Source organism: Dipodomys merriami, unplaced genomic scaffold (genome assembly GCF_024711535.1).
Source record: "Dipodomys merriami isolate MVZ:Mamm:240054 unplaced genomic scaffold, mDipMer1.0.p SCAF_21, whole genome shotgun sequence".
Classification (NCBI taxonomy): Eukaryota; Metazoa; Chordata; class Mammalia; order Rodentia; family Heteromyidae; genus Dipodomys; species Dipodomys merriami.
This window is the reverse complement of record NW_027203493.1, coordinates 32404757-32636980: the sequence shown is the minus strand read 5'-3', so window position 1 is coordinate 32636980 and position 232224 is coordinate 32404757. Positions and strand designations below refer to the sequence as shown.

Sequence of the window (232224 nt, the reverse complement as noted above, 5' to 3'; positions counted from 1 at the left end):
GCATTTGAATAGATTAGAACACAAAAAGGAAGTCACTGTATCTCCAGAATCTAGCACATAACTGACCTGTGGGGGTTTGACATACTCACTGATTATGTATAGCTTTCAATGAACCATGTGATTTAGGTCACAATGCTTAGCATCTGTGTGCCGGGCACTGCTCTTGGCATCACAGGTCCAGAGGTGACATAGGACAAGTGTCTGCTGTCATGAGACAGGTTTTCTAGATAGGAGACATCTGACATGTTATCAGGCATGAGCATGCTGTGAAGTCAAATGAGAAAGTGATAGAGGCTGATGAATCAGGCAGGGTGGACAGGAATGGCCTCTCCAACAATCAGTGCACTGTGAGCCTGTGGGGGAACATCATAACCATGTCCATTGAGGTGACTGCAGCACTATCAGCGGAGCCCTCGACACATGCTGTGAATTCTGTTGTTGGTTTGCATTACCTTCTTCTCCAGCAAGAGATCCCTACTGAGTCTTCTTTCTGACTATTGCCATCCTGGGCCATCTGGCCTGGCCACCCCTAGTTCTCCTCCAGCCTTAGACCCTAGCCTCCAGGACCTGTGTTGCCTGTTGTCTTTTCTTTGTCCTCAGCTTCAGGTTTTGCTCAGTCCCTTCTACATCATCCCTGGTGTTCTCCCTGATGAGCTCATTCATACATCCTCTGTCCTTTGGGCCCAGCCCACCCACCCACTGCCAGACTCTTCCCGCCCTTGGTCCAGGCCTCTCAGTTGGCGCCACTTCCTAATTTATCCTTGGACCATCCTTTCCCCAGCTGTCCTATTGCACCATCTCCCAGATCGCAAAGAGCCTTTCTTCTCAGTTATGTTGTTGCCCTTCTCTCTCCTCATTCCTTTATTTAGGACTCATCATTTGGAATTTTTTTTTAAAACAAAAGCCTCTTAATTGGTCATCCTGTCCATCTTTATCCTCCCTCATCCCACCTCCACAGTCTTGTGAACATGTTGTTTCTAATTCACACCTCCATCGAGACTTTCTTTTGCTTAAAACTTCCCACGGGCTCCTCAGTACTAGCAGATAAAAGCCACAGGCCCTTCAGTGAGACTGCCGTCTTCCCATAACCTGGCTTCTAGTCGCCTTTCTCCTGGTGCTTTTTCTCTAATTTACAGTGCTAACCCCAGTACAGCCACCAGCGACCATTACTTCTGGTGCCTCTGCCAGTGCTGGGGTCTTCTCCTGGGAACGACCTGACCTCTGCTCCTTGTCCAGGTGACTCAGCTTGTCACCCTCTACCTTTCTCCCCTGACCTGGAACTGACCTTCCTCCTGCCTTCCAGAACACCCTGTTTTCTGTTGCAAAGCACTTATCTGAGTTGCTGTTGACTTACTTATCTGAGCTCCTTAAGGGAGGGGGTGAATACATTCACCCACAATCTCTGTGTTCCCAATGCCAAGCACAGGAAGTGTACCTGGCTCAGGAAGTGTTTGTTGTAAAAGTGAGCATAGCAAAGTCTGTTTGTACAGCTATACAGCAGCTTTGTAACATGATCAAATGTATTTAACATGGAGGTTCATTGGCCGTTGGGTTTGGTGGGGCCCATTCTTTTCTTCAAGTACAGAGCAGGTTGCTCTAGACCTTGGTGTGTAGCTGCCTGCCTATTGGTTCTCCCAGCATATTGAAACCTCAGAAATGTTACTTCCCTGTGTTCTTTGCCTCTGACTTTTTCTCTTTCTTTCCTTCCTTCCTTCCTTCCTTCCTTCCTTCCTTCCTTCCTTCCTTCCTTCCTTCCTTCCTTTCTTCCTATGTCTTTTCTCTCTTTTCCCTCCCTCTCTCCCTCCCTCCCTCCCTCTCTTCCTTCTTCCTTCCTTCCTTCCTTCCTTCCTTCCTTCCTTCCTTCCTTCCTTCCTTCCTTCCTTCCTTCCTTCCTTTTTTCCTTTCCTTTTCTTTTTGCTCCTGTTGTCTATGGAATAAGTGCAGTTCAAAATGAAAAATAATCCATCAAGGAATTCTCAGGGATGAGTTCCACTTAGCTTGGTCTTAAATGAATCCAAGATTCCCTAATGTAGCCAAAACATTGATTCTTGCCAATCACAGTGTGATAACTCTCCCCACCTCCCCACCAGTCCAGCTGAGAATATGTTTTAGACTAAGGATGAGAATCTTGAGGGTCCTGTGGACACCAAGGGCATCTTTACCCCCACTTGTGAAGTCCTCAGAGATTGTGTACTAAGGAGTAACATAGATAGGAAGAAACTTCGACCCAGTTCGGGGTTGGGGGCCAGTGCCCATGCTCCCCACAGGAGCTGGGACAGTAGTGTCTATAGCAAATGCATTCACATTTTCACGAGGATTTCATCTGGCTGCTCATCTTCTTCACTTTCTACTTCTGCCACAGAACTGGAAGATAGGCTAGTATGCAGCTTTTATTTGGGACTTGCAGTAAGTGCAGAAGGCTTCTCAGAGGAGAGCCAGTCTTGGTACAGGTATCCTGCTGACCAGGGTGCTCCAGGAGGTCAGTGAAGCTGCTTTCCTTGTCCAGAAGTGCTAAGCCTCTGCCACCCCTGTGGGGACTAGCCTCCACGGCTTCTTCTATGTGGAATGCATTTTCTTTCCTGTTTGCCTAGTTCTCATCTGCTCCCCCTCACATTGCAAGTCTTCCATGACTCCTGATAAAAGGCTGGGTCTTGTCATCATCTCTCCCATGTCTATACCACTGCGGATTGTCTGCTCACCTTGTGTCAAGCACGATCAAAGTGTTGTAGTGGACCCCAAAGACAACATATGAGGAAAGTGAGGGCCCAGTGGACTGAGTCTGTGACAGAATAGCACCAGGCTCTAGAGAAGGCCTGTGGGTATGTGTTCTTTTCCATTCATCTACGCCCCACAGGCTCTCTGCCACATGCCCCAGCAGCCCCACTCATCCCTCAGCACTCATTACAGAGGTCAGCTTGCATTTACTTGTGTGGTTGTTAGATTAGTGAATGTTTATTCCTGCTCTGAGTGGTCCCTGTAGGCCCTAGGGCAGGAGGAGTACCTAGACGTAGGTAGGTGTTCCACACTGGGATGGCCAACAATCTGAAAGGCTGTCATACTCACACTTGTGGGCATCTTCTTGTCTCTTGCATCACAAAAGACTGGGTTCTGGCTGTGGACTGGACTCGACTCTTTGGAGCTACCTGGCAGGGTGCCTGGGGTTCAGGCTTCAGCTTCACCCCCACTTTCTTTGTCAGAGCCAACTGTGCTAAGGAGGCATCCATGCCTCCAGGGAGTCTGATTCTTCTGCCACTGCCTTTGTGCTTTTCTCTACCCTGCACCCACCTCTTGTCCATCTGTAAGGAAGGGAACCCCCTGGCCTCTGGGGCAGAGTCAGCTGCCCTTCCTGCTACACTCTGAGGATGACTGACTTGAGCAGGTCCGAATGACCTGCATGCCTGCTTACCTTAGCAGGTGAGCTCTCCAGGTGCTCTTCAGAAGGAGAACAGTTCTGGCTGTGGTCTCTGTGGTGGGAAAGCACCTTAGATAATCAGGGTTCAGAGCACTGCAGAAGGGATTAGGGATAACTAGACATTATTACTCTGAAAGTAGCTACTTTGTGATGCAGGCTGTGCATGTGCACGTGCACGTGTGTGCACACACACACACATACACACACACACACACACACACACGAGCGCATGCGTGGTTCTCACACACGGTGTTTTTACTTGCATAATTTATCACCCTGCTGAATCTCCTTCTCTCGAGTCTGATGTACCACTTTGAATAATAGATATATCACAGCTCTTAGCTAAATAAACATTTTCTCCTCTCCCAATCTGAAGATTTCTCTCCATACACACCCACTTTGGTACCTCTAGTGACCACACCACCGGCTTGTGATTATCAGGACACTCTTCCCAGACCTTGTTCAGATGATAGTGATGTTCCAACCCAGTCTAGGCTTCAATTTTGACTGGGCAGGGGCTGGGCAGCAGGGGAAGCCCAGCCCCCAGGGAACGTGGCTGCCAGGGCCCTCTAAGGCCAGTCTGGCAGAACTCCAAGTGACTCACACTGTTATTTAGTAAGAAAAACAAAAACTTTTAAATGGCTTCTGGCCAAGTGGGGGAAGTAGATGTTGAGGGGGAGGGGAGTGGTGAAACTAGCCAGGCCCTAGGCACATTTATCAATCACAAACTGAGGTGGGTTAGGTACAGAAGGCCTCCAACATGCCTACAGAGGATACTTGGCATGCTGGCTGCAGGTGCTGGAAGAGGCCCTGCGCTGAGGGTCAGCTGGGCATGTCCTAGTGGCAGGACTTAGGACCAAGCATCCTGGCTCTTCTCTGTGAGTGTGACTGTGATAAGAATATTCCTTATCAGGTCCAGTGAGAGTGGAGTGAAATGTGCTTAGCCCTGTGCCTGGCATGTAGAAAATATCAAATATACAGAATCTGCCACCATTCTGATGGTTTCTAAAAGTCTGGCTGTTCATCAGAATTGTAAAAGACTTTGGACAAGATAGAAAGTCTAAGATGCAGTTGAATGGCCATGATGAGTGCATGAGGTAGTCTGGAAAGAAAGCACTTTGGATGGCAGATTATGTCCCAGTATGATGATTGGCCTAAGTGTATCTGTTGTTGTTTTGGCTTTAGAAAAACTGTCCATGCCCACTTTTAGGATGTTGAGTCTAAGTCCATTATTGTTTTCCTTTTTCGTTTCTGAGAAAGCTTTGTCAGGCAGGCCTGGACTGGCATGGTGCCAGTGGCTGTGTGACCTACATTGGCAAGCTGGTCTGCCAAGTGCCTGGACAGCACCTGGCATAGAGGAGCATTTCTGTGGTGGCTGCTGTTATTTGAAATTTTTATGATGGACATTAATGCAGGATAGTAAGTTGCTCTGAGTTCCTTGCCAGTACATCTTGGGCAGAGCTCTGATTTGCTCTTTGCTGTGAGTCTGAGAAATGCTACCCCTTGCTTCTAACCTTCACCTGCTGCAGGACCACTAAAGCGATTTTAGTCTTGAGGAAGTACAGAGAAAGAAACCAGCTGTCTGTCTCATATAACTAGAGAAACACAAGTGATTTCTTCAGAATCTGGTATAGATAGCTATCATTATCTTTACAAATGTGTTAGAATAGTTTCTTAATAACAATTGCTTTACTTTCTTGCTTTTCTCTCTGTTCGGTGCCATTTTCTCACTTTCTTCCGTTTTGCTGGGAATAAAATTAAACAAAATTAGCCCTTTAAAAAGAGGTACATGCCTGTAGACACAGAGTGAAACTCCCTGTTCATCTGCTGAATTTGGCTTGCCAAGGCATTTTATTTAGTGTTCATAGTGTTTTACAACCACTAAATTTGTGATGAATATTTAACAATAGGTAGAGTTGTTGTTGTTGTTGTTGTTGTTGTCAGTCCTGGAGCTTGAACTCGGCCTGGGCACTGTCCCTGAGCCTCTACCTGAGCATTCCACCACTTGAGTTACAGCGCCGCTTCCAGCTTTTTCTGTTTATATGGCACTGAGGTATTGAACCCAGGGCTTCATGCATGTACACTACCACTAAGCCACCTTCCCAGCCCAACAGGTAGATTTTATATTAAAAAAAAAAAATCTGAATTTCCTGCCAGATCTAGAAACCCTCAGGTCACTTTAACCAGTAGCTCTCTCTCTAGTCTTTCCTGTCCTTTGTACCTTCTGGAGCTTGCTGAGCAGGTAGATTATTGAGGCTGTAGTTATCTTCGTTAGCAAGTTTGGCCACAGGTAAAAAGAAAAGGTCATGTCACTTGTCATATATGACAATCCCAGTGGTCACAGTATTTCTGGCTTCTTTTCTCCCTGTGGGAGGTCCTCACTAAGAATGTTTGAAACTGTATCAAAGCTTATATGTCAACATAAAATGTTGGGTAATACAGCATGTATAGTTTCATAGCTACCACTTAAGGGTAGTTTCAAACAAGTGAACTGGCTTTAATGGAACAATTTAGGATATAAGTTTGAAAAATTAAAGACACTTAGTCCTTTTTATTTACCCTTTCACTTCAAGAGTTGTAATTTGGCAGACTCAGTATCACCATGGGTGACGTTCTTGATGATTAGCTTCTGTGATGGTCCCTATAAGACGCACCTGTACCCCTCCCAGCCAATGAGCCTGCAGCCAGCTGTGACCAGATGATGAAGAAGGAAAGCAGCTTCCCAGACATTTTCTAAGTTCCTAAAACTTATCACTGTTCAATGAGATTTTGAAAGCTGACTTTTGTTTTTGTCAGGAAAGTATCAGATACTTGTCAAAAATTCAAACACTAAAGCACAGTAACAACAATAAAATGTCTGGCTTCCCCTCTGCTGGCCCCTGAAAATTTCCTCCCCACAGGGTAGAGGGGGGATACTTGCAGTCATTCCTCTAAATATAACCAGTCTTGGGAGTTTGTTGCTTATACTCTTAAACATTTTTTTTTTCTGATAGTACTGGGATTTGAACTCAGTGCCTAATGCTTACTAGGCAGGAGCTCTACCACTGAGCCACACCTCCAGCCAGATACCTGGACTTTTGTACCTGCTTGCATGCCCACCCCTTGCTCTCACTCCCAACATACACAAGTTTTGTTTTGTTTAATGAAAACAAGATCTCTCTATGTAATATTATACAACTGTCTTTTTAACTAACTTTTTGTCAGTTATTATAGTTACATTCTCAAATGTGTAGCTTCATATGTCACACTATTTTAAATGTATTTAATCTTTTTGGTCTTTATCATCACAGCCATTGCTGTAGGGGGAATGTTTGCACACACTAGTGAGCTTTTATGCATGATCTTTTTGTGGTATAGATATCTAGAAGTGGGACTTTTGGCTTAAGTCATTTTCCATTTAAAATTTGAATCAATATTACCAAATTGTCATCTAACAAGGCCTTACCAATCCATGTTTCTCCCAGGAACACCTTTTGTGGGGCGTTCTCTCCCTCTCTCTCTTTCTCTCTCTCTCCTTCTCTCTCTCTCTCTCCTTCTCTTTCTCTCCTTCTCTCTCTCCTTTTTTCTGACCTCTATACAAAAAAATAAAATAAAATAAGAGCTCACAAGTAGGCCATTAAAGTGACATATTTGTCTTAGAGAAACATTCAAAATATGTAAGTCTGTGGGATTTAATGAAATGATTTTACATCTTGACATTGGTATGATTACCAAACCACAAGGTGACAAAATGCTCCCTAAATATTGTACCCAATTACGACCATCTCAGCTGGATCAGGTAGTCTTAGGAAGAATAATAGCAAGTCACATCTTCCTTTTTCACAGCTCTATCAGGGCTGACCTGTCTTTCCCAGCAAGGACCGAGTCTCAGTACCTAGGTGGGAATATGAAATTTTGACTTCCACCTTCACCAGAGGCCTCCTGTTTGGTTCTCTAAACTGATATTTTCCCTCTGTCTGGCCACAGCTCCTTAGCCCTGACCTCACTTAGTCTTTTCCTTCTTCTTGTGCCCTCAGCCTCTTCAGATCCAAGCTGGACCAGCTGGTCTAGCGGGAAGAGGTTTGGAGTTAGACCCTGTTTCAAATCCTGGCCTCATTTTTACTAGTATTGTAGCTCTTGGGCGATTGACCTTACCTCTCTGAGCACCAGTATCTCCTACAAATTGGGATTGGTATTTCTCTCCCAGGGACATTGGGGGAAGACATGAATTAATATTTGAAAGATGTGCTTTAGATGTTCATCACAGAATAAACACATGATAAATTAAACACGAGTCCTCTCTTGTTTTTCTACTCAAGAAGCGAATCTTCTTGGAGAAGTTGGGGATCCTGGAGTAAGAGGAAGGTGAACATATGTGTGAGCCCAGAGGTAACTCCCACTCAACATGGACTCTCAGGGGCTTAATGCCTAGTAAGGGAGCTCAACAAGTAAAGAGTGAAATGAGTGCAATAGTAGGAATTGATTTGTAGAAGAAAGATGAATGAAACTCCAGGTGGGGTGGGAAGAAAACCGTCATCAAGCAAGTGGAGTATTGCAGGTGGAAACAGAAGTTTGACAGAGAAGTTAAGGCCATAAATAATTAGTAGGCAGCTCTATCCATTAGAGATAAAGAAATATTTTTATGTCCACATGTTAACTTTTTTCAACTCCTGCAATATATTGATGTATTCAAACTCAGCTCATCTCTTTTCTATTCCTTTTCCTCTCACTCTGCCTTTCTCTTCCCCCACTCTGCCTTAAAAGACTCAGCCACTAAAAATTTCAAGTAGTTTCTTTATATTTTCATAGTCCTCAGAGAGTGCTATTTTACCCTACTCAGATTTTGCAAGAGCTTTGGTATAACTGGGATTTTTTTTTTTTTTACATTTCTTTTTCTATGGTATGTGTAAATCCTTTTGCTTGCTCAGCAATCAACAACCCACCAACCATTTGATGTATGCTTTATGCCAGGCACATATGCCATCCTGCTCAGTTCTCAGAATGTCAGAGCAGCTCCAGGAAATGGGTTGTGCATTCTTTATGCACACAAGGAAACTGAGGCCTACACTACCTAATAAACTAGTCCCCGAGTGGATGTGAGGGATCTCAGTCCACTGCCAGGCTTTCCCCAGCCTTTGCTGCCTTGCTTAGAGTCCTGTTTGAAGGAGAGGGGCAGTGTGCATCTACACATATGAAAGCTGCCATGAATAGGTCATTTTGCTCTGTGGTGCCAGTGTTGCAAATGCTTTGATGCAGAATCAACTGCTCAGTTACCTTCTTGTCTATGGAGGGGCCCTGGGCACACAGCAGTCACAGCTGATAAAGAGCACACTTTCCCTCCCCTCTTACATTTACTTGTAGGGAACTTGTAGGCAAATAGAATAGACTGGAAATCATGGTTTTGGCTTTGTTTCTGCCCACTAAGGCATATGCTTGAGTTACAGACAGCACACCAAGAGCTGGCCTTGAGGTAGAGATTAGATTCTATTCAATTCCAGCTTCCATTCTGCTAGTAACTCCTCAGTAAATGTAAACCTCATCCCCAATCTTACAGCCATACCTGCTCTGTACAGTCTGGGACTCAGTGGTCCTAAAGATCCTGCGTGCTGTAGAATGTTGCATCATGGAATAAGAGACTGACTTGGATGAGAAGGAATCGGGTTTGGTGTCTGGCAGTCTTGGGTGTGAATCCTGTACTTCTCAGCACTGTGACCCTGGGCAAATCATGTCACCTAGACTTTTTCCAGCTACAAAGGAGGCCTAATAGATCCTGCCTCTTTGGATCACTTTCAGGATTAAATGCAAAGGACTGTGTCTTGGTTCTGGACTCTGTGGGGGTGTTTCTGCTTTTGAAATGTGTTCATTAGATGCAGTGCTCATTACACCTCTGAACTGCCTGAGATGTTCAGCTCTTATCTTTCTTGAAGCTCTTTGTTGTGAAGAAACTCCTCAAGGGAAGATACCATTCTGCCCCATTGAGTTTTATTAGTGCTTCAGCAGCAGTGCGTTATTTTTTTTTTTCACCTCTCTTTGCTTTCAGACAGCAGCTGTGGTGTGAGTCAGTGTGCAGGGATGTCACTTCTTTGCGCCTCCATTCATTTAGTGAGTATTTGCCATGCGCAGGCTTTGTGTTGGGTGCTAGGGATGCAGAGAGGAGTAAGCTTTCCATCACTGGCACACAGAGGAGCTCGTGAGCACGAAAGAGGTGAAAGAATACTGTGGCATGTGGCTAGATCCTCGTCAAGGTGTGGCCTTAAGGTGGCTGTGGCAGAAGAGAGAAGATTGTGGCCTTGTCTGGGGGGCCTCACAGAGAACAGGTGGATTTTGAGCAAGTTATCGAAGACTCTGCTAGCTGTAGAAGTGCAGGGAGAGCATCCGGTAAGGAACCCTGGTAAAAGGTGACGTATTGGGACATGTCTGGAGCTGAGCCAAGTGGTAAAGCACCCATGTTGCCACTTCATGGTAATCTCCACATGCTGAACAACCCTCTGCCTGAGCCTCATAACCAGTGTCCAGCCAAAAGCTACTACCCTGGGAAGTAGTGGGCATTCCAGATAGAAAAGTAAAACATACCAAATAAACAGTCTTGCTCCTCCTTAGTCTCACGGGGAACCCCATGTGTTCTTCACACTGATTACAGAGCTTCTTCACAGTTCTTTCTTGAGTATCTCCCCAAAGCCACCATTCCTCTCCACCCGCGTCTACATCTCCCTGTTCCTCAGCAGTTCTCCTTCCTTCCATGCTGATCTCATCAGGCAACATGATCTTTTAAAAAGTAGGAAAGTTCATGTCACCTTCCTGCTGGAAACTCTGATGGCTTTGTGCATGCTTGGAGTAGGCACTATGTAAACTGGCTGTGGGCACGGGGAGGGAAGGGGTGTCTTGCTTCCTTCGATCTCAGCTTCTCAGCACTCTCTTTTTTGCTTACTCTGTTCTAGGCACTACCCCTTTCTTGCTATTTCTCTTTCTTCCCACAGGGTCATTGCACTCTCTGTCTCCAGCCTGGATCACTTGTTTGTCCCCTTCATCTTTGCCTCCCTTACCTCATATTCTGGTCTCTGTTCAAGTCAGTGTTCTTTCACTATCTGGCAACACCATTTTGTCCTTGTTCCCCCTGCTGCCCTCCCATTCTGTCCTTCTGTCCTTTGTTTCCTTGTGCTCTCTGTGTCTTAGTCTATTCAGATGTATATCTTCCAGAAGAGTTCTTGTCTTGTTTACTGCTCTCAGGACCAAACTCTGAGCCTAGGACATAGGGTGTGACATAGTTAAGTGAATGAACAAATGACCGAGTTAGCACATGCCTGCTTGCAAATGGAGACTTTGGCCTTTATTCCATCAGTAGTGCAATTCTAGCAGACATCTTTCAGGAGGTGAGTGACGTGGTCAGCACTTTTATTTTAGAAAGCCAGCTGGTGGCAGTGTGGGGGCTGAGCTGTGGGCGGGAGGCAGCAGAACTACTTCAGAGCCTGTTAAAATGGTCCAGAAAATTGGTGCTGAGCCTGGGCTGAAGGGAGATGAGGGGGTAGATGGTAGGACCCAAAGACCTCTGAGGCTCTTTGATTGCATTGGGATAATGTGTTTGCATTGGGATTCCTTTCTAAGAGCAGCAGGAGGGGACAAGCTGCCTGGGGAGAGGCTGCCCATCCTGATGGCTTTCTCACCACGTACACATAAGCCTGGGGAGGGAGGCAAGCTGTGTGCAATACCGTGGGCCCTCTGAGGAGCCCTCTGGGGGCAGCCGTACAGCCTCCTGCAGCTTCCAGAGGAGGGGGGTCAAGATGGTGGTACCCATGGCTATGTCTTCCTCCAGGGATGGACCCATTGAGCTTTACACCACAAACCACACGACATCATTCCTTCTTTTTTTGTAATGGCTACATTTCTCCATATTTGACTCCAGAGCAGAACTACTTCAGAAAAAAAATCTTCCTGCCTGCCTGCCTGCTTTCCTTCCTTGCATTCTACTTTCCTTCTTTGCTTCCTGCCTTCCTTCCTGCCTGCCTGACTGCCTGCCTGTCTCCCTGCCTGCCTGCCTTCTTGCCTTCCTGACTTCTTTCCTTCCCCTTCCTCCCCACCTGTCCCTCTCTGTGTCTCTCTGTCTCAGTGTCTGTGTCTCTCCTTTTCTCTATCTCCTTATTTCTTTAGAATGTATAGGTTGAGTCCCTGTTTGAGTTTGCCGATGGGCAGGGGTTCAGCATCTCCCTCACTTTAATACATATGTGCAGGAGCCCTTGCCCTTCCTCAGTATCCAGGGGCCAGTCTGCCTACAGGCTTGCATTCCTGGCGTAGGCTTCGCCATGATACTTCATGCTGCAAAACACATTCCTCCAAAAAATGCATTCCTCTTCAAGTTTTGATCTTTTCATCTCAATCTTTTCATCTCGGGATGAACACATTCTTGCTCATCTAGCTGGCTGTCCCTCTGTGTCCTTAACTGAGGGTGTGTCACCCCAACTCCTGAGCATGGGTTCAGAGTCCCCAGTCAGCTTGTTGAGTCCTGGAAAGTGCAATGCTACCATCTGCAGAGCCACATGCTCACCTCCCACCTCTCCTCTCCCTTCCAAAGGTTTCCCTTTCACAGGAGTGACATGAGCAGTGGCACTGGAGAGCTTCTGTGTGCCGGGCATAGCATTAGACATTTCATATGCATTCAGTTGTCCTTTCCAGTCTTAGAGTTGAACAGATCTGGGTGGAATCACAACCATCTATGGCCCTTGGAAATACCACTTATTCTCTTCCACTTTCTTTTTACAAATCTGGAAAATGGAGCTCATACAGAGATGGTTTATAGAGTTGTAAAAAATAAATTAAAGACATATGTTATTTCATAAGCACAAAAGTACTGGCTCACTATGTGTCAGACATTGTGCTGTGAGTAAATAATAGCACATTGCAGATGTAATCATCATTGTCACTGTCACCATCCCCAGCCCCAGCCCAGGGCCACACAGCTAGGGTGGAGGTAGAACTCTACCCTGTGCCAAAGCTCTTTTGGACAAGCAAGTTTTCCTCCAAAACACACTCTGTCTCTGTCTGTCTGTCTGTCTGTCTGTCTGTCTGTCTGTCTGTCTGTCTGTCTGTCTGTCTGTTTTCTCTAATTGGAAAGGCAATGGATGCTCATTACAAAACCAGAGCTCGAACTCTCCATGCTTGGCTTTGAATTTTAGTTCAATCACTTTTTAAAATACATAACCCAGGGCAAGGCATGAATCTTCTTTAAGCCTTGATGTTTCTCATTGTGCAGGAGATCCAGTGGCTCTACCTAGTAGCATTGTGGTGGGGACTGTGGGAACATGGTCTACATGATGCTCTGGCAGGGAATCTGGCATGCTTGTGTGTCTTCAGTGAGCACTTATTGAGCACATCCTAAAAGCCAGTGACTGGTCCAGTAGCTCTGGAAACAAGTGAAAAACAAGGCAGAGTCTCTCTCTCTCTCTCTCTCTCTCTCTCTCTCTCTCTCTCTCTCTCTCTCTCTCTCTCTCTCTCTCTCTCTCTCTCTTTCCTTTTTTTGGGCAGGACTGGGGTTCAAACTCATGATTTTATGCTCAGTAAGTAGGCACCTTACTATCTGAGCCATTTTGTCAGTCCCTTTTTGCACTGGTTATTTTCAGTATAAGATCTGCTTTATTCCTGGGCTGGTCAAGGCTATGATCTTCCTATCTGTGTTTCCCTTTTTACTGGGATGAAAGGTGTGGGCTATTGCACACAACAATATATATATATATATATATATATATATATATTTTTTTTTTTTTTTTTTTTTTTTTTGTCGGTCATGGGGCTTGAACTCTGGGCTTGGGCGCTGTCCCTCAGCTCTTCAGCTCAAGGAGAGCGCTCTACCACTTGAGCTACAGCGCCACTTCCAACAATATTTTTTAAATATATTTTTTGGAGGATACTCTTAGGAGATGAACACAAAGGTGTATTGCCTATGTGCATATGATTATATAAATTTTTATTTATCAAAATGAACAGGAAATGGAAATGAGAGTTTTTTCTTTGTCACTGTTTTTGTTTTCTTTTCTTTTTGTCTTGTTTGCTCATTTATTTGTTTTTGAGAGTATAAGTAAAGGCATAGAAGTGGAAGGGCAAAGGATAAACAAATGTAGCAGTGGTACTCACTAGATATTATGTTGAAAATGAACTATAGGACTTGTGGGTGGGGGTAGAAAGGAGAAACTGGGAGAGAGTGAGAGAAGGGGGTAACATTGCCCAAAAAGAAACGAACTCTTTATCTGACATGTAATTATAACCCCTTTATACATCACCTTTCTAATAACAATAAAATTAAATAAAAATTTAAATATATACATATAGGATTTGAGCTCAGGGTTTCACACTTGCTTGGCTGGCACTCTACCACTTGAGCCATGCCCCCGGGCCCACTCTCTCTTGATAATCATATATAATCAAAGCAAGCACAAGCATGATAATAATTGAGACTATGGAACCCTGGGGGTAGTGGAAGAGTCATAGAAAACACCTATGGACTGACTGGATGTGTAAGGTAAACCTCACTGAGAAGACTCAATGATTTGTGACCCTTCTATCCCAAGTATTTCAGGGCTCCTGCTTTTCAAACTTCTGCCTCACTACGAATACAGGTCCTAATTTTGAGTTTAAAAAGTGTGACTACATAATACCCCTCAGTTCTCTCAGGAGATGCTTGCTCCATTAAGAGTGGAAATTCCTGTCCTGGGACCCATGTTCCAGGGCCTTTTGAAGGCCTCGAGTGCTGCTCTCAGAGTCTGAACTAGTTGAGCCTATGGTGAATGAAGATCCTCATGTGGGAAAGGAGGCTGCTTCATTTCCAGCCAGAGCCCAATTTGCTCAGAGCTGCACTGAGCATTCTGGTTTCTAAGGAGCTGGAAGTAATTTCTCTTTCTCAGTGAGAATGCGGCACATGGCAATCTCCTGATTCTTTTAGGGCTTGTGGAAGCTGCAGGAACACCTGGTGGCAGAGCCTAACACCCAATACCAGCCACACTGCCCCTCTTAGGGTACAATAAATGACCATTCCAGCCTCTGCACTGAACAATGGGTGACCCCAGCTGTGGAGAGAGGAAATCACTCTGCAGAAGGATAGGCTGCTTCTGACTCACCTGTCCTGTGGATAGCTGACCTACTTTTGTTTGACCTTGATTTGCTCAGCACAATGAACTGCTGCTGTGCATTCACTTTTGCTACCTGATTTTAGATCTCCAACACACACACACACACACACACACACACACACACACACACACACACACACACACACACACACACACACACACACACACACACACACACACACACACACACACACACACACACACACACACACACACACACACACACACACACACACACACACACACACACACACACACACACACACACCCTCTCCAGGCAGGTGAACAGATGAGCAGGTGCTTAGTTTTGCACTAACCTCTGAATTGTAATTCTATCACAAGGAAAAGGCTTAATTTCCAGAACATAGAATGATTATTGAGGGCAGATATGATGGCGAAGCAGCAGGCCTCGACTTCTTGCTACAGGGCAGCTTAATCAGGAAATGGCCTAGATGGCTGCCTTTCAAGTAGGTCCTTGCAGTAGCTTGGCAACAGGCACAGGGTCATAATTGGAAGAATTTGGCTCTGAGTGTCTGTGGGTGTTTACAGTGCACTATAGGGCAGGGCTTCTCTTATTTAGAGAATATTTTGAGCAACAAGCAGCAGAAGGCTGAAAAGCCACTAAATCTCAATTTATTTTTAACAAATTCCATTTTTCCCCTCATCCCAGAAGGAGGACTGAGTTATTAAAAAAACAGTAAAAAATACATCATCGCAGAGCATGCCATATCTAATTATGGGGTTGCCAGCATCGGCCTGCAGCCATATTCTTAAGGGCTTTGTAAATCAGCCATCCATTCAATCTGTGAACTTATATGACTCCTATTCTTCATTTCCATGTAGAACAGAATTATTGGCAAGTGAGGGCTGATCAGAAAAAGTTCTTCCCATCTAAATTAGGAGATGGAAGGTATAAATATAGAATGGCGTACTTACGTTCTCACAGGGAGATAAATTCACTCTTCATTGTCCATCATACTTCACTGCACAAACATCATCCCAGAGCACTGAGTGCCCCTTAAGGATCTGGACTCATTGCCATGTGGATCCGTGCCACTTGCAGGAACAGTGGTATGCCATATCACTGAGCACAGTGCTGAGTTATTATTACCCACACAGCCATGAAAAGTCCTGTGCATTTTGGCCCATGTTCTTCTGTATGTTAGAACTGGAAAGAACCTGGGAAACCTTCTAGTTCAGCTACTTCTGGCTGTTAGTGGGCAATCTGGCTGAAGTCGAGATCTAGAAGGAAATGTTGCCTGGGGACCCAGAATGAGCCATGATGGAGGCGGACAGGAGTCTCTGCTTTTCTGCAACCGAGTCCCACTGTGTTATGCTACTATGTTCAGGAGCCCATAAGTTAAACAGATGTGACTTCCACCCCTCTCCCGCAGGGGTTCACAGCCTCAGAAGATACGGAGGCTGAGATGGCCAAAACATCGCCATACAAGTAGAGCAAGTACGTGTACCACAGATTCATTGAGAGATCGGACTGGTGTGCCTGGGGAATTCTCGAATCCATGTATTTGGATGCTAAGGCAAAGGTGAACTCAGTTGCTCTCTGACCCACTGGGAGAGCTTTATTAATGCTACAGTTTTCTAATGAAAAAGGTACCACACACTGGCTAGGTGTTGGGAGGAGGACAAGCATGGGGCAGTGAGCCATGGGTGGCAGTGAATATGACTTGAGGAGCTTTGGGACGAGGTCACGGGGAAGATTTCCTAGGAATACAGAAGGAAGTGAAGGTGCGGGGTACAGGCTGAAGCCAGGCACCTCTGGGTTCTGTGGCATTCCCTGCGCTTTATTCAGGTAGGATGTGGGTGGCATGAGTGCCAACCTCCCATCCCTCTGACGCTACCCCAGACAGAATAATAACCAATCCTGGTAGCCAGTGTCAGTGGACTATAGCGAGCTGGCATGTGAGATGGCACCTGCATCCTGTTCTTGTCGCTGTGTATAGCCTGGGCACAGTGTCCGGACCAAAGTAGACTGTGAAGATGGGAGCAGCAGACGGACCTTAAGAAACCTCTCCAAGAGAGGGTGACCTGTGCAGTCACTTCTGAGCAGTGCCAGAGGCCAGAGGATTAGGGGATGTGAGTAGGCCAGGAGGGAGGTGGTCTGAGCCTACCTTAAGGCCGCAGTAGTCAGCAGGGAAAAGAACAAGTCAGGGAGGAGCACTTGTGAAAGATAGAAAAAAAAAAAAGCAGTAGGATTTGGCTACAGATGACAGCCAACAGAGATTGAAGGACAGTGACATACTACCACTGTTGAGGAGGTGGGAAGTGGGGACAGATCTTGCAGCTTAGATCCAACACGGTAGCCTTGACATCATTGAGCACTTTTCCTCTGAGAAGAAATGCCCTGTCTCGTGCCTTGGTGAGATCCTAGCCAGCCTGGATAACAGATCTCAAACATGTTGTTAGGTGAAGCCAGATGGCACGTAATTGAATGAGTACACAGCATAATCCCCACGGCCATTTCCATGCATGCTTTTACCCCCTAGGTTCTCAGAGTTGAGACAAATGAATTGGTAGTAACAAGTACACAAGAAAATATTTTGAAAATAGCTGATGAGCTATAGTTTGGGAATTACAACTTTTTTTTCCTTGGATTTCTTTTTCAGCCATACAAATGTTTGTAATTTATAGTTTCTAGTTTTAAGTCTATTTTTAGTTTTTATAGTTTGGAAAGATAACAATCTCCCATGATGGAGAGTACCTCCTACATGCCTTATCTCTGAACCATATTTCAGGGAGCAGACACCCCACTCCCACCCCACCTCGCCTCTGCCTCCTTCTTGTCCCAGCATCTTTCTTGGTGTGTGTCTGCAACTCTGGTAAGCCCCAGGTCAAGTCTTGTTTGTCTCTTGTTTGAGTGGATAAATAAATGACCTCCAGATTTACAGGGCCAGCGGGACTGATCACTTCCTCATTGAGCACCTCCAGATCAGAATGGCATATATAATTGATATTGTCTTTAAAGTAAGATGTTACTAGCTCCCCTCCTGGACATTTCATATTGTCTGATTCCTAGCCCAGCACCAAGTATTCCAGAAATGCTTTTTGGGGGGGCCAACCATAGTGACACACCTCTGTAATCACAGCTACAAAGGAAGTAGAAATAGGAGGACTGCTATTTAAGAATACTCCAGGAGCCAGATGCTGGTGGCTTACTTCTGTAATCCCAGCTACTCAGGAGGCTGAGACCTGAAGACTGTGGTTTGAAGCCAGCCAGGACAGAAAAGGCTGTGAGACTTAAAAAAAAAAAAAAAAGCCTCCAATAAAGTACAGTACTCAGAAAAAGCCAGAAGTGGTTCTGTGGCTTAAGTGACAGAGTACTAGCCTTGAGTACAAAGCACTCCAGAGTTCAAGCCCCAGGATGGGCAAAAATCTATCTAAAAAATAGTCTGGCCTGGTCTGGTAGGTACATTCCTCTAATCCAAGTTATTTGAGAAGCAGAAGTAAGAGGATCACAGTCTAAGGTTTGCCCAGAGAGAAAGTACAAGTCCTTGTCTGAAATGTAAACTAAAGCAAAAAGGGCTAGGAATGTGGCTGGAGTAGTAAGGCCAAAAAAAAAAAAAAAAAAAAGCTTTTGGTTCCTTGAGCTGCTGCTGATCACCAATAACAAATGGTACTCAGAGCAATAAGTAAAAGTCCTGAAGGCTGGTCCAAAGTCCATTCTTCTGGCTGAGCAGCCACACCCTGGCAGTCAGCACTTTTTTGCTCATTATCAAAGTGGTAGAGAGATCCAGTGGGAAGTGGCATCAGAGTCCACCTCTTCTGGCCAGTGACACAGGAAAGCCCAAGGGTATGTCCCACTGAGGCACCGTTTCCTTTATGGATACCTTGTGTGCAAAAAAAAGCCTTCTTTATTCTGACTTCCAGTGTGCCTCTTGGCACTTTCCTCATTGACCTAGTTCTGCCTTGGTAGCCACACAGAACAAAGATCTGCAGGCCTGGTATGATTCTACTTCCGAAGTTTGAAAATAGTGCTTCTGGGCTCATGCTTCATTCCCTCTTCCCCTTCCTTCATGTCTTTCCAGTATTCCCCAGTGCCTCCAGCCATTCTTCCTATGACAGGGCAATCAGTAGGATAGTAATACTTAGTAGGGGAGACATTTGCTGAGTGAGCCTCTTCCCATGTGCCAGGTGTCATAAGCTCCTTCCATGAATTGTCTTAGGTGCGATTCTCAACCTCCCTGTGAGGTGCTTGCTCTCATGATCCTCGTCTCACCAGTGAAGAAACAAGGAGCTGGAGGCCCACGCTCATCTGGAGCCATACCAGCGAAGGCAGAGAAGATCTGAGCTCAGGCAGTATGTGCTCTGAGCTCGGGTGCTTGAATATCTCACAACCTTCCCTGCATAGTGCTAAAAATAGGCCCATGGTGCACCAGGCTTGAGCTGGCCCTGATTTAACTTACTTTGCAAGAAATCATTTGACAGGAGTCTGAGTTGAACCATTTTCCATGAAACCTCTTCAGAGTTTGTTTTGACAGGACGGACTGCAGGGCAGAGGCCTCTGCACTGTCACCAAATGGGTTCATCCGAGCCCTGCCAGGCTGCACAGGACTCCTAAAGTGATAGGATTAGATGAAGGTCACAAGCAAGAGCTATTCATGTTTTGTTTTCTGAACACCATGTTTACCACAATAGACTTATTCAAAATACCTAGTCATGGCTGTAGGGCCTGAAAGTAGAAGTCAGATGCCTATGGATGTAACACCAGACCTTCCAATCTCAATGCAATGTTGAGTCTCAATACAACGCTAGCTGTGATAGGCTGGACAGGGTGATGACCACCAGCCTTCCAAAGCTGGGGGTACAGGAGCCAAATATGTATTTCCCTGAATAGCACGTGATGGTTCAGGTTGGGCTTTTACTAGAATGCTTGGGCCAGAGGTCTGAGAAGCCAATATTGAACCATCAATTTTGGTGAGCTGCTTTTCAAATAGTATGTCTTTCAATCAGATTTTCTACAGACATAAACAGCAAAGTGAGGGACCTGTCCCAAAGGTGGTGTGTGTGTGTGTGTGTGTGTGTGTGTGTGTGTGTGTGTGTGTGTGTGTGTGTGTGTGTGTGTGTGTGTGTGTGTGTGTGTGTGTGTGTGTGTGTGTGTGTGTGTGTGTGTGTGTGTGTGTGTGTAAGGGGCATCAGAGACCTGGAGAAGCAGCTTGAATCAATAGAAAAAGCACTGGGTAACATCTCCCTGTATCATTTCCAAAAATGGAGCTCTGAATAGTGCCCTAACCTCCATAAAATACTGTGTCTTTATCTGAGAAAAAAAAAAATGGGAGTGATGATAGTAATACCCTGCAAGGCTGGCAGGGTATTAGATGAGAGCCTGTATGGGTATAACAGAAAGTGCCCGGAACAATGTTTAGCGGGATAAATATAAATATTAGCAGAGGAATTTCCTTCTTCTTTCACTGCCTCTTCCTCCTCCTTTTCTAGTCCTATGGACCATTGATTTTCTGTATGGCTTTAGATAAATATCATTTTGTCTATGCAAGAGTGGGTTGAATCCTGCTACTGGCTCTGCGTGGGTTCATGGCACCCCCTATAGGACATCTTGGAAATGTGTGGTGATTTGGCTGTGACCTGGACAGGGCTTTTCATATATGGGGGAAGGAGTTAAAGATGCTATGTGTAATGCTTGGGGAACAAAGGAATGTCTGTGTACACAAGTGTATATATATATATATATATATATATATATATATATATATATATATATATATATATATTGTTTTCAGTGGATATCCATGTAAGCAAACCTCCGATTATCATGCTCTGAGCCTGGAGTCTGATTTTATTTTGCCCATAAATAATGTTAATATACAACATGTCTTCTAGAAATATAAATACCAAGTCTAAGAGTACTCATTTACTATGAAAAGGTCCAGCATTTCAGTAGGTCATTTCTCTTATTGTCTACTGTTGTCATGCCTCAGTACCTACATACTAATCTTATTATCTTATTTTAACCAATCTTAATTCATTTCTTTTTTATATTAGAGTCAGTATCTTTTTATTTATTTATTTTTGTTGGTCATGGGGCTTGAACTCTGGGCCTGGGCGCTGTCCCTCAGTTCTTCAGCTCAAGGCGAGCACTCTACCACTTGAGCCACAGCACCACTTCCAGTTTTCTGGCGGTGTTTTGGAGATAAGAGTCTCACAGATTTTCCTGCCCCGGCTGACTTTGAAACATGATCTTCAGATCTCAGCCTCCTGAGTAGCGAGGATTATAGACGTGAGCCACCAGTGCCCAGCTTTAGAGTCAGAGTCTTATATTGAATGTTTTTGAAATTATAAGCATTGATAGGTTATATTATTAACAAATTTTATTTCAAGAGAAACTTGTTTAGGTGTGGGCATGGTGTCATATGCTTGTAAACCCAGCACTTGGGTGATAAAGTAGGAACATCACAAGTTTGAGGTTCTCCTAGGCAACATAGAAAGATGCTTACTTGCATTTTGTGTTGTATTTTTTAAAGTGAGACAGAGTGCATGTGTATGTGTGTGTTAGCTTAGAAATTTTCTAGAGAAACCTTAGGTCACACTTGAAACAGAGGAGATGGTTTCATTTATCTTAGAAATAACCTTTTATCTAAGGATTTATAGCAGAAGTAAGAATTTTTAGCAGTATCCACTGTCTGAGAAACAAGATGTCTTCATCTTAAATATACCTTTATTTCACCAGTCCTCTGAGGAGGAACATTTAGTTGTTTTTGATTAGTCTTTATTTTAACATTGTAAGAAAATCTGCAGGTATTCATTGATTTACATATATTACATCTCTATTCATATAGATACATGTTATGAAATGAATACTATGTAACAGGTGATATCCTTAGACATACATTTAATTTAATTACACATGTAATTGCCTTTTCCAAAGGAACAGATCTTTTTAAAGCTTTGTTACCTAGTGCTAGATTTCTTTTAGAGAGTTGGTACCAGATGTAAATGTCCATTCATGACACCTTCACTAATATTTGATTTTGTCTTTAGGAGCATGATCTCTGCTAATACAGGCAGTGGACATGACATATTGTTGTTTATTATATCTTTTTTTTTTTTTTGTCAGTTGTGGGGCTTGAACTCTGGGCCTGGGCGCTGTCCCTCAGCTCTTCAGCTCAAGGCATGTGCTCTACCACTTGAGCCACAGTACCACTTCCAGTTTTCTGGTGGTTTCTATTGGAGATAAGAGTCTCACGGACTTTCCTGCCTGTCAGGAACCACAATCCTCAGATCTCAGCCTCTTCAGTAGCTAGGATTACAGGTGTGAGCTACTGGTGCCTGGCTTGCTTATAATATCTTGATCATATGTCTTCATATATTTATTGATCCTTGTAGCTCATCTTTTTGTGACTTCTTGTTTCTATTCTTTGCTTATTTTTATCTGAAGTGTTTTCTTTTTTACGGCTTCCTGGGAAGTTTGGGTTGCGATTTGTTTTAACTCAGAACAGGGAGTCCTCCTTTTCCTGTCACAGAACTCTGGAGCTCATCATCCCTGACTCAATCCTGGCTGTCCCCTTTGGGAGATGTGGGGCAAGCAGTTACCTGACCTTTCTCAGAGTTATCTAGCTCTTTGAGTGCTTGCCTAGCATGCATGAAGCCCTGGATTCGATTCCTCAGGACCACATAAACAGAAAAAGCTGAAAGTGGCACTGTGGCTCAAGTGGTAGGGTGCTAGCCTTGAGCAAAAGAAGCTCAGGGCCAGGACTAACCAAAAAAAAAAAAAAAAAAGCCCAGTATGTGGTTTCTGCTGCTTCACCTCTTGTAGTATTATTTTTGTTCTGATTCTGTGCTGAATATTTTCTCAGGAAGTTTTCTCAAGATGCACAACTCAGACTTGTTCAGATCCTTAGACTGAGAACCAACCTCGGGTAACCAAAGCTCAGAAAAAATAAAACTGATTCTCTTTTAACTCCGCACACAGGAAAGAGAAATGAAAGAAACCAGGCTAAGTCTGTTTCCGTTAAGAGGAACTTGTAGGTCATTCCTGAGGTCAGAGTGCATGCAGACCAACATCTTCTACCCAGCACATTGAAGCCCAGAGATTCATCACAAGACGAAGGCTTCTTGCTTACATTGTGCTTGCAGGCAGGCAAAAGGCCAAGTACGACTTAGGAAAGTTGTCGGTCATGCAGAGTTGAAGCAGAAGCATCATCTGGTTAACCTTTAGCCAACCCCTTACACAGATCTACTCTTCCCCCACTGCCTGCACATGCGCTCTGGGTAACCGCACTTGTTACTGGTTTGGGCAGCCTGGCACTGGGGGCAAGGGCCGTGGGTGTCCGCCTGCCCTGCCCTGCCCTGCTTCTCCCAGTTGGGACAGAGCTTTCGCTTTTTATGTGCTGAGTCACTGAAGCAACAAAAGCATGTGCCAAGAGTCCGGGCTCTGGAGTTGAGCATCTCTGGATTCCAGTCCTTGCTCTTCCCCTCCAAGCTGGGCAAATCTCGTACATGTTGCTTCATGTCTGTGACTCATGTAATCTCTACCATGTTGATAACAGTGCCTTCCCCAGAGGCCATTTAAGGACAGAATGGGCTGTCAGGGCAGGCACTGCCCTGGGCATCTGTATGCGGCTCTTGTGGGATGGACACTGGTCCAGAAGGGGAGGGAGGCAGGGGTCTTCCTCGTGTCTGAGGAAGCTCAGCCAGCTCTCCCTGTCCCCACTTCACACATCCCAAACCAGCCACTCCTGCCCTGGTTGATGGGGGAGACAAAAAGGCATCTCTCTCTCCAACCATTGCTCGCACAGGTGCCTAACAAGTGGAATGCAGACCCTCAAAGTCTGGGTGTGTGTGGGGGGTAAGCTTTGTGAAGGCCACAGACTGAAGATCTACAGTCAGGAAATCCTGTTGCTCCTTCCTGAAAAGTATTCAAGGACTAGTTCTCGCCAGCCGGCCATGGCCACTCAACATTGGCCCATCTCTCCCCCTACATCCTCCCTCAGCACAGCACCCCCCTCCCCAAAGACATCTGGTATTCAGTCACTTATCATCCCTCTACCCACCATCCCCAATTCACCTCTCTGCTCTCCCCTCCCCTCCTGCACCTCCTTTCTCACCAGGACAGCCAACTGAAAAACCTAAAAGAAGACCCCATCTCTCTCCTCATTCAAAGCCCAGACCCTGACTGCTCCGCTCCTCCTCCGGCTGTTCTGGCTCTTGGGTCCCTGGTTTCTCTGCCCTGCTGCCACCTGCAGAACCCCAGCTCCCTCTCTTCACAGCAGTCTTGTCTTTCTGGGCCAGCCATCTTGCCTGCCCCCCTCTCCAGCCCCCCTCCCTACCTCTCCCGAACATTCATCCTTGCCCAGCATCTGACATGATTTACGTCTCCATTTCCTTTGCTTCCTGTCCTCACCCGTCTGTGTACCAACCAAGGACAAGGGTTGGTCTCCCTGCCCCACCTCAACCTCACTGTGGAGGACGATGCCTGGCACTCGGATGCCCTCAGCAAATATTTACTGCAAGATGAATGAGTGATTGCCGCCAGCACACTCACAGTATCTTCTTTATTAACATGTGTCCCAAATGGAAATCTGGTGGCCACATGTAGTGTGGGATGGAAATTTACTCTCTTGGACTGGTCCTTCACCCAGGAGTCACCTGGCACCTCTGGGTGCCACACATGTGTTCGATGCACTCATTGCTTGAAGGCTCGGGGGTGTGTTGATGGAACTTGAGGAGCCCTGTGTCCCTTAGTTAGATGTTACTGTGTCACTGGTCCATCGGCAGCCATCAGCCCACAGGCTTTTCCTTTGCTCCTGAGCTGTGGAGAAACCATTGTACTCTGCTCTCTCCCTCTCATCTCCCTGAGCAACTCCAAAATTCTGTCACCTACCACCCACTGACTTAGCTTCCTCATTATCCTCGTCCCAGCTTTCATGGAGGGTTCTCGGTCTGTGTTTTGGTGAAGTGAAGGGCTGGGCTCTGCAGATTCCACCCACCCTTCACATTCTGAGGAGTCCTCATGCTTCCTGCCGCAAAGCTAACCCGCGGATGTCTCCTGAGCCCACTCACCAACAGCCTCCTGGCACCCGGAGATCACTCCGCGTCAAGTTCGCCTCTCACCTGCACCGCGTCTCACTGTCCCCGAGCATCTTCCTAAAGTCTCAGATCTGAGCTTGCACCTCTGCCTTCCTGCTCACCCAGCATGAGCTCCTCTCTTTCAGTGACATGGTTACAGTTAGCACACTCCATCTTCCCGCAATCCAGGCAGGGAAGTCCTTTCTCCTTTTACATAGGAAGAAACGGTGTTTTCTAGAGGCCATCTGATTGGCCCAGGACACACAGAGCTGAGCTTTGGTTCTAGGAAGCACTGCACGCCTTGCCAGCCTGTCTTACTTCTTCTCCCGTGTCTAGCATCTCCTCATTCTGCCTATGCTAGCTGATCCCGTTTTTTTAGGGGGGAGGGTGGGGCTGTAACCACGTCCTGTACTCACTTGCTGAGTGGCCAGTCCTGGATTCATGCCTGTGCCTGGCCTCCCAGGGCACACCTGTCTCCAGAACACTTTCCTGGCCTGTTCTCTGCACCATCCCCACTTTGTAGGCAGACTTGCACTTCACTGTGAAGAAAAGTGAAGGCCGCATCAGGCAAGATCCCTCAGCATCCCTTTTGTCTTCTGTGGAATATTCTTTCCATTTCTCTTCTCAGCCCAACCTGGACCCACCCAGCCTGTCTGCTAGCAGCTCCAACCAGAGAAGCAGAGTCGCTTCAGGGTCCATCTGACTCGCTCTCCCTCATGCCAGCCACTCCCATCTGCCACCATATAACAGCAGTACATTCTTTTGTTTCCTTAGAACAAGATGCAGATGTTTTCCAGAATTTCCTTCAACTTCAGGCAGTAAGTTTTTTGGGACAGAGTCTTCTTCTTGGTGTCTTTAGGACCAGGCTCTCTTACTCTGTGGCAAATTCAGACAGACAGACAACAAGAAAAAGAAAGGTCAGTCTGACATGTCTTCAGTTGCTAGGCCCTGTGTATCACTTATTCATGCATTAGCCTTCCTATCACTGTCTCTCCCCCTGCACCTCTGGGGTTGCCAGGGAATAGTGAGGCTGAAGTAATAGAGAAAACAGCCTTAATAGGACTGCTTCGCATAGCTGAGCAACAGTGCAGAAGGGATGGGCGGATGATAGAGATGTGGAGTGTCTCCTGTGCTTGGAATTGAGGTGAAGAAGAGAACAAGGCCTAAGCCCTGCCACAGGAGGGGTGATACCTGGGAGTTTCTTTTTTTTTTTGGGGGGGGGAGTCAGACATGGGTCTTGAACTCAGGGCCTGAGCCCTGTCCCTGAGCTCTTTTGCTCAAGGCTAGTACTCTACCACTTTGAGCCACAGCAACACTTATGGTTTTCTTAGTTCATTGGAGAGAAGAGTCTCATGTGGACTTTTCAGCCCTGGCTGGCTTGGAACTGGGGTTCTCAGATCTCAGGCTTCTGCGCTACATGCCTGTAGCTAGGACTACAGGCATGAGCCACTGGTGCAAGGCACCTTGGAGCTTTCTACATAGCTTTAGATTCCTTTGGTTTCCCCTAGGTAATGGAGACAAACCCCAGGCCCAGGCTGAGGCGTGGGCTAAATACACAAGATGCCAGGAGGCTGAGGGCAGTGCCAGGCCAGAGAGCAGGCATTAGGCAGGGCAAGGCAAAGGTCCTTGGCTACTTTTCATGGGACAAGGCCTGTGATAGGAGACTCAGAGCTGGGGCTGTTTTCAAAGGTAGCACTTTTAGGTGGGAAATTATTGGGGAGGAGAAAATAAGGCAGGGTCTCATAGGAGGGGCCCTTTGGTCTTGAGAGCAGGGTTCCATGGAACCCTTGGCCAGTAGGTGCCAGATAAAAATGACGTGTGAGTGCATACTGGGAGGGCTAGAGTCTCCACCATTCCTGGACCTTGCACTCCAGAAGGGCATCTTGAAACCCAGGAGAAAAGAAATCTGCCTAATTAACCCTTATCCCATAGCGTTACCTGGCCCTGCCTTCATCTGCCCCCCTCCCCCTCCCCCCCCACCCCCACATAGCGTCATAAATTCTCATGGAACACCAGTTCCATGGGGCTGGTTTGCAGCATCTTTCAATCCCTGCATGCTCTGGGATGTGCCCCTTTCTTACTTTGTATGGAGTCTATGCCATGGTCCAGGCTGGAAACCATGCAAAATGCTGGGAAGATTATGAGTTTTAATTAGAACTGACCTGATTTTAAAATCTATAAAATCATTGGCCTTGGTCAAGTTAATTATCCTGGCAGACTTAAATTTCCTCACCTGTAAAATGGGCAAAATAACATTAGCCACTATTATAAGGCTTTTTTTGGTGGCTACTGAGGAAAGAAGTAATGATAGTGACCATAGTTCACATGTGCCGGGCCTCATTCTTAGCACGTTATATGTCTCCTTTAAGTCCATGACCACTCAGAGCTGGAAATGTTACCATCCTTATCGTATGCACCAAGACACACAGAGACTAGGTACTGTGGCCAATGTCACAACACTCATATTTGTTGGACCTAAGGCTTGAATGCCTGATGGAGTCAGGATTTGAAACCCTACCACCATCTCCCATCAGAGAGCATGCTCTTATCCACAAGTTTAGAGTCACTAAGTAGTTCCGGTGTTCTTTTTAGATGGTTGATGAGATTTTAAGAGGGAGTAGAGTTCCTGAGACTTCAAGCCACTCTGCAATCCTTTTTCCTTGAACCTGATAAAAGAATCGTGTCCCTAGCTTGCTTATCCAATCAGCTCCTTCCATCATGACTGTGCTGTTCGCTCTGCCTTGTTCCCTCCACTTCAGTTTGGGTAGCTGCTTCATTGTCAATTGCATTCAGTCTACATCCCTATACCATACCATCAGTAGTCTGTATATCCACCCCCTACCCCCCGCCAGTACTAGTGGGATTGTAAATTGTCCTTATGCTATATTTCAGAGAGAATGTGGCAAAGACAAGCAGACATCCCTTTATGACTCTCTTCGCAAATATTTCCTGAGTACCGTTGCTGCATGGCTTTGGGGAACTGTTCTGTGGCTCTTCATTAGACCTCTGATTCACCCTACCAACCAAGCCTCAGTGCTGTCTGAGACTGGAATTCTGGAGACTGTCTTCCATCTACCACATTGGAGGGCTTGTCTACAGGACTAGCCTTGGTCTGATTTACAGAATGCCCCACTCCACAAGTCCTGCTTCTTTGTAAGTTCTCAGCCAGCCAGCCAGCCCCTTAGCTCCAAATGCAGTTTCTCATCTACACTCATTTTAGCTCACGTAGGGCGGAATACCATAGGACTGTGAATAGAAGTGCCACAAACGTGGCTATCCCTCAGCCCTGACAACCTGGTGGACCGTGTGTCCAGTAAACCATAATTCCTGATTAGGGACTTACCTCTTCCTGGTCCCTTCACTTCCATTACTTGCTCCTCCCCATCACCCAGGCACTATGCTCATTATTTTTTCCTCCTTGTGTCTTATCCATGCTGCACAGCTAGGGGAAAAAAAACAAAAAACAAAAAAACAAAAAACCCACATTCCTTTCTCAAGGCACTTGACTGCCACCTGCTGGAAAATTTTCACAATGACACCCAAAGGCACCAGCACCTCCAGGAGTTTGGCTCACACAGCTGCCAGTCTGGCCTTGCCTGTTGCCTTGGCAATGCATCATATATTTATTCAAATACTCACTTCTCCAACTATGTCAATGATGTATTGTATGCAAAGACTTCAGCTTTCTCCCTGTGTTTCCATTGCCCTGGCTTCTGCTAGAGAGTACAGAAAGGCTCATTGACCTATCTTGCTGTGAATACCCGTTACCTTCAATAATCTGGCTCCACTTGGTGAAGTTTCTCTAAATCCATTTGTTGTACAACAGACTGTTGGAGTATCCAACAGGAATACAGGGAGGATAAAGGGCCCCATTAGCATCTTGCTTTTGCTTATAGGCCACCACCATTGGAACGGATCAGAGCAACTCAACATTGGAGAATGGGGCAAGGGGTCCTGGGCTGCCTCCCTGGGCAGAGGAAGGAAAGCAGTTCTTCCTGGACCCAGAGTCCGCTACTCCTTGGTTGTGGACACAAGTGTCCCTCGGGTGGGGGGGGGTGAGTTTGGGTTTTATGGAACTGTAGTTCAATGAACATGTAGCCACTAGACCTGGCCATCAAGATGGTTGATTGTTGTCCCTGTTTTCCTAAGCATACCCTGTTATTAAGCTACTTCATGAAAAGCTGCTGCCAGAATTTCATCCTGCATCTTCACAAAATGTCTTAGCAGAACCCTATTGAGCTGTCACACGTGGGTGACACTCGAGGGTAAGAGGAAAGTTGAGCTATCACTGGGGTCCCAGTTTTTTTAAATCTGCATACATTAGCTATATAAGGGAGAATTTTTCTTTTTTAAAATTACCTCTGAGTAATTCTACAAAGGGGTTATCATTCAACAAAGCAGCTTATGAATGCAATGCACAAGGGAGAATTTCATTGTGACATATCCCAGTCAGTCTCTACCCCCCCCCCCGCATTATTCTCACTTCTTCTCTTCCTAATACTGAGATCTTATAAGAGAATCTTTTATTCTTTTTTTTCCCAGAACCATTCAGCACAGCTGTACTCAAGCCCTATGGAGAGGACCTCTCCACAAATGCCTCTCCTTGCTCTGTCAGCCCCATGAGCCTCCTCAAACTTCCTGGTCTCACACAATGAGAGTTGCTCTTTCCCTCTTTGCCCTGGCTGCCAGCAAGTTCAGAGAGAACGTTTACGCAGTTTCCACAGCTTCCTTGAGTGAGGATTTCTTACACTTTTCTCCTCATTCCTTTCCTAGCAATGCTTGCTTTGGTCTTCGTATTGTATTCTTGGGCATGTTTTCTTGAGGTAGGATAGGCAGTAGTGCACTAGTTGCAAGCATCAGCCGGGAAGGCACACTCCTGGGTTTCAATCTTCACTTCCTGGCTGGGCTATTTAAAGCAAGGTAATGTTGCCTCTCAAGACTTAAATTCCTCACCTGGAGAGTTGAGGCAATGACCACAGTGAAGGTATTGGTCTTTCTTATGAGAACTGAACTTTTCCTGGCCTCTCTGATCTAGCTCAATCTGTGGCTCCAGGATTTATTTCCTTCTGTCTACCATGTCAACTACCTCATGATGAGTCATACAGCAGGAATATCTGGGTGGCTGACTCATCCAGGTTTTCTGAGACAGAAGGGTTTCCTGGGTGCAGGACTTTCATTTCTGAAATGGGAAGGTCTGGGACAAATAGACCAGTTGGTTACCACCACCTTTTTCCATTTGTGCATGACAGAACACTACAGATTGGCTACTTTACTTGTTGTTGGTTTCTTTTTTAAAAGAAATTTATTTCTTACAATTGAGAGGTTGGGAATTTAATATCAAGGTTCTGGCATTTGATGGTGAGGAACTTTGTACTGTGTTGTTCATCTCATCTTGGAAATCAAAGGGCAGGAAAGTATGAGAGGAGACAAACTCACTTGTGTTTTCATGTGCTGGGACTGGGACTTGAACTCAGAGCCTGAACACTATCTCTTAGTGATTTTTGCTCAAGGCTGGCATTCTGGAACCACACTCCATTTCCAGCTTTTTGGTGATTAATTGGAGATAAGAGTCACACAGACTTTCCTGCGTGGGCTGGCTTTGAACCATGATCCTTAGATCTCAGCCTCCCTAGTAGCCAGGATTATAGGTGTGATTCATTAGCTTCTGGCTGCGTAGCCCTGTTGTGATAACTAACACATTCCAGCAATAATGACATTAATTCACTCATGAGGAAAAAGCCCTTATGTCTTCATCATTGTCCATTAGGCCTCTCCTCCCCACACTGTTTCAAGAGAGAGTAAGTTTGTAACCCATGAGCTTTGGGGACATGTTCAAGCCATAGCCATCACCATTGTAAGCAACCTCCACATCTTGGTGGCCAACAGTATCAAAGGTATGTTTTTTCCTGATGTTACTGTTTGTCCAGGATCTTGGCTAGAGGAGGAGCTTCTGCCCCAGGAAATGGTTGGCCTCAGATTCAAACAGAGAACCAGTACAAAGGGTTCAGTGTGAAGGTTGTGGCTGCTCACATTGGTTGGGCAGGGTGAGTCTCAAGGCCAGGTCTGACATGAAGGTGCAGTACAGTCTTCCCACCAGGAGGGGTAGCTAGTATTTGGAACATGAAGACAGCCTGCCCTGCTCCTCCTCCTTTTCTCTACTCATGGCCTTCCACTCTGCAGGAGCAGAGCCAGGGAAGAGAGCTGCCTGGTCTGGGTGTGACTGTCTTCCTGTAGTGGTGGGTTTCTTAAGGGCTGGTGTTCAGCTTCTCCCTGCCCTGCTCAGAGGAGCACCCGAGTTTCCTCATTGTGGTGTTATTTTAGTGGCGGTGCCAGCCAGGGCTCCTCTCCTAGGCACCTGCAATTTCTTGGGGGCACAAATCCCTTTTGGAATAGTAGAGAAAGAGCTATTGTGTTTGTTTGTTTTAGTTATTGTTTTTATATCTAAGAACATCTTAGAAAAGCGTTGTCCAACGATAATGTCAAATGTCACTGAGGCACAGCTTCCTTACCTTGCCTACTAAGCAAGTAAGACATGCCTCGTGGTTTTCTTATCCACAGACGGTGCCACAACCTCCAATAGCATGTAATGGTATAACATTTGTAAAGTAAATTTGATTCTGGGAGAAAAAAATGGATCCAAGTTAAGACATCTCATGGGGAGTCTGATTCTAGAAATATAGTAGAACCTTCCTTTTAAGTTTCAGGGACATAGAGGAAGGAGAAGGGACCTGGGTCATGTGTTCCCTGAGTAACATCACTGGAGTGAGTAAGGCATGGGCTGGTGCTGGAGACCTCTGGAACCGGGGTCCTGGCTGTATTGGGCTCGAGGTTGAGCAGGGAGACACAAGAACCCATGCATTTTCATACCTAGAAAACATTATTCTTCTAAGAAATGCCTCCTGCAAGATTGATTCATGTATTTTCATGTTACGGGGGGGGGGGCGGGCGCAGGGGTTGAAGGATGGCCAACAGTAGCTCGAGCCAGTGGGTGTGACGGCTTCCCAGTAGGACTAACTGAAGCTGGGTGTTAGGACATAGCTCCCCATTCCCTTTTAGCTCACAAGAGCTTTTCAGATTCATTTGCTCCCAAAGTGACTTGTGTGTTTTTTTTCTCCCCCTGTTGGTTCCCACTGTAGGTTTTTAGAAGAAGTTGACTGCCTGGAAGGAAATTATAAAACATGAAAATTGCCTTGAGGTGACCAACAAATCCGTCAGTCCATTGCTCCTCTCACGCAAGGATCTGAGGTTTAAGAACTACAACTTCAGGTAATAAATAAGTCCCTCTACCCCTAGCTCTTGATGAATATTAGTAGGTTACTGTTGTTTGGTGGCTCAAAAATGGATGGTTTTGCCAGGTGCTGGTGGCTCACGCCTGTAATCCTAGCTACTCAGGAAGCTGAGATCTGAGGATCATGGTTCAAAGCCAGCCCCAGCAGGAAAGTCATTGAGACTCTTATCTCCAATAAACTACCAGAAAACCGGAAGTGGCACTGTGGCTTAACTGGCAGAGTTCTAGTCTTGAGCTGAAGAGCTGAGGGACAGTGCCCAGGCCCAGAGTTCAAACCCCACAACCACAACCACCACCACAAAAAGCTCAAGGATAGCACCCATGCCAAGATTTCAAGCCCCAGGACCAGCAAAAAAAAAAAAAAAAAAAAAGTAAAAATAAAAATAAGTAAAATACAATATACTCAGTGCCAGTGGCATATACCTATACTCCTACCTATTCAGGAGATTGAAATCTGAGGATCGCAGTAGTTGAGGAGAAAAGTCCACAAGACTCCATCTCCAACAACAACAACGACAACAAAGGATGGTTTTGATGGTCCCCCACATATGACCCGTGGCCTCAGGGGATCAAGGCTGTGTAAGCTTCTATGGCCTGGAAGGTAGTAGTCTCTGCTCAAACCTGGTCTTGCTTCTCCAAAGCAAACTACTATTGTTAAATAGTAGTCACCCATGGAGTTATTATGAAATGTTTCCAGAAGGACAAATCAGAGAAAATAACCAGGAATTTTCTGAGAAAATGAAGACCAATAAGAGGAAAATAATTTGTTTTGCTAAAATGAATTCTAAAATAGAATTAACCAGTTAAGAGGAACAGAAGGGCCAATTGCTGGTGGCTTATGCCTGTAATGCTAACTACTCAGGAGACGAAGATCTGAGGATTCGATTCAAACCCAGCTGGGGCAGAAAAGTCCCTGTGAGACTCTTATCTCTAATTAACCACTCAAAAATGGTGGCTGCAAATGGTAGAGCACTAGCCTTGAGCAAAAAGACCTCAGGGATAACACCCAGGCCTACGTTCAAGCCCTAAAACCATAAAAAAATTAAGAAAAGAGTAACAAAATAGAAAGACTACACAAAGACAAGAAATCAATTGAAATTTTATTTGAAATTATTGATAGCAAGATATATGGCTAATAGATGGTGTTGAGACAATAGTGTATCTATTGAAAGGAATAACAGATTGCTAATCTTTGGTAGTATACCAATTTCCAAATGCAATAAATTAGTAGATAAGAAACAAAATTATAGCCAGGTGCTAGTAGTCCACTTCTGCAGTCCTTAGCTACTCAGGAGACTGAGATTGAGGATCATGGTTCAAAGTCACCCCAGCCATGAAAAGTCCATGAAACCCTTATCTTCAATAAACTACCAAAAAGCCAGAAGTGAAACTGTGTCTCAAGTGGTAGAGCACTAACATTGAGTACAAAAAGCTCAAGGATAGCACCCATGCCCAGATTTCAAGCCCCAGGACCAGCAAAAAAAAAAAAAAAAAAGTAAAAATAAAAATAAGTAAAATACAATATACTCAGTGCCAGTGGCATATACCTATACTCCTACCTATTCAGGAGATTGAAATCTGAGGATCGCAGTAGTTGAGGAGAAAAGTCCACAAGACTCCATCTCCAATTAACCAGCAAAAATGGTGGATGGGAAGCTTGTAGGGCCAGCTATAAGCAGAAAAAGTGGTAACAGAGTGTAGGCTCTGAGCTTAAAGCCATAGTACTGGCTGAATAAATATTGGTATAAAGGGGGAGCGTTTGTACTGTGTTTGGGAAGAAAATATTTTTTAAAACCTGTCACTTTTAACACTTCCTAAAAATACTGTAAAGTTAAAGGAAAGAGTCTTTACAACATCTATCATGAACAAAGAATATTTCCAGCATGCAAATTTACTTATATGTCTACTGATTAAACACATGCTCTGTACCTGGAATACTCTGGGCAGTAAGTCCAAGCAACAAATGAATCAGAATCCCTACTGTCCCCACTGCCCCACTGCCTCATTGTTCTGTTGTTTACTCCATCATGGAGAGAAGAGCCCGTAAACAAAGAAAGATATTGTAGATAAGATTTGGATAAGGTCTATAGGGAAAAAATAAGAGGAGGCCTAGCGCAGGGCCTGAGTGATATACTAATGATGGGAACAAAACCCTGAGTTAGGTTTTCTTAAAAGAAAAAGGACGGAAGGCATCAAAAAATGGGACCAGAGGAGGGCTGGGAAGGTGGCTCAGTGGTAGAGCGCTTGCCTTGCATGCATGAGGCCCTGGGTTCGATTCCTCAGCACCACATAAGCAAAAAGAAAAAAAAAAAAAGCTAGAAGTGGCGCTGTGGCTCAAGTGGTAGAGTGCTAGCCTTGAGCTGAAGAGCTGAGGGACAGCGCCCAGGCCCAGAGTTCAGGCCTCATGACTGGACCCAAAAAAAAAAAAAAAAAAAAAAGGGAGCAGAGGGGATACTATTCCAAAAAGTTCATTTTTCCTAAGGTGGGAATTTATGACTTACGTTTTTTTCTCCCCTGGGCTTAATCCAGTAGTGTGAGGAGAGGAGTTGAGGCAGAATTGGGCAGGGGCAGGGGCTCTGGAATGACAACTTGAGTTGACAAGAGAAATCGATTCTAAGCAGGAGTTAGGGAGTGGCATGTCTCAGACGGGAGCATCCAGATGGGCTGGTGGTTATGGTTGGTGGCCTCTATTTCTAGTTAAATCAGAAGCAAAGGTACTAAGGGTTGAGGGGTATAGCCTAGAGGTTGATAGACCATTTCTATAGCATGTATATGCCTAGATTCAATCACCCACCCACCCCAAATAAACAGCAGCAAAGTATTGGTTAAGAGTGAAAACCAGGGAGATGCTGGAAGTGGCCAGGGGAGTGAACGGCAGCTGGCAGTACTGCATTTTCTTCTGCCATGTCTGGGGGCAAAAATGACACACGGTAGGAGGACATGTGATAGACAAGGCACATCAGTAATGCAAGAGAATTCAGAGAAGTGCCTATATTTTCTAATTCCATGTGTGTATGTGTGTGTGGGGGTGCACATGCATGTATATGTAGTGTTAGAGATTGAGCCCAGGGCCTTGCACATGTTAGACTATCATCCTCAGCTTTTGAGAAATAAATGTGGAAGTGCTATCAGTAATAATTTATAAGTTCAGTTAAACACAATATAATGGCAGAAGCTCTTTGGAGATAGGCGTTGTTAGTGCTATTCAGACATATGTATTTCAAGGTGCTTTAAAATGTACAACATGGGTCCCTTTTTGGTCCATCAGCCCTACTTTTAGACATGTATTCTAAGAGATCATAGTTCATGCCCAGATAGCTATGTACAAAGATGTGCATTCCCACAGTGCTTGTAAAGGTAAGGCATTGGTACCCACCTGAATGAGGTACAGGGCAGAATTGTGGAAAACAGTTCTTATGCTCACTCTCTTGTTTTGCAGATGAGGGAATTTGGGCCCAGAGGGGGGGAGTGACAGCTCCAGGCATATCCCCTGGAGCTCACAGCCCTTGGCTGCCCACAGGGCACATCCTCTTCAACTGAGTTTGGAGTTGGAGTCCCTTGCAAGGTATTTGTTGTCCTCTTTTTGGGGCCAGCTTACTTTGTGCTTGTAAAATATGAATTCTTAAAATGTCTACAAATTTGTTTATCATTATGCTAGGAGATGGTGGCTATAAAAGTTTAAAGACAACACATAAATCATGTTTATTCATTTCAATAATCAAATGTTTATTGGTTAGAAAGAAAGAAAATGAGGAGTGTCTGAGAACCTATGAAATGCTGGGTTGCCTCGAAGCCTGGTTCTGGTTTAGTTTGCCAGTCCTGGAGCTTGAACTCAGGGCCTTACACCCTTGTTCAGTTTGATTGTTCATACAGGTGCTCTACCACTTGAGCCATGCCTCTATATAACCTGCTCTACCACTTGAACCATGCTTCTATATAACCTTCATTTTATAGGTTAATTGGAGATAAACTCTCAGACTTTTCTGCTCAGGGCTGGCTTCAAGCCATGATCCTCTAGGTCTAAGCATCCTGAGCTCCTAGGGTAACAGGTGTGAACTACTGGGGCCTGGCATTAATTTAATTCTTCATCATACCACAGTGGAACCTAGAAACCACTCAACTTCTCTGGGCTTTTGTGACATTACCTATAAAGTTACCTTATAATCTTTTTTTTTTTAATTTTAGCATATATTAATCACTATACAAAAGTGTTTTATTTCCATACATATATATATATGTGATTAGATTCACCCCATTTTTCACTCTTTAGTAGGCTCTTTTCATGTTTTTTAAACATTTTAGTTTGTTAGTGATACTAGGGTTTGAACTCAACATCTTGCATTTGCTAGACAAGAGCTCCAGCACTTGAGTCATACCTCCAGCCCATTTTGAACTATTTTGAATGGGGGTTTCATTATCTGTGTTTATCATGCATATGACATACATTGATAATACTCACCTCAGCACTCACTCTCCTTCCACTCTCTTTGTTCAAACTAATTTCTTTCTACTGCACCAGAGTCTCCCAGTTTTATACTGTATCATTCTTTTGTATTTTTAAGTCTAGATTCCACATATGAGATAGAGAACATGAAATAGTTATCTTTATCATTCTGGCTTATTTAACATGATTTACAATTCCATATATTTTTTCCTCAAACAACATAATTTCATTCTTCTTTTTGGTTGAATCGTACTCCTTGTGTGTATATACACATGTAACTATATAAATATACATATAATCAAATATATATAAATATAGACAAATATATATACATTTCTTATATATTCATCAGATGAAGGACACATAGCCTGATTCCATAGTTTGGCTATTGTAAATTGTTCTGTTATAAAACATGGTGTACAGGTGTCTCTTACATTCTTTTGGATATATACCTCAGAGTGTATAGCAGGATCATATGGTAGATTTGGTTCTACTTTTTGGGGGAACCTCCATACTGCTTTCCGTAGTGGTTGCGCTAATTTACATTCCTACCAGCAGTAGATAAGGATTTCTTATAAACTGAAGAAAGGTGATACACATGTACCTATAAGGATTTTTTTCCTGTTTTCCTCTAATACTTTCAAAGTTTCATGTCTTATATTTAGATCTTTGATCCATTTTAATTAATTTTCATACAGAGTGAGAGATAAAGGTCTAGTTTCAGTCTTTTACATGTGGATACCCAGTTTTCCAAACACCATTTGTTGAACAGACTCTATTTTTCCCAGCATATGTTTTTGGCTCCTTTGTTGAAAATTAATTGGCTATATCTGTAGCTGTGACTGTGTGGGCTTAAGACTGGATCTTCTGTACCATTCCATTGGTTTAAGTATCTGTTTTTATGCCAGCTTCTTGCTTTTTTTGTTACCATGGCTCTGTAGTATAATTTGAAGCCATATAAATGTGATATATACCCAGCATTCTCTTTTTGCTCAGGATTGATTGATTGATCAGGTTTTGCCATATGACTTTTAGGAAATATATCTTAATGATCCTCTGGATTTCATTTGTGTGTGTGTGTGTGTGTGTGTGTGAGAGAGAGAGAGAGAGAGAGAAAGAGAGAGAGAGAGAGAGAGAGAGAGATTCCCCTTTCGCATTCCTAACTTTATTTACTTGATTCTTTCTCCCTCTTTCTTTAGATTAATTTGCCTAAGGGTTTGCCTATTTATTTAGCTTTTTGAAGAATCAAATTTTTGTTTCATTCTTTGCATATTTGTGATGTATCGTATATTTCACATTGATCCCCTTTATATTGATTTGTGTTGCTTGTAGGATTTGTTCAAGGATCTTTTGTAGCACTGATATAATGACTGTAAATTGCTTTAGTTTTTGTTTTTCATGGAAGGTTTTTATTTCTTCATCAGTTATGAAGAATAGCTTTGTCCAGTATAACCATCTAGGTTGGCAGGTATTCTTTTCACAACTTGAAATCCTTATTTCATGCTCTGCTCACTTTTAAAGTTTTGTTGAGAAGTCTGGTGCTATTTTGATGGTCATGCCAGTGGATTTCCCCATTGCTTGAATTTCTCTGCGTGACCACATCAGACTTGCTTCTTTTCTACTAACATCTCTTTTGGCCTTCTCCCACTCAGACCCTGTTGCAACGTGTCCCAACACCTCCTGAGCCTTGCTGTCCCTTACTTTTGCTCCTCCAGAGTATCTCAGTCTCAACAGCTTCCCCTCTCAACATGGCATCTTGCTATAGCTCTCAGAGACAAGGAGAGTGTGACAAAATATTTTCTTCACTGGGGCTAACCTTCCATATGAGCTCAAGGACTCACCAAATTCCTGTACTGAGATTAAGGTTTATGGAAGATATATAAGCAGCTAGACTTGCCAGTCTATCACAATGGTCCATCTAGTTTCTCTGTTGACTTTGTTTCTTTGTGCTTTTCTTCTGTCCTGAACCTCTCCTGTGATTCCTGATACTCCTCTCTCTCTTCAGAATATAGTCTCTCCTGGGTTAATATGACTTTTCTTATTCCCTGTGTCAAAATGATGAATGCCTCTAATTTGCCATGTTGCATCCTTTCCCTCTAAAAATGTAAACGCTTAGAATGATGCTCTCCCCATTCAGCCATGTGCCTTTTCCAGGATGGCCATGTGAAAAATGTTAGTGCTGGAAACAAGCCCCTGTGTTCCTCAGTATCACTCAGACTCATTATCACTGTGGAAGGGCACACTGAAACAAATTCCCCCTTGTAACCTTTCAGAACTTCCAATGGCGGACCAGAGAATGGACATTTCTTCAACGATCAGTGACTTTATGTCCCCAGGCTCTGCCGACCTGCTCTCCAGTTCTCTGGGCACCAGCAGTGTGGATTGCAATCGCAAGCGGAAAGGCAGTGCCACCGACTACCAGTAAGATTTTCCAGCTTGTCTGCCTGGCATTGAACTCAGTGGATGGGCATGGAGCACCCAGAGCCAGTCACTGTCTTCTGGAAGAAGGGCTGGGAGGCACAGGTCCCATTGTAGGTGCTGCCCATTTGGGGTTGATTTTATCTGCCCCTGGATTGCAAGCAAGAAAAGGAGCCTGCAGCATTGCTCAGGCCTTTAAGTCCCCTTCTGAACCCAGATGATTCCATGTCAGGGAAGAAAGAATAGTCTGACAGCCAAGTTCTTCCTATTGCCCCCTTCCTCCTCTGAGCAGGAGGACTGAGTCTGTGGATGTAATCTTAGGGATTGCTTCAAGAGCTCACTTGAGGCCTCTCTGAGGAGTTCACAAGGGTCAGTACTTATTAATATGTGTGGAATGGGTAAATGGAGGGGCTCTCAGCAAACAGCATAGGAATCCTGACATTGTCCTTAAACAATATGTAAAGCAGTATGTACCTGTTATGTTAAATAGTATTTCTGTTTCTTTTTAGACTTGATGACTTTTCTTTTGAGTAAGTAAATTTTCCCACTCACCCTCCGCTCTTCAGCCTCTGCGTATCTCCTAGGGAGGAAGGCAGTGTAGAACATTCCAAGGCACACTTGTTTTGCTGAGGCAACTGTGTGGGATCGTACCCAAATGTCCATTTAAGAGGTTTTCTTTTGTTTAATGAGGGAAAATCTCCAAGGAGGTATCCCCCCTACAGCAGATGTCCTTTCTGCTGAAGTTCACAGGTCGAATTTGGGGAGCACAATGGCTGGAGGTCAGATGCCCAGTAGGAGATGCTATGATTAATATGTAAGTTATCCCAGATAATTGAGAGAGCCAATACCCAGGGGATGGAGAATGGGTGTGAGGACCAAGGGGTTTCTTCTGTAGCACAAACTCCTCAACAGAGACCAGAACATTTTTTTTCTCATGAGCCCTTTTTCTTAGGCAAATGCTGCCAGAGCCACTGACGTGTTCTAAGACTTCTGTCATCTATTCCTGTGGTTTCCAACCTTGTCATCACATAATGCCCTTCACATTTCCCCTGTTTGCGAACCTTTTATAATTTGTAGAGATTTGATTAGCCATGAGTTTCTCCTCACCTGAGGGAATCAACTTGACCTCAGTAGCAGACACAGTTCCAGCTGAAGTGGGGGAGGCATTTGCCCAGGTGACTGTATGATCTCCCCTCAGCCCTGGGATTAGCTGGAGAAAAGGCCTATAAGGACCCCAGGATGTCTTGGTGAGGGCCACTGTTCTTAGAGGGCCCTTGATGTGATCCTCCACCCCTAGGAACTGTGTATATCATCTGAGGGCCAAGTCTTCCTTTCTTGTAGGATAAAGGGGAACAAAGGGAAGCCCAGCTGCAGTTAGTGCCCTGCTGATTAATATGGGCTGGAGAAGAGTGTGAGCTGACCCCAAGGAGAGTTTGGAACCTTTTACTCTGGGAATTTCAGTCGCTTTGTATTGACTTCATGAAACTTGAATTTCTAGAGTTTGTGAAAGGGAAGTAGATCTCTGCTGTGGCCTCAGGACTCTCTGTGGCCCTCAGCCTCATACTCCCCTCTATCCCAATTCCTTGAGCACAGCATCTCCCACCTCTCTGAGAAGCAGAGCATTTGGTGGCAGTGCCTTGGAAACGCTGCCTGGGGCTCTTCTCTGTCCTTTGTTGGTGCTTTAATTAGCCCTCCTCAACCCTCACCCACTAGATACATGCACTCATAGCTTCCATGCTTGTAACGTCTTGCAAATGGAATAAGCTCCATTTATCCAGAATAAGGAACGATGCTTGGATACTGTGGTTAACTAAGAGGTTCTATAAACAGTATTACCAATTTTCAAGCACTCAGAATATGGCATAATGTACTTGAGATGCAAACTGTAATTGAAACTGCTTATAAATTTCACTAAATGTGCAAAACCAGTCCAGGTTTTTATAGTAGGCTTGACCTAATTGTTTTTGTTTGTTTTACTATTCTCCATCATTAATCTCTACTATGGTTACTTGAGCTCTCTAGTTGTTTGGTTTCTGGATAAATGGGAGCCTTCTGTGTTACAATAAGAAGCTCTGCTGTATGTCTTTATTAACATGCAGTCACGTTCTCTTGTTTTTGCAGAGAAAGCATGGACACAGACAAAGATGACCCTCATGGCAGGTACCATGAACCTAGTCATTTGAACTTCAGTGTCCTTATAACTATTTTCTTTGCACGATTATACATTCTGTCACTTGGAGTATGACCTCCCCGTGTCTCGATTTGAGATAAGCAAGGAGGCCATGAGCCTATGAGCTCAAGAGTGTCCTTCCTTCCTCAGTCCCTATTATTCTAACTACCAAGGACCCTTATGTCTGTGGAGAGGTGACAGGGATTAGATAGGACAAAAACCAAAAGTGTGTAACTGCCAATTATCTCCAGGGGATTGCATTTTTATCTTTTGCTATTTTCCTCCCTAGGTTAGAATACACAGAACACCAAGGAAGGATAAAAAATGCAAGGTAAGCTTGGCCCCTCTAAAACCCTAGATGATTCTTTTGAGGGCAGTGGAGAAATGTCCATGTGTTTGGTCCCTATATGTCAGATCTTTTCCTCAGGAAACAGGGAAGGAGATAGTAGGTCTGGGCCTGATGCAGCCTTCTGTCTGTTGCTCCCACCAATGGCCTTCACTTATTGCTATTTGAGCATGTTTAACCCAAAAGGGACTTTGGAGGTAGCAGAAAATCAGTGAGGGCTGTAGGCTTTCTTGACTCTTTAGCAGAGGTCCTTCCACAGATGACATAGCTCAGCGATTCATTCCATTCATGCTCTGTGCCTTGCCTAACAGGTGCTCTTACCATATAGCAAATGGCCTCTGAAGGCCAGACCTGGGCATACCTGCTTCTTTGAGGAGATCCTCTTACCTGGTCCTTCCTGCCTTAGCCATACTTGCTGACTCTGCCCATTGGGTCCTCAGCTTCCCTGCCATTAGTACCAGGGACATCTGAGGCTCTGTCATGGCAGAGAGTACCGGTGAGCTTCAGTACTGCTGACCTGAGACTTTGCATGTGAGCTTTGGAAAAGGTTCCAGAGCTCCATAGCTACGTCTCCATTGTTAATATTCCTTCTTAGTAGGATGATCACAAGTAAGATTAATACCCAACACTTCTGATATTGCATTTCCAGCTAGAAAGAAGTGTTGCCTTCCTCAAGACACATGGTGAGCTTCTCAGAGACCTCAAAGGGAGTGGGGTATTCACTGTGGCTGTGCTGGATGCTTGGCTACATGAAACCTCTACCTCTCTTCTCTCTTCTTTCACCCTCATCTCAAGATCCAGTTTTGTAGAGGCTGGGAAGAAAAGCAATGAAGAAAAATGAACAATTCAGTTTATTGTGGAAAGGCGATATACATTTATTTATTTGTTTATTTATTTATTTGTGTGAGTCCCAGGCTTAAACTCAGGGCCTGGGCACTATTTCTGAGCTCCTTTGGCTCACTTGAGCCACAACTCCATTTCTCGCTTTTTATTTTTTATTTTTGGTAGTGTAGAGGAGATAAGGGTCTTACAGACTTTCCTGCCCAGACTGGCTTCGAACCATGATCCTCAGATCCCATCTTTCTGAGTAGCTAGCAGGACAGGTATGAGCCACCAGTGCCCAGCTGGAAAGTCAGTTTTCATAAAATTCTTTCTTAACACAAAGGATGCTGTAAGTACAAACAACTAATTCCTATGTGGTATTGTGACCATTTTAGGGGAGTGGCTTTAGTAGAAAAATCTACAGATTCTATCTTTGTCCTGTCAGATGAATATTGGACACAGTTACAACTCACTGTTTATTTTTGTCATTTTTTTACTTGATATTTGCTCATACTTCATAAAAGTCATTTTTCATATCGTTCAGAGAAGCTCACAGTCAGATTGAGAAGCGGCGTCGGGATAAGATGAACAGTTTTATTGATGAGTTGGCTTCTCTGGTACCAACGTGCAATGCAATGTCCAGGAAACTAGATAAACTGACTGTGTTGAGGATGGCTGTTCAACACATGAAAACATTAAGAGGTGAGACCCTGGGCTTTAAGGTCCTTTATGTTAATTAATTAATTAACTAATTAATTAATTTTTGTAATGGTCCTGGGCTTGAAAATCAGGGCCTGGGCATTGTTTCTGAGCTTTTTTGCTCACTCACAACTAGCACTCTACTGCTTGAACCACAGCTCCACCTCCAGCTTTTTAGTAATTAATTGGAGATAAGAGTTTCACAGACTTTTTTGCCCAGGCTGGCATTGAACCGTGCTTCTCAGATCTCAGCCTCCTGAGTAGCTAGGATTACAGGCGTGAGCCACTGGTGCCTGGTGGTCCTCTCTGATCATTCCCCCAAATGTTACCAGCTTTGCCTAGGCTAGCTGTGAGTCCTGAGGGAAATGATGATTACCTGCAAGTATGTAGCCCTGTGTAACATGCTAGTACTTTTCAGCAACTGATTTGCCGTGGGGACTGAGATACAGATTTGCACTCCTGCATCCCAGAGCACAAGAGCTGAGAGTTTTGCATACTTTGCATACACTGAAGTGTGAAGGTATCAAACTCCCTACAGATGAGGGAGGACACTACCTAAGTCCCATCTTGCATATGTGTGTGTGTGTGTGTGTGTGTGTGTGTGTGTGTGTGTGTGTGTGTGTGTTGGGGGGAGAATCCCACTTTACAGTGAGAAAAACCAGAAATGGAGGCTCAAACCGTGACGCAGACAAGCAGCTTCAGTTCTTAAAGAGAAAAATTCCTTTGACAAGTGAGTCACTGGTTGATAGATAGTTCTTACAGTGTTTTATTGTCAGGAATGAACACTTGATGATATTTTCATCTTGCTGGAATTTTCCCGAACTGGATTGACTCTGTGAGGGAGGCAGTATTTTTCTTCTTTGCTGAGTGTGGGGAGAGTGAGAAAAAGAAGCAGAAAACTGGAAGTGACTTCATCAAACCTCAGGAGAAATCTGAAATATATCTGGCATTTTGGTGAATCCTGTTGCTGTAATTTTCCAGAGTTAGTCTTGGATTATTGGATATAGGCGATAGTGAGCACTCAATTTCATCTGTCCTGAGTGGTCAAGGTCATATCTTGGTATCTGTGTAAGGCCACTAGAAATAAGAAGTAGTTGGTTTTGTTCTGATTTTGTTCATTATTCAAAAATGTAAATGTTGTAGCCAATAGTTGAAGAATGACACCTAAAAATTCATTTTAGTGACGATAATATGGGTTATGATAAAGGATTTTCTTTTTTATTAGCATGCATTAATTTTGCAAAGGGAAATTACATGTAAGAAACAAAACACTGGAAAATTACAAAGTAGAATAAAAAGCAGGGCTATGGAGAAAGAAAAAAAAATCACAAACATTCTGTTGTTTCCCTCCTTCCCCGGGTGCTTTGAATTGTTACAGACCTGAGTCATTTTATTCCTTCACCACTCTGTTTACTGTTCTGTAGCTCCCAAGGCATCCACTGCTGCTGACATTTTTCTCAGATATTGTTCTGAAAAATGTCAGGTTGCAGTGCAGTCCTTGTGTGCGTGCGTGCGTGTGTGTGTGCGTGCGTGTGTGTGTGTGTGTGTGTGTGTGTGTGCGCGTGCACGCGTGTGTGCCAGAACTGGGTCTTGAACTCAGGGCCTTTAAGCTCTCAGTTGGCTTTTATATTTTCTCACAGCTGTGCTCTACCACTTGACCATACAACCAAGTTATAGCTTTTTACTGGTTAATTTGATATAAGAGCCTGACCTGGCTTTGAACCTCAGTCCTCACGTCTTAGCCTCTTGAGGAGCTAGGATGACAGGAATGAACCACCCGCACTCGGCTGCAATACTTTTAAACACAAGTCTTGTCCCCTTCAGTCCTGGGAACGAGAGCTTTGTGGCCTGGGTAATGCGTTTCTCCAGGCTTCCAAGCTCATTAGCTCACCTTGCTGAAGGGGAGCACATGTACAGATCCTCTGCACTCTATCAGTCAGGACCTGGGACCTAGATAGTTTTCCAAGAACTTTTAGAATAATGCTGTGGTGGACTGCTTGACAGTCTACTTCATGCAGACCTTGGGAGGGAGAAACCTGTTCAGGAACTTCCACCAGTTTGCCTCTAGATCTGCCTTTTCTCTTAGAAGCAGATTTTTTAACTTCTATTATCTCTTGGTTTTCTCTATTATAAGAAAGGCAAACTTGTTAAGTCTCCTGTGGGGAACAGTGTTCTCTTTTCAGTGGCATTCTCTTTGGAGTGACAGGATTCTGAACCCAGAGCTAGTTCTATCCTAGTGAATGAAAAGAGGATAAAAGGGAAACCCTGGGTGGTAGGCTCTAGGCCTTATCTAGAAGATGAGAGACAGCTAAGTAGAATGAGGTGATATCTGAATATAAAGTCTTCCAACTCTCTCTTTGCTTCCACCCCCCCCACCCCCCAAGGTGCCACCAATCCATATACAGAAGCAAACTACAAACCAACTTTTCTGTCAGATGATGAACTGAAACACCTCATTCTCAGGGTATGTTGCAATTATGGCATTATTTTACCAGTACAGATGTTCCCCACATACACAGTGCTAGTGTTTGATAGAAGGGTTTTGCACTTGTTAAGCAGGACTTCTACTTGAGCCACACCCTCTGCCCACAACACTGATTTTTAAATACATTTCAGAGTAAGAATTATCAGGTACTTAACATTCCTTCCACCGAAACCTGTCACCTTTTTTCTAAGGTTTTTTTGGGCTGGTCCTGTTGCTCAAACTCAGTCCTGTTGCACTATCCTTGAGCTTCTTTGTACTCAAGGCTAGTGCTCTACCATTTGAGCCATGACACTATTCCCAGCTTTTTCTGAGTAGTTTTTGGAGATAAGAGTCTCATGGACTTTCCTGCCTGGACTGACTTTGAACCATGATCCTCAGATCTCAGCCTCCTGAGTAGCTAAGATTACAGTCACAAGCCACTGGCACCTGTCTCTCTCTTCTAATTCTATTTAGGCAAAAATGGAAGGTCTAAGCTACTTGATCTTAGGCTACCAAAGGCAAGACTTCGTTAGGAATTATATTCCTACATGAAGAATTTAGAAACTTCTGAATATGACAATGTTTGAGACTTTCGCTTTTCTTGACTTTAACCACTGGCACAAAAAAATGTACCTAAATCTTTACACCCAGACCCAGCCAAACCACAGAATTGCCAAAGAGGAAAATGCATAGCAGATGTGCATGTTTTTGCTTACTTGACGTTAGTGCTGTTTGCCTTGTTAAGTTTCTACAGAGATGATTGAGAATTACCTCTCAACCAGGTTCCTAAGAGCTTGTGAAGGACTCTCAGGCAGAATTAGCTCTGCACAAGGTTCTGAGGTGTGCTGCTGGACAGAAGGAGATTAATAGAAACTGAAGGGCAACAAACTAGATTGAACAGTTCTGAGGTTTTATAGACCTATAATATCATGAACATATTGTATTTTATAAACAGAAAAAAACCTAACATGAAGGAAGAGTACTTGCCTCCTCCTCCCACACAGCTAGGCCTGACCTTCCCTGCCTAGCTTCTACAGCGTGGAAGTCCTGGCCTTTCTGTAGAAGTTTGCAATGCTTCCAGATAGAGGTAGTCCTGCTGGGCCCCAGCATCATCACTGTCCATCTTTTGCTCAGCCTAGCTTTAGGCACTCTGTAAGCCTGGCCTGTCTGCTTGCCCTAGTATTCTCTCCATCTGCTCACCATATGTTGTAGAAAGGCTTTAGCTTCAGGGAACAGAAAACCTGATGACTCCATAGGCTTTCCCTTCTCAAGGACAACTGGTTCAGGGAGGATTGGATCAGATTGCTAGGATGGCTATGGACATTAGAGGGCCGGGTTCTTTCTGCCTTTTCATACAGCCTTGCCAAGCTTGAATGATTGCTGATTTCCTTCACATAACAAGATGACTAGGCCAGGTGTGAGTAGTTAGACAGACTAGGGGCTTTACCCAGAGGATTTTTCCTTTTTATCAGGAAAAGAGACTCCTTCCCGGAAGCCCAATCCCTTTTAGTTTATTGGGACATATGCTACCTGGTCTCACTTTAGCTACAGGGCAGGATATAGAAGCAAGTGTACAGATTTTCCAGCCTCCACTGTAGAGGCGACAAGAGAGAAAGGAGGTGGGAAATGAGGATAAGAACTGGCCCCTCAGAAGTATTTACCACACACAGTTTCCAAAACCACATCCATTTGCTAGGTTGTCCTCCATGAGTGAGTTGCACAACCCAATTCAGCACTTGACCAGTGGTCAAGTGTTCTGAGGTTGAATGGAACCTTAGAAACTACTTTATTAGTGCCATATTTGGGACAGCTGTAGTATTGCTCCTCCCCAGCTTTCTGGTACACAAAACATTGGTAGGTCAGGGTTTTTACATAATTTACAGATGCAAGTGTGTTTCTGAACTTAAGGTAGGACTTCTTTTTGAACTCTGTGAAAAATCATCTTGTTGGATGGTTCCATTGTCAGCTTGCTACACACAGTCCTCTGAATCTCTAGGTGATTTACATGTCTAGTGGGCATCTTGTGTGCTTTCAGTTCTTATTTAGTCACCAGATCCACAAGCATTATTACATACTTAGTGGATGCATGGCACTGTTACTGCTCGCAGACATGGTTATCCAGACTTCCTACTCTGCCCCGCCACTTCAGGCCTTCTGTACATCCATCCTCGTTGTCAGGGGACCCATAAAGTTAATGTAAGCATCTGCCTCCAGGGCTGGCTTTATGAACATGCCAAGGTACAGTCATCCAGGGCTCCCGCTTGGTTTAAAGTTTTGCTGTCCTATCCAGAAAAACATTATTATTATTATTATTATTATTATTATTATTATTATTATTATTATTATAACAGTACCAGGGTTTGCACTTGCTAGGCAGGTATTATTATTTTTAGATGGGGTCTTGCAGGTTTGTTTTTTCAATGGGGGGGTGGGGCATGGGCAACCTAGACCTCGGTCCACTTATTTACACTTCTTTCGTAGCTGGTATTACTGATGTGAACCACCATGCCCATCTTTTTCTTTCCTTTTTTTTTTTTAAGTGATGGGGTTTTGGTAACTTTTTGTTTCGGCTGGCCTCAAAGGGTATTTCTCCCAATTGCTTCCTCTTGAGTAACTGACATTACAAGCATGTGTCACAAACCTGTCCCTTGAAAACCTTAGTTTTTTAACAAGGGGCCTGCATTTTCATTTTATGCCATTTATGCCTTACCCACAAATTATGCTGCTAATCTTGATTGTTTTTTGGTGCTGGTCCTAGGGCTTGAACTCAGGGCCTGAGTACTGTTCCTATGTTGCTTTTTGCTCAAGGCCAGCAATCTACCACTTGAGCCATAGCACCATTTCCAGCTTTGCAGGGATAGTTTATTGGAGATAAGATTCTCAAGGGCTTTCCTATGACTTCAAACCATGATCCTCAGATCTTAGCCTCCTGAGAAGCTAGGAATACAGCCATGAGCTATATGTATATATGTATGTATGTATGTGCATATGTTATATATGTATATGTGTATGTCTATATATGTATATATACATATGTACCCACATACATACTCCTTTTGCAATATCCCATTTAATAATTGTCTTGTGGGTTCTTTTAAAATGATTTCCTATCATATACCTACATATATTTGGGTCTGGAACAAGGATTTTAATACTTCTGTTAAACACTTCATGGATGGGCTTTTCTGCTCCTCTGTTTCAGATAGAGCTCCCGCTGATTTGTCTTCCTTGGCAAAGCTTGTCTCACTTCTCTGACACATGTCAGGGCCTGGAAAATACTATCCAACTTCCAGATGTTCAGTTGCCAGCAATTTGCATGAACAGAAGGCAGGCTGCACTCACAGCTTTTAGACAGTTAGGTGCAGGCCCTGGCTTCCACTTCTCACCCATGCCTTAAGTGTATTCCAGATATCTAGTGGGTGTCAGGGACCAGTGAATACTATTTCAATCCTACCAGAGCATCTTCCAAGGCTGTCCTGTGGGCCTTATGCTAGTAGTGTTCTTGCTCCTCAGCTGTCCCCTTAGCCCCAGCTCCTCACCTGGTGGCTTGTTTGCCAGAGTGCAGCAGAATGGCAATGCAGACTGAATCCATCCATGACCTTTGCGGTGAGATGAAATCACCCTGCCTTTGCCCTGGTCTTAGATCTACTTCTGCCCGGCATTTTCTGTAAGATGTCACAGTCACCTTCCCAGGCATCATTGGTACTGCATAGCCACATTAGTGAACAGCCTGAAAACATTTCTCTTAGATAAGATTGTCTCCAAGGCAAATGAGGAAGTTATTAATATCCTACTTTTTCTTTTGACGGAATGAGAATTTCAGCAGATGGTGCTTGGAAAATTGTCCACCCCACCCCCGTTGTCGTCATTTCTTGCCCTGGGACAGCTTAGGGACTTGACTTAGGACTAGATCCCTTAGCCTTTCTCTAGCTGGCTGGCTAGCTAGGTTCTTATGGTTCTAGTTAGTGATTCTGTCTGCCCTCACTCACTTCTATTCCAGCCCGGGTGCACATACAATTTTTTCTTAATCTTCTGGTGCATGAATACATTTATCAATTATTTGAATTAAACTCCATCCCAAGGCCCTTGTGTGGAAAAGGAAACAAAATTTGTCTAAGTTTTTTTTTTTCTAAATAACAGCTTGAAAACTCATGAACAAGATACTAATGGACCTGCTGTGCATTAGAATCAGGGGAGTGGGGTCATTAGAGCAAGTGCATGCTAGAATGTGACGTGCTGTCCCCATCAGAAGAAGATTTCACCCACGCTCTCACCAGGAGCTGAGTAGTCAAAACAGCCTGAGCTCTCAGGCACTGTAACTTGGGCATCTGCCTCCTTCATTCTTTCTAACAAATGTCTTATTCCTATGCCTGTCTTTGTTGGCACTTTAGATTTTTCACTTGTGAAAGGATAAGAAGAATTTCATGGGAAAATTTGGCTTTTCTTTTCCTGACTGTCTTGAATGCAAATGGGCTAGCCCTGGCTGGAGTAACACTGTTGATAGCAGTAGGTCCTGATCTGTCACTGAATCATGTTGGAATAAGGGTTAAAGTCACCCTACTGATCATTTTCATGCCTTCCAGCAAAACAGTGAACACAAAACATCACTCACCACTCCAGAAAACATTCTGCCAAGCTCTCTTTAAACCTGACCAAGGGCTGGTGGCATAGTTCAAGTAGTAGAGTACCTGCCTAGCAAGTGCAAAGCCCTGAGCTTGAACCTGGGACCACAAAATCCAAAACAAGTAAAGCTGTTCAAATTATAGGCAGATGGTGGCTGAGATATGGATTTTACAGGATGTTGCCAGTCTAGGATTCTATTATTCTTCACAGAGTTCTTAGAACTAGAGCAGTGAATTGATTTCTAGGCATCATCACACAATCAAAAGAAAGTTCTTAAGCCAAATTTAAACTAAAACTTAGTTTAATTGGACTTTGATATATAGATCTATATGGGGAGAATCTTATTCTCTGGAAACATTTGTTTTAAGCATCCTGTTCTTAGGATACCAATGAAATTCAGGAATGTGCCTGTGCTTTGGAGACTTATAAATCTTTGATTTGCTGCTGTACAAATCATCTGTCCTGAAGTATGATAAATTGATTGTCCATTTCTCTGATTAGGCAGCAGATGGATTTTTGTTTGTCGTAGGATGCGATCGAGGGAAGATTCTCTTTGTCTCAGAGTCCGTCTTCAAGATCCTCAACTATAGCCAGGTATTGTTCAAGTTCCTGTTGGTTGGGGGACAGCTAATGGCAGTCATAACTCCATGTTTCAGGACAATTACATAATGCACACATGAAATCCTTTTACAAAGTCTTTAATTTCTTAACAGAGAACTTTTAAATGTAGGAAAAGAAACCTTTTAATGTTTTATTTCCTCAGTGAAATATCTGACTGAAATATCTGACTTTAATCTTTTGTGCGATGTGATGTGTGTGTGTGTGCACGCATGAGCACACTCATGTGCTAGTACCAGTGTTTGAACTCAGGGCCTGGGTGCTGTTCCTTAGCTTTATTACTCAAGGATGTCACTCTACCTCTTGAGACATACTTTCACATCTGGATTTTTGTTGGCTAATTGGAGATAAGAGTCTCCTGAACTTTCCTGACCAGGCTGGCTTCAAACTTCAATCCTCAGGCCTCAGCTTCTTGAGTAGCTAGGATTACAGGCGTGATCTATTGGTGCCCATCCCTAACTCTAATCTTATCAAAAGTTTTATAGTTTTTTTAATGTAAAATAAGTATCCCGTAACTATGGACTATGTTTGGAGAATGAGGCAACCTGATGAAGGAGAATGGTAACTCAGTACTAGAGGGTAAACTGATATGAAGCTCTGCTGAGCCTCAGCTTCCTGTAAATGTTGATTATCAGCTGTACTTTTTATGATAAAATAAGAGTAACAAAGTTTCTAGAACTAGGCTTTTCCCCAATTATGCCCTCAGAATTTTTCATTTTCTCTTTTACATACTAATATTTGCATGGAAGCCTGGTAGGCAGAAGGACTGAATTAAAATTATATCAATTAGAATGCAAATTTAGTTTTACCAAAGTGTTTGGCTATGGAGCAAGTTTTACCTTTATGTATAGATAAGGGAACTAAGGCATCATATAACTCAAGAGAGGCTTAGATGGGCAGGCTGATGTATGCCTATAATTCTAGAACTCTAGAGGTTGAAGATGACAAGTTCTGAGGCCATGACACATCAAGTTTAAGATAAGACTAGATTATCAAATGACACTCTGTCTTGAAACAATAGATAAACACATAAATACACCTATGAAGAAGAGAAAGGCTTAATGGCAGAGCTGGAAACATCCCACATCCTACGTTCCTCCTTCTTAGGCCTTACCAGGGATCTTGTAGTGGCAGAAGTAAGTTAAAAAGAATACATCCAGCCAAAATATTCTTGCCCTAGAGGTACATGAACTGTTTCTCTTTCATTGGTTATCAAAATCTTCCTGAAGCCTCCTTTACCATATCCGTCTAGGCAAAGAGCCGGGACACGTGTGCAGGTTCACATAGGAAGGATTTGAAATACTCATGCTTAAAAATACAAAATAATGGCAAAAGATGCATAGCCTGTGAGCACTTGTTGCCTGATTTTTTATTCCACCTATAGATAACTTGTCATTTTTAACATTTCATCCCCACAGAATGATCTGATTGGCCAGAGTCTGTTTGACTACCTGCATCCTAAAGATATCGCCAAAGTGAAGGAGCAGCTCTCTTCCTCTGACACGGCACCAAGGGAGAGGCTCATAGATGCAAAAAGTGAGTGGAGGGGAAGGCTGGTGTTTCCTCAGCAGTCCATCCCCATTGCCCCGTGGGGCACCAGCAAGTACAGAGAGGGTGTGCGTCCTGGCCTCAGCTTCCCTCTTCCCACAGCTGCTGTCTGTGGCTAAATGGAATTATCTATGTCCCTTTGGGCTTGTTTTCATTGTAGTCTACATAAAGAAGAAGAATACTCAAATGTCCAAGTTTAATGGAAGAAAGAACCACTTGGATTTGATTCTTTTTGATTTCTAGTCTTTTAATATTTTCCAGAAGCAAGAACTTCCCAAGTTGTACCTTCCTCCAGACTGTACAGGCATCATATCTCTTTGAGTTGCAACCATGTAGCTCAGAAGAAAAAGGAAAGAACATTTCAAACATAAATAGGATTGACCCAAGTGTCTCTTTCTCCTAAGCTTGGCCAAAATGGCTGTTTAGCTCCTCCTAGTTTAGCTTGGTCCTGTCTTGGCTTCCTTTCCACAGCAGTGGAATCACCACACACATTCTCATCCCCTCACCCCTACTCCCACACCTGGTCCTGTGCCTCCTGTGCCAGGCCATCAGGGATCTGTCTTCTCTCATGCCCCCAACTGGTAGGCACATACATCCTGAGTCCATTACTCACTTTTGAGGGGTGTCAAGCAATCTATTTAACCTTTCTGTGCCTCAGAGTTTTCACAGGCAGAATGGCACCCATTGCTTTGACTTGTTGCTAGGATTAAATATCTTAGTACACTACATGAAGTTCTCTGTACCTAGCAGTATTTCAGTGTTATATTAATCTTGGGCTAGGCCAGTCATGGCCTAACCAGTTTCTTGCTTCTAAGTTCTCAGTCCCTGAAGGAATACCATCCAAGAACAGTGCTCGAAAGCATCCTTTTCACTAATGAGCTCTGTGTCTTCCTAAAATCAGATGTAGGTGCCTATTGCATCTTTCTAGGGTCCCAAGGAGAAGAGGATGAATGGTGTTTGGTCCTTGCCTTTGAAGAGGTTAGGAGACAGGGACCCAGATAGCACCCAGATAGCTGCATCTGAGGTGCAGCCATGAAAATAGCACCGGGCATGGAGAGGGATGAGTAATTCTCACGTGGGCGCGGGGACAGGCTTCACAGTCAGTGACAGCAGAGGTGGGTTTGAAAAGATGAATTAACGTTTGTCAGGTAGTGAAGGGAGGAAAAAAAGCAGAGGAAATGATTTGTGGAGCCTCGTGGCCTACTTGGTGCATTTGGAGCAAAGTATGCAGGGTAGGGGCATCCAGTGAAGGTTCTGATTGGCATTCTTGGGAAGTCATTAACAGAGGTGGCGAAATGAGAAGCAGGTGTGTGGGAGGTGCCATGAGGGACCATAGGATGCAGCCATTGGCAGCATGACTACACCTGTTATGACCTGTCTGGTCCTGGCCCCAGGTGGTTGCAGCCACACCAGCCTTGAGTACAGAGAGGCTCAGGGACAGTGCCCAGGCCCTGAGTTCAAGCCCCAGGACTGGCAGAAAAAAAAAAGAAAGATAAAAGAAATAAAATGCAAATGAGACTGGTGGTGAAACTCAACGATAGAGCTCTAGCTAGCCCAGCATACATGAGGCCTTTGTGTAGTTTGAGTCCCAGAATGACACACAAAAATGTAAACTGCAAACATGAGCCACATGTATAAATTTACATTCCTGGTAGCCATGTTTTTAAAAAGTAACAATGAATGCAACATTAATAATATATTTTTATTTGACTTAAAGCTAAACTATTAGTTGATATTTAATAAAAATTTAACGGTCTTTATTTTAGTGCTATCTTTGAAATTCTGTGCAACTTCATTCATTCCTGTTTTTCTTTTGTCCTCCCTCAGTACCAAGGTTTGAACTTAGACTTCACATTTTTGCACAGCTTTCTTGCTCATGGCTGGCACTCTACCACTTGAGCCATATTTCCAGCCCAGCTTTTTACTAGTTAGTTGGAGATGGAGTCTCATGACTTTTCTGCCTGGGCTGGATTCAAACCTTTAAGATTTCAGCGTCCTGAGATCTATAGGCATGAGCCAGCAGTGCCTGTGTGATATCACACTTACAACCATCTTATTTCAGAAAACCCATATCCCATGTGCTTAGGAGCTGCATGTAGCTAGTGGCTGCCGTATTAGACAGCACAAACCTCAAATGGGGTCCAAGAATCTGTGTTGACAAAGTACCTTAGGGATTCTGGCCTCCAGCAAGGTTGTGAATTCAAGGCAATCCCAATCTCTGCCTTCTACTCCAACATCCAAATTTTGCCCATCCTTCAGGTACTAAGTGAAGTTCTTCCCTAGAAAGCACAGGCTGTCTTTGCCATCTGCTTGGCCCTAATCATACATCACTCTGGTCTTATTTCAGTGCCCTTCCATCTCCCTTTCTCACTGGTAAGTTCTTGTTGCTGTGGTGTATTTACTTTGATCCCCAGAACACCTAAATTATTTGTTCAATAGCATTTTCTACATAATCCACAAATATCTCCATATTAATAAAGCACCAATCAAGGGTATCGCCTGAGGTCTAAACTAGGGACAGGCATCGGTGGGTATAGAACAGGAAGACCATAAAGAAGAGGCTTTGCTCATGGTCAGAGCCCTGTCTGACAGACAACACTGCTCTCAGTTCACCACATTTTGTGTGTTGATTTGCAGCTGGACTTCCAGTTAAAACAGATATAACCCCTGGGCCATCTCGATTATGCTCTGGAGCTCGCCGTTCTTTCTTCTGTAGGATGAAGTGTAACAGGCCTTCAGTAAAGGTTGAAGACAAGGACTTCCCCTCCACCTGCTCAAAGAAAAAAGGTACAGTTGAACATTTTTTTCACATCCCATGAAGGGGAGGCTTGCCTTCTGCAGTGGGGCTTTCAACCAATGCTTAGTTTTAGTGCTTCTGGCTGGCACGAATGGCAGCTTGAAGACCTGCAAGCCAGGGATCTGCCATCCCCCTACAGACGAGGGCTGTGAAGAACAGGGGACAAGGATTTGTGACTAGTTTTCCTCTGTGTAAAGTATGTTTGTGTCCTAATGTGGCTGGGAAAGGACACCCTGAGCCATGATTCTGACTGCCACCGGAGCCCCCAGTACTCTGCCCACTTCACCAGTGACCTCACTTTGCTAAGTGCAATGGATGGATTCACTGTTCTCCCCTGTCACTGTGTTCCCTTCCCTGACTTTCCACAAAGCCACATGGTTCCCACTTCATGTCTGTGTCCTCTGCCACTCAGCCTATTCCCAGTTTCCCAGTTCCTTTGACTGTCTCCTTTTCTCTGTTCTGGCCTCCTCTGTTCTGTCTGCACTGTTCCATAGTACATCATGTTAAATCTCATGCACATGCCAGTAACTTCCAAGTTTACATTTCCAGCCCTGGTTTCTCTTTGGAACTTCGGATTTATAAATTAACTGCCTAGAAAATCTACCTGCTTAGATATCTCAAGAGCTTCTCTGTCTAACCTATCTGCCCAAGTGGCTACCTGAGCTGAGCCTTTCCTTTGCTTCTGCTGAGGACCTGGGAGGTATGAGACTCATAGCACCCACTCTCATTCATGAGAGAGTCATGTCATGAGCCCATCAGTGGACCTTGCTGCAAGTGTGTGTAGCCGTGACTCTGCTCCTACTAACACTGAGAGCCCGGCCATCTGCAGCTTTTACATGCTTGCTGCCTTCTACACAGATTCCCCAGTGATCTTTGAGAGAGAGAGAGAGAGAGAGAGAGAGAGAGAGAGAGAGAGAGAGAGAGAGAGAGAGAGAGAGAGAGAGAGAGAGAGAGAGAGAGAGAGAGAGAGAGAGAGAGAGAGAGAGAGAGAGAGAGAGAGAGAAAGAGAGAGAGAGAGAGAGAGAGAAAGAGTGTGTGTGTGTGTGTATGCCAATCCTGGGGCTTGAACTCAAGGTCTGGACACTGTCTCTGAGCTTTTCTACTCAAAGCACCTCAGCTTCACTTATGGCTTTTTGATGTTTAATTGAAGATAAAAGTCTCATGGACTTTCCTACCTGAGCTGGCTTTGACTATAATCTTCTGAGTAGCTAGGATTACAGGGATGAGTCACTGGTGCTTGGCCCAATCATCTTTTTAAAGGGGTCTTTTCATTGATTCCCTGCTTAAAATTCTTTATTGCTCTTGAAGAAAAGTTCAAAATACTTAATATGGTCACATCCTTGCCATACTCAGTGCATTTGCATGATGTTTCTTTCCTGTGCTGCCTGCCTCCTTTTAGGCAAGGCTTCTGCACATGCTGTCACCTGTGAGTGAAACAACTTCTCCTTGCTGCTTCCTTCCTCTCCTTATTTGTTTCTTCTCATGGCACCCAGCAGGTTTTCTTTCTAGTGCTTTCTTCTGGTTGCAGTTCCAGAATTATTCATGTATTTGTCCATGTCTGATTTGTGTTACACTGCATTCCAATAACCAGCTCAGTACTTAGTAAATGCTCCATGATGGGAGCCCACAGGTACTCATCCAAATCAGTCTCTTTCTCTTGATTGGTTGTTTCCCTCTTCAGCATGAATGACACCAGCACCCTCCCAGTCCAGGAAATGAGAGCTACACTTATTTTCTTTCCAATAGTTCTATCTCAGAAATTTCCCTTGCTTTCCCCACAGGCCCTGTGATTATCCAGTCCTCATCTCCTCTTGCTGTGTTCTTGCCACTGGCCTCTGAACCAATTCTGCCTTCTTCCACTCCCCCAATACTGATTCTAGAGCATTCAACCCCTGACATGATTGTGCTGTTTCCCTGCTTGAAACACCATCTGAAACTCATTTCATGTCTAACAAGAACCTAACAAATTTGCTAGGAAATAAACCAAGGGCTGTATGACCTTCTCATCCTGCTTTTACAGCTTTACTCACTAGATTTCTAGTGATCAGAACCTTCCATTTCACTTCAGTCCCAAGGAGCTTAACTGTTTCTTGAATAGGCGGTATCTCTACCTTTGAACATTCTTACCCTTTACCCACCCTAGAGCCTTAACCACTGCCTGTCCTTCTTGGCTATCCTCCTGCAGAGGTTTTCAGGGGTGGGGCCTTCTTCTCTCCAGGTAGATTTATTCCTTCATTGGTATATTGTATGTAATGTCAATGGCTCTAACAAGCTTACTTGTCACTAGTTAACATGGTTTTGATGGTCCCCTTGTGGACACTGAGGCTTTGTTTTTAAAATCTTTTGACTCACTACCTACACCTCACTACCTACACACCATCATCTGCCTTTGCCTCCAGGATCCAAACCCAGCACTGACCCTTATCATAAACTTTGCTTTCTAGCGGATCGAAAAAGCTTCTGCACCATTCATAGCACAGGCTATTTGAAAAGCTGGCCACCCACAAAGATGGGACTTGATGAAGACAATGAGCCAGACAATGAGGGATGTAACCTCAGCTGTCTTGTAGCAATTGGAAGACTGCATTCTCATGTGGTTCCACAGCCGGTGAATGGGGAAATCAGGGTGAAGTCTATGGAATATGTATCTCGGCACGCAATAGATGGGAAGTTTGTTTTTGTAGACCAAAGGTAAGAGTGTGGTCCTTGAGCAATAATTGGAGAGAATTTGCAACTCTGGGTTGAATAGCTATCAGCTGGCTTTTCTAAGAAAAAAAAAAAAAAGAATTTTTTAAAATAAAAGACTTGATGGCCCCTGACCTCATTTATCCCCTTACAGATACTCCACTCCTACTGCAGAGCAGCAGCTTCTGCATAAAGAGGGGAAGAGGGTGAGGATTGATGCTAAAATGACACTCCATAGCATGTCATCGTAAATAGTTTTCCTCGGTGTCATTCCTTGGTACAGAGAGACAGTTATATGGGGGTGGTTTGAAGTCCAATGGCTGAGAGGGTAAACATATTATTTAAATCTGTGAAATGTTTTAGAACCATTACTTTGAATGAGAAACAACTTTTTAATCATGAGTTGTCTAACAAAGTGGTTGCTGGCCATGGAAGTCTCAACATGATTGATTAAATTTGAATTTAATAAAATGAAATATTCGGTTCCTTGGGCTCCCTGGTAGGTACACAGGCTATGTCTGTCGTTGCAGAAAGTTCTCGAGGACAATGGACAGTGATCTGATGCAGCCTCATTTTATGGATGCCAAACAGAGGCCTGTTGGAATCACAGCTAGCTGAAAATCCAGATGTCTCCAATTTGTTGCTGCTTCTGCTTCCTTAAGAATATTCACAGGCTTCTGGAGATAGCCAGTGAATAACATTTCTGGCAATAGAAACAGCCACAAAATGCTAGGAGATGGCTACTTTTCAAGGCCCTGTGGCCCCAGATGCTAGAGCTCCTGGAATTTATGATAAAGAGATAGTAAAGAGCAGCTTTGCTCTGGAATTTAGCTCTCTACTACATTTTTATCTGTTTCTTTAAAAAACTCTTAAAATTTGATTTCTAATGAAAATAGGCATTGAAAGGCTTCTTTGCTTTGTTTCCTTGGTTTTATAGCCTCTGCTCAATTAATTAAAAAAAACCTATAGCAACAGGAAAGCCCTCTGAAAACCCACCTTGCTCTTACAGGCTGGAGCAGCATTTAGCCACTGCCACATTGCTGTTAATTGTTTGAATGGCTTTTCTTTTTATTTTTTTTAATACCCTATTCTCTTTTAGGGCGACAGCTATTTTGGCGTATCTACCACAAGAACTTCTAGGCACATCCTGTTATGAATATTTTCATCAAGATGACATAGGACATCTTGCAGAATGTCATAGGCAAGGTGAGCCAGACTATGGGAAAAGTTTCAGTTCCAAGTGTTCCCCCACTTCTAGATTCATCTACATGACCTTCCAGAGAAACCTGCCCCCTGCAGTATGCAGGGAATATGTGTGAGGAAAGACCAGTGGCCAGGCACCACCGACCTCCCTAGAAGCATGCACAGCAGTTCACTCCACTCAGGCCACAGCTCTTTCCAGGAGGCCTCTCTTGCTTAGGGTTTACCCAGATTTTTGTATGGCCTGCACTTTTCCTGCACTGCCTCCTGTATTTTCCTACTTAACTAGTTTGTAGCCCCCAAATCCCGTCTTTCACTGTCTTTGCCAGATCCTATTCACTCATCTCAGAGTGTATTTCTAAAGTCCACCTTTTATCACACCTACTCCCTTCAACTATAGTTTAAGCTTTGTGCCCGCCCAGAGACCTACAACCCTAATGAGTCTCCCTGATCACTCACCCCTAACTATCTTCCATGGTTATTCCATTTCTCCTCAGACCAAATCTGCGGTCACATTTCCCACTTAAAACTCTCATGCTTTTAGACTTAAGCCCAACTACCTATGATCAGCATCAAATTAAGACTTCCCATCTGGCTCTCCAGTATACTCCAGCTATCCTGACCCTCTTGTCCAGGTCTGACCCACTAGGCTCTGCCATTCCTCAGGCAATGCTGGCTTCTTTCCTTTCTCCTCCTCTTGGCCAATGTGTGTCCCTTTCTTGACTCCAGGTAGCCTTAGCTTATTCCTTTCCTGAGGGCAGGAGTCATGGCCTGGCATATGAAATGTACTCATGATATGTTTATTACAAAAGAGAATGTGCTTTGAATAGGTCAGTGGTTCAAATTTCCCAAGATGAAGTACGAGACTACCTTCAGACTTTTGGTTGGGAAAGAGCATAGTCCTTTGACAATGCCCTTTTATTTGTCAGGGTTCATGTCAGAGCTGATCCTAGCATTCTCCAAAGCCTTAATTTTCATAGACACTGAAAAAGAGTGACATGACACACAAACTAAAAGGGTTAGACCCTAGCTAGGCCCTGATGGCTCATGCCTGTAATCCTCACTCAGGAGGCTGAGATCTGAGGATCACGGTTGAGAGCCATCCTGGGCCAAAGTCTGTGAGATTCATATCTCCAATTAACCACCAGAAAACTGGAAGTTTTCTGTAGCTTTCAAGTGGTAGAGTGCTTACCTTGAGCTGAAGAGCTGAGGGACAGTGCCTAGGCCTAGAGTTCAAGCCCCACGACTGACAAAAAACAACAACAAACAGCAAAAAACAAAAAACCCCAACCTGTTCTCTGAGTTTTGACTGCTGGCTTCCTTGGCTTATTAAAGAATGATGGTATTGGAGCCTGAGCACCACTAGCATTTGGTGTTGGATATCTTTTAATATTCTGATTTCAGGAAATGACAGTGTTCATGGTTTCTTTGCATTTTCAGTTTTACAGACAAGAGAAAAAATTACCACTAATTGCTACAAGTTTAAAATCAAAGATGGTTCTTTTATCACACTACGGAGTCGATGGTTCAGTTTCATGAACCCTTGGACCAAGGAAGTAGAATATATTGTCTCAACCAACACTGTTGTTTTGTAAGTATATCATGTCAGAAATTCCCTTATTTTAGTGGGAAATGCTTTGGGATCCTTACTGGGTAAAGGAGTCTAGGCAATAGCTAGTATCTTATCTTTTAATGCCACCTGGCTAATGTCTTGCGAATCTTTAGGATGGGCAGGAGGCAGGGAGCTGTTAACAAAGGCAAGTTTCAAAACTCATACCATGTAAACCTGGCTTGAGGAAAATTATGCTTGGAAACAGTGGGGGGTGGGGAATTTGCCCCCACATAAAGCAGCCAACCTTGGGATGCCAGAGGCCCTGCACACTGGTTATCCATTTGTGCTGTTATGGAAATGGGGCTGACTAATCCATGAAAAGCTCACATAGGTTCTAGCTCATACTATCCTTGGCAGGGGATGGACAGGTCTCCATGTCTACTAGGCTGATGGCCCAAGCACTAGCAGCTAGGATGCTCCCTCAAACACTGCTAGGTGAATAGAGAAAAAGCCTCCTCTTTGTGCTCCCCACAACTCCTTCTCCATGATCCATTCCACCAGTGGTTAAAGCTGAGGGAGGAACTGGGGCTGGGTTGCTGCAGGCTGGCAGGAACAGGGTGCTGGCTATAGCAGTGGCAGTGGGCTGTTGTAGCCACCACTTCCACTGGACTGTGTCCCACACCAATCAGGAAGCTCCTGACAGGCAGTGAGGTCAAAGGTCAGGATACTGTCCATCCTCAAACAGCAAGAAGACCTGTTCAACCACTCAAGCAGAAACTTCATTTTCTGGCCTGTCCAGATCCAGAGTGGACACCGGACACCTTGGCCAAGGTGCAAGGTTCACAGTTCTGAGCAGGCCTGACTCACATTTCCTTATTGCTGGGATGTTCACAGAGCCAACGTCCTGGAAGGCAGGGACCCAACCTTCCCGCAGCTCACAGCGTCCCCCCACAGCATGGACAGCATGCTGCCCTCTGGAGAAGGTAACTATGTCCTGCTGCGGCATCGGGGCTTGCCCATGCAAAGCTGCTTGTGGCCAGACACTCTACCTCCAAGTTCTCAGGACCCCCTGTTGTCACACTCTATGGAGCAGGGAGGCCCCGAGGGAATGATATGCTGACTTCTCTGAGTATGAAGAATGCTGTGGTCACTCTCTCAGTGGAGTCTAGAATACTGGGGACTCATCGTTGTACTTTCTGGAGCTGTGAAATAGTAAACTCTGCACTCCTCTTGTGTTTTCCTCCTCTGTTGCCCTGTGGCTGTGATGGGAGGTGCTCTTCAAAGATCGACCCTGGCTTCTGTGGTTGTATGCTGGGGAGTATGCTATGCCCAATGGAATCCTCCCCCAGGGCTCAACTTTGGCCCCTGCTTTCCACTCGACACTTGTCCTGCCTAGGACCACTTCTACTTGCATGGCTTCAGTCCCTGCTCTCTACTAGTGCCTCCCACACCCAAAGCACTAGCACCAACCTCTGCTGAGCTCCAGTTGTCTCTCCAAAGGCCTCCTGGACAGAACTACCTAGAGTAGAACATGGGGATCTGAAATTCAGAATATCCCCAACTGATTCTCTGTACCTTTCCATCTAGTTATCCAAGCAAGAAGTGTTTGCTCCTGTCCCTCCTCCATGATGCCTAAATACAAAGTTCTAACCCTTCTGTTTCTTAAACTCACCCAGCTCCACGTCACCACTTGGCCTTCCTCATCTGCCTGCATTATTGCCAGTCACTTCATAATACTACTCGTTCTCATCCTATCTCATCCTCCTCTATACAACCATACCAATGTTGCAGCATTTTGGTTAATGTAAGACCACATGTTTGTGAGTGAATCCATAAGATTATAATGTGTCAGAAAAGGTTCTATCACCCTAGTGGTGTGGTAGCCTAGGGTAACACATTACTCACACCCTGTTTGTATGTGTTTAGCTATACCACTACTGTGTTACTTTTGGCTGCAGTATTCAGCACAATAACATGCTCACTTGCATAGGAACAATAGGCTATATAACCCTACAGCCTAGCTGTGTAATAGCCTGTACTGTGTTTGAATTTGTTATACAGTAAATAAAATTAATGATACACTTGTAAGAATGCACCCTGTCACTTAGCAATACAGAACTAGTTCATTCTCCATGTGGTGGACTTTTTAATAATCTAAATCTCAATCAGTGCTTCTTCTGTGTAAAATCCTTTGGCCTCATCCCCTGCGGATGCTGTCCAGGTCTATTAATGGAACATCCAGAACCCCTTGTGATGTCTAGTATTTGCCCTACCACTTCCATGTCTCATGCCCTCACCATCCTCCACAAATACCTGGAGCAGTCTGAAGTTCCATCCTGTGCCTTAGTGCTCTTGCATGTTGGTTTCTATGCCTGGAATACATTCCCCTCCTTACCTTTCTGCCAAGATTCAACTAAGAGCTAACCACTCCCAAAAGCCGTGGCTGGTCCTGAATGTGCTTACCTGCTAAACTTATCCAACTTAGCTCTAGCCCCATTAGACTGTGAGCTCTTTCAAGGGAAGGGACACTGTCTTATCTCTGCAACTTCACACAGAAAGTGCCATTTAGTAAAATAATTTCTGAATGCATGAAAGGCATTAAGTGCTCCATGCCAACACTTTGGCCTCTGATCCCAGAACATTCAGCCTTCCATGCTAGAATGCCTTTTCCTGACAAGACATAATCTTGGTATTAAACTTCAAGTGGATCATAGGATCTTCATCTAACACATACTAGCATTTCTTCTTCAGTTTTCCACTTTCTCATGCTCAGGTTCCTCTGTTGTAGGTGGCCCGAAAAGAACCCATCCCACTGTTCCAGGAATTCCAGGGGGAACCAGAGCTGGAGCAGGAAAAATAGGTCGAATGATTGCTGAGGAAATCATGGAAATCCACAGGCAAGTAACACCTTCTGGTTGCTCCCCTGAACATGGTTTTCAACCAGGATAGTTTTCCCTCCTCACTTCACCCTGGAGAATGTTTGGTGATGTCAGGAGACATTTTTGTTGTCACAGTTGGGCAGGAGGCTGCTGCTAATCATCCAAGGACTCAAGACCTAAACATCTTACAGTACACAAAACAGTCCCCTAGCTGAATGACAACGAATGAATTAATCAGTCTAACATATCAATAGTGCTGAGATTTAGAAATCTTCCCTTAAATAAAAAGCTAAACCAAAATAGGCCAGAGCTAGGGGGACTCTTGGGGAAGCTCAATTCCTAATACTTTGTATATGATCCAAGGACCTTCTTAGTGAGGATGGATGTACAATTCACTACACAAGTAATGAATGTTACAACCCAGGTTACTCTGGGGCTTAACATTTGTATGTTCTTGAAGCTACTAAGGGTTAGTAATAGAGATCTAGAAGAACAGACAGTAAAAGAGACAGCTCTCTTGGAGGAGCCTCCTTTTCCATATGAGAGAGGAGCTTGGAAGCAGTCCATAGGAGATTGAGGTCTGTACTTACTGTTCTCTGTACCTGGCCTACAATAAGACATTGTAAGAAAGGCCCAGGTCCATTTTGTACCACTGCTTTCTCTAGAAGGCTGCTACTTTTCCTGGGGTGCTTTTTTAGGTGCAGGCAAGCTCCCCTGGCACCTTCCATTTCCTAAGAAAATATCCTCATTTCAGGATGTAGCGGAGAGGATAAATCATTTGCTATAAACGGCAATTCATAGGATGGTAGTTAAACTCCCAAGGTAAACCAACACATCTAGATTATATGAGGAAATAACATTGGGCACTGAAAACTCAACAGCCTGAATCCAAACCTAACCCAAGGGTTTTTTTTTTGTTAAGAGGTATCTACATCAGGGTCTGTATTACAGAACAGGTGCCTAAAGAACAAATCTCACTAATCACTTGAGTTTTTTGTTGTTGTTGTTTTGTTATTTGTTTGGCTACAGTGGGGTTTGAACCAAGGTCTTGCTCTTGCTAGTTGGTGCTTAGGCCAACTCTGTCACCTGTTTATGTAAATAATTTTATTGGAACAAATCTATACCCATTCATTTTTCTGCACTGTCCATGTAGTAGTGAGACAGAGATCATATGACCCACAGAATGTTTTTTTTTTTTTTTTGGTCCGGTCGTGGGCCTGAACTCTGGGCCTGGGCGCTGTCCCTCAGCTCTTCAGCTCAAGGCTAGTGCTCTTCCACTTGAGCCAAAGCGCCACTTCCGGCTTTTTTTCTTTTTGCTTATGTGGTGCTGAGGAATCGAACCCAGGGCCTCGGCATGCATCCAAGGCAAGCGCTCTACCACTGAGCCACCTTCCCAGCCCCCCACAGAATGTTTAACTATCTAGCCCTTATAGAAAAATTTGTCTAGATCTTCATCCTCTTTCTCATCCTTACCCCTTAACAAAACTGTCTCTGAAAAAAGAAAATGCAGTGTAACCGCCCTTCTCTTCTCTGACAGGATAAGGGGGTCATCACCTTCTAGCTGTGGCTCCAGCCCACTGAACATCACAAGCACGCCTCCCCCTGATGCCTCCTCTCCAGGAGGCAAGAAGGTAAGTCTTATATATTAGGTGACCTCAGGCCTAAGTCCTGAAATGCTGGAAGTCTGCAGTTGTGAAGTTAGACTTGTTCCTCCTTGAAACATATGCATCTGTGCATGGCTGGGAACATGCATACTGGTAGAGCTAGGGAGACTAACTGCTGTCCTCAAGAGGATTTATCCCATGAGACTGTGGAAAGGCAAGAAAGAACATCAGGAAAGGGGAGCTGTCAGTCTTGTTCACTGACAGAGCAATTCAAGGCAAAGGATTAGTAAGTACCTCACACAGAAAAGTACCTCTACACTGGGCACCAATGGCTCACACTTATAATCCTAGCTACTCAGGAGGCTGAGATCTGAGCATCACAATTCAAAGCTAGCCCAGGCAAGAAAGTCTGTGAGACTCATCTCCAATTAACCACCAGAGAACTGGAAGTGGCACTGTGGCTCAAAGTCATAGAGTGCTGGTCGTAAGAGTGATAAAGCTCAGGGACAGCACCTAGGCTCTAAGTTCAAGCCCCATAACCAGTTTTAAGGGGTCAGAGTATCACTAGTTTCTAAGACATCACTGTAAACAGCAATAGTACTAGTAGCACTTTGTAAATCAAGCCAAGCTTTATAGTTCATTATGGGGGATCTGCCACCTGCCTTTCCTGTGATGGGACCACACTGGGCACAGATTTTATCAGTCACCAAGCCCTCTTGAAAAGCTCCCTAATAAGACAATACTATAAAGAGGTCTGGAAACCACTTACCTGTTTTTATCTTCACCACAAAGGCTTCCAACATAGGTCATACTAATTGTAAGGCATAAATCTAGAAATAGTGCCAGAATTAGGGCAGCACAAAGACCAGCATCTGAGGACATGAAGTCCTCTTTCCCCTATTTCCCCAAACATACAAAGAATCAGAAATTTACACAGATGGGACCATGTAGGGCACAGACTCCATCAGAAACAAGGCTGGGGTTTTCAGTGGTAGGTTCCTCAGAGGCTAAGTTAGGAAGAAGGTAAGCAGTGCTCTAGGTGGGCTAGGCCCAGAGGTAGTTGGCCAGGCGAGGGCAATGACAGGACACCTGCTTCGATAAAGAGAAGCTTTTCTTTTATTTTATATAGGCATCTTCAGAAGAAACTTCCATTTGAAAAGGGTCCTAACTTCCTTAAAAACTTGAAAAAGTCAGCAAATTAATGGATAATTGGATGGTCAAAGCAAGGCAGACGTGACTTTGAAGCCTAGGTTTGCTCCATGAGTTTGTGTAACTTTTGTATCTTTATACTGGGGCAAATATTGGTTAGGATAAGCAGCATCTCTGTACATGAAGTTTGATTATGGGAGAGTATGTGAATGTTCCTGGCCCTGGGTGTCACCTATACATAGCTTGCCAGCTGTGCCCTTAACTAGGTTCTCCCTTTATGCCCCTGGTCCCTTTCTGTCCCTGTATCAAAATGTAATTTTTAGGCACCAGATTTCTTGGTCCAACTAAGGTTTTCTACTACTTGGACTTGAAAGTTTATCCCTCCAGTACAATCTTAAATATTATTCAGAGTTTTCATATATTATCTTGTCATCTTGGCCTCACAATTTTACAGTTGATGACATTTAAGCTCCCCAGCACTGCCTAATAGGACCCTAAACTTAACCTAGGACTTGTGACAAACATCAGCTGCCAGAAATCTGATCATACTATTCACCACAAAGCCCCAAATGCTTTGAAGACATTTATATGAACATCTTCCTTTTCTTAGGGTCTAAAAAGTGGGTCTAGGGGCTGGGAAGGCGCTTGCCTTGCATGCCTGAGGCCCTGGGTTCGATTCCTCAGTACCACATAACAAAAAGAAAAAGGCTGAAGTGGTGCTGTGGCTCAAGTGGTAGAGCGCTAGCCTTAAGCTGAAGAGCTGAGGGACAGTGCCCAGGCCCAGAGTTCAGGCCCCACGACCGGACCCAAAAAAAAAAAAAGAAAAAAGAAAAAAAAAAAAGTGGGTCTAGAAGAGAAACTCTGAATCTGTCCTTACAATGAAAAGAGTCCTTAGTAGCAGAGCTTTTCAGAAAAACAGCTTAAACAAGATGACAGCATTAATGGCATGGTGGACCAGAGGTGGCCCTTCCCAATCACTTCTAGTTTTGTCATTTAGTCTGCAGTTGTTTCAATCAGGATCAAGTTAAAAAAGCAGAGGCTATGTGATCTTCTACACATCTCAGGAGAATAGAGACATGTAAGGGCACTGAAGCAAGTTCAGATAAAGCTATGCCACAAATGTCACCTATGATTTTTTTAGCCCCCTGCCCTCCAAGACTCTTTCAAGGGTCTCAAGGTCAGTGCTGTTTTTGTAACAATGCTAAGGCATTACCCCATATTTTCACTGTGTTAAAAAGCAGTATTGGATGCAACTCCTGGTACTTCACTTAGGAATGCCCTGAATGAAGCAGTAAAAATCATTACTTTAAGCATTTATATTACTTACTATGATGGTTGTTGTCTAAAGAAAAGATCTTGTGTGATTAAGGTGTGAGCTAAAATAAACAAGCTGCTTGTTTCAGAGGGCATCATTTGACTCTAACAAACTCCGGTTATTCCAACTTGAGTATTTAGCACATATTTGTCACTTAAGGAAAACAACTGATAGTGGTCACCAAAATTGGAACTTTCAGATACGTTGTATCTGCTACTTGGAGCCCAGCTTCTACCCAAAACTTGTAAGATTGTATAAACAATGGTGATATTTGATCTTGTATAATGAAATGTCAACATATGGAAGATTCAACTAACACAGTAAACTAATATCTTATAAATGATTGATACAAGACATTTCAAAATCATTGATGGGTAATCCATCCTAAATGCCAAGATCTCAATGGACTGAAACAGGATACAAAAGATCCATGAAGTTTCAGATTCTATACCACAACAAATATTAGGAAACATTCATTTGTTAATGTGATGTAATATCAGAATACCAGTTATTAAAAAGTTATTATCTCACTCTTTTCTAGCCACTTATTTGTGGGTAGATTTCTTTCATATACTTCAATCAAAAACATATCTAAACAGACTGGATACACAAATATGAGGATCTATTGAAATCTTGTAAGCCAGGCATTAGATTTTCAAAAATGTAAAAACAATAGTTAATTTTTTTGTTTTGAAAGTTTGGTTTTCCATTAAAAGGCTATTACTCATGTTAACATGAGATGGTTTTATGATATTTGAAAAAAATGCTAGTTTTAATTTCAAGTCTAGGAACTATAAGTATATAAATATAATATAAATATAGCCTACCAAAAGTGTTAGAGTCTTTAATAATAATAATGAACTGTAGAGATAAACTTGTAATGCCACCTACTGGCAAAATCAGAATCACTGCTTCTTGTGAAATCCAACAACCAGTTTCCTTCAGTAAAATACTTCCCAAAGGATGTTCTTCTCTGAGACTCAACCAAGGGAACAAAGCTAGGAAGGTGAGAGATTTCAAGACAGAATTAAAGGAATGGTAGTAAATCCTCCAGAGGCTTGTCTTAAGAATGGAAATCAGAAGTTACTGATATTGGCATCTATACTTTAACTGTGATGAAGGTGATACACTTCTAGCATCTTGTTTATTTGTGACTCCTTAGAGCAGCCTGGTAACAATCTCAATTACTCCTTCAGCAACATCTGCTGTTACGTTTTACTTCCTTACAGTATAACTGCTCTGATGGGCTTACTAATGTTTAGGCCTTGGCCTTAAATATGTGGACAGCATGATCTGAGGTAGTTGGGAATTTTAGTTTGCCTTTAAGTTACCTGTGTGGGCTAAACCAAATGTAGAGAAAGAATTGTTTGGGGGAGAGGTTTTTATTTTTTTCAGAATAGCCGTGTGTGTGTGTGTGTGTGTGTGTGTGTGTGTGTGTGTGTGTGTGTGTGTGTGTGTGTGTGTGTGTGTGTGTGTGTGTGTGTGTGTGTGTGTGTGTGTGTGTGTGTGTGTGTGTGTGTGTGTGTGTGTGTGTGTGTGTGTGTGTGTGTGTAACACAAATCCCAACACTTTTATGGTGACTGTACATGATACTAATTGGAAATTCCATTCGAGTGGAAGACATCACACATTCCCCCTTTTGTTTGTAGATTTTAAATGGAGGGACACCAGACATTCCTTCCAGTGGCCTATTACCAGGGCAGGCTCAGGAGAACCCAGGTTATCCATATTCTGATAGTTCATCTATTCTTGGTAAGTGACATTGATATTCGTCTCTATGCAATGAGCTTACAATAAATACATCTGGCATAAAGAGAGTTTGAAGAACTTATTATACAAAATAAGTTCTAGATAAATTTGGTAAGAACAAAGTAAAGTTAGAACTTTAAGTATTTCAACATTGACTTTAATGGTGGTGTTTAGTTGGGATCCAAGTATGTTTAATGCAGCTTAGACAGGTTCTGTCCATATGGTGCTTAATCTTTAGAAAGAGAGCCAATGCCAATTCAGAATAAAGCCTTAAGAGTGATCAGTAAAATTCAGCAGGTAGCAAAAGCCATTAAATGATGCTAGTTTGTTTCTCTCAACCCCGTATATCCTTTTCTCTATCTATTGTCCTCCTCTTTCCTACTCGTTACTCTTTCTGTAACTCTGTCTTTTTAACTGGCTATCAGAATATTAAAATGAAGTGAACTCAATTATTTTTAACATTTACTGAATTTTAAGCACTTTACTCTGATTTCTAAAAAGTTATTTTCTCTGAAAAACAAGTGTTAAAAAAGGCACTATAGCCCTAAAAAAGTAGTCTGCTACTGTTCATTTATTTTTTCTAAATATGCTTAGAAAGTGCTTAATAAATCTAAACATGGTTTGAAATTTTCTGACCAGTCTTTCTCTCTTCCACAGGTGAGAACCCCCATATAGGCATAGACATGATAGACAATGACCAAGGATCAAGTAGTCCCAGTAATGACGAAGCAGCAATGGCCGTCATCATGAGCCTCTTGGAAGCAGACGCTGGGCTGGGTGGTCCTGTTGACTTTAGTGACTTGCCATGGCCGCTGTAAACACTACGTGTTGCTTTGGCAACAGCTACAGTATCAAAGTGCATTACTGGTGGAGTTTTACAGTCTGTGAAGCTTACTGGATAGGGAGAGAACAGCTTTTATGTACTGATTTCATAAAAGCCATCTCAGAGCCATTGATACAAGTCAGTCTATGTGTAACTTCAGACAAAGTGGAACTAAGCCTGCTCCAGTGTTTCCTCATCATTGATTTTGGGCTAGCTGTCAATAGCTTGCATTACTTGTATATTTTGGATTCTGTTTGTGTTGAATTTTTTAATCATTGTGCACAGAAGCATCATTGGTAGCTTTTATATGCAAAATGGTCATTTCAGATGTATGGTGTTTTTACACTACAAAGAGGTCCTCCATGTGGATATTTCTTATACTAATTGTATCATAAAGCCGTTTATTCTTCCTTGTAAGAATCCTTTACTATAAATATGGGTTAAAGTATAATGTATTAGACAGTTAAATATTTTTAATAAATGTTTCCCTTGTTCTATAAATACTATTCCCATTTCAGTTTTTTAAAAAAATCTATATGCTTCAGGGCTGGACCATCAGTTCCAACAGTGGATATTTATGGATTATCCATGCTAGTTACATTTGCAATGTTTTTACAGTACTTGGGATTGAATTTAGGGCCTTAAGCACTCTATATCTGAGCCACAACTCAGCTCTGCGATGCCTTCTTGATCTTCATAACAACTCTGGAGCTTACATAATTTCCTTATCCTACCATCTTAATTTAAGTTCAAGGGCTTCAAGGGTTAAGTGACCTCAGACACAATGCACCTCAGTATTTCTGTTTTTCTTGTATTAGACTACAGAATATTTAAAATAACAAGCTAAGCAGAGCAGAACAGTATACTAGAAAAGGCAATGAACTGGTATAAGAGGTTGCCTCTGCAGCAAAATTACTACACACTACGGTAAAGTGACTTCATCTTCCTTATAAAGTTGGAATAGAAAAATGCTTTCTTTTAAGCTCTGATATTTAGAGTATATTTTATAACTAGTAGGAAATTTAAGTAGTGCCTCACCACAAATATACCAAATAAGAGCTCTCTAGTTATATTTATACCAACAAGATAGTCTATTAATCATGAAACTACATCTAATCAGGGGGGTTATGAAGCTGGTCAGAAACATGAAAACAATGGAATTTTATTTTGATGAAAAACTTGAGTTTACAATCATTTAGTAAATGAAGAGCAAACACTTCATTTTCCTATACCATAACTCTTTAAGAAAAAGCATTAGTAAATAAATATCTGTGAACAGATTAAGGGTAAGGCAGACTGGATAATAAACCACCTCTGATGTTCACTCCCTGCACTTGACTCACTTGAACTGATAAGATAAGAGCATCAAATCTCACCCTAGTCATTCAAATAAGCCCAAGATAAATACTCACTTTTTTGCTCATCACAAGCAAACTATACACATTTTACTGAAGGAATACTTTGATAGAAGCACTTATTTAAGTTATATTGTGCATCACAACTATAAAATGGCTTGAACAGTTCCATTTAACCACCATTTATAAAGTGCAACTACATAATATTCTGCATTTTATCTGAGGTGAGATGAATATCAATCTACACTGAAAATACCCCAGGTGCCAATTTCCACCATTTCTGAAAAGACCTAGATGTGTGTGAAAAAGGACTGTCCCCCATACAAAGAACCAATTTCACAAACCTACTGGTAAACAAATACGTTTATGTAACTAGAACCTCAGGATGCTAAAGTTGTACTCATTTAAAAAAAACCATTCGGCTACCTTTGGTCTTTAAAAAAGCCTACACTGCAATATCCTAAATATGTGTAGCTCACAATGAAGAAGAGTGGCCTTGCAGTGCAGAATGAGGAGTACACCGTCATTGTGAAGAGTAGCATGCTATGGTTTCAAGGATCATCAGCATCACAGCATTGGGTTCTGGGCATCAGGATCGAGGTCACTGTTGCTAGAAGGGGGCTGAATGGGAAGGCTGTCCAGCTCATCCACTTGTGGAGTTGGGTGCATGACCACCAACTGGTCCTGGGGAATGTCTGCAGCAGCTGCTGCCAGGTTGGTGATAGATTTACTTTTTACACACTGAAAGTCTACATGCCGGCTCTTTCCTTCTTCCTTCTCCCAGGACATTCGAATAAAGGGTCTTTGGACATAGTTGTAAATGACTTCTGGGCGGCCTCCAGGCCTTTTCTTTACTTTTTCTTTGTAGGTAGGATAACCTAGAGGAAAGAAAGGTTTAAAAAAACAGGATACACACACAATTTCACACCCAATTTAGCAATTAAGGGCTTTGCTGGTTGGTACACATCCTGAACAAATAAGAAAGTTGAAACAAGAAGGGAAACCAATATTCCATATACTTAGTCATCAATTCGCCAGAAACTAAAATTCTACTGGTGCAATTCACAAAGCCTCCTCCATCTTTCCAGTTACTCAATAAACAAACCACCAAAAAAAAAAATTCTTAAAGTTTATGGCTGGGATGGTTCTCCAATACAATGGTGTATCAGCTGGAACAGGTCTTGGGCTCTTGCTGTATATTCTCACTCTCACATAATGATCTAGCCTGAAGGCCTGCAATTTATCACTACATTAACCTCTGGTTCCTTAAGTCTAAATTCATCTGTATATTGTTCTTGGGTTCTCCCTGCCTTTTTTTTTTTGTTTAATAGCAAAGTACTTAACTCCCTAGCTGGTTCCTAAATAATAATTTTCAGCTACATCAGTAAGGGCAATACTTTAATCTCTTATAGCATTTTAACATGTCTATCTATCCCAACAACAAAGCAGTTAATTTAAATCTGTATCTCCAAAGCAGTTTTCCCTAACTATATCTTCTAGATCACAGTCACTACAAAAAGTAACAACTAGTGATAGTAACCCTAGTTTTTGAAAACTTTACCAGTAAAGCCATTTTTCCAAATAAAAAGTCTTTTGAAATTATTAAAAGTCCCTTTCCTCCAACTATTAGCAAAAACTGCTAGTTTCAACCAGGGATAATCAATCATATTCTATAAAAGGCTAGAATAAACATTTCAGAGTGGGTAATTTTTCTATTAAGACTACTTAATTCTGCCACTATAAAAATCAGTCACAAAAAATGTCAATGTTTCCAATAAAACTGTATTTATTTTAAAAATTAGGCAATGGACTACAACAGGCTCATTGGCCAAAATCAAGACTACGATGTCAGAAAAAAAACTACAAAAGCCTTACAAAATAGGTACTCATTTAAAATTACCAGATCAAGGAATGCATGTAGTCATCACTGGTAGCTAGTATATTTAGGTATGTATGAAGTGTGTATGAGATGGGAGTAGGGAAAGCCAGAAGGGCCAAAATCATCTTAAAAGCCTGCAGAGCATCCAGTTTATCACTATCACCAGAGATAGGAAAGTTGTCTATATTCCCTTGTCCTTCATTCCTCCTGAATTACTAAAGAAACTTGACAATTCTTACCTTACTGTATTCTACACTGTCTTCCACAGAGCATCACCACTCTATACAAGTGTAGTTACATTGCATCCTCGCTTAAAAACTACCAATGGTTTCATTACACTTCAAAGGGAAGGTCTGTATTCAACATAGTATATGGGCTATGTATCAACCTAACTTGATCACTTCTACTATCACATAACTCCCTCCAATTCCAAGTTCTCTGTATACTGGCCATATCAAATGTTTCACTTTTTCCTGAATATCCTTTGATGTTTTTATACACGGATTTGCAGTTGGCTCTACCAATTCCTCCTTATTTATCTATGTTCTCTTGGATCCTCCTCATGTTTCTTATGCATCAGGTCAACTGAGCTCCCATGAGTCAACACACTCAATATTCTGAAAGCAGACTTCTTTTGAAGAACTATGAATTGAGAAAGGGTAAAATGAGAGAACAAAACAGCTAATATGGAAAGAGATTTGCCCTTTAGTCTCCAACATACCACCAACATTTCTACTTATTTTTCCAAGAGAAAAAAAATTACTGACGTGACAGGAAAATATGGATGTAGTATATACATTAGAAATATCTAGAAACAGATATTGAAGGAAGTATAAGAGCCTGGTTAATTAATGCCTAACCAAAGTCAAGACCAATTTATCTAGGCAAGTAATATCAATAGTAAATATACAAATTATGTTTATACTGACTTTTAAAAATAGAGATAGGCTGAGTGCTAGTGGCTCATGCCTATAATCCTAGCTACTCAGGAGGCTGAGATCTGAGAATTCTATTGAAAAAAGCCAGCCTACGAAGGAAAGTCCATGAGATTACTATATCTAGTTAACTACCACAAAGCTGGAAATGGAGCTGTGGCAAGTGACAGAGGCCAGCCTTGGGTGAAAAAGCTAAGGAACAGGGCCCAGGCCCTGTGTTCAAGCTACAGTACTGGCATACACACATGAAAAAAAACAAATATTGGGTAACCATCTCTACCAATGAGAGAAAACTACAAGAATGACAAGTAAAAAATGTAAAAGAAATGACAGAATTAAAACATGATAGTTTGCAATACCTAATCAAATTACTGACCTAAGCAAGAATTGTCTGCTAATAGTTATAATCTCAGGTAATGAATAGTGAGTTGCACTTAATGCCTTATAATTTGCATGTCATCTTTGTGCAGAGGCCAGGCTAATCTTCTCTGTCTCGTCCTAATTTTAGTGTATGTCTTAATGAAGCAGGACATTTTTGTGAGCTGAACATTCTTGTTGTATCAAAGTAACATCATATCCAAAAACAGCTTAAGAAAAAAATTAAATTATGCCTTTATATCTGGAATAAAATAAAGGACAAATCCAGAAGCAGGACAGTGGGCCCAGGCTATTTAATAGGATGGTGTGATAAATAAGGGCATTCAATATTGAGAGATCAGAAATAACCAGCAGTCAATTATAAGGTATGATCATGGACTGGATCGTGATTTGGAGGACAGTCACAAAAAGCATTTGGGAGCGGTGGCACTGGGCAATTTTAATGCTGGTTGATACTAAGACATTATTTTTAGCCAGGCAATTCTAGCTATTCAAGGGACAGATACTGAGAGGATCAAGGATTGAAGCCAGCTCAGGCAAAAAGTTAGGAAGATCCCATCTCAACCAATAAAAGCTGGTGTGACACTCTATGTCTGTGTTCCCAACTACATGAGAAGTGCAAATATGAAGATTAGGGTCCAGGTTAGCCTGTGCCTAAACATGGGATCCTATTTTTAAAAATAAAGCAAAAATTACTGAAGGTATGACTCAAATGGTCTAGAAAGTGCAAGGCCCTGAGTTCAAACCTCACTTAGTACTGCCAAAAAAGAAAAAATGTATTGTTCATTTTGTAGAGCAAGATAAAATTTTTACAAAACTATTATATATCATGATATAAGGTGTGCTATATGATTTTAATGGAATAAGCAGTACTTGTAACTAGATCTTTATAATTACATTAAAAATAACTCAGTATTTGGAGCACTGTATTTTTTTTGTATACAGAAACAAGTACTCAGTTGCAGTACTTAAATGAAGCTTTTACATAAGGTATTTATTTCTTCATTGAGAATCTATATAAGCACCAGGCCACATTATCAGGTATATACATAAAAGACAACTTGATTGGGCTGGGATGTAGCTCAGTGGCAAAGGGCTTGCCTAGCAAGTGCAACGTCCTGGGTTCGATCCCCAGTACCAAAAAAGAAAAGACAAAAAGACAACTTGATTTCTCTCACAGAGTTCATAGCCCATGACCAACCAACTATATCATACACGACATAGTATGTTGTTCTGAGGAGCATTGTCACTGAAGCTCCAAGGTTTGAAAGGGTTTGAAGAATAGTAGTAGCCATTAGAGAAAGAAAGTGGGAAAAAGTAATTTCTAGTCAACCTCATTTGATCATAACAACTATCCTTTGATGTACACCACTTCCTAGATACAAACAAAAGGTTTGACTTAAGATCCCTGGCCAACATTCCTTACTACACATCTTCTGACACAACATTATATCTACATTATTCATAACAAGTATGCCTCTTCTTCAAATCCCCTCATCGCCTAATATTCTAGTTGCATTGTGTTTTCTCTACCTCCAATGCATTAAGCTGATTCCTACCTCAACACTTTTGCACTTGTTTTGTTCCTTGCCTAGAGCCGTCATTGTAACCAGGGCTATCTAAATAATAAGCTATCTAAAAATTAAGCAAGTTGTGATTTTGTAATTTGTACAAAATTTGAAAATAAACTATTATCGCACTGTCAGCTACTGTTTCTACATGAATTTTCAAAATGTAGCTTTCAGATGAGCTCTAGTGGCTTAAGCCTATATCTTTAATTCTAGCTACTCCAGAGGCTGAGATTTGAGACTTTCAAAGTCAGCTTGAGTAGTAAATTCCAAAAGACCCTTAGCTCCAATCAACTAACAAAATGCTAGACCAGAGAGGTATGGCTCAAGTGCTAGAGAGTCAGCCATGCCCAAAACAGCCAAGTGAAAGTATAGGCTCTGAGTTCAAGACACAGTACACACACACAAACACACACACACACACACACACACACACACACACACACACACACACACACACACACACACACACACACACACACACACACACACGCGCGCGCGCGCGCGCGCGCATACATGAATGAGCACAAAAAATGGTTTAAAAATATACCAGGTTTCAAAGACCACTACTAGGAAAAAAGCCTTGTCAATTTTATAGAAAAGTACACACAGGTAAGCCCCCTCACTCCTCATCCACACTCATTTCATCATTTTATATATATACAGTTTTGGCAAATGGCAAAAAAATAATTCAATACATATCCTAAAAAATTAAGTGAGGGAAGAGATGAGGTAGGAGAGACAGGAGAGAATGTTGAAAGGGGTGACGCTGATCAAGAGGACATACTATATTTATAAGCTGCTTTGTTGAATGGCAACTCCTTTGTAGAGCTACTTAAAGTTAATAAAAAAATATTCAAAGATAAATAAATTTTAAAAATGAATGAGCTATGGCAGAAAAGACAAAAATCTCATTTCTATATCACTAGAGAAGTTTACAAAATAAAACTTTATAACGGCCTGTCTTCTCAAAAGAAGTTATTAGCTAATTTGTTATTTGCATGTTTTCTGCAAAAGAATTTAATAATCCCTTGTCAGGAGTTTATCTCAAATTATTAGGATCCATTTTAGGGAGGAGACAGAGCTGGGGTTTTAACTCGAGGCCTTGCGCTTACTAAAGCCATGCGCCTCCAGCTCTTTTGACTTTAGCTAATTTTTTCAGATAAAGTTTGATTTTTTTGTGCTATGGTGGTAAGTAGGTGGTAACCTTTCTCCTTACACCTTACCTGGGATTATAGCATGCACTTCTTCAGCCAAGTTTTTACTGAGATGGAGACTCACTAGCTAATTTTTTCAGATAAAGTTTGATTTTTTTGTGCTATGGTGGTAAGTAGGTGGTAACCTTTCTCCTTACACCTTACCTGGGATTATAGCATGCACTTCTTCAGCCAAGTTTTTACTGAGATGGAGACTCACTAGCTAATTTTTTCAGATAAAGTTTGATTTTTTTGTGCTATGGTGGTAAGTAGGTGGTAACCTTTCTCCTTACACCTTACCTGGGATTATAGCATGCACTTCTTCAGCCAAGTTTTTACTGAGATGGAGACTCACTAACTTTCGGCCTTGGCTGTCCTATAACCATAATCCCCTCAATCTAGCCCTAAGAAATCACTATGATTTTAGGCATAAGCCACCATGCCAAGCCTAAACAGGATCCATTTTTTAACCCAGTTTTTTTTCCCAAAAACAGATTAATAAAAATAATAATGTCTTACCTTCTATTCCCAATCTAATCTTCTTAAGACCTCTTTCCTTCAAAACTGATTTGGCCACATCTCTGTTTTCAATGTACTTGAAAAATCTATATAATTTTGTGCTATAAATAACTGAAAACAAAAAGACAAAAAGATTTCATATTAATATGAAAGTTCTCAGAAATAAACTTAAATTTACCTTTATCATCAAAGGGTCCTGACAGCCCTAAAACCCCAAATAATGGATGCACTAATGCTAAAGGCAGAGTAGCCGACATGACAGGACAATATTCAGTATAGTTAATGTAGAAGCAAATATCTACTTAAGTGGAAACAAGAAAAGCTTTGATAACCAATCAGGTAACCCAATCCATAGGAAGAATTTCTTCTGAAGATGCATCTTATCCACACTTATTGGAATGGGATCTGCCCCAAGTTTCAAGTAAGAGAAATAAAAGATGACATCAATAACATGATTATTGAGCAAGCAAAGTAAAGGACTTTGCTAAGATGCCTTCAAGGCCTGGAATGGAGGAAGAACTGCCTTGTCAAAAAGTACAAAAAGGTATATTTTACATTTCATGGATTGAGCAACTATTAATAATTCCCCCAAAGGCAAGACCCTCCCACAAACTGTTTTCCATCCAGGCAAATAGCCCCATTTAATAATGATGTTAACAATGGCAGATTCGAGCATGTTCTGCCTAGGTTAGTCTGTTTAGAGCAAACTGGCTTTGCAAAGGGCAGACATTCCACTGACAACATGTTGAGTCTTCCAAATGTGCTGGGAACTTCAGGGAGTTAGACTGATGGGCCTTCCTCGCCTTCTGTCTTTCAGGTGGAGTTATCTCCCTTAAAAGGTGAACTGCAGAGGTTTTTTCAAAAACAGAAAAACACACTCACAAACCAAACATGCTGGTTTAAGAGTCAATAAAGGAAAATACGTCAACAAAATTCTACTCATGGGATATATCTGTGGTTATTACTAAATCCATAAGATTATTCTTTTGTGTGTGTGTGTTGTGTACATGTGTGTGTGCGCGCGCACACATTGCTTACAGGGGCTTGAACACAGGGCCTGGGCGCTGTCCCACTTAAGTTACAGTTCCAATTCTAGCTTTTTCATTGTTAATTTAAGAGTCTCATGGACTTTTGTGCCCAGGCTGGCTTTGAACCATGATCCTCAGATCTCAGCCTCCTAACATAAGGCACTGGGCATGAGCTATCAGTGCCCAGCAGTTTCCTGGTATTTTGATAAAGAATTTTTGACATTTTGGAAATAATAAGTTACATTTTAGGAAATCAGGCTGAACGTGATAAAACTTCTCAAATGTATCTTTTTCAGTATGGAACATTTTGGTACAAAATGGAACATTTTTCACAAAGTAAAAATGTGTTTAAAATGCTTAAAAAGAATAAAAATGTTTAGTCCTTTTACAATTCAAAGCTTAAAAATAAGAAAACAAAAAAAAATGAAATGGAAAGTTTAATACAGGAAAGGGAAAAGTAAGCTTATTATAACCCTTTTACCACTATAATGCTACTGCTTGGCTGCACTCTCTTGAATTCTAACTTTTTGGAAACTGAAATCTAAATGATACACTTATTCATTCCACTTTCCTAAAATAAAATAATACATTATATTTCTTTGGTCTTTCATTCCTCCCATGTTTGGTTCACCTTTTGATTTTATGTAATATTAGAAAAATACATCATTAGGACTGAGGAAAACAAGAGAATTGCTTATAAGTAGTTACAAAAGAGCAAAACACTCTAAGTACATCATTCAAAGAAAACTCTGAGCATTCTCTCAAAAAAGTGCTACCATAATTCATATTAAAATAATCTTTTTGCTGAGTGCTGGTGGCTCATGGCTGATTGCAGTTCTAAGCCAGCCTGGGCAGGAAAGTCCACGGGACTCTTACCTCCAATTAACCACCAGAAAACCAGAAGTGGTGTGCTGTGGCTCAAAGTGGTATAGTGAAAGCCTTGAGAGAAAGAGTTCAGGGACAGCACACAGGAGTTCAAGCCTCATGACTGACAAAATAGTAATAGTTGTAGTAATAATAATAATTTAAAATAAACAAGAACATCAATTAGAGTCAGCTTTTTCCATTTTGCTTTTTCTTAGAAAAGGGTAAAGTGGAAATACCAGAGATTAATAGGTTTTAGGCTTGTTTTGTCAGCTGATAACACCACTTGTGTCATGTGTGCAGCCTGGCTTTTTAATGGCTACTTTGGAACTAATGTATCCCAGACACTTTCTGCCAGATTCCAGCTTCTTGAGTAGCTAGGGTTTATAGGTGTGAGTCACCAGCACCTACTTGAGTTTTAGTACTTTCTATATTCCTGTAATCCACACCCGATAGAGTACAGAACAAAAACTGGACTATTTACTAAGCTTTTTGAGATACTTTTGGAAATTTTCTCCATCTGTGCAACTGAGCAAAAATGCTAATACTGGATTCATTAAGATAAACAACATAAGACAGATTTTCTAACAAAAAAAATCAAACAAGACTAACCACGAAAGTTTGGGATGAAATGAGAAATTAATGCTACTAAAGTTAGGCTCTTTGGGTCAGAAACAGCAATAGAAGTATAGTGCATAATGCTTTTGGAAAGACCACGGTATCTTCCAGGATCACATAGACAATAAAACAAGAACATCTTTGAACTTAAAGTTATCCTCCTACAGTCAAAAAAAGAGCACTTCTCTATGTGACAGGGGTAAGTACACTTTGTCTTTGCAGGGCCAGAGAGTAAATACTTCGGGCTTTGCGAGCCATGCAATCTCTGTTGCAGCTATTCAAATCTGCCAAGATAGCATGAAAAGCAGCCATAGGCAATACATAAAAACCTTTCTACAAACAGGCAAGGAGCTGAAATTGTCCCCCAGGCTAGTTTGCTGACCCCTGATGTTTGATGCCTATTATGACCACCTACAAAGCCTGACCTTTGATTGTAATAAAAGAGATAATCTATGACTGAAGAGAAAGAAAACATGCCATAACTTACTTTGTGAATATTCTTCTCCCATTTGTGGTGGATACTCCTCATCCCAATCAACCACATCATCATCTGTAAGCACCACTATATGGCATTCTCTTTCCCCACTCTGGGCACTAGCTACCATAAGAGGGAGGATCATTTCTTCCAGATAAAATTCAAATTGTCGACGAGCACCATCATTTGATAACTCATGCATTAGGGCACCTGAAATAAAACCCACAGAAAATCTCTGTTTCTTTTTTTCTTTTTTTGGATAATTTTGTTTAATTTAAAGTAAAGAAAAGCAGAAGTCAATGAGATTCTTATCTCCAATTGTCTACAGGAAAACTTTGAGTTCTTGTTCAAAGTGGTACAGTGCTAGCCTTGAGCAAAAGAGCTCAGGAACAGTGTCTATGCCCTGAGTTCAAGCCCCATGACTGACAAAAAAAGAAAGAAAAGAAAAACAGAAGTAAAGCAAAAATCAAACACTAGGTCCATATCTATTTTGGAATCTTACAGAGGATATACTTGTCTACAGTGGCCATAACTTTTCCTAAAAGGAGCTCTTATAGCCTACATATCTAAGAGGAAATTAATCACACTGAATGGATGAAGGATCTGAGAGCAGATGAAGAGAATAATAAGTATAAGACTGAAAAGAGAGATGCCTAAGAGCAAGAAGAGGGAAGCAAAAAGAAATCAGTGACAGTAAAACACAAGGTCCAGATTACAAATAAATTTAACATTGTTCAAAATCCTTTAGCCAGCCAGGTGCTGGTGGTTCATGCCTGTAATTTAGCTACTAAGGAGATCTGAGGATCACTGTTCAAAGCCAGCTTATGGGTAGGAAGGTCCATGAGATTCTTATCTCCAATTAACCATCAGAAAATCAGAAGTGGCGCTGTGGTAGAGTGCTTGCCTTCAGCTGAAGAGCTCAGGGACAGCGCCCAAGCCCAGAGTTCAAGCCCCACGGCCAACAAAAAAGGGGGAAAAAAAATCCTTTAGCCAATATTACATGGCAAAAAAAAAAGTTATTTACAACAGGGTCAATTATCTAAAAATACATGATAATCAACTGAGATTATTAGACAGAGTTTTATAATGTACTAAATACAAATGTACAAATTCAATAAACTTCTATACATTAATTAGCATTTAGAAAAGTTTAATGTTCTTAAACACAATAATAAAATATACAAATAATCAAACAAAGTCAGAGCAGAAATCACATGGAAAACAGGACAGAAACTCTACTACAGTATGAATAAATGGAAAGGTATCACAATAAACATATTAATTCTTCTAAAACTTTCAAAAAACCTATTTTGAGATGATAAATTTCTAAATATCTACTAGAGACATGAAGACAGCTTTTAGCATGAGGAGAAAATTCATGTTATTCGAGGGGACAAGTGTAACAGGCTCTTAAGAACACAAAACAATTCAAAAGTTTATGGAGTTCTTATGTGGTGAGGACTATGAAAATAAAGTCAAGCCCGGTGCCAGTGGCTCACGCCTGTAATCCTAGCTACTTAGGAGGCTGAGATCTGAGGATTGTGGTTCAAAGCCAGCTGGGGCAATAGTCTGTGACTCAAGAGGTAGATCGCTCGCCTTGAGATACAGAGCTCAGGGACAGTGCCCAGGCCCTAGAGTTCAAGGCCCACAACCAAACGGAAGGAAGGAAGGAAGGAAGGAAGAAAGGAAGGAAGGAAGGAAGGAAGGAAGGAAGGAAGGAAGGAAGGAAGGAAGGAAGGAAGGAAGGAAGGGAGGGGAGAGAAGGGGAGAGAAGGGGAGAGGAGAGGAGAGGAGGGGAGGGGAGGGAAGGGAAGGGGAGGGGAGGGGAGGGGAGGGGAGGGGAGGGGAGGGGGAGGGGAGGGGAGGGGAGGGGAGGGGAGGGGAAGGGGAGGGGAGGGGAGGGGAGGGGAGGGGAGGGGAGGGAAGGGAAGGGAAGGGAAGGGAAGGGAAGGGAAGGGAAGGGAAGGGAAGGGAGGAAGGAGGCAGAGAGGCAGGCAGGTGGGCGGGCCAGTCAAAAGACCCATATCTGCAGGAAAAAAATGTATAGAGTCAAGTCTATACCTAAAGTATTTTTTATATTTGTACAAGAACATTTCTAGTTTCTTCTAATTCTATGTAGTTTTTTCTTTTTTTTCAATTCCCAAATTTTTATGTAGAACAAAGTAAACTTTTGAGTTAGATTTCATTATAGAAAAATAGCATATAACAGGTTGGAGAATATTTGCCAAATATTGAAGTGTATTAAGAAAGAGAAACATTGTGAATATTGGAGACAGTAATGTAATGCTTTTGTATTTAAATATTTGTGAATATATATATATATATATATATATATATATATATATATATATATATATTACATTTTGAAACAGAATTTCTGTTATTTCCTGGGATCCCCTCTGCAGATTTCCATATATATATATATATATATATATATATGTGTGTGTGTGTGTGTGTGTGTGTGTGTGTGTGTGTGTGTGTGTGTAAAGATACTGTACAGAAGGTTAGTTACAGGAGCATGGTAGTTTTTTTCTTAATAACATCTTTGAGAATTTCTAAACTTTTAGTGACCATATTAATCAAATAACAATTATAATTTAAGGGCTAAAAATCTAGGAAAATCATATTACATATACTTTATATGAAGATGCTTATTTTTAATTTCAAAAAATTTGGTATTTAATAGAGAAAATAAACTCTGTCCAAGGGATAGAACTAAAATGCTTATCATTTGTAATAAATTCTACTAGTTTTTAATATGAAAGTCACCAAACTTCAGCATCTAGTGACATAAAGTTTAAGTCAACTGATCTAATAATGGCTGGAGGTGTGGTAATAAATTCTAGTAGTTTTTAATATGAAAGTCACCAAACTTTAGCATCTAGTTACATAAAGTTTAATTCAAATGATCTGATATTGGCTAGAGGTTCGGTTCAAGTGAAGGTAGAACACTTGTCAAGCAACTGTGAGGCCTTGTATTCAAACCCCAGCACCATACACACACACAAAAAAAATAAAAATTTAAAACAAAATTTTTCAATGGTATGATGAATAAAAAGACAAAAAACTTAAAAACAAAGATTTATAATTCTCAAGTTTTCTACTAGAACCATTTTTTAGATAAAAACAGCAACTTTTTTCAAATTTATAATTGTATTCTCCAGTTGCTTGACTATTTGACTTCATTTAAATTTTTAAATATAACAATACAGAGAAATGATTCAGAGGTAGACCTACTTCTTTGCCCTACCTATCAGTATTTTTATGGAGACTTGAAAAAAATGTTTGACAAAAATAGCATAGTACACTTTGGGACAGACTTTAATAATGTTACTGATTTTCAAGGACTCAGCTCATAACTGAAAAAGAAAAGGGCTGGTTATATCTATGTTTATACCCAGTGCCTTAAAAACTTACTTAGGAACTTATTTGGGAAAGTATGATACCATGTTGCCAACCTAAGGTTGAGCTTAGGTAATGAAGTAAAGGTAACAACCATATGAACAGGGCTAGATAAGGCTGTAAAACATATGTACAGAGGTCTTACAATGACTCTGAGCTCTTAGAATGACCTGGTCAATTCTTTCTAAACCTTTCCTGTTCATTTTTTACTGTCTTTTCTGAACTATTCTCCAATCCCTCTGCCCTTATGGTATCTTTCTCTGAACTTCACTACCCATTTAATATCCAAGTCAACGTGTGATAATATCTGCTGGTTCTGTAAAGAATTGCTTCTTTTATGAGGTACAAACATAATAGCAGGTATCATCAATCAGGATCAGAATTCTAAAGTGCCAGACCCTGCTCTAAGACAGTATTTAAAATTCTCAGATAAAGCCATCTTAATACAGTTTATGATCTTTAATGAAAAGTACCGTATGATAATTATTTGTATCTTCCAAAGTTCTCTGGATATTATCTCATTTCATAATATAACATATTGCAAAATTTTTGATCTGAGAAATTAATCAGATCACATTTAACCAAAGCCAAGACTTTAATCTAAGAGACACTGACAAAAAGCAAAATATGGGTTTGAAGGCATGACTCAGGTCATAGAGCATCAACCAATGAGTGAAAGCAAGCATTAGATATCAAATCCAAGTCCCAGGCTTGGACAAAAAAAAAAAAGCAAAATAGCAAGGAAATTTAAGAAGGTTCATAAAAATAAAGTTGAAAAATTTTTGGACATGGGGCTGGGGAGGTGGCTCAGTGGTAGAGTGCTTGCCTTGCATGCATGAGGCCCTGGGTTCAATTCCTCAGCACCACATAAGCAAAAAGAAAAAAAGCGCCCAGGCCCAGAGTTGAGGCCCACGACAGGACTCAAAAAAAAAAAAAAAAAGAAAAATTTTGGACAATTATACAGAGACTATATAGAACTCTGAATACTTCTAGAAATAATCTTTGTAATACCAAAGTGTTTTACAATTAAACTAATATTTGAAGTCTGGATAAATAATAAACTTTCAGTCTTTGCTTTACAATCTATTATAACTCTATAAATCACTCACACATAAAACATCATACTTACTGAGATCTCTACATTTAATAGTACTATATTCAAAAGAAATACAAAGATAATCGCATGCTTCTCTCAGTTCAGGAATAGATATGCCATCAGGACAACGGATAATTCCTGTCTTATAGTAATCCTGGAAAAAAAAAAGTGACAAAAGGGTATAAAACACCTGGAGTAAAAGGTAGCTAAAACTTATTGCTAAGGTTAAGTTAAATAGCATTTTCAACAACAATAATAGTAATAGAGGTTCTCAAATGTCCAATTTCTGAAATTGGAACTTCAAAGTTCATTAAATATCTTTTTTTTTTTTTTTCTGTTGGTCGGTCATGGAGCTTGAACTCTGGCCCTGGGAGCTGTCCCTGAGCTCTTCAGCTGAAAAGGAGTGCTCTACCACTTGAGCCACAGCACTACTTCCAGTTTTCTGGCTCCCAACTAGGAGTTTCCTGCCTGGGCTAGCTTTGAACCACAATCTTCAGAGCTCAGCCTTCTGAGTAGCTAGGATTACAGGCATGAGTCACTGGTGCCCAGCTTGAGTATCTTTTTTATAATATCTGTAAGGGTAATTCAGGTTCAGTGAGATTCAGTGTAATTTTCAGGGATTTGGTAATATTTATTACAATATTCTTCAAAACAAAAGTTTAAATTCTACCCTCATCCCAAATTAAAGATGTTAAAAGAAGGACAAAAAATCAAGGAGGTGGTTTTGAATGTTTTCAAATGTTTCCATATTGTTGGTTTGGGTCAATAAAGTTATTATGATTCAAGAAGCCACATTCATTCTCAAGAAGCAAGAATGAGCCAGGTGCTGGTGGTTCATGCCTGTAATCCTAGCTACCCAGGAGGCTGAGATCTGAGGATCATGGTTCAAAGCCAGCCCAGGCACGAAAGTCTTTGAGACTTTATCTCCAATAAACCACTCAGAAAACTGGAAATGGCGCTGTGGCTCAAGTGGTAGAATGCTAGCCTTGAGCTGAAGAGCTGAGAGACAGCACCCAGGCCCAGAGTTCAAGCCCCATGACCAACAACAACAACAAAAAGAATGAATGACTTACCATATAAGGAAGAAATAATAATAATATGACTCCAGAAAATGCTATTACTAAATACTTGAAAGACCTGCTTATGCCCACCTAAGAGATCAATCTTCCTATCTTACCTTCCCAAGGTCATAAATTCATTTACTTACAACCTATCATCTTTATCTCATCAAAAAACATGAATTAAAAGGTATTTAAAACAAAATATCTTGCCTATCTTCAGAGAGATAGCAAAATAGAGCTCTGCTTCCAATTTAATACCTGCACCAAGGAGAGAGTTACAATAATAAATCAATGGGGCTCATGCCTGTAATCCTCGCTACTCAGGAGGCTGAGAACTGAGGATGGCAGTTTGAAACCAGCCTGGGCAGGAAAAGTCTGTGAGGCTTTTATCTCCAATTAAGCACAAAAAGTCACAAGTATGGGCTGGGAGGGTGGCTCAGTGGTAGAGTGCTTGCCTTGCATGCATGAGGCCCTAGGTTCGATTCCTCAGCTCCACATAAGCAAAAAGAAAAAAGCCGGAAGTGGCGCTGTGGCTCAAGTGGTAGAGCTCTAGCCTTGAGCTGAAAAGCTGAGGGACAGCACCCAGGCCCAGAGTTCAGGCCCCACAACTGGACCCCCCCAAAAAAATAAAAATAAAATAAATTTTAAAAAGTCACAAGTAGAACTGCAACTCAAGTAGTGGTAAAGCAGTAGCCTTGAGACTAAAGGGCTCAGAAGCAGCATCCAGGCCCCAGTTCAAGCTCCAGGATGCACAGGCCTGCACACACAAACAAAACAAAAACAAAAACAAATCATACTTACCAGGATAGCTCGAAACACTGTGGAACCAATTCCCTCAGCCACTTCATACTCTCCCTTCTCATTGGGACGTGTGAAGTTATGTTCTCGGCCAGACCCAAACATCCTATAGCAGCAAATAATTAAGAAGCATTACAGAATATTTCAATAGGGAAAATCAGTTTGATGCCCAAAAATGAAAAGGAATTAAACACAAAAGAATATCATTAACTTAATTCCAGAGTCCTTATCAGAAATTTAACCTAACAAACATTACAAATCAAAGAGCATTAAATTGGGTACTGTTGGCTCATGCCACCAGTACTCTTAACTACTCAGGAGGCTGAGATCTGAAGATCAAAGCAGCTGGGGCAGAAAAGTCTCTGTGAGACTCTTATCTCCAATTAACTACTCAAAAACTGGAAGTGAAGCTGTGGCTTAAAGTGGTAAAGTACAAGTCTTGAGCAAAAGAGCTCAGGGACAGTGCCCAACCTTGAGTTCAAGCTCCACAATAGACCAAAAAAAAAAAAAGAAAAAAGAAAGAAAATTAAAGTTTTTTGATAGGTAGGAACAGCAGTATAGATTTTCTGTAAGTAATGATAAAATTAAATGAAAATACTTAGAAGTTAAAAAAAAATGTCCAATTCCTTCTTCTCAGGAGAAAAATAAATAAAACATTCAAGAGTAAAGGGTTATTTCTATTCCAGAGAGAGGAAGGGAGGGTGAGGGGAGAACCATGTTATCTGCCTTTTCCTTAAACTGCTGTTTTCATCACAAAGTTATTGCTGTAATAGTACATATAGCAAGGTAAACTGAAAAAAAGATGAGACAGGCAAGTTAGCCTTCTTCATGTTTCACAAACTATTCAAAATGATAAATTTGCATCCTGGAATTGAAAAGGCCACAATCAAATGTCAGAATTTGATTTTCTATCCAACAAAGATAAAGAAGTAAATGGAAAGTTGAATTGAGTAGAAAGCTCTTAATACTTTTATATAAGAAAAAGGTAAGTGCATTTATGATTTTTCAAGTAACACTGTTGACTCTTTTACAGTATTATTTAGAAAAGAGATAATTTACAAAATAGGTTCTTTGAAATTGAAAAGCCTGATGCAGTACTCAAGAAAAATTTAAAATCATGGTCTGAATTCAGTGATATGGAAAATAAGTCCAGTTGTCCAAAGTATTTTCTTCAATAGTTTCCTAATTTCAATGGTTTCATCTTTTGTTGTAACAGAAATCCACGAAGGACAAAGCTTTTTTTATTTCAAAGTTTCCAAAAGAATGCCACTGTTCTCCAATGAATATTAATTTTCATCCCCAAAGATATTCTTTAGTCAACAAACATAAAAGAAAGCTTTCATTGATTTTAATAAGAGAAGATAGTCTTTCAAGAATCAAATGTCATGCAATTTTTCTCAAATACTTGAACTTTCTAAAAAAAGCAAAAGCTACTCTTTTCAGACTATATCAATGCTTTAAAAAATTTTAAAAACAGCAGATGCAAATTTCAAATCACTTTTTATTGCTTTGAATTTTATGTAAAAATAAATTAACAATGTCATCTTTCTAATAGCTTCCATCAATAATCCCCCCCTCATTATAGTAAAAAAAATACATTTTCAGAGGTAAAGTCAAGTGTCTATGTTATAAAAGAAAATTTTATTAGCTCCTCAAATGTATAAAATCACAATCTCAGCATTTATTGTATATTCCATCATACTAACAAATCATATTTACACACACTACACGGTTATGCACTCACATACACACTCACATAGTCATCATGCAAGCAAACTAGAAAAAAATATCCTAAGTTTTTGCCTTATGTAAAACTTCTGTTACATTTATGTAACTACTTTAATTGCAGAGAACAATATTGATTTAAGAACTATCTTATCTTCATTTTGGACATGTTGAAAATCAAGTCTATATTATCTGTATGCTTCTTAGCTTGTGTTTGCAAAACTACAAACTTTAATCTATTACTCTGTACCAGCACAAATCAGAACTATTAATTCCTTTCTTTTATCTTAAGTGTACATATTAATGTCACTCTTCTTTTTCTCTTTCAGAATATCTACATCAAACTGACAACTCATGTTGATTTCACAGGAGAAAAATTCTTTTTCTTTAAACAATGCTGCTTCTATCTGTGCCTGGTGGCTGAATTTGGGAACATTCAAGAAATATACTAGATTCAATCTATGGTCTCAATCTGTAGAGATCCTTTAGTATCCTGATATTTGCCTATTCCTACAGTTACTGCAAAGAACATTAGAAACAAAATAAAGTTCAAACTTTATCTCTGCCATATTCTAGCTGTATTAACTTGAACTAGTAATTTAATCTCCAAAACAGTTTTTCATCCATGAAAAAAGAGTGGAACACTATACTATATTTCAACAGAGAACTACTACAAAACATAAATTGGAAAAAATCAATAAAGCAGTGGTTTCAAAAGAACCTTCTAGTTCATAAAAGAAAAGCAGCAATACCAACCTGCCCAACATTGTATTAGGTTGTGCAGTGAAAATGGATGGATCTACAACAAATCTAGTGTTATCCACTATTAATGTCACACGTTCTGATGTTCTTATACTCCGTGCTCCTTCTTTTGCATTTTCATACACAAATACCATCTCTGCAGATGTCTTGCAGCTGCCATCTGAACTTGATTGACTGCTGTTTCTGCTGCTGTTCCCAGCACTGCTCATGGAACCATTTGGGGAGGCTTTTTGAGGGCGAGGACTACTTGGACGAGAAGAACTATGATCTTTTTCTCGCTCTGGAACAAAAATATAAACAAAGTTATACAAATTTTCTTTTAAAAAATTCAAGAACTATTCATGTTTAAAAAATGTTTAAATTAGAAAAATTGTTTTAAGTAAAACAGCATATCTGCTTTATTATTTCAAAAAAGACAATAAGCAGTTTATTTTCCAGCAGTAAAATTGTTTTAAAACATCAAAATATTCTTTATAAAATCTTACTTTCAGACATTTTTTGTGTGTACCAATACTGGGGGGCTTGACCTCAGGGCCTGGGTGTGTCCCTGTGCACTTTTTGCTCAAGGCTAGCATTCTACTACTTAAGCCACAGGTCCACTTCAGATTTTTTTTGGCTCATAATTGGAGATAAGATTCTCACAGACTTTTCTGCCTGGACAGGCTTCAAACTGCTGTCCTCAGATCTCAGCCTCCTGAATAGCCAGGATTACAGGTGTGAGTCACCAGTGTCAGACTTATTCATAGACTAATTTAAAGAAATAGATAGCTAATATTGACTTCTACTAATATCAAACTTCAAGTGAATTTTTATATTGTTATTCTCCTGAAAAATACACAGAAACCAAAGGAATAAAATATTCTCGCAAGTCAAATGTGTATTCAGTGAAAGTTTACAGAAGATTAATGAAACTATCAATTTTTTTTTTATTTTTGAGACAGATTCCAGGCTGGCCTTGAACTCAAGATCTTATTGTCTCATCCTCTAAGTGCTACTATTGTAAGTATGGACCATCACAATAAATAAAAACAGCAACTTAAACTATCCTAACTACTAAAAAGACTAACACTTCTCTGAAACATAAAGTATAAACTCTAGAGTCACTATGTTAATAAGGACACTCTAAAATCAACAATTTGGGCTGGGAAGTTGGCTCAGTGGTAGAGTGCTTGCCTTGCATGCATGAGGCCCTGGGTTCAATTCCTCAGCACCACATAAGCAGAAAAAGCTGGAAGTGGCGCTGTGGCTCAAGTGGTAGAGCACTAGCCTTGAGCTGAAGAGCTGAGGGACAGCACCCAGGCCCAGAGTTCAAGCCCCATGACCGACCAAAAAAATAAATAAATAAAAAAAATAAAATCAACAATTTACCTCACAAAAGGGAGATCCTAATGGAAGAATAATTACTTACTTCAAGACATGACGATTTCAATATCTACCATACAAAGTAGTTTTAGTAATAACTGCTTATATGTTCTATTCTTATTCTTTGTTGTTAAATAAAACGATTCTACAAATTTTATAAGCTCTGGAATTATCATGTATAACTTCTATAGGCAAAAATCATTATTGAAATTTGGAAACCAAGATTTCGTGATACATTTTTATGTAAAGGCTAGATTACTAAACTTTAAAGGTGACCTAAAAATGTACCTCTGTCTCATCAATTTCATCAGCTTTGCCAAATTCCTTCATGACTCAGGCTACTTAGAACACTCTGTACAACATTACTGATTATATAATTAGGTTTGCTGTATATCATACAGAGCTACTCTGACACCTCCTTTCTATCACCTGCTCCCACAATGGCTAGTAGCATCCCCAAAGTAAATTTGCTAAGCTAATAAAATAATGTCTTATATTCCCCTATCCTGCTTTCAAGACACTAAACTGTACGTAATGTCAATTCTTATTTATATTTCTGTTAATTTCTGGCTTATAAATATTAGTCTTTCTTAAAATAATCTATTTACATATTGTCCAATAAATCAATTTACATAATTATGTCCTAATATTAAAGATTTTGATTTACAAACTACCAGAAACTACCTCATATAGTTATTTTTTTGTATGTTCTAGGGAATAAAAGACTTGAACATGGTAAGGTGGTGTTCAGCTACTGAGCTATACACCTGGCCCAAATTAATTTTTATCTTTTTTACTTTTCAGGTGCCAGGGATTGAGCCCATCTGCATGTTTCATATGTTAAGCACTTACTCTACTACTAAAACTATATCCCTAGGACCTACATCAAAGTATTTAATTTGTGCCTTCCCTACGGGAAAATGACAATCAGCAAACTCATACTGCTTAGAAACATCTGCTTCACTCATGCTTTACAGTCACACAATGTGTTCAACTGGGGTAATAATGTTCGTTTACAGCATAGAGTAGGGAGGAAAGAAAAGACCTATGCTACTTGTTAAGAAAATAAAACACTTCACAGTTCTCTCTTCTATTTTTATTATAAAATCTGAAACAGTGGCAAAATGAGAATCAGTAATTTATTCTATAGTGGTATTCTTTCACTTTGTAAGCATTAATAAGAATTTTAATAACTTACTATAAACTATCTTATAATAAAACTACATATACATATATATTTATATATACACCTATATTCCTAGCTACTGGGGGCTGAGATCTGCAGATTGCAGTTTGATGCTAATGTGGGCAGGAAAATCAGTAAGACTCTTATCTCCAATAAAATACCAAAAACACTTGAAAGTGGAGCTGTGGCTCAAATGGCAGCAAAAAAGCTCAAGAACAACATCACGGCCATAACTTCAAGCCTAAAGATTGGCACCTACAAAAAAGTAAACACCTTTAAGTTGTATTCAATAAGCTGTGTGTTTTGTTTGTTTGTTTGTTTTTCCACAGCAAGAATCAAGTTCAGTTAAAATACAAAGAACTAAATGAGGAAGAATCAAATTTTACTCTGAAGGATTAAGAAAAACTGTCACATTGTAACAGGAAATGCGTATTTTCAAGAGCTGGTAAAGTTAGCCAACTGTACATACCAACATGGTGCTGTCGGGTTGGAGAAGTAACATTTCTAATACAAGGAGTGAGTTGAGACTCTGTTCTTTCATGAGATGAATCTCGTGATCTGTCACTTGACCTTCGTCTATCTCTTGATCTCTCATGTCCCCCACTAGCACCGTGTAGACTCATCTTGGTGTGGTCGATTCCTCCTTTAGCAACACGTGAGGGAGTACTGATAAGTAAGAAAAGAAAATTAACCATAAAGGCATAAAAGTAAAATCACAAAGAACTTTTAAGAAAAATGATTAATATAATGTGTTAAGTACAAAATTCAAATGCTACTTCCCAATTCTGAAATCTAATTTATCTCAAACCTAATGATTTAGCAAATTCTGGAATAATGTACCTACAAAAGACAGTAATGATTGAGCTTTTTTTTTTTTTTTGATGGACGAGAAAATTAAAACCCAGAAAAGTTAACTGACTTTTTTGTTTCGTTTGTTTGTTATATTGTGATAGGATCTTGCTATGTATACAAGCCCAGGGTGGTCTCAACCTTTGATACTTCAGCCTCAGTCCTCACCCTCAAACCAGGATGGGATGAAAGGCATGCACGGATGGCAGGCAGTCAAAAGTTGCCCTTTTTTTTTTCAATACTGGTATGGGGAGACGAGCAGGTCCACACTATTCTTGTTTTTTTCTGCTCATGCCTAATGATCTACCACTTAAGCTGTATCTCCACTGCTGGCTTTTTGCTGATTAACTGGAGAGGTAAGTCTTTCAGATGTGTTTGCCAGGCTAGCTTTGAACCAAGATCCTCAGTTCTCAGCTTCCTATTGAATAGCTAAGATTATAAGTGTGTGCTACTGGTGTTCAGCTGACTTCCAAGTTAGTGGTAGTAGGGCAAACAGATATTTTAAATATTACTTAGATGTTCTTCTGATTTATTTGCAGGGAAAAAATGTAGAAAGAGAAAAAAAACAGCTCTATGGCAAAGTAACTGGTTTCTCTGTAGAAAAAAATGTATCTTTTATGCAAACTTTAACTCACTTTGATAATTCTTTCAAATGTTATAATTTAAAAGTCTGAAAAACATCTTTCCTGGATAAAATGTCACAGAATTTGAAATTTCACAAAACATAAATTTGCCCATGAGAAGTGATTAACTGAGGATGGGAAGGTAGCTCAGCGGTAGAGTGCTTGCCTGGCATGGATGAGGCCCTGGGTTTGATTCCTCAGCACTACTTAAGCAGAAAAAAGCCAGAAGTGGTGCTATGGCTCAAGTGGTAGAATGCTAGCCTTGAGCTGAAGAGCTGAGGGACAGCACCCAAGCCCAGAGTTCAGACCCCACGACCAAAAAAAAAAAAAAAAAGTGAATAGCTAAGAATGTTCATTGCTAAAAATCTAGCTAATTATTCACTCATACATTATTCAGTTATACTATAGACACAAAGGTATGTTACTGCCAAAAGACCAGGAAGGTATCTTTGTAGGTTACCAATCTAAGTGTGGCAGTAATACATATACAACCAGAGAGTTAAATAATTTAGGAGCCATCCAACTTCTAAATTTAAAACATATATCTCAAATGCATAACTACTAAGTGAATGAAAAATACATAATAAATGCTTTAAGATCTCAAACAAAGAAGACAGTCACTAGTGCAGCAAGTCTGGTAAAAACATGTAAGGTTTTTATACAGTGAAAATGCAATTCAGGTAGGAAAACTGATGGATGGTAAGAATAATTAGAGTCAGATTCAAAGCAATTTGGAAATTTACTATGTTAGCATATATGATAGTTCATAGCTTTAGAGATGGAAGGAACATCATGGTTTTAAAATTAAATTGTTGCTATGTTGAAAAACCAACTTTACAACTTTGGCAGGGGTGGAGGGGCAGTTGTGGAGATGGGAGGGCAGGGATGGTAGGGGAAAAACAGAGGAGGAGGCAACAATGCTTGATAAGAAATGTACTCATTACCTTGCTCATGTAATTGTAACCCCTCTGTATGGTATTTTCACAATAAAAAACTTATTAAAAAATTAAATCGTTCTTTAATACTATAGTTGATTGACATTCTGAGTGTCACTCAATATTCTACAAATAGTATTCTCATATGTAAAATCTATTTACTTGCTAAAGTTTTTATTAGGATTAAGTAAACAGGCCATTAATGTACTCAGCTTAATAAAACTACCCTTAAATGGTCATTTAAGTTATAGTGGATAACAATAGTTATCTCAGTCACATAGTTTTCTCAGTCACCGAGTATTTAGCAGTGATGCTAATAATAGTGTAACTTTAAGCTTCAATTCATTTCAGTCCTTCCCCCAGCCCCCATTAACATAGTGCTCTTTTACCAAAACCACAGTTTAAAACTGAAGCTTTTTAGGGATTGAGAAAGTGGTTTTAAATTCACCATCAGTGACTCAGGGTCATTTCTTCTGTTGGTTCCTTAGCCTTAATGCTTTATATTATTTTAGTAGTCTGCTTCATTATGAAAATCAATCATCACCTTGTTATAACATAGATTACCAGGAAAGAAGACAGAGCTGACCTTCAGTAATCTTGAAAGTTACTCCTAGGAAAATATGGGCAGTCTATCAGTGTTTCTCAGTCATTTGTCTCTCAAAAATTTAAAGAAAAAATAAATTCCACTGTTAATCCTTTTCCAGTAAAAGAGGAGGAGAAAGAGGACAATTCTATTCTTAGAATAGAATCTTAAGTAGAACAAATCAAAAGGTTGTACTGCATTTATGTTTAAGAACCTTAGAATAGGAGCACACATTTCTGTTTGTTTTAAAGTAGGAAAGAAAACAGAATTCCTACTAATAGAAACAAGGATCATATATAGAATAACTCTTCAAATTATCCTGTTCAAGATTAGTGCTCTACCACTGAGCCACAGCACCACTTCTTCAAATTATTCTAAGTTTTAGTCGTTTCAGCAACAAGAAAGCACATTTCCTAAATATGAGTCTGAAAATTTAACAGACAATGTACAAACACAACTATATCTAAGGCAAATGCAAGCTAAATGTTCAGTTTGAGTAAGAGCCAAGCAGACTAATTAATTGAAACAGCATTTCCACCAAATACCTTTTGTAGCCAAAAGATTATACACTGCTAAGCATTCTGCTGAAATATTGCCCCTGTATTTCCAAACTGCTTAGATTTTAAATTAATGCAAATGACAACTTCCATCTTTCTTTGCATACGCAAATAGAATGTATCCTGAATTAGGCCTCCAAAAAATTGTAAGACTAATTATTTCCTCCTCTATTTAATTAAATAATTTTAGATCAGAAAAGTAGTCCACGGTATTAAAAAAAAAAAAAAAAAAAAAACCATTAGGTGCGACAGAAAATGAGGACAAACCTGAGTGTGGTGACACAGACCTGTAATCCAAGCTACTCAGAGTGAAGAGACAGGAGGATCTCCATGTGAGGCCAGCCCAGGCAAAGTTAATACAAGAGCCTGTTTCAAAGACAAAACATAATCTAAAGGGCTGGGGCATAAATTAAGTAGTACAGAACTTGCCACATAAGGCTCTGGGTTCACTCTCTAGTACCCAAGAGTGAAAGAAGAGCAAGAAGAAGGGGAAAAAGATGGGGAAAGGGAGAAGAGAAAGGAGGAGAAAGTCAGAGAGGGAAAGAAAGAGGAGGAAAAAGAACAGAATGGGTAGGAAGAGAAAAATAAGGGTAAGCAGATTCAAAGGGGATAACTGTTTAGGCTGCATGTAAAAGAACTGAGGACAAGTAAGGGAAAGAGAGTAGATTAGCCTCAATATCTACTCCCACCAAAACAGAATAACAAGGATTGCATTTACTCTTCTGTACAAACAACTCCAAAAACATTCAGACAGAATATACAAAATAATTATTTGCAAGACATCATATATCAGGCAAAAGATAAAAATAAATATCCCTGAAAGATAGAAAGCAAATGAATTAAGACTAGTGACTGTCCCAACTTACTATCTTGACAGTTTGCAGAATAAACACAGAGAGGAAGCCCAGGAAGAACCCAGGAGACTAAAATTTAAAAGTAATGGAGGTGAGATGTTGGGATAATAGGCAGCTAGAATTCTCAGGAACATTTTGGAGAGGGAGAGCAGTGTGGACAGAAAACCTCACAGATCTTCAGCTACCACATGGAGTACTAAGATGACTACCTGTCAACACACACTGCCCAGCCTCACACATGCTGGTGAACAGGAACTGTTTCCACAGGTTAAAATGATATAGGGCAATGAAAGGGAAAAATTACAAGTCTTATCTCTGATACGGAAAATAATTTAAATTTTAACAATAAGACCAGAAAGGACCACATTGTTTGAACAAATGAATCCTAAAACAAACCTCAGGAATACTTATCAGAATAAGAAATATCAAATGTAAAAACAAGAAATAGCATTCATGCAAAGAAGCTGGAACACATATCATAATTGAGGGAAAGGGAAAGGGGGAAAGGAATCAACTGAAATCAAGCCAGAATTAGAAATATTAACACCCAACACATTATTACAACTGCATTCTTCCAAAAGTTATACAGAAAAACAGAAGATGAATTAAAGATGAACTAGCAGAGATAAAAACACAGATGAAAAATATACTGACTGGAATTAATGGCAGATTATACAATACAGAAAGAAGGTAACAGAAAACAGTCAAATTGAAACAAAAACAAAACAAAAATAAGCAAAACATGGTATGTGGGTCATAGAAGGAAGATACAAAAGAAAAACAATGGCTGTACTTTTTCCAAATTTGATGAAAATTACACAGCCACAGATATAATATGTACAACAAACCCTATATACTTTAAACAAAACTCTAGGTTTGTTAGTGAGCAAAACCCTCTTTCAAAAACAAAGGAGAAGCTGAGCACCAGTGGTTCATAACTGTAATCCTACCTACTCAGGAGGCTGAGATCTGAGGATCTTAGATCTAGTTCAAAGCCAGCTCTGGCAAGAAAGTCCATGAAACTCTTATCTCCAATAGACTATTCAGAAAAGGCCAGAAGTGGGGCTGTGGCTCAAGTGGTAGAGTATTACTCGTGAGTAAAAGAAGTTCAGGGGCAGAGCCCAGCCCCAGTGAGGGGGGGGGGGGGGGGGGAAGGAGTATATAGACATTTTTCAAAGAGAAAATTCATCATGAGCAGATCTGTTCTGTAAGTAAAATTACAAAGAAATCTTTCTGGCAGAAGAAAAATTAATGCCAGGTAAAAAATATGTACCTATATAAAAACATAAAGAACACTTGAAACATAAACACTTGAAACAACATGGGTTTTTTCCTGTTTTAATCTCCTTAATAAATTATAGTTTAAATAATAATTAAAGCAATATAATATAGGGCTTATAACATACAAATGTCTACAACTGAATACATCTAGGAGTAAAGAAATGGAAGTATACCCTTATAAGGTTTTTCTACTACCATGACATAACTTTAAGACAAACTATGATGGAAGACATATACTGTAAATGCTAAAACACCCACTAAAATAAGACAAAGCAAAGAATTTTAGTTATGCCAATTAAAATAAGATGAAATCACTAAAAAGATTCTTTTATTATAAAAAAAAAAAAAGAAAAAAGAAGACAATAGCAGGGAGTGAAAAAAGGACAAATAGAAAAATAGCAAAAGAGACGGGTGCTGGTAGTTCATGCCTATCTAGAATCCTAGCTATCAAGGAGGCTGAGATCTGATGATCATGGTTCAAAGCCAGCTTGGGCAAGAAAGTCTGTAAGACTTTTTTTTTTTTTTGTCTGTGAGACTTTTATCTCCAATTAACCAGCAGAAAATCAGTAGTGGTGCTGTGGCTCAAAGTGGAAAAGTGCTGAGCAAAAGAGCTTAGGGACAGTGCCCAGGCACTGAGTTCAAGACCAACAAAAGAAAAAGGAAAGAAGAAAACTGCAAGATAATAAACTCAGCTATGTCAACAATCATATTATATACAAATTACCTAAAGCCATTTAATCTAAACTATAAAAGGTTCTTCTGATTGGACATCAAAGCTAGACTCAACTATATATGACCAAAAAAAAAAAGAATTTTAAATATAAAGGCACAGAGAGGGTGAGGTTGGTTGGATATTAAAGGCTGAGGAAAGAAATGAGTCCACAGAAAGCATGAAAGTGGTTATATTCTAAGCAAAACAGCACTCAGAGCAAAGACTATTACACCACAGTATTTCATAATGGAACTAATTCATTAAGAATATGCAACAATCCAAATGAATTTTTACCACTGCAGAGCTCTGCAGGCGCAATTGTGCAGTAATGCAAACTGAGTAACCAGGCCTTCAAATTACACAAAGAACATGTCTGACAAAATTTTAACTATATTTCAAAAGTATAATCAGTGACTTGATATCTCGCTTTTTCTTTTTTTCTTTTTTTTTTTTTGGTCAGTCATGAGGCTTGAACTCTGGGCCTGGACGTTGTCCCTGAGTTCTTCAGCTCAAGGTGAGTGCTCTATCACTTTGAGCCACATCACTTCCGGATTTTTTTTTTTTTGGTGGTAAATTAATTGGAGATAAGAGTCTGATGGACTTTCTTGCCCCAGCTGGCTTTGAACCGCAATCCTCAGATCTCAGCCTCCTGAGTAGCTAGGATTACAGTTGTGAGCCACTGGCACCCAGCTCACTTGTTTTTTTATTTAGGTGCTAAAGATTGAACCCAGGACTTTGTGCATGATAAGCATTTGCTCTATCCCTGAGCTCCCAATGGAACAAGGAGACAGAAAAATGAATTAGTACAATTTTAATAATATTAGCAACTGGCTTGACCTAACTGACATTTGCAGAAAACTTTACCAAACAAAAGCAAAATTTGAATCTTTTCATATGCAAAATGTTTACCAACACAAAACATATTCTGGGTGATAAAAAAACTCATTGAATCATATAAACTATTTCTGTGATTACAATGGAAATTACATTAAATTTCAAATAACAGATATATGGAAAATTCCATATATAGAGAAAAATTCCATATATGTAGAAATTAAATAACACTTCTATCTAAATAACTAATGGAACAAAGAAATTAAAGGAAAATTAAATTTAATTGAAAGAAACTTTAAAACTTTATTCAACATTATCAAAATCTGTTGATATGTTACAAATTAAAGCATTAAATTCCAATGTTAGAAAAGAATGTCTAGGAGCTGGGAATGTAGCTTAGCAGTAGAGTGGTTGCCTAGCATGAATGAAGCCCTGGGTTTGATTCCTCAGTACCACATAAACACAGGAAAAGCCAGAAGTGGCACTGTGGCTCAAGTGGTAGAATGCTAGCCTTGAGCAAAAGAAGCTCAGGGACCAGTGCCTAGACCCTGAGTTCCAGCCTCAGGACTGGCAAGAAAAAAAAGATCTAAGTTAAATGACCTAAGTTTCGACTATAAGAAAACAAAAATCAAGCTGGACTCTGGTGACTTACATCTGTATTCCTAGCTACTCAAGAGGCTAAGATCTGAGGATTGTGGTTAAAGCCAGCCCAGTCAAGAAGGTCTGTGAGACTCATCTTCAATTATCCATCAAAAAACTGGAAGTAGAGCTATGGTTCAAGTGGTAGAGTGGTAGAGAGCTACTCTTGAGCAAAAAAACTCAAGAGACTACCCAGGCCCTAGTTTAAGCCCCAGGCCTGGCATGTACACACATGCATGCACACACGCACATACACACACGCACACACACACCAATAGCATATTCACAGACACACACACACACACACACAGAGAGAGAGAGAGAGAGAGAGAGAGAGAGAGAGAAAATGAGGACCAAACCATAGAAGAAAATAATAAAGATGAGTAAAATCAATATAATTTTTAAATGTAACAGAGAGATGAACAATAAAAACAAAAGCTCTTTCTTTAGAAGATCAAACAATCCATAAACCACTATGCAGATCATATGAAAAAAATTCTAAAAAGATAAACCTGACCAATATAAAAAAATGCTAGAAAGTGGGCACTAGTGGCTCACACCTGTAATCCAGGAGGCTGATAGCTAAGGATTGTGTTTCAAAGCCAACCTGGGCAGAAATGTCTGTGAGACTCTTATCTTCAATTAGCCACCAGAAAACTGGAAGTGGCACTGTGGCTCAAAGTGGTAGAGTATTAGCCTTGAGTAAAAAAGCTCAGGGACAGCACCTAGGTCCTGAGTTCAAGCTCCACAACCAACTAAATAAAAGGGATAAGCATCCTACAATGTCTACAGATATTAAAAAATAATGAAAGATAATAAACAATTTTATGCCAATAAATTCAATAACTTAGAAAGAAATGAGCAAATTTAAACCACTACCTGTTCCTTCTGTGAAGTACTATGCCACTCCAGGCGCAAAGCAACATAGCTAAAGGATTATCAACTGAAGCCTTTCCTCTTTCTTAAACTGATTATCTCAAGACATTCAGATTGGTAAAATAAAACTAATCTCATTTCAAACCACTTAATCATTGATTGTAGATTCTAGTTCAAAAATGTTTCTAGAACTGAGTTTAGCAAGATTGCAGAATATAAGATCATTTTAAAAATCAGTTGTATTTCTATATACTAGAAATAAATTATCTGAATTGAACTTTTTTTAAAAAAATTTACAAATAAAATTTAAAGACAAATACTGTCACCAACCAGAAAATTCAATACTGTTAAAGCCAGGTACAGTAGTGTTGCACATCTATAATCCTAGCTACTTGAGATGTGGAAAGGGGAAGATTGTTCATGGCCAGTTAAGACCAAAAGTTAGCAACTCTATCTAACAACTCGACAGATGAATAGATTAATGGGCCAGAATAGTTTATAATCTAAACCATGCTCCTCTGTCTATGGACAGACCATGGTACAGTCTTTTTATAGGGCAATCAGCAATTAAAAGAACAAGCTGGATACTGGTAGCTCCCATATGTCATACTAACTACTCCAGAGGAAGGAAGGAAGGAAGGAAGGAAGGAAGGAAGGAAGGAAGGAAGGAAGGAAGGAAGGAAGGAAGGAAGGAAGGAAGGAAGGAAGGAAGGAAGGAAGGGAGGGAGGGAGGGAGGGAGGGAAGGGAGGGGGGAGGGGGGAGGGGGGAGGGAGGGAGGGAAGGGAGGGAAGGGAGGGAAGGGAGGGAAGGGAGGGAAGGGAGGGAGAGAAAACTACTGGTGCATGGTATGTGCAACTAAAATGAATCACAAGGATGTTGCATTATACTGACCAAAAAAGCCCAAACCCTCAAAATTTAGGTATCCTATGAATCCATGTATTTAGTGTTCTTGATATACAAAAATCACAGTACTGGATAAAAAACTCTGAGCCAGTTCTAGAAAGAAGGTATTAACCATAAAGGAGTATCACAAGAAAATTTCTCTGCGATTATGTAACAGCTCTGTAATCCTGACTAAAGTGGAAATTATGGAGATTTACACAGGTAGTACAAAATTACATATGATAAATGTCTCTGGTAGCTATAAAAACTGATAGAACCTAAAGAGGCCAATAGTTTAGTTGATAGGCCATGGGATGGTATAATCCAAGTTAAGCCCCAGGACCAGCACACACACACAAAAAAAGAGTAAGAACACACTACATGTATTTAAGATGCTACAGTTTAGAGAAGCTATACAGTGCATCTTAGAACTTACAGCACAATATTTTGTAACTTCTTAAAAATCTAAAATTATTTCATAATGGAAAAAAGCCAGCAGGCAATGTAGAAACGGAAAGAAACATATAAACAATAAATTAAAAATATACAGATTCTGTAACCATAAAACAAAGACAGATTGGTACTTTCAAGCAGAAAATAACTTTAGACACTCAGAACATAGTATTATCAGTTTTGAAATGACTACTATAAGGACTGAAATATTTGGAATATCCTGAAAAGAATAAAAAGAAAAAAAGTAGATGAGAGTAAAATGATAAGAAAATTAAACTACTAATTAAAGAAGCCAAAATTCAAAAATACAAATGTTTCAGAGAAAACAGAAGAGTAAATTATGGAAGAATGAATACAAAACTAATTTCCATAAGTAATTGATATATCAATATCAGAAATTATTAATAAATGCATAAAACTGAATGGTATTCATTTTCAAATGGCACTAGTATATATAGTACATATCTGGCACAACTATATATGATACTAACTCCTGGTTTGAGAAATTTTCTTATTTTAGTACTTCGAGCAACTACCATCATGACCTGCTACATCTTCCTGATATTTGTTGAATCTAACCTAAGGTTCACAGTGTGTACAGTGCCTAAGCACTCTGAACACTATTTTTTGTTAAACACTATGTATGTGTAGAAATATAAGATGGAGCATCACAAGGTTTTCTAAGATTTTTAAAAATTTTTTAAATATATTTTTCTTAAAAATGAAGCGAGCAACCCTATAAATATCTGCCTAATGTCTTTATCTATTTGAATTAGTCTATCCTCAATAAAGAAACATTATTTTAATCTTCAACTTTTATTTTTGGGGAAAATAAGCTGCTTCCATTACTCTAACAAATATCATATGTGAATCCTTTTAGTTGTTTTTTTTTTTTTCTGATCCTGGGACTTGAACTCAGGGCGTTGTCCCTAAACCTCTTTGTGCTCAAGGCTAGTGCTCTATTACATGTGCTATAGCCCACTTTGGGTTTTTTCTTAGTAGTTTACTGGCAATGAGTCTCATGGACTTTTCTGCCTATGCTGGCTTCAAACTGAGATTCTTAGATCTCAGCCTCCTGAGCAGTGAGGATTACAGGCATGAGTCACCAGTGCCTGACTTGAATCCTGTTTTTGTTTTAACTAAAGTACGCACTAGATTTTACCTTTAAATATACTTTAAGAAACTCATTTGTATGTTGTTGTTTTTTTATCAGTACCTTTTAAATGCTAAATTGGGAACTGGCTAATATGGCTCCTAGGTCAAATTCAACCCATTGTGTCTGATAAAGGTTTTTAGTATACAACCAGGTGTAGCCATAAACCTTTTGATCAGGATGAGTGAGTGCTATAACTGACTTTTGTGTGATGAGTCATGATCAAACACAAACACACTAAAACTATTATTGAAAATTGACTTTACACTATTATGTATGAGGAGGATATGACATGGAAATTTGGGTTCCACCCCAAAATACCTATTATTTATAGACAATCATTCCTAACATTTTCCCCAAATGCAAAATCTGAAATAATTCTGGTGAGAGCAGAGGGATGCACAACCTGTATTATTGTATATAGCTGCTTCTGCCCCAATGGCAAACTTGTGGTTGAGACAGAAGCTGTATAGTCCACATTGCCAAAAATAGTTACTATCTAAACTTTACAAACGTCAAAATCTATTTTTAAAAGGTTTAATGAAAAGTTCTCATTTTGAAGGGCAGTGTCACCATGCCTTCTATGTATCTGCTGGCTTTTCCCTTAACCATACATGAGCCAGTTTCCCAAGAACAAAGGCTAATTAGGCAAAAGGAAAATTTTCAACTTAGAAATGAGCTCAGATCTCAGATCTCAAAGATCATCTCTAAAACACTTTTTCTGATACATTTTCTCCCAAAAAATATTTTAAGTGATATTTACATCTCATATTCCTCTCCATAAAAGACAACTTGAGCAAGAATTACAGTCTAACCATAGTTTAATATTAGTCCTAATTCTTGATGTCTTTTCTTTCTAAAATTTCACTGCCAGACACATCAGAAGTCTATAGACAAAAGGAATGAAGGCAGCAGGCCTCCTGGCATGCATGCCCTTGTGAGACTGCATCTTTACAAACTTCAACCAAAAGTACAGACTCATATTTCCAATTACCCACCACAAAAAGCCAGAGATGTAGAATTATGACACAAGTGATAAGGTGCTGTCTTTGAGAGAAAAAGCTAAGGGACAATAACGGGGCCCTGAGCTCAAACTCTAGTACTGGCATGTGCTTGCATGTGTGTGTGTGGTGTGTGTGTGCGCATGCACGTGTGCACACACAATCCAAGTAACACTGAGATGCAATTGCAAAAGACAAAAAAAAGTGTATTACTTTGTTCCTGTTTTTTATTTGTTTTAAAGGAGGATATGACTAAGCAAGCACGTCTCCAAAATGAAGTATCTCTGAATAGAAACTTAGAAACTTTAAATATACTCAATTAAATATCCTTCATATACCATACACTGTTCTAGTGTTAGTGACTATAACAAAATATATCTGCCCTCAAAAATAATATACTGTAATGAAAACCAAATATACAACATGTTTTAAATATTATATGGAGATAAAGACTGAGATATATGCACAGTAAATGAAGAGAACAGAGTTAGCATTTTAAGAGGTCAAGGCATAACTCTCTGAAGGAATATGTCTGAGCCTGTCTGAGCAGAGTCCTAAAGAAGTAACAAATGTAAACTATGTAAATCTCTAAGGAAGGAGTGAGTGCAGCAAAGACCCCACACCAAATTATCCTTTCATTTCAGAGATTTACTCTAGCTCTGGAAAGCTCTGACTTTGGCAGTTTTCCCTAACTTCACTCTGGAGTCCAGGGTTTTGCATGGGTTGTGGGGAATAGTCCTGTTCATTACATTTAGTAACATCTCTGACCTCTAAATTCAATATTAAAGTATGGCCTGAGTCTTAAGTTTAAACCACCAAAAAAGTCTCCAAGCACTGCAAATGCCACCCTAGAACAAGAACTGTTTCAGTTCTGCCTGCTGGAACCAAATACAAATTATGGTAATATTCAGGCACTATTTTGTCACCTGCCAGACACAATATTTAATCCTTAAAACCATCTCCTTTTTGCAGTTGTTTAGAGGCTAAATTACTTGCCTGAAATGATAGTTAATTAAGTGGTAGGTCTAAGATGTAACCCAAAAAGAACAAAAGTTTAACTTTGATTCAAAGTTTAATTCAAATATTTGGATTTTCCTTTGGTTAAAAAAAAAAAAAGGAAAATCCAAATATTTGAAGTCAGTTCTCATTCTATTCTTTCTACTCAGAAATGATCCCATATTCCTCTGAAATTCTTATTCAACGGTGCAAGGCATCAATCTTCCTCATCATCTTCCTCCTGAATATACACAGAACTCAAGACAATATTTTAATACACAGAAAAGTGACTCTATTCTTTCATTAACTGAGGATGCTTTGGTTTGGCTTTTTTGGTGGTTAGATGGAGAAAAGTGTCTCATGAACTTTCCCAGGCTGGCTTCAAACACTGATCTTCAGATTGCAGCCTCCTGAGTAGCTAGGATTACAGGCATGACCAATCAGCAATCACTGGTTTTTATTTTTTATTTTTGAAGGGAGGGTGAGTACGGGAAGATGATGGTAGCCAGATTGTGTTATTTTATATATAAAGTTTACTTTTATATGTTATTTTGTAAAGCCATGCTACTTTAATGTACAGTTTTGTTTTAAGCCTTAAATATACACCTTAAGAGTTCATTTATATTAGTCCAACAGTCCAGCCTCAGAGACCATATATTATATTCACAATATTATTTACTATTCTTCTTTCTACACTGTTACATCTAAATGTGTTAATGTGCTTCCTCCAAATGAGGGGGGGAAACACTTTTCAAGAACAATCTACTTTTAGATAGAGTCATTCAAATATCAAAATTGGTTAATTAGCATAACTAGCTGCTAACTAGTTCTCTCATATCTTATCCAAGGATATGTTTTTTTAACTTTAAAAGGGCTTCTCTAAAAGCTAAGTATAAAATCCAGATTTCTTATATTGGCACTAGCCTACTAACTGCAAGTAGAAAATTAAAGTTGGTTTGACAATCTATTCTTAGCAAACTGATTTCACATTTTTTTATCTGGCTTTCTTCAAGGTAATCACAAATTATCCTTTGCATTTAGTCTAAAACATTTTATCAGTTTCAAAATAAGACCAAAATTCTCATCTTTTAGCAGCTATCTTCTCATAAAAACTTCAAAGATCACAAATATTACCAGTAATTTCAAGGTGTGACATTGAAGGTCCTTGTTCAGGCTATTTTGAATGGCCCAGAACAACTCACATAAACTAAAAGCATTTTTATCTCTGCACCTGCCTGTACTGCATTCTTTGTCCTTCTTAACAGTGTTTGCTTCATTGGTTTTTTGTTTTTGTTTTTGTTTTTGTCAGTCATGGAGCCTGAACTCTGGGCCTGGGCGCTATCCCTCAGTTTGTCAGCTTGAGCCACAGTACCACTTCGACTTTTTCTACTTATGTGGTGCTGAGGCATTGAACCCAGGGCCTCACGCATGCAAGGCAAGCACTCTACCCCTGAGCCACCTTCCCAGCCCTTCTTTGTTACTTTTATTATTGGCATTTATGGTGGCCTCTTCTTTCCTTTATGACAAAGAAGCTTCCAAGTAAGAGCTGAATTTCCTTCCTCATTGTTATACATTGTTGATGCACTTCCCTGAATTACCTTCTCATTAAATGTATTATAAATAATCCTTTGATTGGTGCTAGCTCAATTTTCTGGATCTTTCAAGGAATTTATTTTTTGTATTTTACAGCTATTTGCTTCATTATAAAAATAGTTTGCATATCTTTAAAGAATTCACTTTGAAAGCAGGCTAAGGATTTTATTTCTACTAGAAAACTATCCAAAATTACCTTTTTTTCCTAACTCCCTAAGATATTCTTTCTTTTTGACAAACACAGATTAATCAAAAAAGTTACAGAATATCTATACATACAACAGTATGCAACCCAACTATGCTTCAGATGATTTTATGACATAGGGAATGTTTATAATTTCCATTTTGAAAAAAATAGGTTATGTAACAATACATACAACAATATCTGAAAGTCATTTTAAGTATACCTGTGTGATTCTTACAGATATATGATTATATATCAAAATCTAAAGTATTTTTCTCTTAATAGTAGAATAACATTTTTATTTTCTTATATATGTTGTCCTGTGCACCGAATTCATGTAACAAATATATATCTTTTTTATAATAAGAAAGCATTACTATCTAAGTAGAATAAGCAGAACAGCAGAGGAAAATATTCTAAAAAAAAAGTGTTAAGACAAAAAGATCTAGCTGAGGTTCTGCTTTTATAACTCTTACTACTACCACAAACTTAGAAAGATATTTTTGGATCCCTAAGCACACCCAGCACACATATACAACTAAATATGATACTAACTATCTACATATATATATATAACACATATTATATATAATTAAAAATTCCATAACAAGTCTGTTACAAACAACTTACAAACATCAAAACTAAAGAACTTGAAATATGAAATATTCCAAAAGTCCCTGTAAAATTATCTATAGCATGTGATAATGAAAACAGGAAAAGTCATTCGTTAATATATCTTAAACTGTACTAAAATTTCCTAATCAGGTAAGCAATGTCACCTGTTAAAACTTTAAATCTCACAGTAAGATTTATCTTTATTTATAAATTTTTATCTGATTGAAAATTAATTTGCACTAATCCAAAACTTATCTGGCTTATTCTGTTTCAGTAACAGTATCTACATTTTCTGTTCTGTCAGACTAGAAAGTCATTTTAACCAATTTGAACTTTATCATTCAAATATACTTAGTGCTGTAAAATACTATTACAAATAAATTCAACTAATCCCTAATTCATCCAACAGTAAAAATGTTATTTAAATGCATCTTTAAGAAATTATTTCAATAATTTCATTTATCATGAATTTTATTTCAAAAATATTTCAAAATTAGCCTTCACTTAAATAAGTTTTTATGTTCATAAAACACAATACCAAACAATGCATTTTCAAGTTACATTTTGTAAAAAAGCATCAAACCTATGAAAACAATAAAAATACTGCATTTATTTTAATTAATTTGCCATTAAACTGACATATATCTTTTAACAAAGGCCAACATCTTTCAACCTTTCTTGTATCTACCACATACATATAAGTATACATATAATTATAACCCAAAGATAACATGTAATAAATGAATACACACCTTCCTTTAGTACATGCCAAGGTAGACACACAAAAACAAGAAAAAAATTTTGAAATCAGAGTATAAAGGGATGCTGCTCTTTCAAACAATGCAGCACTGAAGGCCAGGTCAGCATCCTTGGGCATTACTAAGAAACTTTAGAACATCTGATATTTCCATCATCTTCAAGATTCCTCTTAACAACCAGAAAATTCCCCAGCCTCCTCCTACCTCACCTGTCCACTGACTTCCTTTAGCTTCCCTCCCTCTACTGAGTAATAATGCTATTGCTGATATTTAGTCTTTAAATGTTCAGAGATTCAACCCCCTCTATATATTAATTCAGTTCATTTTCTCACAGACACTGACTCAGCCGTGGGTTGTTGCAGCACTGACGTTTCTAACCAAACAGCATCGTGTGAGCTGTGATCATCCCATTTTTTCATCTCTGAACAGTGATTGGATATTGTAATTGATAGACAGGTGGAAGAAAACGCAGGAGAATGAGGGCTTAGAGATGCCAAATGCCATCTGTAAAGCTAATTCTAGCTCTGACAGCTTGCCAGGTTCTAGAAAATTAGGATGCAGATAACTTTTCTCCTTTTAACATCAGTATATCATTCTAGGCAGTAAAGCTTCTTTTTTAAAACCACAGGGAAAATATTATCTGTACTTTAAGAAACCACTCAAGAACTAGTCTTTCAAGCAATCAAACTTCCCCATTCTATACTGCTGCTGGGACTACAAGAGTGACTTAAAAGGGAAACTGGAACACTCCGACTTCATGCAGTCTCAGAAAAAAATGAGCATGCGTACTTCTGTGTGGGAACGAACCCTTGCGGCAAAGTCTGAAATTGAATGTATGATGCATTTATCTTTAGTAACCTGAGCAGACTGCAGACAGAAGTTTTTATATAGTTATATTCTCAACAATTCAAATATTCAAGAGCTTAGACATATCTTCTATGCAGACATTTTAGCATTCTACTGAAGAAGTGTTTTCTTTTCCAAAGAGCAAAACAGTCCTTTAATTCATAACTTATAGAGAAGTTGTCATGTTTCAGGCCAAACATACTTCAACTGAAAGCAAATTCAACATCATCAGCAAGCTATGAAAACTCCTATATAATGTTATTAACTATACAACTGGTCACAGAAAAACACAAAATTCATTCATTTTTAAAGTAATTTGCCTATACCACACTGAAGTCAATCTATGTCCAGAACAGCTTCCGCCTTAGCTTTTAAATCAAAGATAGATAGATAGTCAAAAGAAAACTTAGAGGGCTGGGAAGGTGGCTCAGTGGTAGAGCGCTTGCCTTGCATGCATGAGCCCTGAGTTCGATTCCTCAGCACCACATAAGCAAAAAGAAAAAAAAGCCGGAAGTGGTGCTGTGGCTCAAGTGGTTGAGTGCTAGCCTTGAGCTAAAGAGCTGAGGGACAGCGCTCAGGCCCCAGGACAGAACCCCCCCAAAAAAAGAAAGAAAGAAAGAAAGAAAGAAAACTTAGAAACTACCTTAAAATTGTACTATATCATAAACAAATCATAAGCCAGACCTGCCAAACTCCCAAACTCTGATAGAAAAGTAAGTACATGTATGACAGCAACTAGTATTTCCTTCATAAACCAAAAAGGAGTTGGGCTAGGCAACAGTGGCTCATGCCTATATTCCTAGCTACTCAGGAGGCTGAGATGTAAGGATTGCAGTTTGAAGCCAGCCCAGGCAGTTAAAATCCATGAGACTCTTATTTCTAATCAACTAAAAGCCAAAAGTGACGCTTGGCTCAAGTGACAGAGCACTAGCCTTGAGCACCCAGGCCAAGTTCAAGTCCCAGAACCCCACCGCACCACCACACACACACAAAGTGTATTTTAATCATAGCCAGCAAGAAAAGGTGAGAAAAAAGTGGGAAAACAAAGCAATTCAAAAACATACATGAAGCAAAACACATTTTTTTTAAAGGTTAAGTTTAATTGGAGGTGTAACTCAAGTAGTAGAATGCCAGCAAAAAGTAGAGGGAGAGTTCAGACCCAGAGCTCAAGCCCCAGTACCAGCAAAAACAAAACAATTTTTAGATTATCTACAGAAACTGACCAATAAAGTCTTCTGATTACTTTAAAATAAATTTAAAATTATGAGGTAGCAGTAAACCCAGTTTATAATAAACTACATTTCTTAGTATCCTTGATCTATATAACATAGTTCTAACTAATGATGTATAAGCAGCTATCAGATGCAACTTATAAACTTCTCAGATAAGTAATGTCTGAGAAATTTAATTTTGTTTTTTTGCCAGTCTTGGGGCTTGCACTCAGGGCCTGGGCACTGTCCCTTAGCTTCTTTTGCTCAAGGCTAGCACTCTACCACTTGAGCCACAGTGCCACTTCAAGCTTTTTCTGTGTATGTGGTACTGAGGAATCAAACCTAGGGCGAGCACTCTACCACTAAACCACATTCCAAGACCAAGAGAAATTTAATTTTCTGATGACTTTTCTACTGTCCTGGATGGCTGGAATTACACATCTCTTTGTGATAACAATAGAACAGTCAAGCAAATCAGAGACTGTTGACCCTGATATTCTTAAGCAATAAAAGATGTATCAACCATCAGCTACCTCTGAATGCCTAGTGTAAAAAGAATAAATCAAACTAGGTGGTGGTGGCTCACACCTGTAATCTTAGCTACTGAGGAAGCTGAGATCTGAGGATCATGGTTCAACTCCAGGCCAGGCAGAAAAACTTCTAAGACTTTCATCTCCAATTAACCAGCAGAAATCTAGAACTGTAGCTCAAGTAGTAAAGTGTCAGCCTTGAGCAAAAAAGCTAAAGGAACAGAACCCCAGGCCCCAGGACTGGCACAAAAAAAAAAAAAAAAGGAAAGAATGGGGTTGGGGGAGGAGAGAGAAAAGAAAAATCAATCTCTAACTTAAGCCAGTCTGATTTTATTTTTTTGTCAGTCATGGGGCTTGAACTCTGGTCCTGGCCACTATGCCTAAGCTCTTCAGCTCAAGGCAAACACTCTACCAATTGAGCCACAGCACCACTTCTGGTTTCTGGTGGATTAATTGGTGGGTTAATCCTGCCCGGTTGGCGTTGAACCCCAATCCTCAGATCTCAGCCTCCTCAGTAGCTAAGATTATAGATGTGAGCCACCAGCACCAGCCAGTCTGGTCTTCTTTTACTCAAGTATCCCCAAGTAAAATATGTTAGGTTTGAGAAAGGATGAAGAGAATGGGTGGCTAATAAAGAATAACATAGATTAGGAAATTTGATCAAAGTATATTATATTCAAGTTGTAAATATCTCAATGAAATCCCTTTGGAAAACTGATTTTCCCTAATAAGAATAAATATATGAGATTAAAAACATGTGATGAGTAGGCCAAAGTGCAATTAGCCATCAGTTGCTAACTTGAAGCTATGTGATGAGCAATAGGCATTCATTGTACTTGGTCTCTCTATAATATAAACTGCTTAAAATTTGAAAAAAGAATGAAAAACTTGTTATAAACTCCAGCTCTGCCATTAACAAGTTAGCTGCTTATTCACCTTACTTTTTCCATTTGTTAAATCTATAGCACATACTGTCCAGAGATTGAGTCAAGATAATCTCCTAAATGTCCTTGAGAGTTGTCCTTCCATCCATGCTAATTCTCTAATCACCTAGGATTAGTTTAAGTCTTATTTTCACCTTCTCACTTGATATGGATTCCTTTTCTGAATTTTATTTTACAATTCAGTACCACAGGTCAAATATTCTATAGTTCTCTATTTGCTTCATTTGTGAATTATAAAGCATTCTATAACAGTAGCTTGACACTTTCAAATTTCTCTGAACTGAGGTCAGTTTCTAGATATACAAATTGATGGGGTATTTTTTTGTTGTTTTTTGGGGGGGTCAAGTCGTGGGGCCTGAACTCTGGGCCTGGACACTGTCCCTCAGCTCTTCAGCTCAAGGCTAGCGCTCTACCACTTGAGCCACAGCACCACCTCAGGCTTTTTCTTTTTGCTTATGTGGTGCTGGGGAATCAAACCCAGGGCCTCATGCATGCAAGACAAGGGCTCTACCACTGAGCCACCTTCCCAGCCCAAACTGATGGGCTTTAAAACTTCTCTCTGCATTAGTTTTCCATCAGCTCCTAAAATGCCATCTTTAAAAAGCCAAACAGCACCTTAAAAATTCTAAAGTTATATGTTCCTAAATATATAGGGATAAGAAGTCTCTAAAAGTAAGCTGTTCTTGCTGGCATAGGATTTCCACAAGGGCTTAAGATAAACTCATTCAAAGGACTTCATGGTCTTCCAATTACAAAAATTTTTAATCAATTTATTAATATTTATTTTTGTTTTCACTCAAAACTCCAAATACTGATACTGTACACCCAAAAACATCAAAAGGTTACCAATGAAGGATCTGGGATATGGGGTGTAACTAACTGATATGTGCCTAACATATTCAGGGACTTGGGCTGGAACCATAGCACCACAAAAATAAAAGTTATTACCATACAGTTATCAAGAAGAGCTGTACTTGTTACTGAAATAAAACAGCAGCAAGGAAAAAATCATTGTAAGTTTTTATAAATTTTTCTCATTGCATACACAAAGCTTTTATAAAGTCAACTTTGACATTTCTGTCACCTCTTCATTATGTAATACAGTACTGCACACCAGCAGAAAAATCCCAAGAATTAGCCAGTGTAACATATATATCACCTGAATACATATGTATGATATATATACACAGCATATTAGACTCAAATATAATCCCATTTCATACAATAAATCAAAATACTTTTATTCTAAAGGACAAGATAACTATCTGCCGAACACAGAAAGAAAAAAACTAGAGCCCCATTAGACCTCTCCTCTTTCTTTTTCTATTATATAAACATAAACACATACACACACAGACACACACACACACAGACACACACACACACACACACACACATATTCATACCATGTGGCATATACTCAAATTCACTTCACATTAACATTTTTAAGATGTCATCATATTAAAACTGAACAATATAGGTGAACATCTTCTGTATTAAACTATTTCCTTGAAATTACAAAAAGGATTTCAGTATCATGGAAATGTTTTTCAAGAATTCTGGTGTTTGTTAACAGTGACTGGGAGACATTTTTCTATTCAAGTAAGTTAAATGTTCATTAATATCCATAATATTCATACACAAAATCCACTATAAAACATGCTTACATACCTGAAATATATGACATTTATAAGCTGTCAACTAACATATTAAAAATATCATCACAAAGTATTATAAATGAGGTATTCCTCTTTTAGTCATATAACACAAAATAAAAGTTAAAAAATAATAGATGAATGTATACTTTTAAAATAAATCTCTTTTCACACATCAAACTTTAACTAGCAGTTAATCCAGAAAGATACATCTTCCCCTTAGGATCAGAGTGACAATACCAATATTTCACATAGTTAAAAAAACTAAGAAAAGTAAGGGAAAGAATGGGTTGAAGGGGGCTGAGAATGTTGAAGGGGTGACAGTGATCAAGATGCACTGTATTCATAAACTGCTTTATTATATGGCACCTCCCTTCATACAACTTCTTTTTTTTTTGGGGGGGGGGTCCAGTCGTGGGGCCTGAACTCTGGGCCTGGGCGCTGTCCCTCAGCTCTTCAGCTCAAGGCTAGCGCTCTACCACTTGAGCCACAGCACCACTTCCAGCTTTTTTCTTTTTGCTTATGTGGTGCTGGGGAATCGAACCCAGGGCCTCATGCATGCAAGGCAAGCGCTCTACCACTGAGCCACCTTCCCAACCCACACAACTTCTTAAAGGTAATTTTAAATACAAATAAAATTTTTAAAAAATATATAGCAGCAAACACAGACAGAAACAAATTATCAGGTGTAATCTGCACCCATTATTTAGGGTACAAATAAATTCTTATTAGAGATTTTCAAACACAGAGAAGTAATGTCTTGCTAGTTCCTATTGACTCAATTTTTAACACTTAACCATGGAGTAAACTAAGATCTAGACTTAATTTAGAAGTAGAAATAAATATTTAAACAAACATAAGTTTTTAAAAATTAAAATGTGTATTTCTCTAAAAACTATCTAAGGAGAAATACAAACATGCATAATAGTTTGTTTCTTGGGGTTTTTTTGGCCAGTTCTGGGGCTTGAACTCAGGGCCTGAGCACTGTACCTTTTACTCAAGGCTAGCACTCTACCACTTAAACTAAAACACCACTCTAGCTTTTTATATTTATGTGGTACTAAGGAATCAAACCCAGGACTTCATGCATGCTAGGCAAGCATTCTACCACTAAGCCACATTCCCAGCCCAAAAGCATAATATTTTGTAAACTAGCCCCTATCCACTGACAGAACTTGCCACAATTAAATACAATAGTAGTCTTTACAATCAGGTTTAGCAGAACTTTGATATGTAATATATATTTTCTACCTACCTTGAATGCTTATAAAGTTTACGAGGTCTACTATGCAATTTCCGATCCCAATTCTCTGGGTCACTGGAGTTACTGTCATAGGGATGAGGCCGTCCTGCCATCCCACTTCAAGTTTCCTCACACTACTGCTCTGAAAGCACACATGTAGCACCCATAACCTACATAAAAGAGTAGTGTTGACCTTTAAATCTATTCCATGCAGAACGAAACAGCCACAGAAGTTTAAATACTTGATATTATTGTGACATATTTTTAAGTAATGAATAGAGATCATAAAATATGAACATATAAAATCTGCAAACCAGATTAAAACAAATCCCCCCACACTCAGTTTGGTACTTTTCACTTGACTCAGATATTAAATTTGTTATGTCAAGTTTAATAACATTCCAAAAAAGGCAAAAACAATTCCATTTAATGATAGTTTAATATAAAACATTATTTGGTGCACATTTCTTAAAAATTAAGATACTTAACAAAGCATTTAGTAAAACCAAATACAAATATTATCTCTGTTAGGTCTGCTCAGGAGAAATGTCTCCTTCCCTTGGTTCTCTCTCTCCCCTTGCACCCTAGTCCCCGCCCAGCACCTGTAACCCAGGCAACTGGCATGCCTGGGTGCAGTGGGAAGTCCCCAGACTCTGAGGTCTCCTCTGCTTCTGGTGTGTCCATACTCCCTCTCCTGCCCTCCCTTATATAATCTCTCTCCTCCCGCCATAATCTCTCTTGCTCTACCAGACTCCATTTGTGCAGCTGAAGCTTTACTCTCTCTCACTCTCAATAAACCCTCTTCTCTTGAGCCACATGGGAGTTTCTCCTTTCGGCAACCCTTACAGTTTCTTTACTCAAGTTGAGTATAAAGAAGCTGAGTATAAAGTATATTTTTGCTCAAAAATAATTATATATAAACATCTTGATGTTTCTTTATAGTGCAATTATCACAAAATGTTTCTATCAGTTATTTATATACTTCTTTTCACATATGAGGTTTGTGCTTGGTAAATCTCCTATAGTAGTATACAATCATAAGAAACTCCAGTAGCTTTATGAGATAGCCAAAAAAAGCACTTTACAAGTATAGTCACTCTCCCATTTATTCTTCTCAACCACTTTGCAAGTTAAGCATCACAATTTCCACATACAGAACAGAAAACATCCTCACAATTTTACTTAGCCGAACTTCACCATACTGGTCAACAGAGGAATTACAAAAAAAAAAAGAAAAGAAAAGAAATGACAATTTATAACACAGAAGTCTCCAATTGGAAAAATGTGCGGACTAAAGTATTCATTTGAAAGTAGCTCACATTGGACTTTTAGAGGTAAGAAACAGAAGCAAAAATTGAAAATTGAACAAATGCTCAAATTGTTTTACAACTTTTATAAATTTGAGTAGGAAAACAGTTTTCCTGCCATCAGCTCCAGTGTTCTTTCTCTGTATCTTTTTTTTTTTTTTTTTTGGTATTTGTTTTTCTGCTTATGTGGTGCTAAGGAATGGAACCCATGGCCTCATGCATGCAAGGCAAGCGCTCTACCACTGAGCCACCTTCCCAGCCTCCTTTCTCTGTATCTTTCTACACTGGATTTGATGGAGGGAAATAAGGTAAAGTTGTACATAAAAGTCAAAGAGAAATTCCAGAATAGGAAAAATACTCTATCTTCTTGAGTTTTATATGATATCTTCTATAAAACTCAGTATCACAACAAATACCAAAGATAAACTCATTAACTTTTTGAATCCAGCTTGGTATAACTTAGGGAATCAAGAGTTCAAAGGCGAGCCTGAGCTACATAGGGAGACCCTATCTCAAAAAAATCTAAGACCTGAGCCAGGGGTAATGGATCATATCTGTATTCCCAGCTACTGAGAGAAAGAAAACATACGAAGAAGGACTGTGGTCTGAGGTCAGCCTTGGTAAAAGGTACAAAAACCCTATTTGAAAAATAACTAAAGCCAAAAGAACTAGGAGTGTGGCTAAAGTGTTAAGCATGCTTGCCTAAGTGTGAAGCACGAGTTCAACCCTCACTATCCCTGCCCCCCCCCCCCAAAAAAAAGCTACCATCAAAAATAAACAAATATCAAGGCTGGGAATGTGGCTTAGTGGTAGAGTGCTCGCATAGCATGCATGAAGCCCTGGGTTCAATTCCTCAGTACCACATAAACAGAAAAAGCCAAAAGTGTGTTGTGGTTCAAGTGGTAGAGTGCTAGGCTTGAGCAAAAGAAGGTAAGGGACAGTGCCCAGGCCCTGAGTTCAAGCCCAGGACTGGCAAAAAAATAAAATATAATATAATATGTATATTTGTATATATAAATATATATATATATAAATCCTAAACCATGGTAGACAGTGGCCAAAAATATTAACCACAAAGGAATGAATAAGGCAAACTGAAATACAATCTCCTACCACCGTTACAGTGGCTGGTACACATCTAGCAGCAGGAAAATAACAGTCTATTTTCCTAATTGATTCAAAGTAAGAAATACGCAGTTGAAAGTTATCAAAAACATTTACACTTCATTTGTCAATAAAATTTGTGTATTACCATGTGAAAGATTTTTCCTCACCCCTTACATTTAATAGTCCTAGGAAGATAAGCATGCTGACAAAAAAAGTAGAATTCTGATAGCAATATTTGGGGAAAAAAAAGATGACATTTTCTATACATGAATCTATTTAAAATTTATCACTATAAATAAAAAAGACAACTGACATACATTATGTTTTGTAATGTCTAATGATCTCTTCAGTTTTAACAACTCTCTGTGACCTATTTGTTTTATTTAATTCACTCATTCAAGCACTTACTAATCAGCTATTACAATATGACCTACAATTTACAAGATGCTAAAGTAAGTCAGACCATATTCCTCAGAAAAAATTTAATAAGAGATAAAAAGATCTGTTTCAAAATTATTGTATGCTACCCTACTCTCTTTTTTTTTGGCCGGTCATGGGGCTTGAACTCTGGGCCTGGCTGCTGTCCTTCAGCTCTTCGGCTCACGGTGAGTGCTCTACCTACCCCTTGAGCCACAGTGCCACTTCCAGTTTTCTGGTGGTTTATTTGAGCTAAGATTCTCACAGACTTTCCTGACCAGGCTGGCTCTAACCGTGATCCTAAGATCTCAGCCTCCTGAGTAGCTAGGATTACAGGCATGAGCCACCAGCGCCCGACTACTCTACGCTTTATCCCATTAAATCTTAAGTGTTCTTTAGGACTCTATTTTCTTTTTTCTTTTCTTTTTTTTTTTTTTTGGGGGGGGGGGTCCGGTCGTGGAGCCTGAACTCTGGGCCTGGGCACTATCCCTCAGCTCTTCAGCTCAAGGCTAGCACCCTACCACTTGAGCCACAGCGCCACTTCTGGCTTTTTTTTCTTTTATTTTTTTTTGCTTATGTGGTGCTGGGGAATCAAACCCAGGGCCTCATGCATGAAAGGCAAGCGCTCTACCACTGAGCCACCTTCCCAGCCTCTCTCTTTTTTCTGATTGCTCAGTCAAAGGAGCCAGTTGACCAAAAACAAAAACAAAAAAACCTTTCTCCCCAAAATATCAGGATCAAATCCCTGAGAATATCAGGATTTATACACACTACAAACACTATTTCCTTTATTCATCATTTCAATCTAAATTCTCAAGAAATCAACATAGCTTCCCCCTTTAAAGTCATCCTTGACTTCTTTTTCTCACATCAAATCTATTTCAAAATGTTCTTTTTACTCCTTTTCTCCCTGTTAATTCATAAGGCTGCTGCCTTCATTTCAACTCTTGTCATCTATCAATAAGCTCTTGGCTGAAGTTTTTACAACCACTTAATTGACCATTTGCCCTACCATAACCAAAATTATTTTTGAAAAACTTTTAATGGCTCTCCATTTCCTATATCTAACCATCTTACCATAAAAAGTTCTTTTAAAATTTGGCACTGAAACCCCAATGTCTATATCATATTTGGCAAACTAAATGTATTGTTGTTTATAGAACAATTGTCAATAAATTGCTGGACTACTGGAAACAGTTTCCAGAAAATATGTCACTTTGCATTTTTAGACAACAGAAACAATTTGAATCCCAAACAATCTAGAAATCATCTATACACAGCTGGGACATATTGGTGAAGTACATATGTCTTGTTTGTTTTTCATGAAATTACCAAAAGCCAAATGAGAAAAGGGTGACTCAAGTACTTTCTCTTCTTTTGAATACTAACATATAAAAAACAGATTCTTCACAGAATTTTCAAAACAACAGTCATAATAAATAAGTGTTCCCAGGACAGTATTTCAGATAGTACTAATTATTATGATCCACTGAAGAACTTCTAAAAAAGTATAGATCATTTTCTCTTGTTCTTACTAGGTATCAATGAACTAAGAAATTAAGATACTTATTATTTAAAACCATTCTATTTAAAACTTCAACCCTATATTATCCTATTTCATATGAGAAAAATCATAGAACTAAAGATTTCAGTTTAACTTAAATTTCAGTTTAAGGACTCAGGTGTAGCTCAATAAAAGTTAGCAAATCCAGTACCATCCAGTACAATCCAGTACCATCAAAAGGAAAAAAAAATAATCACAGTTAAAGCAAAAACCCATCTTCTTTCTAATATACCAAGCTAAGTATTTAGGAATTTTTTTGTTTACTCCAACAAGTATCTCTTCTTAACCTCAGCCATTTTGTGGCTTTGGTCATCCCATGGGTATCTCAGTGTAAACAGTGTTATCACATAAGAGCTTTTCAATTGACATGAAATTATATTTATTTCTTAAACTGCGAAGCAATTCAAGTCTTAGGATTACTGAAGAGACATTCCTGACAGGTAAGAGAAAGGGAACAATGAAGGAGAGGGTGAGGAGCAAAAGACAGCCTTCAGCTGTCCAAGGGTATAGGAAATAAACACTGACTAGAAGGAAGCCAAAAAGACATCTGAGCCAGCTAAACATCCTAAAGTAACATTTCCTGTATGTAAAGGACTAAAAGGAAGAGAAATAGCCCCAAAGAATAAATCGCTTGATCCCAGCAGACAAAAGAACACCTGAAAGTTCATATAGTTAATTCTGTACTGACCAAGAGCCATCATAGGGACCTAGAAAGAAACCAGGAACTTAAGGATCATTTAATGAACCTCCATCCTTAGGTATGAAAGAAAGAGTATACCACCCAAAAAAAGCAAACAACATATAATGTCTAACCACCACGAAAGCCTTGAAATTTTTCTAGAAATGTTTAAATTTCTTTATGATTGTTAAAACACTTTAAATTTTCCCATGGAATATAATGTAACAGTCATTTTTTAACAGCATCAAGAGCTAGAAGACCTTGCAGGACTGAACACAATACATATATTCACAAAAAACAAGTAGAAACAACTTTTTTTAAAAAAATGGAAATGAAGTATGGAAAGGAATCCTTTTGCAAATGCAGACAGGTGGTGTGATTTTGCAAGCCTTCCTGCAGAAAAGTTAGGATAAGCTATTTTTTAAAACCTATTTTGAAACTGAGCACTGGTGGCTCATATCTTTAATCCTAGCTACTCAGAAGGCTGAGGATTGGAGCTCAAAGGCCTCTGGGGCAGGAAGCCTATGTCCAGTTAACCATCAGAAAATCAGAAGTGGAGCCACATGTGGCTCAATCAGTAGAGTGTTAGCCTTGGGCAAAAAAAAGCCTAGGAATTGCACCCACACTCTGAGTTCAAACCCCATGACCACCACCACCACCAACAACAACAACAAAAACACCTATTCTGAAATGGTAAAATGTCCAAAAGCAAAAAGTAGTGGAAGGAGAGTTTACTCTGGAAAAACTACAAATGGAAGGAACAAGATAACAAGTTCAGTTCCAAGATTGTTGGTTGAGTGCCTTCATAAATATGGTGAAGGAAACCAGTCACATAGTTCAAGTCCATGTGGAAATACAAGGCAGATATAGCAGGAGCAAAAGAATCACAGAACAGTGAGACCCAAAGTCAGAGCATAAACTATGCTCAGATTTCTGGATAACAGATAAATTACACAGGTAGATGAAAGAGATGACAAAAAAAAAAAAAAAAAAAACTCAGGGGGAAAGAAACACAAACTATAGAAGAATCTATCTTTGAAAGTCCCATGGAAAGAGATCTATGAGTATGATGTTATAACAGAGAATATTCCCTTAGTACACAAAGCTCAAGCAGCAGAAAGTTGTTTAATCTGAGAACAGAGACCACTATTAGCAGATGAGCCAGAAATTAAAAGGAAATTCTCAGATAGAAAAGACCTACAGAGAAGATAAAATTCAGAATCTAAATATTATCTCTGCCCAAATTTTGGGCTGACCACCAAATTATATAGATGCAAGAGGAACTTCCTGCACCTAGATTGGGAAGCCCTTAAGTTAAACCCTGAGTACTAAAGAAACAACAAAAACAAACAAAAAGAATATAATTCTATAATAATTAGGTTTCAACAAAAAACTACATAACATGCAAATAAATAGTGAGCCAAGATGTTCAATTTAGCAAAGACTTTTTAAAGCATTCAAAGGAAAGCACATCCAAGGAACTAAAGTAAGAAAATTATTTTGATGACTAACAGAAAGGAATTTCAGTACAGAAGTGAAAAACTATCCTTAAAAAAAGGCAATCCAGCTGTAACTGAAAAGAATAAAATAATAACTTAAATGGGCACAATAGCAGATGGAAAAGAAAAATGAACAAAACTACAGAGACAGGTAGTAACTAGTTATACAATGTGTTAAGTATTTGCAGTCTCTACTGATACATAACAACATGACTTACCCTTTTTTTTTTTTTTTTTTTTGGGTCCGGTAGTGGGGCCTGAACTCTGGGCCTGGGCGCTGTCCCTCAGCTCTTAAGCTCAAGGCTAGCACTCTACCACTTGAGCCATAGCGCCACTTTCGGCTTTTTTCTTTTTTGCTTATGTGGTGCTAAGGAATCGAACCCAGGGCCTCATGCACGCAAGGCAAGCGCTCTACCACTGAGCCACCTTCCCAGCCCCATGACTTACCCTTTAAAGTATTAAACAAAAGGCCGATTTAAAATAATGTCTACGATATCACATAAAAAAAAAACATGACTAGTTGCCTCTAAATAATGCTAAAAGAGAAACTTATTCTTTATTGTATCCCTATATTTAAATTTTATACATATACTGGAGGCTGTTACAGAAATTTTTTTAAATGTTTTAAAAAAATTTTTAAGAAAAATGTATGCATAGTATACATATATGTATATAATGTAGCAGTTTTTTATTTTTTGCATATGGTTAATACATATTCATTGGCAGAATGTTTCTGCCTAATATTCCCAAAACTGTAAAATCCTTGAGGACAAGAACAAAGTATAATTTATTTCTGTGTCCCAATAGCTTTGTATAATTTGTATATAAACTTTAACAGTAACATCAATTAAGATGAAAGAAATTGAAGGGCATTTCATGTAATACACTAATGCACAGGAAATACAAAGAATGAATATTTATAAAGTCTTAGCTTTCAGTTACTTTTTTAGTATGTGTGTGCCATTCCTGGGGCTTGAACTCAAGGCCTGGGCACTGTCCCTGGGATTGTTTTGCTCAAGGTTAGCACTTAAGCCACAGCTCCACTTCTGGCTATTTGGTAGTTTACTGGAAATAAAAGAAGGGAGGGAGGTGAGGAAGGGAAGGAGGGAAGAAACACACAGAGCACAAATCATGTAAATTTTACCCTCAAATGATTAAAAAATAATAATTTAATTTCTGCACTCAGGAAATACATGTCAAGAAAGTAGAAACAGCATTCTGATTTTTTTTCTTTTTTTGTTGGTTGTGGGACTTGAACTCTGGGCCTGGGTGCTGTCCCTGAACTCTTCAACTCAAGACGGGCACTCTACCACTTGAGCCACAGTTCCACTTCCAAGTTTCTGGTAGTTAATTGGAGATAAGTGTCTCACAGATTTTTCTGCCTGGGCTGACCTTGAACAGCGATCCTCAGATCTTAGCCTCCTGAGTAGCTAAGATTACAGGTGTGAGCCACTGGCACCCGGCCTGAGAAATAATTTTTAAAGATATTATCAAATGAGCCTAAGAATTCCCTCCAAAAATACTGTTTACTTCACACAAAAAAACTGCTATCCTTTTCTAATTTGTTATAGTCGAAATAGCATGTTTTTACAGTACTAGAGATGGAACTCAGGCTTATGTGCATGCTAAACAAGTACTCTACCACTACACTACAACCTCTTCCCCTCCAAAAATTAATAACTATGCAGAATTTCTACTCAAATTTTGTTCACTTTTTATTGGGTTTGTTTTAAAATTGAGTATCATTGTGTAGCCCAGACAGGCCTTGAACATCCACTTGTCTGGCCTCAGCTTTCTAACATCATCACATCTAGGTTGTTCAGGCTCCTGCCTGAAATCCTAGCTACTCAGGAGACTAGGATCTGAGGATCAAGGTTCAAAGCCAGCCCAGAAAACTCTGTGAGACTCTTATTTCCAATTAACCACTAGAAAACTGGAAGTAGCAAGTGTGGCCAAAGTGGTAGAGTGCTAGCCTTGAGTAAAAGAATTCAGGGACAGTGCCCAGGCCCTGAGTTCAAGACCCACAACCAACAACCACCACAAAAAAATAGTTTCTTTCATTTATTCTTTTCTTAACACAAGTGGCTCAATAAATGTTTGATAACCTTTCCAATCTTAATTAAGCACTTACAAAGTACTTGCACTAAATGATTAGCTTTCTAAGTAACCAAATACACTTTATAGTGCTAAGTTCTTGAAACTCACTAGAAAGTATATTACTTTTTTGTTTAGAGAAATATACTTTGTTTTCTATGCTTAGTATAGTATAGTTGCTATGTTTTTGGTTTTGTTTTTGTCATCATGGGGCTTGAACTCTGGGCCTGGGCGCTGTCCCTCAGCTCTTCTGCTCAAAGCTAGTGCTCTACCACTTGAGCCACAGCACCACTTTTGGTTTTCTGGTGGTTTATTGAAGATAAGAGTCTCATGGACTTTCCTGCCCAGGCTGGATTTGAACCATAATCCTCAGATCTCAGCCTCTTGGGTAGCTAGGGATTACAGGCGTGAGCCACCAGTGCCCAGCTTATAGTTGCTGTTATTACCAAAGTTTTTCCTTTAAAACTAAAAATACCTTAAAGCAAATCACCTTGACATATTTTTAATATAGGCAAATCCTATGTAAGCTGCTAAAGTACCTAAAATTAAAGGAGATTACATCCAACTTCTAAGAAGTTACATCTTTTAAACAAAAGACTCAAACAGCACTTTCTTCTTTTCCTCCATGATACTTTTTTTTTTTCATATAATCTTTACTATACTACTGCATTTTGAACTACAGGGATATTCTCCTTACCTTCAGATTACTTACTTTCAGATTTTTTGATTGTATACTTACTTTCAGATTTTTTGATTGTATATCTTCCATCAACTCAATAGACTAGAAAAAGGTTCTAAATATGATTCAAGTTCTAGACTGTGATCCTCCTCAATAGAATTCTATGTAATAATGGAAATGTTCTATATTTTCACTGTGTAAAATGCAGCCACGGGCTGGGAAGGTGGCTCAGTGGTAGAGAGCTTGCCTTGCATGCATGAGGCCCTGGGTTCGATTCCTCAGCACCACATAAGCAAAAAGGAAAAAAAGCCGGAAGTGGCGCTATGGCTCAAGTGGTATAGTGCTAGCCTTGAGCTGAAGAGCAGAGGGACAGCACCCAGGCCCAGAGTTCAGGCCCCACAACCAGACCCCCCCCCAAAAAATGTGTACAGTGCTAAAATGCAGCCACTAGCCACATTAATTTATGAAGCGTAGCTACTACAATTAAAGAACTAAAATTTTCATTTTCCTTTTTAATTAACTTAGTCTCACATATGGATAGTAGCTACCATATCTGCCATCAGTTGCAAGAATATTGGAACCTTCACCAATAAAGAAGTTATTTTTTGTTGTAAATGCTACTTCTTACAGAACTTTAAACTTCTCCTAAGATAAAAATCTGGCCAACAAAGACATTAGATGTCTTAGTGATTTAGTATTAAAGGCAATATTCTACTTTAACAAAATGAAAACTTTTTTTACAATCCAAAGAATTGAGGCTTATTTCAATACTTACTTTAATAAGCAGGATGAGATCCACAAAATTTAGTGGCTTTTTCCCACCATTTTATATTATCTTTCATCTTTAACACACAACCTATCCAATATCCTACCCAGGAACTGGTGAGTCTTTGTGGTACGTTTCAAACCACTAAGAGATAGAAAGATAGATACTATCTATAAACATTATTTGGCTGTTCTAGCAAAGAACTTTCCTTTCTTATTTCTCTCTCTCAAATTCCAAATTGCCAAAAAGCTCAAAGTAGAACATAAAGTCACTTAAAAAAAAAAAAAAAAGTCGAGTGCCAGTGGCTCACGCCTGTAATCCTAGCTACTCACCAGGCTGAGATCTGAGGATCGCAGTTCAAAGCCAGCCCAGGCAGGAAAGACCCTGAGACTCCTATATCGAATAAACCACCAGAAAACTGGAAGTGGCGCTGTAGCTCAAGTGGTAGAGCACTCTCCTTGAGGTGAAAAGCTGAGGGACAGCGCCCAAGCCCAGAGTTCAAGCCCCACAACCGACCAAAAAAAAAGGAAAAAAGGAAAAAGAAAAATGGACAGGCAAATATTTAACTGATTCTCAGGATAGATAAAAAAAAATTGCTACAGCTTAGCCAAAGAAAAATACTTTTAATCTAAGCACTGCTAATATCAGAAATAGGAATATTTACTGCTAGCTTTCTGCAAAGACTAGAGAAACCAAGAGACTAGAATTAGGACTAAAGAGCTGCTTTCAAGAAGCATTAGGTTAGATCATAAAAATATTTTAATTACAAAAAATAGGTGACAAACTAAAACTTTTACACTATTAAAGATCAGAGTCTTAAATATGAGAAAAATTTAAGTATGTAACTAAAATCTAAATTAGTGAACAAATAACAAAATGAAACAAGTTTGTGAACTAACAAATTACAATATTAAGAAATAGCAGGGTATTGGTGACTTACAACTGTAATCCTAATTACCTAGGAGGCTGAGATCTAAAGATTGTGGTTCAAAGTCAGCCTGGGCAGTAAAGTTTGTGAGACTCTTACCTCCACTTAACCACCAGAAAACCAGAAATGGTACTGTGGCTCAAAGTGATAGAGCACTAGCCTTGAACAAAAGTGAGCTCAGGGGGCTGGGAAGGTGACTCAGTGGTAGAGTGCTTGCCTTGCATGCTTGAGGCCCTGGGTTCAAGTCCTCAGCACCACATAAGCAAAAAGAAAAAAAGCCAGAAGTGGCGCTGTGGCTCAAGTGGTAGAGCGTTAGCCTTGAGGTGAAGAGCTGAGGGACAGTGCCCAGGCCCAGAGTTCAGGCCCCACGACCAGACCCCCCCCCAAAAAAAAAAATAGTGAGCTCAGGGACAGTGCCCACGATGGGAGTTTAAGCCCCACGACTGACCCCTCTCCCCAAAAATAAGTGGGGAAGAAATAAATATTTCACATCATTCACTAAGGGAAACCCAAATTAAATCAGATGTTCAATATATTGTTTTTTAATGACAACTACTGATGGGTGAAGTACTAGAAAAGTAGGTATCCAAGTTTGTAGAAGTATAAATTGATAAACTTTGAAAATTCCACATACTCTGACACAGAACTCTTAAATTTTTATCCTTAAAAAAAATGTATTTATCATCTGGGTGCTGGTGGCTCATGTATGTAATCCTAGCTACTCAAGAGGCTGAGATCTAAGGACTGCAGTTCAAAGCCAGCCTGGGCAGGAAAAGTCTATTAAGACTCCTATTTCCAATTAACCACCAGAAAATCAGAAGTGGAACTGTGGCTCAAAGTGGTAGAGCTCTAGCCTTGAGTGAAAGAGCTCAGGGGCAGAACTTAGGCCCTGAGCTCAAGCCCCATAACTGACCAAAAAAAATTACTTTTATCAAAGCATTTACAACAGAGAAAATTGGAGACATTAAATTTCAAAAAGGAGTTGATTAAATATAACACATTATAGTCTCTCTGTATTAAAGAATATAATGTCTTAAATGAAGAAAGATTATATGATCAATTAACATATATAAATATTAATTCAAATATAATCTATGTTGTTTGAACTTCCTTTAATTTTCCTAAATGCCTAAATCATTATAGATAGAATAATCTAAGAAAACTTTAAAAGGGACTTGGAAGTGTGGCCAAGAAGAATATTGTCTAGCATTCCAGGTTCAAGGCTCTGGGTTTGAATCCCTCATACTGTCAAAACAATAAAACAAAATCTAAATGAATAAGAAGTTGAAGAGCTGGGCAATGTTGGCTCACACCTGTAATCCTAGATACTCAGGAGGTTGAGATCTGAGGATCATTGTTCAAAGCTATCCCAGAAAGGAAAGTTCTTGAGATGTTTATCTCCAATTAACCACCAAAAGAATGGAGCTGAGGCTTAAATGACAGAGCATTATTAGTGAGCAAAAAAGCTCAAAGACAGTGCTCAGGCTCTGATATCAAGGCCTAGAACTGGCACCAAAATGACAAAAAAGATTTGAAAAGCATGAAAGGAACAGATTACACTGCTTGATTCTAAGAAATAACAAATTCTAGTATCTGATTGACTGTAAGAAATAACAAATTCTAGTATTTGATTTAGAACAATCATCAATTTTAAAATACTTTGTATGCTCATCTGAAAGTAGGCAGCATAAAAATTATTTTTAAACAGTTATATGATATGACTTTGGTACTTGAGATTCGTAGGCATCTGAGTTTAAAATTATTTATTTATTTGTTTTATTTATTTGTTGGTCATGGACTTGAATTCAGGGACTGGGCATTGTCCCTGAGCTTTTTTGATCAAGGTTAGGGTTCTACCACTTTGAGCCACAGAGTCACTTTGAATGGTTAACTGGAGATGAGTCTCATGGACTTTTCTGCCTAGGCTGGCTTCAAACTGTGATCCTCAGATCTCAGCCTCCTGAGTAGCTAGGATTACAGGCATGAGCCACCAGAACTTGGATTTAAACTTTATTTTTAAGCTGACATTTAATGTAGTCTACAAACAGAAAAGTCAGGATAATTTTCTACTCATCAGCTATAAACAAAATTAACCAAAGATCTTAAAGTGCAATAAGCCAAACAATAAAATGTGCTCATTTTGGGGGCTGGGAAGGTGGCTCAGTGGTAGAACGCTTGCCTTGCACGCATGAGGCCCTGGTTCGATTCCTCAGTACCACATAAGCAAAAAGAAAAAAGCCGGAAGTGGCGCTGTGGCTCAAGTGGTAGAGCGCTAGCCTTGAGCTGAAGAGCTGAGGGACAGCGCCCTGGCCCAGAGTTCAGGCCCCATGACCAGACCCCCCCCCCCAAAAAAAAATGCTCATTTTTAAGATGCAGATAATAGTTTCCCAATAAATGTCTTATTTTTGCAGGGAGGGAGCACAGAACTGTGGATTGAATTTCGGCCCTTAAATTCTCTTGGTTTCCTTCTTCTTCAATCTCTACCACTTGTATCAGACTTCTCGATTAGTTTTTTTTTCTGGTTATTATGAAAATGTAACTAGTGTTACAGGCATGAGCCACAGAAGTCCACCCCATAGATGACTTTTTAAATGCTATACCATCTCTCTGTAATCTATTCTCTCTTCTCTGCTATTTTTCCACCTGGCACTTAAATTACATAGAAAACCAAATATAAGTAAATGAAAGCCACCATAGGAAACAAGAGTTCCCTATTGGGCTGTAAATGGCCCACTGAACTTGTCCCCTCCAAATGAGACTGGTAGATATCAATATGATCTGATGAATGTGTCTCAAAGTCACTAGAAGTAGAGGGACTGAAGAGTATGAGGCAATGATGCAGAAAACTATTTTCTGGACATAAACAGAGAACAAAAAATTCTCAAAACTTGAATTTATACATCATTTTACTATTTATATAGCATTGTTAGATACTTTAAGAAAAATTCCAGAAAATTTTTGCTTCACGTCTTTTCCATGTGAGAGAAAAATGGCTTAGAGAAGTTAAGCAACTTAAATATCATAGAGCAAACAGTGGGCTTTAAACTCAGATCTAAATGTTCCCAAATGACACATTCCTAACAGGAAAGTAGTACAATTTTAAATGACCTTAGAAAAATATTCATAGTTTCTAACCAAGTAGTACTTCAATCAGTGATTCACTGTGACAAAAATCTCATCTCATTCCAGCTAAATACTGAATGTTAATTTCAGTTTGTAATCAGAAATACTAATAGATCACTCATTTGAATCACAAAGATAAAAATTAATAGGCAGCACTCAGTATTCTCACATTTCATCATGATTCAATCCTCATACCCATGAGGATTATATAGACTTTTCTTGTCATTATTCCCACTACTTGTATAACATTTGCATTGTAATAGGTATTTTAAGTAATTTCTGAAATGATTTCAAGTATATGGAAAGATTTATTATGTATAAGTTATATGCAAATACTACTCCATTTTATATACGAGAGCTGAGCATTTGATGGTTTCTATCACTAAAGATTGGAGAGGGGAGCACTAATCCTCTCAGATACCAATGGCTAATTGTACTATGTAATATGGTAACAACATTTTTAAACAGAAAAATTCTACTACTGACAAGTTTTAAAAAGGATGCTTTTTTGACAAAGATATCTTAAAATCTTCAGAATCTGTGATATAAGGTGCCATGTTTAACATAAACTCATTGCTTGTTACATCCTACTATTTTCAAACAGGTTGAGTATTCAAAGTGTTTCACATGTTCAAGTTTTTCAGATATTGGAATATTTGCAAACACTGTAAATTAAGCAACTCCAATCCAAAATGTACTGAAAGCAATACTTGGTTCATTGTACTCCCACTACCTATACTTAACATTTAACATTAACCTCTTAGTCCTCTCCCAGTGAGCATCTCATTGAATTCTAATTAGCCACCTATGAGTTCTAGTTTGCTAGCTTCTTAGTAAGGTAGGTGTAGGTTTCAAGGTTCCCAAAGTAAACTAACATAGTAGTGTAAATGCAACATTAGCTTAAGCCCTACAGAAAAAAATAAAATTATAAAACAAGTTTGAGTGTATCTCAAGCTGAGTGTACCCTTATCTGAAATGTTTGGCATCATTAGTGTTTCAAATTTCAGACTTTTTGGATTTTTCAGAATATTTACATACACGTAATATGTTATTTTGGAAATAAGACTCCAATCTAAACACAACATTCATTTGTAACTTATAGCCTGTAGGTACAATAATTTTATCTAATTTACACATGAAACAAAGTTTGTGTACACTGAATCATCAGTCTTGTGATGCCATGTCAATGCTGAGTAACATATAGATTTTTAGAGCATTTCTGAAATGATTTTAAGATTAGGATGGCTCAACCTCTAATTTTTCCTCCAATAACAAACATCGTAACTACTTCTTCCCCCTTTCCCTTTAGTTCAGAACCAACAAAAGAAGAAAATAAAGGAATTTAGCAAATAAGAACAAAAATATAAATGAAATGAAGCCAAGCTTTTGATTACTTCAACTATAAATTAAACTTACCCAGTTATAACTGTAGGGGTTCCATTTCCTTCTCTCGTATAAGGGTCCAGTAAGTTCAATAAACCTACCATACAGATGAATAGAAAATATATCCTAAGAATTTGGAGTTCCAAAAACAGAACTGGAAGGCATCAAGAAAAATATAGTCAATTCCTCCTCCTAGTTTCTCCAGATTCTTATTTGGGAGGATATTTCAGAGGCTGAGAAGAGGTAGTGGCAGAAAGCTACTTCCAGGAAAGAACTTCCTGGTTTACAAGTCACTGTAGAAACACTGGGAAAGGAAAATGATGGCGTTCCACTCCCTCAACAAGCTCAGTCTTCACAAATACTAAACAGAGCTCTCAAAAGGTTTTTAGAACTCTCAAAAAGGAACATATAACAATGACAATAATAATTCCTCCTCTTTTACCTCTTATTCCAGAGAGACAGGGATTAGAGATACTAGCCTAGCTAGTATCTCTAAAAAAAAAAGGAAGAAGTCTGTAAATTCCCAAAGATGTCCTGATTCTTTTTAAGTATCCTATGTAGTCTTTGCATGAACTATGATAAAGTTAAGTCCTTTAGTCCTTGTAAGTCAGTCCTCTTTGTAAAACTGCACAGAAGACAAAAAGGTACTTAACTGGCTTCCTTTTCAAAATTCTATTCCCCATCTAAATTCTTCTTATCCTCACCTCTAGTTAGTTCCCTCACTTTGCCGTGTGTGCGTGCGTGCGTGCGTGCGTGCTTGCGTGTGTGTGTGTGTGTCTGTCTGTCTGTCTGTCTTATCTCTGAGGTCTATCTCTTTCTTAGTTCTTACTTCCAAAATGCCTGTTTTCCACAACCCAACTAGGCAAGAATCAGATTATGTGATTAAAGTACTTCCAACTAATAAATAAATGAGTTTTAATCCAAGGTTCAATCCCACAGTATCATTCAACTCTAATTTATATAAGGCACAAACTCTAATCAAAGTATCTATTGTTACAAAAAATATAATCTTTTAATGGACAATAAAGACAAGAGGCACAGAAGTGTTTCCTTCACATCATATTTGCCTCATCCCTTTCCAAAACTCCCCCTCCCCATCTTCCAGGAGATGAGAATTTCATCGAGTAAAAGTTAATACCCAAGTAAAAAATGTGGACTAATACAGCAAACAATATAAACATTCAAACACTAAAGTGATTGTAAAGGGCTTTAATATTACACATTAACTGCAAGTATAATAAAAACTTAAAAATGAACCAGTGTGTTTTACAAGACAGTTATAAATCAACTTCACCCTAAATTCTAACTTAAACTATAAATACTGAGAAGTTTTTCTTTAGTTATTTCCACAGTTAAAATATTAATATAGTATCCCCCCAATATTGGGGGCATATGCTTCAAGCCTACCTGGATGGTGGACTTGAATGGATATACCTGAATGGATGTCTGAATCTTTGGGTAGTACCAAATGAAACACACACACACACACACACACACACACACACACACACACACACACAATTTTTAAACACACAAATACCTATATAAAGTTTAACTTTTAAGGTAGTACAGTAAAGATTAACAATAACTAACGTAACTATTGTTATAAAACAATGGTGGAAATATATTGTAATAAAAGATGTAAAGATAGCCTTTCAAAAAAATATATATATATACATTTTTTGGGGGGTGGGGTTGATCTTGGGGCTTGAATTCTGGGCCTGGGTACTATCCCTGAGCACTTTTGCCAAGGCTACTAGTGCTCTACCACTCTGATTCATAGTGCCACTTCTGGTTTTCTGGTGGTTAACTGGAGATAAGAGTCTCACAGACTTTACTGTCCAGGCTTGCTTTCAACCATGATCCTCAGATCAGTCTTCTGAATAACTAGAATTACAGGCGAGAGCTACCAGCGCTCAACTCCTCAAAATATTTTATTTTAGATCTTAACCACCTTATTATTTCAACAACCATACAATTTTTTCTTTCTTTACAAAGCCAAGAACTTTATTTTTTTTTCAATTTAAAGGAAGCACTCTCTGGCTTTTCATCATATCTGAATTGTCAGGATCATTATTCTTACACTTAAGGGTTAAGTAAAATAAGGGTTCTTTAACAATCCCTCTAATAGCCAACATAACTGTAACTGAGGGATGGGTAGCATATACAGTGCAAATTCACATCCCAAGAAGGACAAAGGGGAAGTCACAAGATTTCGTTATGTTGCTCAGAATAGCATGCAATTTGAAATGTAAAAACTATTTCTGGGGGGGCTGGGAAGGTGGCTCAGTGGTAGAGTGCTTGCCTTGCATGCATGAGGCCCTGGGTTCGATTCCTTAGCACCACATAAGCAGAAAAAGCTGGAAGTGGCACTGTAGCTCAAGTGGTAGAGCGCTAGCCTTGAGCTGAAGAGCTGAGCAGAACCCAGGCCCAGAGTTCAGGCCCATGACCGGCAAAAAAAAAAAAAAAAAAAAATCTGGAACTTTCCATTTAATATTTTTAGGCATTGGTTACTATAGGTAATAAACCACAAAAACTAAAAGTGTGGAGAGACTTCTGAGGAAATTCCAGTTCAATTTGTCCCAATGTGTTTAAAGGCTACTAAACCTATCAACTGGTTTCAATTAGACTTGACAGCTTTCCCTAAGTCTTCCAACAGTTTGAAATTCCAAACTAATTAACATATGTATGCCTCTTTTTATTTCCAGTTAAAAACTTATTACAAGCAAGGTGCCTGTGGCTCATGCCTATTATCTTAGCTACTCAGGAGGCTGAGATCTGAGGACTGTGGCTCAAAGCCAGCCCAGGTAGGAAAGTCAGTGAGACTCTTACCTCCAATTAAAATTAACCACCAGAAAACCAGAAGTGGCACTGTGGCTCAAAGTGGTAGAGCACTACCCTTGAGAGAAAAAGCTCTAGGAACAGCACTCAGCTTGAACAGAGTTCAAGCCCACAACTGACGCAAACCGAAAACAAAACAAAACCGAAAACAAAACAAAAATGATTACACCGGATCAATAACACAGGTCCTAGAAATCAGAATGCAATTATAGACAGGTGTGCATTTGATTGGGCTCACATAAAATTATTTTAATTATTTCAACTAGCTGTCATAATATTTAAAAGGGACTACACATAAAAATCTAGATTTCCGGGCCGGGCGCTGGTGGCTCACGCCTGTAATCCTAGCTACTCAGGAGGCTGAGATCTGAGGATCGCGGTTCAAAGCCAGCCCGGGCAGGAGAGACCGTGAGACTCCTATCTCCAATAAACCACCAGAAAACCGGAAGTGGCGCTGTAGCTCAAGTGGTAGAGCGCTCGCCTTGAGCTGAAGAGCTGAGGGACAGCGCCCAGGCCCAGAGTTCAAGCCCCACGACCGACAAAAAAAAAAAAAAAAAACATAAATTCTCATTAAAAAAAAAAAAAAAAATCTAGATTTCCTGTACTCTCTGAGAAGGTTAAAAAGGCTAAAAGACCATATTCATATACAGAACTAATCAGGTAGCCCTCAATACTGGAAGACTCTCTTAGACAAAACCTGAACATTCTAATAAACATCACATTTTCATTACCTGTCCAGTACCTTGAAGGCATGTGGGTTTGAGTCTTATAACCTATCACCTATGAAAGGTGAATAATACTTTCTAGATCTTTCACACTTCATTAATTTATCTAAATGTAAAAGGCCACAAAATAAAACTTAGTTGTTTATGATTGCATAATTAAAAATAAAACAATTTATAACACCTTGAATAAAAAATGCAATAGAGGGGCTGGGAAGGTGGCTCTGTGGTAGAGCGCTTGCCTCGCATGCCTGAGGCCCTGGGTTCGATTCCTCAGCACCACATAAGCAAAAAGAAAAAAGCCGGAAGTGGCGCTGTGGCTCAAGTGGTAGAGCGCTAGCCTTGAGCTGAAGAGCTGAGGGACAGTGCCCAGGCCCAGAGTTCAGGCCCCACGACCGGACCCCCCCCAAAAAAAAAAATGCAATAGAACAAAACAGATGGTTAGGGGGATAATATACACAAAGCCACAAGTCCATCTGAAAGCTTGTTTGAGAGTCAAAGAAAAAGGTTTAAGTACTCAAAAACACTGCTATGATACCAAAAGTTTAACATTTTAGTTCCTTACCACAGGCCAGTATTCAGAATCTCCCATCCTCCTTTTCCTTTATGCATATCACTTTCAGTTAATTCATTAACTCTTAAGAAATGTTTAGGATATTGATCAAATACATTTACACCTTCAAAAATAAGTCTCTTCACACACTTTATTACCAGTAATCTACCATCAAATCATTTCTCAAGTATTTTCTACTACTTTCTGCTTGATGTACAAATGACACTTCAGTTCTTGGGTTTCAAGAACAAATTTCAATCCTGGGATGCTCTCTCCAATACTGAAACTCGTTTAGCCCATATGCCTACATGTTTATCTTTTCGCTAAAATTTTCCATAGGCTTTTTCGTTGAAAATTTATCCTTAAACCCTTCTCTAAAATTTAAGAAGAAGAGGGCTGGGATGTAGCTCAGTGGCAAAGCGCTTGCCTAGCAAGTGCAACGTCCTGGGTTTGATCCCCAGTACCAAAAAAGAAAAGACAAAAAAAATACAGTTAAAAAAAAATTTAAGAAGAAGAAAAAAAGTGACAAAATTGGATAGAAGGAATGGATAGCAGGAAATCAAAGGTCCAAATAAAATCACTATATTGTGCTGCTTCATTTAGAGTTGTTCTTTAAAAAACAAAACAAAACAAAACAAAACATAAAGATTCCTCAAAGAATTTCATATGCGAAAGGCACCGAGTGACAAGCCAAATGGGACTATCTTCAGCATGTGTGGACTACTATCATGGACTTAAAACACTAAGAAGAGAAATACACAATTGGTTAGGGTCAGGACTCATAAACACTAATCACACTTACTAACCAATTAGTAAGGTCTTAAGTTCTCCCCCACGCTAAGGGAGGTGGTGTTAAGGGCACTTGTATCTGAAGAGGAAAGAAATCAGAACCTTTTCTCTACAAGTTTTGGGGAAACAAAGCTTTCACCACAACGTGCAAGTCTGAGCACACAAAACCACGCCAGCACATGATTGTCTGTGTGTTGGGGGGGGGGGGGTGTCTCCTCTTCACTGAAAGGGAGACTTGCCCCCCCACCCCAACCCACCCCCCCCCCAGGAAAAGTACTCACCGCGCTATTGTGATGCGCCCCCCTCAGGCGGTCGCGGCCAAGGCCCAGGATGACAGGAAAGGGGCGGGGCACACGGTTCTTCTGCCCTGGAAAAGAAGGATGAGGGGGAATCGCCTTCATGCCCGGCGAAAGGCCTCCGCACTGCCAACCGCAAAAGCAGTCCTACCTCTGCTTCTCGGAGCTGGGTGCCCGCCGCCGGGGCCCAGCACGCCACCCGCGCTCCCGCCCGCGCTTCGGCCCCGGCCCCGACTCTCACGCACTCCGCCCCTCTTTCCTCCCTCACCCGCCAGCCAGCCAGACCTCCCGCGCCGCCCCCACGGCGCTCGCCGGCAGGAGCCTTCTCCGACGAACCTGTAGTCTCTCCTGGGCGGTCACGGAGGATCAAAGCAAGAGCCGCGTCGGTGACGCCTTCCGCCGCCCCCCCCCCACCCCTGCCCCGTCAACGGAATCCTTCCCGGGGTGGTTGGTTACCAGGCGGCCACTTGGGCGGCTGCGCCTACCCAGAGCTGCCCCCGGCAGGTTGCAGGCCGGCTCCTCAGCCTCTTCTCGCGAGAGCCCGCAATTCGAAGAGGCGAGGCTCACCGTGTTCTCGCGAGAATGAGCGACTCTCCGCCCCAGGTGGGTGGGAAGCTCAGGGCGAAGGCAGTGGAGGCAGTGGCGGGCCTGAGGTGAGTCGGCCGTCCACCAGCCGTGTTGGCGGAGCGGCGGGAAGTTTCGTGCGACCCGCTCCTCACCGACGTCGGCTTTGAGTCCCACTCAGCCCCCTCGACTTCCCGGGGGGAAGGGGGGCGGGGAAGGGCAGGCCTGGTCTCCAGCGCCGAGTTGGTTCGTCCGCCGCCCCTCCCTCGGCAGGGTAAGCCCCGAATCGCCTCGGCGGGGCCTTGGAGCGCGCGGGGACAGACGGGACCCGATGGAAGGCTGTGGTCCCAAAGGGCGCGCCCTCTTCCTCTGGAATCCACCCGGGCTTGGGTTTTGTCTGGTTTGGAGTTTGTTTCCGTCGTGGGGCTGGAACTCGGGCGCCGTCTCTGAGCTCGTTCGCTCAACGCTAACCTCTACTGCTCTGAGCCACCAGCTCCACTTCCCCACGCGGACGTTCAGTTGGCGGGAGCCGGTGTTCCCGCTGAAGCACCTGCGGATTGGGACGTCGAGGGCCCACCTGACGGGAACCGTGCCCCAGTGAGGAGGTCCCCGCCCCCTCTCCCCCCACCCAAAGCTTCAGCCCGGCTGGTCCGGAGCCTGCCCAGTGCCAAATGTGCATTATGAAAGGCAAGTTCGTGTCCTGGGGAGAAGAGCCACAGGGAAATCCCTAATCCTATTACGTTTTGCTAAAGACTTTGCTGCCCCTGGGAGCCTTGTGAGCAGAATGCATAGTTAACTCCACAGGCTCCACCTGCCACGGTGAAGAGAACCACTACCAGAGGAAGACATTGAAGCTGCAAAGATGAGTAAAAAGTTTTCGCCTTGCAAAGGGACAAAATAAAGGAAGAGAACCTGATTTACGTAATTTTGGTATGGAAACAGATTTATGGAAATAACTTTGTTGCCAATCCTTTAATCATTGTTTAGTTCGGAGGAGAATTTCCCCCGTTTTCCACATGTGATAACTTTCCAAACCGATATTTACTGTTAAACATAGGAGCAGTTGAGATGGGCAAATTGTAAGCATTCTGTCAGAGACCAAAGGAAAGCAAAGGTTTTTGTCATCGCGTATCAAATTGTTATTGCCAATAATCTTTGAAAAATGTACAATGGAAACTCTGCAATACAGATCCTCAAGCCAAAAATCACACACACAAAATCCAACAACAAAAAAGCCTAACAACAACCTCATCAATATTTTCTCCTGCAAGCTATGCTCAAAGGAGATAAGTCTAAAGCACAAGCTAGGCATAATAAGGTCTGTCAAACGTGGATTATTTCCTTATTTCAATATATCTGTTCATGTTCTAAAGAAAGTCTTTGATAGATCACAGAGCTGCTAAAAATATCCCTGTAAGTAAATATTTATTTATATGAGCACATACACACACACACACTTTTGACTCCATTCAAAAAATGCCCAGCACTTAATAGGACCACAAAAAACTTCTAGTTCAAGTTCTAGGAATTTTCCAAGAAAAATAACGAAAGGTTTGATACAAAGAATTCATGTCATACAGTTATTCAGAAAGAGAAAGATGGGAAATGAGAGAGGATAGAGAAGAGGAAAGGAGGAGAAGGGAGGGAGGCAAAAAGGGAGAAAGGGGAAAGAAAAATCGAGTAAAGTTCCTATTCACTTTAACTGAGAACTTTCAAATACTGTTTGCATGTATTAATATATATGTAGTGCCATGGATTCAGACCACAAATTTGTTTTATTCAATAATTTACAAATCTTGGGTTGGGAAGGTGGCTCAGTGATAGAGAGCTTGCTTTCATGCATGAGGCCCCTGGGTTCCATTTCTCAGCACCACATAAGGAAAAAGAAAAAAGCCGGAAGTGGCACTGTGGCTCAAGTGGTAGAGCTCTAGCCTTGAGCTGAAGAGCCCAGGCCCGAGTTCAGCCCCCACGACCAGACCCCAAAAAAATAAATAAATTTACAAATCTTATAAACCAGCAGTTTGATATAGAAGTAATGAATTAACAAGTTTGTGTGGTTGCTGTTGTAAATTATGTCAGCAACATAGACATATTTGTATCTTCCCAGTGTCCAAACTTATTGGAAAACAAATTTATAAGATGTGTCAATTTTATAGACTTTTAAGTCACCAAGAATTCTTGATTTCACTTGGTTCTTGTGGTCATTGACAAACACAGGTTCTTTTTATCCCATCACAATCTGTTACTGATATTAACTCTCAGATCATCCATTAAACTTCACAGAAATATACCAGTTACAGATAAGAGGATTTAAGCAGCTGTGAGGCTCAAAGGAGTCTTACTGAAGATAAGAGCCAGAGAATTGATCAAAATGCAGTCATTGCAAGTGGTATGTAGACATTAATATTATGATCCCAGTCACATAACTGTTCAGGATCAGAGATGCCAAAACAGAGTTGGTTCAAGGCACAGAACTCATCCAAGTTTCAGAGCTTGGCACAATGGCAGTTTCAGTGGGCTATATCAAACCGGACTCTGGTGACAGGAGTTTGTCACCTGCTGATCCTGTGAGTCATACAGTAGGGGAATTGATAGTGATTATATAGTGAGGGATTGGTAGGTGATTATATTCACCAATATTAAGTGTCCCTTCTTTAATCTGATCCAGATGAAGTGATTACATTTATTTGTTATATTTGATAAACTCACAGACTTAAGTTCCTCTGGAATGATTTTGATATGCCCCTGCATTTACATGTTCATAATGATTGAATTCATAGATGGTAAATTTTTTATCTATGAAAGTAAGTTATCAGTTTGTACCTTTTGATTTAAGCTGAATAAATGGTGATTGGTGGCTTGCACAAACAATGCAGTCATTCTTCCTCAGTATTTGTACTCAAAATTGAGCAAACGAACCAGAGGCATTGTTCAAGTGGTAGAGCACCATCCTTGAATGGAAGAGCCCAGACAGCAGCAGGAGGCTCTTCAGTTCAAGCTCCAATGACCATACCAAAATAAAATAAATAAGCAAACTTCTGCTTCATAAAATGGGGTTACTCATGATAAGATACATTCTAAAAGCTACTGTTCTATTCAATGTAGAATATCTAGCCCAGGGCACAGCTTGATCTCCACAATTGCCTACATTATAACATGGTAAATAAAAATGGTTTCAAGGCAGAGGATAAGGTAGCCTAAAGTTGAATAATTTTGTAAATTAACAATTCATATGAGAGTCTTACTTTTTAAACAAAATTTCACTAGCCCAAACTGATATTTCTACCTTAGCATGAGTGCTAGAATTGCAAGCATGGCTACCATGCATAACAAGAGGCTGCTTTTAAAGCATAGGAATTGGGCATAGGGGTCCAGCTCACTGATAGAGCACTTGTTCTGCTTCCACCCCATCCCAAAAATTTTTTTAAAGAAAAAAGGTTTGGAGCCTAGATTTCTTTGTAGTGCAAAGTTTGTATCCTGCCAACTAATGAGAGGAACAGGAAAACTATACACGCACACAAGGAATTCTATCCCTGTTCAGCAAATACTATATAGATACTACTCTAAGAATACTGAGATATGCAGATATTGCTGATATATATATTCTGATAACAAGATGCATAGGTAATAACAAAAGGAAAACAAGTCTGGTTATGCAGAGAAATAATGCACTATGGAGAAGTAAGGACTCAAAGTGTCCTACAAATGTCCAGTGATAATTGCCTAGCATATACAAGGCCTTGGTTCAATTCCCAGCATTGCAAGACAAATGGTGAGAGGGCATGTGAAAAACAGAGTCCACATGGCAAAAAATAGAAAGTAAATAAAGAGGAGGATCCATAATTGCACTTCCACAACACCCCCTCCTGTAAGAATGAATCAAGTTCTTGAGAACCACATTAATTCCTTCAAAGGACTATGTTCTCAACTTCCTAATTACTTCTCACTACACTCTATCACTTAACTGTTTTAACCTCTCAACATCATTACTCTAGGGATCAAGCTTCAAATTGTTGAAAGACTACATTCAAATCACAGAAACAGATTACTTAAAAGAGGTTATTCAGAATTCATAAAAGATGTTTATAAATCAATAGTAAAAGATAAACAGCATAACAAAGAGAACTGGGCCAGCTATGTATGAGGGTACATATCTGTAATCCCACCATTCTCGAAACTAAGGCAGGAAAAATGTAAATTTGAGGACAACCTGGGCTATACAACAAGACCTTGTTTCAAACCACATAAGTAACCTAGGACATGAAATTTAAAGAAAAGATAATCTTTAGACTTGCAAAAAATTTTTAGTTTTTTAAGTAAAAGAATATAATGCGGGGACAAAAGCAAATGCTGCAACCACTTGGGAAGATAGGTTGGTATCTGCTAACAAAGGTGAAGATGCATATACTGTAAGATCCACATAATATATTTCTAGGCACATATCATAATGAAATCCTTGTAGGTAAAAGAGGTAAGTGAAGTGTGATAGTAAATGTCTATAAAATAGGATTGGGGGGGGGATGGGGGGGGTGGAGGAGGAGGCTGGGAAGGGATGTGAAGGGTAAACAAAGGAGGAGGCTGCAATGCTTGATAAGAAATGTACGCATTAACCTGCCCATGTAATTGTAACCCCTGCGTACAGTGTGTTCACAAAAAAATTTAAAAAAATAAATAGAAAAAAAAAGGATTTGTGCAGGTGCCAACACTTTGTATTTCAGGAACAGACAAATATCTCAAAATAGAATCCACAAATAAAGCTCAATAATAAACCTATACTAGGATGTTAGCAAGATGGCAAAATAGAAAATTTCAATCTTGGTAACTTAAGAAACAATATAATTATAATTGAGGCAATGCCTTCACGGGAAACATATTTAAAGAGCAGCAGTCCCCACAAGAATGTAAAACAGAATTGTCACATTGACTTGGTGGTCACAGCACAAGAGATAAGAAAAAAAAATCTGCTTAAATTTTAGTTAAATGTTGCTTAAAGATATAAAAGTATTGTTAGGTGAAGTCCTTATTCTATAATGAACACACACAAACCTAAGTAATATTGCCTACTGCATCTAGGCTATAAGGAATGTCCTTTTATTCCTAGATTACAAACCTGCAGCATATTAATGTACTGATGGCTGCAGTCAATTGTAGGTGCTGTGTTTTATGAATAACTAAACACAAAGATAAAGTTTTAATACTGGTAATAAGAATTTTCACTTCTCAGTGATATTCAGTAGACACTATGTTGAAAATGAACTATACAATTTGTGGGTGAGGACAGGAGGGAAAAACTGAAGGAGGGCAAAGGAAGGAATGACGTCCAAAAGGAAATTACCTGACTTATGAAACTGTAACCCTTCTATATATCACCTTTATATTAACAATATAAAAAATTTTTTTAATTCTTAAAAAGGATCATCAGTTCTGTCATACCCTTATGGAGCTACAATCATTTATATTGACCAAACAATCCTTATGTGGTACATATCTGTAATCAGATATTCCTTTTCTCATTCTACTCCATCTGCCTCAGGCCTTTTGGAGAGGAACAGACAGAATGGCCTTTTTACCTGTCCGCTGTGTCTTAACATATCTTGGATCCAGAAGAATCATCAACACGGCCCTAGAAATCCAAGTACTGAATGCCTGGGCTAAGCATGTTACAGATGCATGCCGAGAGTCTATGTTCACAGAGCCATAGATAACTCCCTCATTTTCCAATGATCTGCAGAGTGTCTAATGTGGCTATATCCAGATGGAACACTCAAAGAATCCTGAGGTTTCATTTCTGCTATGTGTGTGCTGACCTCCCCCTTCACTTGTGGCAGACACAATTGAAATTAAAAGTGGGAGGAGCAGCAGAATGGTCTGTAGATTTGTAGAGAATCTGGCATGTCAGATAGGACTTTACAAGAATCTTTAGATCCATGGGTCTGGTATGGGAACTTCATATTTGCTGGGACTGTACTATTGTGGTAGTATGCAAGGTTTTTTTAAACTGTGACCTAGGAACATATTCATTTTTCAACTTCTCTAGTGATTTTAAACACACACTTCCAGAATGTGTTTACATGAAAGTCGCTCTACCCACTAATGGCCTGAGAACCCAAGAGAGGTGACAGCATATAACATTAAGATCTGTATCGAAGAAACTACAAGAGGTGGGCTGGGAAGGTGGCTCAGTGGTAGAGCGCTTATCTCGCATGCATGAGGCCCTGGGTTCAATTCCTCAGTACCACATAAGCAGAAAAAAAAAGCCAGAAGTGGTGCTGTGGCTCAAGTGGTAGAGTGCTAGCCTTGAGCTGAAGAGCTGAGGGACAGTGTCCAGGTCCAGAGTTCACGCCCCACTACCGACAAAAAAAAAATACAAGAGCTAAAATTTGAACACCATACTCTAAAGGAGACTTGGGATCTCAGCCCAAAAGGAGGAGCATAGTGAATGAAACACACCCAACCTATTGTAATATTGACAAGAGTTTCTAAGGTTGATTTTAAAATCTTGTCTTAATTCTAAATGCTGATATTTACTTGAAATTGAACCAGAACTAAAATTTTCTTTCATCCTCTGTCATGTTTCCCAGAAACCACCACCTCCATGAATTTTTCGTGTAACCAAGAGCTAGTATCTAAAGAGCATCTGAGATGAATATTCATGAACTCAACTTCTAAGGACAGAGGTCAGAAGGACTCGTTTGTATATGCCAAACAGAGAAGGGGAATCATGAGGCCAAAAACTGTTAGAAGGCACAAGGAGAAACTCAGGAGATGGGGTGGGGGGAATGTCAGAATATAGAGAATACTGAGTCATCGTTTGAGACTGGCTTTGCATAAAGTAAAAACTCAGTAGGGACAGTGAAACAATTGTTCAGCTCCCACAATAAAATTAAACTCGTATAAACCAGGAATTTAAAAGACTACAAAATGACAAATTATAATTTTATAATTATAAAATTATAAACACATAATGTTTATAATATTAACTGACCCTATAAAGCACAAAAGATAAAAACAACGTAACTTTTGTTAGGTGCCAGATTATACTCCAGAAGAATCAGTATCTGAAAGTAAAGATAGAACAATGTAATGTACAACTTTGTGGTCCAAAATTGGAAAAAGATTTCTACCCTATTTGTGAAAGGTTTTTACCCTAGTCTGTAAAACTCATTGTTTAAGATAATCAAAATTAAGTATAGAAAGACTTGAACCTTTCTGAAAAATGGAGAACATATTTTTTGTATGTAAAAAGAACAAAGAATTATTAGAAGATACAAAGAACTCAAAGTCTGCAGGGCCAGGAATGTGAAAGCAGGAGAAGGGGAATAATCAGCTCCTGAATCGGAGATTTATTCCCAAATGGCCAGCATGTAGAGAAAGTTCACAGGAATTGACATATAGCAACACTGCTAATAAAGGAAGCAAGTCTTTGCCACCCTCCAATGCACACTCTTATCTCATAAGCTGGAGAGTAAAAAAGGGAAGACACCTGCAGCAAAGGATCTGGAAGAAATGTAGATTGTCTTGTGAATTCCTGGGACACTAAGAAGGAAGAAGGTCCTTAGTGTCGCTACCCCATTCCTGCTAGTAGCATGAATGTGGAGAGTTGGATGTCAACATGCTGGTATAGATAAATGGATCAGTAGCAAGGCAGTTACTAGATAGGAGGCAGAGTGCTGAACATCTGACTACTTGGTTGTGACAGGGACATGCATTCTATAGCAGGAGCAACTACCTCCTGATGCTGATTGATTGGGGTGGTCTCTGGCTTTTACTTGGGCAGTATTGAGATAAGGAGAACATGACCCTCTGAGCCTTTAAGTCCTCATAGGACCACCTGGAATCTGTTTCTTAAGGATTCTAGTGATTTTGTAATGTCATCCCTTTCTCTTTAAACAAGTAGATTTGAATCTGTGCATTAAATGAAGCCTGGTGGATTATACCAGGATGCCACACAATTGTTCATAGTCTTCTGGTTTGGCAAAGTACACTTTACATTAAATTCCCATATCCACTTTCCCATCCACTAGGCAAAACAGTGCTCCCCTCCCCCCACCCCTACCCCCTGTGTATCACACGGGATTGCCATTTGTAGTGGATTTCCTTGTCTTCCTCATAGGGCCAAGAGCCTTTTGAAGCCATCAGGTTGGGATCATCCAAGCTTGCAGAACCAGCCATGTTCAGGGCCTCTGAAGATGCTGTACCACCTCCCTGGGAAATTGACTTCTTTCTTTCTTTTTTCACCTGGGGCTAGCTCAAGGCTAACTAACTCTACCACTTGAGCCACAGCACCACTTCCAGCCTTTTCTGTTTATGTGGTACTGGGGAATCGAACCCAGGGCTTCATGCATGCTAGGCATGCACTCTACCACTAAGCCACATTTGCAGCCCCAGATTGAATTCTTTCTACCTGACTAACTCTTGACTCATCTTTCTGATTCAGGAGATTATAGTGACATTGATCTATGTTGTTTAGTAAGTGGCCAGCTGCCACATGTTGCTATTTGATTTAATCTAATTTCAAGTTAAATCTAAAGCCATAGTTGCATTAGCTGCAGTTTATCACAGATTGTGATACTTCATCTTTGAGAAAAATTACCTTGGACTGCATTGATATAAATTGAGTAGGGGTCTGTATTTCACATTCCTCTAGTGTCCTGCAGTTTTTCTTCAGAGGACTCATCAAAGTTAAAATGCATATGCTATTTACATTTCTCTCATTAGGTAGACTTACTGAAGACAATAACCAAATCTCTTTTGTCTACAAGTTTGTCATGAGGCAGAGTACTGAGCATCTGACTACTGGGCTGTGGCAGGGGACATGCATGCTATAGCAGGAACAAGACCATCTGCCTCCTGATCCTGATTGGTGGCCTTTGGCTTTTACTCAGGTAGTACTGAGAGAAGGAGGAGTACAGGAAAACTGCACACTTGGTAGAATTTGGTCATGAAAATAACCATGAAATTGTCTTCTTATAAATATAAAATTTCTATTCCATTCAATCTGGGACCTTTAAGAAATATCAGAATGGGTCTGTGCAAAGATAAATAGCCTTCCCATTAGGTTTAAGACCAATCTGCATTTTTGCATTGTGTGTGTGTGAGTGTGCATGCATGTATGCGTGCATATATGCATGCGTGCCTGTGTGCACTGGTATTATGGCTTAAAATCAGGTCATTGTACTTAGCTTTCTTATTCATGGCTGATGCTCTATCAGTTTAACCACACCTTCAGTCTAACATATTGCTGGTTAACTGCAGATGAATGTCACAGATTTTTCTGCCCAGGCTGCCTCTGAACCACAGTCCTCCAGGTCAAAACCTCTTAAGTAGCTAGGATTAAAAGTGAAATCCACCAGCACGTGGGCAATCTGCATTTTTATCCTGAACTTTTCGTTTTCTTTCCTAAAATGACTGAGATAATATTACCTTGCTAATGAGGAGTGAGGGCTCTAATACTTAACAATAGAAAGTATCTAGATGTCAAACTGTGAAATACATGATTGGGACAAACAATACTTTTATTGAATTGCATAATTTTTTAATATTAAGTAGTAGTACAAAGGAGTTTCAATTCCACAAATCAGCTTGTGAGTGCTATTGATCTTTATCAATGTACTATGCAATCCTGATCAGTATTAATATTTGAGTGCCTATTATAACTGAGTAAACATACTTTTAATGATGAATACTTCATATGTTTATAATGATCATTATAGATTTATTTTTCATAATAAAGAAAAGGCAGTTATTAAAAGTAGTGAAGTAATATAATTTAAAGTGATGAATATTCTATTTATTCAAAGAGTTGTAAAATGAATAAAAGTGACAATAAAAAAATCTATTGAAATTTGTAGCTATCATGTCTCATTAGTGGATCACATGCAGTGGTTAGTAGTATTTAATATATTGACATTTGGAAATCTGAGTAGGATTTTGAAAATGTAGCAGATGTAAAAACAGTTGTCCTATATGTAAAGCATTGCTTTAAATACATCATGTATTTGCTAGGTTTCAGCATTAAGTAATACATTTCTATTAGCTTTGCCAGTTTCTCCAGTGCTTTCTTGAGAGCTGTTAGCAGGATTATTGCTTTCCATTCCTTCAGGCCCATGAGTATGTGGATCTGGATTACCTGCACTCAAAACTTTCATTTGTTCCAGATAACTTGTCAACCAAGTATGTCGCTCCTCGTTGGTCACAAATTCATTCACACAGGCCAGCATATCTTCTGGAGTCACAATTTTCATCCTAGAACTACAAAAACAAAGAAGACCAGTCCACAAGTTTCCCATGTCCAAATCATAAAAAGAACCACAATAATCAATTCCATCACCTCCTAATGCACAATAGGTTTTGGTACTTACCTGATAAGTTTGCCATCCGTTTTTGTAAGAAAACAAATTGCTAGAATGGCAAACATTATTTTAGCCATATCTTTTGTAGACATCATTTGCACTGTGAAGGGAAGCAAAATTAAAGTATTTTAAAAATACATTCAGTTAATGATATAGACCCATTGATTGCAGTTTCAATTTATAACCACATAGTAACAAATATGACAGAAACTAATTTGGTTACTTTTCATGAGAACCTTTATAACCAGTCTTATAGGATAATACATTAGTAGCATCATATATACATGCTAAAATAAACTAGACAGAAGACTTTTACTGTCGATACTTTTTTGCTAAAAGAAACTAGACATAAGACGTACTGTCTTGTTTATTTTTTTAGATTTCTTTTGTAAATTATATAAATTTTAAATCACATGATGAGTGCAATTTAAAAAAATTCCTATTTTAAGTTTTTATACTAAGTACAATGCATTAGAAATTGATTTTTCTTAATTAGGTAAACTGTAATCATTATTTATGAAGCAAGTGCTATTTTCAGGATGTTTTATTAGAGAAATTGCTATCATATCTGAACAGAAAATTTGGCGGACCTGTTTTTCAGATATTTATTGATTTAATGAACACTCCTCTTTGATAGCAGCTGATTCTGCATTTTGAGGTGTGATGCTTAATAGAATGCTTGACTATATCTTCTTTCCTCTGTTTGTTAACAATGATGTTTTAGTATAAGTTAGTGCTCTTTCCTCATTTACTCATGAAAATTTTAATACCAGTATGGAATATTTTTGTGTCCTGTGCCTTTTGAAAATCGTAAAGGTTATTATTATAGGAACATATTTTCTAAATGCTCACAGTTATCTTAAAACACATAATCTAATACTTTTATATTAAAGTACATTATTTTAAAACTATGTATTTTATTTTTAAAGCAGCATAAAAAACTTCATAGCCTGTTACATATCTATATTACTACATTACTGGGCAGATAAAAACTGACTAGAGGAACAAATGAAAGGTTCCTTGATTTGTGTCACAAATGAGCACTGTAGTTGGAGGATGGGAGCATTGGTGTCTAATCTAATACTTTGTTCCCCTTCCCCTGGTAACTTCAAACATCCCTACTTTGTGTCTTTGAGAAAATGTCATGAAAAAAAGCTAAAAATGACTTTATTCAGAGTAAAGTATCAACCAGGAAAGAAACACTGGGGTAAGGATTTTAAGAAAATAATCACTTTTCTAGTTAGTAAACAGATTAATAGTTGGAATCAGGACTTCTCTCTCCCACAGCCTCTTTGCTTTCAAGATAAGAAAGAAATGTTTAAAATATGTTATGCCAGATTTAATTCTTTCATTGTTATTTCAGACGTGTTTTTAAAAAGGTAGCTTAGAATACATTAACCAAGAAATATGACTTTTCAGCATAAATTTATTCTGTAATTTTTACTTTATAATAAACCCAATGATCGCGTCTTTAATATTTACAGAGGACAAATCACATATTTGTAACACTTGGTACAAATTAATTGTATGATAATCAACCAGCTCAGTGATTTTAAGAAGATTAAAAAAAAAACTTACCATAGAATGACTTAAAACGCAAGAACTTCTTCTAGGTGATGCTAAATAGTTGCTGGTAAACCAGAGACAGCAAATGTTTGGATGGAGCCTGTCAAAGGTGTCTTTTATATGTCTTTGCCCAGCAGGAGGATCTTTCGTATGTTTAAAGATGACATTGCTCCCAATTGGTTCTCAAGTACAAGACCAAAGATGCCACATCCCCAAGAGGCAGTCCCCATTCCTCTTAACTTTCCAATAACTGGAGAGTAATACTGTTTATTATAGTGATTAGGCTAGTTTTAGAGATACCTGGCTTGCAGTGTTCAATACTTGTGATTTCCTGGTATAAAGTTGTTACTGGGAAGTTTCTATGCAGGCAAAGAATACTAGTTCAATTATTTTTTACATTCCTGTGTATATTATCAAGCATGTTTTCAGGATTATATCATACTCCATGAGATATAAACACATGATATATGCTTTTACAAGCCTACCTTATAATACTTGCATACTTTGGACTAAAAGAAATGGAAACAAACCTAGTATCTATGAACCTGTTCAACCTCACCCTAATATTACATCCAATTATATGGTGTAAACACATTAGATGTATGTAGATTTGAGATTTTAAAATCATAACAATTTTATTACCCAAAGTAATATTGAAATAAGTACCTTTAAATCTGCAAACACATTAAACATGCAGATAAGTTTTAATACTTTCCTATTACTGGTGAACATAAATAAAAATTTATATATGGGCTGAAAAGACAGACGAGTTGTTTAGTGTATGAAGAAAATATATTGGGTTATTCCATTTAAAAAATACATATATGTGTTTAAATTATAAAGAAAAGCAATCAAGTAACTGTAAACCTGTAAGCAAGAATATGGGAAATAGTTGGTGTGTGATAGAGGAAGAACTTACAAGAGAGACTAAGCTGTGAGCGATATTCTGTCTCATAATCTGAACAGTGAGTAATGGATATCCATTTTGCTCTTTTTTTTTTTTTTTTTTTGGTTGGTCATGGGATTTGAACTCTGGGCTTGGGTGCTGTCCCTGCGCTCTTTAGCTCAAGGATGAGCGCTCTACCACTTGAGTCAAAGCACCACTTCCGGTTTTCTGGTGGTTTATTAGAGATGAGTCTCATGGACTTTCTTTCCCCGGGCTGGCTTTTAACCGTGATCCTCAGATCTCAGCCTCTGAGTAGCTAGGATTACAAGTGTGAGCCCCTGGTGCCCAGCTTGCTCTTTCTTAAGAACTAAATATGTTTTCTATAAGATTCTGAATATATAGTGCATTTTACTGTTCAAAAATAAAAAAGGAAGTTTAATTGTGCCTCATTTGGTGGAGTGATAGCATTGAGCAGATAAAGCACAAGGACAGCACCCAAGGACAGCCCTGAGTTTAAGCCTAAGCACTGTTACTAAAAATAAAATACTAAAAATCATAAAGGAAATATTTAGGAAGTAGATTTTATCACAGGTATATAAAAGTGTTTAATTTAGAGCACTGACTAAATGGGAAAATTTATGTAAGTTTGGAGTAAAAAACATAACATTCAATACTTTTTGACATTTCCAGAGAATTGTTTTTAAACTAATAATGGAAAGAAATATGATCAATATATTAAGAAGTTTTTTTTAAGTTAATGTCAGTATGAAGAATAGAATGACCATGGCCAACATCTTCATCATAAATATAAACTTGTGCATTCTAGACACTGCTATAAGAATCTTTAATAAAACATGTAATCAGATAAATTTAGGGAATGGGTTGGGTTAGCTAAGTGAGATGAGGAGATTGATGAAAGGGGTGACACTGATCAAGGTGCATTGTTTTCACAAACTGATGTTGAATTGAAATCCCTTTAAACAACCACCGGAGGATAATTAATTTTTTCAATTTGATTTAAAAAAGAAAACTAAAAATAGTGTAATCAGAGACAGGAAGACATGAAAACATCATTATTTCACTTTATGTGATCATTTACATTGGAAAACAAGTTTAAGAAAAAAAGATACTATTAGAACTAATAAGAGCCCCACAATACTCCTTGATTTAGGAGAAAATTATCAAAAGAAACAATTAACTCTATACCAAAAATAACCATCTACAAACATTAAAAACATATAATCCAGAATAGCCTTGGTACTATATATATTTTTAGCAATTGATGTGGGACACAGGAGATTGTCCCAGAAAAAATTTTAGTACATAGAAAACATAAAAGGTGATTAGAGGGCTGGGAAGGTGGCTCAGTGGTAGAGCGCTTGCCTTGCATGCATGAGGCCCTGGGTTCGATTCCTCAGCACCACATAAGCCAAAAGAAAAGCCGGAAGTAGCGCTGTGGCTAAAGTGGTAGAGCGTTAGCCTTGAGCTGAAGAGCTGAGGGACACCGCCCAGGCCCAGGACTAGACCCAAAAGAAAAAAAAAAGTGATTAAAATAAATGATTCAGAATGCTAACAAACAGGATAATAAAGTAACAATTATTTCTACCCACAATGTAACTTTAATATACTCCCCACAAAATTCTGATGGGTATTTTAGGAGAACTTAATAAACTCATAAATTAGTATGATAGTAGAAATGTTTACAAAGAAGAATTTGCAAATAACAGTTTGGCCATATTACAGGTACATATAAATCTCTCCATCGAACAAGTAAACAAAAAACTTAGGTCATTCTATTCAACAAAATGGTAAAATAGAAAGTCTCAGGTTTCATGGCTTAAGAATCAATTGTATGTAACAATGGGCAGGGATGGGAGGGGGAAACTCAGAGAAAGAGAAGGAAAGGGTGACAATGTCCAAAAACAGAAATTGTTCTTTACCTGATTTATAAAATGGTAATCTCTCTGTACAACATCTTAAAAATAACAACAAAATTATATTTAAAAAGAAACAATGTATGTTGAAAACGAACTTTACAACTTTGGTGGGGGGAGAGGATTGAGTGGGGAGGTGGGAGAGGATGGCAAGGGATGGGAAAAAATAAATAAATAAAAATAAAGAAACAATGTTTTAAGCAAAAGGCCCAGAATCCAGTTAAAAATCGATAGTTTCCCCCAAAATACGAAATAGAATTATGGCATTGAAATGGTGACCATGACCAAAACAAACAAAATAATTAGCTTAAAGTTCATTCATGAATTGCTTAAAGACAAACATGTTCTTTAAAAATTGTTGTTTGGGCCAAGACACAGGCTCACACATGTAAATACCAGCTTCTTAAGAGGGTCAGAGATCAGATGGGCAGCCTACCATGCAAAAAGTTAGTGAGACTCCATTTGAACTAATAATCCCAAATGGTGACACATTCCTTAGGAGAATTAAAGTCCAAGGCTGGTCTTTTCCAAAACAAAAGACCTATCTAAAAAAAATAGCTAATGACAAAAAGATACTGGGTTTGTTGTGTCATGTCTGCCTAGAAAGGTTGCAGGCCTTGAGTTCACTTCATTACTAGCAACATAAATAAAGTAAAATACATTAAAATATTAGGGAGCGGTAGCACTATTCAAAAGGAAATGTACTCATTACCTGACTTATGTAACTGTAACCCCTCTGTACATCACCCTTACAATAAAATTTAAAAAATTTTAAAGTATTAAAATAACATTTGAAGTGCAAGTATGGCTCAAATGGAAGAAAAGTAGTCTTGAGTTAAAAATCAAGTGACATCTGAGGCCCTGAAATTAATCTTGAATCCCACCACAAAAATAAATAACATCCTGTTAGATGGCATCTTCACCCTGTAAACATCACAGGCACACATATAAACTCAGGTTGCCTGGTCTAATATATGTAGGCTGTATGGAATGGACTAAACTACTAGATTACAATCCTACAGCAAATTACTGTAGTGAGTTTTATAGACCATTGTACGTGCTGTGCACTTCTGCTTAACTAATCATAGAAAAAGTAAACATTTCTCACCTGTATGGTACTATTGTGGAAGTATTAGCATATGTGCATATGTGTCTGCCATCATTGGCTAGATTTTTCTTTTAGTAAGTGACCACCTGCCTTTTTTTTTTTTTTTTTGGTCAGTTGTGGGGCCTGAACTCTGGGCCTGAGCGCTGTCCCTCAGCTCTTCAGCTCAAAGCTAGCACTCTACCATTTGAGTCACAGTGCCACTTCTGGCTTTTCTGCTTATGTGGTGCTGAGGCATCGAACCCAGGGCCTCATGCGTGCAAGGCAAGCACTCTGCCACTGAGCCACCTTCCCAACCCAAGCTATTTTTAATATTTTAAATTGTTATTATAAAGGTGATGTACAGAAAACGTACATTTATTTTTTGACAATGTGATCCCTTCCCCACTGTTCTCCCAGTGTGTTGCTATTTGTATTAAATAACTTCAAACTAATTTAAACCTAAAATCCATCACTGATCATATTAGCTATATTTTAGGAAATTGTTAAGTGGTCATAATATCAGATAGATCATAGAACACTTTATCTTTACTGAAAGTTCTTTGAACATCATTTATATAGTTTTATATTTCACTTTCTTACAGTGTCTTATACACCATCAAAGTTAAAAAGTCAAATATCATGTATATTTCTCACCAGGTGGTAGGCTTCATGAAGATAAGAGCCATGTCTATATTGTATACTAGTTCATGCAATGGCTGATATATTTCATGAAAAAGCCACTGAATCTGAGTATAATAATGAAACAAGCAATTAAATTTCTTTCAGTAAAAATAAAACTTTGATTTCATCTGAGAAACATGAGTGGATTGGTTATTCATTAGGTATTAGACTAATCTGCATTTTTTGATTCTGGTCTATTTTGGATTGAACTGATGACTGATCTCTCACTCAACTTTCTTGCACATGAATGGCATTCTACCACTTGATTAATGTCTCAGTCTTCACTTACTTTATTTTCTTTAAGGTCTGAGACAAAGACTCAAACGCAGTATCTGCCACTGCTTTTGCTCATTGGCTAGTACTCTACCAACTGAGCCACGTCTCCAACCCATTGGTCTTCATTTTGCTGATTAGTTGGACATGGAATCTAACAGACTTTTCTACCAGACTGGCTTTGAACCATTATCCTCTAGGTTAGTCTCCTGAGTAGATAGAATTATGAGCTACTGGCACCTAATGAGTATGTCTTTTTATCCTGAAAATTTATTTTTTTTCCTAAGATGAAAAGGATAACAGCACTACATAATAAGAATCATTTTTATATGTATATATATATATGTATATATATATATGGGTATCTATTATATGATGAACATTTAACCTCATATGATTATAATCATGACAATAAAAGTTATTTGAGCTGTAGCTCAAAGTGGAAGAGCATGAGCCTTAAGCACAAAAGCTCAGGTACAATACCCAGGCCCTGAATTCTAGCCCCATTACTAACAATAAATAAAACTTAGAGAAAGGAGCAAACTCCTTTATTAAAAATTGATAATTTATTTAAATTTGTGGCTATTATATCTGGTAATAGATTATATTCCATGTTAGTATTAGAAATATTGGCGCTTAAAATCTGAGTAGGATTTTGAAAATGTAGCATGTAAGATGTAAAATGTAACATCAAAATGTAAAATGATTGTCTTTTTTTTTTTTTGGTCAGTCCTGGGGCTTGAACTCTGGGCCTGGGCACTGTTCCTGAGCTCTTCAGCTCAAGTGAGCACTCTACCACTTGAGAGCTATAACACCACTTCCGGTTTTCTAGTAGTTTATTGGAGATAAGAGTCTTAAGGACTTTTCCTGCCCGGGCTGACTTTGAACCAGGATCCTCATATCTCAGCCTCCTGAGTAGCTAGGATTACAAAAATGATTGTCTTATGACATGTAGAACAGTGCTTTCAATACATCTTGTTTTCAATGAGTTTTAGCATTAAGTAATGCAACAATATCAGCTTTGCCTCCTTCTCCAATACTTTTTTGATAGCTGTATGTCATGTATGTTGTGTCATGCTTTCTGTTTCTTGAAGCATGTAGGATTGCTAATCTGTATGATGTAACATTGAAATTCTCTTAAGTTTTAAAGTAACAATCAAGTAAGAAAGTCTGTCCTGGAAGATCACATCTGTTTCCAAATATTCAGTGAATGGCACTGCAGCTGTGGTTTTCATCTTAGATCTACAATAAGAGAGAAGACAACCCCATAAACTCTCAGTGTTCAAGTTATAAAACTAACATTAAAAAATCCATTCCAGATGGGGTACATTGAGCAACATGTATCATACTCATAAACTTATTTATTGAATGGTAACTTCTATGTACAGTTACTTAATGATAATAAAATGTAATTTAAAAAATTCCATGACCTCCCAATGCCCAACAGGCTTCAATACTCACCCAACAGGTTTGCAATCTCTTTTTATCAGAAAACAAATTGCTATCATAACAATCATTACTTTAGCCTTATCTTTTGTAGACATCCACTGTGAGAGAAAGCAAAATTAGCTATTGAAAAATATATTCTGTGATTTAAACAACATAAATGCATTGATAACCATTTCCATTTATAGCCACATAATTAGTAACAGATATGATAGGAACTAATTGAGTTGGTTTTCATGAGAGCCTTTGGAATCAGCCTTTATATAGGATGGACATGTTACTAACATATATATATACACATTAGGAGAAATGAGAGAGAAGTTTTAATACCTTTTTTTCATTGCCAAGACTATTTTTTTTCATTGCCAAGACTATTTTTGCAGTAATGTCTTTACTAAATATTCATGATTTTATATGTATATAAATCACATAGTATACATACTACTACTTGTCTAGGTACTTTTTGAGATTTCTTGTGAAAATTTTGATATATAAATTGTAAGCCACAGGTGAATCAAAGTTTAAGGATTTCTTCATATGATTTTTTATGACTAAATTTTTATGACTAAATTTTTTATGACTAAATACTTATAATTAAAAATTGATGTTGGAAATGGTGCTGTGGCTCAAGTGGTAGAGCACTTGCCTTGAGCTGAAGAGTTGAGGGACAGTGCCCAAGCCCAGTGTTCAAGCCCCACGACTGACAAAAAAAATTTTATGTATTGATTGGGAACAATATGATCACTGTTTACTTAAGTAGTACTGTAAATGTTTTCAGGATGGAACTTCATTATTATAACTGTTATCATAACTATGAATAGCAACTTTGCAGAGCCTGATTTTAAGCTATTTACTGACTTAATGTACATTCTTCTCAGCATTAAAAGAATTTGTGCAAGCTTTGAAAAAGCATTGGATTCATCAATTGAATATGAATCTTGGGATGTGTTGCTTAATAGAATGTTGGACTGAATCTTATTTCCACCGTTTATTTTATTAATAATGATGTCTTATTACTTCGTAGTGCTCTTTCCTCATTTGCTCATGATGTTTTTAATCCAGCGTGGAATATTTTCACCTTGTGTGCCTTTCAATAATTACAAAGGCTATTTTTACAGGAATGCTTTTGTTAAATGTTCATGGTTATTTTAAAACACATAATTTCATGTTTTAAAGGGAAACTATATCCCTTAAATGTAGCATAAGAAACTTTATATTCTGCTGCTTCTGCATATATCCTGATAGTTACATTACTAGGCAGCTAAGAGCTATGAGTGGAATAACAAAGGAAGCTTTCCTTGGACTGTGTCACAAAAGAGCACTGTTACCTGGAGGACAGGAGCATTGCTATCTATTCCTAGTTTTGACCACTTTATCTAGTGACCTCAAATATCTCTGTTTTTAATCCTGTTCTTGAGAGGAAGTGACATCTTTATAGGAATGCCATGAACAAGAGCTGAAAATAAATTCATGTATAATCATCAGACTAGAAAGTTGGAAAAGGCTGAAACCTGTGGAAGAGAATGATTATTCAGGAGTGAAGGAGTTTTTTATCAACTTCAGTATTTGGAGTGTAGTCAGTATTTGGAGTGTAGCCAGAAAATAAACACAGTAGGTAAGGATCTTCTTCAGAAAAATAATCTTTCTATACATTAACATTGCATCAGAATCTTTCTCTCCCCCACCAGCCTCTTTGATTACAAGATAGAGAGATTTCTAAAGAATTTTATGTCAGATATTCATTCTTTTTTATTTTTAATTATTTTATTTTATTGTAAAGGTGACATATAGAGGAATTACAGTTACATAAGTAAGGATTCATTCTTTTACTGTTGTTTCAAATGTAGCTCAATAGTCAGGTGCCAGTGGCTCACACCTGTAATCCTAGCTACTCAGGAGGCTGAGATCTGAAGACTATGTTAGAAGCCAGCCCAGGCAGAAAAGTCCCCGTGAGACTCCTATCTCCATTTAACCACTTAAAAGCTGGAAGTGGGGCTGGCTCAAGTGGTAGAGTGCTAGCCTTGAGCACAAAGAGGCTCAAGGACAGTGCCCAGGCCCTGAGTTCAAGCCCCACAACCTACCCCCTCCCAAAAAAGTAACTCAAAAAGCTTTAATCAAAAATAATTTTTGAGTCTTTCCTGTCATATATTTACTCTGTAGCTTGCCACTTTATATTAAATCCAGTGTTACTCTCTTTAATATTTAAACTGAATAACAGGCATATTTGTTTTTTAACTTGAAAAGTTTTTAATTGTTATTATAAAGGTGATGTACAGATGGGTTACAGTTTCATAAGTCAGGTAAAAGTACATTTCTTTTTGGACAATGTCACCCTTTCCCTTGCTCTCTCCCAGTTTTAATCTCCAATTGACATATTTGTAGAAATTGGTACATATCAAGCCATTTTTTAATGATCAAGAAGCTCAATGATTTGAAAAAATTTAAACAAAACCTACCATTTAATCACTAAAGAAGTTCTAGATCTGTTAGCAGATGATGTTAAATAGTTGCTAGTCAACCTGAGACAGCCTATGATTTGGACTGTAGCATATCAAGTGTATCTTTTATATTTGCTCTTTGATTACAGGAGGATCTTTTGTGTGGTTACAGATGATTTCATTCTCAATTGACTCTCAAGGACAGTGCCAAAGCTGCCACATCCACTCCAATGGGTAGTCTTACTTCTCTTAACTTTCAGATAGTTGGATACTAACGATGTTTACTATAGTATTTGGGGATTGTGTCAGAGATATCTGTGTTGTTGTCAATACTTGTAATTTCCTGATGTAGAGTTATTACTGGGAAGTATCTTATAGGGCAAAGATCACCATACATATTTGTACCTTATGTATATTCCTGTATATATTATCAAGTGTGTTTTCAGAATTATATCATAGTCTTGAGATGTAAATCCATGGTATATATTTTTCCAGGCCTACCTGATAGTACTTTCATACCTTTGACTAAAAGCAATGGAAACAAACCTTGTATGATTTGATATGAGTGGACTCTAGAGGCAACCTATGAACCTGTTCATCTCTTCCTTAATATTACATCCATTCATATGGTACAAACAGCTGAACAAATCCTATTTAGGTTAGATGTGTACTATATACTTTGAGATCTATCATCATAACAATTTTATTATCTAAAGTAATACGAAATGAGTGCCATTAAATCCGTAGCTGACTAGCAAACACCTAAAATACACCCATTACTTAATATTTGTCCTTCACTGATGAAAAGAATAAAAATTGGTATCATAGGCTGGAAAGATAGCCTTGAGTTGTTGAAAGGAAAGTATAAGAAAAAAAAAACATGGGGACTGGGAATGTGGCTTGTTGGTAGAGTGTTTGCCTAGCATGCATGAAGGCCTGGATTAGATTCCTTCATACCACATAAACAGAATAAGCCATAAATGACACTGGCTCAAGTGGTAGAGTGCTAGCTTTGAGCAAAAGAAGCTCAGGGACAGTGCCCAGGCCCTAAGTTCAAGTCGCAGGACTGGTAAGCTCTCTCTCTCTCTCTCTCTCTCTCTCTCTCTCTCCCCATATATATGTATATATATATATGACTATTCATTTTTAAAGGATAAATATGTGGTTCAAAGAAAAGCAAGCAAAAAGCAAATAATGATAAATCTGAAAACAGGTTGTGGAAAAAAGTTGGTGTGTAATCAGGAAGAACTTAAAAGGAAGTTCTAAGCCATGAGGCATATTCTGTTTTTTTGTTTTTTGTTTTTTTTTTTTTTTGTCGGTCGTGGGGCTTGAACTCTGGGCCTGAGCGCTGTCCCTCAGCTCTTCAGCTCAAGGCGAGCGCTCTACCACTTGAGCTACAGCTCCACTTCCGGTTTTCTGGTGGTTTATTGGAGATAGGAGTCTTACGGTCTCTCCTGCCCGGGCTGGCTTTGAACCGCGATCCTCAGATCTCAGCCTCCTGAGTAGCTAGGATTACAGGCGTGAGCCACCAGCGCCCGGCTATGAGGCATATTCTGTTTCATAATCTTATTAGAGATGATGATAGATGTCTATTTTAATTTTTCTTAAAAACTACATGTATATGAGATTCTAAACACATGATACATTTTTGTTGTTTGAAAGATTAAAAAATACTTAATAGAGTTTTTCATGAGCATATTAAACTTTTTTTGTTTTGTTTTGTTTTGATTTTTTTTTTACCAGCTTTTGTGGATCTCTGTGGATCTCTGGTTTGTTTGGTCAACTTTGTTCTCTGATAGCCATTCTCATGGGAGTAAGAGGCTTCTAGCACAGTATGATTTGGCTTTCCCTAGTTATTTTTTTTTTTTTTTAATTTTTTTTTATTGTAGAGATACTATACAGAGGGTTACAGTTACATGAGTGAGGTTATGAGTACACTTATACTTCCTCTTGAACATTGTTACCCCCTCCATTGTTTTCCCCCTACCATCCCCTCCCTCCCTCCCTTCCCCAAGGTTCTTTTTTTTTTTTTTTTTTTTGATCGTGATTAAGTGATTACTTAATTTCCGGAAATTCACAGTATTGTGGAATAATGATGCTCATTTAAAGTCACAAGTTCATTCTAACTTTCCTGGAGCAAATTGTCTATCACAGTCTGTAATATATAACGGTGCTCATATGTTATATACCATATATGTGATCAGCAGCATGGGGATATTTAGTAGTGGTTCAACCAGATGAGTGGGAGTTCTTTGTTTCTTAAGTCCTGTTAGTTTTGTCATATCACCTAACATTTTGGATTCATCATCCACTTATCAGGGAGACCATGTACTGTTTGTCTCTTCGTTCTTGGCTTACCTCGCTCAACATGATTCCTTCTAGCTCCATCCATTTCCCTGCAAATGCCATTATTTTGTCATTTCTAATGGCTGCATAATATTCCATTGTGTATAGATACCACAATTTTTGGATCCATTCATCTGTGGTGGGGCATCTAGGTTGTTTCCATATCCTAGCTATTGCGAACAGTGCTGCAATAAACATGGAGGTGCACGTGTCCTTGTATATTGGTTCCTGTTGTTCAGGGTAGATGCCTAGAAGTGGTATGACTGGGTCGTAAGGGAGGTCAATCTTTAGCTTTCTAAGGACCCTCCAGACTGCTTTCCAAAGTGGTTGTATGAGTGTACATTCCCACCAGCAGTGTAATAGCGTTCCTCGTTCTCCACATCCCCTCCAGCATTTGTCGTTGGCTGATTTGTGGATGTGGGACATTCTGACTGGGGTAAGGTGGTATCTCAGGGTTGTCTTTATTTGCATTTCCTTCACCACCAGGGATGATGAACATTTCCTCATGTGTTTCTTTGCCATTTTTATTTCTTCATTTGAGAAGTCCCTCTTTAGTTCCCTTGCCCATTTAGTAATTGGTGTGTTGGGTTTGGGAGGGATTAGTTTCTTGAGTTCCCTGTATATACAGGATGTTAACCCCTTGTCTGATATATTGCTGGTAAATATTTTTTCCCAATTAGTTGGTTGTCTTTCTAGCTTGGTTGCGATAGCTTTATCTGTGCAGAAGCTTTTTATTTTAAGGTAGTCCCATTTGTCGAGTCTCTCTCCAATTTGTTGTGACCCTGGGACTCTGTTCAGGAAGTTCCTTCCTGTGCCTATTAGTTCAAGTGTCTCTCCTACTCTGTCCTGCAGTAGTTTCAGAGATTCAGGTTTAATGTTAAGGTCTTTAATCCATTTTGAGTTGATGTTGGTGCATGGTGATAGGCTGGGGTCCACTTTTAGTTTTCTGCATGTGGCTGCCCAGTTTTCCCAGCACCAGCGGTTGAAGAGGCTGTGTTTCTTCCATTGTATGTCTTTGGCTCCTTTGTCGAATATCAGCTGGCTGTAGGCCTGTGGATTTATTTCTGGATCTTCTATTCTGTTCCATTGGTCTTCGGGTCTGTTTTTGTGCCAGTACCATGCTGTCTTTGTTATTATAGCTCTGTAGTAGAGTTTGAAGTTCGGCATGGATAGCCCTCCCATATTGTCTTTATCCCCTAGAATTGTTTTGGCTATTCTAGGTCTTTTGTTGTTCCATATGAATTTTTGGACTGTTTTCTGTATTTCAGTGATGTACGTCATTGGGATTTTAATAGGAATTGCGTTGAATTTGTATATTAGTTTTGGAAGTATTACCATCTTTACTATATTAAGTCGGCCTATCCAGGAGCATGGGAGGTCTTTCCATTTCCTAGTGTCTTCTGCAATTTCTTTCTTTAACTTTTTATAGTTCTCATTAAATAGTTCTTTTACATCTTTGGTCAGGTTAATTCCTAAATATTTTATTTTTCGGGAGGTTATTGTGAATGGGGTTGCTCCCTTTATTTCCCTCTCTTCCTGTACATTATCAGTGTATAGGAAGGCAACTGATTTTTGTGGGTTTATTTTGTATCCTGCTATTTTGCCAAAGTGATTTATGATTTCTAAGAGTTTGGGGATGGAGTTTTTGGGATCGTGGAGGTATAGTATCATGTCGTCTGCAAAAAGGGATAGTTTAACTTCTTCTTTTCCTATGCGGATCCCTTTAATGTCTTTTTCTTGCCTTATTGCCCTGGCTAAGGGTTCTAGGACTATATTGAAGAGGAGTGGAGACAGTGGGCATCCTTGCCTTGTTCCTGATTTTAGGAGAATTGGTTGTAGCTTTTCCCCATTAAGTATAATATTGGCTATTGGTCTGTCATAAATGGCTTTTATTGTTTTTAGAAATGTTCCTTCTATTCCTATTTTCTCCAGAGCTTTTAGCATGAATGAATGTTGAATTTTGTCAAAGGCCTTTTCTGCATCTGTAGCGATAATCATGTGATTCTTGACCTTGGCTCTGTTGATATGTTGGATTACATTTATTGACTTACGTATGTTAAACCATCCCTGTGTCTCTGGGATGAAGCCTACCTGGTCATAGTGAATTATTTTTTTTATGTGTTTCTGGATTCTGTTAGCTAGAATCTTGTTAAGGATCTTTGCATCTGTGTTCATCAAGGAGATTGGCCTGTAATTCTCCTTTTTGGTTGGGTCTTTGCCTGGTTTGGGGATGAGTGTGATATTGGCTTCGTAGAATGAGTTTGGGATAGCTCCTTCCTTCTCTGTTTCTCTGAAGAGCTTGAGGAGTATGGGTATTAGTTCTTGTTTAAAGGTCTTATAGAATTCTGCTGTGAATCCATCTGGTCCTGGGCTTTTTTTTGTTGGAAGACTTTTGATAGCTTCCTGTATCTCATTATAGGATATTGGCTTATTTAATTGGTTAACTTCTTCTTTGCTCAGTTTGGGCAACTTGTATTTCTCTAAAAATGCATCCATTTCTGCCCGATTTTCTTCCTTTAGAGAGTATAGCTTTTGAAAGTAGTCTGTTAGAATTGTTTGGATATCTTGGGTACGTGTGGTGATGTTTCCCGTGGCATCCCTAATCCTATTAATATGGGTTTCCTCTCTTCTTTTTTTAATTAATCTAGCCAATGGGCCATCAATTTTGTTTATTTTTTCAAAGAACCAGCTTTTTGTTTGGTTTATTTTGGTTATGGTTTTCTGATTTTCTAATTGGTTAATCTCTGCTTTTAATTTGGTTATCTGGCTTCTTCTAGTAGCTTTAGGTTCCATTTTTTCCTGTTTTTCTAGCTGTTTTAATTGCAACATGAGATTATTTACTTGGTCTGTCTCCATTCTCTTGATGTGGGCACTGAGGGCAATAAATTTGCCCCTCAGGACTGCTTTTGCTGTGTCCCACAAGTTTCTTTGTGAGGTGTTTTCATTTTCATTGAGTTGTAGGAAGTGCTTTATTTCTTCTCTGATCTCTTCTGTTATCCAGGCATTGTTAAGGAGTGTGCTGTTCAATTTCCATGTATTGGAGAAATTTCTGCGGTATGCTTTGTTATTGAGAGCTAGCTTGATTCCACTGTGGTCAGATAGGATACAGGGGATTATGTCGATCCCTTTGTATTTGCTTAAGTTCCTTGCATGAACTATGATATGGTCTATTTTGGAGAAAGTTCCATGAGCTGCTGAGAAGAATGTGTACTGTGTTGTTTTAGGGTGAAATACTCGGTAGATGTCAGTTAATTCCGCTTGCAGTATGGCCTCTCTTAGCTTCTTTGCCAATCCTCTGGTTGGTAGACCTGTCCTTTGGTGAGAGTGGTGTGTTAAAGTCTCCTAGTATTATCGTATTGGGATCTATTTTATTCTGTAAGTTTGAGAGCATTTGTTTGACATATCTGGGTGCACCAATATTTGGGGCATATAAGTTGATGATGGTTATATCCTCCTCTTGGATTGTTCCCTTTATTAATATGTAGTGTCCGTCCTTGTCTTTCTGTACTGATTTTAATGAAAAGTTTATTTTGTCAGATATCAGGATAGCTACACCTGCTTTCTTACTGGGGGCGTTTGATTGGTAGATCCTTTTCCACCCCTTCACTCTGAGTTTGTTTGTATGTTTGGCTGAGAGGTGGGTCTCCTGAAGGCAACAGATGGATGGGTCTTGTTTTCTTATCCAGTCCTCAGTTCGTTTTCTTTTAATTGGCGAATTCAGCCCATTTATATTAAGAGAAAGTATAGAGAGATGCATTGTTGTCCCTGCCATTCCGTTTTCCTAAGTTTTTCTTTTTTCCTTTCCTCCTGTGCTTGCTCAGTTAGACTTTGAGTAATGCCTGTTTGGGGCAGGCCCCAGTTCCTGGCTGCTTTCTTCAGGTTGTGTCCCCCCTCTTAGAATTCTTTGTAATGCTGGCTTAATGTTTATGTATTCATTTAGTTTTTCTTTGCTATTAAAAGTTTTCAGTTCTCCATCAAATGTGAATGCTAGCTTTGCCGGGTAGATCAGTCTGGGTTGGCAGTTATTGGCTCTCAGGGCTCGTATGGTGCTTTCCCAGGCTTTTCTTGCATTCATTGTTTGTGTGGAGAGATCTGCAGTAATTCTTATTTTTTTCCCATTGTAGTATAGCTCCTTCTTCATTTTTGCTGCATGCAGGATTGTTTCCTTATTATTCAGATCTATCATTTTTACTATAATGTGTCTAGAAGTGTTTCTCCTGGGGTCTTGCTTGTTGGGTGTTCGATAAGCTTTTGTGATGTAGTTAAGATGGTCATTTTTGAGGTGGGGAAAATTTTCATTGATTATCTTGTTAAATAGGTGTTGCATTCCCTTGCTCTGGAATTCCTCACCTTCGTCCACTCCAATTATGCGAAGGTTAAATTTTTTAGCATTATCTGCTTGCTCTTGAATATCCCTTTGGTTTAATTTGAGTAATTTTTCCATATCTGTCACTTTTTGGTCCAGTTGGTGTATTCTGTCTTCTGTATCTGACACTCGACCTTCCATTTCATTCACTCTGTTGACAGTGGCTTCTATTGTGGTTTGCATGGAGGAAATGGATCCCTTTATGGATTCAATGTTGGTTCTCAGAGTACTGATCTCACCTCTCAATGAGGTATGCATTACCTCTAATTTGGCGTTTATCTCACTTCTTATTGAGGTTTGTGCAGCTTCTATTTTTGCATGCATCTCTTGTTTGATACCCTGTATCTCTTTGGATAGTTCATCCTTGTGCTCTTTCAATTTCTGATAAATTTCTCGCTTTATTTCTTGAGTCATTGCCTCCAGCAACCCTTGGAAGTAGCCTTTGTCTTCCATTCCTGTTTTGCTCCCACTGGGGCTCTCCCCTGTGTGGCTGCTGGCTTTTGAGGTGAGCTTGCTGTCCTGGGTGGTAGTAAACCTTGTGATTTTTCTCTGTGATTTTCGCATGGAGGTTCAGGAGACTGCTCTTCAATTTTGTTTTGGTGTGTCTGTCTTTGCTTGGTTGCTGATTCTGTATTGGTAGAGAGAGTCTGTGCCTGATCTGGGTTCTGTTGGGAGCCTATTTCCAGCTGCTATTCTGACTTACTTAGGATTCTCAGCTCTCTGCTGTAGATTGCTGACAGTTCCCGCCTTTGGAAGGGTTGAGCAGCCTAGACTGCTTGTGTTTGCTCCTACGGGTGCTCTTGTGAAGAACAGATGCTCTGGATGCACTCTCCCAAATGCTGGAGTCTGCTATGGGCTCCTGATGTGTTTTTGTTTATTTGTTTTGGGCTGGTTGTGGGCTTGAACTCTAGGTTTGGGTGCTGTCCCTCAGCTTTTCAGCTCAAGGCTGGCACCCTACCGTTTGAGCCACAGCACCACTTCTGACCCTTTTTGCTTTTGTGATGCTGAGGAATCAGATGCAGGGCCTCATACATCCAAGACTATCACTCTATTGCTGAGCCGCCTTAACAGTCTGAGCTCCTGCTTACTATCAGGTGCTGGCAGCCTGTGTTGCCCAATTCCCAGTCTAGGGTATATGGGTGGAGTTTTGGTGGGGTTTGGGCTTCTCTTGTCCTGGGCCTCCAGGTCTTTTGTTGTCACAGGCGTGCTTCCCGGGGGAGTGTTGTTTCCTGGTTTTCTCCCCTCTGTTGAGGCGTATGCTCAGCTTTTTACTCCAATTGGGAGGAGTTGGTTGTGTTGTTCAGGCGCCGGATCCCCGGGCCTGGTTCCGGCCCCAGCCTGGAGCGCGCTTGTTAGGCCTGTGCTGATGTGTATACCACCTAGGTTATGCAGCCTGGGGGACACAGTTCAAATTTCTTCTACTGTTGGTAGTCTTGACCCAGGGGCGCTGTTCCTGGCTTGGGCATTTAAGCTCCCTTCCAGGGGTGCTCTTGCTCTAGCCTGGCCAGCTGAGTGTGCTCCACGGGCTGGTGGAGCTCTCAAACAGTTCCCAGTTTTAGTGGGTCCTGTGGTCCGGGTGCTGGGGTAGGGAGTCTAGGTCAGGGTCTGGGGATTCCCTCCAGCTCTGGTCTCCCTTGAGGGATACACTTCCCCTGTGGGGTACTCACCCTGGAGCTGGTTGTTTCTGTGTGGTGTAGGTCGTCAGTTGTTGTTGCAATCCGGGCTGGGTTGGGCGGTGGTGGCTCTGTGTGATTCTTTTCTGTCTCTGCCTCTGTCGAAGCTGTTGGGTCAAGAGTGTCCACGCTCAGGCAGCTTCTTCTCGGTACCTCTGGGGCCCAAGTGACCCCGCCGGGTTGTTGCGATCGTGATCGGGCGGGCGGGTGGTCTGCAGACAGGACCCTTTGTCGCGCCGAGCCGCTTTGGCGGGATGGAACCTCTCTGCTCGGGTGGAGAGTGCTGGATCGTTGCGATCGCGATCAGGCGGGCCGGGTGGTCTGCCGCTGGTCCTTTTGTCACTCTGCTGATGCCGAGCGTCTTTGGCGGGATGGAGCCTCTCTGCTCGGGTGGAGAGTGAGGGGTGGGGGTGGGATCCTCGTGGAGACTCCCGGCTGGTAGGTTTCTCTGTTCCTGGCGATCTGCTGTTCTGCAAACCAGTACCTGATGTTCTCCCTAGTTATTTTTTAATGTTTTTTTTATTGTGAAAATACTGTACAGAAGTGTTATAGTTACATGAGCAAGGCAATGAGTACATTTCTTATCAAGCATTTTTGCCTCCTCCTTTGTTTTTCCCCTACCACCCTTTCCCTCCCGCCTCCACAACTACACTCCCCCCCTCCACCTAAATTGTAAGGTTCGTTTTTCAACATAGTGTCTTATACATCTCATTGTTACAATAGGTCAACCTGTATCCCTATTTAGACCTTAATTTAGAGCGCTGACTAAAAATGAAATTTATATGTGGTTGAACAAAAAAACATAAAGTCCAAATACTTCTTGACATTTCCTGAGTACTTGTTGTAAATTAATTATGGAAGAGAATGTGCTCAATATGGAAGGGTCTTATTCTTATTGACAGTGTAAATGCATATTTGCTCTCATATCAACAATAGAATGATCTTAGGCCAATATCTTCACTCATCAACACAAACTTTACTTTCTAGACACTAATATAAGAATCTTTAATAAAATGTATAATCAGAGACAAGAAGACATGAAAATTTCATAATTTTACATTATGTGATCAACTGCACTGCAAAACAAACTTAATCAAAAGTCAAACCATTAGAACTAATAAGAGTCTCCAATACTGGGTTAAGGAGAAAATTAGTAGAAGGAACAATTTTCTTTATGCCAAAATAACCATCTAGAAAAATTTTAACAACATAGATGCCATCCAAAATAGCCATCATACTATATAGTATTTAACAACACAGAATGCCGAAGATCCTTCTAGAGAGAATTCAATTATATAAAAAGCATAAAAGGAGATTAGAACAAATGAGGACCTCACAATGCTGACATACTGGATGACATAGGTAAGGATGAAAAATTTCCTACCAACAATGTATAATTTTAACATGCTTCCCATAAAAATCCTGATGGATATTTTGGAAGAACTCAATGAACTGATAAATATGATCATAGAAATGTCTATAAAAGAAGACTATTTATGTTGTACAGTTTGTCTAGATAAACTCTTATTAGAACAAATGTATCAAGGTCAAAACAAACTTAGGTTATTAACTTAGGTTAGTCAATAAAATGGTAAAATAGTAAGTCTCAGGCTTCACGGCTTAAGAAACAATAATTCAAGTGTAATATAGTAAGCAAAATGCCTTCCTATAAGAGGCCCAGAACCGAGTTAAAAAGTAGCAATCTCCCTAAGAATACAAAATGGAGAATTGTTAACACTGAAATAGTGACCTATCTTAAAGTTCATTCATGGATTACTTAAAGACAAAGATTGTTCTTTAAAAATGTTTATTTGGGGGCTGGGAAGGTGACTTAGTGGTAGAGTGCTTGCCTTGCATGAATGAGCCCTGGGTTCGATTCCTCAGCACCACATAAGCAGAAAAAGCTGGAAGTGGCTCTGTGGCTCAAGTGGTAGAGCGCTAGCCTTGAGCTGAAGATCTGAAGGACAGTGCCCAGGCCCAGAGTTCAGGCCCCACAACCGACAAAAAAAAAAAAAAAACAATGGTTATTTGGGCTAAGAGCAATGACTTACACTAGTAATCCCAGGTACTTGGGGGCAAGGGAATGAGGACAGAGATCAGGAAGATCATATTGAGCAGCCAACCTTGATTTAAAAAAAAAAAGGTTACATCACAATATGAAATCCTGAATGGTGGTACATACTTGTTATCTGAGGTATACAGGAGGCTTTACATAGGAGAATCACAGTTCCAGGATTGAACATTCCAAAAAACGTAGCCCCTATCTGAAACACAATTAATGCAAGAATACAAGAGAGAGTGAGAGGATTAGGAGCATCACAGGATCCCAGGGCACACTTATCTAAACTCAGGTTGCCTGGTCTGATACATGTTTGGCTCTATGTAATGGTCTATACTAGACTGCAATCCTACAGTATGTTATTGTACTGAGTGCTGTAAGCAATTGAAGGTGCTGTGACTTAGGCTGAACTAAGCATAGAAAAAAATAAACACTCCTCACCTGTATAGTACTATTGTAGAAGCACTTAGCATATATGCCCACCATCTTTGCCTAGAAATGTCTTATGCAGGGCATGAGTCTTTTCCAAGATTCCTGTTTAATATTCACTAATCATGTCCTCTACTTCTCCTGCCCTATACCAAGTTATGGTTCCAATATGTAAAGTCCCCACTGGGCTCTCAGCTGTCTTGGATTTTGGAGGTAGTATATTTTGGGGCCTAGCTGAGGTCTCTGAGGAAGTGTGTTTGGATGTTACACCAGATTTTAAGGCCCTTCTTTTTTTCAGCTTCCTTCTACTTGGTATAAACACACACCATATGTTCTTGCTGCCACAATTTGGTTAGATACATTGATTTTTGTGATTCCTGTTTGAGTAAGAAAGATATAAAAGCCTAGCATGGTGCTACACTCATATAACCAAAAACATGTAGAATGCTACCTCATGAGGATTGAGAATTCCAGGCCAGCCTGCTATTCAGTCAGCTGGAAGTCACCTAGACTCCATAATAAGATCCTATCAGGAGGAAAATAACAAAAATCTTTGAGAGTCCCCTAACTACAAAAAATACAATAAAATTTCAAATAAAAAAGATATATTAAGTATCTGAAAATTTAGAATAGATAAAATTAAAATGGTCTGAAATGCTGAGAGAAAAATGATTGTGACATATAAAACCCATAAAATATTTTGAGTAGAATACACAAAGAGCTCCAAATGTGCTGGACTAGAAACTAAAACAGAAATTGACATCTGAGAAAAATCAGCACACAAGTCAGGGAAGCCCAAATATCCAATACTGTCCAGAGTTTCATTCTACCAATAATGACTGCTGTACCATTTAATACAATGAGCAATAACTTGACATCAATATAGTGGCATTTCTGATAAAGAGATATAATTCTAAATTGCAGGAAGAATTAAAGAGACAGGATCACCTAGGTCTGCTGGTCTGAACATAGCCTCTACTTCTGCTTCACAGGTCATCTTGTAAAACTGGCTTATATCTGAGATAACACTCATAGAGACATCAAGGAGATTTCCAAAGAGCTCCATAGGTAAGGAGTCGAGATATTCCCTGTGGAGTTGGTACTATCAGGAGTAAAGAGCAAGTACCTGCCACTGTCCAGTGCGCACTCTTTCCTCACATGAGCTCAAGAGCCAAAAGAGGGCCTCTCTGCAACTATGGTTCTAGTAGAGATTTAGAGTCAGTCTTATAAACTCCTGGGACACTGTGAAAGATTTAACTAAGGCCCTATTTTCACTACATTATTCCTGCTTGCAGCATGAGTATGGAGGGTATGATATCAGCTTTTTTGGTTTTGGCAAAGTTTTCAGCCAAAAGCCAGTGACTGGACAGTAAGAGGTAGTGGAGTGGACTTATGACGTGCTGGGCTGTTGGGAAACTGCATTCTACAGCAGCAGCACAGCAGCACAGCAGCAGGAACAACTGCCTCCTGATTCTCATTGGAGTTGTTTCAGGATTCTGTTCAAGCAGTATTGAGATAAGAAGAGAGAACAGGACCCTCTGAGCCTTTGAGTCATTCTTCACAGGGCCAGTTAGGATTTGTTTCTTCTGCATTCTAGTGATTATGTAATGCATCAGTTTCCCTTTACCCTAAAGTAGATTTGCTTCCCAGCATAGAATTTACAGGCTGACAGATTACACCAGTATGCCAGACAACTGTTCATAGGCTTCTGATTGGCATAGTTTACTTGCCATTAAAGTCCCTTCCAACATGAAGAGCCCTTCCCCTTCTGTGTATCTCAAGGCGTTGCCATTTGAAGAAGATCCCTTGCTTCTCTCTGTCATAGGAACTTGAACCCTTTGAGGCTCACCATGTGTCATCCCAGCTTGCAGTATCTAGCTATGGCCCCTCCCTGCTCACAGCCTCCCTGGGAGATTCACCTACTTTTTTCTTTTCTTTTTTTTTTTTTTTTTTTTTGGTCCGGTCATGGGGCCTGAACTCTGGGCCTGGGCGCTGTCCCTCAGCTCTTCAGCTCAAGGCTAGCGCTCTACCACTTGAGCCACAGCGCCACTTCCGGCTTTTTTTTTCTTTTTGCTTATGTGGTGCTGAGGAATTGAACCCAGGGCCTCAGGCATGCAAGGCAAGCGCTCTACCACTGAGCCACCTTCTCAGCCCCTCACCTACTTTTTTTACTTGGCTTTTTCTCTGACTCATCTCCCTGATTTGGGGGATCATCTTGATATAGATTTATGCTGTGATTATCTACCATGTGTTGCTATTTGAATTAAATGAATTCAAATTAAATCTAAAATGCATAGTTGGTCACATTAGCCACATTTTAGAGAAATACCTATGGGACCATGATACCAGTTAGCCTGGAATATAGAATACAACATTATTGCAAAAAATTCTGTTGGACAACATTGCTAAGTAAAAATAGGGCTCTGGATTTTATACTTTGGCAGTATCTTGTTTTTCCAACATAGCAATCATCAGACTTATAATGAAATAATAAAAAATTAGGGGCTAGTGAAGACAAGGACAATATGTATTTTGTTAACTGTTTGGACTATTTGTGGGTGTAGTGCAGAACAAATATGTTATAATACATATTCAACAGGCATTTGCTAATAATTCATATTACATTTGTACTGCTTAGAGTCTGGGATTCTAGTAAAGTTGATCCATGGGGTTTTGTGGTGACAAATCAAGTGGTCAAGCTTCACACCAGTTTCTGTCCTTTTTTCTGAATATTTCACTGCTATTACTTAAATTAAGGGTACAACTGTGTCCAAATAGTGAGGATCTGGGAATCTAGTTGTTTGTTATTAGAAATAAATTATGATGAAAACATCAAACTGTGAAATAGATGAGAAAATTTTTTTTCTTTTTCTTTTTTTTGGGAGGGGAGTCCAGTTGTGGGGCCTGAACTCTGGGCCTGGGCACTGTCCCTCAGCTCTTCAGCTCAAGGCTAATACTCTACCACTTGAGCCACAGCGCCACTTCTGGCTTTTTTCTTTTTGCTTATGTGGTGCTGAGAAATCGAACCCAGGGCCTCATGCATGCAAGGCAAGCACTCTACCACTGAACCACCTTCCCAGCCCTTTTTTTGTTTTTTTCTATAAACTCTTCTCACTATAATCACTTGACATCCATTACAACCCCCCCAAAAGCCATACTTTTAATGACAAAAACACTTCTTTCCATTCATGATCATAAAGTTTTATTTTGCTTTATTAGGAGGGGTAGACATGAAATGTGTGATTTATTCTCTCATGCAATAATATACTATAGACTGATATTAAAATGATCCAAAAATGGCAGTTAGGATAGTTGGCAATGGATCACATGCAAATTTTGGTAATAGGATTGGCACTTTATAATCTTAATAAAGCTTGAGAAAGAGTTAACAACCTCTAATGTTGCTGCCTAGAGCAGCAGTCTAATCAGAGCTGTATTTTATTGAGATTTGGCCTTAACTAATACATCTACATCAGCTTTGTCTCCCTCTCCAAGACTTTTTTGAAAGTTGTCAATGAGGACATTATCCTCCTTTTTAGGAAACCTCTGGTAACTCCCTTCTCTGGCAGCTAAATGGGCTCCAAAGCTAACAAAATTGTGCACATCCTGCAGCTTCTTACGCAGCCATTCCACCCTCTCCATGGAGGCCAGGTGTTTTCCCAGGTTGTGCATAAGCTGTATTTCACTGACTGCTCTCTTCCTAGGAAGAACAAAAGCAGAAGAGAGGCACTTTATTAGCTTCCCATCAATCAGATAAAACAAGCCAGTCCCATACCTTCCCAATGAAGAGTAGGCTGCAATACTTACCTAATAGGTTTGCCATCCGTTTTTGTAAGAAAACAAATTGCTAGCATGACAATCATTACTTTAGCCATGTCTTTGGTAGACATCATCTTCACTACAAGAAACAGCAAAATCAAGACACTCAGAAACATTCTGTGTTACAAACTATTTAAATACAAACTATTTAAATAGCTTTACATGTACACACACTTTCACTGAGAAACTAGGCAGCTTTTTGAGGTTTCTAGTTTGTTTTAATTTATGAATTTAAGCCACGTACTATATATGAATTTTAAATTACCTTTCTCTTGAAGACTTACTCCCTTGATTTATGTTGGTTATAACTAAATGCTTATGTGATTGAAATTGATCTCAGAATTAAGTAAATTGGTTAGAAAATGCTGTTTTCATGATGAAATTTCATTTTAGGCACTCCATAATAACCATAAACACCAACCTTGCTCTGATTTTTCAGAGAATTTTCTTCATTGCGTTAAAAAGTTTGGGTCAAAGCCTTTAGAAATTGGACAGAATTACTTGTTGTGCACATTTTAAACTTTATATGTTCTTGACAGTCTTAGAGTTTGAATTCAGGGTCTTGTATTTGCCAGGAAGGCATTCTACCAGTTGAGCCCCAGACAGCATTTGAAAATCTGAAATTTAGTTCTTAATATCTGTCGTTTCTTATTCCTTTAACTCACTTCATTAGCAATTATGCGTTTTAATTTATTTTTTGAATCCAGTTCTTTATTAAAACTCATATTAAAGATGTTCCATTATATAAAGTTCCATCCAATGGTATACCTTATGTGTGTGTGAATAAATCCATATACCTGTTCTAAATAAGAATAAGAGTTATGGACACAAACACATAGTCATAAGTAAAAGTAACTTCTCTCTTTTGCTTTCCTTTGCTCACAAAGCTTTCATATCAGTATAGAATATTTTGCCTATTCTGCAGTTCAATAATTGCAAAGAATATTATTACAGAACACTTTCTCTAAATGCTTATAGTTATCTTAAAGCACACAATCTCTGTGCCACTATTTTAAAGGAGTATTTTAAATCACATCCCTTAAAAGTTGCCTAAGAAACTGGATCCTGCTACATCACTACTTACTGTGAAACAGTTTTGGGTAGAGTAACAAAGGAAGCCTTTCCTTGTGTCACAAATTAGCACTGGCTGGAGGACAGGAGCACTGGTATCTAATCCTAGCTTTGTCCCCTTCACCTGATGACCTCAGACATCTCTGCTTTGTTTCTTTTTTAAAGAGGAAGTGGGCTCCTTCACAAGAATGCCATGAAAAAGCTGAAAGTGACTTTACAACATCATTCAATTTGTTAACTTTCAGAATAGAAAAGTCTATTATATAAGGGAAGTTACTACTCAACAATGAAAGGAAACTTTTCCAACTCCAGTATCAGAGTGAGCTCTCATTGAACCAGAAAATAAATAGTTTAGTTAAAGATCCTCCATGGGGGAAAAAGACAATTTATTCTACTTAATTCATATTACTTATATCCAGAATTATTCATATAAAAGCAGTCAGTTTTAATTTTAAAACATTGAAAGCCTACCAAAGCATATCTTAATTTTATGTAATTTGAGTGATTTTTTTAAAAAAAATCTCAGGATTTAATCATACCAATAAATGATTTATTTAACTAATTTATTATGTTATTATATCATTATTGTATATTATATTTAACCTAATCCAACTCCTTTAACATTTTACTGTGAATAAACAGCATGATAGTTGTGTAATAATTCACATGAAGTCTCATGAAATTTTTAAACTTAAAGATGACTTACCATACAATGACATCAGAGCAGATCTTTCACCTGTGCTACCAGCTGATGCTGCACTAACAGAATAGCCTGAGACAGCTGATGAGCTGTGTTGTATCGCCTCAGGTGTGACCTTTATATTACACCTTCTGCTCAACAGGAGGAGCTTTTATATTGTTACAAATGTCACTCCTAAGTCTCTAGATCTCAGCAATAGGACCAAAGTAGCCCCATACCACCATTGGGCGGTACCCACTTCTCTAAAGTTTTTAGTAATTGGATAGCAAAAACAAAACATCATGATGCCAGAGAAAAGACTTGGGAAAATAGTTCTAACAAATACTGAGTTGTACCATCTAAAAAATGTTCTGACATTTTTGATGACATTGAGTTTGTGCTTTACAGATCCTGATTTCAAAGGCTTTTAATGACATTGTTAATGCTATTTAAAAATAAAACCTGATGTCCATTTGTGCTATCACTACTGATATAACAGTTGTGATAACAAATCATACATGTTACATTTATTTTACAATCCATTTCCAACCAATTCCTAAAACTTTTGAACATTTTTCCAAAAAAAGAAAGCAAATTGGCCCATTTAGTGCTTTTATTGATGTTAAAATAATGTTTGAAAAGCTTTCAGTGCACATTTTTAAAGCTTCAAAAGAAAATTATTTTTGAATTCATTTAACTTACAAATTTTATGCATTTTAAATGCATCATAATAAAATTTGATAAGCATTACCTGTGTCCTCTTCTTCACATACATTATCCTACTACATATGATCATGTGATAGTCATTCCTATTTTGATATGAGGAAACAGGAGTTAGTGGAGATGATGGAATTCAACAGACCTGCTTTGATTTTGGGTATGTTTTCCTCTTAGAAATGCAGCCCCTCTTTAAACCTCAATCTTCCTGGCTTTCATGGACCTAGTGCTTTGCAAGCTCTTTCTCCAGGAATTGGGTCCTGATTCTCATGTTCTCCAACTAATGATCAAGAGCTTGCTCCAAACACTAAAGAAAGTATCATGGTGTGACTTGTTTGATTTCAAGTATTATTACAGCCTGCTCTTCGCTGATCAATACACCTCAGTATCCTGGATATAGCTAGGGCTTGTAGAGGCAGCTTGATTCCCAAATTAAAAAAATGATGTCCAGAATTTAATGGTGATATTTCCATACATAAATAGAATGAATTTTATCAACCTCTACCCTCTATCACTTTCTTTTACCCCTCTCCCACCTTCTTAAAATAATTTCAACAGGTTTCATACATCCCTATACAGTACTTCGACCATATTCACCCTCATTTACCTCTCCATTCTTCCTCCCTTCCCTATTTACAAGTCTGTTTTACTCCTCTGTCATTCATTTTTTAGTGTATACTAATTGTACAAAAGGGTTTCACAATGGTATTTCACAGTACATATTATTTTAATCAGGATAACCCCCTCTATTGCTCTTTTCCTATTTCCTCGCCTCCTATTGTTTTAACAGCTTTCAGAGGTTTCTTAGGCCATCTTCATATATAGGCACATTGTTTTGTTGTTGTTATGGTGGTGGTGGTGGTGGTGTGTGCATGTGTGCACATGGGTACATGAGCATGGGTCAATCCTGGGGCTTGAGCTTTCTTGTTTGTTTTTTTTTTAAAGTTGTTGTTGTTGTTGTTTTGTTTTGTTTTCTCTACCATAGCTCCACTTCTGATTTTTTTTGCTGGTTAACTGGAGATTAGCCTCTCAAGGACTTTCCTGCCCAGGTTGGCTTCAAACTGCAACCCTTAGATCCTAGTTTCCTGAAGAGCTAAAATTACAGGTATGAACCACCAGTGCCTGGCTCTCCATTGTATTTTGATATTTTTCAACCTCCATCTTTCTCTTTTTCTCTCTCCTCTCTTCTTCTCCTAAACATTATCATAGTTACAGTCAAGGTGTATGAGTATATACACATATATATGTATATGCATGCATACATAGATACATAAGTGTATGTCTTTAAAGTTTGAATTCTGCAAATGGATAAAATATGGTATCTAGCTTTTTGGGTTTGGGTTATCTTGCTCCATATGATAATCTCCAGCTCTATCCACCTTCCTGAGAATGGCATCATTTCACTTTTTTTCTTTGTGACTGAGTATTATTTCATGATATATATGTACAATATTTCATGTATTTACTCATTAGTTGTTGGGATCCTCAGCTGATATAACTCTCTGACTCTGTGAACAAAGCTACAATAAACGTGGGTATACAAGTCTTTCTTACATATATATTGATTTAGACTCCTTCAAAATATATGTCCAAGAGTGGTACGTCAGGGTCATACATGGCAGGGTTATAAGATAGATATATTTGTCTTGTTTTTTGAGGAAATTCCATACAGATTTCATAGTTGTTAGATTAGTTTACATTCCCACCAACAATATATGTGGGTTCCTTTTTTCCCATAATCCTACCAGCATTGTTTTTTTTTAACCAGTTTTCTTGACAATTGCAATCTGAATGGAGTAAGATGGATCTTAGTGTAGTTTTGATTCACATTTTCTTTATATCTAAGGACGCTGGATATTTCTTCATGTATCTATAAATCATTTGTATTTCTTTGCTTAGGAATTATCTGCTCAACTTGTTTGTCCACTTATTAATTTTACTGTTTATTCTTTTCCTGCTTAATTTTTTGTGATCTTTGTATATTCTGAATGTTAATCTTTTATCCATTCCATAGCTGGTGAAGTTATTCTCCCATTCCTTAGGGGTATCTTTTGGTTCTGCTAATTATTTCTTTCATTGTGTAGAAACTTTGAAATTTGATGTAGTACCATTTGTCCCTTCTTACTCATATTATGGTAAGTGGAATCTTACTCCAATTTTTCATATGTATTAGTATAGTTAATTTCCAAGTTGTAGATGTTAATATTTAGATCTGTGATCTATTTGAGGGTGACATTCTACCGAGTGAGAGAAGGGTTAGGGTTCAGCCTCCTGAAGAACCATTTCTTTTCCAAGAAACTTTTGTTGAAGAGGCTTTTTTTTTTGTCGGCCATGTTCTTCTAAAAGTGGAGAGGAGAATAAAAAGAACCTTTGGCAGGAGCTGGATAGGTCCATTACTTGGATTGTGGTGGTAGCATCATAAATATCTTTGTGAGGTTAAACTCACCAAACTTTACACATTAAGTAAATGGAATTCAGACTGGTCATGGCTCAAAGGATAAAGTGTACAGAAATCAAAAACAGCACAAAGGAGAAAAAAATCAAAAAGCAAAAGGCAAAATAACAAAAATAACAAAAACCTCATTTCCGTTTCTTGGAGTTCATTTCAATAAACATCATATTATCATATGCACACAGCTATTGAGCCTTTTTGATCCTTTCCTAAGAATATCCTCTGATGTTGTAGAGTCCTGTTTAATTTATCATGGCACATTCTAATTACTACAAATGAAGGAAACCATACAACCTATGTTTCTTTGGGTCTGGCTTACTTCGCTTAATATAATTTTCTGAAATACTCTTTGAATGTTTGGTTTATAATGACATTTAGTTCTGTGTTTTCTTTTTTGATTTTTTTTGTTTGTTCAGATAGGTTTATTGGTGAAACTGGGCTATCAAATTCTCCCACTATAGTTATACTGAGGTCTACCAGTACATATAAATCACAAATATTTGTTTGATGAACTTGGGTATGTCAACATTTGGTGAGTATATGTTAACAATTGTTATTTCCTTTTGATAGATTTTTCCTCTTTATTTAAATAAAGTGATCTTCTTTGTTTCTTTTAAATTTAGTTTGAAATCTGTTTTGCCAAACATAAATATAGAGACCACTTCTGCCTGCTTTTAGAGTACATTACCTTGGAAAATCTTTCTCCATCCATTAATCCTAGACCTGCATATGTCTTTATCAGTGGAATGTGTTTCTCATAGACAACAAATTGTCAGGTTCTGAGTTTGAAGTTTTTCCAACATTTGAGGGAAGTGGGCTGACATAATTGACATAATCATGCTTTCACTGTCTTACTCCAATTACATTTGTCTATAGAACAAATTATCCTGATAGTAGCAATATTAAACTACTTTTACAGAAAAAATAAGCTATCTAGACAATGCTCACTCCATTCATTCATTCATTCATGCATACATCCAAAATAAAACATCAAAGAAATGCTATCTGCCAAGGGTTGTGCACATCACTGGAGTTTTGAGAAAGAATCCCTGCTCTTAAATTCAACACATAATTTTAGCATAATGTGACAAGTGTGCTACTAGAGATATGAATAAATACTTTTAAAAGCACAGAGAGCAACTAAACTTCCCTGGCATTGTGGAAGTTCTTTTACTGAGAAACTGCAGTAGTTTCAAGTGTGATGAGGTTTTCCATCAGAGGAAAGTAGAAAGGACAGAGGGGACAGCAAGTGCAAAGATGTGAAGGCCATGCATGTGGAACATATGGTAGTGCAAGGAGAGAAAAAGTGGATGATAAGCAAGAAGAAGATGGGTACAGTTTTGGAAGGCTATTTATTGTATTGTGCTAGGAAGTTTTGTATTTTTCATCTATAACCATGTGACATTTGTAATACTTTGGTGTCCTTTAAATTTTTCAAAGGACTAACTGACCTTCCCACAAAGAAGAGATGTAGCTTCCCATACTTTATCTAAATCATCAGGCTTCTGGAACTGCAGGCATTAGATAGAAGGAAACTATTGAGAAATCAAAAGCTAAGGGTGATATGGGCATAGGGGGCTGTTGACACTGTAACAAATAGCTGAGCAAAGCTTTTGCTTTGAAAAGCTCTGCCTCTCTTGCCATTCTAAAGTTCTCTAAAACTATGTCAGAAAACCTCATGCATTTAGGAAATGCTAAATAACTAGAGGCTCTGCTCTGCTCTGCTTGCCTTAGGGAAAGTTTGATGGGAGAGTGATACTCTTTCCTTCTCTTTGCTCAGCAGGAATCAGGGTGACTTTGAGGCCCAAACAGCAGGAAACTCCCAGGGCAAGAAAACCCAACCAAAACCCTCCTAATGCCTTCTTTGTGTACAGATTTTACTCTCTCACTCTTGAAGTTTTAGCAAGGATTTATTTTAATATAATATGACAAAGTAGGGGGAAATGGGGAAAGAAAACATTTCCACTCTACATGTAGAAAATGGGAGTAAGACTCCTCCAATGATGGTGTCTATGGTGTCTATTTTCTTAAGAACAGATTTATTCAGTTACAATTGTATACAAGGAATGAATGTACATGGATGTACACATATGAATATACATATATACACATACACACTATACACATACACACAACACACACACATATTGCAGCACTGGGGATTGAACCCAGAATCTGATGTATGCTGGGAAAACACTTTATCCTTTGAGCCATGACCAGTCTGAATTCCATTTACTTAATGTTAAAGTTTGGTGAGTTTAACCTCACAAAGATATTTATGATGCTACCACCACAATCCAAGTAATGGACCTATCCAGCTCCTGCCAAAGGTTCTTTTTATTCTCTCCACTTTTAGAAGAACAGTTAATGTGAGGGATAGCCTCTTAATAAATTTTGAAGTGCACAATAGAGTATCTTTATCTATAAGCATTGTGTTCTGGATAGTGTCTATTTTAACAGCTCACTCATTTGTTTGCTTTAAGCCCATCAGTAGGATACTGAGCTCCTTTTAATTTTGTAGAAGAAAAGTTTTCTTCTTGCTGTCCCTCCTAGGTCTAAAACTTATTTGTTGTTATAATGTACCCAATGCTTTAAATGACTTAGTGCATAATAACTGATGAATTTTGAAGCTATTTTTGTAATATGTGATTCTTTATAGTTCTTTCTTATAATCTTTATTGACAGGAACTGTGAGTGTGATTCTTTGAGTCAATGTTTAATAACCCACTGACTGTTTAACCTGCATGAGCTGCTAGAAAAATTGGAATCACCTGCACTGGATAGGGCTTCAAAGATAAAACATGAAACTACTTCACAGGTAAAATAGTTCTCCATGCTATTAAGGAACATCAAATCTCTATATGTCTGTAGCCTTCTACATGTCTGTGTGGAAAGGAAGAGTGGTAAGTGAACTACCTACACTATTTACATGGTCAGAAGTTTCTCTGGAGATGGACAAGGAAACAATGAGCTATTGGGTACCCAGAATGAGATGCTGTTTTCAAGAAATGTCTCTCTCTTGTCACAGTGTAAACTGGGGTGTCACTTGTGGAATTATTTAGGTCTTTTTTGGATGGGAAAAGATCTCTAGTGGAGCAGGTGCCTCTGCAATGTTCTCTATGACCCAGGGAAGCATATGTCTTTGCAGCTTCCTCATTCAAAGTTCCCTTGATACTTAATATATTTGCATTGTCGGTTTCTTAAGGAAATGGAAAAACAATACTTAACTCAGAGTCATGGGTGTTTGTGTGTTTGTTGACCATAAGGAGGATAACCACCCATAACAACTTAATTGAGAAGTGAAGTCTCAGGTTTTTTGTATGCTTTTCTACTAACCAGAACAAATTCTTGATGTTAGCCTCCCTCATCCCCCAGTTTTGAAGTTTAACTCAGGGCTTTGCACTTGTTCAACAAGCCTTCTACCCCTTGGATCATGCCTGCAGCCTTTTGCTCTGGTTACTTTTCATATATAGTTTCTTATTTATGCTTCTTGCTGCAGCTGGAATGCCAGGTATGCACTAGGTTGTCCAGCTTTTTATGCAGAGATGTAGGTATCATGAATATTTTTGCCTTGAGCTATAATCTTCTTGATCTCAGCCTCTCATATAGCTGGAGTGAAAAGTATATACAATTTTATGGCAGCTTTTTATTGAGATGGAATCTAATGAACCTTTTTGCCCAGATTGGCCTCAATTCATGGTCCTCACAATCTTAACCTTCCAAATAGCTAAGATTACAGGCCTGAACTACTGCTGCCCAATTACGTCAACATTTTTATTCTAAATATTCTCCTTAATGGATTAGAAAAATGTAATTATACATTACAGGCCAAAGTTTCTAATTTGAGGTTCAGATAATATGGTATCTTAACAATACAACAACAACAACAAAACCAAATCAATTTAATGTTCACATTCCTTTCCAATAGTTAATTGGAGTAGATCTGACTCAGTTATATATACTGGAAACACAGTGAGAAGACAACAAGGGAGAGGCATTGGATTCCCACTGGTAAATCTGAAGCATAGTCATGGTTCTAGGTTTCTGGCTCAGGAGTGCCAATGCTAAGGCTGTAATTGGAATTCACATTCAAGGAAAGATTTGCCTGAAACAGGAAAAAAGCAGTAGCAGTTTTCTTGACCATAATTATCTTCTTGAATTTATTTTTATATGTTTTTACACGTGTGTTTTGCCAGTACTTGGGCTTGAACTCAAGACTTGGGCTTTGTCCTTTTGTCCCTTAGCTCTTCTGCTCAAGGCTGGTGCTCTACCACTTCAGCCACACCTCTACTTTTGACTTTTTGGTAGTTAATCGAAGATAAAAAAAAAAAAAAAAAAAAAACCTCAAAAGACTTTCCTGTCCAGGCTGGCTTCAAATCACAATCTTCAGATCTCAGTCTCCTGAATAGCAGGGATTATAGGTATGAACCAGGGGCTTCTGACATGATTTTTAAAGTATGTCATAAAGTATGTCATACTTCTAGTATTTTAAATTTCACATTTCAAAGTAGAATACTACCTTCCCTCCTTTGAGTTATGAGCATTCAAATAAGAGCTATCGTATATGATAGTTCTTTGTATAGAATTGGTATTCAAAAAATGAATTAAAGTCTGAAGCTATTCCCCATGCATTCCCTTCCATAATGTCCATTTCAATCCAGTAGTAAACAGAAAGCACCAGGCAGCATGCTCCAGTCCACATGGCATGATCTCTTTGCTTCCATATTTTCTAGCCATCTTCCTGAAGTAATAAGAATGCTTAGTCATTAGGAAGCTTTGATGTTCATCAAATCTGTTCTGATTTTGCTAATTATACAAGGAGTTGTAAACTAAAACAAAAACTGAAAATATCTTTGTGTTGTTAGTAGATATATATGTTAGTGTGACCAGAGTGTGTTAGCAGCTAAGTGAAGGCAGCACCCTGAGGTATTTCTAAATTAACGCAACTTCAAGTTGTGTTTGACTTCAAAGATATGTTTTCTTTTCTTTGGAAAAGAAGCTGAGTATGCTCAGTGGTTCACTACAATACAAGCTAAACATATCCAGAATGTTCCTGTCCATCTTTCCTACTTGCACTATGGTCTGAAACTGAGTATGTAATGTTTCTCTTATATAGAGCATGCTCAAGAATATGCCTTTCCCCATGAATTTATTATATATTCTCACATGAATTTATTATATATATGTGTGTGTGTGTGTGTGTGTGTGTGTGTGTGTGTGTGTGTGTGTGTTCCCTGAATTAAATACTTTTTCTCTTTCCATTGTTCAAGGGGAGCATCACTCCCATACCTGTCCTTACTTGCTACAAGTAAGAAATCTTTCTCCACTCTTCTGTCTCCTGGCTGGCCTTGTTTTGGTTTTACACTTACCAAGATATGAACCCATTGCCTTCAGTTTACAAATTGGTACCCCAAATGAGACATTCCCATCATGGGCTTTTATTTTCCAACTCTCGATGTGAGAGTCAGCAACCATTCTGCTTTAATCCTCCTATACTAATAGAAACAAGACTTGAGCTAGTAAAGGGAACATCCTGGGCCCTGACTTAGTGCTCCTGCATAGCCATTGTGTTCCTTGGTAATCTTGGGGGACATTTGGGCCTATGTTTCTCTGGACCAATGAGTAGTGATGGACTTTTTAATTTGTTAATGTGGTCTTGAAAACAGAGTAGAGAAGGTTAGGGTACCTTACAAAGGTGCTAGGGTTTGAGAATAGGAAATTGAGATATAACAGTCTAGGCTAATGTCAACAACTAGTCAACATTATCTAAATATGTATTGTCATGGTTTCAGTAGGAAAATATTAATTCAAAAATTGTACTGATATCAGACTGGAGATGTGGTTCAAAGTGTAGTGGACTTACCTAGCAAGTGTGGAGGCATTAAATTGAATCCCCTCTAACACCAAAATTTTTACCTACACAAAGAATTGTAAAATTTGTACTTCCATTTCTCTCCCTTTCTTTCTCTTTCTCCCTCTCCTTCTTTCGCTTCCAGTCTCTGTTTCTCTTTTCAGCCATTAGTAGATAGAATGGGCAACAAAGTGTCCAAACTGGAGGAGAGCCTACTGTGGTGTCTCCTTAGTTCTTGATAGAGGCTTAGCTACTCACCATGATTAAGAAACAATACTATTTTGCAACTAGCTCCCTTTTACAAGAAGGAGGAAGAAAAAGACAAAAAGTCTGTATGTACGGTGTTTTATGGTCTTATATTAGAATATGAGCCTCTAAAAGAACACACATTAAAATGAATGTTAGACCTCTGATTAAAAAAGGAAAGTGGGCTGGGAAGGTGGCTCAGTGGTAGAGCGCTTGCCTTGCATGCCTGAGGCCCTGGGTTCAATTCCTCAGCACCACATAAGCAAAAAGAAAAAAAACCGGAAGTGGCGCTGTGGCTTAAGTGGTAGAGCGCTAGCCTTGAGCTGAAGAGCTGAGGGACAGCGCCCAGGCCCAGAGTTCAGGCCCCACGACTGGACCCCCCCCCCCAAAAAAAAGGAAAGCAACTGCCCAGTATTTTAAAGTCCTCTGGAGTAGGACAACCTGTTCAGCCTCCCCCTGGGTCTGAAGAGACAACCCTTACAGCTCCTCAGGTTCCTGCTGAGCAGGCCAATCAGCCTCCTCCACTCTGTGCAGCTGCAGCCCCCTTGCCTGGAGACCTCTCTCAAAGCCTCTGTACCTAGACCTTCCCTGAAGCCTACAGACCCACTCTTTCTCAGGTACCACTAGATATAGGACCAATTACAGGCCAGGAGGGAAATTTTTTCCCCTTCAATAAGTACCAAAAAGAGAGGGGAGTCCAGTTCATGTGTACATGCCTTTCACTATCTTTGACTTGTGCACCTGGAAGGCACACACTCAAAGTCTGAGATTTATTACTCATATTAGGGCTATCATTACAAACCATAATCTTACACTGAAGATATTCAGACTTTCCTGTCCACCCCTCTGATGAGGAAAGAAAATTCTGCTGTACTGGAAGAGACTATGAAAGCAGCTAGGGCCAACCCACTCCTTTCAGTTTTTTTTTTTTTTTTTTGGCAGAAGATAAAGGTGGACTGGGGCTTTGAACTCCCTGCTTAGCTCACTTTAGTGTCATCCAGAACTTCCTCCATAGAGCCCCACATTATTTTAGATTTAGCTAGAGACGTTAACTTCTTACTTGATAGTAGGGCCAAATACTTACTGTTTACTAATGAAAAGGTTTCTCTGTCCAAGAAGGAATATAACATAAAAGGGGGTTTCAGGAACACAAATTACAGTCTCTCAAGCCTCTGACTTATGAAATGAATGTAAAGATCTTAAAGCCTAGTCTTCTATGTTCTTGAGTATCCATTCCCCTCTTAGGGAATGATCTGTTAACCAAAGTAGAGGCAATGATTAATTTTCAACAGGAAGTAAACATTAAGTTTTTAAGAATCATGAAGCTGACCTCACAGTGTTAGTCCAGGAAACACCTAAGTTTCTTAAGGCAATCCCTGAAAATACTCTGTCATGCCTGAGGCCTGTACACAAGAGCAAGTGCATATGCTACTGATACCATACTTCAAAACAAACTTTACAGCTATCCTTGAGTAAGACATGATTTAAAACCTAAAACCATAGCTGGGATCACCCTGTACTTGACTGGCCATAAAACAAGGCTTAATAAAACGCTCTAGGTCTTGGGGCTAGAGATACAGGGAGTGGTCAGCAGCAGCAGCAGCAGCTAGCTTGTCAGGGCTCTTTCTCTCTTTCCAAAAAGGAGGCATTGATGAAAAAAAGGAAGTACTGTCATTACAGTCCAAATTGAAAGTTGTGAGAACTTCTCCCAAACTTGTGTAGTGAGGAGATGTTGGCTTCAACTCCTAGTCTGAACTCAGCAGATTGGTCCATGAAAATATCTGTATGGAGACAAAGGAAAAGGCCCATCAAAGAGCAACACCTCTTGCTCAGGACCAGGTAGCAAGGAAGGGAACAGGTGATAGAAATTGTGAAATTTGAAAAGCAGACTGAAAGGTGACAGAGAAGCTGAAGATGGGTGGGGAGGAGGCAGTATGACATCTAGCCCTTCAATCTAGAAATGTTAATGAGAACCAACCAAAGCTCAAGAGAATGGACAAAAGGAGAAGCAAATAGGACATGGTTATACCTCATTAGCAGCTGCGTGGCAGGCCATGAAAAACTGGAGAAAAAAACAATTTTTTTTCTTTTTTTTTAAATTGTGAAAATACTGTACAGAAGGGTTACAATTACATGGGCAAGATAATGAGTGCATTTCTTGTCAAGCATTGTAGCCTCCTCTTTGCGTCCCCTTCTCATCCCTTCCCACTCCCTCGCCCCTCCCCACCCAATCCTCCCCGCCCCCCCCCACCAAAGTTGTAAAGTTCGTTTTCGACATAACGACTTGTACATCTCATTGTTGCAATGGGTCCACCTGTATCCCTATTTAAACGATTTGTTTTCCCCCTTCCCCTCCACAAATTATACCGACATCAAATACAGTGAAAGCAGGGGTTATACTGTGGGGGAGGGAATACAAAGCAACAAAGAAATAATCTTATAAATGTGTTAGAAACAATCGCATGAAAGAAAAAAAATTGAATTTTTTAAATAGTCCAATTGGAACTCTAGTTTATAAGGCCCAGCTTGCTTTTTAACTTGCAAAATAATGAGAATTATGCTGAATCCAAATTTAGTGAGCTGTATTCCTAAGTTTTCTTCTCAAACCAGCAAGACAATGGATTCCCATGTAATCCTTCCAATAAGTAAATCACTTCAACTTAAAACATTACTTAAATTATAGGTATAAGATAAAATAAAGCACTAGTGTTTAAATGTAGTTATGCTTCTAAATAGTGGCCAATTGGTCTCAAACGAATTCACTGGAGAAACTATTTGTATAAAACTGCTAATTAATGTAAAAAGATAATCAGACTGTATCTCACATGTTTTATGTGCTGTATACAGAGTGATATAATAATATCCATAAAACTCAAAATAACAATATGTATAAGTATTCTCAATTGAGTAACTCTTAAGTGAGACCAGTCAAATTTAGATTTGGGAAGTAGTAATGGAATTAACTTTTTCTATTATCTGTTGGACTAGTAACTTTAGAAAAACAGGCCATAGGTTTTTGTGTAGTAATGACTTCTAATAATTATTTTTACTTGGAGCAATTCTTTATAGCAATAATATTTGTAGATTTATTACAGAGAATCATATTAGGGGCATCTAGCTGAGACACTGAAAACTAGTTGGACATTGGAAAGGTTTAATGTCTGAGGAACAAAAAAATAGTGGCAAGCCAAGAACTTCATACACTGCCAGAAAAAATGTGGATTTTCAGTCATAGTTGCATTTTATTATGGAATATAATCATAAATGTGTAAATGACAATTGCTAGTATGACCAAAAAATAAGGAAGATGAACAAAGAATGAAGGAGGAAAGGGAAGGGAAAGAAGGGAAGGGAAGGGAAGAGAAAGAAAGGGGAAAGGAGAAAGAAAGAAAGAGAGAGGAAGGAAGGAAGGAAGGAAGAAGAAAGAAAGAAAGAAAAGGAAAGAAAGAAAAAGAAAGAAAGTGAGCAATGAAGGAAAGGGAGTGAGGGAAGAAGAGAGTTATGAATATCAGAGTCCTGATAAGGAAATATAGATGAAGACATAATGAATTCCACCTAGTGTGTTGAAGACAAATGGGAATTATATTTATCTGAGCTTTTATATATAAGTAATAGATCAGCAAGAAGATGAGTAGAAAGGGCATTCTAGACCAAAGAAACCTTTGTAGATACAAAGGTTTAGCTGTAAAAGTACCTAGTGTTGGAGAAAATTTGAATTGTCCTATGTCAGCGAAGGAATTTTTAAAAAAATACTAGTTTTGTCAAAACAGCAATGTAATTGTAATTGTATAGGAGGAAATACAAACTGATCCTGGCATGTTTTGCTGACTGCGAGGTAATGCTGAAAAGGTTTTTGAAGCAGTACAAGTTGTATAGATAATAATGATATTTTTTAGATGAAATGTCAAAGAGATTAAAGCCAATGTTATAAAGCTCTGAACATTAGAATGGTCACATGCAATCAAGGTAAACATCTGCTGAGCTTAAGTGAGCCTAAGGGATATTGCTTCGCCCACATGGGAGCTCAGAGTACACATCAGTACCTTTGGTATCATTTTGTTCTGATCTGCTTCACCTCACTGATGCAAGAGCTTACCTGTTCAGGATCAGCTAAGCTTGTTCTAAGTCACTGTCAAAGTTGCTGGTTGTCTTCAGAAAGCAATATTATCCCGTATTTGTGATTACTGTGTATGCATAGTAATTCCTTCTCCTCAAATACACTATATGAACTTACATTTGTATAGTTAAATGCTTTTACATGGATTATTTCACTTGGTCTTCACAGTCATCTAACAAAGAAAAAAGAAGCTTAAACTTAATCAAAGTCATTAGACTTTATGCAATCTAATCTCCTTAAGATCATAGCTTTTGGGCTGGGAAGGTGGCTCACTGGTAGAACATTTGCCTTGCATGCCTGAGGCCATGGGTTCAATTTTCTCAGCACCACATAAGCAAAAAGAAAAAAGCCAGAAGTGGCGCTGTGGCTCAAGTGGTAGAGCGCTAGCCTTGAGCTGAAGAGCTGAGGGACAGTGCTCAGGCTCAGAGTTCAGGCCCCACGACTGTATCCCCCTCCAAAAAAAAAAAAAGATCATAGCTTTTGCTAATATCTGTGCTCTTTCTTATCACCATTCAAAAAATATTTGCTAAGAGGAACTGTGATAGCACTGTTAGTTATTAGTTGTTGTTTTTTTTTTCACAGAACAATAGCCTCCTTCATCTGAGACCTACCCAGAAAGTTACCTTTTCCTTGCTTTTCTCACTGGAAGAACGTGTCTCATATTCTAAATTCCTGTTGGTATTTCCATAGACAATAGAATTCTCAATGATTTTTTTCTTTTTTTGTCATTCATGGGGTTTGAACTCTGGGCCTTGGTGCTGTCCCTGAGCTCTGCAGCTCAAGGCAAATGCTCTACCACTTGAGCCATAGCACTACTTCCAGTTTTCTGATGGTTAATTGGAGATAAGAGTCTCACAGACTGTCCTGCCTGGACTGGCTTTGAACCAGGATTCTCAGATCTCAGCCTCCTGAGTAGCAAGGATTACAGGTGTGAGCCACCAGCGCCCAGCCTCTCAATGATTTTTAACTTACATATTTCCTAGTAATCCTCTCCCATTCTTACTCATTTCAGCAAATAATGCTAGTGTCCAATGCATTATTAAAGCTAGAAACCCAAATGTAAACCATTATTTTCACTTCCTATATATATATGTATGCATATATATATATATACAAAAAATTTGTTTGAGATTTTTCCATTAGTCTCTCCACTAATACCTTGCCAGTCAAAGACTTTTGTTTTTTCATTTTGATGGCTGCAATATGTTCCTAACTGTTCTTCCTCATTCTACTCCATTTTACACTGTATACCCCAATTTATTCCACACATTTTAGCCACAGCAAGCTTTTAAAAATGTTTGGTTTAAAATACTTTAATGGCTTTCCATCAGCTCTTTCAGTTAGGCTACAACATTCTGCAAGTTATCTATCACCTGTTTACTGGCTACCTTTGCTTGGTGTACTCTGATTACTCTGGTACTTTGTCAGTTCCTAGACTACACTTCGCACTTTCCTTCCTCGGGGACTTGGTTCTTGTACTTTCTTCTGTGATTTTCTCTACTTAGAATGTTTTTGATAGGCCTATCTCTCCCTCTTATTCTTCATGGCTTGACAAAATTTCACCTTTTCAAAAGGGCTTTCTGTGAACCTGCTGTCTAAAGTAGTTGTCTTTAATTCTCTCAGTTATAACACATCTTCTTTATAGCAATCTATAATTATTCCTCTATTTGTGAAATTCATAATATATATTATATAACATTATATATATATATATATATATATATGTAAACATCATGAACACAGTAACACTGTTTGGTCTTAGTTCTATTATTAATTCTTGGCACGTATGATAGCCTGGATAAACATTCTTCAAAAGAATACTTTGTTTACAAAATGAATGATGTACTCTCTAATTGAGAAGACTGTAAAATTCTAGTATTTACATGTCCTCATGCCACTCAGATTGCAACTCACCTAGCCTAGATCAGAAAGAAATCATAGCAGAAGTTTGAGAAATATACAAAAGGAACCAACCTGTTGGTTTTCTTGCAGAGTTAATAGAACTGTATTCTAATACATTTTGCTATTGGGGCGAGTGAGCTATCTTTCTGAGCCTCAACTGCCCTAGTGTGCAAACAGGAATCATACTACATTTAATTCAGACTTCTGTATCAATGATACCTAGCACATAATAGATGCTAAAAAGTGTGATTATTTACTTAAATAAATTCATAATACACTACAGAGTTTTTAACATGATAAAATGGTATATATAGATATATCAAAATACCCCTTAAATATTTTCTTCATAGAATTTGAAGTTGAAAGAAACTTAATGAAAACTTAGCCATTCAAAGCAATTCTGAAACAGAACAAAATTGGAGGACGCACACTTTGTGATTCCAAAACTTGTGCAAAGCTATTAGAGTCAAAACAGGATGATGCTGGCATAAGACTAGTCCTACACATTAATGGGATCAAATAAAGAGCGCAGGAATATTTGTGGTCAGTAAATTTTTGACAAATTTACAAAGACAGTTCCATGAAGACTTGTATCTGCACACTCAAAAAATAAAGTTTAATTCTTGTTTCAAAACATACCCAGGGGCTGGGAATGTGGCTCAGTGGTAGAGCGCTTGCCTTGCATGCAGGAGGCCCTGGGTTCGATTCCTCAGCACCACATAAGCAAAAAGTAAAAAAAAAAGCAGGAAGTGGCACTGTAGCGCATGTGGTAGAGTGCTAGCCTTGAGCTGAAGAGATAAGGGATAGCGCCCAGGCCCAGAGTTCAGGCCCCAAGACCGGACCCCCCCCCAAAAAAAACAAACAAGCAAACAAAAACATAGCCAAAACTTAACTCAAAATGTGTCAAAATTTAACAATTAGATTGACAAAACCCTTAAAGAAAACATAGGTAAAAATGTCCTGAATCATGGGATATAGTTACAGACTACATAGAGCCAACCTAGTTTTTTAAGAACATCACTCCAAACCCTTCATTTAGAGTAAAAAAGAAGTGTAAAAGTGAATGATCTACAAGTGACAGGGCTTAGAAGCCCATTCAGCACTAGAATCATCCTGAGTCTTCATCTTGCAGCTTAATATCTCAGAAAGAAAAGCATCAAATATACTTTAATTTCTTTAGGTTTTTCTCACAGTATCTTCTTGGGAAAATGGGAGGCAATTCAACATTTGTCTTCTCAAGTTTGTCTTCTATTTAAGCTCCACCTGGAATCAAACCTCTTGATCATAAAAAGTATATTGAATCATCAGTGGATGACATACTTTTGGTTTTTAAATCTTTCTGGCAAAAGAAAAATAATGTTTCCCTTTCTTTTTTCCCTCTATTTTAAAAAGATGGACTAAGGAAAAACTTGAAAACTTCAGACAGTAGTTTAGAAATGTATGATATTATATTACATCCAGGCTTGTAACTTCTATTATTTGTTGCCTAGTTTTAAAAGAAGCAAACTTGAATTCAGAAGTATTCAGGTTGATTGCCATTTGTAGATGTATTTCCCTCTAGTGTAGATTCAGGTTACTGCCTTAAGCAATACTGCCCTCAAGTGGACAAAAGAACCTTCCAGAGGAGGGGAGAAACAAATGCTATTTTGACTCCATTTAAATGCTCCTAATCCTTGGTGTTTCTGTGACCAGCCCGAGCAATGTAGAATATGTTTGGCTTGCATGTAATTCAATAAGTTTTGCTAAGAGTCTTTTATTTTGCAGGTATTAGACTGATATATAAAGAATAGATCATTGAAAGTATATAAAAATGTGTGGCATACAAAATGCTTTTTGCAAATTATTTGATTTTGCTTACAAGTAGCTTTGCCAGTAGGTATTATTTTCATTTTAAAGAAGAGAAAACCAATGATTAGAAATGCAAAATTTTTCCTCATCACAACTTTTAAAGAATTACTTTAAAATTTAACTCCTTCTATTACTTACCAGACCCATGACTAGATTTCATAGTTATAAAGAGAAATAAATTTGAGAATCATATTGTTCATTGTGAATGTGAAAAAATAACATAAAGAGAATATAGGGTAAGAAGTCTCTAACTATGAGGATGGGTAAATAGGAAGTACTTCTTAAGAGCAATGAGTTGGATCTCAAAGATTATAAATCAATTTGGTAGTTATGTAGAGGAGCAAGAGATATCCAGACAAAGAAAACATCCTATGAAAAAAATACAAGAGTACAGAAGATCAAAGTGGTGACAGAATGTTGAAAATTTTACGGGTTGGACTTTGGATATATAATGGGAAGTCATAAGGGCTGAAACTAAATATAAGATGGAACCAGACTGTGAATATAGGACATCAATGCCATGCAGAAGTCCAGATTTAAAAAATAATCTGTGTGTTTGCACTGCTTACAAAATAGGTAGGAATGTTTTAAGGAGATGATTGAAACTAATCAGGAAACCAAAATGGAGGAGGTGGATCAGTTAGGAGACTATAAGACTAGACACATGATGATAAAGACAAAAGGACAAAATTAAGAGCCATCAGAAGTCAGATTTCCCAGATCTAAGTGACCCATTGGAGCCTATATGCTTGAAAAAAAAAAGGTGGGTTTACTGAGTGTGAGCTACAGAGTGAAAGTGATGCTGTCCTTATCTCTGTGTAGAACATAAGAGCCAGTAAATGGTGGAGCCTACTGGCTCCAAATCTTCTGTTCATTGTAAGCACTCTGATATACAGTGTTTTACAGGATCATGATGTCAAATGGTGGTAGATTGGTACAGTCTTGATGAAAGTAAATTATTATAAAAACAAACTCTACAATTATTGTGGTTTAGATATGAAGGATCCCCTGATAGGTTTAGGTAATAAAGGCTTGATTGACAGCTGAAGGCACTCTGGGGAACTGACTGTATCATGCAAGCTCTAACTTAATCAATGGATTAATCTACTGATGGATTATAATTGAATGGGTTATTTGAAGATGGGGGAAACTCTGAAAGGTAGTTTCTGACTGGTAGAACTGAGTCACGGGAGCATGCCTTTGAAGAGAGTATCTTTTCCCCAGCATTTTCCTGTCTGTCTTTCTACTCTCTGGCAGTCATGAGATGAGCCACTTTGTTCCAACATATCCCCACTACCACCATTGTGTAGGTCTTCCTCACCATGCACAGGCCCAAAAACAATGGAGCCAAGTTACAGTGGACTGAAACCTCAAATCATATGTCAAAATAAGTCCTTTATCCTTTAAGTTTTTTCGTAGGTATTTTGCAACTGAGACAAAAATAGCATAGCAACATACCTAAATTATTATATCTGTTTTAAAGCTTCTTCTGTTGTATAATAATCTCTCAAGAATATACTCCTTTAGAGCCCTACTATACTTAATGTCACTTCCTCTTTGGTAATTCCTTGCTAGGTCTGTCTGCTTACAGGGAAGATATTATGCACAGAAAAACTGGGTGTATATAATCTAGTCTAGTGAATTTAATGACTCAAAAGACAACTTCCCTTGGTTTAGAGGTGATCATTCACACTTCTTCCTTGATAACATCCCTGTCAGGGATTCAACTCATAGTGTTACTCATTCACTCATTAGACCTTGATGGCTGCTTGTACTATAAGTTCCTCTACCAGATACTATTATTTAGCAATATCTGATTACCAATGACTTTCACTTTGCTTAAACAAAAAGTTTCTAAGTTTAAAATAATATAAGGGCATAATTTCTGGAAATGATAACCACTGCTAAGCAAAAGAACAAATTCACAGGTGGGGACTGATGTCTCATGCCTATAATCCTAGCTACTCAGGAGGCTGACATCTGAGGATCATGGCTCAAAGCGAGTCTGGGCAGGATAGTCCATGAGACTATTATTTCCAATTCACCAGAAAACCAGAGGTGGCACTCAGGCTCACAGTGGTAAAGTGCTAGCCTTAGTGAAGAGCTCAGGGATAGTGCCCAGACCCTGAAAAAAAGGAGAAATTTGTAAATTTGATCATGCATGAGAATATGCTGCACAAGCACTGAAATACTTGGTAAACTTTTTAAAAATTAGTGTTAATGTGGTATGATCTTGTAATATATCTTTTGGCTTATACAGAATGTTGTCTTTTAGTAATCCTTTGTAACATTAACATTAATACATTGAGAATATAATTTACATTGTTTTGGGTCCTAACTTTTCATTGCCACAAATAAAAATTCTTTATGAAATATGGGTTAAAAGATAACAAAAGACTCCACAGACTGTATCCTCACTCTGCCATTTTCCAGCTGTATGATTCCAGAAAATTCTCTGATTTCTTTCTACCTGCGTGTCTTCCTTGATCACATGAGGACAGTAATAGTATCTAACAGAGATCAGGTGAGGGATTAAATGCAATATGTTTACATATAGTAACTGATTAGTGCTAGCTGTTTATTGTTCTGATTATTTAAAAATGTGTGTGTTCAATAGTCTAAAACCCAAAAATACATGTAAGTGAAAAGTAAGAAAAAAATATTCACTCAACAAATATGTTATGACTGCTGTTAGTATTTTGGTAAAATCCTTCCAATCATACATCCTATGTTATGTACATAATCTGAGATTTATAGCAGATAGGAAGAAAATTTATATAAGATGCATTGTGCCTCCAAGAGGAATGAGTTTCAGGTCCTCCTTAAGAGGAGGTACTAAGAATTAAAGTTGTGGGGCTGAGAATGTGGCTTAGTAGTAGAGTGCTTGCCTAGCATGCATGAAGCCCTGGGTTTGATTCCTCACTACCACATACTTAGAAAAAGCCAGAAGTGGCACTATGGCTCAAGTAGTAGAGTGCTAGCCTTGAGCAAAAGAAGCTCAGGGACAGAGACCAGGTCCTGAGTTCAAGCCCCAGGACTGGCAAAAAAAAAAAAAATTAAAGTTGTGGTCTTAAATAGTTTAAGTGGTTGTCAACTGGTCACAAGGTATGCTGACTCAGGCAACCCATGGCAGACATGTGTTATTTGAATAAAAACCTAACTGCACCTTCCAGGAAGCTACACTGAAAGGTAGCAGAAGGAAGAAAAAATCATAAAGGTAAAACAGAGATAAATTAAATAGAGACTAGAAAAACAGAGTCCAAAAAACAACAAAATAAAAAGCTGTCCTTTGAAAAGAAACAATATTTTCATTGAAAAGAAACTTGAAACAAACTTAACATTAAAGAATGTCATTAAGAGTCTAGAAGAACCAGAGAGAAAACTCTTATTTTCTGATAATCTGTGCAGAATGAAATTGAAGTTATTATCATTTGAAGAATAAAAGATATGGGAATTTATTTTATACCTGAGTAAATGAATAGAACGTACTTATTAATCATTTGAAACATAAATGGGATCACAGTATACCTATTGCTATAGCACTTTTTCCCCTCAACAATATGTTGTAAACATTTCTATGAAATAAATCTGTAAGTGTATATCTGTATTTCCATGTTTTCTTAAATTAGATGTACAATATTCCAACTAGTATCAATTATATGACTAGTAAAAACTCCCCCAAAGTAAGGATGTAACTACATATATAACTACAGCCAGAGCCTATTTTTTTCCAATAAATGATTAATTTTTTTTCTTTTAGATAAACAGAAGATTCAAAATCAGGGTTTCCTACTTTTCTGGAACTGTACAACGAATGGGATTTTCATGTGTAAAGGCTTGGTTGTTTGACTTCCACTCCCTAGCAGGGAGCACACTGGCATTGCTTTTCCTGTCTTTTCCCTTCTTTCACTGTTGGCTCAATGCATCATGGTTGACCAGCAACTGCCCCACCTGAGTTCCCAAACAATAAAATTAAAGGATTATAAAACCATTTCCAATTTAGCAGTATTTGTCTTCCCATGGTAGAAATTCTGGTACAGATTTGTAAGTCTCTGTGTTGTTCTCAGATTCCATAAAGACAGATTTCTAGCAATCAAGTTTGTGTGTGTGTGTGTGTGTGTGTGTGTGTGTGTGTGTGTGTGTGTGTGTGTGTGTGTGTGTGTGTGTGTGTGTGTGTGTGTGTGTGTGTGTGTGTGTGTGTGTGTCTACAGGCGCACATGTACACACCTGGTATTTAAAATCAGGACCTGAGTGTTGTCCCTAAGTTTTTTTTCTTCTTTTTTTTCCTTTTTCCTCTCTCAAGGCTAGCTCTCTATCACTTGAACCACAGCTCGACTTGTAGCTTTTTTGGTGGTTACTTGGAGATACTATGTCAGTTCCCTGCCTGGATGGGCCTCAAACCTTCTTAGCTTCCTGAGTAGCTAGGATCACAACAATGAGCCATCAAAGCCTGCTTCTAGCAATCAATTTTCATGTCACCTGGGTTACAGTGTTTCCCCCTCTATCTACTTCAACTCTAGCTCTTGCTATACTGCCTTACTATTGGTGGAGAAAGGGGTTGTTTTTGAGACAAGGTCTTTTGAAATCTCCCTACCTCCACCTTCCAATGCTGGGATTCCTGTTGTGTGCCACCTCTCCTGGCTATATTACCTTATGCTGCCAATTCCCTCTCCCTAGAGACTTAATCTTTATTGCCTTTCTAGTGGCTGTGGCTTAACTAATACCGTCTTCAAAAATCTCTCTTTTAAAATTGGTTGATTGGATTGTGGCCTAAGATAATTCTTTATATGTAAATGTCTTGTGGTCCCAAGAACTATACTTTCAGTCAATGGGTCCTAAGAGGTGTCCCTGGGAGAAAATACTTGCCAGAAAAAAGAGCAGGTCTTTCAGGGATGAAACTGAGCAAAAATAACCCAGAACTCATCCATATTTTCTGAGTTATAGCCTGGTATATCAGGCTATACTATTCATACCTGTCACCTCAGGTAGGAACATAATTATCCCTTTACCAGTAGTTAGTGCAGGATTAGGTCAGTCATGGCAATATAAGATGTGATCTAGGGATCTTCTAGAAGATCTAGGGATCTTCTAAAAAAAGATTCCTTCATTGGTAAATTAGACCAAAATTCTCTTCCTTTGGATATGTATTTAAAATGAGATACCTAAGTCACTCCAGATTCTTTATGATGAGGCAATTCACTATGGAAGAAAAAGGCAAGGGAACTGCAGAGAGATAAGCCTGAAATCTAGGAATGCTACCTCTCAAAGGCTGCCTGATCTCTAGACTTACATGGGAGAATTAATTTCTTTATTGTATAATACAGTTTGAGTGAAGTTCACAATCACTTGCTTCCAAAAGTATTATTAATCTCTCATGTGGATAAATTACCTAGCTAAACTTGAAATAATCCCATTGTTCTTATATTCTGAAACTTAAAGGAGAGCATCTTGTCAGCATAAAAAGGCTACCTTATTTATAGGTTTAATAAGTGAGAGAAAATGTTCCCTTACTGTTTAATACTAAGTGAAGCTTCCTGTTACTTTTAACCAAATAAAGTTATCACTGTATGTGACTAAATGACTCTGAGTATCAGTTTCTTCATCTATAGTAATCCATAATCCTTGTATTTTGAAGGTTAAGTGAGATGATCTATTTAGGGCCAATTGTCATGAGACAGCACATCATTACTAGATTAAAGATGATACTCCTTTTTGCCTGCTTTGAAATCTAGCTTTGTAATGTGTTATTCACTCTATTTAATTCCATATAACCTGAAGACCTTAAAACAGAATAAATCTTAGCCCCACAGGCTGCTTAGTGGTATCATGTATGATTAGGAAAGTAGTTTAGAAATCACACTACCTCACAATACCAATTGTTTACCAATATAATCTTGGTTAACTTGGTTAATTTTTCTAATCTTCAAAATACCATATGCTACTCCCTGAGTGTAACCCATATATACTGTGACAAAGATGCTACGGGAATACAAAAGAAGTAGCTATTTTCTAAATTTTAAAATTCATGTTCATTTCCACAGCTTAGCATTTCTGCAGTTGAGATCCTTCATAAAGCCAGTGTCAAAAGAAAACACCAAGATGCCAAGAAAAATCAATGTAACATAGAAAGTCTTTTCAATCAATAGTGTCAGGATAATTGGATGCCAACCAGGAAAAAAATCATACCACAAACATTTTTGTGAGATGCATCATTACATGTGAAAGTCAAAATTATAACATACAAGAATGTATTTGAATCCTTAGGGTATGGAAATATTTCTTAAAGAAAAGAGTGAAAGTGGGACTGGGGATGTGTTTTCCCATTGCACACAAAGCTCTGGATTATATCCCAAGCACTGGGGAATCAGAGAGAGAAAATTAAAAATATGATATAAATTCTCTAAATACTTGCATTGACTAAGTATTTAGAGAAAGTGAGCCTTGCACCCTGAGCATAAGATTATAGAATAATACAAAGGAAGAGGCTACAATGCTCGATAAGAAATGTACTCATTATCTTGCCCATGTAATTGTAACCCCTCTGTACAGTATTTTCACAATAAAAAAATAACTGAAAAAAAGATTATAGAATAATGCCACTTCAGTGGAAAACAGTATGGAGGTGACCAAAAAATTTTAAAGAGATTAACTATATGAACTAGATGTACTTCCCACTTCCTATATCCAAAAGAATTGAAGGCAAGGTCTCAGGGAGATCATTTGCACACAACAGGTCACTATTCACAGTAGAAAACAAGTTATAGTAGCTCAAAGGTCAAACAATGTATGGATAAGTAAAATAAGATATGTACACATCCTTAAAAAGGAAGAAAATCCTGTGGCATGCTACAACATGGATTCTTTGCAAGAAGATTATATTAAGTCAAACAAGATAGTCACAAAAAGAAAAATCCTATATGATTTATACTTGTATGCTATATTTATAATATATTTATGGAGACAGAAAATAAAATGACAACTACAAGGAGTCTCAGAGAGGGGAAAGAGGAAAGTTATCATTAATTGTTATAATTTCAGATTTAAAAGATCAAAAATTCTGCTGAAAAATCTAATTCACAAAATACAAACACACTTAACACTGTTGAAATTAGTTAGAAAGCTGGGATGTAACTCAGTAGTAGACCACATCCTTAGCATGTACTAGGTCCTCAGTTTAGTTCACAGCACAATGATCTGAAAGAAAAGAATGGTTGAGATGGTAAATTATGTTATGTGCTTATATGGTATTTATAGTATGTATTTTTAACCATAGTAAAATTATTTTAATCTTCACAGAAACACTAGACAAATGATTCATAGGAGTACATAAAAATTTAACTTACCCTTTCATCAAGACACTGAAAAGGAAATTAACAGACAAATCACATACTGAGAGAAAATTTTCACAACACATCTACCTGCAAAGGATATGGTAATACTCCCTCCAGATTTCCAGTCCACAACTACCAGAAGTTTGGGCTACAAGAAGCTCAACAGTCAGGTCAATCTTTACACCCTATCCTTGGTCAGGGGGCTGCTAAGAAATGATGTCTCAGTTGTGAAAGTGCTTGGAAAATATAAATACAGAAGTCACTGTTATCAACTTAATCTTTAGTTCCATGCAAAATGTATTCAGGAGGCAATGCTGAGAAAAAGAAATTTATAATAGTTCTTGAGGAAATTCAATACTTAATGTATCAGCAGAAAAGGGAAGGAAAAGAAGAGTAAACAGAAAAAGGTGAAGAAAGATAAAGCAACCTAGAGAGATGGGAGGATATTTTTCCTACTTTGAGTTGCCTGAAAATCAAGGGAAGTAGGTACAATAGGAAGCTAATAGTTTGTACAATGTTGCTGAGATAAGATGTAAGCAAAAGATGGAGCGATGTTTATCCAGTTACTGAGCATGAAAGTTAAGAGGAATTTGATTATATAATCTGAACAGAAGTTATACTTTTAGTGTGCCAATATGGAGGAAAGAAAATAGAGTGAGACAGCTGGAAAGTTTTGAACATTTTTATGTCTTTGTCCACTTTTCCTTTGGGTTTGGTGGCTTTTTAATTTTTTAGAACTTCTTACATACTAGAAATAGTAGCTCTATGATGTAAATTGCAAATATCTTTTCTAGGTTTTTTTGCCTCTTGATTATGCTTATGTTTTCCTGGTTTTGTTTTACTTTTGTTTTATAGAATTTACTGTTATTCTAGCTGGGTGCCGGTGGCTCACGCCTGTAATCCTAGCTACTCAGGAGGCTGAGATCTGTGGATCATGGTTCAAAGCCAGCTCGGGCAGGAAAGTCCGTGAGACTCTTATCTCCAATAAACCACTAGAAAACCAGAAGTGGTGCTGTGGCTCAAGTAGAGCACTTGCCTTGAGCTGAAGAGCGCAAGGACAGCACCCAAGCCCAGAGTTTAAGCCCCACAACCGACCAAAAAAAAAATTACTGTTATTCTATTTGAATTGACTGTATCAATCTTTTCTTTTCCTTTTTTAAAATTTTTATTGTGAGAATACCATACAGAGGAGTTACAATTACAATTACAATTACAATTATGGGCAAGATTACGAGTACATTTCTTATCAAGCATGGTTGCCTCCTCTTTGTTTCCCCTTCCCATCCCTTCCCATACTCCTCCCACATCCCCCATCCGATCCTCCCCCCACCCAAAGTTGTAAAGTTCGTTTTTCGACATAATGACTTGTACATCTCATTGTTGCAATGGGTCCACCTGTATCTCTATTTAAATGATTTGTTTTTGCCCTTCCCCTCCACAAATTATACCAACATCAAATACAGTGAAAGCAGGGGTTATACCGTGGGGGAGGGACATACAAAGCAACATAGAAATCATCTTATAAATATGTTAGAAACAATTTCATGAAAGAAAAAAAAAACATTTGAATAGAGCTCCTCTATTACCCAGCAATCCCAATTTTGGGCATTTACCCAAATGATCACAAACAAGACCATACTAAAGCTACCAGCACAAATATGTTTACTGCAGCATTATTTACAATAGCTAAGATATGGAACCAACCCAGATGCCCCTTAGTAGATGAATGGATCAAGAAAATGTGGTATATATACACAATGGAATTCTATGCCTCCATCAGAAAGAATGACATTGCCCCATTTGTTAGGAAATGGAAAGACTTGGAAAAAATTATATTAAGTGAAGTAAGCCAGGCCCAAAGAAACATAGGTCCCATGGTTTCCCTTATTTGCAATAACTAGTATATGTCTGAGTCAAGCAGAAAAGGTCAGATAAGTTGATGTTAGGGGAATGAACCCCAAGATAAGTATTCAAATGTTTTTTTTTCTTTCATACAATTGTTTCGATCTTTTCTTATATGACTTCTGTATGTTGAATAATGGTTAGGAAGATCTTTCATACTCCAAAGTTATATAAAAGAATTTCTCATATTTTCTTTTAACATTTTTCTATTTTGTTTTCAAAATTCAAATTTCTAATCCACTTGGAGTGCTTCTAGGTAGTCACTGTGTGAAGTAGGAATACAACTTTATTGTTTTCTAAGTAATTACAAGATTTTTTGATTTCATTTTTAAAAATGATACACTGAGAATCTTGAATTAAGATGAATGATGTAGAGATCTTTTAAATATGAGGTGTTTTGAATATTTAAAGATAAATAGAAATGCCTTAGAGGAGCTGTTGGTCACATAAATGAAAAAAGGATAATAGAACAGGCTTACCAAATGGAGAATGGAGTACAAAGAAACAGGCTGAGGACCTGACTCAAGTGGTTAGAGTACCTGCCTAGCAAATATGAGGTCTGGAGTTCAAATTACAAAACTTCTGTGAGGGAAGAAGGAAGGAAGGAAGGAAGGAAGGAAGGAAGGAAGGAAGGAAGGAAGGAAGGAAGGAAGGAAGGAAGGCAGGCAGGCAGGCAGGCAGGCAGGCAGGCAGGCAGTGAAAAAGCATATTTAAAAGCATTGGAAGAGTATGTAATGGTGAAAAAGGAACAGAAAAAAAGAAGTTTCTTATCCTGCCTGTGGTCCCTGATATACAAACATTCACAGGGTTGTAATTTAATAACTTCAATAATGTACAAATACCAAATTGCATCACCATTTATAAATATAACGGCCTTCCTACTGGTCAAGGACAGTAAGCTTTCAGAATATTCTTGAAGGAGGAATGCTGTAAATAAACTCAGTACCGGGCTGGGAAGGTGACTCAGTGGTAGAGCGCTTGCCTTGCATGCTTGAGGCCCTGGGTTCGATTCCTCAGCACCACATAAGCAAAAAGCAAAAAGCCGGAAGTGGTGCTGTGGCTCAAGTGGTAGAGCGCTAGCCTTGAGCTGAAGAGCTGAGGGGCAGCGCCCAGGCCCAGAGTTCAGGCCCATGACTGGACCCAAAATAAAATAAAATAAAATAAAATAAAATAAAATAAAATAAAATAAACTCAGTACCACCTACAACTCTAGTTTCAACATTCATGTTACAGCCTGTGATATCTCAAATGCCTCTTATCATTTATAGGAAGCCCAAATACACAAGACAGCTTCCCAAGTCTTCTGAATGTGGGGTAGAGGAAGACAGGAGGGGGAGATTTGTGAGAGAAGTGATGTTTGTGGGAGAAACCCTTCCTGAGTGAGAAAAAAATCCAATATAGTTAACCACCATAAAAGCTAATATAGTTAACAAGTGTTGACTGTATTGAGCCTTAAGTACTTTTATATGTAAAAATTCATTCAAACTCATAAATATAATGAAGTAAGTTCTAATAAAAATTACCCCAAATGAGGAAGCTAAAGAACAGAGAAGTAACTGGCACTGGGTGAGTTAACAACTAATAAACAGCACAGCCAAAATGGAAGCCTGTGAACTTTGACCCCGGTGGTCTTGTCCTTAGTCACCTGTCATACCACTCCCTGACAAACTAAATCCAGAGCTACCTGGCAATGGATACGCATTATGTAAAATTTCCTAGGCTGCTGTTCTGGAGCTATCTCATTGTTCCTCAAAAGAAAACTTCAAGGGGTTAATCCCGGACTGGCCAAAGAAATAAATTGAAGGTTGGGGAACAATAGGAAGACTATGTCCCAAGAAACAAAACAGGATAAAAGATATCGATGTTCAAAAGTGGGAACTGTTGTATTAGTGAAACCAGAGTAGAAGTGGTACTGCTGATGACTTAAAGTACTGTCTATTCTCAGTCATTCTCTTGACCATGTGGTCTGAGACTTTGAGAGAAACACAATCATTCTGATATAAGCCTGTGAGCTAGCTTCATTATTCAGCTCTTGAAATTTAGGGCATTAGGTAAACTGTCCTTTATCGTCTTAGAATTAAACATACAAACCTTCAGACCAAGTTAGTTCTTTGGGGCCTTTTGAGAGATCCATCCCAGGTAGATCACTAGTTCAAACAATTGCAGTCTTTTCTGTAACCACAATAAACTTTTTTGTTCATTTCTGTACACCTAAACTCTAACAGTCAAAGAAAGAAAGAAAGAGAAAGAAGGAAAAAAGAAAGAAACAAAGGAAAAAAGGAAGGAAGGAAGGAAAGAACAAAAGAAAGAAAGAAAGAAAGAAAGAAAGAAAGAAAGAAAGAAAGAAAGAAAGAAAGAAGAAAGAAAGAAAGAAAAGAAAGAAAGAAAGAAAGAAAAGAAAGAAAGAAAGAAAGAAAGAAAGAAGAAAGGAAAGCAAGCAAGCAGTTCCTCAGGAATGCAAGTCACAAAAGTACATATTGTTTAAATTCATCTTTTTCCCCAACAAAAATATTCATGTGAGTTCCTCTTTCTTTCTTTCTTTCTTTTTTTTTTTTTTTTTGTCAGTTGTGGGGCCTGAACTCTGGGCCTGGGAACTATCCCTGAGTTCTTCAGTTCAAGGCTAGTGCTCTGCCACTTGAGCCACAGTGCCACTTCCATTTTTTTTCTTTTTGCTTATGTGGTGCTGAGGAATTGAACCCAGGGCCTCATGCATGCAAGGCAAGCACTCTACCACTGAGCCACCTTCCCAGCCCCATGAGTTCCTCTTTCTATGTTCCTTCACCAGCAATTTTTTTTTTACTTTATCATAAGCCTGTTCTAAGTAGAGTAAGAGGTTTTGCATTGCATTTCTCTGATAAATAGCATTACTGAACTTTCTTTCCATATATATTGGCCATTTCTATGTCTTCTTCTGTGTCTATCTATCATGATAGGCAAGAAATGGAATTACACAAAGGTGTCCATCATTAGATAAGTGATTAAAAACGTGGTATATATATATATACATAATGGAATATTTTTCAGCTACAAAAAATTATGAAACATTGCTATTTGCATCCAACTGAATAAAATAGAAGAACATCATGTTAAGTGAAATTAGTCAGGCAAAGAAAGATAAAAACTGCATATTCTTACTCATTTGTGGGAGCTATAAAGTTGACCTTATAGAAAAGAGAACAACAGTGGTCACTAGAAGTTAGGAATGGTAAATGTGGGGTTGGGGAATAGAGAGAGAGATTAAGTAAAAGGTACTAGAGTCTATATATGTAGGAGGAATAAATTTTAATGTTTTATAGCACAGTTGGTTAACTATAGCCTGTAGCAATTTATGATACATTTCAAAATAGCTAAAGGTTCCTAACAAATAGATATACAAAATGTTTGGGACGCTAGAAAGACTAATTACACAATATATGCATTAAATATCCTACTGTACCCATAAATATTTAAAAGTATTATGTCAGTCAACAAAAGCTTAACTTATCTGTGTTTAAAAAAATCTCTATACAGCATTGCAACCAACAGTTATTAACTCTAAGAAGCTATTGTGTTTCTCTATTTACTTTTTTATCCTACTTTTCTTCTTTTAGACAATCAATATAAAACTTACTAAATAAAATGATTAATTGTGGCAGCACTAATAGTAGGCAATGAAACCATTCATCAGGATACAGTTAAAGAAACAGGAGCTTCTTCCTGAAAGTTCTGCCTTGGAGATTATCTTCTTTCATCTAGTTTCTCTCAGGATAGTACATGACCAGTCATGGCAGGGCCAGCTCAGCACCCTCTATTTGCTTTTGCCTTATTTTCTTGGATTCATTCCCATCTTGGAAGTATCACGTCTGCATTTTCATTTAGGCCTGCACCATTACTTATAAAAGCAAGGGAGCATGCTTGTCCTGGGCTGGTAAAACTCTTTCACAGCTATTCTCTGTTCCAGGCTCAGTCATACTTGCAACTGCTATTACCAACATTGCCAACCCATGGTACTACAATTTAGTCATTCTCCGTTGTTCCTCTCTTGGATCCCTGGCCTTCTGCTAGACTCTATTAATCCTATTGACAAGTTTGATTCACTTTCCTTCTGCCTACTAGAGGAGCAAAGAAAGATGCACATCACATCTCAAAACCTGATGCTCCTGAAATTTATTCTGAAGAAGTTTATGAACACTATCTCTCTGTTAAGAGAATGTGTAGGGCTAGGAACATGGCTCAACTGGTAAAGTTATGTCTAGCAAGTACAAGACACTGAGGTCAAATCCTAGTGCTTCCCAAAAAAGAAGAAAAAGAAAAAGACTCTCTAATGCAATATAGTTCTGTGGTAAAGCTATTGTGTTTTCCTAACCATCTCTCTTGGAGTATCACTGGAGTTACCAGCTCAACATTGTCCACATACCCATGTTGTATTCAACTATTCTTTGTTGTTGATTTATAATATGAGCTGAGAGTATGAGTCAGGCTCATTATATCTTTTGATAGGCATAGCCATCTGATCCTGCCAAAACAGTTTTCTGATGTTAGAAAGAATTTCTCCTAAGTTGTTTCACTGGTCTTCTAATTCCCAAGTTTCTAGGGGCACTATTCACAAATATGCTCAGGTAATTTGTCATTACATATTCATGCCATTTTTCATTGTTTTTGTTTTTTGTTTTTTTTTGGATCCAGTCGAGGAGCCTGAACTCTGGGCCTGGGCACTGTCCCTCAGCTCTTCAGCTCAAGGCTAGCACTCTACCACTTGAGCCACAGCCCCACTTCCGGCTTTTTTCTTTTTGCTTATGTGGTGCTGGGGAATTGAACCCAGGGCCTCATGCATGCAAAACAAGCGCTCTACCACTGAGCTACCTTCCCAGCCCCTCATGCCATTTTTCTACTAAGAAGAATTAACCGTAAAATTAACCAAGAAATACTAGCAATACCACTTAAATTAAAATAAGTGGAACAGAGTGAGTTATGGAGAATTAAAAATAGAAAAATGTAGAAAGAATTATGTAGCAATATTTTTATTGTATATTGCACAGAAGCATACTGCTCACCTCTGGTATTTATTAATTTTCTAAAGACTGAGAGCATCCTATCTTTAGAAAATGTTTTCTCCTTTGATGTGAAGACTGGTTCCTGATTGTTTGCAATATATAGTGCATCTAATAATCTGTCAAAACTATTAGGAAGGTAAATGGGAAGAAAACCAGTGTGCTTTTCCAATGTTGAAAGACTAGATATCCAGATCATTGGGAGAATCCAATTAGGAAAAAAAAAGAGAATGAGCTTGTTGCTCATTCTGTGGATAAGGTTTAGGAACATCAGTTTTTGTTGTTTGGTTTTTGTTTTTGTTTTTTTTTCTGTTTTAGTTGTGTTTGGTTTTGCCTTGTTTTGGTTATTGTGGGGCTGAACTCAAGGGCTTGGGCACTGTCCCTCAGGTCAGTGCTAGCTCTCTCCCACTTTAAGCCACAGTGCCACTTCCAGTTTTCTGGTGGCTAATTGGAGGTAACAGTCTCACAGTCTCACTTTCCTACACAGACTGCCTTTGAACTATGATCCTCTCATCTCAGCCTCCTGAGTATCTAGGATTACAGGAGTGAGTCACCAGCACTTTGCTAGAACATCAGTTTTTGTGATGTGATGCCATCCTTCTTTTTTCTCCTCTGCTTCTAGCAGGCAGAAAGACATGTCAGTGGGATTTATTAATGTAGTCTAACAAAAAGCCAGGGATTGAGCAGATAAAGATGCCTACATGAAGGCAAAGCAGAATCCCGGGTGCTGTGATTTGGAGATCTGTCACAAAGGTTGCTGTGGACACAATTATCTGTGCAACGAGATGTCTAAGAAGGGGTGATCCTGTGGCCACTCAGGAACTGAATAGGCCTAGTTCTCGAACAAATAACCATAAAAGTCTAAAGAATGGAGTTTCCACTAGCCATTTATGTAGGAGTTGAATAAACTTCATAATTCTTTTTTTGGGGGTGGGGTGTCGGTGGTGGGGCTTGGGCACTGTCCCTCAGCTCTTCACCTCAAGGCAAGCACTCTACCGCTTGAGCCACAGCGCCACTTCCGGTTTTCTAGTGGTTTATTGGAGATAAGAGTCTCACGGACTTTCCTGCCTGGGATGGCTTTGAACCCAGATCCTCAGAATTTAGCCTCCTGGGTAGCTAGAATTACAGGTGTGAGCCACCAGTGCCCAGCTTCATAATTCTTTCATCTACAAAGAGAAGGAAGCTAGAGAAAAGATCAACATTAGTATAAGATTTAATTTGACCTCGAGGAAAGAAAAAACCAGAAATGCAGTATTACTGTGGTAATGGGAATGGGTAAGAGGGGTCAGTCCCTCAAAGCAGTCCCTGTTAATGTGTCAAGACAGTAATTCTTCTAATCAAAATCCTACTACTAGGTCACTAAAGACTTACTTAATCACAGAATAATGGGAAAGTTAATTTGGTCAACTGAGAATCTAGACTTGACTTTTGTCCCTTAAGCTTCCCACATAGTAGTCTGAAAAAAGATTTAATTGCAAAAGAAAATCCTAGGAAACAGGAATAGGGGAATGAAGAGATAAAAAGAATGACATAGATAAGTAGACTGCTGACAACAGATGTATTATTAAAGTAAGTAAGGACTTCATGGGCAATTGAAGCTCAATCTCTTTGAGACACTCCTAAAGAATCATAAAGGAGGGGGTACTCATTACCTTACTCATAAACTGCTTTGTTGAAGGGCAATTCCTTTGTACAAATACTTAAAAGATAATAAACATTTAAAAAATATCTTCAAGATGCTGAAGTATTTTTTGTTTCAAGGATTCTCATTCTCCAGCAATGTTTGCCCCTGGAATGTTTCTGGGATACCCTATAGCGCAATAACAGCTGAATATCAAAGCCCAAGAAAAGCTAAAGGAGGGAGAACTTCTGCATGTCAACTCACCACTAGAACTGCTACTAGCACTAGGCCCCAGGGCTCAGTCCCTAGAATGGGACTGAAGACAGAGCTGCTACTCCACCCCATGCTGGATGGAGATGCCTAGGGGACAAAAAAGTACACGCTACATAAACCTATACCAGGAAAGTAAATGAAAAATATTTAATGTTTTAAAAAATATTCTTTCTAGAAAAAATATATATTCTTTCTTTCTCCAGCCCATGAGCTCATCCAGATACACACACACACACACACACACACACACACACACACACACACACACACACACACACACACACACACACACACACACACACACACACACACACACACACACACACACACACACACACACACACACACACACACACCTTAGTATGTTTGACATAATTCCAAAGAAGCTTGAGGAGGACAGAGTTCATGATTCAGCAATTCAAGCAATTGTGTCTCATGAAGTACAGAGATAAAGGAAAGTTGTTCAGTGATAATACAGGAGTTCTTCACAAGAATAGTAAGCATAAAAGAAGGAAGTAACCCTTTAGCAATTAAGAAATACTTTAATCTGGGCCAGATATAAAAGATTGGCATGTTACTTAAGTTTCACAATGAAGAGTTGCTGCAGAATAAGTACTCTGAATACCTTTCTGTTTGGAAAGTGTTACATTTAATGGATTCACAGTCTTTTATCTTTTAGAAAAGATATTCTGTACTAGTGTAAGTGTTCTTCAATTGGACTTTAATAATGAAAAGTAAAAAAAATCATAAATCTATTTTAGAGAAGTTATTTTATTGAATAATCTTATGTGTTAAAAAAGTATTTTGGGGGGCTAGGATGGTAGAGTGCTTGCCTTGCATGCAGGCCCTGGATTTGATTGGTCAATACCACATAAGAGGAAAAAGCTGGAAATGGTGTTGTGGCTCAAGTGGTATAGTGCTTGCCTTGAGATGAAGAGCTGAGGGACAAGCACCCAGGCCCAGAGCTCAGGCCCCATGACAAGATAGTTTAGGTAAGCTTTCAAAAATGTTAGTTTCTGCAGTGGCTTTCAACTGCCACACTCTGAATAGAATTTCATAGTGCAAATTAGTGATAATTATAAATATAAATAGTTATAATGTATATAAATATATAAACATGTTTATTAATATGTATTATATATACATGTATAAAATATCAATAAATAATATATTGTTATATATAATATATAATTGTTTATGTATTATAAAAACTGTTACAGAATTTTATTATATAATATATACCTATATTATTTATATATACTTTTATATAATATATGTTTAAATATTTACTTATAATATTTACATATGACTACACAATATGTATATTGTAATCCTAGCTACTCAGGCTAGGCTGAGATCTAGGAGCTTTTGGTGGCATCTTTAAGGTCTTTTAAGAAGAATAATTCTCACTTTATTGATTTTGGGGGTATAATTTATTTACTGGTGGGAGTATTAAAGTATTGAAGACTCCGACTCTTATTGTATTGGGGTCTATCTGTGATTGTAGATCCAGTTGTGTTTATTTAATGAAACTGAGTGCACTAATATTTGGTGTAAATAGGTTAACAGGTGTTATCTTCTCTAGATGTATTGTTCCTCTTATTAATATAAAGTGACCTTTGGTTTAAAGTCTGTTTTTTTTTTATCAGATATGGGTTTACTACTGCTTGCTTGAATAAAATTTTTTAAATATATATTTTCACACTAAATAAATGTTTTTCTTTGCCAGTAAGATGCATTTCTCATAGGAAACAGTCAGGTCTTACTTTTTATTCCAACCTGCCATTCTATGTCTTTTGATTGAAGTACTGAAACTATTAGCATTAAGTGTTGACATTGAAAGGCATGGTATTTCACATACTATTGTGAAACCCCTCTGTACAATTAATATACATAAAAATACATCAGTGAAATACCAGTAGAAGAGTAGAGAGCTAATGGAAAGAGTGATTTTTTTTTTTTTTTTTTTGGCCAGTCCTGGGCTTAAACTCAGGGCCCCAGGCACTGTCCCTGAGCTTCTTTTTCTCAAGGCTAGCACTCTACCACTTGAGCCATAGCACCACTTCTGTTTTTTTCTGTTTATGTGGTACTGAGAAATTGAACCCAGGGCTTCAAGCACTCTACCACCAAGCCACATTCCCAGCCCCTGCTCTAAGTACTTTATATGCATATATAAAAATACAAAAATGAAACATGTTTTAATTGTAAAAAGAGAGAGAAAGAAGAACAACTTGGGAGAGTGTAATACTTGTAGATACATTAATCTGCATTAATAATTTTTTAAAGGCTTAGAATATATAATGCTTTGTTTGCTTTTAAATTTTTAATGGGAAAATATACTGTCATTCTGTTAGGTTTGCCTTCATATGTGTTTTATCCCTTCTCTCTTGCAGCTTTCAGTATTGTGATATATTTTATGCCTTTAATTACAATATATCTAAAGATATTTCTTATCTGAACTTTCCTGCTTGGTGTTCCATTAGAAAACACATGAGCCAGATGCTTGTGGCTCACACCTGTAATCCTAGCTACTCAGGAGGCTGAGATCTGAGGATCCCAGTTCAAAGCCAGCCCTAGCAGGAAGATCCATGAGACTCTTATCTACAATTAACCACCAGAATACCAGAAGTGGTACTGTGGCTCAAGTTGTACAACACTTGCCTTGAGCTGAAGAGCTCAGGGACAGAGCCCAGGCCCTGAGTTCAAGCCTCACAATTCACCACCACCACCACCACCACCAACAACAACAACAAAACAAAATAACAACAAAAAACCCACCTGTACCTGGATGACACTATGTTTCTCAAGATTGGGGAAATTTACTACTATTATTTTATTGAAAGTTTTCTATGCTTTCAGCTTGTACCTCTCTCCTTTTCTCTATGTCCATGATTCTTTTGATGGTGTCCCAGAGATGTTATATGTCCTGTTAATATTTTTCAGTAAATTTTTGTCTTTGTCTGTTTGATGTAACTTCTCTATCTTCTGTCACAAATACTCTATTTTTCAATTTGTCTATTACTGGTTGTGGGGCCTGAACTCTGGGCCTGTGTGCTATCCCTCAGCTCTTCAGCTCAAGGCTAGCACTCTACCATTTGAGCCACAGCACCAATTCCAGCTTTTTTTCTTTTTGCTTATGTGGTACTGAGGAATTGAACTCAGGGCCTCAGGCATACAAGGCAAGCGCTCTACCACTGAGCCACCTTCCCAGCCCCTATTACTAAAACTTATACTTGGGTTTTTATGTGAATTACTTAAACATTTGTTTTCAGATATTTTATTTTTGTTTTTTCAAAATTTGTATATTTTTATATTTTATTGAAATCCTTTTGTCTTCCTTTTTCCTGTTCATTTGTCTATGTTGAATTGTTGACTCTTTGAATTCATTTAAGTGTTTTTATCCATTGTATTGAATTTTATTGATCATCCTTATAATTGTTCTTTTCAGTGCATTGTTTTAAATTTCATCTGCACCAGTCTCATTCCAATCTTCTATTGTAGAATTCTTAGCTTTTGGAGAAGACCTATGTGTTTCTCTGGTGGGAAGGATATTCCACATCTAAAAACAAGTCAAAGATTGAAGTTTTAATCACTCTGTATTTTTTTTTTCTTTCTTTCTTTCTTTTTCCGGTCATGGGGCTTGAACTCTGGGCCTGGGCACTGTCCCTCAGCTCTTCAGCTCAAGGCTAGCACTCTACCACTTGAGCCACAGCACCACTTCGGCTTTTTCTTTTTATGTGGTGCTGAGGAATCGAACCCAGCGCCTCATGCATGCAAGGCAAGCACTCTACCACTGAGTTACCTTCCCAGTCCCACCCTGTATTCTTTTAGTTGAAACAGACTCAGTGTTCAGGCAAGACAGTGTAGTCGTCAGATTGAAGACCTATTTCTCACTAAATGATCTGAGGGCATGGTTCAGTGCTCAGGGCAGTGGGTCTGCTTGCAACACTGCTAGGATTAAGGTAAACTAGCTAGAGACTCTTGTAAGAAGGATCAGTTGTCCACTTTGGGCTGTTTTCACTGTAGAGGAAGTTGTGTGATAAGAACCTAAGATGTTGCCTGGAGGGAACAGTGTCCAAAGATAGAGAAGCTATTTCAAAAACTGAAACAGAGTCATTGCCTGAGAAACAATACAGTGAGTCAAACTTGTGGGATTCCTGCCTCCACCTTTTAAGTTCTGGGATCACAGATATGTGTCACGATGCCCAGCTTAACTTTTACCTGCAGAGCCAGGCAGAAACTAATAATACCTGCCTCTGGCATTCTTGACTTTGAAAGACTCTAAGGCAATTGCAGACTCAACTTCTAAAATAAAATAAAGAAGAAAATAATATTCTGCTGAACATAGTTCTAAGCCAGAAGCAGTTCATCTCTGGCTTATAGTAATTCATCCTATATGCATTTTCCCCCTCTCCTTGTACAAAGGAAACTCATAGGATCAAATAAAGGGCTGTAGTCCTAGTGCAAGAAAATCTCATCTTAGTTCTGCCAAATAACCAAACACTTCTTACCTCACCACTATCTAGTGAATTTTTTTTTTTTTTTTGGTCGGTCGTGGGTCCTGAACTCTGGGCCTGGGCGCTGTCCCTCAGCTCTTCAGCTCAAGGCTAACGCTCTACCACTTGAGTGTCAGCCCCACTTCCGGCTTTTTCTGCTTATGTGGTGCTGAAGAATTGAACCCCGGGGCCTCATGCATGCAAGTCAAGCACTCTACCACTGAGCCACCTTCCCAGCCCCTGAAATTTTTTTTTTTTTTTTTACCTATTTTGATCTGTTTTCTGGACTTAAGCTCTTTCAGCAGGAAATACACAAATATATAATGCTACTCAGTAGAAGCAGAAACTTGAGTGAGGAACTTGGGTTGCTTTCATAGCTGATTATAGGACAGAGGTCCCATGCAAGTTCTTAGAATAATGTGTCTGCTTTATCAAGTTGTGACATACTTGATTTGATAATGGATACCAGAAAGAGCAGTTTAAATGCTTATCATGTTCTGTGCTCCCTTCATGGTTCATATTGACAACCTTATTTTATATCACTGATTGCCTACCCCATACCCCATGGCCACATTTCATTGGAGCCATGTAGGTCTCTCTCTAAAGAACCCTTAATACACAGTTATGGTCAACATCCTATACAGCACAATGACATGAAATGCTTTGCTTTAATTGAAGTATGACTTTGCTAACCACTAACCCTAATAAAAATGTAGCTGCAGAAAAATTTTCATTTTATAGTTTGTAAGCACTTTCTGCCACCAGGATGGAATACCTTTTTAGTGTGTATATATGTCCAGTGTCTATCAACATTTCTTGGAAGAAAAAATAAAAATATCCAAATATAGTAGATTCATGATGAAAAAGTGATTTGTTTAGAGAAGTAAAATAAGTCTTTCTCAACTGTGTCCCTGGAAAAACATTAAAGGCATTTTCTTCTAATCTTCAATTCGAATAGCTTTTATCAAAAACTACTACTTTGAAAAAAAATACGTGTGACTTTTTAAATCTAACTAGTTAAAAATAGAAAATTAGAACCAGAGACAAACCATAATTATCCACAATGAACCTAGCTGACCTAAAACCTGTGCTATATTATCAAAAGCTGAATTGTTTAAATTGTGCAAAATATATTGCTTATTTTTTCAGAGGAATTTTTGGGAGATTCTGAAATAACAAAGGATAGTCCTAAGGGTAGTGGTGATGGTAGTGTATATATAAATTGAATATGTACTTCTACTTATAATCATCCTGGGAGGAGATCAATGCTGACACATAAAATGAAGACTATGGGGAAGATTTAAGCACTTTTCTGCAATTTTATTTTCCCAAACCTTGGGATTTAAGAAATAATCATTGGGAAGGAGAAATTTGTTCTTGGTTACTATACCAAAAGTTAGCTCAGCCCTCATTATGTAGGTAAATAAGTCATGCCTACCCAACACTTTGCTAAGTAGGCAAGGGCTAGTATAAGGACAAAGCAGGTGAGTCTGTCAGGGTGTGTCTCTCAGAGCTATGCAAGTACAAGGTTGTCAAAACTAAGTACCTTTTGAAATTTTGGTGCCTTCTGGCATTCTAGATCATTGCAGGAGAAGGTTGGCAAACATATTCTCATCTATAGAAGTCTGAATTGCTTACTATAACTGAAACATTCAAGTTGGAGATAAGAGCAGAGGTTAAGAAATCCAAAGGACAGCAGAGCTTGATGGTATGTGTGCCTGTAAAACTAGTCCTGGAGAGGCAGAAGGAAAAAGATCACTGACCAAGCTACAAAGCAAAATTGTCTCATAACAAAACAAAAAAAATGAACAAATATTCCAAAAAAGAGGCTCTCAGTGGTTCCAAAACATGCCACACCAAGGTATGTCACTTTAGCAAATTGATTATTTTGAGCTAAAGATAATTCAGAAACAGCAAATGTGCTGTTTCTCTCTTCTCTTCTCCCTAAAAGTAGGTCATAACATTTTCCATGAGAAAGGTACTCCTCTGGACCAGGAAGAGAATATTCATATCACTTGAAATTAGAGTGCCTATGCTAAAAAGGATTTGTACAAATAAATCTACTAAAATACTTTCATCTTCTATTTGTTTTCCCCCCATAAATCTTATAATTGCTTTCCTCACAGTTTGCCACCCCTGGAAGCCATTTTCTTTGGTCATGACAATTCTCTATAATGTATCATTCTTGGTTTTAAATATATATATATATATATATATATATATATATAAGCTATTGATCTAAACTGCTTCATTGGCTCTTCATTTTTCCTATTTGCATTTGAAGTGTTAAATAAAATATATGTGCTTTTCTCTTGTAAATTTGTGTTACAATTGTTTAATTTGCAGGCCTAGCTGCAAAACCTGAATTTTTCCTTTTATGACTTGGGAATCATGAGTGTGTTAAGAAATATTGAAAAGTTTGAGTGTGTAGAAACTTTGAACTGGAGAAAATTGTAAAGACAAAAGAAGTAAAAAAATGGTAGAGAAGCAGATACAGAGTCGGAAAGTAGTTAGAAATGTTAGTAAGAGACGGTTTCCTGAATTTTTGCAGACTGCTAGTGCTGCTTTTGATTCTGCAAAGATTGGGTGCTAAGAAGGGGAAAAAGATGAAATCATGGAAACTAAACCATAAACTGACCACTGCCCCAAGCAACATAGATTATTGTCCTTTCCTATGTGCTTATGATTCCTGTCTTTTGGTTTCTATGAGTATGGTTATAACAAGTAATCCCAAACTGGTACTTGAATGATTCTTTCCTATAACCAAAATAGCTAGTAAATATTGTTGAGTACTGTTGTAATGTATTTTTAGTACCTATTGAGTAAGTATTGTTGAGTACTGTTATCATGCGTTTTTAGGATCTCCTACAAAAATTAAAGCTTTTTTTTTTTTTTTTAAGTGATTATGCTTCTTTGGGGGAGCATTTGATTATACGGGCTACTTTTTTTTTTTTTTTTTTTTTTTTTGCTTGAACTCTATGCCTGGGCCCTGTCCCTGAGCTCTTCAGCTCAAGGTAAGTGCTCTACCACTTAAGCCACTTCCAGTTTTCTGGTGGTTAATTGCCCGGGCTGGCTTTGAACCACGATCCTCATATCTCTGCCTCCTGAGTAGCTAGGATTACAGGTCTGAGCCACTGGTGCCCATCGTTTTTTTTTCTGTTTGTTTGTTTGTTTGTTTGGAGATGGAGTATTTCTATGTATCACAGGCTTACCTGCTGACCTCAAATTTATGGTCCTCTTGCTTCAGCCTTCCAAGTGTTGACATTATTGGTGTATGCCACCACACCTGATTTTACTATATACTCCTGTCTTTCCTGTCAGCTTTCTGTTTGGGCACTTTCCATGAGGAAAGGGAAGAGATCATAATATAGTTATTTACTTTCTCAGTTAATGTTTTAGCCTGGTATGGCTCAGAAGAGCAGCACAAATAAGGGGCAATTTAAGGGCCTTCACCATACACCATCATTCTTTTCTTTTATTGAGATATGATTCACATGCCATAAAATTCACCCTTTAAAGACAAACTATTTGGTGGCTGTATATTCAAAACCTGTACAACCAGCACAACCACTACAGTGCATCTATTATATAATTTTAATATTTTCATTCATTTTTTCCTATTCTTCCCTCCCTTCTCAGCTCTTGGAAACTACTCATCTATTTTCTGTCTCTATGAATTGGCTTGTTCTGAATATTCCATAAAAAGAGAAGCAAATAATCAAAGGGGCTTTGTGTATGGCTTCTTCAATTTAACCTAATCTTTTGAGGGTCACTCATGTTGTAGCATGTGTCATACTTTATTCCTTTTATGACTAAATAATTTACCATTTCATGACCATATCACAAAATATTGATCCATTAATCAGTGAGTTGTTTCCATTTTTGAACAATTATGAACACTGCTACTATGAACATCATGGACTGGCTTTTGTATGAAATACATTATTTTATTCTTTGTGGTAGTGTGGTAAGTCAGCTTTCCATCATTTAACAAAACATATGTGATAATGTATAATGAGAACATGTTTGTATTTTGGTTTTGGAGGTTCCAGTCCATATCAGGCAGCTGTATTGCTTTTAGGCCTCTGAGATGGCACAGGAAGGAACAAATTGTGCACCTCATGCTGCAAAGAAAAAGAGAAAGAAAGGGCTAGGGTCACATGGTTGTATTTGAGAGTATGCCACTAAGGAGGCAAGAACATCCCACTAGGCTTTACATACTGAAGTTTCCACCACCTCCCAATAGCACCAGGGGCCAAGCCTTACATGGGCCCTTGGGGAAAATTCAATATCCAAGTGGTATCGCCAGCAGTTCCACCCAGGTCTGGCCCTTAGAAGGGTAGTTCTCAAACATTTTGGTCTCGACATAATCTTACTCTTAGAACTGTAAAGAATTTTTACTTACGAAGTCATATCTATCAATATTTTCCCTGTATTCAAAATTACAACTAATTGAAATGAGCTCCAGAAAATGGAAATGAGGGTTTTTCTTTGTTGCTGGTTTTGTTTTCTTGTTCATTCATTTATCTGTCTTTGGGAGGGTAAGGTGGGGGGTGGGGTCACAGAAATTGAGGGACAAAGCATGAACAAATGCAGCAGTGGTACTCATTGGACACTGAACTATATAACTTTAGTGAGAACAGGAGGGGAAAACTGGGAGAGAATGAGGGAAGGAGTGACATTGTCCAAAAAGAAATGCACTCAATACCTGACTTATATAACTGTAACTTCTCTATATATCACATTTATAACAATAAAAATGACAGCTATGACATCATTGCTTTTAATTCTCAAATTTAATAACAATAATGTTATGTAGCAGAAATAAAATTTTTATGAGAAACTATATTTTCTAAAAATAGTGAAATGATTTTTTTTGTCAGTCATGAGGCTTGAACTTTGAGCCTGGGCACTGTCCCTCAGCTCTTCAGCTCAAGGCTAGCGCTTTACTACTTGAACCACAGCTGCACTTCCATGAAATGGTTTTTATAAATCTTTTTAGTATTTGACTCAATAGAAAATGGCTAATTCTCATTCTGATGACAGTCAATGACTTAAGATATTCTCCTTGGTTCAAGTGCATAAAGAATGACTGATATCACATAGATATAAAGTTGGAAAAGGAAGGATTTTGTGGAGTACCTAAAAAGTCCTCAGAGAGCCACCATTATATTTTTAAGAATTGCATTTAACATAATGCCACTCAAAAGTAGCATTCAACATCTAAATTATAGCAGATATATATATATATATATATATATATATATATATATATATATATATATATTGGGAAGTAGAATTCATGAGTCCATAGTAACCTTATTTATATCTATTTTCCATGGTGGTGGTGCCATATCATATTCCAGCCATGTCCTTAAATCTGCTTTAATTTCCTTTTTCAGGTTTTTTAAGTTTTTAATCATAGAGGTCCCTCACATCTTTGGTTAAGTTAATTCCTAGATATTATTTTTGAGGCTATTACAAATGGAGTTGCTTTCCTGATTTCAGCCTCAGTTTTCTAATTGTTGGCATACTAGAAAGCTATTGATTTTTGTGGGTTAATTTTATATCCTGCTACTTTGCCAAAGTTTCCAATCTGCTCAAGTAACTTGGAAGAGGAAGCTATAGGGCTCTTTAAATACAGGATCATGTCATCTGTAAAGAGGGAGAGTTTTACTTCTTCTTTCCCTGTTTGGATCCCCTTTATGTTTGTCTATTGCCTCATTGCTCTGGCTAGGAATTCCAATACCATATTAAAAAGGAGTAGAGAGAATGGACATCCTTGTCTCATTCTTGATTTTAGAGGAAATAGTTTTAACTTTTTACCATTAATTATAATATTGGCTGTAGGTTTGTCACGTAGAGCCTTTAGCCTTTATTTTATTGAGAAATGTTCCGTGGATTCCTAGCTTCTCCAGAGCTTTTATCATAAATGGATATTGGATCTTGTCAAATGCTTTTTCTGTATCTCTTGAGATGATCATGAGATTCTTGTCCTTGCTTCTGATGTGTTGAATTACACTAATTCATTTGCATATATTGGACCACTTTTACATCCCTGGAATGAATCCTGTTTGATTATAGTACATGGTTTTTTTGGTTAGGTTTTGAAGTTGGCTGGCCAGAATTTTATTGAGAAGTTTTGCATCACTGTTCTTCAAAGAAATGGGTCTATAATTCTCTTTCTTTGATGAGTCTCTATCTGGTTTTTAGATGGGGATTATGCAGGCTTCATAGGATGAGTTTGGTGGAGATCTTTTACTTTCAATTTCATTGAAGAGTTTGAAGATTGGAGTGAGTTCTTTGAAGGCCTTATATAATTCATCTGTGAATTCATCTGAGCTGGCCTTTTCTTGGATGGGAGGTCTTTTATTGCCACTTTCATTTCATTGTTTGTTAAAGGGTCTATTTACTTGTTTTAAATCTTCTTGGTTTAGTTTGGGTATATCAATATTTGCTAGAAATTCTTCCCTTTCTTCCAGATTCTTGTATTTGTTAGCATAAAGGTTTGTAGAGTATTCTCTCATAATTTCTGAATCTTGTTTATGATTTTTTGATTTTATGTTTTTTGTCTCTAATTCATTTATTTCTGATTTTATTTTAATTATTGGTTTCTATCTACTGCATGGAGTTTGGCTTGTTCTACTTTTTCAAGGAGCTTAAGGTATATAATTAAATTGTTGGCTTGAGATTTATCCAATTTGTTGATATAAGCACTCAGAGCTATAAATTTTCCTCTGAATACTGCCATTGCTGTGTCCCAGAGGATCTGGTATTTTGTGTGTTCATTTTTGTTAAATACCATAAATGTTTGAATTTCCATTCTGATCTCTTCAATGATCTACTGGGGATTCAACAATATATTGTTCAGTCTCCACGAGTTAGAGAATTTTCTATGATGCCTTTTGGTTTTGAGCCCTAATTTCATTCCATTGTGTTCTGACAGAATGCAGAGAATAATTCCAACATTTCTGAATTTCTGATTTTCTTTGTGATCTAAAATGTGACCTATTTTGGAGAATGTTCCATGTGATGCTGAGAATGTATATTCTGATGCTGCTGGGTGAAACATTCTGTAGATGGCTGTTAGGTCTATTTGGCCTATGAAGTTATTTTGTTCTGAGATGTTTCTGTAGAGTTTTTGCTGGGTTGTTCTATTCAGAGAAGTCTGTGGTGTGTTAAAGTCACCAACAATCAATGTATTCAGATCTATGTGTATTTTTAGGATAAGAAGTGTTTGTTTGATGAAGTTGGGTGCTCTGGAATTTGCTATATAGATATTTAGAATGTTATATCCTTCTGTAGGAGAGATCTTTTTATTAATATGTAATTTACTTCTTTGTATCTTCTCACTAATTTTAACTTGAAGTCTATTTTATTTGATATTAGGATTGCAACTCTGGTCTATTTATGGTGGCTATTTGCTGGATAGAGTTTATTCTAGACTTTCACTTTCAGAATATGATTGTTTTTGTATGCAAGATATGCCTCTTGAAGACCACAGGTGGATGAATCTTGCTTTTTGATCCAACTAGTCAATCTATGTCATTTAATTGGTGAGTTAAGTCCATTATGATTAAGAGTTAGGACTGAGACGTGTTTGGTAGTTCCTGCTATGTTACTCACTTTCAAAGGATCTGTGTCTCATCAATTCTTACTATATTTATCTGGTTCTCTGGTAAGAAGCAGCTTAAGTAAAAAAGTTGCTACAAAACAGGAAAAAACCAAAATAAAATTACCAGATAGAGATAGTAAAAATTAGGGCATATCAATGAACTAGAGACTTAAAAAACTATATATAGAATCAACAAAACAAAAAGCTTGTTCTTTATTTTAAAAAAATCAATAAAATTGGTAGACTATTATGTAGCTTGACAAAAAAAGGAGAGAAGATCCTCACATCAACAAGATTGAAGATGTCAAAGGAAACATTACAACAAGCATCCAAGAAATCCAAAAGATTATGAAAGACTACTTTCAAAACATATACTCAAGATGGAAAATCTAGTAGAAATGAATAAATTCTTAGAGACATACAAGGTAGCTAAACTGAACCAAAAAGATATAAACCACTTAAACAGTTCCATAACAGCAATGAGATTGAGGAAATAATAGTCTTCTAACAAGAAAAAGTCCAGGTCCTAGTGATTGGCAGCCAAATTCTACAAGACTTTTAACGTTGCATCCAACACCAGTACTATTCAAACCTTTCAATGAAGTAGAAAGGTCAAATCCAAACATTTTATGAAGCCATCATCATTGTCATTTCAAAACCAGGTAGGGATCTAATGAAAAAGGAGAACTATAGATCAATCTCTCTGATGAAAATAGATGGAAAGCTCTTCAATAAACTACTTGCCAACAGAATTCAGCAACTAATAAAAGAAAACCAAAACAGTAGGATCAGGTGCATTTATCCCAGAGGTGTAAGTCTGGTTTTACATACATACATTAATAAATGAAACACATCATATTAACAGAATCAAAGACAAAAACCATATGAACATCTCAATAGATGCAGAAAAAGCCTTTGAAACAATCCAATGGCCATTCATAGTAAAATGGAGAAGTTAGGAGTAGAAGGAACATACTTCAAAATAATAAAGGCTATATAACAGACCAACAACCAACATCATACTAAATAGTGAAAAACTAAAACCATTTTATCTAAAATCAGGAACAAGGCGAGGATTTCCATTCCTTTCATGCCTCTTCAATATAATTCTGGAATTCCTAGCCAGAGCAATAAAGCAAGAAAAACACATAAAGTGATTCACATAGGGAAAGAAAAAGTCAAACTATCCCTATTTGCAGATGACATGATCTTACAACTAAAGAATCTGAAAGACCTCATCCCAAAACTCCTAGAGCTAATCAATAACTTTGGCAGAGTAGCAGGACACAAAATTAAGCCACAAAAAATAGGAGGCAAAAGACATAGCAAAAACTATAAAAATTTGAAGAAAGAAACTGGACATGGCATCAGGAAATGGAAAGACCTCTCATGTTCATGGATAGGTAAAAAATGGACATACTGTCAAAAATGAACTGCAAACTTAATGCAATCCTGATCAAAATCCCAATGGCATTCTTTACAGAGATAGAGAAAATAATTCAACATTTCATATAGAACACCAAAGACCTCAAATAACCAAAGCAATTCTAGGCAAAAATAAATAAATAAAACAAATGCTAATAGTATCACAATCCCAGAGTTCAAGCTCTACTACAGAGCTATAATAACAAAAACAGCTGTGTTGGGGCTGGGAAGGTGACTCAGTGGTAGAGCACTTGCCTTGCATGCTCGAGGCCCTGGGTTTGATTCCTCAGCACCACATTAAAAAAAAAAAGCCAGAAGTGGCGCTGTGGCTCATGGTAGAGTGCTAGCCTTGAGCTGAAGAGCTGAGGGACAGCGCCCAGGCCCAGAGTTCAGGCCCCACGACCGGACCAAAAAAAAAAAGAAAGAAAAGAAAATCTGTGTTGGCACAAAAATAGACCTGAAGATCAATGAAATGGACTAGAGGACAGAAATAAAACCATATACTTACAGTTATATGATATTTGATAAAAGAGCCAAAGATATACAGTGGAAAAAAGATAGCCTCTTCAATAATTAGTGTTGAGAAAACTGGACATCCATATACAGAAAGCTAAAAGTAGATCCCTATTTGTCACCATGCACAAATATTAACTCAAAGTGGATTAAATACCTCAATGTCAGACCTGAAACTTTGAAATTACTGCAAACACTAGAACTTATAGGCATAGGCAGAAACTTTTTGAAATAAGTCCCACAGACACATCAGATAGGAGAGAAAATGTTCTGCACAGCAAAGGACATAGTTACTAAACTAGAAAGACAGCCAACAGACTGGGATAAGATCTTTACCAGGAATACATCAGACAAAGGTCTGATATCCAAAATATACAAAGAGTTCAAGAAACTTACCCCTACCCAAACCAATTAACAAATCACTATATAGAGCTAAGGAGAGAGTTCTTAGAAGAAGACATAAAACTGGCAAAGAAATAGGACGAAATGCTCAACACCCCTGGCCATAACGGAAAAACAAATCAAAAGAATGCTGAGATTCCATCTTACGCTAGATAGATTAGCCAACATTATGAATTTGAGCAATAATAAATATTGGTGGGGATGTGGGGGAAAAGGAACCTTATTGCACTGTTGGTGGGAATGTAAATTAGTACCACCACTCTGGAATGCAGTCTGGAGGTTCCTCAAAAAAACTAAACATAGATCTTCCCTATGACCCAACCATACTACTCTTGGGCATCTACCTAGGACAGCATAAACCAGGATACCATGAAGACACCTGCACATCCATGTTTATTGCTACACTATTCACAGTAGCCAAGATATCAAAACAACCCTGATGACCTACAATAGATGAGTGGATCAAAAAACTGTGGTATTTATACATAATGGAATTTTACACAGCAATCAGAAAGAATAATATGTCATTTACAGGGAAATGGATGGACCTGGAACAAATTATGTTAAGTGAGGTAAGCCAAGCTCAGACAGATAAATGGTGTATGTTTCTCTCACATGCTGAAGGCTAGATCTAATATACACTGGGACATGATAAATTATACAGGATTGTAGGCATACACACTGTGAGAGCAAAGGAAGTGTCTTAAGGGAAGAACCCAAAGATGTAATGCCTCTGTGCCTCGGAACATATAATATTTAATGAAATGAACTGCAGGAAATGGAAACAAGAATTTGGGTGGTTTTCCCCCTGCTATTGTTGGTTAAAATGTTGTTGTCGTCTATTTTTGGTTTTGCTGGGTTTTTTTGGTCTTGTTTGTTTATCTGTCTTTGGGGGGTTAAGTCCAACACAGAAATGGAGGGATAAAGGGTGAAAAAATGCAGCAGTGATACTCACTAGACACTATGTTGAAACTGAGCTATACAACTTACGGGTGGGTGTGGGAGAGAAAAACTGGGAGAGAGTGAAAGAAGTGGTGATATTTCCAAAAAAGAAATGTATTTATTACCTGGCTTATGAAATGGTAATCCTTCTGTATATTACCTTTAAAATAACTGAAAATAGGGCTGGGAAGGTGGCTTAGTGGTAGAGTGCTTGCCTTGAATACATGAGTCCCTGGGTTCAATTCCTCAGTACCACATAAACAGAAAAAGCTGGAAATGGTGCGTGGCGTAGAGTACTAGCCTTGAGCTGAAGAGCAGAGGGACAGCGCCTAGGCCTACAGTTCAGGCCTCATGACCCACAATTAAATAAATAAATAAATAAATTTTTATTTTTTTATTTTATTTTATTTTTTCATATAGTCACATAATGACAAAGTTTTATTTAACAGAAAAGTTTATTCCTTTGCAAGCTAGGATCTTTAATAAATAAATAAATAAATTTTTAAAAAAGAAAGAAAAGACAAGAAAAATCAGTGTTAAAGGTATAGAGGACTTTGCAGAGCAATATCTAAGAAGAGCATAAATAAGATTCAAGAGAAGCTGGGCTCAGGTGGCTCACATCTGTAATCCTAGCTACTCAGGAGGCTGAGATCTGAGGATCATGGTTCAAAGCTGGAAAGGAAAGTCTGTGACACTCATTTCTAATTAACCACCAAAAAAAAAAAAAAAATAGAGCTGTGGCTCAAATTGTAGAACAGCTCTAGCCTTGAGCAGAAAAGCTCAGCAACAGTGCCCAAATCCTTACTTCAAAACCCAGGACCTGCATGGGAGAGAGGGGGAGGGGGGAAGAGAGAGAGAAAGAAAGAGAAAGAGACATGCTGGGCACTGGTGGCTCACACCTATAATCCTAGTTACTTAGGAGACTGCTCTGGGGATCAGGGTTCAAAGCCAGCCCAGGCAGAAAAGTCTGTGAGACTCTTATGTCCAGTTAAGCACAAAAAGCAGGGACTGGCAAAGAGAGGAGGGAGGAGGAAAGACAGAGAGAAGGGGAGAAAAGGGTGGGGAGAGATTAGATATTAATATGACACAAGTGTTGAAATATTTTTATCATGCCAGGGTACTAGGAATGGTTCATAGTGTTGAATTTTAAAGATACTTTTTTTTATCCTTTAGGGAAAAATTCTCAATTATTGTTTTCATTTGAACAGTGAGATCCCAGTACTCAGGTGACTATGAAATATTATTGGAGAATCTTTTCACAAAGATTTAAAGATTCAACTACCCTGTTTAGTAAAAGCCTCGCAAGAGACATTTGGGAATTGCAATTAGTTCAGATGGTCTGGTTAAAATATGTGAATGAGCTCACAGTGACTGGCCCTAATTTTGAGCACTGTCTTAACATAATCACAGTATGGAACCATCTCTCCTGATGCAGTTATAGTATCACCTAAAAGGCTTAGATTTGCATGCAACAGGTTACCTATCTAAGGTTTTCAGATTAACCAGAGAACTTACACCTCATGTTAGACTGAAACAGGTTATTTTTTTTAAACTACCTGTCCTACCGAGCAAGAGAAAACTGAATGGATCTTGTGCTAATAGCAGAGTTTATGAAGCCCTCAGCAATAAACTGACATTGAACCCTTTGTTTGGACTGAGAAAACCTTTAAAACAATACCACATGAATTTACAACATCGTTTAAATTGTGTGCATGTGAAAAGCAAGGCCTAGCCCTCAGAGTCCTTCTGCAGACTTTGGGAAGTATACCCTAACTGATTGTGTCTCCTCAAAACAACTTGAAAAATCACAGTGAAAAGATGACAGACCTGTTTAGAGACTGTTGCTGGTCTTTATGACCTGCTCCAAGAGGGTGAAAAGTTTACATTGGGGCAGTCCATTGTAGTATATGTGACTTCTTCTAATATGTCTACTTTTACCATATAAGTAATTCATCCCCAGTAGAAACTAATATAGAAAAAAATCAGATCACAAACTATTAGGTTACAACAAACATGAATATCACAAATGTGATTTGAGTTGGGGCCAAACTGACACATTGATTTTCTAGCTTATCTTACCAGATCCCTAATGAAGGTAAAGTGTTCTGTTAGGTGTCTTCCATTTTGGTGTGACTATCACATTAATTATAGGATCAGTATACCTATTTTTCCTCTTAGCACTTTATTGCATACCCTACATATGCAAAACCACAGTCAAGGCCCATAAGGATAATTGATAGAGACAGGTTCATACTTTCCATTAGAAGAATCCCTTATTGTCTGACTTCATCAGGAAGCAGATTATTATAATGCCCTTGTTGCCATAGGAATGGAAGAAAAACTTCATCAGTATGTTCACAATTACAGTTTCAGCTCAATAACTCACTTTACTGACTAGATTGCTTCTAGTTATGTAAGTTTTTTTGTTGTTGTTTTGTTTTTTTGTTTTTTTGCCATCAGGGGCTTGAACTCCGGGCCTGGGCACAGTCCCTGAGCTACTTTTGCTCAAGGCTAGCATTCTACCACTTGAGCCAGAGCACCACTTCTGGGTTTTTCTGTTCATGTGGTAATGAGGAATCAAAGCCAGGGCTTCATGCATGCTAGGCAAGCACTTTACCACCAAGCCACATTCCCAGGCTCTATTTATGCAAGTTCTAAAAAATGACTTTTCTTCTTTCCATTCTCATTATCCTAACACACACACACACACACACACACACACACACACACACACACACACACACACACACACACACACACACACACACACACACACACACACACACACACACACACACACACACACACACACACACACACACACACTGCACCTACCACCACCATTTTCCCACATGAGGGAACTCAAAAATGTCTTTCCAGTTCCAGGTAAGATCACAATGTTTCTTACCTTATCTTGCTGACTACAGGAATAAAGTCACACTCAGAATAGCAAGGAATTCATCTCTGGAGACTAATGCCAGCATGTTGGAAAATAAGTGGACTTATGGCCAACATTTGGCTTGAAATTGTGTCTTAAGTACATACTTATATGGTACTGGGCTTTCATTTAAAAGCCCATTCTTCACTCACTACCTCCATATCTCCCAGGACAGGACTATATTTCTCCCCATTAGGTAGCCGATGAAGAGAACACCATGAGCAGGAGAAGTTTATTTACTGAACTGCTGCCCCCACCCTGCATGGTGAAGAGGCCTGGCTGAAAAGTAAAGGGGGGTGACCCACCCCTGAGCCAGAACTTATCTAGACCAGGGATAGTAGCCACACTGCATCTGGATGTGACCTCAGGGTCTGGGACCCTCCTAAGGTCAGATGGGAGGCATGTGACCAGAGGTGGCCCAGGATAGGACGTAGCAGGAGAGGAAGGTGACTGCTTCCAGGTCTGCCAGTTACCTAGGTAACAGATACTGGGCGGAAACTTAGCCAAGAGGGAAGGAGGTGTTCCTGTTCAGATGTCATAGATGGTCCTCATTTTGCGTAGCAAAATTAACACAGTTGTTATTTTTCTCCAAAACCCTGCTCTTGAAGTAGGGAGACCAGGTCTAGATGCTGCCATCTTGTTCTCACAGACATCCTGACACCTAGCTGGGTGATGGGGGCTTTTCACCCATCTTCAAAGGCTTAGAGGTAAGACAAGCCATCCTTTGAATTGAAGATGCCTAGCTCAGTTGGTAGAGCAAGGAGGACTTTGTTTTAGAGAATGTGAAGATGCATAATGTTGTTTAGCCCCAGAAAGGATATGCAAATGTATCATGTTGTTTAGACCCAGACAAGGAAGCTTTGTCCCCACCCAAGCATGTGGTTTTTGTCTTTAAAAGCTTGGTGCAGTTGGTGTATCTTGTCTTTGTGACAAGAGTCCACCTGCAGATGCTGGCTTGTTAATAAAGACTCCAGATTCAACTTCTCAAAATGTGGCTTCTTTCTTTTCTCTCGACTGGATACACAACTGAAATTTACCTTACAACACTCTCACTGTTTGTGAATTGGCATTTAGTTCAGGGACTGAATTATTTCTATCAGAAACTAGGAGATTAAGCCTACTTGGAGGAAGTAAGTCACTGAGTATATGACTTTAATAGGCCTGTTCCTATCATTCTCTCTGCTTCCTGGGTGCCATGAGGTAAATGCCTCTGCTCTACCATACACTCTCGCTATCATGATGCTCTGACTCATCAGGCACATAAACAATGGAGCAAACAAGCACAGTCTGAAGCTTCTGAAATGGTGAGCCAAAGTAAGTCTTTGAACTGTTTCTCTCAGGTGTTTATCAGTGACAAAAAAAGACTAATACACCCAGGTGACCCAGTAACCTTTGAAATTCAGCCCATAGCAGTATGGTCCTGAGAAAAAAATAAAGCTTTGAAGAGCACACATGTAGCATCCTCTTGGAAAAAAGATAGCCCCCTTACATGTAAGTAAATCTTCTGGCATTCAAATCAATTGTACCAATCTCAAATAGTTTGATTACTGAGTCTCTCACTGAGACTTGCCTATCATAGGATCAAAGTCAAATTTCCAGACCACAAAGTTCAAAAAGAGATCCTACAGTGTGGAGAGATCCCCAGCTCCTCGCTACTGTCCTTGTCCCTTCACCTATTTTTCCCCACAGTTGTTCTAGCCCATGCCTCCTGGCAGCTAGTTTTGTTTCGTTTTTCAGAAATTCCCATAGCAATATATAGGATAAAGCTATTTCTGATACCTTGGTGTTTCTTTTACTTTCTTGGACAATGGAATATCAGTCTCGGTCATGTTTTAGAATAGCATTTCTTTCCCCCTTTGGAAAAACTAGAATACAACAAAGCTCAACAAGAAGGCTGTGGCAGGAAGACCATGAGTTTGAGGCCAGTGTGGGCTACATGGTGAGCATGAGGCCAGGCTGGACTCATCATCCTAACACACAAGCCCACAGGAGGCTGAGATCTGAGGATTGAGGTTCAAAGCCAGCCCAGGCAAAAAGCTATGAGACTCATCTCCAATTAACCACCAAGGTGTGGCTCAAGTGATAGAGTGTTTTTGCCTCAAGCAAAAGAGCTCAGGGACAACATCTAGGCCCTGAGTTCAAGCTTCAAAACCAGAAAACTATATAAGTAAAATAAAACAAATTATTAATTAACCACCATTTGAAGTTTTCATTCATGTAAAGCAGGAGATGTTTCTCTGATCTTTTTATATTTTTCTATCCTGTCACATTAAAATAAACCCTTGCTAAACTTCAAAACAAAATTTCAGCACAAAAAAACTGACTCTAGAATTTTGCCATAACAAGATTAATATGTAGAAAGAAAAGCCATCCTGTATGACTTTCAAAAAATCTCTGTGTCCCTTCCTTGTTCTTTTCCTTGTCATTCTTTATTCATGAAGGCCTGGGTAACCTGAACTGCCACTTTTTCTTCTTGGAAATGAAGTCTGAAACATACATTTTATTTGCATTTCATTTACTAAGTACTTCTTTCTCACTTTATTTTTTAAATCATTTCACAGACTTTGTTATGAACTTCAAGTTCTACTGGATGTCAATAACTAACTACTTTTAATAATTAATGACGGTTACTGGGAGTTTTACTGTTCAAACTCCACCAAAATGTCTTGTGTTAGCGATTAGATTGTAAAGCCTAGAGACATTGTGTTAAATTAGAATGAAAAATGGTGTGTGACATATTTGTTTCCTTTTTATTTTTCAAACCTTATTACATATAGCTTGTTTTTTTTTTACTGTAGCAAACAAATTCTATCTTTTTTTTTACTTTAAAAACATTCAAAAGACAATTTTAACTGATAAAACATTTGCTTTATTACTATAGACATGCCTACATTTATAGGAGGCCAACTTCAGTGTACTCTTTTTTCTGGATAGGGTAAACAGTGAGGAATTTTCTTCCACATACATTGTATATTACCAGTTAATCTCTCATTACTATTTTCTCTGGAAACTACCACCTCTACCAGGATCTCAAGACCTTGACTCAGCTTCCCTTTACATTTTGTCCTTATTTCTCTTCCTTGCTAAAGAGAAATGAAGTAAGGGAGAATGCAAGAAATGAAAGCAAATGACCATTCTGCTGTTGCCATGCTTTACACCATGTCCTTTTCTACTGCTTTACCCTTGTCCTTTTTGTATGTGTGTGTGCATGTGCTCATGTTGGTAATGATGCTTGAACATAGGACTTCATGTTCTTATTCAGCTTTGTCACATGTCTAATTCTAGCTTTTTGCTGGTTAACTAGAGATAAGAGCTTTGAAGATTTGTCTGTTAGGGTTGGCTTCAAACCATAATCCTCAGATCTCAGTGTCCTGAGTAGGTAGGGGTACAAATGTAAGCCATCAGTGCACAGCTACAATCCTCTTGTGTAGCTAGGTGACAGGCAAATGACACTATGCTATGTTTTATTAGTTGAGATGGGGACTTAGGAGCTTTCAGCCTGAGCTAGTCTTGACCCTTGATTATTCTGATTTCTGCCCTCCAGATATCTAGGCTCATAGGCATGAGCGATTGTGCCCAATTCTAGTTTTTGTATTATTACCATCAACAAGAAAGGGTGGTTGGACTTGAATTTTCCAATTAACATTTTATGAAAAGGTAAGATAGGGCAAATTCCACTCCCTCACATACTGTTTCTCTATTTTCTACAGCTTTAACTTTTAGATCCTTTCTTTACTAATTTCATGTCAGGCCTCTGGCCAGATGTTCCTTAGCCACAAAGCCCATGTGCTACACTCCTCAACACTTACCCAATTCTGTTTCCTGTACTGGTTTTTGTTGAATTCATGTCAGTGGCTTTACACCAGGAATAGTCTACTATCAGTGTCCTTATGTCTTTGGTATCTCATTACATAAATATATCATTTATTTTTATAAACCTAAGTAATATGAATGTACTACTATCTTGGCTCATCTGTTTTAGTAATAAATTATCTATTAACTTCTTACTATTTCCATGTTTCAATGAAAAATGTATGTATGTATGTATGTATGTATATGCTTATATACATATATGCCTATCATGAGAGGTATAGCTTCCTTTGTCATGTACTCCCTGCCAATGAACTACCTCTTCATAGGCCCTAAGTGATGGGTCTGATCATGGACTGAAACCTCCATAAGTATAAACCAATGACTTAAATGATTTTGTGTGTGTGTGTGTGTGTGTGTGTGTGTGTGTGTGTGTGTGTGTGTGTGTGTATTACAGGGGTCAAACCTTTATGCTATAAAGATGCTTTACCATTGAGCTCTTACCTCACCCTTTTCTCTTTTTTTGTTAATTCTTTTTTTTTTGGTCGGTTGTGGGGCTTGAACTCTGGGCTTGGGTGCTGTCTCTGCACTCTTCAGCTCAAGTCGAGCACTCTACTGCTTGAGCCACAGCACCACTTCCGGTTTTCTACTGGTTTATGGGAGATAAGAGTCTCACGGACTTTCCTGCCCTGGCTGGCTTTGAACTATGATCCTCAGATCTCAGCCTCCTGAGTAACTAGGATTATAGGCGTGAGCCACCAGCGCCTGGCTTTTTTGTTGATTCTTTTAGGTATTTTTTCACAGTGACAGCTTCAATCCTTCTATACTAACCTCAATTTCTTTTCCATTTCAGAAACAATATTTTTTAAATGCCTACAATTAGAAGCTGTAATCATTTTCTTCCAACAAATGTCCTGGAGTTTAGAATTCAAAAAGGTTTAGAATTTAAAAGCCCAACAGTTGAATTGTATTCAAGCACATTTTCAATTCTACTACAAACTGTCAAAGTGTTCTACAAAGCTCAAAATGCTAGTTTGCAAAGGAGTTCCTGTTTCTTCATATCCTTCCCTAAAATTTCTATTATTGGTCTTTAAATCTACTGGTCTGTGAGTTGACTTCTTCCTTAAGGGAGATACTTGCTTTAACTGGCTATTTTACAAGTCAAGAAATGCTCATTAGAGTGGCGCTGTAGCTCAAGTGGTAGAGCGCTTGCCTTGAGCTGAAGAGCTGAGGGACAGTGCCCAGGCCCAGAGTTCAAGCCCACGGCCAACAACAACAACAACAACAACAAAAATGCAGCTTGATTTTAGTGGCGCTGTAGCTCAAGTGGTAGAGCGCTCGCCTTGAGTTGAAGAGCTGAGGGACAACGCCCAGGCCCAGAGTTCAGACCCCATGACTGGACCCAAAAAAAAAAAAAGAAAAAAGAAATACAAATGTTGGAAGTGGTACTGTGGCTCAAGTGGAAGAGCACTAGCCTTGAGCTGAAGAGCTCAGGGACAGTGCCCAGAGTTCAAGCCCTAGGACCAACAAAAAAAACAAAAACAAAAAAAATGTTTATTTCTTACCAGAAAATGGTTAGCTAATATTCAAGGACTTGATAACTAATAAGTAATTAGGGAGTCTGGGAAAAATCACCTAATCCTTATGCTGTCAGTTTGCTTCTTTGTAAATGGAAAAGTAACTTAAGATTGTCTCTAAAATACTATGGCTTTATCTGAACATAGAGTATTTAGGACAAAGTTATTGAGAAACATTAGATGGGTGGATGTTTTAAGATGTAATGTTGTATGGTGGAAGGGCAATATTTTGGAATTAGGTAATAGAATGTTCAAGTCTATTTCTCAGTTCTATGCCTTTAGGCAATTTGACTAAATTCTTCTTTATTTGTAAGTAAAATGGAAGTAGTAGTACTGACCTTGTTATGAGGCTTAAAATTAATACCTATGCCAGGTATGATGATGCAACCTGTAATCACAGCTGCTTTGGTGGCCTAGATAAAGAGGCTCTCTATTCTATTGCATCCGGGGCAAAAGTTAGCAAGACACCCAACTGACTAGCTGGGGGTGGTAAGACATGTCTGTAATACTAGGTAAGTAAAAGGCACAGGTAGTGGGCTAGGAAGGTGGCTCATTGGAGAGCGCTTGCCTTGCATGCCTGAGGCCCTGGGTTCGATTCCTCAGCACCACATAAGCAAAAACAAAAAAGCCGGAAGTGGCGCTGTGGCTCAAGTGGTAGAGCACTAGCCTTGAGCTGAAGAGCTGAGGGACAGCGCCCAGACCCAGAGTTCAGGCCCCACTACCGGACCCAAAAAAAAAAAAGAGGCACAGGTAGTAGGATTATTGTCTGAGGATTGTGTGATTATGCCCCAGGCAAAATTTTGAGATCCTATGCGAAAAATGACTAAAACACAGATGGGCTGGGGGCATAACTCCACTGGTAAGAGTATTTGTCTAGAAAGTGCAAGCAAGGCCTTGAATTCAAATCCCATACTCCTGCCCCCTCCAAAATAATATCTATGAACAAGCATCTTAAAAGAAAATAGCAGAGAGATTATTACTGGCTATGGAAAGTCTTTTACTTAATTTTTTCGTAAGTTTTACCAAAACTCTTAGAGTTTACCATATGCTAGAAAATTCTAAGAGGTTTAAAACATTCAGCTTCACTTCACGCACTCTATGAGTAGGTATTTTTACAGTCATTTGTATTTTAGCTTCAAGAAATTGTGGCATAGTAGTTAAACAACTAGCCCAAGATCACGTAAGTAGTAAATCACAGTGCTAGTCTACATTAAGGATTCAGTTCTTGGATCAGGCTCCTTCTTCTAGTCTTCTCAAGCCAAGTTATCTGCTGATTTCATTAGAAAAAAGAAATCTACAACTGGCTCTAAGACATGGCATATTGAAGTGATTAAATGGTGGTGCTTATGAATAAATCAATCTGTGAGGTTAACAATTTTTATTTCCTCCAAGAGTCAAACCTTTGGAGCACAGCAATTTTTTTTTCTTTTGTCCATTGTAAGGCTTGAACTCATGGCATGGGCATTGTCCCTGAGCTCTTTTGCTCAAGGCTAGTGCTCTACCACTTTGAACCACAGCTCCACTTCTAGTTTTTGAGTGGTTAATTGGAGATAAGAGTCTTTTGGGGGACTTTTCTGCTCCAAGCTGGCTTTGAATTTGGATCTTCAGATCTGAGTCTGAGTAGCTAGGATTACAGGTGTGAGCCACCTGCCACCGGCAACATTTTTTTTTTTTTTAACATAAAAGTATGATTCGCTGCTGAGGTTTTTTCTACTTTGAGGTCTTTTTTTGCACCTATGCCTGAGAGAAAGCCTACATTAGTAGTTCAAGGGCATGTAACTACTAACCTTGGAGAGTTCAGGCTCTGTTCTCAAAAGGGATCATCCAAAGAACAGGAAATGGACTGGTCAGAGCCTATGGCTTACACTTTGGGCATGCTATGTTGTTAGAAAAAAAAAAGATGACAAAGAAGTGATTCTTGTTTTTGGCAATCTACAGCAGTTCTGTTCTGACTCATACACAAAGGGAGTAAATCCCTAGGAAAGAAATAAAAAGCAGAACAGAGGGGAAAAATAGAATTTCCAGTTCTCTGAGTTTTTATTCAATGAC

At 39.0% G+C, this 232224-nt stretch overlaps 3 protein-coding genes, 1 long non-coding RNA gene and 1 other non-coding gene across 20 annotated transcripts; 1 reads left to right on the top strand and 4 right to left on the bottom strand.

Moving 5' to 3' along the window:
* Positions 1–31679: 31679 nt before the first annotated feature.
* Positions 31680–70237, top strand: LOC138834097 (basic helix-loop-helix ARNT-like protein 1). 7 transcript variants are annotated; one of them, XM_070032854.1, is made up of 19 exons: positions 31680–31809; positions 35271–35396; positions 38549–38696; positions 39203–39223; positions 40815–40853; positions 41153–41194; positions 42576–42733; positions 45115–45194; positions 50319–50411; positions 51854–51971; positions 54621–54770; positions 57225–57471; positions 58565–58671; positions 60106–60256; positions 61112–61200; positions 63006–63114; positions 64634–64727; positions 68814–68916; positions 69571–70237. In XM_070032854.1, the coding sequence occupies exons 3-19, from the start codon at positions 38557–38559 to the stop codon at positions 69729–69731; spliced, it is 1902 nt and encodes a 633-aa protein (XP_069888955.1). In that variant the 5' UTR covers positions 31680–31809; positions 35271–35396; positions 38549–38556; the 3' UTR covers positions 69732–70237. The 7 variants fall into 7 exon arrangements, with proteins under 7 accessions (XP_069888955.1, XP_069888956.1, XP_069888957.1 ...); XM_070032855.1 differs by lacking the exon at positions 35271–35396; XM_070032856.1 differs by lacking the exon at positions 39203–39223.
* A 645-nt stretch (positions 70238–70882) lies between these two features.
* On the bottom strand, positions 70883–136148 carry LOC138834099 (BTB/POZ domain-containing protein 10). 10 transcript variants are annotated; one of them, XM_070032863.1, is made up of 12 exons: positions 135835–135915; positions 135484–135569; positions 130331–130394; positions 122267–122389; positions 114764–114921; positions 92413–92609; positions 89390–89675; positions 86912–87014; positions 85083–85203; positions 80564–80761; positions 77567–77677; positions 70883–71969 (listed from the first exon to the last, which is right to left on the bottom strand). In XM_070032863.1, the coding sequence occupies exons 5-12, from the start codon at positions 114862–114864 to the stop codon at positions 71659–71661; spliced, it is 1428 nt and encodes a 475-aa protein (XP_069888964.1). In that variant the 5' UTR covers positions 114865–114921; positions 122267–122389; positions 130331–130394; positions 135484–135569; positions 135835–135915; the 3' UTR covers positions 70883–71658. The 10 variants fall into 10 exon arrangements, with proteins under 10 accessions (XP_069888964.1, XP_069888966.1, XP_069888972.1 ...); XM_070032865.1 differs by lacking the exons at positions 122267–122389; positions 135835–135915 and adding an exon at positions 136066–136148; XM_070032871.1 differs by lacking the exon at positions 114764–114921.
* LOC138834245 (U6 spliceosomal RNA) lies at positions 74325–74436 on the bottom strand. Its single transcript, XR_011374020.1, has one exon. It is a non-coding gene; the product is annotated as a U6 spliceosomal RNA (small nuclear RNA).
* Positions 136149–145572: 9424 nt separating the features above from the next.
* LOC138833774 (uncharacterized) lies at positions 145573–148079 on the bottom strand. The gene is made up of 3 exons (XR_011373959.1): positions 147993–148079; positions 146424–146514; positions 145573–146313 (listed from the first exon to the last, which is right to left on the bottom strand). It is a non-coding gene; the product is annotated as an uncharacterized lncRNA (long non-coding RNA).
* Positions 148080–170895: 22816 nt separating this feature from the next.
* Positions 170896–173255, bottom strand: LOC138833773 (parathyroid hormone-like). Its single transcript, XM_070032069.1, has 3 exons — positions 173195–173255; positions 171406–171496; positions 170896–171298 (listed from the first exon to the last, which is right to left on the bottom strand). The coding sequence occupies exons 1-3, from the start codon at positions 173205–173207 to the stop codon at positions 171037–171039; spliced, it is 366 nt and encodes a 121-aa protein (XP_069888170.1). The 5' UTR covers positions 173208–173255; the 3' UTR covers positions 170896–171036.
* Positions 173256–232224: the final 58969 nt, after the last annotated feature.

Excerpts from the sequence above, each read along its gene's own strand:
- LOC138834097 (XM_070032855.1), top strand. The coding sequence starts at position 38,557 with ATGGCGGACCAGAGAATGGACATTTCTTCAACGATCAGTGACTTTATG. Across the intron at positions 60,257-61,111 it reads TCAACCAACACTGTTGTTTT|AGCCAACGTCCTGGAAGGCA; the intron begins GTAAGTATATCA and ends GGATGTTCACAG. Across the intron at positions 63,115-64,633 it reads GAAATCATGGAAATCCACAG|GATAAGGGGGTCATCACCTT; the intron begins GCAAGTAACACC and ends CTTCTCTGACAG.
- LOC138834099 (XM_070032861.1), bottom strand. The coding sequence starts at position 108,441 with ATGCCCAAGGATGCTGACCTGGCCTTCAGTGCTGCATTGTTTGAAAGA. Across the intron at positions 92,610-108,316 it reads TTGGCATGTACTAAAGGAAG|TACTCCCTCACGTGTTGCTA; the intron begins GTGTGTATTCAT and ends CTTACTTATCAG. Across the intron at positions 89,676-92,412 it reads AACCCGACAGCACCATGTTG|AGCGAGAAAAAGATCATAGT; the intron begins GTATGTACAGTT and ends TTTTTGTTCCAG.
- LOC138833773 (XM_070032069.1), bottom strand. Across the intron at positions 171,299-171,405 it reads ACGGATGGCAAACCTATTAG|GAAGAGAGCAGTCAGTGAAA; the intron begins GTAAGTATTGCA and ends TGTTCTTCCTAG.